Below are 288358 nucleotides of genomic sequence, written 5' to 3'. Positions count from 1 at the left end.
AGGTTTTATAAATGATTTACAAAATAGACACAAGTACGTGAAACTACATTCTATGGTTGAATTATCGAAATCGAATATGCCCCTTTTTATTAAGTCTGGTAATCTATGAATTAGGGAACAGACACCCTAATTGACGCGAATCCTAAAGATAGATCTATTGGGCCTAACAAACCCCATCCAAAGTACTGGATGCTTTAGTACTTCGAAATTTATATCATATCCGAAGGGTGTCCCGGAATGATGGGGATATTCTTATATATGCATCTTGTTAATGTCGGTTACCAGGTGTTCACCATATGAATGATTTTTATCTCTATGTATGGGATGTGTATTGAAATATGAAATCTTGTGGTCTATTATTATGATTTGATATATATAGGTTAAACCTATAACTCACCAACATTTTTGTTGACGTTTTAAGCATGTTTATTCTCAGGTGATTATTAAGAGCTTCCGCTGTCGCATACTTAAATAAGGACGAGATTTGGAGTCCATGCTTGTATGATATTGTGTAAAAACTGCATTCAAGAAACTTATTTTGTTGTAACATATTTGTATTGTAAACCATTATGTAATGGTCGTGTGTAAACAGGATATTTTAGATTATCATTATTTGATAATCTACGTAAAGCTTTTTAAAACCTTTATCTATGAAATAAAGGTTATGGTTTGTTTTAAAAATGAATGCAGTCTTTGAAAAACGTCTCATATAGAGGTCAAAACCTCGCAACGAAATCAATTAATATGGAACGTTTTTAGTCAATAAGAACGGGACATTTCAGTTGGTATCCGAGCGTTGGTCTTAGAGAACCAGAATTTTGCATTAGTGTGTCTTATCGAGTTTGTTAGGATGCATTAGTGAGTCTGGACTTCGACCGTGTTTACTTGAAAAATGATTGCTTAACAAATTTTGTTGGAAACTATATATTTTTAACATGTGAATATTATGTGATATATTAATCTCTTAACGCGTTTGATATTATGTGATAGATGTCTACCTCTAGAACAAGTCCCATTGACTCACCTAATAATAATGAAGAGTCAAATGTAAATTGGAATGATTTGTGGACTGATTCACAAGTTCCCGAAGAGGAACCGGAAGAAGAGTCGGAACCGGAAGAAGAATCGGAACCGGAAGAAGAATCGGAACCGGATGAAGAAATAGAACCGGTGGGGGAAATAATAAAACGGTTAAGTAAAAGAAAATCCTCAACCAACCGACCAAGGTTAATTATGGTCAATGGTGTTTCCGCCAAGGAAGCAAAATATTGGGAGGATTACCAATTCTCCGATGAATCGGATTCCGACGAGAATTCCGATGATGTTATAGAAATTACCCCAACTGAATTTAAAAAGGCAAAAGAAAATAATAAGGGAAAGGGCATAAAAATAGAGAAATCTAATTCCAACCCCGATGAACTTTATATGTATCGTCAACCCCCGAAGTCCTTAAGTTTTAACAATGACCCGGGAACCTCTAAACCACCGGGTTTTTCTAAACCAATGTGGAAAATTACGGCTCGTATTAGGGGAACATCATATATCCCTAGAAACTTGGCAAAACGAACCAAAACCGAAGAAGAAGAAACGAGCGAGTCGGAATAAGATAGTTGTATTCGTGTGGTGTAATATATGTAATATAGTGTTCTTATGCTTTATGATATATGTAAAAATTGCTTGTATTAATAAGTATTTTTTTATGAATCTAACTCTTGTCTATTTTATAGTATAAAAACGCAAAATGGATAGACAACCCAATATTTTAAGAGACCTACCCGGAGACATGATTGATGAAATCTTGTCTAGAGTCGGTCAGAATTCCTCGGCACAACTATTTAAGGCGAGATCAGTTTGTAAGACATTCGAAGAACGTTCCAAGAATGTCTTGGTTTATAAGAGACTTTCGTTTGAAAGATGGGGGATATCACATTGGGAAACCCATAAGTTACGATGTGTTTACTTTGACGCATATATTGCGGGGAACCCAAATGCTATTTTACGCAACGGGTTAAGAAATTATTTTGACTCAATGTATCCGAATATAGGACTTCATGATTTAGAAAAAGCGGCTAACATGAAACATAAAGAAGCATGCTATGCTTACGGATTAGTAATGTTCGCTTCTCACCAAAGTGAGAAAAAGAACATCGGGCTACAGCTATTAAACAAAACGTTCCCACAAGTGACGGAGTCGGTAATTGGGGTAAGAAATGAGGTTTTTAGATTGTTACGGGACTGTTGGACATTACGTAACCCTCGTCCCTTTGATGACGTTACAACACGCTGTCTTATCAACGGCCATAACGGTTATGTTGCACAAGACCAAGGATGGGAAGTAGTCCTAGTAAAACCAGAATGCATGACTTGTTTCTGGACGTATGAATTACGTGTCTTTATTGCCTTTGCTGAACGACTTGTGTACTAGCTAGAATTATCTTCACAACTATCTTGTATCAAAGTTATTGTGTGCTATATTTCATGCTTTATGTAAAATAAGCGGTATTGTAAGTTTGTAAAATATTGTATAAAAGTTTGAACGCGAAATATTATTATAATCAGTTTTTCATATAGAATTGTAGTAGTTGAATTGTATATTAGCTACTAAGTATGAACTTAACGGGTAGGTACTACCCGAATTTAAACTTATAAAACGCTAATATGAAGAAAAAGCTTTTATAAATGAGTTCATATTATGCTACGAAATACTATTAACTACTCTTAATATTCTGTATGATTAACTTGTTCCATTTGACTATTTTGAAGGAAATGGCACCGACTACTCGACACACCGTGAATATGAATGAAGAGGAATTCCGTACTTTTCTAGCTTCAAACATAGCCGCAGTACAGGCTGCGCTACATACCAACAATAACCTTGGATCTGGCAGTACAGGAAATCGTGTAGGATGCACCTACAAAGAATTCACTGCCTGCAAACCTTTGGAATTTGATGGAACCGAAGGACAGATCGGATTGAAACGGTGGACCGAGAAGGTCGAATCGGTGTTTGCCATAAGTAAGTGTACTGAAGAGGACAAAGTGAAGTACGCTACGCATACCTTCACAGGTTCTGCGTTAACATGGTGGAATACCTATCTAGAGCAAGTGGGACAAGACGATGCGTACGCACTACCGTGGTCAGCATTCAAGCACTTGATGAACGAGAAGTACCGTCCCAGAACTGAGGTCAATAAGCTCAAGACAGAACTTAGAGGGTTACGAACCCAAGGATTTGATATTACCACGTACGAAAGACGATTCACAGAATTGTGCCTATTGTGTCCGGGAGCATTCGAAGATGAGGAAGAGAAGATCGACGCATTTGTGAAAGGATTACCGGAAAGAATCCAAGAAGATATAAGTTCACACGAGCCCGCCTCTATACAACAGGCATGTAGAATGGCTCACAAGCTAGTGAACCAGATTGAAGAAAGAATTAAAGAACAGACTGCTGAAGAGGCCAATGTGAAGCAAGTCAAAAGAAAGTGGGAGGAAAACGGTGATAAGAATCACCAATACAACAACAGCAGCAATTACAACAATAATCGCAACAATTATCCCAACAATCGCAACATCAATCGCAACTACAACAAACGGCCCAACAATAACAACAACAACAACAACAACAGCAACAGCAACTACAACAATCATCCCAACAACAATAATAACCGCAACAACAACAACAATCAGAAGCAGCTATGCCAAAGGTGTGAAAAGTATCACTCGGGGTTCTGCACCAAATTTTGCAACAAGTGTAAAAGAAATGGTCATAGCGCGGCGAAGTGTGAGGTCTACGGACCAGGGGTTAATAGAACGAAAGGAACAAATGGTGTCGGAACGAGTAATGGCGGAGCAAGTAGTGTCGGAGCAAGTTATGCCAATGTAGTTTGTTATAAATGTGGAAAACCGGGCCACATTATTAGAAATTGCCCGAACCAGGAGAACACGAATGGACAAGGCCGTGGAAGAGTTTTCAATATTAATGCGGCAGAGGCACAGGAAGACCCGGAGCTTGTTACGGGTACGTTTCTTATTGACAATAAATCTGCTTACGTTTTATTTGATTCGGGTGCGGATAGAAGCTATATGAGTAGAGATTTTTGTGCTAGATTAAGTTGTCCATTGACGCCTTTGGATAGTAAATTTTTACTCGAATTAGCAAATGGTAAATTAATTTTAGCAGATAATATATGTCGGAATCGAGAAATTAAACTGGTTAGCGAAACATTTAAGATTGATTTGATACCAGTAGAGTTAGGGAGTTTTGATGTGATAATCGGTATGGACTGGTTGAAAGAAGTGAAAGCGAAGATCGTTTGTTACAAAAATGCAATTCGCATTATACGAGAAAAAGGAAAACCCTTAATGGTGTACGGAGAAAAGGGCAACACGAAGCTACATCTTATTAGTAATTTGAAAGCACAAAAACTAATAAGAAAAGGTTGCTATGCTGTTCTAGCACACGTCGAGAAAGTACAAACTGAAGAAAAAGGGCATCAATGATGTTCCCGTCGCAAAAGAATTTCCTGATGTATTTCCGAAAGAATTACCGGGATTACCCCCACATCGATCCGTTGAATTTCAAATAGATCTTGTACCAGGAGCTGCACCAATAGCTCGTGCTCCTTACAGACTCGCACCCAGCGAGATGAAAGAACTACAAAGCCAATTACAAGAACTTTTAGAGCGTGGTTTCATTCGACCAAGCACATCACCGTGGGGAGCTCCTGTTTTGTTTGTCAAGAAGAAAGATGGTACATTTAGGTTGTGTATCGACTACCGAGAGTTGAACAAACTTACCATCAAGAACCGCTACCCACTACCGAGAATCGATGACTTATTTGATCAACTACAAGGCTCGTCTGTTTATTCAAAGATTGACTTACGTTCCGGGTATCATCAAATGCGGGTGAAAGAAGATGATATTCCAAAGACTGCTTTCAGAACACGTTACGGTCAGTACGAGTTTATGGTCATGCCGTTTGGTTTAACTAATGCACCAGCTGTGTTCATGGACCTTATGAACCGAGTGTGTGGACCATACCTTGACAAGTTTGTCATTGTTTTCATTGATGACATACTTATTTACTCAAAGAATGACCAAGAACACGGTGAACATTTGAGAAAGGTGTTAGAAGTATTGAGGAAGGAAGAATTGTACGCTAAGTTTTCAAAGTGTGCATTTTGGTTGGAAGAAGTTCAATTCCTCGGTCACATAGTGAACAAAGAAGGTATTAAGGTGGATCCGGCAAAGATAGAAACTGTTGAAAAGTGGGAAACCCCGAAAACTCCGAAACACATACGCCAGTTTTTAGGACTAGCTGGTTACTACAGAAGGTTCATCCAAGACTTTTCCAGAATAGCAAAACCCTTGACTGCATTAACGCATAAAGGGAAGAAATTTGAATGGAATGATGAACAAGAGAAAGCGTTTCAATTATTGAAGAAAAAGATAACTACGGCACCTATATTGTCATTGCCTGAAGGGAATGATGATTTTGTGATTTATTGTGATGCATCAAAGCAAGGTCTCGGTTGTGTATTAATGCAACGAATGAAGGTGATTGCTTATGCGTCTAGACAATTGAAGATTCACGAACAAAATTATACGACGCATGATTTAGAATTAGGCGCGGTTGTTTTTGCATTAAAGACTTAGAGGCACTACTTATATGGGGTCAAAAGTATTATATATACCGACCACAAAAGTCTTCAACACATATTTAATCAGAAACAACTGAATATGAGGCAGCGTAGGTGGATTGAATTATTGAATGATTACGACTTTGAGATTCGTTACCACCCGGGGAAGGCAAATGTGGTAGCCGATGCCTTGAGCAGGAAGGACAGAGAACCCATTCGAGTAAAATCTATGAATATAATGATTCATAATAACCTTACTACTCAAATAAAGGAGGCGCAACAAGGAGTTTTAAAAGAGGGAAATTTAAAGGATGAAATACCCAAAGGATCGGAGAAGCATCTTAATATTCGGGAAGACGGAACCCGGTATAGGGCTGAAAGGATTTGGGTACCAAAATTTGGAGATATGAGAGAAATGGTACTTAGAGAAGCTCATAAAACCAGATACTCAATACATCCTGGAACGGGGAAGATGTACAAGGATCTCAAGAAACATTTTTGGTGGCCGGGTATGAAAGCCGATGTTGCTAAATACGTAGGAGAATGTTTGACGTGTTCTAAGGTCAAAGCTGAGCATCAGAAACCATCAGGTCTACTTCAACAACCCGAAATCCCGGAATGGAAATGGGAAAACATTACCATGGATTTCATCACTAAATTGCCAAGGACTGCAAGTGGTTTTGATACTATTTGGGTAATAGTTGATCGTCTCACCAAATCAGCACACTTCCTGCCAATAAGAGAAGATGACAAGATGGAGAAGTTAGCACGACTGTATTTGAAGGAATTCGTCTCCAGACATGGAATACCAATCTCTATTATCTCTGATAGGGATGGCAGATTTATTTCAAGATTCTGGCAGACATTACAACAAGCATTAGGAACTCGTCTAGACATGAGTACTGCCTATCATCCACAAACTGATGGGCAGAGCGAAAAGACGATACAAACGCTTGAAGACATGCTACGAGCATGTGTTATTGATTTCGGAAACAGTTGGGATCGACATCTACCGTTAGCAGAATTTTCCTACAACAACAGCTACCATTCAAGCATTGAGATGGCGCCGTTTGAAGCACTTTATGGTAGAAAGTGCAGGTCTCCGATTTGTTGGAGTGAAGTGGGGGATAGACAGATTACGGGTCCGGAGATTATACAAGAAACTACCGAGAAGATCATCCAAATTCAACAACGGTTGAAAACCGCCCAAAGTCGACAAAAGAGCTACGCTGACATTAAAAGAAAAGATATAGAATTTGAAATTGGAGAGATGGTCATGCTTAAAGTTGCACCTTGGAAAGGCGTTGATCGATTTGGTAAACGAGGGAAATTAAATCCAAGGTATATTGGACCATTCAAGATTATTGATCGTGTCGGACCAGTAGCTTACAGACTTGAGTTACCTCAACAACTCGCGGCTGTACATAACACTTTCCACGTCTCGAATTTGAAGAAATGTTTTGCTAAAGAAGATCTCACTATTCCGTTAGATGAAATCCAAATCAACGAAAAACTTCAATTCATCGAAGAACCCGTCGAAATAATGGATCGTGAGGTTAAAAGACTTAAGCAAAACAAGATACCAATTGTTAAGGTTCGATGGAATGCTCGTAGAGGACCCGAGTTCACCTGGGAGCGTGAAGATCAGATGAAGAAGAAATACCCGCATCTATTTCCAGAAGATTCGTCAACACCTTCAACAGCTTAAAATTTCGGGACGAAATTTATTTAACGGGTAGGTACTGTAGTGACCCGAACTTTTCCATGTTTATATATATTAATTGAGATTGATATTTACATGATTAAATGTTTCCAACATGTTAAGCAATCAAACTTGTTAAGACTTGATTAATTGAAATATGTTTCATATAGACAATTGACCACCCAAGTTGACCGGTGATTCACGAACGTTAAAACTTGTAAAAACTATACGATGACATATATATGGTTATATATATAGTTAACATATTTTTATTATAAGTATGTATCTCATTAGGTATTTTAACAATGAGTTATATACATAAAAATGAGACTACTAATTTAAGAAACTCGAAAACGATATATATAACGATTATCGTTATAACAACGTCTTACTAGGTACATATGAATCATATTAAGATATTGATACACTTGGTTAATTATGTTAAATGATAAGTAAATATATTATTAAGTGTATTAACAATGAAATACATATGTAAAAATAAGACTACTAACTTAATGATTTCGAAACGAGACATATATGTAACGATTATCGTTGTAACTACATTTAACTGTATATACATCATACTGAGATATATTATATATCATAATATCATGATAATATAACAATTTAATATCTCATTTGTTATAATAAACAATGGGTTAACAACATTCAACAAGATCGTTAACCTAAAGGTTTCAAAACAACATTTACATGTAACGACTAACGATGACTTAACGACTCAGTTAAAATGTATATACATGTAGTGTTTTAATATGTATTCATACACTTTTGAAAGACTTCAAGACACTTATCAAAATACTTCTACTTAACAAAAATGCTTACAATTACATCCTCGTTCAGTTTCATCAACAATTCTACTCGTATGCACCCGTATTCGTACTCGTACAATACACAGCTTTTAGATGTATGTACTATTGGTATATACACTCCAATGATCAGCTCTTAGCAGCCCATGTGAGTCACCTAACACATGTGGGAACCATCATTTGGCAACTAGCATGAAATATCTCATAAAATTGCAAAAATATGAGTAATCATTCATGACTTATTTACATGAAAACAAAATTACATATCCTTTATATCTAATCCATACACCAACGACCAAAAACACCTACAAACACTTTCATTCTTCAATTTTCTTCATCTAATTGATCTCTCTCAAGTTCTATCTTCAAGTTCTAAGTGTTCTTCATAAATTCCAAAAGTTCTAGTTTCATAAAATCAAGAATACTTTCAAGTTTGCTAGCTCACTTCCAATCTTGTAAGGTGATCATCCAACCTCAAGAAATCTTTGTTTCTTACAGTAGGTTATCATTCTAATACAAGGTAATAATCATATTCAAACTTTGGTTCAAATTCTATAACTATAACAATCTTATTTCAAGTGATGATCTTACTTGAACTTGTTTTCGTGTCATGATTCTACTTCAAGAACTTCGAGCCATCCAAGGATCCATTGAAGCTAGATCCACTTTTCTCTTTTCCAGTAGGTTTATCCAAGGAACTTAAGGTAGTAATGATGTTCATAACATCATTCGATTCATACATATAAAGCTATCTTATTCGAAGGTTTAAACTTGTAATCACTAGAACATAGTTTAGTTAATTCTAAACTTGTTCGCAAATAAAAGTTAATCCTTCTAACTTGACTTTTAAAATCAACTAAACACATGTTCTATATCTATATGATATGCTAACTTAATGATTTAAAACCTGGAAACACGAAAAACACCGTAAAACCGGATTTACGCCGTCGTAGTAACACCGCGGGCTGTTTTGGGTTAGTTAATTAAAAACTATGATAACTTTGATTTAAAAGTTGTTATTCTGGGAAAATGATTTTTATTATGAACATGAAACTATATCCAAAAATTATGGTTAAACTCAAAGTGGAAGTATGTTTTCTAAAATGGTCATCTAGACGTCGTTCTTTCGACTGAAATGACTACCTTTACAAAAACGACTTGTAACTTATTTTTCCGACTATAAACCTATACTTTTCTGTTTAGATTCATAAAATAGAGTTCAATATGAAACCATAGCAATTTGATTCACTCAAAACGGATTTAAAATGAAGAAGTTATGGGTAAAACAAGATTGGATAATTTTTCTCATTTTAGCTACGTGAAAATTGGTAACAAATCTATTCCAACCATAACTTAATCAACTTGTATTGTATATTATGTAATCTTGAGATACCATAGACACGTATACAATGTTTCGACCTATCATGTCGACACATCTATATATATTTCGGAACAACCATAGACACTCTATATGTGAATGTTGGAGTTAGCTATACAGGGTTGAGGTTGATTCCAAAATATATATAGTTTGAGTTGTGATCAATACTGAGATACGTATACACTGGTTCGTGGATTGATTCAAGATAATATTTATCGATTTATTTCTGTACATCTAACTGTGGACAACTAGTTGTAGGTTACTAACGAGGACAGCTGACTTAATAAACTTAAAACATCAAAATATATTAAAAGTGTTGTAAATATATTTTGAACATACTTTGATATATATGTATATATTGTTATAGGTTCGTGAATCAACCAGTGGCCAAGTCTTACTTCCCGACGAAGTAAAAATCTGTGAAAGTGAGTTATAGTCCCACTTTTAAAATCTAATATTTTTGGGATGAGAATACATGCAGGTTTTATAAATGATTTACAAAATAGACACAAGTACGTGAAACTACATTCTATGGTTGAATTATCGAAATCGAATATGCCCCTTTTTATTAAGTCTGGTAATCTATGAATTAGGGAACAGACACCCTAATTGACGCGAATCCTAAAGATAGATCTATTGGGCCTAACAAACCCCATCCAAAGTACTGGATGCTTTAGTACTTCGAAATTTATATCATATCCGAAGGGTGTCCCGGAATGATGGGGATATTCTTATATATGCATCTTGTTAATGTCGGTTACCAGGTGTTCACCATATGAATGATTTTTATCTCTATGTATGGGATGTGTATTGAAATATGAAATCTTGTGGTCTATTATTATGATTTGATATATATAGGTTAAACCTATAACTCACCAACATTTTTGTTGACGTTTTAAGCATGTTTATTCTCAGGTGATTATTAAGAGCTTCCGCTGTCGCATACTTAAATAAGGACGAGATTTGGAGTCCATGCTTGTATGATATTGTGTAAAAACTGCATTCAAGAAACTTATTTTGTTGTAACATATTTGTATTGTAAACCATTATGTAATGGTCGTGTGTAAACAGGATATTTTAGATTATCATTATTTGATAATCTACGTAAAGCTTTTTAAAACCTTTATCTATGAAATAAAGGTTATGGTTTGTTTTAAAAATGAATGCAGTCTTTGAAAAACGTCTCATATAGAGGTCAAAACCTCGCAACGAAATCAATTAATATGGAACGTTTTTAGTCAATAAGAACGGGACATTTCACTAACTTCTCCATCTTGTCATCTTCTCTTATTGGCAGGAATTGTGCTGATTTGGTGAGACGATCAACTATTACCCAAATAGTATCAAAACCACTTGCAGTCCTTGGCAATTTAGTGATGAAATCCATGGTAATGTTTTCCCATTTCCATTCCAGGATTTTGGGTTGTTGAAGTAGACCTGATGGTTTCTGATGCTCCGCTTTGATCTTAGAACACGTCAAACATTCTCCTACGTATTTAGCAACATCGGATTTCATACCCGGCCACCAAAAATGTTTCTTGAGATCCTTGTACATCTTCCCCGTTCCAGGATGTATTGAGTATCTGGTTTTATGAGCTTCTCTAAGTACCATTTCTCTCATATCTCCAAATTTTGGTACCCAAATCCTTTCAGCCCTATACCGGGTTCCGTCTTCCCGAATATTAAGATGCTTCTCCGATCCTTTGGGTATTTCATCCTTTAAATTTACCTCTTTTAAAACTCCTTGTTGCGCCTCCTTTATTTGAGTAGTAAGGTTAGTGCGAATCATTATATCCACCTGCACTGCCTCATGTTCAGTTGTTTCTGATTAAATATGTGTTGAAGACTTTTGTGGTCGGTATATATAATACTTTTGACCCCCTATAAGTAGTGCCTCCAAGTCTTTAATGCAAAGACAACCGAGCCTAATTCCAAATCATGCGTCGTATAATTCTGCTCGTGAATCTTCAATTGTCTAGATGCATAAGCAATTACCTTCGTTCGTTGCATTAATACACAACCAAGACCTTGCTTTGAGGCGTCACAATATATTACAAAATCATCATTCCCTTCAGGTAATGACAATATAGGTGCCGTAGTTAACTTTTTCTTTAACAATTGAAACGCTTTCTCGTGTTCATCCTTCCATTCAAATTTCCTCCCTTTATGCGTTAAGGTAGTCAAGGATTTTGCTATTCTGGAAAAGTCTTGGATGAACCTTCTGTAGTAACCAGCTAGTCCTAAAAATTGGCGTATATGCTTCAGAGTTTTCGGGGTTTCCCACTTTTCAACGGTTTCAATCTTTGCTGGATCTACCTGAATACCTTCTTTGTTCACTATGTGACCGAGGAATTGAACTTCTTTCAACCAAAATGCACACTTTGAAAACTTAGCGTACAGTTTTTCTTTCCTTAACAACTCTAGAACTTTTCTCAAATGTTCTTCGTGCTCTTAGTCATTCTTTGAGTAAATAAGTATGTCATCGATGAAAACAATGACAAACTTGTCAAGGTATGGTCCACACACTCGGTTCATGAGGTCCATGAACACAGCTGGTGCGTTAGTCAACCCAAACGGCATAACCATAAACTTGTAATGACCGTAACGCGTCCTAAAAGCAGTCTGTGGAATATCATCCTCCTTCACCCGCATTTGATGATACCCAGAATGTAAATCAATCTTCGAATAAACCGACGAGCCTTGTACTTGATGAAATAAGTCGTCGATTCTCGGTAGTGGGTAGCGGTTCTTGATGGTAAGTTTGTTCAACTCTCAGTAGTCGATACACAACCTAAATGTACCATCCTTCTTCTTGACAAACAAAACAGGAGCTCCCCATGGTGATGTGCTTGGTCGAACGAAACCACGCTCTAAAAGTTCTTGTAATTGGCTTTGGAGTTCCTTCATTTCGCTGGGTGCGAGTCTGTATGGAGCATGAGCTATTGGTGCAGCTCCTGGTACAAGATCTATTTGAAATTGAACGGATCGGTGTGGAGGTAGTCCCGGTAATTCTTTCGGAAATACATCGGAAAATTCTTTTGCTACGGGAACATCATTGATGTTCTTTTCTTCGGTTTGTACTTTCTCAACATGTTCTAAAACAGCATTGCAACCTTTTCTTATTAGCTTTTGCGCCTTCAAATTACTAATAAGATTTATCTTCGCGTTGCTCTTTTCTCCGTACACCATTAAGGGTTTTCCTTTTTCCCGTACAATGCAAATTGTATTTTTGTACCATACGATCTCTGCTCTCTCCTTTTTCAACCAGTCCATGCCAATTATCACATCAAAACTTCCTAACTCTAGTGGTATCAAATCAATCTTAAATGTTTCACTAACCAGCTTAATTTCTCGATTCCGACATATATTATCCGCTGTAATTAATTTACTGTTTGCTAATTCGAGTAAAAATTTATTATCCAAAGGCGTCAGTGGACAACTTAATTTAGCCCAAAAATCTCTACTCATATAGCTTCTATCCGCACCCGAATCAAATAAAACATAAGCAGATGTATTGTCAATAAGAAACGTACCCGTAACAAGCTTCGGGTCTTCCTGCGCTTCTGCCGCATTAATATTGAAAACTCTTCCACGGCCTTGCCCATTAGTATTGCCTTGGTTTGGGAAATTTCTAATAATGTGGCCCGGTTTTCCACATTTATAACAAACTACGTCGGCATTATTTGTTTCTTTATTTTTGTTGTTCTTTGGTCCGTAAACCTCACATTTTTCCGTGCCATGATCACTTGTCTTACACTTGGTGCAACATGTTGTGCAAAACGCATTCGAATGGTACTCTGCACACCTGAAGCATGGTTGTTTCTGTTGTTTGTTGTTATTGAGGTTGTTGTTGGGATTGTTATTGTTGTTGAAACGGTTGTTGTAGTTGTTGCTGTTGTTGGGACGTTTGTTGTAGTTATTGTTAGGATTGCGGTTATTGTTGCGATTGTTGTTGCGGTTGTGGTTGTAATTGTTATTGTTGTTGTACTGGTGACTCTTGTCACCGTTTTCCTCCCACTTCCTCTTGAGTTGTTTCGTGTTGGCTTCTTCGGCTGCCTGCTCTTTAATTCTCCCCTCAATCTGATTTATGAGTTTATGAGCCATTCGACTTGCCTTCTGTATGGAAGCGGGCTCGTGTGAACTCACATCTTCTTGAATCCTTACTGGTAACCCTTTTACAAACGCGTCAATCTTCTCTTCTTCTTCTTCTTCGAACGCTCCCGGACACAATAGGCACAACTCTGTGAATCGTCGTTCATATGTAGTAATGTCGAACCCTTGTGTTCGTAACTCTCTAAGTTCTACCTTGAGCTTATTGACTTCGTTTCTAGGACGGTACTGCTCGTTCATCAATTGCTTGAATGCCGACCACGGTAGTGCGTAAGCAGCATTTTGTCCTACCTGTTCAAGATAGGTGTTCCACCACGTTAATGCAATACATGTGAAGGTATGCGTAGCGTACTTAAATTTGTCCTCTTCAGTACACTTACTTATGGCAAACACCGATTCGACCTTCTCGGTCCATCGTTTCAATCCAATTGGTTCCATCAAATTCCAAAGGTTTGCAGGCAGTGAATTCTTTGTAGGAGCATCCTACATGATTTCTTGTGAAATTAATTCCACTGCTAGATCCAGAGTTATTGTTATTTTGCATCGCAGCCTGTACTGCGGCTATGTTTGCTGCAAGGAAAACACGGAAGTCTTCCTCGCTCATGTTCAAATTCTGACGAGTCGTCGGTGCCATTTCCTTCAAAAATAGCCCAAAAGAATTAAGATAATCATATAGAATTTTAAGAGTAGTCAATAGTATTTCGTAGCATAGTATGAACTCATTTATAAAAGCTTTTTCTTCATATTAGCGTTTTATAGTTTTAATTCGGGTAGTACCTACCCGTTAAGTTCATACTTAGTAGCTAATATACAATTCAACTACTACAATTCTATATAAAAAACTGATTATAATAAAATTTCGCGTTCAAATTTTATACAATATCTTACAAACTTACAATACCGCTATTATACATATAGGATGAAATATAGCACATAATAACTTTGCTACTCGGCATCTATAAAGGCAATTCTAGTTAATACGCAAGTTGTTCAGTAAAAGATATAATGACACGTAATTCATAATTCCATAAACAAGTCATGCATTCTGGTTTTACTAAGACGGCTTCCCATCCTTGGTCTTGTGGAAAGTAACCGTTAAGACCATTGGCTAGGCAGCATGTTGTAATGTCGTCAAAAGGACGAGGGTTTCGTAATGTCCAACAGCCCCGTAATAATCTAAAAACTTTGTTTCTCACCCCAACTACTGAATCCGTCACTTGTGGGAAGGTTTTATTTAAAAGTTGTAATCCGATGTTCTTTTTCTCACTTTGGTAAGAAGCGAACATCACTAAACCGTAAGTATAACATGCTTCTTTATGTTGCTTGTTAGAAGCTCTTTCTAACTTACGAAATCCTATGTTGGGATATGTTGAGTCAAAATAGGTTTTTAAACCGTAGCGTAAAATTGTATTTGGGTTCCCCGCATTTAACACTTTAAAGAAAACACGGCATAACTTACGATCTCCCCAATTGAAAGGACCCGTTCATATACATTATAAACGATTCACAATAGTTGATTACATCGCGAGGTATTTGACCTCTATATGATACATTTTATAAACATTACATTCGTTTTTAAAAGACAAACTTTCTTTACAATGAAAGTTGACGGCATGCACACCATTTCATAATACATCCAACTATAATTGACATAATAATAATCTTGATGAACTCAATGACTCGAATGCAACGTCTTTTAAAATATGTCATGAATGACTCCAAGTAATATCCTTAAAATGAGCTAATGCACAGCGGAAGATTTCTTTAATACCTGAGAATAAACATACTTTAAAGTGTCAACCAAAAGGTTGGTGAGTTCATAGGTTTATCATAACAATCATTTCAATATATTAATAGACCACAAGATTTCCGTTTATAAATATATGTACACTCGCAAGTGTATAAAAGTATTCTATAAGTTGTAGGCACCCGGTAACAAGCCTTAACGTTCATGTTTTACCCTCTGAAGTACACCAGATCAGGTGTGTTTAAAATAACCTCAAAGTACTAAAGCATCCCATAGTCAGGATGGGGTTTGTCAGGCCCAATAGATCTATCTTTAGGATTCGCGCCTACCGTACATAGACAAGTAGTTTAATGTTACCAAGCTAAGGGTATATTTCTGGTTTAAACCCACATAGAATTAGTTTTAGTACTTGTGCCTATTTCGTAAAACATTTATAAAAACAGCGCATGTATTCTCAGTCCCAAAAATATATATAAAAGGGAGCAAATGAAACTCACAATACTGTATTTTGTAGTAAAAATACATATGACGTCATTGAACAAGTGCAATGTTGGCCTTGGATTCACGAACGTATCAATATTGAGATTCAATATTGCAGAAAAAGTACGTAGACGCAACGGAGATGATAAACACTAGTTTGACTCACGAGCAATACTCCAGAACCATACCCATAACCTCCATAGCTTTAACCCATAATTTCCTTAGCTCTATCCCGCTCGAAAAACAATTTCAAAATCACTCGGACAGCACTCCGTCGTAATATTTTATGTATACTGATAATTTCTTGAAATAATACGGAGTAAATATATATATGTAAATCGATTGAGAGAGTTTAGAGAAAATATTTTCAAGTTTCTATCAAATAATGAAACCTATTGAATTCTATTTATAATAGATTTTTGAATTATTAAAGTGAATTATTAAAGTATGAATTATTAAAGTGAATTATTAAAGTATGAATTATTAAAGTGAATTATTAAAGTATGAATTATTAAAGTGAATTATTAAAGTATGAATTATTAAAGTGAATTATTAAAGTATGAATTATTAAAGTGAATTATTAAAGTATGAATTATTAAAGTGAATTATTAAAGTATGAATTATTAAAGTTAAGGTAAAGTAAAAATAAAGTAAAGGTAAAGTTAAAGTATAGTAAAAGTATAAAAACTATGTATGTATAATACGCGTATAAATATATATAATATTAATTTAAATCGTTATATATATTTAATGAAATAAAATATAAATATCGTTATATTTATTATACTGGTTAAGTAATGAGTTGTCAAAAGTGATTCTAGATATTTATAAAAGTTATATACGTTTTAATAATAAAGTTCTTTTTAAACTGAAAATGTTTTTGTACGTTTGAAAATAGATTAATAGAATATTATGGAAACCAATTCTCCACTAGCTTTTGTCTAACTTTCGTAAATGACACTTTTTATTTTTATTTATAAATAGCTTTACAAATTATTTTGAATATCGTTAAGATGAATAGATTTTCTCAAATCATAGTGGACCTCTCAACAGAGACTTGTAATCATAATTCAATGTTTCTGATAATTCAATCATTTAATATATTTTTTTAATTTCGTCGATAATCATATTGAAACAAATACGTTCATATAAAGCATTATATGTTTAAATACTTTGTTGACATTTTCAATTTATAACATATACACATATACATACATATTCATATATGTTCATTTAATGGTTCGTGAATCATTGGAATTTGGTCGAGGTTTAAATGAATGTATAAACATAGTTTAAAATCCTTGAGATTTAACTTAACAAACATTGCTTATCGTGTCAGAATAATATAAAGATAAAGTTTAAATTTAGTCGGAAATTTCCGGGTCGTCACAGTACCTACCCGTTAAAGAAATTTCGTCCCCGAAATTTGATAGAGGTCGTTATGGCTAACAATGAGAATGTTATTATGATGATTATGAAGTTTTATCATGTCTAAGAAGTATGGATAAAATAATTCGATTACTCAAAGCGTATGAGGGAAGTTATCGTAAATGAAGGAAATAAGATTATAGTAATTCGTCATATCTTTTGACGTCATCACAATTGATCTCCGAATTTAAAGAAAATCTTTGTAATCTATGTTGGATTTGATACTTCGGTGATTAAGGAGATTATGATTCTCTTCGAATTAATACGATAATCCATCTTAATTTCTCTGTCGGGTATTTCACTATAAATCCACCTCCTTCGTTTCCATACAACTCACACCTTCTATTCTTTCTCCCTCAACTCATATTTTAAGGTATTTGTCAATATGCTTCATCCAGTACTGATTCTCGATATACTACTCACTTTCATATCTGTAGTTCTTCTTTTTCATCTGCCTCCGGAAAAATCTATTTACTTCTACTATACTCTCGATTTTATAGTGTTTTTAGTTCTTCCGTGTCTTTATATTGCTATATGCATCGATATATACGGGTTATAATTTTTGGGTGGTTGTTGGTTTTATATCTTCCCTTATATTTCAAAGCCCCTGCTTTTGTCTTCTATAATCATTGACATCCACAGTTAATGCTCCCTTCTATTTGCTGCGATTTATACTCCAATTTCTATTTTGGAGTTTTGTCCTTTCGTTTCTTCTTCTTGCGATTAAGCAACGTTTGTAATGGTCCAGTATTCGCAGATATGAATTTAAGAATGAACATAGTTAATGTTCTAAGAAGGAAATGGTAATGGCACGATCTTGATTTGTTAATTTACTAGAATACCCTGAAAAGACCGAATCATCAAGAAAATATATTCTTGATATTTTTAGAGATTAAATAGAATACAAGATTCGTGTAACATGGAACATGATGACGGCATGGTCTGTGAATCGTCATGTCCCATTAGAAACTCAGCATGACTTACTGTAATATAATCACGTTGATCAAGTGTCATTATATTATACTAACTCATGCTTCAGTTCCCAACACTACTTCAAAACATTCATAATTTAAACTCGAAAGTTTATAGAATATAGAAACTAATAGTTTCTTATATGCTGTAACACTGATAGCTCAAAGAGATAAATGACTTCAGATAAGATTAGTTGTGAAAATATCTTCAGAAATATCGCGGATATTTATAATGAAAGATATGATAATAACTTAGAATTTCTAATATTGATGGATGATGATGAAGATTTGTCTGTAAAGGTTTAGAATAAAGAGTAAGGTATTCGTTAATGACTTTAGCAGGCACTGAATCATTTGGATTCTTTGAAGGCAAATTTAGTCTTTGTGATTTGTCCACAGCCTCCTTCATAGTCTGTTCAATCCATTTTCCAGTTCCAAACCTTCTCTTTTTCTCAGCTTTACCACCTTACTATTCTTTGTCATCAAACTTTTTACTGTTAAGATCGTTTATAGTTTTTGATGCTTCGTCAGCATTTCAAGAACTAGTTTGCAGTTCAAAATATTTTTCAGAACTTCACATTCAAAGTATGTAAGTCCAGGAGATAGACGTTTTACGTACACATATAACTGTTGGCGTAGACATGCTGCGAGATTTCAAAATACTGGTTACTGTTTTTCGATGATTCGTATGACAATTCTCGTTACAAGATGCGAATGAGTAAATGATGTGATTTCAATAAATATAATGATTTTTTGAAAAGTCAAAGATAATTGAAGTTGTTGGTAAGTTTATTGCTAAGGTGGCGAGATATAAAAGGTCCCCAGTAACGATGACAAAAGGGCAACGTATCTATCGAGGTTATAATAAGACTAGTCCGACTGAAAAGTCGAAGTTGACTTGCTGGAGCTGTGACAAAACTGTCTACTTTGAAAAGGAATTGAAAAGTCATTTTAGCTAATAAATGCCAAAGGGTCTGACACGGATACGCGTCGAACTATGACTTTGGCTTCGAGAGCTTTTTAGGTACATAAATGTGGGTAATATGTGGTTGGATCATCATCTCGATTGTTCATTGTTTGAAGTGTCTTCAAAAACTTCGGAGAGTTTGAACACAGTTTGTAATCGTTAATATACATATGATGTTCTAAGATTTTGAATGATACAAATATTTTTGTGAGTTCCATGAATAGAAATGAGGTTCTAGGACAGTTTTGAAGTCAAAGTATAGTTTTGAAAGATGTAGAAATCTAAGAGTGATGATTTCGGTTATATCTTGAATCGAATTATGAGATTTCAAAATCAGAATATGTAATTAGATTTTGAATGAGTATGGTTGTTTTGATTTCTATAAAAGAATGTATATTTTTTGAAAGTAGGGAGTATAATGGATGATTTGCTGAATCAGATTCGAAAAATGTAACATATTAATTGTGAATTTATATATCTCTCGGGTATTACCTACCCGTTAAAAAAAATTTCACAATTAATATTTTGTACCAAAGAATTTTATTACAGTCTTTATGGAAATATATATGTGTATATTTCTTCAGATGTAATATAGATTTAATGAGTTAATATTAAATTAAACTCATTTGATTTATGGTTAAGGCTAGGATAGATAATTTCTAAACTTTAGAAATTACATAATCGTCGTAGAATGTTTCCCCAATGAAGTTATGAATCAATACTTCATCGTTGTGGTATTCCTTGGTATCTACATGGCGTATGACATTGATGCTCGTGGGACAGATTGTGAAGTTGAGGTTTGCGATGCGGTTGTTGTTGGTGGTGGTAATGGTACTGTTGATGTTGTTGATGGTGGTACTGGTTATGCTGCTGGTGCTGCTGCTGGTGTTTGTAACCTTTGCACCATATTCTCCAAAGCCACTACCCGAGCGCGAAGCTCGTTGACTTCTTCTATTACACCGGGGTGATTGTCGGTTCGGACGAGCGGATAGATAAGATCTAGAATTTGGTGTAGTATATAATCATGACGAGATACTCTGAAAATGAGAGAAAATGGTGTTTCGGACAGGTTCGCTGGTAAGTGCTTCAGGTTCATTGCCAAGAGGGCAATGTGGTGGATGAAAGGGATCACCTTCTTCTTGTCTCTAATGGTTAGGTAGATTACGAACCCATCCCCAATTCATCCAAAATAGATGATGGCTAATTGGTTGATCCATTCCGGTCACGGTGCTTTCGAAGCTCATGTGAAAATCCATATCGGCATAGCTGTCGGAATCCGAGGAACTCGAACTGGTTGAGGGATCCATCTTGTATGATCAGGGAAAGAATTTTTTGGTATGAAATAGATTGTAGAATTTAGATTTGGTATTCTTCAATACATAATTTACATATGTATATATAATACCAAAATCCCATAAATTACGGAGGAATCTTTGAAAGATGTCAATCAAAGTTCACAGTAACAGATATGCTAAGATAAGAATTCGTCTATACATTATTATGCAATAAATGTAGGAAAACGCGTCTAGACTTAAGACTGATAAGCAGGTAATTTCCTATGGATGGTAAGTAGATGATTTCCGACTAAAAATGATAAGCAACTTTTGACATGCAGGCACGGTCGAAGTCCAGACTCACTAACGCATCTTAACAACTATCAGTTAGACACACTAATGCAAGACCTGGTTCTCTAAGACCACCGCTCTGATACCAACTGAAAGTTGGGGACGCATCCCACTCAGTGCCTTCCCAGCTAACCGCCTGGTGACCACTGAGCGTACCTCAGACACTGATTTTACAGCCCGCCTCTCGGCAACGTACAGCCAACCCTAATAGGGACCGCGAGGAGTAAGAGCCAATGCTTCGTCACAGGTAACACTGTGAGAACCCCCTCTACGATTAACCAACTAATAAACGGCATTAAACCAGCTCTGATACCAACTGAAAGGACCCGTTCATATACATTATAAACGATTCACAATAGTTGATTACATCGCGAGGTATTTGACCTCTATATGATACATTTTATAAACATTGCATTCGTTTTTAAAAGATAAACTTTCTTTACAATGAAAGTTGACGGCATGCACACCATTTCATAATACATCCAACTATAATTGACATAATAATAATCTTGATGAACTCAATGACTCGAATGCAACGTCTTTCAAAATATGCCATGAATGACTCCAAGTAATATCCTTAAAATGAGCTAATGCACAGCGAAAGATTTCTTTAATACCTGAGAATAAACATACTTTAAAGTGTCAACCAAAAGGTTGGTGAGTTCATAGGTTTATCATAACAATCATTTCAATATATTAATAGACCACAAGATTTCCGTTTATAAATATATGTACACTCGCAAGTGTATAAAAGTATTCTATAAGTTGTAGGCACCCGGTAACAAGCCTTAACGTTCATGTTTTACCCTCTGAAGTACACCAGATCAGGTGTGTTTAAAATAACCTCGAAGTACTAAAGCATCCCATAGTCAGGATGGGGTTTGTCAGGCCCAATAGATCTATCTTTAGGATTCGCGCCTACCGTACATAGACAAGTAGTTTAATGTTACCAAGCTAAGGGTATATTTCTGGTTTAAACCCACATAGAATTAGTTTTAGTACTTATGCCTATTTCGTAAAACATTTATAAAAACAGCGCATGTATTCTCAGTCCCAAAAATATATATAAAAGGGAGCAAATGAAACTCACAATACTGTATTTTGTAGTAAAAATACATATGACGTCATTGAACAAGTGCAATGTTGGCCTTGGATTCACGAACGTATGAATATTGAGATTCAATATTGCAGAAAAAGTACGTAGACGCAACGGAGATGATAAACACTAGTTTGACTCACGAGCAATACTCCCGAACCATACCCATAACCTCCATAGCTTTAACCCATAATTTCCTTAGCTCTATCCCACTCGAAAAACAATTTCAAAATCACTCGGACAGCACTCCGTCGTAATATTTTATGTATACTGATAATTTCTTGAAATAATACGGAGTAAATATATATATGTAAATCGATTGAGAGAGTTTAGAGAAAATATTTTCAAGTTTCTATCAAATAATGAAACCTATTGAATTCTATTTATAATAGATTTTTGAATTATTAAAGTGAATTATTAAAGTATGAATTATTAAAGTATGAATTATTAAAGTGAATTATTAAAGTATGAATTATTAAAGTGAATTATTAAAGTATGAATTATTAAAGTGAATTATTAAAGTATGAATTATTAAAGTGAATTATTAAAGTATAAATTATTAAAGTGAATTATTAAAGTATGAATTATTAAAGTGAATTATTAAAGTATGAATTATTAAAGTGAATTATTAAAGTATGAATTATTAAAGTGAATTATTAAAGTATGAATTATTAAAGTTAAGGTAAAGTAAAAATAAAGTAAAGGTAAAGTTAAAGTATAGTAAAAGTATAAAAACTATGTATGTATAATACGCGTATAAATATATATAATATTAATTTAAATCGTTATATATATTTAATGAAATAAAATATAAATATCGTTATATTTATTATACTGGTTAAGTAATGAGTTGTCAAAAGTGATTCTAGATATTTATAAAAGTTATATACGTTTTAATAATAAAGTTCTTTTTAAACTGAAAATGTTTTTGTACTTTTGAAAATAGATTAATAGAATATTATGGAAACCAATTCTCCACTAGCTTTTGTCTAACTTTCGTAAATGACACTTTTTATTTTTATTTATAAATAGCTTTACAAATTATTTCGAATATCGTTAAGATGAATAGATTTTCTCAAATCATAGTGGACCTCTCAACAGAGACTTGTAATCATAATTCAATGTTTCTGATAATTCAATCATTTAATATATTTTTTTAATTTCGTCGATAATCATATTGAAACAAATACGTTCATATAAAGCATTATATGTTTAAATACTTTGTTGACATTTTCAATTTATAACATATACACATATACATACATATTCATATATGTTCATTTAATGGTTCGTGAATCATTGGAATTTGGTCGAGGTTTAAATGAATGTATAAACATAGTTTAAAATCCTTGAGATTTAACTTAACAAACATTGCTTATCGTGTCAGAATAATATAAAGATAAAGTTTAAATTTAGTCAGAAATTTCCGGGTCGTCACACCAATGTGATATACCCCACCTATCAAAGGAAAGCCTTTTATAAACTAAGGCATTTCTGGAAAGTCTTTCAAATGTTTGACAAGTTAATTTCGCCATAACTAAATGTGCTGATGAATTCTGACCGACTCTAGACAAGATTTCCTCAATCATATCCTCTGGTAGGTCTTCTAAAATATTCGATTGTCTACCCTTAACGTACATTTTGTTTTTATACTGTAAAATAGACAAGGATTAGATTCGTAAAAGATAATTAACAAACAATACAAACAATTTTTTACATAGAACATAAAAGTACAAGCACACTATAATACATGTAATACACAACATGATTACAACCCTCTAATCTGAATAACTGGTTTCTTCTTCTTCGGACTTGGTTCGTTTTCCTAATTTTCTAGGGATATATGGTGTTCCTCTAATACGAGCCGTCGTTTTCCACAATGGTTTAGAAAATCCTGGTGGTTTAGAGGTTCCCGGGTTATTGTTACAATTTAGAAAATACGGATGTTGCCGATACATATAAAGTTCATCGGGGTTGGAAACAGGTTTCTCTATTTTTATACTTTTTCCCTTATTATTTTCTTTTGCTTTATTAAATTGGGTCGAGGTAATTTCTATAACATCATCGGAATCCTCATCAGGATCCGATTCATCGGAAAATTGGTAATCTTCCCCATATTTTGCTTCCTCGACGGAAACACCATTGACCATTTTTAACTTTGGTCTGTTGGTTGAGGATTTTCTTTTATTTAATCAATTTACTGTAGGTATCAATATTTCTTCCCCCGGAACCTCTTCCTCTTCCGGTTCCTCCTCTTCTGGTTCCTCTTCTTCCGGTTCCTCCTCTTCCGGTTCCTCCTCTTCCGGTTCCTCTTCGGGAATATGTGAATCTTCCCAAAATATATTTGACTCTTCATTATTATTAGGTGAGTCGATGGGATTTGTACTAGTGGTAGACATCTATCACACAATATCAAACACATTAAGAGGTTAATATATCACATAATAATTATATGTTAATAATATATAGTTTTCAACAAAAGTGTTAAGCAATCGTTTTTAAAGAAAACACGGTCGAAGTCGAGACTCACTAATGTATCCTAACAAACTTGATAAGACACACTAATGCAAATTTCTGGTTCTCTAAGACCAACGCTCGGATACCAACTGAAATGTCCCGTTCATATTGATTATAAACGTTCCATATTAATTGATTTCGTTGCGAGGTTTTGACCTCTATATGAGACGTTTTTCAAAGACTGCATTCGTTTTTAAAAACAAGCCATAACCTTTATTTTATCGACAATGTTAAAAGGACACCAACTAGATTATCCAGAAATAATAATCTAAAAATATCACAGTTACACACTACCAATACATATTGGTTTACAATATTAATATATTACAATAAAATAAATCTCGAATGCAGTTTTAAACAATATTATACAAGCATGCTGACATCAAATTTTGTCCATATTTTAGCATGCAACAGCAGAAGCTCTTAATAATCACCTGAGAATAAACATGCTTTAAATGTCAACAAAAATGTTGGTGAGTTATAGGTTTAACCTATATATTTATCAAATCGTAATAATAGATCACAAGATTTCATATTTCAATATACATCCCATACATAGAGATAAAAATTATTCATATGGTGAACACCTGGTAACCGACCTTAACAAGATGCATATAGAATATCCCCTATCATTCCGGGACTCCCTTCGGACATGATAAATATGAAGTACTAAAGCATCCGGTACTTAGGATGGGGTTTGTTGAACCCAATAGATCTATCTTTAGGATTCACGTCAATTAGGGTGTCTGTTCCCTAATTCTTAGATTACCAGACTAAAAAGGGGCATATTCGGTTTAATAATTCAACCATAGAATGTAGTTTCACGTACTTGTGTCTATTTTGTAAAACATTTATAAAACTGCATGTATTCTCATCCCAAAAATGTTAGATTTAAAAAGTGGGACTATAACTCACTTTCACAGATTTTTACTTTGTCGGAAAGTAAGACTTGGCCGCTGGTCGATTCACGAACCTATAACAAACATGTACATATATATCAAAGTATGTTCAAAATATATTTACAACATTTTTTATTACGTTATAATGATTTGAGTTTATTAAGTCAGCTGTCCTCGTTAGTAACATACAACTAGTTGTCCACAGTTAGATGTACATAAATAAATTGATATATATTATCTTAAATCAATCCACGACCCAGTGTATACACGTCTCAGGCTAGATCACAACTCAAAGTATATATATTTTTGGAATCAACCTCAACCCTGTATAGCTAACTCAAACATTACTGCATATAGAGTGTCTATGGTTGTTCCAAATAATATATATACATGGGTCGATATGATATGTCAAAACATTTGCATACGTGTCTATGGTATCCCAAAATTACATAATATATTAGAATACATGTATAATACAATATGAGTTAGCTAGGATATGATTAATATAGATTTGTTACCAATTTTCACGTAGCTACAATAAGCAAAATTATCCAATCTTGTTTTACCCATAACTTCTTCGTTTTAAATCCGTTTTGAGTGATTCAAGTTGATATGGTTTCATATTGAACTTAAGTTTATGAATCTAAACAGAAAATGTATAAGTTTATAGTCAAAAATATAGATTACAAGTCGTTTTTGTAAAGGTAGTCATTTCAGTCAAAAGAACGACGTCTAGATGACCATTTTGGAAAACATACTTCCACTTTGAGTTTAACCATGATTTTTGGATATAGTTTAATGTTCATAAGAAAAATAATTTTCCTAGAAGAACAACTTTTAAATCAAATTTTATCGTAGTATTTAAATTAACTAACCCAAAACAGCCCGCGGTGTTACTACGACGGCGTATATCCGGTTTTACGGTGTTTTTCGTGTTTTCAGATTTTAAATCATTAAGTTAGCATATCATATAGATACATAACATGTGTTTAGTTGATTTTAAAAGTCAAGTTAGAAGGATTAACTTTTGTTTGCGAACAAGTTTGGAATTAACTAACTATGTTCTAGTGATTACAAGTTTAAACCTTCGAATAAGGTAGTTTTATATATATGAATCGAATGATGTTATAAACATCATTACTACCTCAGGTTTTGTAGATAAACCTAATGAAAATGAGAAAAATAGTCTAGCTTTAAAGGATCCTTGGATGGCTTGAAAGTTCTTGAAGTAGAATCATGACACGAAAATAAGTTCAAGTAAGATTTCCACTCGAAATAAGATTGTTAAAGTTATAGAAATTGAATCAAAGTTTGAATATGAGTATTTCCTTATATTAGAAAGATATCTTACTATAAATAAGAAAGATTTCTTGAGGTTAGATGATCACTCAAAGTGGATTTGCAAGATTGGAAGTAAGCTAGCAAACTTGGAAGTGTTGTTGGTGTGTTCTTGAGTAGTTGTTTTATAACTTGGTTTATGTATGGATTTATGAACTAGATTGAGCTAGATTTTGATGAAGATGATGAAGAATACTTAGAACAATGGAAGAACACTTGAGAGAGAGTAGTTTGATGCATGTAAGTTGCAAAATGAAAGTGTTTGTGTACACCCATCTTCACGTGAATTATGATCCATCATATAGGCTCCATTAGTTTGTTATCTTGTGAGATATTTCATGCTAGATGTTAAATGATGGTTCCCACATGGTTAAGTGACTCATATGGGCTGCTAAGATCTGATCATTGGAGTGTATATACCAATAGTAAATACATTTAGAAGATGTGTATTGTACGAGTACAAATACGAGTGCATACGAGTAGAATTGTTGATGAAACTGAATGAGGATGTAATTGTAAGCATTTTTGTTAAGTAGAAGTACTTTGATAAGTGTCTTGAAGTCTTTAAAAAGTGTATGAATACATATTAAAACACTACATGTATATACATTTTAACTGAGTCGTTAAGTCATCGTTAGTCGTTACATGTAAGTGTTGTTTTGAAACCTTTAGGTTAACGATCTTGTTAAATGTTGTTAACCCATTGTTTATTATATCTAAAGAGATGTTAAATTATTACATTATCATGATATTTGATATATTATTATATCTTAGTATGATATATATACATTTAAATATTGTTACAACGATAATCGTTACATATATGTCTCGTTTCGAAATCATTAAGTTAGTAGTCTTGTTTTTACATATGTAGTTCATTGTTAATATGCTTAATGACATGTTTACTTATAATTTATCATGATTAAACATAGTGTAACAATATCTTAATATGATTCATATGTATTTAGTAAGACGTTGTTATAACGATAATCGTTATATATATCGTTTTCGAGTTTCTTAATTCAATAGTCTCATTTTTATGTATATAACTCATTGTTAAAATACCTAATGAGATACTTACTTATCATAATATCATGTTAACTATATATATAACCATATATATGTCATCATATAGTTTTTACAAGTTTTAACGTTCGTGAATCACCGGTCAACTTGGGTGGTCAATTGTCTATGTAAAACCTATTTCAATTAATCAAGTCTTAACAAGTTTGATTTCTTAACATGTTGGAAACACTTAATCATGTAAATATCAATTTCATTTAATATATATAAACATGGCAAAGTTCGGGTCACTACACTGCGGGTGCAAACAATGATGTGAATGTTTTGAATCAATCTTCATTATTCAATAACATCAAAAATGGAAATGCATCATTTGTTCCATTTACTGTTAATGGTCATGATTACTTGAATGGTTATTATTTAGCCGATGGGATTTACCCAGATTGGGCAACATTAATTAAGGCGTATTCGACACCAACCGATGAGCCACGTGCAAAATTTAAACAATTTCAAGAAAGTGCACGTAAGGATGTCGAGAGAACATTCGGTGTTCTTCAAGGTAGATTCCATATTCTACAAATGGCTGGACGACCACATAGTGTGAATAAGTTAAGATAAATATTGTATTATTGTGTGCTATTGCACAACATGATAGTCGAGGATAACGGGTTTAACATTACATGGCTCGAGGAAGAATTACTTGCCACTGATGAAGCAAATCCTAACTATGTAAGGAATCGACCTACAAGTTGTGATGTACGAGAACAAGAAATACGAGATAGAAACGTTCGTGACCAACTTCTACATGATCTTACTGAACACATTTGGAGCCTTACCCAAACTTTAGAACTATGAATGCTTAAATTGTGTCGTTGTGTTTTGAATTTCAATAAATTGTTGTATTTTAATAAATTGTGTAATTTTAATTTTCAATAAATCGTGTAATTTCAACATTGGATTCGTTCAAAGATACTCAACAGAGATGCTCTGTAATAAACCTGTGTTGAGCAGAGATGCTCTGTATAAAGCTGTGTTGAGCAGAGATGCTCTGTATAAAGTTGTGTTGAGTAGAGATGCTATGTATAAAGTTGTGTTGAGTAGAGATGCTCTGTTAAAAGTTGTATTCCACAATTACTTTATTAAAGTTGTACTCAACATGTGTTTTAATTTTCAAACATTGGATTCGTTCAAACAAGTGCTTCTACCCCTATAAATACAACTCCTCAATTGTTAACAAACCACACCTCATACACTTATCTCTCTACTAAATCTAAAATTTATAAGTTCAAAATGTCTCAGATGAATGTTATGCTTCAAGTTAACTATGGTGGGGAAACTGACCGCGAGGTCAAAAATTACTCCACCGTCAATTCTGAACAGAGGGAGTATTGCATGAATGTCCGAAATTATCCGTTGTATGAACTACTTGATTTTCTCAAAGAGGACATACCTCTTGCATTCTCACAAGTGTGGTTCTTCAAGGAACCCAATGTTCCAGCCAGTCTTCTTAAAGATGAAGAAGACTGCTTGTGGGTCGAACAGTGACCAGCAACGAAATCATCAAGTTGTATATCGAGTTCCGGGATGAGAGCGAAAACATTGTGTCTGATGAAGAGGACTACGTGCCCTCCGGGCCACAATACGACATGGACGGAAAATTCTATTCATCTGATTCTCCTGATCTCAATGATTTCTAAATGTTTTGTTGTATTATCGTTGTTTATTATCGTTGTTTAGCTTTATTATCGTTGTTATTGTGTTTAATCTTTAGTTTCAAAAAATTGTAACCGTGATGTTGTTTTAATAAAAGTGACGTTCAAAAAAAAATTAGTGATTTATATTTGTAATAATAATAATAATAATAATAATAATAATAATAATAATAATAATAATAATAATAATAATAATAATAATAATAATAATAATAATAATAATAATAATATAAAAATGAAAAACTAAAATTAAAATTAACTCATCACATAACCATCACGCCCGCCACTACAAACTCCATCACGCCCTCACCCCATCACATTTGCCAACTAAGCACTATACCCCACAAAAACCTCAAAAAACCCCATCACCCCCCATTACCCCCATCACCACTAAATAAGGTCTTAATGAAGTGGCTAAATGGGCTGAGATAACACCTTCAGTAATTGGGCTAAATAGGTGGTCATTAATATTAGTCCAAACGGGTCATATGAGCTTTTGTTGTTTGATTTTTATGTCAACTGGGTCAACTCAAAAGGTTACCTGATTTGGACACGGCTACGAACGTAAGTATTTATATGTATAGTTTAGACACTCATATAGAGTCATTTTGTTTAAGAAGTTGAATATATCTTATGTATATTATATACTCAAATACTGAACTCATCTTATTTTTTATTAGTATCCTAAAAGGTTGACCATCTCGAGGACAGTCTTGGAAGTTCTCACTGATGCACAGACAATAATTTGACAGTACTATTTGTAATTTTAGTTCATATCAACTTACTTCATCTTTTGAGGTATCAATATGGTTGGTTTGTGAATGGGTCAAATACTTTATATACTAAAACTGCTCACAAGTCACTTAATTCTTTGGTCGATGGCTTTTGAATAAAAAAAATGGCTTTTGAGTAAAACTGTTCACAAATATGGTTGGTTGGTAAAAGGCTTTAATTCTTTGCGGTCTTAATTTTGCTGCCAGATACAATGCTTATAAATGTTAGCATGTTTAAAGATTCAACCATTTATAGAAAATAATATGGATCGAATTAATTCTTTCATTAACAATTGTTGTGTATTTATACACAATACATAAAGATCCTAAACTTGAGCAACAAGTTTAGGAGATAAACATGGAAACAATATTTTAATAGGAAACTAATACTAATTAATAATTTCAATACTCCCCCTCAAGTTGGAGCATGAAGATTTCGAATGCCCAACTTGTCAAGTAGAAATCGAAGTTGTTTAGCACCCAACCCTTTTGTAAGAAGATCAGCAACTTGCATCTTTGTGTCGATAGGGAAATGAGAAATTTCCTTTGATTCAACTCGTTCTGGTACAAAATAGCAATCCATTTCAACATGTTTTGTGCACTCATGAAAAACTGGATTGTTAGCAATATGACGTGCTGCTTGGTTATCACAAAATAACGGAGTTGGCTTAACAGAATTAATATTGCAATCCTTGAGAAGTCAACGCACCCATAAAACCTCACTAACTGTGGAAGCCATGGAGCGGTATTCAGCTTCTGCTGAAGAGTGAGACACGACTGATTGTTTCTTGGATTTCCAAGAGATCGGAGCACCACCAAGAAGTAGTATATACCTGGTTCGCGACCTACGAGTGGAAGGGCAACCAAGCCAATCTGAATCACAATAGGCAGATAGATTAAAACCACCATTTCGAGGTAGTAGAATGCCCTATCCCACGGTAGATTTTAAATAATGAAGGACCTGATTTATAGCATCCATATGAGGTTGTCTTGAATCAGCCACAAACTGTGAGAGAATGTTAACCGAATACGCAATGTTAGGCCGTGTAGCTTGCAAATAAAGCAATCGACCAACCAAACGACGATAACATGTAGCATCAATTTTAGGTGCATCCTCACACTGATCTAACTTATGATTTTGTTCAATAGGAAAAGAACTAGGTCTGCAACCATCAAAATTAAAATCATCAAGGATGACCAAAGTGTATTTTCGTTGACTCAAAACCAATCCTTCGGACGTCTAGCTACTTTAATCCCAAGGAAGTATTTAAGGTTTCTAAGATCTTTGATACTGAACTTTGTATCCAAATGAACTTTTGTTGGTTCAATTTTGTCAGTATTATTCCCTACTATTGTAGTGACCCGAACTTTTCCATGTTTATATATATTAATTGAGATTGATATTTACATGATTAAATGTTTCCAACATGTTAAGCAATCAAACTTGTTAAGACTTGATTAACTGAAATATGTTTCATATAGACAATTGACCACCTAAGTTGATCGGTGATTCACGAACGTTAAAACTTGTAAAAACTATATGATGACATATATATGGATATATATATATAGTTAACATGATACTATGATAAGAAAACATATCATAAAGTATATTAACAATGAACTACATATGTAAAAACAAGACTACTAACTTAATGATTTTTAAACGAGACATATATGTAACGATTATCGTTGTAAAGACATTTAATGTATATATATCATATTAAGAGATATTCATACATGATAATATCATGATAATATAATAATTTAAAATCTCATTTGATATTATAAACATTGGGTTAACAACATTTAACAAGATCGTTAACCTAAAGGTTTCAAAACAACACTTACATGTAACGACTAACGATGACTTAACGACTCAGTTAAAATGTATATACATGTAGTGTTTTAATATGTATTTATACACTTTTGAAAGACTTCAATACACTTATCAAAATACTTCTACTTAACAAAAATTCTTACAATTACATCCTCGTTCAGTTTCATCAACAATTCTACTCGTATGCACCCGTATTCGTACTCGTACAATACACAGCTTTTAGATGTATGTACTATTGGTATATACACTCCAATGATCAGCTCTTAGCAGCCCATGTGAGTCACCTAACACATGTGGGAACCATCATTTGGCAACTAGCATGAAATATCTCATAAAATTACAAAAATATGAGTAATCATTCATGACTTATTTACATGAAAACAAAATTACATATCCTTTATATCTAATCCATACACCAACGACCAAAAACACCTACAAACACTTTCATTCTTCAATTTTCTTCATCTAATTGATCTCTCTCAAGTTCTATCTTCAAGTTCTAAGTGTTCTTCATAAATTCCAAAAGTTCTAGTTTCATAAAATCAAGAATACTTTCAAGTTTGCTAGCTCACTTCCAATCTTGTAAGGTGATCATCCAACCTCAAGAAATCTTTGTTTCTTACAGTAGGTTATCATTCTAATACAAGGTAATAATCATATTCAAACTTTGGTTCAATTTCTATAACTATAACAATCTTATTTCAAGTGATGATCTTACTTGAACTTGTTTTCGTGTCATGATTCTGCTTCAAGAACTTCGAGCCATCCAAGGATCCATTGAAGCTAGATCCATTTTTCTCTTTTCCAGTAGGTTTATCCAAGGAAATTAAGGTAGTAATGATGTTCATAACATCATTCGATTCATACATATAAAGCTATCTTATTCGAAGGTTTAAACTTGTAATCACTAGAACATAGTTTAGTTAATTCTAAACTTGTTCGCAAACAAAAGTTAATCCTTCTAACTTGACTTTTAAAATCAACTAAACACATGTTCTATATCTATATGATATGCTAACTTAATGATTTAAAACCTGGAAACACGAAAAACACCGTAAAACCGGATTTACGCCGTCGTAGTAACACCGCGGGCTGTTTTGGGTTAGTTAATTAAAAACTATGATAAACTTTGATTTAAAAGTTGTTATTCTGAGAAAATGATTTTTATTATGAACATGAAACTATATCCAAAAATTATAGTTAAACTCAAAGTGGAAGTATGTTTTCTAAAATGGTCATCTAGACGTCATTCTTTCGACTGAAATGACTACCTTTACAAAAACGACTTGTAACTTATTTTTCCGACTATAAACCTATACTTTTTCTGTTTAGATTCATAAAATAGAGTTCAATATGAAACCATAGCAATTTGATTCACTCAAAACGGATTTAAAATGAAGAAGTTATGGGTAAAACAAGATTGGATAATTTTTCTCATTTTAGCTACGTGAAAATTGGTAACAAATCTATTCCAACCATAACTTAATCAACTTGTATTGTATATTATGTAATCTTGAGATACCATAGACACGTATACAATGTTTCGACCTATCATGTCGACACATCTATATATATTTCGGAACAACCATAGACACTCTATATGTGAATGTTGGAGTTAGCTATACAGGGTTGAGGTTGATTCCAAAATATATATAGTTTGAGTTGTGATCAATACTGAGATACGTATACACTGGGTCGTGGATTGATTCAAGATAATATTTATCGATTTATTTCTGTACATCTAACTGTGGACAACTAGTTGTAGGTTACTAACGAGGACAGCTGACTTAATAAACTTAAAACATCAAAATATATTAAAAGTGTTGTAAATATATTTTGAACATACTTTGATATATATGTATATATTGTTATAGGTTCGTGAATCAACCAGTGGCCAAGTCTTACTTCCCGACGAAGTAAAAATCTGTGAAAGTGAGTTATAGTCCCACTTTTAAAATCTAATATTTTTGGGATGAGAATACATGCAGGTTTTATAAATGATTTACAAAATAGACACAAGTACGTGAAACTACATTCTATGGTTGAATTATCAAAATCGAATATGCCCCTTTTTATTAAGTCTGGTAATCTAAGAATTAGGGAACAGACACCCTAATTGACGCGAATCCTAAAGATAGATCTATTGGGCCTAACAAACCCCATCCAAAGTACCGGATGCTTTAGTACTTCGAAATTTATATCATATCCGAAGGGTGTCCCGGAATGATGGGGATATTCTTATATATGCATCTTGTTATTGTCGGTTACCAGGTGTTCACCATATGAATGATTTTTATCTCTATGTATGGGATGTGTATTGAAATATGAAATCTTGTGGTCTATTGTTACGATTTGATATATATAGGTTAAACCTATAACTCACCAACATTTTTGTTGACGTTTTAAGCATGTTTATTCTCAGGTGATTATTAAGAGCTTCCGCTGTCGCATACTTAAATAAGGACAAGATTTGGAGTCCATGCTTGTATGATATTGTGTAAAAACTGCATTCAAGAAACTGATTTCGATGTAACATATTTGTATTGTAAACCATTATGTAATGGTCGTGTGTAAACAGTATATTTTAGATTATCATTATTTGATAATCTACGTAAAGCTTTTTAAACCTTTATTTATGAAATAAAGGTTATGGTTTGTTTTAAAAATGAATGCAGTCTTTGAAAAACGTCTCATATAGAGGTCAAAACCTCGCAACGAAATCAATTAATATGGAACGTTTTTAATCAATAAGAACGGGACATTTCAGTTGGTATCCGAGCGTTGGTCTTAGAGAACCAGAAAATTTGCATTAGTGTGTCTTATCGAGTTTGTTAGGATGCATTAGTGAGTCTGGACTTCGACCGTGTTTTCTTTAAAAATGATTGCTTAACATTTTTGTTGGAAACTATATATTTTTAACATATGAATATTATGTGATATATTAATCTCTTAACGTGTTTGATATTATGTGATAGATGTCTACCTCTAGAACAAGTCCCATTGACTCATCTAATAATAATGAAGAGTCAAATGTAAATTGGAATGATTTGTGGACTGATTCACAAGTTCCCGAAGAGGAACCGGAAGAAGAGTCGGAACCGGAAGAAGAATCGGAACCGGAAGAAGAATCGGAACCGGATGAAGAAATAGAACCGGTGGGGGAAATAATAAAACGGTTAAGTAAAAGAAAATCCTCAACCAACCGACCAAAGTTAATTATGGTCAATGGTGTTTCCGCCAAGGAAGCAAAATATTGGGAGGATTACCAATTCTCCGATGAATCGGATTCCGACGAGAATTCCGATGATGTTATAGAAATTACCCCAACTGAATTTAAAAAGGCAAAAGAAAATAATAAGGGAAAGGGCATAAAAATAGAGAAATCTAATTCCAACCCCGATGAACTTTATATGTATCGTCAACCCCCAAAGTCCTTAAGTTGTAACAATGACCCGGGAACCTCTAAACCACCAGGTTTTTCTAAACCAATGTGGACAACGACGGCTCGTATTAGGGGAACATCATATATCCCTAGAAACTTGGAAAAACGAACCAAAACCGAAGAAGAAGAAACGAGCGAGTCGGAATAAGATAGTTGTATTCGTGTGGTGTAATATATGTAATATAGTGTTCTTATGCTTTATGATATATGTAAAAATTGCTTGTATTAATAAGTATTTTTTTTATGAATCTAACTCTTGTCTATTTTACAGTTTAAAAACACAAAATGGATAGACAACCCAATATTTTAAGAGACCTACCCGGAGACATGATTGATGAAATCTTGTCTAGAGTCGGCCAGAATTCTTCGGCACAACTATTTAAGGCGAGATCAGTTTGTAAGACATTCGAAGAACGTTCCAAGAATGTCTTGGTTTATAAGAGACTTTCGTTTGAAAGATGGGGGATATCACATTGGGAAACCCATAAGTTACGATGTGTTTACTTTGACGCATATATTGCGGGGAACCCAAATGCTATTTTACGCAACGGGTTAAGAAATTATTTTGACTCAATATATCCGAATATTGGACTTCGTGATTTAGAAAAAGCGGCTAACATGCAACATAAAGAAGCATGTTATGCTTACGGATTAGTAATGTTCGCTTCTCACCAAAGTGAGAACAAGAACATCGGGCTACAACTATTAAACAAAACGTTTCCACAAGTGACGGAGTCGGTAATTGGGGTAAGAAATGAGGTTTTTAGATTATTACGGGACTGTTGGACATTACGTAACCCTCGTCCCTTTGATGACGTTACAACACGCTGTCTTATCAACGGCCATAACGGTTATGTTGCACAAGACCAAGGATGGGAAGTAGTCCTAGTAAAACCAGAATGCATGACTTGTTTCTGGACGTATGAATTACGTGTCTTTATTGCCTTTGCTGAACGACTTGTGTACTAGCTAGAATTATCTTCACAACTATCTTGTATCAAAGTTATTGTGTGCTATATTTCATGCTTTATGTAAAATAAGCGGTATTGTAAGTTTGTAAAATATTGTATAAAAGTTTGAACGCGAAATATTATTATAATTAGTTTTTCATATAGAATTGTAGTAGTTGAATTGTATATTAGCTACTAAGTATGAACTTAACGGGTAGGTACTACCCGAATTTAAACTTATAAAACGCTAATATGAAGAAAAAGCTTTTATAAATGAGTTCATATTATGCTACGAAATACTATTAACTACTCTTAATATTCTGTATGATTAACTTGTTCCATTTAACTATTTTGAAGGAAATGGCACCGACTACTCGACACACTGTGAATATGAATGAAGAGGAATTCCGTACTTTTCTAGCTTCAAACATAGCCGCAGTACAGGCTGCGCTACATACCAACAATAACCTTGGATCTAGCAGTACAGGAAATCGTGTAGGATGCACCTACAAAGAATTCACTGCCTGCAAACCTTTGGAATTTGATGGAACCGAAGGACCGATCGGATTGAAACGGTGGACCGAGAAGGTTGAATCGGTGTTTGCCATAAGTAAGTGTACTGAAGAGGACAAAGTGAAGTACGCTACGCATACCTTCACAGGTTCTGCGTTAACATGGTGGAATACCTATCTAGAGCAAGTGGGACAAGATGATGCGTACGCACTACCATGGTCAGCATTCAAGCACTTGATGAACGAGAAGTACCGTCCCAGAACCGAGGTCAATAAGCTCAAGACAGAACTTAGAGGGTTACGAACCCAAGGATTTGATATTACCACGTACGAAAGACGATTCACAGAATTGTGCCTATTGTGTCCGGGAGCATTCGAAGATGAGGAAGAGAAGATCGACGCGTTTGTGAAAGGATTACCGGAAAGAATCCAAGAAGATATAAGTTCACACGAGCCCGCCTCCATACAACAGGCATGTAGAATGGCTCACAAACTAGTGAACCAGATTGAAGAAAGAATTAAAGAACAGACTGCTGAAGAGGCCAATGTGAAGCAAGTCAAAAGAAAGTGGGAGGAAAACGGTGATAAGAATCACCAATACAACAACAACAGCAATTACAACAATAATCGCAACAATTATCCCAACAATCGCAACATCAATCGCAACTACAACAAACGGCCCAACAACAACAACAACAACAACAGCAACTACAACAATCATCCCAACAACAATAATAACCGTAACAACAACAACAATCAGAAGCAACTATGCCAAAGGTGTGAAAAGAATCACTCGGGGTTCTGCACCAAATTTTGCAACAAATGTAAAAGAAATGGTCATAGCGCGGTGAAGTGTGAGGTCTACGGACCAGGGGTTAATAGAACGAAAGGAACAAATGGTGTCGAAACGAGTAATGGCGGAGCAAGTAGTGTCGGAGCAAGTTATGCCAATGTAGTTTGTTATAAATGTGGAAAACCAGGCCACATTATTAGAAATTGCCCGAACCAGGAGAACACGAATGGACAAGGCCGTGGAAGAGTTTTCAATATTAATGCGGTAGAGGCACAGGAAGACCCGGAGCTTGTTACGGGTACGTTTCTTATTGACAATAAATCTGCTTACGTTTTATTTGATTCGGGTGCGGATAGAAGCTATATGAGTAGAGATTTTTGTGCTAAATTAAGTTGTCCATTGACGCCTTTGGATAGTAAATTTTTACTCGAATTAGCAAATGGTAAATTAATTTCAGCAGATAATATATGTCGGAATCGAGAAATTAAACTGGTTAGCGAAACATTTAAGATTGATTTGATACCAGTAGAGTTAGGGAGTTTTGATGTGATAATCGGTATGGACTGGTTGAAAGAAGTGAAAGCGGAGATTGTTTGTTACAAAAATGCAATTCGCATTATACGAGAAAAAGGAAAACCCTTAATGGTGTACGGAGAAAAGGGCAACACGAAGCTACATCTTATTAGTAATTTGAAGGCACAAAAACTAATAAGAAAAGGTTGCTATGCTGTTCTAGCACACGTCGAGAAAGTACAAACTGAAGAAAAGAGCATCAATGATGTTCCCATTGCAAAAGAATTTCCCGATGTATTTCCGAAAGAATTACCGGGATTACCCCCACATCGATCCGTTGAATTTCAAATAGATCTTGTACCAGGAGCTGCACCAATAGCTCGTGCTCCTTACAGACTCGCACCTAGCGAGATGAAAGAACTGCAAAGCCAATTACAAGAACTTTTAGAGCGTGGTTTTATTCGACCAAGCACATCACCGTGGGGAGCTCCTGTTTTGTTTGTCAAGAAGAAAGATGGTACATTCAGGTTGTGTATCGACTACCGAGAGTTGAACAAACTTACCATCAAGAACCGCTACCCACTACCGAGAATCGACGACTTATTTGATCAACTACAAGGCTCGTCTGTTTATTCAAAGATTGACTTACGTTCCGGGTATCATCAAATGCGGGTGAAAGAAGATGATATTCCAAAGACTGCTTTCAGAACACGTTACGGTCATTACGAGTTTATGGTCATGCCGTTTGGTTTAACTAATGCACCAGCTGTGTTCATGGACCTTATGAACCGAGTGTGTGGACCATACCTTGACAAGTTTGTCATTGTTTTCATTGATGACATACTTATTTACTCAAAGAATGACCAAGAACACGGTGAACATTTGAGAAAGGTGTTAGAAGTATTGAGGAAGGAAGAATTGTACGCTAAGTTTTCAAAGTGTGCATTTTGGTTGGAAGAAGTTCAATTCCTCGGTCACATAGTGAACAAAGAAGGTATTAAGGTGGATCCGGCAAAGATAGAAACTGTTGAAAAGTGGGAAACCCCGAAAACTCCGAAACACATACGCCAGTTTTTAGGACTAGCTGGTTACTACAGAAGGTTCATCCAAGACTTTTCCAGAATAGCAAAACCCTTGACTGCATTAACGCATAAAGGGAAGAAATTTGAATGGAATGATGAACAAGAGAAAGCGTTTCAGTTATTGAAGAAAAAGCTAACTACGGCACCTATATTGTCATTGCCTGAAGGGAATGATGATTTTGTGATTTATTGTGACGCATCAAAGCAAGGTCTCGGTTGTGTATTAATGCAACGAACGAAGGTGATTGCTTATGCGTCTAGACAATTGAAGATTCACGAACAAAATTATACGACGCATGATTTGGAATTAGGCGCGGTTGTTTTTGCATTAAAGACTTGGAGGCACTACTTATATGGGGTCAAAAGTATTATATATACCGACCACAAAAGTCTTCAACACATATTTAATCAGAAACAACTGAATATGAGGCAGCGTAGGTGGATTGAATTATTGAATGATTACGATTTTGAGATTCGTTACCACCCGGGGAAGGCAAATGTGGTAGCCGATGCCTTGAGCAGGAAGGATAGAGAACCCATTCGAGTAAAATCTATGAATATAATGATTCATAATAACATTACTACTCAAATAAAGGAGGCGCAACAAGGAGTTTTAAAAGAGGGAAATTTAAAGGATGAAATACCCAAAGGATCGGAGAAGCATCTTAATATTCGGGAAGACGGAACCCGGTATAGGGCTGAAAGGATTTGGGTACCAAAATTTGGAGATATGAGAGAAATGGTACTTAGAGAAGCTCATAAAACCAGATACTCAATACATCCTGGAACGGGGAAGATGTACAAGGATCTCAAGAAACATTTTTGGTGGCCGGGTATGAAAGCCGATGTTGCTAAATACGTAGGAGAATGTTTGACGTGTTCTAAGGTCAAAGCTGAGCATCAGAAACCATCAGGTCTACTTCAACAACCCGAAATCCCGGAATGGAAATGGGAAAACATTACCATGGATTTCATCACTAAATTGCCAAGGACTGCAAGTGGTTTTGATACTATTTGGGTAATAGTTGATCGTCTCACCAAATCAGCACACTTCCTGCCAATAAGAGAAGATGACAAGATGGAGAAGTTAGCACGACTGTATTTGAAGGAAGTCGTCTCCAGACATGGAATACCAATCTCTATTATCTCTGATAGGGATGGCAGATTTATTTCAAGATTCTGGCAGACATTACAGCAAGCATTAGGAACTCGTCTAGACATGAGTACTGCCTATCATCCACAAACTGATGGGCAGAGCGAAAGGACGATACAAACGCTTGAAGACATGCTACGAGCATGTGTTATTGATTTCGGAAACAGTTGGGATCGACATCTACCGTTAGCAGAATTTTCCTACAACAACAGCTACCATTCAAGCATTGAGATGGCGCCGTTTGAAGCACTTTATGGTAGAAAGTGCAGGTCTCCGATTTGTTGGAGTGAAGTGGGGGATAGACAGATTACGGGTCCGGAGATTATACAAGAAACTACCGAGAAGATCATCCAAATTCAACAACGGTTGAAAACCGCCCAAAGTCGACAAAAGAGCTACGCTGACATTAAAAGAAAAGATATAGAATTTGAAATTGGAGAGATGGTCATGCTTAAAGTTTCACCTTGGAAAGGCGTTGTTCGATTTGGTAAACGAGGGAAATTAAATCCAAGGTATATTGGACCATTCAAGATTATTGATCGTGTCGGACCAGTAGCTTACCGACTTGAGTTACCTCAACAACTCGCGGCTGTACATAACACTTTCCACGTCTCGAATTTGAAGAAATGTTTTGCTAAAGAAGATCTCACTATTCCATTAGATGAAATCCAAATCAACGAAAAACTCCAATTCATCGAAGAACCCGTCGAAATAATGGATCGTGAGGTTAAAAGACTTAAGCAAAACAAGATACCAATTGTTAAGGTTCGATGGAATGCTTGTAGAGGACCCGAGTTCACCTGGGAGCGTGAAGATCAGATGAAGAAGAAATACCCGCATCTATTTCCAGAAGATTCGTCAACACCTTCAACAGCTTAAAATTTCGGGACGAAATTTATTTAACGGGTAGGTACTGTAGTGACCCGAACTTTTCCATGTTTATATATATTAATTGAGATTGATATTTACATGATTAAATGTTTCCAACATGTTAAGCAATCAAACTTGTTAAGACTTGATTAACTGAAATATGTTTCATATAGACAATTGACCACCTAAGTTGATCGGTGATTCACGAACGTTAAAACTTGTAAAAACTATATGATGACATATATATGGATATATATATATAGTTAACATGATACTATGATAAGAAAACATATCATAAAGTATATTAACAATGAACTACATATGTAAAAACAAGACTACTAACTTAATGATTTTTAAACGAGACATATATGTAACGATTATCGTTGTAAAGACATTTAATGTATATATATCATATTAAGAGATATTCATACATGATAATATCATGATAATATAATAATTTAAAATCTCATTTGATATTATAAACATTGGGTTAACAACATTTAACAAGATCGTTAACCTAAAGGTTTCAAAACAACACTTACATGTAACGACTAACGATGACTTAACGACTCAGTTAAAATGTATATACATGTAGTGTTTTAATATGTATTTATACACTTTTGAAAGACTTCAATACACTTATCAAAATACTTCTACTTAACAAAAATTCTTACAATTACATCCTCGTTCAGTTTCATCAACAATTCTACTCGTATGCACCCGTATTCGTACTCGTACAATACACAGCTTTTAGATGTATGTACTATTGGTATATACACTCCAATGATCAGCTCTTAGCAGCCCATGTGAGTCACCTAACACATGTGGGAACCATCATTTGGCAACTAGCATGAAATATCTCATAAAATTACAAAAATATGAGTAATCATTCATGACTTATTTACATGAAAACAAAATTACATATCCTTTATATCTAATCCATACACCAACGACCAAAAACACCTACAAACACTTTCATTCTTCAATTTTCTTCATCTAATTGATCTCTCTCAAGTTCTATCTTCAAGTTCTAAGTGTTCTTCATAAATTCCAAAAGTTCTAGTTTCATAAAATCAAGAATACTTTCAAGTTTGCTAGCTCACTTCCAATCTTGTAAGGTGATCATCCAACCTCAAGAAATCTTTGTTTCTTACAGTAGGTTATCATTCTAATACAAGGTAATAATCATATTCAAACTTTGGTTCAATTTCTATAACTATAACAATCTTATTTCAAGTGATGATCTTACTTGAACTTGTTTTCGTGTCATGATTCTGCTTCAAGAACTTCGAGCCATCCAAGGATCCATTGAAGCTAGATCCATTTTTCTCTTTTCCAGTAGGTTTATCCAAGGAAATTAAGGTAGTAATGATGTTCATAACATCATTCGATTCATACATATAAAGCTATCTTATTCGAAGGTTTAAACTTGTAATCACTAGAACATAGTTTAGTTAATTCTAAACTTGTTCGCAAACAAAAGTTAATCCTTCTAACTTGACTTTTAAAATCAACTAAACACATGTTCTATATCTATATGATATGCTAACTTAATGATTTAAAACCTGGAAACACGAAAAACACCGTAAAACCGGATTTACGCCGTCGTAGTAACACCGCGGGCTGTTTTGGGTTAGTTAATTAAAAACTATGATAAACTTTGATTTAAAAGTTGTTATTCTGAGAAAATGATTTTTATTATGAACATGAAACTATATCCAAAAATTATAGTTAAACTCAAAGTGGAAGTATGTTTTCTAAAATGGTCATCTAGACGTCATTCTTTCGACTGAAATGACTACCTTTACAAAAACGACTTGTAACTTATTTTTCCGACTATAAACCTATACTTTTTCTGTTTAGATTCATAAAATAGAGTTCAATATGAAACCATAGCAATTTGATTCACTCAAAACGGATTTAAAATGAAGAAGTTATGGGTAAAACAAGATTGGATAATTTTTCTCATTTTAGCTACGTGAAAATTGGTAACAAATCTATTCCAACCATAACTTAATCAACTTGTATTGTATATTATGTAATCTTGAGATACCATAGACACGTATACAATGTTTCGACCTATCATGTCGACACATCTATATATATTTCGGAACAACCATAGACACTCTATATGTGAATGTTGGAGTTAGCTATACAGGGTTGAGGTTGATTCCAAAATATATATAGTTTGAGTTGTGATCAATACTGAGATACGTATACACTGGGTCGTGGATTGATTCAAGATAATATTTATCGATTTATTTCTGTACATCTAACTGTGGACAACTAGTTGTAGGTTACTAACGAGGACAGCTGACTTAATAAACTTAAAACATCAAAATATATTAAAAGTGTTGTAAATATATTTTGAACATACTTTGATATATATGTATATATTGTTATAGGTTCGTGAATCAACCAGTGGCCAAGTCTTACTTCCCGACGAAGTAAAAATCTGTGAAAGTGAGTTATAGTCCCACTTTTAAAATCTAATATTTTTGGGATGAGAATACATGCAGGTTTTATAAATGATTTACAAAATAGACACAAGTACGTGAAACTACATTCTATGGTTGAATTATCAAAATCGAATATGCCCCTTTTTATTAAGTCTGGTAATCTAAGAATTAGGGAACAGACACCCTAATTGACGCGAATCCTAAAGATAGATCTATTGGGCCTAACAAACCCCATCCAAAGTACCGGATGCTTTAGTACTTCGAAATTTATATCATATCCGAAGGGTGTCCCGGAATGATGGGGATATTCTTATATATGCATCTTGTTATTGTCGGTTACCAGGTGTTCACCATATGAATGATTTTTATCTCTATGTATGGGATGTGTATTGAAATATGAAATCTTGTGGTCTATTGTTACGATTTGATATATATAGGTTAAACCTATAACTCACCAACATTTTTGTTGACGTTTTAAGCATGTTTATTCTCAGGTGATTATTAAGAGCTTCCGCTGTCGCATACTTAAATAAGGACAAGATTTGGAGTCCATGCTTGTATGATATTGTGTAAAAACTGCATTCAAGAAACTGATTTCGATGTAACATATTTGTATTGTAAACCATTATGTAATGGTCGTGTGTAAACAGTATATTTTAGATTATCATTATTTGATAATCTACGTAAAGCTTTTTAAACCTTTATTTATGAAATAAAGGTTATGGTTTGTTTTAAAAATGAATGCAGTCTTTGAAAAACGTCTCATATAGAGGTCAAAACCTCGCAACGAAATCAATTAATATGGAACGTTTTTAATCAATAAGAACGGGACATTTCAACTATGATCACATCGTCGACATAGATAAGATCGGCCACAAATATATTTTCACTTTGATAGATGAACAGTGGATGATCAGCTTTGGATTGATAAAAACCAAGAGTAATAAGAGCATGAGTGAACTTATGATACCAGTTCAGTGAAGCTTGTTTCAACCCGTAAATTGACTTCTTTAGTCAACACACACACGTTTCTCCTTCTTTAGCAAAACCTTGCGGTATCTTCATATAAATTTCTTCATCTAAGTCACCATGCAAAAATGCATTGTTTACATCTAATTGTTGGATGTGCCAATTATTTTTGATTGCCACTGTGAGTAATACTCGAACCGTGAGTAACTTAGCAATCGGGGCAAAAGTATCATGATAGTCGACACCTTCCATCTATGTGAAACCCTTGGCAACAAGATGTGCTTTGTATCTCTCTACCTCTCCATTCGATTTATATTTTACCTTGTATACCCACTTGGAGTCAATGGCTCATTTGCCAACCGGGAGTTTTTCAAGGCTCTACGTATCATTTTGTTCAAGAGCTTTAATTCCCCTTTGCATGGCCTCTTTCCAATATTTGTTTTTAACAGACTGGTAAAGGACTTTGGCTCATCGTTTGTCACGACCCTACTTTTTCCGTTATCTTTTACCGTTTATTATTTAACGTCCGTTAATTGTTATTCGTGCCACGTCATTTCTATGACCTATATTATTATTTTTGTAATAATATATTAATTATTATGTGTTAAGTGAATATTTGTATTCATATTTAAAGTTGTACGTTTCTACGTGTCGTGGATTTTTATCCGGCGAATCTTTTCAGTTTTTAAACCAACGGTCAAACTTTTTGGATTTTTAAATATAAATTATTTTAAATATGATATTTTTATGTTATATGTTTATATATAGTGTTTATATATTTTATTTATCGCGTATATGTTATCTCTCCGAAGAATATATCGCGTAGTAGCGTTTTCGCGTTTCGGGTTTCGTTCGAGCGTTCGCGCAACAAGCTAATGGACTTTATATCATGTTGGGCTAGTGGGTCCCACCCCCTTGCTATGGATTGGCCGAACACTCCAAGGGGGAGGGAGTGTTAGGCTCACTTTTCATTTTTTGATTTTATCAATTCCATTTCATTTCACAAAACATAATCCCTAATTTTTTCTCTCTTCACCTCTTCCTCCTTCCTTTAGCCGTCGCCCAACACCCCAACATCATCATCATCTTCTTCAATCAAGCAAGCATTTCAAAGGGCTTTTATCATTTACGGATTCTACTCTTCGTTCTCTACGCGACTACATCACTTAATTCTCGATTAGGGTATAAACCCTAACCCTAGCTTTTTAATTTTTATTTAGTTTTACTGATTTTGATGTTATTATGATAGTATAGCACTTATGTATTGTTGTATTGATGATTATATGCGTAGAAATGCTTGATTGTATATGTTTTCGGTTTGATAAAATTTGGACAGCGGAATATTTGATCATTTCAGTACATTTAACTGATTTTTTTGATAAATTAAAGTGTTTAGATGAGTTCCTCTCATCAAGACATTGATTTTAGACTCCGGATTCATGTTATTTCGAGTCCCGGAACTTAAGTTATGCATAATTTGGTGTTTTCATGGAATTAAAGTATACAAACGAATGTATTCAGTTTTGGTTCGAATTTGTGACCACTTTTTGAGTTTCTAGGATGTACTAGTGTGTTAGTATTGATGATGGTATGAAAGTTAATGTTCGGGTCATCGAAATCCGAGCCACGGATCACCCAGAATGACTATATCAAGATTTTGAACGGATTAAAGTTCCAAGTTGATTTATGGCTGTTGGTCATGACTTGGGGACTGATTTTAGGGTGTTCTTGAGTGAACTAATGTGTCGGGTGGTTTGGTTAGGCGAGGATATATATAAGACTCTCCGAAAACCGACACCCGGGGCTCAAGTTATGACCCGATGAACTTTTAATTAAAACTTATAGTTATGAAATGGAACTTATGATATAAATAATGATTTACATTATTATTACATTACTTATGATATAAAAGTAACTATTTTAATTTAAGACTTATGATATATACATTTATTATATCATTTAATAATTACTTATGATTTAATGAAGCTTTTAATTAAACTTATGATTAATAATACTTTTATTATTAATGAAAAATACTTATAATAAGTATTAAACTTATGTTATGAGATTATTATAATAAGACTTATAATGAAGATTAATTAATTATTTAATTATTATAAGGCTTAGTTATTATTTAATTATAATTTAATTATTAAATACGTATGATTTAATAATTATAATTAAAACTTATGATATGATTAATAATTCATTATTAATTATTAATACTTATGATATGATTAAAATTTATTATTAATTAATAATACTTATATTATGATTAATATTTAATTACTTAATTAAATACTTATGATATATTAATTATATCATTTAAACTCATGTTAACTTTAATAATTCATTTTAATTTAATTAAACTTATGTTATGACATGATTATACATATATGACTTTAAATAACATTATATCTTATATTATTAATATAATTTATACTTTAAAATTTAATGTTGACTAAGTTTGACCAAGGTTGACTTTTGAGTTGACTTTTGGTTGACTTTGACTTTCAGTTGACTTTTGTTGACTTTTCTAATTAAGGAAACTTTCCTAAGTTATAAACTTTCCAAAAATAGCAACTTTCTAAATATGAAAACTTTCCAAAATAGAAACTTTCCAAAAATAGAAACTTTTTAAAAATAGAAACTTTCCTAAGTTATAAACTTTCCAAAAATAGCAACTTTCTAAATATGGAAACTTTCCAAAAATAGAAACTTTCTAAAAATAGAAAGAACGGGTTATACGCTGTCCTGATCTTACCGAAACTTACCGAGTGTTGTTCTATGTTTACTTACAACAAGTACTATAGCTATCATACTAAGACTTGACCTAAGTTAGTTATTTATATTGACCTGCTTTATTTATAGGTCGGCGTTGTGATCATTCTTGATCACTTACTTCATTGCGGTTCACGTTTTTGTGTGGTTACTTCATTTTCATTAAGGTGAGTTATAGTCCCGTTTTTCATATTTTTAAAGTATTTTTGGGATGTGATTACATGCATTTTGTTTTACGTTTAGACACAAGTGGCAATTATATTTAAATTATTCATTATGAGTTGAACGAAAATATTCCCTAGTCTGGTAACTGTAATCACTGGTTTCTACTGGTAAACGCAAATCTTATGGATTGATCTATCGGGCTTAACAGCCCCATTTCGAGCTAATCGCGCTAGCAATTTATAATCAGAATGTATTAGTACTTCATTATTATTTGAAGATACACCTGTTCAGTGTATATTGTGTTTGGTAAGGGTATGGAAATGGTTAAGTTTTTACCAGGTGACTCATGGATTAATGAAATAATATTTTATGTTTTCTAACATTTGAAATCTCGTGGTCTAAAGTTTATACGTTTATTTAAATCTATAATTCACTCAACATTTTTGTTGACAGTTTACTCGCATGTTTTCACAGGTACTTGATTAATTGGGCTTCCGCTGTGTTAGAGTATCTGCATGCATTTGGGCAGATTTTTGTTAAACATTTTATGAAACATTAAACTTGCATTCTCTTTCTGTGTATTTAAACTGTGGGTGTTGGTTGACATTGTTTTGGTCAACCTTAGATATTTTAACAAGTTGAGTTTGCTTAGAACTACTTATTTTGGTAAATTTCCTTTTTAAGAAACTTTTGAAATAAAGAATGCAATGTTGTTTAATAAATTCATTTAAAGTTCGATCAAGCTGTGGGACCAAGTGACGGAGCCGTTAAGGGTACTTGACGGGGCCAACACATCGTTGGAGTTGATGGCAGCTAAGAAAGCCTTGTGAGATTTTGAAAAACATTCATATGAAACGAAATTAGAGATAGGATGTACCGTGGAGGAGTCTTGATGTGTTTCAGTTTGTGTGTTGTCGATCGAAGGGGGAAGTTGAACCACAAAGTCATTCAAGTACCGCGGTTGACTCTTATGTAGCTTCGGTCTATCATGTTGTTCAGTCGGATCCAACAAGTCATGGACTGAGTTATTAATTATAGGGCTCGACCTATCATAAATGGGTTCTTGGCCTAAGTTTTCACCATTATTTTCTCCATTAGGAATTGGTTCTTGGCCTAATCCTTCACTATTACTTCCAATATTATGAAGCTCTTCATTTTGATCAATGAGCCGATTTGGTGGTGTATCGCAAACAAATAGGTCATTCAAATTATCACACTGATTTTGTGTGACTCTCAACTGTGTAGATGAAACTATGAATGGAAACTCGTTTTCAACAAATCTAACATCCCTTGAGACAATCATTTTTCATGTCCTTGAGGTCATATATCTTGTAACCTTTTGTTCCTCCAGGATATCCTAAAAAAATACCTGGTCTCCCCCTTACTTCGAACTTATCTCCGTTGGTCATTGTGTTCTTGTAATATACAAGACAACCAAAAACTTTCATTAAGTTGTAATCAGGTTTTTGATTGAAGACAATTTCGTAAGGGGTTTTGTTCATGATAACTTTAGATGGTAGGCGATTAATAATGAATGTGGCGGTTAACACACACTCTCCCCAAAACCTTTTAGGTAACCCAGCCTCATACATTAATGCCCTTGTAGTCTCAAGTATGTGCCTATGCTTTCTTTCCACGACTCCATTTTGTTGTGAAGTATGTGGACACGAGGTTTCAAGTAATATTCCATTCTCATTGTAAAAACATCTCATGTCATTAGACGTAAACTCACCTCCATTGTCACTACTGATCCTTTTAATGGTCTTACCGAATTGAGTTTTTACCATATTATGAAAGTTCATCAAACAACCGCTAGCTTCATATTTGAATTTTAAAAGGTAAACCCAAACAGATCTATTGAAATCGTCGACTATGGTTAAAAAGTAATTAGCACCAGATAGAGATGGAACACTGTAACGACCCTAGATTTTCCGACTTATATTAATAATATTTATTATTAATTACTTGCGCTTTAATAAATGTATTCTTATACATATTACTTGTTACCGTAATTGACTTTAAATGTCCCAACTCGTCTTTTCGACACGTGCTTTTCATGAATAATATTTCGAATATTATTTACGTACATGATTAATTATTATTAATTATTTCTAATTAACTAGTATAGGTAGTTAATTACTTGGGCTTTTATTTAATTGTCACATACTTGGACTAGGGCTTTTAATATTGGACTTGGAAGCCCACCCTACACCATTTAATGGACTACTAGTAAGCCCATGATTATGCTAATGATTCTTTAAGATTAAGCATGGTTAATTAATTTAATGAGGAGACAAGAATGTCTCATGCATTCAGGACCTCTTTCCCATACCTTTAACCTTATACCTCATTCTAGCTTTCACCATCATCCGACACTTGAAAGTTGCATTTGACCTTCCCCTTTTGACTCCTCTAAACCGACGGTTTGGCTACGCATGGGAGGAGTTCCATTTTTTCATTTTTGTTACTTATATGATAGTATTACTTCATTTCTTTCACACACATACTTACACCACTATATTTCTCTCAACTTTTCTCTCAAACTTTGTAAGTAATACACTTTATTTTCTTTCTTTTTTTCTTACTTGAAATCGAAATGTATCATCATCATTTACTTGTTACTAGTTGTTGTTTGTTGTTAAAAGATCAAACTTGTTAGTTTGTATCTTCATGAATCTTGATACTTCCATCTTTGTTTGATGAAGAACCAAGAACAAGAATCTAAACTTGTTAGTTTATGGTTCTACACTTGAAGTATTATAAAGATCTAAAGTTCATAAGCTTTAAGATCTTACTTGTGTTCATGTTTTGTTAACTTAAAGTTTATTTTCTTAAAGATCCAAGCTTTGGCTTGAATCTTCTTAAGTTAGAAACAAACATGAACTTGTTACTTGTAGATTTAGTTTATTTTTTCTTTTGTATGTATTTAAATTCGATGTATTATTTGGTCAAGTACTACTAGTTAAACTTGATCTCATTTTTCTTGAAACTAAAGTGTAAACTTTGTAAGTTCAAGAACATGGAAGTTTAACTTTCTAGTTATAACTTCATACACTTATGTTGGATCTAAGTTTCTATAGCTTATGGTCTTCCAATTTTGTTGTAAACAAAAGCTTATGAGCTTAAATACATTCTACAAGATTAAAAATCTAAGTTTCATAACTTATGATTTCATTAAAGTAAAGATCCAAGTTCCATAACTTAGGGTTTAACTTATGAACACTAGATCTAGACTTTATAGTCTTGGATCATTAAGATCTAACTAAGAACTAAGTTCTACAACTTAAGATCTTGTTTATTTAGTTTACTTTCAAGTTTATAGCTTAATAATACTACCAGAACTCATGTATATGTCGAATCTAAGATCTTGATGTAACTTTGGTTCATCAACCTACTTACAACCCTTAAATGAGTTGTGCTGCATATCTTAGACTTACACTAGTGTCATGATGGTCAAAACTTGGTAAAGATGATGCAAACACATCAACAAGTTGTACACTTGAAGCTATAAGCATCAAGGATGAGAACCGTGATGAGCATCAAGCACCAGGAACCCACCGGAACACTTTGCCTACTGTTTTCTGGGTCTGATCAGGTCACCTGGGCTACTAAAAAGTTGATTTCCAATTATTTCGGTTCGAGTAGATGATTTTCCGTTTAGGCCTCGTCTTAATCCGACTTACGGTTTAGGATTTATATCCTTCCGAAAGTCACTACGCCCTATTAACATTTTGCTAAAATTGCTGACCTACTCGCACTTAAACCGTCACCACGGTCAAACGAAGATGAGTTTTGTTCTGGAAATTGGTCAACAACTAGGGGACTCATATATGGAGCCATGGCCATTGGTCTCACCTCATTTCAGTTTGTATAGAGGTCGTGGCGACTGAACGAAGTCAGCCTTTATTTCAAACTCTATTCTTGATTGAAACTTACTTTACACTTTTTGATTAATGATGAATGATGATGGTACTTAAGACCTAATTTACATACTTTTAAACCTTTGGGAACGATTTACTGACTTAGTAACTTTTGACTTAGGTTGAGGACCTTTCGGACCAACTACTTGCTTACTTATTCCGTATCTACTTCACTACTTTCCACTATGAGTTATAGCATCCCTTTTTACTTTAACTATTTTGGTAACTGAGAATACATGCACGTTTTACATTTTACATACTAGGCACGAGTACTTAAACTTTATATATGTGTGGGTTATACAACGACATAAAATTTTCCCTTAGCTCGGTAACGTTTAGTCATTGGTCTTTGAACCGGTGAACACGAATCTTAGATATGGATCCATAGGGTTTGACATCCCCACTCGGGCTAGTAGCGCTAGCATTTAACGGGTGTTTAATACTTCGTAAATATACGCACTCGCTAAGTGTACTTTTAGGGGGTGATATTACGTTAAGTTAGTTACCAAGTGCCCACGGTTGAACATATACTTTTCATACTGTTTTGAAACACTGAAATCTCATGGCCTACCTTACATTACTGTTATACTTAAACTATAGCTCACCAACATTCGTGTTGACGTTTTTAAGCATGTTTTCTCAGGTGCTTAGAGGTTTGGTTGCTTCCGCTGTTGTAGTATTGCTGTGTAGACACCCGCTGCTTCTGTTAGAGATGTCTCCGCATGAAACATTTATTTTGCATTCAAACTATGTTACTTTTGAAACAATGAATTTGTAATGACCATTGGGTCACGTACTATTATTATTGCCTTCTATTCATAGAAGAACGCTATCGTATGTTAAACATTTGACGTTGGTTATGACGTCACCTTTTCTTATGAATGCAAACTTATTTTAAAACATCATATAGTGTTTAACCTTGTAATGATCCTATTGTTGATGATCCTTACACGTTAATTTTGTACGGGGCATCACATTTGGTATCAAAGCGGTGGTTGTAGAGAATTAGGTTGCATTAGTGAGTCTAGACCGGACCGAGTAGGATTCACTAATAGGACTAATCTACAACTTGCTAGTTTGCTTGTTTCTGCGGAACGTGCTGCATGCTGCTACTTACTTTTACTCCTATACATTGTATACTGCTACTTGCTTTCACTACTGCATGCTACTATCTGCTTTCGATTGCATGATACTTGTCATTATTGCCATGCTATTTACTGCTATAGACGATCTAGACTGTCATAGTTACTTTGCCTAATACGTGCTTACTATATGACTTACTGACATGGAAAAAGTTATTTTTCCTTGTTCAGATGTCGGATATCCCGCCCATCATCATTGACTTGTACAGCGACTCAGATTCATCTGCCGCCTCACCTGCTACTGCTGCAGACTCACAGATCCCGTCATCGCTACCCTCCAGTGACTCTGGCGATTCATCCTCTAGGGACAGTAGCCACGCACCTGACCTGATGATCATCTCCGACAGAGACGAGGACCCAGAGGAGATTCCAGCTCCACCCAACCCAGGACTCCCGGATCTACAGCACCATTCCGGTGGTGCTGTGATTCCTAGGAAAATGGGGACGGTCCTTTCCGCAATGAGCGAGGACATTGGGTCAGACGCCTTCCTGATGGACGTGTCGTGCTGATCCCACCTTACAGATACCGACTGATGACCACCGGTCGAGCAGATCCACCCTCAGATGATTCAGACGACTCATCATCCGATGGCTTCAGCGACGAGGATTCCGACGAGGATTCCGACTAGGACCCTGAGGAGACGCCCGTGCAGCCGCCCTCTACCCCACCGAAGAAGCGGTATCGTTTCGATGGTATTGTGATTCCTGGGGTTAACATATGTAGGTCATTCGTTAACGCACATGGACTGAAGGTTAGAGTTACCACCTGTAAGCGGGTTGTGCCTTACCCTGCCGATCCATTTGTGCGTAAGGCTTCCCGTTATGTAGCATCTACTTCTAGTGCTGGACCGTCTGCACCACCAGCTCCACCAGCATCATCTACACCACCAGCTCCACCTGTACCATCTGCATCGCCTGCCCCACCAGCATCCCCCATCGTCGAGGAACTGACAAGGGAAGTGCATATCCTTCATGCTCGGGTAACTGAGCTCGAGGACCAGGTGTCCCACATGATGGACATCCTTTACCCACCGTCACCATAGAGCCATTGTATTAGATTTCATTATGTAATCCCGTTTGTAGTTTCATGTTTTACTCATGTATTGTACAAACCGTATGCGGATGTATGCAACTTTCTTATTTAATGAATGGAACTTTGTGTTGTTTGATTTCTGTACGGTGTTCTATTTACGTTACTATATGATGATTTTGTGGTATCTGTATCTAGTCGCATTACTTAATTAACATGCGATGTGTTGATTCCATGTTGGTTACCATATACCGTATTATTATTTATTGAATGCTGGATTTTGACTTAAGTCGAAATTTCTGTTTCGAAGATCAATGGCAAACGGAAGATCAACGCCCACAGCAGCACAAATTGAGGAAATGATAACTGAACGAATAGTCGCTGCAATTGCGAAAGTCAACCCCCAAGCTCCACCTGTTAACCAGCACAATCATAACGGGTGTACCTATAAGGAATTTCAAAGCTGCAAGCCCCACAATTTCAGTGGTACTGAGGGGCCGGTTGGACTGATGAGGTGGTTTGAGAAATTGGAAGCTGTGTTCCGTGTGAGCAACTGCTCAGAAATGAACAAGACTAAGTATGCCTCCTGTACACTGTCGGACAGCGCTTTAACCTGGTGGAACACACTTGCTCAGGCTAAAGGTATTGACAAGGCTTATGCTACACCGTGGGAGGAATTTAAGGGAGGCTATGATCGAGGAGTACTGCCCCAGAACAGAGATTCAGAAAATGGAAGCTGAGTTTTGAGAGTTGAAGGTTGTGGGAACTGATCTTGACGGTTATAACCGAAGGTACCTGGAATTAGCTCTGATGTGCCCCACGATGGTTACCCTGGAATTTAAGCGCATGGAACAGTATTTTTGGGGACTTCCCAAGTCCATCCAAGGAAATGTCACCTCTTCAAAACCAGCTGATGTCCCGGAAGCTATGCACATGGCGCACACCCTGATGAACCAAATTACCAGCAAAGAACCAGAGAAAGGGAAATCTGAATCGGGAACTAGTAATGAGAAACGTAAGTAGGACAGCAACAAGGGAAGGGTCTTTGATCAAAACCCAGCTAAGAGGCATGAAAGTTTCAAGGGAAACAACTCCAACCCGAACCCTAGCTCGAACCCTAACTACAAGGGTAGTCTCTCGCAGTGCAAGAGATGCTACAAGCATCATACCGGTACTCCAACGTAGTCTGTGAAAAGTGTAAAAGGACTGGGCATATTGGCAAAGACTGTAAGATCACCACCCCAACTGTGAAGACAAACCCTACTGGACCAAGGAAATGCTATGAGTGTGGACAACAGGGCCACTTCAGGAATGAACGTCCCAACAAGAGAAAGGACGGCGGTCCAGCGCGTGGAAGAGCTTTCAACATAAATGCAAGGGATGCCCGTGAGAACCCCGACTTGGTTACAGTTATATTCACTATGAACAATCTATTAGCTTCTGTCCTATTTGATACTGGTGCCGATTGGAGTTATGTATGTAGACACTTTTGCTCTAAGATAAATTGGTCGTTAGTTCCTTTAAAGGAGAGTATGCTTGTTGAGGTAGCCAATGGAAAACTTGAGAAAGTTGACCAAATTAGCCGAGGAGGTATTATCAACATAGCTGGTGTAGATTTCGAGATTGACTTGATACCCATCAAATTGGAAAGTTTTGATGTGATTGTCGGTATGGACTGGTTGACTAAGGTAAAGGCCGACATTATCTGTGGAGATAAAGCTATTCGTATACCACACGGAGATGGTGAGCCACTGATTATTTACGAAGAGAGATGTAACTCGAAGCTAAACCTCATTAGTTGCATGAAAGCATAAAAGATCATAAAGAAAGGACGTCTTGCTATTTTAGGACATGTGAAAACATTAGAAACCGAGGTGAAAAGCGTGAATGATGTATGAATTGTGAACGAATTTCCCGATGTCTTTCCGGAAGAATTTCCTGGATTACCACCATCAAGAGCAGTGGAGTTTCAGATCGATTTAGTGCCAGAAGCTGCACCTGTAGCTCGCGCACCTTATAGACTCGCACCTTCCAAAATGCAAGAGTTGCAGAGTCAACTACAAGAACTCCTAGACCGTGGATTTATCCAACCAAGTTCATCACCTTGGGGCGCACCTGTTTTATTTGTGAAGAAGAAGGATGGATCTTTCCGCATGTGTATCGATTATCGCGAGCAGAACAAGTTGACGATCAAGAATCGGTATCCCCTTCCCCGAATTGACGATCTTTTAGATCAGCTACAAGGCTCAAGCGTTTACTCTAAGATCGATTTGTGATCTGGTTATCACCAGTTGAGGGTGAAGGAGAGTGATATGATGAAAACTACATTCAGAACCCGTTATGGTCACTATGAGTTTCTCGTGATGCCATTCGGTTTAACCAACGCACCTGCCGTGTTTATGGATCTCATGAATCGTGTATGCAAGCCGTACCTGGATAAATTCGTTATCGTCTTCATGGATGATATCCTCATCTACTCCAAAAGCGAAGAAGAACATGAGCAACATCTTCGGCTAGTGCTTAAACTCTTGAGACAAGAGCAACTTTATGCCAAATTCTCCAAGTGTCAGTTTTGGTTGAAGGAAGTCCAATTCCTGGGTCATATTGTGAGCGATCAAGGTATCAAAGTTGATCCCACAAAGATCGAAGCTATCAACAAGTGGGAAACCCCCACTACTCAGACTCATATCCGCCAATTTGTAGGCCTCGCCGGTTACTACCGAAGATTTATTGAAGGTTTCTCTCTGATTGATCGTCCTTTGACCGCGCTGACTTACAAAGAGAAGAAGTTCGTTTGGGAAAACGAACAAGAATCAGCATTTCAAACTTTGAAGCAGAAATTGACCACCGCGCCTATCTTATCATTTCCTGAAGGCAGTGACGATTTCGTCGTATATTGTGATGCCTCGAAAAATGGTTTTGGTTGCGTATTGATGCAAAGAACGAAGGTCATTGCTTATGCTTCTCGTCAACTGAAGATTCACGAGCAAAACTACACTACTCATGATCTCGAACTTGGAGTCGTTGTCTTTGCGCTTAAATTATGGAGACACTATCTTTATGGAACTAAAAGTACTATCTTCACTGACCACAAAAGCCTCCAACACATATTCGATCAGAAACAACTGAACATGAGACAGCGACGATGAATCGAGATGCTGAACGACTATGATTGTGAACTTCGTTACCATCCTGGCAAGGCCAATGTTGTAGCCGACGCTTTGAGCCGAAAGGAGAGGATGGCACCTCTTCGTGTTCGGGCACTGAACATTACCATTCATTCGAATCTCAACAGCCAGATCTGAGTAGCCCAAGATGAGGCTCTCGAAGAGGAGAATATATCCCATGAACACTTAAACATTCTCGTCGAGGTTAATGAGACTGGACTCCGATACTTCGCCGAAAAAATTTGGGTGCCTAGTTATGGGGATTTGCGAAGCCTCATTCTAGACGAAGCCCACAAGTCAAGATATTCGATTCATCCAGGAGCTGGTAAAATGTACCACGATCTCAAGGAACAGTATTGGTGGCCTAATCTTAAGAAGGATGTTGCAACCTATGTTGGGAAGTGTTTGACTTGCTTGAAGGTTAAGGCCGAACATCAAAGGCCATCTGGGTTACTTCAGCAACCGGAAATCTCGCAATGGAAGTGGGAAAGGATAATGATGGACTTCATTACGAAATTACCAAAGACGGTGGGCAGATACGATACCATCTGGGTTATCGTTGACCGTCTTACCAAATCTGCACACTTCTTAGCCATGAAAGAAACGGATACGATGGAGAGACTCTCTCAACTATACATAAAGGAAATTATATCTCGTCATGGTGTGCCCTTATCGATTATTTCAGACCGAGATGCCCGTTTTGCTTCTAGATTTTGGCGTTCTTTGCAAGAAGCCTTGGGGACCCGTCTCAACATGAGTACTGCATATCACCCACAGACCGACGGATAGAGCGAACGCACGATTTAGACTTTGGAGGACATGTTGCGTGCTTGTGTTATTGATTTCGGAAAGGCTTGGGAAAGGAATTTTCCGCTAGCCGAATTCTCTTACAACAACAGTTATCATTCTAGTATTAATGCCGCACCTTTCGAAGCGTTGTATGGCTGCAAATGCCATTCTCCTATTTGTTGGGCTGAAGTAGGTGAAAAGCAAATCACCGGACCCAAGTTAGTCCATGAAACAACTGAGAAGATTGTCCAAATTCAAGCGAGACTCAAGACGGCCCGTGATCGCCAAAAGAGTTATGCCGACCTTAAACGTAAAGACTTCGAATTCAACGTGGGTGACCGTGTAATGTTGAAGGTCGCGCCTTAGAAAGGTGTGATCCGTTTTGGAAAATGTGGGAAGCTCAACCCGTGATACATTGGTCCTTTCAAAATCTTGGAGCGTGTTGGACCCGTTGCTTACCGTCTGGATCTTCCGACTCAATTGAGCTCAGTTCATCCAACCTTCCACGTATCAAATTTGAAGAAGTGTCTTGCGGAACCGAAACTTGTCATACCACTGGAAGAACTTACGATTGATGACAAACTCCACTTCGTGGAAGAACCTGTCAAAATTATGGACCGTGAGATCAAAACTTTGAAACGCAACAAGATTCCGATCGTCCGAGTCCGATGGAATGCCAAACGAGGACCTGAGTTTACCTGGGAACGAGAGGATCAAATGATGCAGAAGTATCCTCACCTTTTCCCAAATCCTCCATCTACCTCAGCTTAAAATTTCGGGAAGAAATTTTCTTTAACAGGTGGGTAATGTAATGACCCTGGATTTTCCGGCTTATATTAATAATATTTATTATTAATTACTTGCGCTTTAATAAATGTATTCTTATACATTTTACTTGTTACCGTAATTGACTTTAAATGTCCCGACTCGTCTTTTCGATACGTGCTTTTCATGAATAATATTTCGAATATTATTTACGTACATGATTAATTATTATTAATTATTTCTAATTAACTAGTATAAGTAGTTAATTACTTGGGCTTTTATTTAATTGTCACATACTTGGACTAGGGCTTTTAATATTGGACTTAGAAGCCCACCCTACACCATTTAATGGACTACTAGTAAGCCCATGAATATGCTAATGATTCTTTAAGATTAAGCATGGTTAATTAATTTAATGAGGAGACAAGAATGTCTCATGCATGCAGGACCTCTTTCCCATACCTTTAACCTTATACCTCATTCTAGCTTTCACCATCATCCCACACTTGAAAGTTGCATTTGACCTTCCCCTTTTGACTCCTCTAAACCGACGGTTTGGCTAGGCATGGGAGGAGTTCCATTTTTTTTATTTTTGTTACTTATATGATAGTATTACTTCATTTCTTTCACACACATACTTACACCACTATATTTCTCTCAACTTTTCTCTCAAACTTTGTAAGTAATACACTTTATTTTCTTTCTTTTTTTCTTACTTGAAATCGAAATGTATCATCATCATTTACTTGTTACTAGTTGTTGTTTGTTGTTAAAAGATCAAACTTGTTAGTTTGTATCTTCATGAATCTTGATACTTCCATCTTTGTTTGATGAAGAACCAAGAACAAGAATCTAAACTTGTTAGTTTATGGTTCTACACTTGAAGTATTATAAAGATCTAAAGTTCATAAGCTTTAAGATCTTACTTGTGTTCATGTTTGGTTAACTTAAGGTTTATTTTCTTAAAGATCCAAGCTTTGGCTTGAATCTTCTTAAGTTAGAAACAAACATGAACTTGTTACTTGTAGATTTAGTTTATTTCTTTGTTTTGTATGTATTTAAATTCGATGTATTATTTGGTCAAGTATTACTAGTTAAACTTGATCTCATTTTTCTTGAAACTAAAGTGTAAACTTTGTAAGTTCAAGAACATGGAAGTTTAACTTTCTAGTTATAACTTCATACACTTATGTTGGATCTAAGTTTCTATAGCTTATGGTCTTCCAATTTTGTTGTAAACAAAAGCTTATGATCTTAAATACATTCTACAAGATTAAAAATCTAAGTTTCATAACTTATGATTTCATTAAAGTAAAGATCCAAGTTCCATAACTTAGGATTTAACTTATGAACACCGATCTAGACTTTATAGTCTAGGATCTTCAAGATCTAACTAAGAACTAAGTTTTACAACTTAAAATCTTGTTTATTTAGTTTACTTTCAAGTTTATAGCTTAATAATATTACTAGAACTCATGTATGTGTCGGATCTAAGATCTTGATGTAACTTTGGTTCATCAACCTACTTACAACCCTTAAATGAGTTGTGCTACATATCTTAGACTTACACTAGTGTTATGATGGTCAAAACTTGGTAAAGATGATGCAAACACATTAACAAGTTGTACACTTGAAGCTATAAGCATCAAGGATGAGAACCGTGATGAGCATCAAGCACCAAGAACCCACTGGAACACTTTTCCTACTGTTTTCTGGGTCTGATCAAGTCACCTGGGCTACTGGAAAGTTGATTTCCAGTTATTTCGGTTCGAGTAGATGATTTTCCGTTTAGGCCTCGTCTTAATCCGACTTACGGTTTAGGATTTATAGCCTTCCGAAAGTCACTACACCCTATTAACGTTATGCTGAAATTTCTGGCCTACTCGCACTTAAACCGTCACCACGGTCAAGCGAAGATGAGTTTTGTTCTTAAAATTGGTCAGCAACTAGGGGACTCATATACGGAGCCATGACAATTAGTCTCACCTCGTTTCAGTTTGTATAGAGGTCGTGGCGACTGAATGAAGTCAGCCTTTATTTCAAACTCTATTCTTGATTGAAACTTACTTTACACTTTTTGATTAATGATGAATGATGATGATACTTAAGACCTAATTTACATACTTTTAAACCTTTGGGAACGATTTACTGACTTAGTAACTTTTGACTTAGGTTGAGGACCTTTTGGACCAACTACTTGCTTACTTATTCCGTATCGACTTCACTACTTTCCACTGTGAGTTATAGCATCCCTTTTTACTTTAACTATTTTGGGAACTGAGAATACATGCGCGTTTTACATTTTACATACTAGACACGAGTATTTAAACTTTATATATGTGTGGGTTATACAACGGCATAAAATTTCCCCTTAGCTCGGTAACGTTTAGTCATTGGTCTTTGAACCGGTGAACAGGAATCTTAGATATGGATCCATAGGGTTTGACATCCCCACTCGGGCTAGTAGTGCTAGCATTTAACGGGTGTTTATAACTTCATAAACATACGCACTCGCCAAGTGTACTTTTAGGGGGTGATATTACGTTAAGTTAGTTACCAAGTGCCCACAGTTGAACATAAACTTTTCATACTGTTTTGAAACACTGAAATCTCGTGGCCTACCTTACATTACTGTTATACTTAAACTATAGCTCACCAACATTCGTGTTGATGTTTTTAAGCATGTTTTCTCAGGTGCTTAGAGGCTTGGTTGCTTCCGCTGTTGTAGTATTGCTGTGTAGACACCCGCTGCTTCTGTTAGAGATGTCTCCGCATGAAACATTTATTTTGCATTCAAACTATGTTACTTTTGAAACAATGAATTTGTAATGACCATTGGGTCACGTACTATTATTATTGCCTTCTATTCGTAGAAGCACACTATCGTATATTAAACATTTGACGTTGGTTATGACGTCACCTTTTCTTATGAATGCAAACTTATTTTAAAACAGCATATAGTGTTTGACCTTGTAATGATCCTGTTGTTGATGATCCGTACACGTTAATTTTGTACGGGGCATCACAAACACGATACTTTCCCCAAATATCACAATGTACTAACTCGAAGCAATCGTTAGTTTTAGTGCTACTAATTTGAAAAGGAAGTCTAGTGTGTTTCACCTTAGAACAAGAATCACACACTTGATCAAAAGTACTCTTATTAAGAAAGTCTATTTGAATGAGTTTCTTACCAGAAGCATGTCCTAATCTTTTGTGCCAAGTACCTATAGTCGTCATCAAAGCTTTCTTCTTTCCAATCATTCCCATTCGGTATAGACCATACTTGCAATTACCCGCACCAATCAATCTCCTAGTGTGGCGTTTCTGTATCACACAAAAATCTGTAAAAAGGTTATAGCGGATTGAAGATCTTTGCTTAGTCTACTAACAGACAAAAGATTGCAATTAAACTTAGGTATATGTATAATTCCTCTTATTCTAGTTCCTTCCGGCAAGAGACATTCTCCTTTTCCATTTATAGGGATGGCATCCCCATTAGGAATAATAACAGGTGCTTCAAAGTGCCCTTTAGTTTTATTTTCAAGGATATCTTCATTATAAGTGATGTGTTCCGTTGATCCAGAATCGATTACCCAATCACTCTCAACATTACGTACCATACTTGCTGATTTGTTTGCCTGAATTAAACAACAAACCGATTTCAAGAATCAAAATTAAGTTTGTTTGATTCTTGCAAGTGTACACGTGCCAATTGAAAACGGAATATAGATCTAATTGATTAATTCTTGCAATTGATGAATACCACCGACCAATTAAAATCAAACAAATTAAATTGTTTTGTAGATGGAGATCGATTTTTTTTTCTTTTGGTAACTTTGTGGTGGTGAATAAAATCACTTTGAACATGCAGATCAAAACAAACAAATTTGTTTGGACTTTTTTTGTATACGTGCAAACCAAAAGAGAGCACTTTTTTTTTTACTTTCAATCTCTTTATTCGTTGATGACGGCTGTATATGATTGAAGTATTGTGATTTTTTTAAAGGTTAAACCTGCTCTGATACCATATAGAAAATAATATGGATCGAATTAATTCTTTCATTAACAATTATTGTGTATTTATACGCAATACATAAAGATCCTAAACTTGAGCAACAAGTTTAGGAGATAAACATGGAAACAATATTTTAATAGGAAACTAATACTAATTTCTAATTTCAATACCATTTTTATATGAAAATTAATTATTATTTACTTCGTATTATATATTTTGTTATGATTGTCGGAGGATAAATTGCTAGCACTTGAATGGTGGCACTTATATATGCTCACAAACAATGGCGGAACTTACTGAAGACTAAAGAGGGCAGTGGTCCTTTTAAACTTTTGTGGTAGAGTTATATGTTTTTAGTATGCAAGTGGTAAAAAAATTAAGTATAGTTTATGTTAATAGAAATCCCGTGAGGATTATGTATTACACTAATCAACTATTTATAGAGTACACTGAATCTCTAAAGGCCTAACTAGACTCTAACAGGCCATCTATACAATTGGGCTATCTATACAATTAGGCCGACTAATCTACATACATATTCTAATACTCCCCCGCAGTTGGAGCAGGAGGAAGTTACAAACGCTCAAACTAAAGACATATTCTACGGATACACATACAAATATTGATAAAACTAAAATTATAAACAATGTCTTCATGTGCTCCTTGAAAATTTTTTACTTTGTTATTCAACAACGTGTTCAACTTTACGATCGGTTGCAATTGAGGAGAGATTTGTTATCAAAGCAAATATATATATATATATATATATATATATATATATATATATATATATATATATATATATATATATATATATATATATATATATATATATATATATATATATATATATATATATATATATATATATATTTTGCTCAATAATTGGAAACTGATGGAAATATGGAAGTGATTGAGATGTAGCTATGGAAGCAAAAATATCCATAAATACTACGAGTACTTTTTCTTTTTTTCTTTTTTTTTTGGAAAGAGAATAAACTATAAAAAAATATAGAATCAAACTTGAAGAGTGATAAAAAGAAATAAGAAATAGAGGAGATATGCAAATCGTCTGTTTTTTTTAAGGAAAGAAAATAAAATAAGAAATTCAAAATAGGAAACAATACGAAGGAGATATCAAGAATCTTTTTTTTTTTAAACAAAGAAGCGATAAAAAAAATGGGAGAAAGAAGATAAATGATAAAAGATCATATATCTGAAGATTTAGTTTAAGAACGGATGAAAGAAGACTATAGGGTAGAAGTTTATATAAAGAAATCAAGAAGAACAGAATAGATTTTTCCTTTTTTTTTTTAAATGAAAAGGACGATGACCGAAAAGAAAGAAAAAATATCAAGGAAAAGAAATACACTCTTTGAAAATTAGAGAGTAGAAGTAAAAGAATGATTACGTGCTTGCTAGTCCCACCACAAAATAATACGGAGTATTTGTGATACGATAGATGCTAGAAACAGAAGAATCATCAATTAATCGATTAATTAATTGATATGGGAAGATTAGAGAGAAGAAAAGAAAGTGGGTAATAGAAAATTATTACTCCGTAAAATTAATAGGAGACTGCAAGTAATAGAAGAATTTATGGCGTATGTTATAATTGCAGACGGGTAACGCGAAGAGGAAGAGGGTAAGGCGGCCAACCGTTTCGGAGGCGGCGGCGGCAAGAGAGCGGATGAAAAACCTAAGCATTTGATACCATGTTGAATATTGAAAAACCCCATGAGAATTATGTATTACACTAATCAACTATTTATAGAGTACAGTGAATCCCTAAAGGCCTAACTAAACCCTAACAGACCATCTATACAATTGGGCCATCTATACAATTGGGCCGACTAATCTACATACATATTCTAATAGTTTATTCAACCCAAAAAAAAAGTACAACCTATACTTTGAGAATTCAACCTTGTGTCACTTTTTGTCACCAAAACTATCTTCTGTCAACATATAAAGCAGCTTCCTTCATGTTTATATTACCCAAATTGTGCCCCAAAATAAATTCATGATTTTTTTTTTTTAACTTCTTGTACAGAGGTATGTATGACTGTAATGTTTAGTATATACTCCATATTATATAATTGAATTATAGATATGGATTATTGATTGACACCCTAGATAACTTATAAAGCAAATTGACATCTTTTATTTGTTCATTATTTTTATATTTAATACTTTCGTGTGATGCTTGTATTATACTCAAGATTTAAAAGGTATAAAAAACTTAGATAGTTTTAAGCGTACACTTTAGATCACTTGTACACTAACATGTTTAGTACTATACTTGAATTTGTTGAATGTTCAATAGTGTATTCGCCCTTCTAATCGTAAACTTCAAGTTCCGCCACTGCTCACTAAGTATCTAAAAATGTAATTATATGTCAAGAATAATGTGCATGTGTGTGTTTTATAAACTTTCGTAGATAGTGGTATTGGAAATCTAAAGGTTTGACGACAGTTTTATGATTTTTATATAATATTAATTCTTTATTCTTTATTTATGCTTTATGTTTATGTACAAGTCTTTATAGTTAGCCTGATGTCTTCACTGTTAGTCTTTATGCTTACGTAATTCTTTGTTATATAGTATTGAAAAAAGAGCATTTGCTGATGCATAAGATCTTTCGTAGGTTGCGAAGTTTGATGCCTTCACTTTTATTCAGCTTTATTCCTCTGTATACGATCTATTCTCACTTACCATCTTTATTTTTGTTATCTACTTGAGGTGGCGATCTAAATCCACTTGAGGTGGCACATCATCACATGCCATTTATTTAAACTAATTTCATATTTACTCATTACTCATCCTGACAATCATTATTCTTTACTATCTTGTGATTCTTGTCACCTCTTTATTCTCTCCCTTCTACTTGAATATAATTGATACTGATTATAACTACCTACTTGTATTAAAAATGTCGTCTCATTCTTTTTTCAGATAGGAGAGTTGAGAAGTGGTTCTACGTGATTAGTGGAGCTTAATGTCTTTCTTCACGATCTTCGTAAAAAAGGATCACTTGATGTTCTCAGTTTTTGAGGTACTATCATATGTTACATCTTCTTTCTACCTTTCTAGTATGCTTCTTGCGTCACATGTAATCCATTTTTTTGGAAGTTAAACTTGATTTTGGGCTATGTGTTTTGGATATGGGCTTGCAAGTATACAAATATATGGATCAAGATTGTAGTCCAATATCTAGAAACTTCTTGTAGTAGTAAAAGTGAGTAGAAACATCTTGTAAAATATCTAAGATAATATTTAGGAAATATCTAGATAATACTTAGGAAATATCTAGATATTAGTAGATGATGGAGAAATCTAGACTACTCCATTGAGTAGTATAAATAGAGGGCTTCACCCCTCATTTGTAATCAAGCAAAGCAATTCAATAAGCAATAAAAGAAGAGTTTTCAAGATCAATCAAACTTCTAAATTATCAATCCTCTCTTCCCCAAATAATATACCTAGCATCCTATTTCCAACAAATTGGTATCAAGAGTTTGGTTCGACAAGATGATGTCCAACAATGTCATCACGTTTCCTCGCCTCACAAAGGATAATTATGATCGATGGAGCATCCAAATGAAGACCTTCCTAGGTGGACAAGACCTATGGGAGATTGTGGAGGAAGGCTATAAGGAACCTACAGAAAAAGGTTCTCTCAGCAAGGAGAAAAAGTTATTGAAGACCAATGATCAAAAGGCTCTTTCCATCATCCAACAAAGTGTAGATGATGGAGCTTTTGAGAAAATTGCAAGTGCAACCACCGCCAAGAAAGCATGGGAGATCTTGGAGAATTCTTTTAAGGGAGTTGATAAGGTGAAAAAGGTTCGACTACAAACACTACGAGGTGAGTTCGAATCCTTAAATAAGAAAGACTCGGAATCAATTTCTGATTATTTTACAAGAGTCTTGGCGGTTGTCAATCAATTAAAGAGGAATGGTGAAACTTTAAGTGATGTGAGGGTCATTGAGAAAATTCTTAGATCATTAGATTCAAAATTCGACTATATAGTCGTAGCCATCAAAGAATCTAAAGATCTAGAATCAATGACTATCAATGAACTCATGGGTTCACTACAAGCCCATGAAGAGAGGTTCAATAAGAATAATAAGGAGCCATTGGAGCAAGCTTTACAGGCAAAACTGTCTTTCAAGGAAGAGAGCAGTGAAAAGACTCATCAAACGAGTCAACGAGATCGTGGTCAAGTACGTGGCCGAGGACGAGGACAAGGATATATCAAACGTGGAGGTTATAGTTCTTACAAAAATGAAGAAAGAAGTCAAAATTTTCACCCGACAAGAGGTCGCGGGAGAGGCTACACAAGTAGAAGGCCAAGGTATGACAATTCTCAAACCAAATGCTATAATCGTCATAAATTTGGCCACTATGCTTCAGAATGCGAGAAGTCAAACAATTACGTGCAAGAAATAGCAAATTTAGTGCAAGAAGATACCGAAGCCGTGAAAAACACTTTGTTACTAGCATGCAAAGGTGAAGATAACGGAGAATCAAATTTGTGGTATCTCGACAAGGGTGCAAGCAACCATATGTGCGGTGACAAAAACATGTTTGTGGAGTTAGACGAGGTAATAAGTGAAAATATCACCTTCGGAGATTCCTCTAAAGTCCCGGTTAAAGGCAAAGGTAAGATTCTCATCCGCTTGAAAAATGGAAGGCATCAATTTATCTCTAACGTGTATTATGTGCCCAATATGAAGACAAATATACTGAGTATTGGACAACTCTTAGAGAAAGGCTATGATATTCACATGATAAATCGTAGTCTTTATCTGAGAGATCAAAAAGGAGGTTTGATTGCTAAGGTGCCAATGTCAACGAATAGGATGTTCTTGCTAAATATTCAACATGACATTCCAAGATGTTTAAAAGCATGTTTCAAAGATAATTCTTGGCTTTGGCACATGAGATACTGGCATTTAAATTTTGGAGGCTTAAAATTATTATCAAGTAAAGGAATGGTGAAGGGTTTGCCTCCAATTAATCATCCGGATCAAATATGTGAGGGATGCCTTCTCGGAAAGCACTTCCGAAACAGTTTTCCAATAGAAGCTTCTAGTAGAGCGAAGAAACCTCTAGAACTTATTCACACGGATGTGTGTGGACCCATCAGTCCACCGTCTTTCGGTAAAAATAGATATTTTCTTCTATTCATTGATGATTTTAGTCGAAAGACATGGGTCTATTTTCTAAAAGAAAAGTCGGAAGCTTTTGGAATGTTCAAGAAGTTTAAAGCGTTTGTAGAGAATCAAAGTGGTCTCACCATAAAGGCGATGAGATCCGATCGTGGAGGAGAGTTCACATCTAAGGAATTCACGGAAATTTGCGACAACAGTGGCTTACGATGTCCTCTAACTCTTCTGTATTCACCTCAACAAAATGGTCTTGCGGAAAGAAAGAATATGACCATTCTTGATATGGCCCGAAGTATGTTAAAAAGCAAAAGGATTCCTAAGGAGTTTTGGGCTGAGGCAGTGGACTGTGCGATCTATCTTGCAAATCGCTCGCCCACTACAAGCGTCAAGAACAAAACGCCCATTGAAGCTTGGAGTGGAAGGAAGCCTGGCATCTCACACCTAAGAGTGTTCGGAAGTGTGGCATATGCTCATGTGTCAGATCAGAAGAGGACGAAGCTTGATGATAAAAGCAAGAAGCTTATATTCGTGGGCTATGACTCAAGTTCGAAGGGTTACAAGCTATACAATCCCAAGACCGGTAAATTAATCTCAAGTCGAGACATGGTGTTCGATGAAGAAGCAACATGGGATTGGAATGTTCCCGAAGAGGAGAACTACGACTTTCTCCCTTATCCATTCGAGAGTACTGCAAGGAACGAAGAATATCTAAAAGTTCAAGAACCTTCTAGTACACCATCTCCGCACTCTCCACGTACTCCAACCACTACACCTAATGAAGTGACACCAACATCAGGAGGAGAATCAAGTAGGCTACAACATCACACAAGGAGCATTAGGGAGTTGTACGAGGTAACCCAACCTATGGAGGATCTATCATTGTTCTGCCTTTTTGCCAATTGTGAGCCAATAAGTTATGAAGATGCAGCAAAAAGCCAAAAGTGGAAACGTGCTATGGACGAAGAGATTCAAGCAATCGAGAAGAATAATACGTGGGATCTTGCCACACTACCAAAGGGACATAAGGCTATTGGTGTAAAATGGGTGTACAAGGCCAAGAAGAGTTCCAAAGGTGAAGTTGAAAGATATAAGGCAAGGTTGGTGGCGAAGGGATATAGTCAACGAGCCGGCATAGACTATGACGAGGTATTTGCTCCTGTTGCTCATCTAGAAACTATAAGATTGATAATCTCACTTGCGGCTCAGCATAATTGGAATATTTATCAAATGGATGTCAAATCTGCGTTCCTTAATGGCCACTTAGAAGAAGAAGTCTATATAGAACAACCTTTGGGATACATCGTGAAAGGCCAAGAGAATAAGGTGCTGAAATTGAAAAGGGCCTTATATGGATTGAAGCAAGCGCCTCGAGCATGGAATAGCAGGATAGACAAGTATTTCCAGCAAAATGACTTTACAAAATGCCCACATGAGCATGCTCACTATACCAAAGTAAGCAAGGAAGGAGATGTTATGATTGTGTGCCTATATGTGGATGACTTGATATTCACTGGCAGTAATCCCAAAATGTTTGAGGAGTTCAAGAAAGCAATGGTTCGGGAGTTCGAGATGACCGACATTGGACTTATGGCTTACTATCTTGGGATCGAGGTAAAACAAAAGAAAGAAGGAATATTCATATCCCAAGAAGGTTATGCGAATGAGATGCTCAAGAAGTTTAAGATGAATGACTGCAAGTCAATGAACACACCGGTGGATTGCAATCTCAAATTGTCAAAAGATGATGAAGGATACTTGGTGGACCCAACACGATATAAGAGTTTAGTTGGAAGTCTGAGGTACCTAACCTGCACGAGGCCAGATATTCTCTACGGAGTTGGACTAGTAAGTCGATACATGGGAAGCACCTACAATAAATCACTTGAAGGCGGCCAAGAGGATACTTCGATATATCAAAGGTACGATTGACTATGGCCTGTTTTATTTGCCTTCAGATCACTTCAAGCTAGTTGGATACAGTGATAGTGATTGGGCTGGAGACATAGATGATCGTAAGAGTACGAGTGGTTTCGTGTTCTATATGGGAGATACGGCGTTCACATGGAGCTCGAAGAAGCAACCCATTGTGACTCTGTCAACGTGTGAAGCTTAGTTTGTAGCAGCAACATCGTGCACCTGTCATGCAGTATGGCTGAGGAAGTTACTAAATGAGCTTAAGTTTTTCCAAAAGGAAGCTACAGAGATATATGGGATAACAAGTCTGCGATTGCTCTAACAAAGAATCCAGTCTTCCATGATAGAAGCAAGCACATCGATACGAAATACCATTACATCAGGGAGTGTGTTACAAATAAAGAAGTGCAGATAAAGTACACGAAATCATTTGACCAAGTTGCAGATATTTTCACAAAGCCTCTAAAACACGAGACGTTTCAGAGATTACGGAATATGCACGGAGTGACGAAATCAAGTTTAAGGGGGGCTGTTGGAAGTTAAACTTGATTTTGGGCTATGTGTTTTGGATATGGGCTTGCAAGTATACAAGTATATGGATCAAGATTGTAGTCCAATATCTAGAAACTTCTTGTAATATCTAGTAGTGAAAGTGAGTAGAAACATCTTGTAAAATATCTAAGATAATATTTAGGAAATATCTAGATAATACTTAGGAAATATCTAGATATTAGTAGATGATGGAGAGTTCTAGACTACTCCATTGAGTAGTATAAATAGAGGGCTTCACCCCTCATTTGTAATCAAGCAAAGCAATTCAATAAGCAATAAAAGAAGAGTTTTCAAGATCAATCAAACTTCTAAATTATCAATCCTCTCTTCCTCAAATAATATACCTAGCCTCCTATTTCCATCAATTATTAGTTGGTTGGATATATAATTGCTTTGTCCTGTTGAACTAACAACTTTTAGGCATAAAGAAGAGGCGTGTTTTCGGCTTTATCCTTTTGCACCACTGTGTTCTCTATGCAATTTGCTCAATTCCTGAAAGGCTCAAAATAACCTTTTATATTTTACATATTTTAACTTTTGGAATGTTTGATTATATGTTTGTTTGGAACATGCTGACACATACATTTGTGTTTTTATGATCGAAGATGGTTTAAATATAGTTTTGCGAGATAAACCCACGAATTCACGGGTCTTTAACTAGTAAAAATTAATTTAATCACGTGTTATGTGAAAAAGTTGGGATTTTTTAAAGAGGGGCAAATAAGATGAAAACACGCCCGTTATGAGATTAGTAATAAAAAATATCAATAAAAAAGGTTATTTTTTCTCGTACCATCCACACCGCTAATGATGATCAAGTAGGTAACAAGTAGTTGATGCTTTCTAATTTTTTTTAATGTGCTTCAAAGTCGGAAATTGCATCATCTACCATAACACAAAAGCATTCTTCTAGTTTATAAATAAACATGAAAATTTCACCCAAACGAGTAACCAACACTATTGTTGTGACAACCATCCAACATGCTCAATAAATAAATAGTACATTTTTGGTACAACCAACCAACCTGACTACATAAATTAAATGCCAACTCATTCCCAACAGAAACTTAAGCAACATTATAAGAAGTGTGACTCGGGTCCACTTTTCATATATCAGTGTGTCGCCGCAAACCAGAATAAACGGCTTTCTTGAATAAAGGATGAACACTTTGTGTTAGTACTTCCTTCTCCAACTTAGACATGTGTGGCCATATCTGTTAAACACACACAGCATAAGATTCATTTTCATTACTTAAAATAAACAAATAAATAATTGAAGCAAAAATATACTGATTCTATCTATTAACTAAGGTTATAAGAAGCGGAGGAATGGAACAAACCTCGGAAGCATATTGTCTTGAAAAGGCCTTGACATAACCTAATGTTGTCAAACACCATTGTTCTTTCTCGCTCATCTGTATATCCAGTCTCAACTTTTCTTCTACATGTAATATATATGGGCAAGCAAAAACAATGCAAATATTATTAGCACAAGATCTATCCATCTATAGCTAGTAATATTAATAAAGTGAATAATAATAATAGTCGTCTCTCCTAGGCGACTCTTATCTTTGTTGTGTTCACACTGGATCTTGAAATCACCAATGTACGGTGATCTTTCCTGATCAGTTTTCTGAGCATAACATAGATATCTGTAGGTACTCATGCGGTGATCTTACGATCTAGAGATTCTGAGAAATTTAAAATCCCCTCCGATATTCAAGGGCGAATCTGGCATTTTTTAACTTTGAGATCGCTCGATTGTTCTATTCTTTGCTTCGATCTAAAGCTGTTTAATTGTTCTATCATTCACGTACTGGTTATCCACACCATTGTTGAAGGTTATGGGTAGGAATTCGGGGGGAAAGAAGAAAAAAAAGGAGGCGAAAACCGGGGCTAGGGTCTCTGAGTTGCGACTTGATAAGGAGGATGATACATATTCCTCTAGTGAGTCAGAGAAGGAGAGGGGACAAGATGACCCAGATCCTATTGAAAAGGGCCTCTTGAATGATTCAGATTTGGGTATTCATAATATGCGTACACCAACAGATGATGTCTTGAAAGAGGAGAAGGATAACACTCATATTGAAGAGGATCTACATGTTGAGGATGAAGTCGCTAGTGTTCATACGGTGGTTGATTCATCGGATGAAGAAAAGCAGGAGGGACGAAAGTCTGACACAAAGTGTGATGTGTATGGGTCAGGTAATCTTAACGATCAATATGTGTTTACTTCTAATATTGATAGTCCGGTTGGTTTGGTAAACAGTAGGAATGTATCACCATGTGTAAATGAGATATCTGCTACTGATGTGGGTGATGAGCCACATGTTGACATCCCCAAAGTTTCATATGTAAAAGCTGTGAGTGGTAATGTGGTGAATAAAAAGGTCAACTTTCGTAAGGTGGATACACCTATGAACCTGAAGGACGGTATTGATGTTCTTCTGCCGTTGTCATCTGTGAAGGAGGTGTCAGAGAGATACAACAATACTTTATATGGCTACTTTCTTGAAAAAAGAATCGCATACCCAGTTATGCATAAATATGTGATGTCAGTATGGAAAAAATACGGGATTGAGAAAACGATGATGAACTCAAAGGGATTCTTTTTCTTCAAGTTTGCTACTGAAAGAGGTATGTTAGAAGTTTTGGAGAATGGTCCTTGGATGGTTCGTACAATACCATTTATTCTTAATAAATGGTCTCCATCAATTTCTCTTACGAAAGAGGATCTGACTCGTGTTCCTGTTTGGGTTAAACTGTATGATGTCCCACTTGCTGTATTTACCGAGGATGGTTTGAGTGTGATTGCTTCAAAAATTGGGTCTCCAATGATGCTAGACTCATATACTAGCACTATGTGTGTGGAATCATGGGGGCGGCTAAACTATGCTCGAGCAATGGTTGAAGTGTCTGCGGAGGAAGACTTAAAGGAGAAGTTGAGTGTTGGTACTCCTAATATGGATGTTCATGGTCACACTATTGATTTGGTGCGTGTAGAATATGAATGGAAACCACCGCGGTGCTCATGTTGTAAAGTTTATGGTCATACAGATATTCAATGACCTAAGGCCCAACCTAAGGTAATGGAGGATGATAACAATCAAAAACAGATGGATGCTGATGGTTTTCAAGAGGTGAGCAAAAAGAAAGGCAAAGGCGATGCAACCATGGTCCAGAAACAAGGAAACAAAGGGAGATTTGTTGTGGGTCAGCCCAAACAAAAAATGGTTTACCGCCCGTAGGTGATCCACAACGATAAAAAGAGATCGGAAACTGGGACAAGTAAGGATAAACAAGTGAATATTCAGAATTCGTTTGGATCTCTTGTGGATGAACCGAGTGATATAGAGCCTGATGATAATGAAACTGCAAAGTTCATGGCAGAGAAAAACGCTACTAAGAATTCGTCCCCGTTTGGTATGAAATCGGGTTGGCTGTAGTTTGGTAGTTTTAGTTGTTGATGTCCTGTTGTAGGTGTCGTAAGTGGTCGTGGTTTGGCTAGTCCTGTCTGTAGGTTCTAGCTAGGTTTTTTTTGGTTTTTTGTGAGGCCACTAGATGCGCTTGTGGTCGTTGTGCTTCTTTGTATTTTTTATTATTTTTTAAAATAATATTAACCGGGTGAAACCCTTTACTCAAAAAAAAAAAAAAAAAAAATAGTCGTACCTTTTAGGAACTCCATTTTCTTTATCCATCTCCATTGCAGCAGGTGTTTCTTCTTCTTCTTCTTCATCTATAGACTATAGCCATTGCTTCTGAATCGCCAGCTGGCACCAAGGTTTTCTCTCCAAATGTCTCATGAAAGCGTTCCTCAAAAACATTGAAGAAACTTTTGTATACTGACAGGAACAAAGCCTGCATGCATGTGCAACACAAAGTTGGTTTATATGAATATATACCACTTATTACTATCATAAAAGTAATATACATATACGGGTCGACCCACTTATAATATGAATACCTCATTTTCTTCAAGGGCTCGTGCAAAAAGAGCTTGTTTTGACTCTAATGATTCACGGGTCTACAACTCCTCGTCTTTTGCTTTTTCTACATTTGATTTTAAACGATTCATCCTGGCAGGATTTTCACCAACAACAGGCTCACCATCCACAAGCATAAGTTTCATTTCAGCAGCATCCACCTCAGCTTTAGCCTTCGCAGTATATTCCTCAGCTTTTAAAACACTTTTTTTTAACTGACTTATTTCTTTCCTTAAATCGGTTATACGATTATACGTCTTATTAAGTGCGTTTCTAAGTATCTGTTAAATAAAGAACACACAAGCATGCATTATTATAATAATAAGTAACAAACAAACTAGCAATAATGATCAGTTAAGCTTTTTTTAAGTCAGTCTTATCATACATACCTCCCACAAACGATCAGTGGTGTGGAAAAGGTCAATGTTTGGTGAAGAAAAGACCCATTTAACAATAGCCAAATTGGAAATAAGCCGATAACCCATCATTCGGTCAATCGTTATGGCAGTTGACTGAGCACTATTCTTCCAAAATTCACTTACTTAAGCAATCAACAAGATTTGGGCTTCTTCATTCGAACAAATTTAACAATAACTTGACCATATCTCTCTAAGACAGTAATCAAATGAGTAAAACTCTTTGATCCAATGTCTAAAAGGGTCTGAACAACTACTCGGAGACCAACATCGAGTCCATGCACCGGGATTACACTTTCTTCAAGCCAGATAACAACATCACGTGCAGTTTTTCTTCCTTTCACCATTGCATAAAGTTCTGTTGAAAGCGTGTATTAAGTTTTATCGTTATCTTCAATACCGTATCTAAAGTCTGGCACGCCTTTTGGAGGAAGTAACTCCTCTAAAGCTGGAGTCGTTTCAAGGCTCTACACAATAACAACAAATGAAGGCCAAGTAAAAAAGAATGTTTTGTATAAATTAAATTAAAAAAAATAAGAGAAACTTATGTATCTAGTTATAAATTTACCTGCTTTACTTTCTCCCAGTATGATAATCGGACTTCTCTATCAAGAACCTCCTGGACAAACACATGTTGCGGGGACCATTTCGGAAGATCTAAAACATAAGCCCATTCTTCCCAAGGCCATATGAATTGGAAGTTTGATCTGTAATATCATCAGATAACTATAAGAAGATCCAAGAGTTAAAATATATAATAGGGTCAATTAAGTGGAACTTACAAGTGATGTGAGAACCAAAGAATGAGACGGGTCCTACACTCCATATCCAACTCACTTATTCTATCAAAAAGAGCACGGACAACCCCAGCTACCACTGCAGGGAAAGCACCTGGTGTTGAGAAAAGCAACACCGAATTATAGCAAACCGCTAGTAATAATTGAAATACCGACAATAAAGAGACACCGAGATTTAACGTGGAAAACCCCAATAGGGTAAAAACCACGGGCAAGGAAAGAAACGTTTCACTAATAAGAATAATAGGAATTACACTTCTCTCTAATTACAAGGATAAACACTAATCTTTATATCTCTTGTAATTAGGAGATTAATACTCACTAACTCTCTATTTAACTCTTTTAGTATACAATGGAGAATGTGTTTTGTGATGTTGAATGAGCTTTCTTATGATGGTATTTATACTAGTAAATATTGTGGTAGGTAAATGTGTAAAGATGTAGCACACAACATTGAAGCCTCCATCATAATAGTTAAGCATCAAAAACATGTGCTAGTTGACCAATTCCATTCAACTTCCACCAACCATCTTAATATTTCAACAATCTCCCACTTGAAGATTTGATTGAAGCACAATAAATCTTCACACGATAATTCTTCCTTGCCAATGACGTTGCTTACGTCTCTGCTAGGCCGCATGAGGAACGGCACCAAATAAACTTGTCACGATTGATTGACTTTGTTAGAAAATCAGCCACATTGTCGTCAGTATGAATTTTCTGCATATTCACGGTTCCTTCTTCCACTTTCTCACGAACGAAGTGATACTGAACTCGTATATGCTTTGTCTTTGAATGAAATGCCTGATTCCTTGCAAGATGCAAGGCAATCTGGTTTTCACAAAATAGAGTGATATTCTTTTGTTTGTGCCCGAGTTCCTCCAACAACATCTTCAACCATACTGCCTCTTTAGTAGCTTGGGTAGCTGCTACATATTCTGCCTCTGTTGTTGACGTCGCCACAACTGACTGCAGTTTTGAAACCCAGCTTACTATTCCACCACAAAGTGTGAAAACATATGCAGTAGTAGATTTACTTTTATCGATATCACCTACATAATCTGAATCAACATACCCTTTGACAATAAATTCCGGTTCCCCATAACATAATGCAACATCTAAGGTTTTCTTGATGTATTTAAGGATCCTCTTTACCGCATTCCAATGCTCTTTACCAGGATTCGCCATGTACCGACTAACTACTCCCACTGCATGTGCAATGTTTGGTCTTGTACATATCATTGCGAACATTAAACTTCCCACTGCTTGTCATAACCCGTCCTTAACCATAAGAACGTGTTAGATAACGTATGATTTCATTGCGAGGTATTGACCTCTATATGCGACATTTTTAAAAAGGAAAACTGCATATATTATACATTACAAACCAAACCATTATTTTTGTTACAAGCTTTAGACAATAAAAAGATGATTATCGTTTAACGATAATCTTCGACTTACAAACTTTACAAATGATAATAACAACACGATTTCTAGCATATTTTACAACACACGTCCTCGGATATGCAGTTTTATTTTTGACACAAATATGAGTACGCATGATCCTGCTTAGATTCAACATAATGCAGCGGAAGCTTTAATTATCACCTGAGAATAAACATGTTTAAAAACGTCAACATAAAGTTGGTGAGATATAGGTTTAGTGCGCAGCAATATATATATATAGACCACAAGATTTCGTATATAAACATTTTAATAAAAGTATTCTAAGTGGTTGAGCACTTGGTAACCATACTTAACATTTTCACGTCGCACATTCCCTTTAATATGAAATCTTACTACACCGTACCAAGTGTAGTCACAAAACGAAGTACTGTGCAACCGTTGAATACTGGTCGTCCAGTCCGGTTGGGGTTGTCAGGCCCGATAGATCTATCAACAGGATTCGCGTTTACAATACCGCTGTAAATATTAGTTACCAAGCTACAGGGAAGTATGCCAGTGGTACAACTCAACGTAGAATATATTTTTCAGTTACTTGTGTCCATATCGTAAAACATAAAATACATGTATTCTCATCCCGAAATATTTAGAGTTTAAAAGTGGGACTATATACTCACTCTTGTCTTGATGATATATATAATTTGACTCGGTCTTCCGGTTGATATCACGAACCTATCCATATATAATATATCAATATGTTTTCATTTTAAAACAAACGTTATATATATATATACTTGTTATACTTTTAATATTTTGAATATTTCCTTAGTCCGTAGTTAGCATTTCGATGTTAGTAATTCAATTTTTAATGGTTCATTTTTAGATGTTTAATATACCCGCAATAAACAAAACCCCCAACGAAATAAATAAAACCCCATCGTATATGTATTGGTCGAGATTAATCTTGACCCATGGTACCGGTGTTGTCAAATGACGTGTTGCGTACATAAAGTACCGGTGTTGTCAAATGACGTGTTGCGTACAAACATGGGATCTTATGATTAATCTTCTCGTATTGTTTACGGGTGATCCTGAACCATATAAAATTGAATTATAAGTACATATATATAAAATATCATGTTATCTTAGAAATATGTGATTTATATCATTTTTTTCCAATTGATCCCGTAGTTGAAATGATCTAGAATAACCAATTTTGTTTCGGTCATAGTTTCTTCGTTACAAATCCGTTTTCGTTGATTCAAATTGCCATCTTCTTGGATCGAGTTCTTCTTTAAGACTATGAACTGTAAATACCTTGGTTTGTATTCAAAATCATACGGCATAAGTGAAACATTAGTGAAACATATGAAGTTAAACATTTTTGTTACAACAAAATCATTTAATGACCATTTTTCTAAAAATACTTATACTTTGAAAAACCAAGTTTTACCTTGTTAAATTAGTATATACATAAGTTATATTACAGGTCTTGAAGTATTTTAAAAGTTAAGTTAGAAGGATCTATTTAGTTTGCAAACAAGTTTGAAAACATTCAAACTATGTTCTTGTTGTTAAACTTTTGTACCACAAAATAAGATAGCTATATATATATGAATCGAATAAGGTTATGAACATAGATTCTACCTCAAGTTCCTTGGATAAGTTTGCTGTAAAAGAGAAGTAAGTAGCTAGAATCAAAAGGGTGATGGAAGTGGATGAAAGATTGGAAGTAAGTTGGTGTTCTTGGAAGGTTTTCTTGAAGTGTTTTTGTAAGAGTTTTCTTATGGTGTTTTAGTATGGTTTTTATGGCTAGATCTTCTTGGTTATTTGCTGGATTGTTATGGAGTTTAGAGAGTAAGAAAGAGTGTGTGTTTTTAGTTAAGAGATTGAAGTAAAAATGAATCAAAAATGATGATACATATATACTCCTAAAAATGTGATCTTTAAGGATAACATGACAAAATTCTAGTTTGTATTTTTGTAATTAGTCTTGCAATGATTCAAAAGTAATTACCTAGCTCTAAGGGCATGAATAATGGCTGGTTAGGTGGTGATTTTGATGTGTATTTACTATTAGTAAATACGTATAGGAGCTAGGTATGATACGAGTACAAATACTCTAAATATACGTATAGAAATTTTGTGAAAAATGGAATGAGGATTCAAATATAGCTATCTTTTGTGAATACACTTATATGATTTTATGTATTTAAGTTCTTAAAAGTGATTAAATACATTACTTATACAATATATGTATAAACATTATAGTCTTAAGTATTTAAGTCAAATAACGTTACGTATTGTTATCGTTTTGAAAACTTAAGTTAGTAGTTTCAAAATACACATATAACTTGTTGTTATTAATACAAAATGAGATATTAAAACATTCATTAATCATGTTAAATATGTATATATACATATATATACACAAACGTATAGTTATCATATATTGTATAGTTCGTGATATCATCGGTCAAACTAGACGGTCAAACGTTGTGTAAAACTCTTTTCGGAAACATAAGTCTCAACAATTTGGATTGCTTATCATGTTGGCAAGGTTTAATTTATGTAAATATTAATCTTTTAAGTATAGAATGATCGAAAAAGTGCGGTCGTTACATTACCTCCCCGTTAAATAAATTTCGTCCCGAAATTTTAAAATTGTACCTATTTTGCGTCATCGAGAAACAAATGCGGATACTTTCGTTTCATCTGATCCTCTCGTTCCCAAGTAAACTCGGGACCTCTTCTAGCATTCCAACGAACCTTAACAATCGGTATATTACTCTGTTTGAGCTGTTTAACTTCACGGTCCATGATTTCAATTGGTTCTTCGACGAATTGTAGTTTCTCGTCGACATGGATTTCTTCAAGAGGAATGGTAAGGTCTTCCTTTGCAAGACACTTCTTAAGGTTCGAGACGTGAAAGGTATTATGTACTCCGGCGAGTTGTTGTGGTAACTCGAGTCGATAAGCTACCGGTCCAATGCGTTCGATGATCTTGAACGGGCCTACGTACCTTGGGTTTAGTTTACCCCTTTTGCCGAAACGTATCACACCTTTCCAAGGTGACACCTTTAGCATAACCATGTCCCCGACCTGAAACTCTAATGGTTTCCTTCGGACATCGGCGTAGCTCTTTTGGCGACTACGGGCTGTTTTCAATCTCTCCTTGATTTGTACTATCTTCTCGGTCGTTTCGTGTATGATTTCGGGACCAGTTAAATGTCGATCTCCTACTTCATTCCAACAGATAGGAGATCTACACTTCCTTCCGTACAATGCTTCGAATGGCGCAGCTCCAATGCTCGCATGATAACTATTATTATATGAGAATTCTGCTAACGGTAGATATTTATCCCATCCGTTTCCAAAATCGATCACACATGCCCTGAGCATGTCTTCGAGAGTCTGAATCGTTCTCTCACTCTGTCCATCGGTTTGTGGATGATATGCGGTACTCATATCCAACCGAGTTCCTAGTGCCTCCTGTAGTGATTGCCAAAATTTTGAAGTAAATCTACTATCACGATCGGATATAATGGAAATAGGTATTCCATGCCTTGAAACTATTTCCTTTATATATAATCGTAATAATTTCTCCATTCTATCTGTTTCCTTTATAGGCAAGAAATGTGCAGATTTGGTAAGACGATCAACAATTACCCAAATGGTGTCGTATCCCCAGGCAGTCTTTGGTAACTTCGTGATGAAATCCATGGTAATACCATCCCATTTCCATTCTGGGATTTCTGGTTGTTGAAGTAACCCTGACGGCTTTTGGTGTTCTGCTTTGACTTTGGAACAAGTTAAACATTCCCCAACATATGTTGCAACGTCTGTCTTCAAATTAGGCCACCAATAATGCGTCTTAAGATCTTGGTACATCTTTCCAACTCCAGGATGTATCGAGTATCTTGTCTTATGTGCCTCGTTCAATATCAACTTCCTTAATCCTCCCAACTTTGGTACCCAAATACGATTTGCAAAATATCGAATTCCGTCTTCCCGTATAACGAGTTGCTTCTCATACTTCTTCATTATTTCATTTCCTATATTTTCTTTAGTAAGTGCTTCTCGTTGAACTTCTTTGATTTGTGAGTTGAGATTCATGCGAATTTTTATGTTCATCGCTCGTACTCGAATTGGTTCTCGTTCCTTTCTGCTTAGAGCGTCGGCCACCACGTTCGCTTTCCCGGGATGATAACGAATTTCACAATCATAGTCATTTATTAACTCGACCCACCTACGTTGCCTCATGTTCAATTGTTTCTGATCAAAAATATGTTGAAGGCTTTTATGATCAGTAAACACAGTGAATTTAACCCCATACAAGTAGTGTCTCCACATCTTCAATGCAAACACGACTGCTCCCAATTCTAGATCATGCGTCGTATAATTTCGCTCGTGAATCTTCAATTGTCGGGATGCGAATGCAATAACTTTCTTCCGTTGCATAAGAACACAACCAAAACCTTGTCGCGAAGCGTCACAATATATTTCGAAATCATCGTTCCCTTCTGGTAACGATAATATAGGTGCCGTAGTTAACTTCTTCTTCAGTATTTGAAATGCGTTCTCCTGCTCCGAGGTCCATTCGTATTTCTTCCCTTTTTGCGTTAATGCTGTCAACGGCTTAGCTATTCGAGAAAAATCTTGAATAAACCTTCTATAATAACCGGCTAAACCCAAAAATTGGCGTATCTGCATTGGTGTCTTAGGAGTCTCCCATTTTTCAATGGCTTCAATTTTTGCTGGATCAACCTGAATTCCTTTGCTACTAACAACGTGGCCAAGAAATTGTACTTCTTTCAACCAGAAAGCACACTTAGAAAATTTAGCATATAGCTGTTCTTTTCTCAACAACTCTAATATCAACCTTAAATGCTGCTCATGCTCTTGCTCACTCTTGGAATAGATAAGAATATCATCAATGAAAACGATAACAAACTTATCTAAATACGGACTACAAACTCGATTCATGAGGTCCATGAATACAGCTGGCGCATTCGTCAATCCAAACGGCATAACCAAAAATTCGTAATGACCATAACGTGTCCGAAAAGCAGTTTTCGGAATATCCTCTTCTTTGACGCGTAGTTGATGATAGCCCGATCTTAAGTCGATTTTTGAATAAACACATGATCCTTGCAATTGATCAAATAAGTCATCAATTCTCGGTAGTGGATACCGATTCTTGATAGTTAACTTATTTAATTCACGATAGTCTATACACATCCTAAAAGATCCATCTTTCTTCTTAACAAACAAAATTGGAGCTCCCCACGGTGAAGTACTCGGTCGTATGAATCCACGGTCCAGTAATTCTTTTAACTGACTTTGAAGTTCTTTTAACTCGGACGGTGCAAGTCTATATGGAGCACGAGCCACTGGTGCAGCTCCTGGTACTAAATCTATTTGAAATTCTACCGATCTAAATGGAGGTAATCCCGGCAATTCTTCCGGAAAAACTTCAGGAAAATCTCTTGCCACAGGCACGTCGTTGATGCACTTTTCTTTCTTTTCGACTTTATTAACATGTGCTAAAATAGCGTAACATCCCTTTTCTAAACACTTCTTGGCTTTCAAACAGCTAATGAGTTTTAGCTTTGAATCACCCTTCTCTCCGTAAATCATCACCGTCATTTTATCCTTACCAGGAATACGAATTGCCTTTTTGGCACAAACAACTTCCGCTCCTATTTTGGACATCCAGTCCATGCCAACTATTACATCAAAACCTCCTAATTCTACGGGTATTAAGTCGATTTTAAACGTTTCTCCGGCTAGATTTATTTCACAATCACGACAAATTTTATCGGCTTTAATTAGCTTACCATTAGCTAACTCAATCAAGTACTTAGCATCTAGAGGTAATGATGAACAATTCAATTTAGTGTAAAAATTTATACACACGTAACTTCTATCGGCGCCAGTATCAAATAAAATAGATGCTGATAAGTTATTAATGGTAAACGTACCCGTAACAAGCTCCGGGTCTTCTCGTGCCTCTCTAGCATTAATAACAAACGCTCTTCCACGTGCAGGTCCGCCATTCTGATTCGGGCACTGGCTCTTATAGTGACCTTGTTTTCCACACCCAAAACAAGTAATGTTAGCCAAAGCAGTTCTATTTGCGTTGGTGGCAGGAGTCTTGTTACCATTTGCATTTGTAACGAGAGCCTTACAATCTTTAGCAAGATGTCCCTGTCGATTGCATTTGGTGCACAACACACTACAGTAACCAAAGTGATGTTTGTGACAACGGTTGCATAAAGGACTTTGTCCCTTGTAACCAAAGCCTGAACCGCTACCCGCACCTTTCGGGGTTTCTGGTTTCTTAAAAGATTGCTGTTGGTAACCTCGATCATAATTTCCGTTCCACTTCCTTTTGTTACTCGATACCTTCACCTCAGTAGTGAATGCTTTCTTATCCAGAATGACCTGATCCATTAACTCGTTCGCCATGGTTATAGCTTCATGAATTGTCTTAGGTTTCGACGCCGTAACGTTTGCCTTGACCTTTTTGGGCAAACCACCTTTGTACATTTCAATCTTCCGTGCTTCGGTTGGAACCAATTCAGGACATAGTAAAACCAATTCCATGAATCGCTGATTGTAGTTGGTGATTTCAGTACCAACCACCTTCAAACTTCGTAACTCATCTTCTAACTTAATAACCTCATTCCTTGGACAATACTCGGTGATTATCATTGCTTTGAATTCTTCCCATGGAGTATCATAAGCTACATCTCCTCCTACCGCCTTCACATAATTCTTCCACCATGTGAGTGCACTATCTTGTAAAGTGCACGATGCAAACTTGGTCATGTCTTTTTCATCACAACCGCTGATTTTGAACACCGTCTCCATCTTTTCTATCCATCGGGTTAAACCGATAGGTCCTTCCGTTCCACTGAATGATGATGGCCTGCAAGCTTGAAACGTCTTGTAGGAGCATCCTACACGAGGATTTGGATTAACTGCAGCAGCTCTTGCAGCCTCAACCCATAACATTCTGTCGTTCACTCGCTGGTTGATGAGTTCCTCGAGTTCTTGTTCCGTCATTCGATTCAATCGCGCCATTTCCTAATGAAAGAAAATAATTATTCACATGGATTATTATAGATGTAGTGTGTATTTATAGTACATTATAGCTTATTAATAATATGAACTAGGTATTATTATAAAAGCCTTTTCTTCTTATTAGCGTTTTATAATTATATCTTGGGTAGTACCTACCCGTTAATGTTCATACTTAATAGCTTAGTACAGAATCAATTACTACAATCTAAATAATACTTAACCATGGAAAATTATTGCATTTCATACTTCAATATTTTACATATGCTTATCTTACATCGAACATTAAGCAAACCACACTATTAATATTATACAAAACATTATTCGGTTCCATGGTTTGACACAGCAGCGCATCGTTTGATCTATTTTCTAGGACGTTTAGACACAAAGATTTGCTTAACGCTTATCCTAACTGTCTGCCTATATTTTGGCTGTGGGACTGAAGAACTGGATGCCGGGACAGAACGAATAGGAATAGCGGGGATAGGGGTGGTAGTGTTGAGTGGAATTGGTGCCACATCATTCTCATTAAACTCGGGATTTGGATTTTCTAATTCATTAGCCTTTCGTTTCTTTCCTAGTTCGAACTCGTCTTTTGTAATTTCCTGTATTTCTTCCTCGGGTTCACTTTCCTCCTCGGGTTCACTTTCCTCCTCGGGTTCACTTTCCTCCTCGGGTTCACTTTCCTCCTCGGGTTCACTTTCCTCCTCGGGTTCACTTTCCGATATTTCTATAGTTGGTTCATCCGGAAATTGTGAGTCTTCCCCAAGGATATCATTTTCGTCATCGGACAGGTTAATGACTGGAACGCCATCTGAAGATTCTGATTCGGAGTCGTTGATTGTGATAACAATTTTTGAGCTCGACATCTATCACACAACAACTAACCCATTAGTACTTATATAATATTTACATATAAATTTTAACCAACAGTGATAAGCAATGGTTTTTTTTTTTTTTTTTTAAATCAAACCCGGTCAAAGTCCAGACTTACTAATGTATCCTAACGGCTTCTCGGTTAGACACACTAATGCAGACCTGGTTCGCTAAGACCAACGCTCTGATACCACATGTCATAACCCGTCCTTAACCATAAGAACGTGTTAGATAACGTATGATTTCATTGCGAGGTATTGACCTCTATATGCGACATTTTTAAAAAGGAAAACTGCATATATTATACATTACAAACCAAACCATTATTTTTGTTACAAGCTTTAGACAATAAAAAGATGATTATCGTTTAACGATAATCTTCGACTTACAAACTTTACAAATGATAATAACAACACGATTTCTAGCATATTTTACAACACACGTCCTCGGATATGCAGTTTTATTTTTGACACAAATATGAGTACGCATGATCCTGCTTAGATTCAACATAATGCAGCGGAAGCTTTAATTATCACCTGAGAATAAACATGTTTAAAAACGTCAACATAAAGTTGGTGAGATATAGGTTTAGTGCGCAGCAATATATATATATAGACCACAAGATTTCGTATATAAACATTTTAATAAAAGTATTCTAAGTGGTTGAGCACTTGGTAACCATACTTAACATTTTCACGTCGCACATTCCCTTTAATATGAAATCTTACTACACCGTACCAAGTGTAGTCACAAAACGAAGTACTGTGCAACCGTTGAATACTGGTCGTCCAGTCCGGTTGGGGTTGTCAGGCCCGATAGATCTATCAACAGGATTCGCGTTTACAATACCGCTGTAAATATTAGTTACCAAGCTACAGGGAAGTATGCCAGTGGTACAACTCAACGTAGAATATATTTTTCAGTTACTTGTGTCCATATCGTAAAACATAAAATACATGTATTCTCATCCCGAAATATTTAGAGTTTAAAAGTGGGACTATATACTCACTCTTGTCTTGATGATATATATAATTTGACTCGGTCTTCCGGTTGATATCACGAACCTATCCATATATAATATATCAATATGTTTTCATTTTAAAACAAACGTTATATATATATATACTTGTTATACTTTTAATATTTTGAATATTTCCTTAGTCCGTAGTTAGCATTTCGATGTTAGTAATTCAATTTTTAATGGTTCATTTTTAGATGTTTAATATACCCGCAATAAACAAAACCCCCAACGAAATAAATAAAACCCCATCGTATATGTATTGGTCGAGATTAATCTTGACCCATGGTACCGGTGTTGTCAAATGACGTGTTGCGTACATAAAGTACCGGTGTTGTCAAATGACGTGTTGCGTACAAACATGGGATCTTATGATTAATCTTCTCGTATTGTTTACGGGTGATCCTGAACCATATAAAATTGAATTATAAGTACATATATATAAAATATCATGTTATCTTAGAAATATGTGATTTATATCATTTTTTTCCAATTGATCCCGTAGTTGAAATGATCTAGAATAACCAATTTTGTTTCGGTCATAGTTTCTTCGTTACAAATCCGTTTTCGTTGATTCAAATTGCCATCTTCTTGGATCGAGTTCTTCTTTAAGACTATGAACTGTAAATACCTTGGTTTGTATTCAAAATCATACGGCATAAGTGAAACATTAGTGAAACATATGAAGTTAAACATTTTTGTTACAACAAAATCATTTAATGACCATTTTTCTAAAAATACTTATACTTTGAAAAACCAAGTTTTACCTTGTTAAATTAGTATATACATAAGTTATATTACAGGTCTTGAAGTATTTTAAAAGTTAAGTTAGAAGGATCTATTTAGTTTGCAAACAAGTTTGAAAACATTCAAACTATGTTCTTGTTGTTAAACTTTTGTACCACAAAATAAGATAGCTATATATATATGAATCGAATAAGGTTATGAACATAGATTCTACCTCAAGTTCCTTGGATAAGTTTGCTGTAAAAGAGAAGTAAGAAGCTAGAATCAAAAGGGTGATGGAAGTGGATGAAAGATTGGAAGTAAGTTGGTGTTCTTGGAAGGTTTTCTTGAAGTGTTTTTGTAAGAGTTTTCTTATGGTGTTTTAGTATGGTTTTTATGGCTAGATCTTCTTGGTTATTTGCTGGATTGTTATGGAGTTTAGAGAGTAAGAAAGAGTGTGTGTTTTTAGTTAAGAGATTGAAGTAAAAATGAATCAAAAATGATGATACATATATACTCCTAAAAATGTGATCTTTAAGGATAACATGACAAAATTCTAGTTTGTATTTTTGTAATTAGTCTTGCAATGATTCAAAAGTAATTACCTAGCTCTAAGGGCATGAATAATGGCTGGTTAGGTGGTGATTTTGATGTGTATTTACTATTAGTAAATACGTATAGGAGCTAGGTATGATACGAGTACAAATACTCTAAATATACGTATAGAAATTTTGTGAAAAATGGAATGAGGATTCAAATATAGCTATCTTTTGTGAATACACTTATATGATTTTATGTATTTAAGTTCTTAAAAGTGATTAAATACATTACTTATACAATATATGTATAAACATTATAGTCTTAAGTATTTAAGTCAAATAACGTTACGTATTGTTATCGTTTTGAAAACTTAAGTTAGTAGTTTCAAAATACACATATAACTTGTTGTTATTAATACAAAATGAGATATTAAAACATTCATTAATCATGTTAAATATGTATATATACATATATATACACAAACGTATAGTTATCATATATTGTATAGTTCGTGATATCATCGGTCAAACTAGACGGTCAAACGTTGTGTAAAACTCTTTTCGGAAACATAAGTCTCAACAATTTGGATTGCTTATCATGTTGGCAAGGTTTAATTTATGTAAATATTAATCTTTTAAGTATAGAATGATCGAAAAAGTGCGGTCGTTACACTGCTGATGCATACGGTACGCGAGACATCTCCTTCCTCTCGTATTCAATGCTAGGACACATAACGGAGGATAACTTGAGATTAGTAGGAAGTGGGGTTGAGATTGGCTTACTATCTTGCATATTGAAGCGCTGCAAGACTTTCTTCAAATAATTCTTTTGAGAAAGCCAAATCTTCCTATTATCTTTGTCTCGGTGAATTTGCATCCCTAGAATCTTGTTTGCGGCACCCAAGTCTTTCATTTCAAACTCCCTAGCCAATTGAGCCTTCAGCTTATTAATACGATCTTTGTTGGGGCCTGCAACCAACATGTCGTCTACATATAACAGCAAAATAACAAAATCATTGTCCCCAAACCTCTTGAAATATGCACAAGGGTCTGCATAAAGTCTGTTATATTCAAGGCTCATTATGAAAGAATCAAATCTCTTGTACCAACATCTCGGTGCCTGTTTGAGACCATACAGAGATTTCTTTAACCTGCAAACCAAGTTCTTTTTTCCTTGTAGTTCAAAACCTTCTGGTTGAAGCATATAAATTTCTTCTTCAAGATTTCCATGAAGAAATGCAGTTTTCACATCTAGCTGCTCTAGATGCAAATTAAATGTAGGACACATCGCTAGAACTACTCGAATTGTTGTAAGTCGAACCACAGGAGAAAATATTTCATTAAAGTCCGTACCTTCTTTCTGAGCATATCCTTTAACCACCAGTCTTGCACGATACCGCTCCACTTGATCATCGCCATTTCGTTTGATTTTATACACCCATTTATTTCCAATAGGTTTTCTACCTTTTGGCAATGGCACAAGTTCCCATGTTTTATTTTTATGAAGAGCTTCAATTTCTTCCTGCATAGCTGTCATCCACTGAGATGCATCTGAATGATTTAGGGCCTCACGAAGAGTTGTTGGCTCTCCTTCCTCTGTTAGAATACAATATGCAACATTGCTTTCCATAATATAATCTGAGTGCCACCCTGGACGTTTCCTTTCCCGATTAGAAATACGAGTCGCTGGAGCTTCATCAACGACTACTTGATTTTCCTCGTGCTCTGGTATTGCTTCATAAGAATCTTTATGAAATTCATTTCCAACCTGTATCGGTGTAGTTTCTTTTGAAGTGCTAACATCTTCAAGATCTTTGTCTTCCGTAAAGACAACATCTCTGCTGATGACTACTTTGTGGGTAGTGGGATCCCACAAGCGATACCCCTTAACTCCATCAGCATACCCCAAGAACAAACACTTTCTGGACTTTGGATCCAACTTTGTCGTTTCTTGAGAATTGTACATTGCATACACAGGACTTCCAAATACATGAAGGTCAGAATAATCAACTAGTTTTCCAGTCCACATCTCCATCGGCGATTTCAACTCAATTGCAGTTGATGGTGACCGATTTATCACGTAACATGCAGTACTTACTGCTTCTGCCCAGAATGATTTCCCCAAGCTTGCAGTTGCCAACATCGCTCTTGTAACGACCCGGATTTTTACGATCGTTTTATACTTATGAGATTAATATTTACATAAAATAAACCTTACCAACATGATAAGCAATCCAAACTGTTGAGACTTATGTTTTTGAAAAGATTTTCACACAACGTTTGACCGTCCAATTTGACCGATGATATCACAAACCATATAACACACGATAATTATACGATTATGTATATGTACATATCTATACATATTTAACATGATTTAAGGATGGTTTAACATTTCATTGTGAACTAACAACAATGAGTTATAAGTATACTTTGAGACCACTAACTTAAGTTTTCAAAACGATAACTATATGTAACGTTCTTTGACATATATACTTACGATTATGTGGAGTGCACACTTGTTTGAACTTATCTTGATTATGACGGGGGTTCAGGGGCAGCGCCCCCGATAAGCGGGGTCTAAGGGGTGGCAACCCCTGGCGGGGTCCAAGGGGCAGAGCCCCTGGCTGGGGTCGAGCTGCCAGGTCAGCTTGGAATTTTTTTTTTGGGCTAACATTGCTTTATTAAAAATGTCTTAAAATTTTATTTTGGTCCGGTTTGACCCAAAAATAAAAGCCCAGTTTTGAGCCTCTTTTACAGTTATAAACCCGTCCATATTTGAATTCTCGTTCCGATTCCTCAAAATTTCTACAAGTATATCTAGGGTATATGTAACCGTATCATACCCAGCTTCTATACGTATTTACTATTGGTATATACCAACAATAAACTTCAATGATCAGCCACTAGACATGATGTTACATGTGGGAACCAGCCATTTAACCTCATGTGTGACTTTTGTGCAAGAAAACAAACTAAATCTCCTATATATCCATCCCATAATCATGCTATTTTGCATACACACACATACAATTTCATTTCCAATTTTCTTTCAAGTTAATTCACTCCCTAATCTCTCTTCATTTACCTACTCAAGAACGTATCAATATAGTCATCCGATTTCAAGGAGACTACTTCCAATCTTTCAATCCCACTCCACCACTCTTTTGATTCCAAGATTTTTCTTACCTTTTCCAGTAGCTTTGTCCAAGTAACTTGAGGTAGTAACCTTATTCATAACCTTATTCGATTCATATTTATATAGCTATCTTATTTTGTGTTGTAAAATTTTAACAACAAGAACATAGTTTGAGTGATTTCAAACTTGTTCGCAAACTAAATAGATCCTTCTAATTTGATTTTTTAAAAAACACTTCAAGACCTGTAATATATCATATTATGACAAAATCGGATTAATCATATCTTGGCTAATTAACATAATATTTAATATATATTTACTTATGATTTGATTTTATATATTTCAGGACCACCCGTAAACAACACGAGAAGATTAATCATAAGACCTCATGATTGTACGCAACACGTCAATTGACAACACGATACTTTATGTACGCAACACGTCATTTGACAACATGGTACCATGGGTCAAGATTAATTCTGATCAATACGAATACGATGGGGTCTTTATTTATTTTATTTAAGCAACTAATTGTGGACCACTAACATCGGACTGCTAACTACGGACTAAGAAAATATTAAAAGTATATATATATATATATATATATATATATATATATATATATATATATATATATATATATATATATATATATATATATATATATATATGTAACGATTACTTGAAAAGAAAATATGTTGATATATTATATATATGGTTAGGTTTGTGATATCAATCGGAGACCAAGTCGTGATAAATACCTTCAAGGCAAAAGTGAGTATATAGTCCCACTTTTAAACTCTAAATATTTCGGGATGAGAATACATGCATTTTATGATTTACGTTATGGACACAAGTGATTAAAAATATATATTCTACGTTGAGTTGTACCACTGGCATACTTCCCTGTAACTTGGTAACTATCATTTACATGTGGTATTGTAAACGCGAATCCTGTTGATAGATCTATCGGGCCTGACAACCCCAACCGGACTGGACGACCAGTATTCAACGGTTGCACAGTACTTCGTTTCGGTGACTACACTTGGTACGGTGTAGTAAGATTTCATAATAAAGGGAATATGCGACGTTGATTAAATGTTAAGTATGGTTATCAAGTGCTCAACAACTTAGAATATTAAAACGTTTATATATGAAATCTTGTGGTCTATATTTATAACGCTGCCGGCATTAAACCTATATCTCACCAACTTTATGTTGACGTTTTAAGCATGTTTATTCTCAGGTGATAACTAAAAGCTTCCGCTGCAACATGTTGAATTTAAGCAAGATCTTGAGTATGCATATTTGTGTCAAAAATAAAACTGCATATCGGAGGATTTGTAATGTAAAATATGTTGGAGGTCGTATTGTTATTATCACATGTAAAGTTTGTAAGTCTAAGATTATCGCTAAACGATAATCATTATTAAGTTGTTTAAACCTTGTATTTGTAATAAAAGCTATGGTTTGTATTGTAAAAATGAATGCAGTTTTTGAAAAATGTCGCATATAGAGGTCAATACCTCGCGATGAAATCATATGTTATTGTATTCGTCCTTATGGTTAAGGTCGGGTTATGACATGTGGTATCAGAGCGTTGGTCTTAGAGAACCAGAAAATTTGCATTAGTGTGTCTTATCGAGTTTGTTAGGATGCATTAGTGAGTCTGGACTTTGGGCGTGTTTGATTTCGAAAACTATTGCTTATCCTTGTTGGTTAAAAATTAATATGTAAATATTATGTGGTATTAACGTGCTAGTTGTTATGTGATAGATGTCTGGCTTAGAACTTATTATCACATTCAGCGACTCCGAACCAGAATCTTCAGATGGTGTTCCAGTCATTAACCTATCCGATGATGAAAACTGTAGTGACCCGAACTTTTCCATGTTTATATATATTAATTGAGATTGATATTTACATGATTAAATGTTTCCAACATGTTAAGCAATTAAACTTGTTAAGACTTGATTAATTGAAATATGTTTCATATAGACAATTGACCACCCAAGTTGACCGGTGATTCACGAACGTTAAAACTTGTAAAAACTATATGATGACATATATATGGATATATATATAGTTAACATGATACTATGATAAGTAAACATATCATTAAGTATATTAACAATGAACTACATATGTAAAAACAAGACTACTAACTTAATGATTTTTAAACGAGACATATATGTAACGATTATCGTTGTAAAGACATTTAATGTATATATATCATATTAAGAGATATTCATACATGATAATATCATGATAATATAATAATTTAAAATCTCATTTGATATTATAAACATTGGGTTAACAACATTTAACAAGATCGTTAACCTAAAGGTTTCAAAACAACACTTACATGTAACGACTAACGATGACTTAACGACTCAGTTAAAATGTATATACATGTAGTGTTTTAATATGTATTTATACACTTTTGAAAGACTTCAATACACTTATCAAAATACTTCTACTTAACAAAAATGCTTACAATTACATCCTCGTTCAGTTTCATCAACAATTCTACTCGTATGCACCCGTATTCGTACTCGTACAATACACAGCTTTTAGATGTATGTACTATTGGTATATACACTCCAATGATCAGCTCTTAGCAGCCCATGTGAGTCACCTAACACATGTGGGAACCATCATTTGGCAACTAGCATGAAATATCTCATAAAATTACAAAAATATGAGTAATCATTCATGACTTATTTACATGAAAACAAAATTACATATCCTTTATATCTAATCCATACACCAACGACCAAAAACATCTACAAACACTTTCATTCTTCAATTTTCTTCATCTAATTGATCTCTCTCAAGTTCTATCTTCAAGTTCTAAGTGTTCTTCATAAATTCCAAAAGTTCTAGTTTCATAAAATCAAGAATACTTTCAAGTTTGCTACCTCACTTCCAATCTTGTAAGGTGATCATCCAACCTCAAGAAATCTTTGTTTCTTACAGTAGGTTATCATTCTAATACAAGGTAATAATCATATTCAAACTTTGGTTCAATTTCTATAACTATAACAATCTTATTTCAAGTGATGATCTTACTTGAACTTGTTTTCGTGTCATGATTCTGCTTCAAGAACTTCGAGCCATCCAAGGATCCATTGAAGCTAGATCCATTTTTCTCTTTTCCAGTAGGTTTATCCAAGGAACTTAAGGTAGTAATGATGTTCATAACATCATTCGATTCATACATATAAAGCTATCTTATTCGAAGGTTTAAACTTGTAATCACTAGAACATAGTTTAGTTAATTCTAAACTTGTTCGCAAACAAAAGTTAATCCTTCTAACTTGACTTTTAAAATCAACTAAACACATGTTCTATATCTATATGATATGCTAACTTAATGATTTAAAACCTGGAAACACGAAAAACACCGTAAAACCGGATTTACGCCGTCGTAGTAACACCGCGGGCTGTTTTGGGTTAGTTAATTAAAAACTTTGATAAACTTTGATTTAAAAGTTGTTATTCAGAGAAAATGATTTTTATTATGAACATGAAACTATATCCAAAAATTATGGTTAAACTCAAAGTGGAAGTATGTTTTCTAAAATGGTCATCTAGACGTCGTTCTTTCGACTGAAATGACTACCTTTACAAAAACGACTTGTAACTTATTTTTCCGACTATAAACCTATACTTTTCTGTTTAGATTCATAAAATAGAGTTCAATATGAAACCATAGCAATTTGATTCACTCAAAACGGATTTAAAATGAAGAAGTTATGGGTAAAACAAGATTGGATAATTTTTCTCATTTTAGCTACGTGAAAATTGGTAACAAATCTATTCCAACCATAACTTAATCAACTTGTATTGTATATTATGTAATCTTGAGATACCATAGACACGTATACAATGTTTCGACCTATCATGTCGACACATCTATATATATTTCGGAACAACCATAGACACTCTATATGTGAATGTTGGAGTTAGCTATACAGGGTTGAGGTTGATTCCAAAATATATATAGTTTGAGTTGTGATCAATACTGAGATACGTATACACTGGGTCGTGGATTGATTCAAGATAATATTTATCGATTTATTTCTGTACATCTAACTGTGGACAACTAGTTGTAGGTTACTAACGAGGACAGCTGACTTAATAAACTTAAAACATCAAAATATATTAAAAGTGTTGTAAATATATTTTGAACATACTTTGATATATATGTATATATTGTTATAGGTTCGTGAATCAACCAGTGGCCAAGTCTTACTTCCCGACGAAGTAAAAATCTGTGAAAGTGAGTTATAGTCCCACTTTTAAAATCTAATATTTTTGGGATGAGAATACATGCAGGTTTTATAAATGATTTACAAAATAGACACAAGTACGTGAAACTACATTCTATGGTTGAATTATCGAAATCGAATATGCCCCTTTTTATTAAGTCTGGTAATCTAAGAATTAGGGAACAGACACCCTAATTGACGCGAATCCTAAATATAGATCTATTGGGCCTAACAAACCCCATCCAAAGTACCGGATGCTTTAGTACTTTGAAATTTATATCATATCCGAAGGGTGTCCCGGAATGATGGGGATATTCTTATATATGCATCTTGTTAATGTCGGTTACCAGGTGTTCATCATATGAATAATTTTTATCTCTATGTATGGGATGTGTATTGAAATATGAAATCTTGTGGTCTATTGTTACGATTTGATATATATAGGTTAAACCTATAACTCACCAACATTTTTGTTGACGTTTAAAGCATGTTTATTCTCAGGTGAATATTAAGAGCTTCCGCTGTTGCATACTAAAATAAGGACAAGATTTGGAGTCCATGTTTGTATGATATTGTGTAAAAACTGCATTCAAGAAACTGATTTCGATGTAACATATTTGTATTGTAAACCATTATGTAATGGTCGTGTGTAAACAGGATATTTTAGATTATCATTATTTGATAATCTACATAAAGCTTTTTAAACCTTTATTTATGAAATAAAGGTTATGGTTTGTTTTAAAATGAATGCAGTCTTTGAAAAACATCTCATATAGAGGTCAAAACCTCGCAACGAAATCAATTAATATGGAACGTTTTTAATCAATAAGAACGGGACATTTCAGTTGGTATCCGAGCGTTGGTCTTAGAGAACCAGAATTTTTCATTAGTGTGTCTTATCGAGTTTGTTAGGATGCATTAGTGAGTCTGGACTTCGACCGTGTTTACTTGAAAAAATGATTGCTTAACAAATTTTGTTGGAAACTATATATTTTTAACATGTGAATATTATGTGATATATTAATCTCTTAACGCGTTTGATATTATGTGATAGATGTCTACCTCTAGAACAAGTCCCATTGACTCACCTAATAATAATGAAGAGTCAAATGTAAATTGGAATGATTCGTGGACTGATTCACAAGTTCCCGAAGAGGAACCGGAAGAAGAGTCGGAACCGGAAGAAGAATCGGAACCGGAAGAAGAATCGGAACCGGAAGAAGAATCGGAACCGGATGAAGAAATAGAACCGGTGGGGGAAATAATAAAACGGTTAAGTAAAAGAAAATCCTCAACCAACCGACCAAGGTTAATTATGGTCAATGGTGTTTCCGCCAAGGAAGCAAAATATTGGGAGGATTACCAATTCTCCGATGAATCGGATTCCGACGAGAATTCCGATGATGTTATAGAAATTACCCCAACTGAATTTAAAAAGGCAAAAGAAAATAATAAGGGAAAGGGCATAAAAATAGAGAAATCTAATTCCAACCCCGATGAACTTTATATGTATCGTCAACGCCCGAAGTCCTTAAGTTGTAACAATGACCCGGGAACCTCTAAACCACCAGGTTTTTCTAAACCAATGTGGACAACGACGGCTCGTATTAGGGGAACATCATATATCCCTAGAAACTTGGCAAAACGAACCAAAACCGAAGAAGAAGAAACGAGCGAGTTGGAATAAGATAGTTGTATTCGTGTGGTGTAATATATGTAATATAGTGTTCTTATGCTTTATGATATATGTAAAAATTGCTTGTATTAATAAGTATTTTTTTATGAATCTAACTCTTGTCTATTTTACAGTTTAAAAACACAAAATGGATAGACAACCCAATATTTTAAGAGACCTACCCGGAGACATGATTGATGAAATCTTGTCTAGAGTCGACCAGAATTCCTCGGCACAACTATTTAAGGCGTGATCAGTTTGTAAGACATTCGAAGAACGTTCCAAGAATGTCTTGGTTTATAAGAGACTTTCGTTTGAAAGATGGGGGATATCACATTGGGAAACCCATAAGTTACGATGTGTTTACTTTGACGCATATATTGCGGGGAACCCAAATGCTATTTTACGCAACGGGTTAAGAAATTATTTTGACTCAATATATCCGAATATTGGACTTCGTGATTTAGAAAAAGCGGCTAGCATGCAACATAAAGAAGCATGTTATGCTTACGAATTAGTAATGTTCGCTTCTCACCAAAGTGAGAACAAGAACATCGGGCTACAACTATTAAACAAAACGTTTTCACAAGTGACGGAGTCGGTAATTGGGGTAAGAAATGAGGTTTTTAGATTATTACGGGACTGTTGGACATTACGTAACCCTCGTCCCTTTGACGACGTTACAACACGCTGTCTTATCAACGGCCATAACGGTTATGTTGCACAAGACCAAGGATGGGAAGTAGTCCTAGTAAAACCAGAATGCATGACTTGTTTCTGGACGTATGAATTACGTGTCTTTATTGCCTTTGCTGAACGACTTGTGTACTAGCTAGAATTATCTTCACAACTATCTTGTATCAAAGTTATTGTGTGCTATATTTCATGCTTTATGTAAAATAAGCGGTATTGTAAATTTGTAAAATATTGTATAAAAGTTTGAACGCGAAATATTATTATAATCAGTTTTTCATATAGAATTGTAGTAGTTGAATTGTATATTAGCTACTAAGTATGAACTTAACGGGTAGGTACTACCCGAATTTAAACTTATAAAATGCTAATATGAAGAAAAAGCTTTTATAAATGAGTTCATATTATGCTACGAAATACTATTAACTACTCTTAATATTCTGTATGATTAACTTATTCCATTTGACTATTTTGAAGGAAATGGCACCGACTACTCGACACACCGTGAATATGAATGAAGAGGAATTCCGTACTTTTCTAGCTTCAAACATAGCCGCAGTACAGGCTGCGCTACATACCAACAATAACCTTGGATCTAGCAGTACAGGAAATCGTGTAGGATGCACCTACAAAGAATTCACTGCCTGCAAACCTTTGAAATTTGATGGAACCGAAGGACCGATCGGATTGAAACGGTGGACCGAGAAGGTCGAATCGGTGTTTGCCATAAGTAAGTGTACTGAAGAGGACAAAGTGAAGTACGCTACGCATACCTTCACAGGTTCTGCGTTAACATGGTGGAATACCTATCTAGAGCAAGTGGGACAAGACGATGCGTACGCACTACCGTGGTCAGCATTCAAGCACTTGATGAACAAGAAGTACCGTCCCAGAACCGAGGTCAATAAGCTCAAGACAGAACTTAGAGGGTTACGAACCCAAGGATTTGATATTACCACGTACGAAAGACGATTCACAGAATTGTGCCTATTGTGTCCGGGAGCATTCGAAGATGAGGAAGAGAAGATCGACGCGTTTGTGAAAGGATTACCGGAAAGAATCCAAGAAGATATAAGTTCACACGAGCCCGCCTCCATACAACAGGCATGTAGAATGGCTCACAAACTAGTGAACCAGATTGAAGAAAGAATTAAAGAACAGAATGCTGAAGAGGCCAATGTGAAGCAAGTCAAAAGAAAGTGGGAGGAAAACGGTGATAAGAATCACCAATACAACAACAACAGCAATTACAACAATAATCGCAACAATTATCCCAACAATCGCAACATCAATCGCAACTACAACAAACGGCCCAACAATAACAACAACAACAACAACAGCAACAGCAACTACAACAATCATCCCAACAACAATAATAACCGCAACAACAACAACAACAATCAGAAGCAGCTATGCCAAAGGTGTGAAAAGTATCACTCGGGGTTCTGCACCAAATTTTGCAACAAGTGTAAAAGAAATGGTCATAGCGCGGCGAAGTGTGAGGTCTACGGACCAGGGGTTAATAGAACGAAAGGAACAAATGGTGTCGGAACGAGTAATGGCGGAGCAAGTAGTGTCGGAGCAAGTTATGCCAATGTAGTTTGTTATAAATGTGGAAAACCGGGCCACATTATTAGAAATTGCCCGAACCAGGAGAACACGAATGGACAAGGCCGTGGAAGAGTTTTCAATATTAATGCGGCAGAGGCACAGGAAGACCCGGAGCTTGTTACGGGTACGTTTCTTATTGACAATAAATCTGCTTACGTTTTATTTGATTCGGGTGCGGATAGAAGCTATATGAGTAGAGATTTTTGTGCTAAATTAAGTTGTCCATTGACACCTTTGAATAGTAAATTTTTACTCGAATTAGCAAATGGTAAATTAATTTCAGCAGATAATATATGTCGGAATCGAGAAATTAAACTGGTTAGCGAAACATTTAAGATTGATTTGATACCAGTAGAGTTAGGGAGTTTTGATGTGATAATCGGTATGGACTGGTTGAAAGAAGTGAAAGCGGAGATCGTTTGTTACAAAAATGCAATTCGCATTATACGAGAAAAAGGAAAACCCTTAATGGTGTACGGAGAAAAGGGCAACACGAAGCTACATCTTATTAGTAATTTGAAGGCACAAAAACTAATAAGAAAAGGTTGCTATGCTGTTCTAGCACACGTCGAGAAAGTACAAACTGAAGAAAAGAGCATCAATGATGTTCCCATTGCAAAAGAATTTCCCGATGTATTTCCGAAAGAATTACCGGGATTACCCCCACATCGATCCGTTGAATTTCAAATAGATCTTGTACCAGGAGCTGCACCAATAGCTCGTGCTCCTTACAGACTCGCACCCAGCGAGATGAAAGAACTGCAAAGCTAATTACAAGAACTTTTAGAGCGTGGTTTCATTCGACCAAGCACATCACCATGGGGAGCTCCTGTTTTGTTTGTCAAGAAGAAAGATGGTACATTCAGGTTGTGTATCGACTACCGAGAGTTGAAAAAACTTACCATCAAGAACCGCTACCCACTACCGAGAATCGATGACTTATTTGATCAACTACAAGGCTCGTCTGTTTATTCAAAGATTGACTTACGTTCCAGGTATCATCAAATGCGGGTGAAAGAAGATGATATTCCAAAGACTGCTTTCAGAACACGTTACGGTCATTACGAGTTTATGGTCATGCCGTTTGGTCTAACTAATGCACCAGCTGTGTTCATGGACCTTATGAACCGAGTGTGTGGACCATACCTTGACAAGTTTGTCATTGTTTTCATTGATGACATACTTATTTACTCAAAGAATGACCAAGAACACGGTGAACATTTGAGAAAGGTGTTAGAAGTATTGAGGAAGGAAGAATTGTACGCTAAGTTTTCAAAGTGTGCATTTTGGTTGGAAGAAGTTCAATTCCTCGGTCACATAGTGAACAAAGAAGGTATTAAGGTGGATCCGGCAAAGATAGAAACTGTTGAAAAGTGGGAAACCCCGAAAACTCCGAAACACATACGCCAGTTTTTAGGACTAGCTGGTTACTACAGAAGGTTCATCCAAGACTTTTCCAGAATAGCAAAACCCTTGACTGCATTAACGCATAAAGGGAAGAAATTTGAATGGAATGATGAACAAGAGAAAGCGTTTCAGTTATTGAAGAAAAAGCTAACTACGGCACCTATATTGTCATTGCCTGAAGGGAATGATGATTTTGTGATTTATTGTGACGCATCAAAGCAAGGTCTCGGTTGTGTATTAATGCAACTAACGAAGGTGATTGCTTATGCGTCTAGACAATTGAAGATTCACGAACAAAATTATACGACGCATGATTTGGAATTAGGCGCGGTTGTTTTTGCATTAAAGACTTGGAGGCAATACTTATATGGGGTCAAAAGTATTATATATACCGACCACAAAAGTCTTCAACACATATTTACTCAGAAACAACTGAATATGAGGCAGCGTAGGTGGATTGAATTATTGAATGATTACGATTTTGAGATTCGTTACCACTCGGGGAAGGCAAATGTGGTAGCCGATGCCTTGAGCAGGAAGGACAGAGAACCCATTCGAGTAAAATCTATGAATATAATGATTCATAGTAACATTACTACTCAAATAAAGGAGGCGCAACAAGGAGCTTTAAAAGAGGGAAATTTAAAGGATGAAATACCCAAAGGATCGGAGAAGCATCTTAATATTCGGGAAGACGGAACCCGGTATAGGGCTGAAAGGATTTGGGTACCAAAATTTGGAGATATGAGAGAAATGGTACTTAGAGAAGCTCATAAAACCCGATACTCAATACATCCTGGAACGGGGAAGATGCATAAGGATCTCAAGAAACATTTTTGGTGGCCGGGTATGAAAGCCGATATTGCTAAATACGTAGGAGAATGTTTGACGTGTTCTAAGGTCAAAGCTGAGCATCAGAAACCATCAGGTCTACTTCAACAACCCGAAATCCCGGAATGGAAATGGGAAAACATTACCATGGATTTCATCACTAAATTGCCAAGGACTGCAAGTGGTTTTGATACTATTTGGGTAATAGTTGACCGTCTCACCAAATCAGCACACTTCTTGCCAATAAGAGAAGATGACAAGATGGAGAAGTTAGCACGACTGTATTTGAAAGAAGTCATCTCCAGACATGGAATACCAATCTCTATTATCTCTGATAGGGATGGCAGATTTATTTCAAGATTCTGGCACACATTACAGCAAGCATTAGGAACTCGTCTAGACATGAGTACTGCCTATCATCCACAAACTGATGGGCAGAGCGAAAGGACGATACAAACGCTTGAAGACATGCTACGAGCATGTGTTATTGATTTCGGAAACAGTTGGGATCGACATCTACCGTTAGCAGAATTTTCCTACAACAACAGCTACCATTCAAGCATTAAGATGGCGCCGTTTGAAGCACTTTATGGTAGAAAGTGCAGGTCTCCGATTTGTTGGAGTGAAGTGGGGGATAGACAGATTACGGGTCCGGAGATTATACAAGAAACTACCGAGAAGATCATCCAAATTCAACAACGGTTGAAAACCGCCCAAAGTCGACAAAAGAGCTACGCTGACATTAAAAGAAAAGATATAGAATTTGAAATTGGAGAGATGGTCATGCTTAAAGTTGCACCTTGGAAAGGCGTTGTTCGATTTGGTAAACGAGGGAAATTAAATCCAAGGTATATTGGACCATTCAAGATTATTGATCGTATCGGACCAGTAGCTTACCGACTAGAGTTACCTCAACAACTCGCGGCTGTACATAACACTTTCCACGTCTCGAATTTAAAGAAATGTTTTGCTAAAGAAGATCTCACTATTCCGTTAGATGAAATCCAAATCAACGAAAAACTTCAATTCATCGAAGAACCCGTCGAAATAATGGATCGTGAGGTTAAAAGACTTAAGCAAAACAAGATACCAATTGTTAAGGTTCGATGGAATGCTCGTAGAGGACCCGAGTTCACCTGGGAGCGTGAAGATCAGATGAAGAAGAAATACCCGCATCTATTTCCAGAAGATTCGTCAACACCTTCAACAGCTTAAAATTTCGGGACGAAATTTATTTAACGGGTAGGTACTGTAGTGACCCGAACTTTTCCATGTTTATATATATTAATTGAGATTGATATTTACATGATTAAATGTTTCCAACATGTTAAGCAATCAAACTTGTTAAGACTTGATTAATTGAAATATGTTTCATATAGACAATTGACCACCCAAGTTGACCGGTGATTCACGAACGTTAAAACTTGTAAAAACTATATGATGACATATATATGGATATATATATATAGTTAACATGATACTATGATAAGTAAACATATCATTAAGTATATTAACAATGAACTACATATGTAAAAACAAGACTACTAACTTAATGATTTTTAAACGAGACATATATGTAACGATTATCGTTGTAAAGACATTTAATGTATATATATCATATTAAGAGATATTCATACATGATAATATCATGATAATATAATAATTTAAAATCTCATTTGATATTATAAACATTGGGTTAACAACATTTAACAAGATCGTTAACCTAAAGGTTTCAAAACAACACTTACATGTAACGACTAACGATGACTTAACGACTCAGTTAAAATGTATATACATGTAGTGTTTTAATATGTATTTATACACTTTTGAAAGACTTCAATACACTTATCAAAATACTTCTACTTAACAAAAATACTTACAATTACATCCTCGTTCAGTTTCATCAACAATTCTACTCGTATGCACCCGTATTCGTACTCGTACAATACACAGCTTTTAGATGTATGTACTATTGGTATATACACTCCAATGATCAGCTCTTAGCAGCCCATGTGAGTCACCTAACACATGTGGGAACCATCATTTGGCAACTAGCATGAAATATCTCATAAAATTACAAAAATATGAGTAATCATTCATGACTTATTTACATGAAAACAAAATTACATATCCTTTATATCTAATCCATACACCAACGACCAAAAACATCTACAAACACTTTCATTCTTCAATTTTCTTCATCTAATTGATCTCTCTCAAGTTCTATCTTCAAGTTCTAAGTGTTCTTCATAAATTCCAAAAGTTCTAGTTTCATAAAATCAAGAATACTTTCAAGTTTGCTACCTCACTTCCAATCTTGTAAGGTGATCATCCAACCTCAAGAAATCTTTGTTTCTTACAGTAGGTTATCATTCTAATACAAGGTAATAATCATATTCAAACTTTGGTTCAATTTCTATAACTATAACAATCTTATTTCAAGTGATGATCTTACTTGAACTTGTTTTCGTGTCATGATTCTGCTTCAAGAACTTCGAGCCATCCAAGGATCCATTGAAGCTAGATCCATTTTTCTCTTTTCCAGTAGGTTTATCCAAGGAACTTAAGGTAGTAATGATGTTCATAACATCATTCGATTCATACATATAAAGCTATCTTATTCGAAGGTTTAAACTTGTAATCACTAGAACATAGTTTAGTTAATTCTAAACTTGTTCGCAAACAAAAGTTAATCCTTCTAACTTGACTTTTAAAATCAACTAAACACATGTTCTATATCTATATGATATGCTAACTTAATGATTTAAAACCTGGAAACACGAAAAACACCGTAAAACCGGATTTACGCCGTCGTAGTAACACCGCGGGCTGTTTTGGGTTAGTTAATTAAAAACTATGATAAACTTTGATTTAAAAGTTGTTATTCAGAGAAAATGATTTTTATTATGAACATGAAACTATATCCAAAAATTATGGTTAAACTCAAAGTGGAAGTATGTTTTCTAAAATGGTCATCTAGACGTCGTTCTTTCGACTGAAATGACTACCTTTACAAAAACGACTTGTAACTTATTTTTCTGAATATAAACCTATACTTTTCTGTTTAGATTCATAAAATAGAGTTCAATATGAAACCATAGCAATTTGATTCACTCAAAACGGATTTAAAATGAAGAAGTTATGGGTAAAACAAGATTGGATAATTTTTCTCATTTTAGCTACGTGAAAATTGGTAACAAATCTATTCCAACCATAACTTAATCAACTTGTATTGTATATTATGTAATCTTGAGATACCATAGACACGTATACAATGTTTCGACCTATCATGTCGACACATCTATATATATTTCGGAACAACCATAGACACTCTATATGTGAATGTTGGAGTTAGCTATACAGGGTTGAGGTTGATTCCAAAATATATATAGTTTGAGTTGTGATCAATACTGAGATACGTATACACTGGGTCGTGGATTGATTCAAGATAATATTTATCGATTTATTTCTGTACATCTAACTGTGGACAACTAGTTGTAGGTTACTAACGAGGACAGCTGACTTAATAAACATAAAACATCAAAATATATTAAAAGTGTTGTAAATATATTTTGAACATACTTTGATATATATGTATATATTGTTATAGGTTCGTGAATCAACCAGTGGCCAAGTCTTACTTCCCGACGAAGTAAAAATCTGTGAAAGTGAGTTATAGTTCCACTTTTAAAATCTAATATTTTTGGGATGAGAATACATGCAGGTTTTATAAATGATTTACAAAATAGACACAAGTACGTGAAACTACATTCTATGGTTGAATTATCGAAATCGAATATGCCCCTTTTTATTAAGTCTGGTAATCTAAGAATTAGGGAACAGACACCCTAATTGACGCGAATCCTAAAGATAGATCTATTGGGCCTAACAAACCCCATCCAAAGTACCGGATGCTTTAGTACTTCGAAATTTATATCATATCCGAAGGGTGTCCCGGAATGATGGGGATATTCTTATATATGCATCTTGTTAATGTCGGTTACCAGGTGTTCATCATATGAATGATTTTTATCTCTATGTATGGGATGTGTATTGAAATATGAAATCTTGTGGTCTATTGTTACGATTTGATATATATATAGGTTAAACCTATAACTCACCAACATTTTTGTTGACATTTAAAGCATGTTTATTCTCAGGTGAATATTAAGAGCTTCCGCTGTTGCATACTAAAATAAGGACAAGATTTGGAGTCCATGTTTGTATGATATTGTATAAAAACTGCATTCAAGAAACTGATTTCGATGTAACATATTTGTATTGTAAACCATTATGTAATGGTCGTGTGTAAACAGGATATTTTAGATTATCATTATTTGATAATCTACATAAAGCTTTTTAAACCTTTATTTATGAAATAAAGGTTATGGTTTGTTTTAAAATGAATGCAGTCTTTGAAAAACGTCTCATATAGAGGTCAAAACCTCGCAACGAAATCAATTAATATGGAACGTTTTTAATCAATAAGAACGGGACATTTCAAAAACGACACCTTTGGGGAAGACTCACAAGTTCCGGATGAATCAATTGAAGAGGAACCAGAAAGTGATCCTGAGGAGGAAGAAATACAGGAAATTACGAAAGACAAGTTCGAACGAGGAAAGAAACGAAAGGCTACTGAAATGGAAAATCCAAATCCCGAGTCTAGAGAGAATGTTGTCGCACCAACTCCACCAGATACTTCCACACCTATTCCCGCTATTCCTATTAGTTCTATCTCGACATCCAGTTCTTCGGTTCCTCAACCAAAACGCAGGGAGACAACCAGGATAACCTTTAAGCGATTTCTTTGAACACAAACGCTTTGGGTTAAATGATGCACTGTTGTTTTAAACCATGGGATCATATAATATTTTGAATAATATTACTAGTATGGTTTGCTTAATGTTTGATGTAAGATAAGCATATGTAAAATAGTGAAGTGTGAAATGCAATAATTTTCCATGGTTAAGTATTATTTGGGTGGTAGTAATTGATTTTCGTACTAAGCTATTAAGTATGAACTTTAACGGGTAGGTACTACCCTAGATATAATTATAAAACGCTAATAAGAAGAAAAGGCTTTTATAATAATAACTGGTTCATATTATTAATAAGCTATGATGTACTGTAAATACATACTACATCTATAATATTCCATGTGAATAATTATTTTTTTCATTCTTGTTGAAGATTATGGCGCGATTGAACCGAATGACGGAACAAGAAATCCAGGAACTCATCAATCAGTGAGTGAACGACAGAATGTTATGGGTCTAGGCTGCAAGAGGTGCTGCAGTTAACCCAAATCCTCATGTGGGGTGCACTTACAAAACTTTTCAAGGTTGCAAGCCCTCATCATTCAGTGGAACAGAAGGACCGGTTGGTTTAACCCGGTGGATCGAAAAGATTGAGTCTGTGTTTAAAATCAGTGGTTGTATTGAGAAGGACATGACCAAGTATGCATCGTGCACCCTACAAGATAGTGCACTCACGTGGTGGAAAAACTATGTGAAGGCCGTAGGAGGAGATGTAGCTTATGATACTCCTTGGGAAGAATTCAAAACAATGCTAATCAACGAATATTGTCCAAGGAACGAGGTTAGGAAGTTGGAAGCTGAATTACGAAGCCTGAAAGTTGTTGGTACTGAACTCACCAACTACAATCAGCGATTCATGGAATTAGCTTTGCTATGTCCCGAATTGGCACCAACCGAAGAACTGAAGATTGAACTGTACAAAGACGGGTTGCCTAAAAAGGTCAAGGCAAATGTTACAGCATCCAAACCCAAGACTATTCATGAAGCTATCACCATGGCGAACGAGTTGATGGACCAGATTATTCTGGATAAGAACACCGATGTCAAGACATCGGGAAACAAAATAAAGTGGGAAGGTAATCATCAACAATCCAACAAGAAACAAGAAACCACGCAAGGTGCGGGTAGCGGTTCGAACTCAGGTTACAAGGGACGAAATCCTTTATGTAACAGATGCCACAAACATCACTCTGGTTATTGTAATGTGGTGTGTAACAATTGTAATCGAAAAGGTCATCTTGCTGAAGATTGTAGGGTTCCCGCTACAAATACAAACGGTACCAAGACTCCTGCCACCAATGCAAATAGAACTGCCTTGGCCACTGTTACTTGTAATGGGTGTGGGAAACAGGGTCATTATAAGAGTCAGTGCCCGAATCCAGAGAAGAATAACGGATCTGCACGTGGAAGAGCATTTGTTATTAATGCTAGAGAGGCGTATGAAGACCCGGAGCTTGTTACGGGTACGTTTACCATTAATAACTTATCCGCATCTATTATATTTGATACTGGTGGCGATAGAAGTTACGTGTGTAGAGACTTTCACGCTAAATTAAATTGTTCATTATTACCTCTAGATGCTAAGTACATGATTGAGTTAGCTAATGGTAAACTAATTAAAGCCGATAAAATTTGCTGTGATTGTAAAATAAATTTAGCCGGAGAAACATTTAAGATTGATTTGATACCCGTAGAATTAGGAAGTTTTGATGTAATAGTCGGCATGGACTGGATGTCCAAAATAGGAGCTGAAGTTGTGTGCGCCAAGAAGGCAATTCGCATTCCTCGTAAGGATAGAACGCCATTAATGATTTATGGAGAGAAGGGTAACTCAAAGCTAAAACTCATTAGTTGTTTGAAAGCTCAAAGGTGCTTGAAGAAAGGGTGCTATGCTATCCTAGCACATGTTAATAAAGTCGAAACAAAGGAAAAAGTGAAGAGCATCAACGACGTGCCTGTGGCAAGAGATTTTCCTGAAGTATTTTCGGAAGAGTTATCGGGATTACCTCCATTTAGATCTGTAGAATTTCAAATAGATCTAGTACCAGGAGCTGCACCAGTGGCTCGTGCTCCATATAGACTTGCACCATCTGAGATGAAAGAGTTACAAAGCCAGTTACAAGAATTACTGGACCGTGGTTTCATTCGACCGAGCACATCACCGTGGGGAGCTCCGATTTTATTCGTCAAGAAGAAAGATGGATCTTTCCGAATGTGTATAGATTATCGTGAATTAAATAAGTTAACTATCAAGAATCGGTATCCACTACCGAGAATTGATGACTTATTTGATCAATTGCAAGGATCATGTGTGTACTCGAAAATCGACTTAAGATCGGGCTATCATCAATTAAGTGTTAAAGAAGAAGATATTCCGAAAACTGCTTTTCGGACACGCTACGGTCATTATGAATTTTTGGTCATGCCGTTTGGGTTGACTAATACGCCAGCTGTATTCATGGACCTCATGAATCGAGTTTGTAGTCCGTATTTAGATAAGTTTGTTATCTTTTTCATTGACGATATTCTTATCTATTCCAAGAGTGAGCAAGAGCATGAGCAGCATTTAAGGTTGGTATTAGAATTGTTAAGAAAAGAACAGCTATACGCCAAATTTTCTAAGTGTGCATTTTGGTTGAAAGAAGTGGAATTTCTTGGCCACGTTGTTAGTAGCAAAGGAATTCAGGTTGATCCAGCTAAAATTGAGGCCATTGAAAAATGGGAGACTCCTAAGACACCAACACAGATACGCCAATTTTTGGGTTTAGCTGGTTATTATAGAAGGTTTATTCAAGATTTTTCTCGAATAGCTAAACCATTAACAGCGTTAACGCAAAAAGGGAAGAAGTACGAATGGACTTCTGAGCAAGAGAGTGCATTTCAATTACTGAAGAAGAAGTTGACTACAACACCTATTTTATCATTACCTGAAGGGAACGATGATTTCGAGATATATTGTGACGCTTCGCGACAAGGTTTTGGTTGCGTCCTTATGCAACGGAAGAAAGTTATAGCATACACATCCCGACAATTGAAGATTCACGAGCGGAATTATACGACGCATGATTTAGAATTGGGAGCAGTAGTGTTTGCATTGAAGATATGGAGACACTATTTATATGGGGTTAAATGCACTGTGTTTACTGATCATAAAAGCCTTCAACATATTTTTTATCAGAAACAGCTGAACATGAGGCAACGTAGGTGGGTCGAGCTGATAAACGACTATGATTGTGAGATTCGCTATCATCCCGGGAAAGCGAATGTAGTGGCCGACGCTCTAAGCAGAAAGGAACGGGAACCAATTCGAGTACGAGCAATGAACATAAAAATTTGCATGAATCTCAACTCACAAATCAAAGAGGCTCAACGAGAAGCTCTTACTAAAGAAAACATAGGAAATGAAATAATGAAGAAGTATGAGAAGCAACTCGTTATGCGGGAAGACGGAATTCGATATTTTGCAAACCGTATTTGGGTACCGAAGTTGGGTGGATTAAGGAAGTTGATATTGAATGAGGCACATAAGACAAGATACTCGATACATCCTGGAGTTGGAAAGATGTATCAAGATCTTAAGACGCATTATTGGTGGCCTAATTTAAAGACAGATGTTGCAACATATGTTGGGGAATGTTTAACTTGTTCCAAAGTCAAAGCAGAACACCAGAAGCCGTCAGGGTTACTTCAACAACCAGAAATCCCAGAATGGAAATGGGATGGTATTACCATGGATTTCATCACAAAGTTACCTAAGACTGCCTGGGGTTATGACACCATTTGGGTAATAGTTGATCGTCTCACCAAATCTGCACATTTCTTGCCTATAAAGGAAACGGATAGAATGGAGAAACTATTACGATTATACATAAAGGAAATTGTTTCAATGCATGGAATACCTATTTCCATTATATCCGATCGTGATAGTATATTTACATCAAAGTTTTGGCAATCACTACAGGAGGCCCTGGGAACCCGTTTGGATATGAGCACCGCATATCATCCGCAAACTGACGGGCAGAGTGAAAGAACAATTCAGACTCTTGAAGACATGCTCAGGGCATGTGTGATCGATTTTGGAAATGGATGGGATAAATATCTACCATTAGCAGAATTCTCGTATAATAATAGTTATCATGCGAGCATTAAAGCTGCACCATTCGAAGCACTGTATGGAAGGAAGTGTAGATCCCCTATCTGTTGGAATGAAGTAGGAGATCGACAATTAACTGGTCCCGAGATCATCCATGAAACTACTGAGAAGATAGTGCAAATCAAGGAGAGATTGAAAACAGCCCGTAGTCGCCAAAAGAGCTACGCGGATGTCCGAAGGAAACCATTAGAGTTTCAGATCGGTGACATGGTTATGCTAAAGGTGTCACCTTGGAAAGGTGTAATACGTTTTGGAAAAAGGGGTAAACTGAACCCAAGGTATGTAGGCCCGTTCAAGATCATCGAACGCATCGGACCGGTAGCTTATCGACTCGAGTTACCACAATAACTCGCCGGAGTACATAATTCATTTCACGTCTCAAACCTCAAGAAATGTCTTGCAAAGGAAGATCTCACCATTCCTCTTGAAGAAATCCAAGTCGATGAGAAACTACAATTCATAGAAGAATCAGTCGAAATCATGGACCGTGAAGTTAAACAGCTCAAGCAGAGCAACATACCAATCGTTAAGGTTCGTTGGAATGCTCGAAGAGGTCCCGAGTTTACTTGGGAACGAGAGGATCAGATGAAACAAAAGTACCCACATTTTTTTCCCGACAACGCAAAATAGGTACAACTTTAAAATTTCGGGACGAAATTTATTTAACGGGTAGGTACTGTAACGACCCGGATTTTTACGATCGTTTTATACTTATGAGATTAATATTTACATAAAATAAACCTTACCAACATGATAAGCAATCCAAACTGTTGAGACTTATGTTTTTGAAAAGAGTTTCACACAACGTTTGACCGTCCAATTTGACCGATGATATCACAAACCATATAACACACGATAATTATACGATTATGTATATGTACATATCTATACATATTTGACATGATTTAAGGATGGTTTAACATTTCATTGTGAACTAACAACAATGAGTTATAAGTATACTTTGAGACCACTAACTTAAGTTTTCAAAACGATAACTATATGTAACGTTCTTTGACATATATACTTACGATTATGTGGAGTGCACACTTGTTTGAACTTATCTTGATTATGACGGGGGTTCAGGGGCAGCGCCCCCGATAAGCGGGGTCTAAGGGGTGGCAACCCCTGGCGGCGTCCAAGGGGCAGAGCCCCTGGCTGGGGTCGAGCTGCCAGGTCAGCTTGGAATTTTTTTTTTGGGCTAACATTGCTTTATTAAAAATGTCTTAAAATTTTATTTTGGTCCGGTTTGACCCAAAAATAAAAGCCCAGTTTTGAGCCTCTTTTACAGTTATAAACCCGTCCATATTTGAATTCTCGTTCCGATTCCTCAAAATTTCTACAAGTATATCTAGGGTATATGTAACCGTATCATACCCAGCTTCTATACGTATTTACTATTGGTATATACCAACAATAAACTTCAATGATCAGCCACTAGACATGATGTTACATGTGGGAACCAGCCATTTAACCTCATGTGTGACTTTTGTGCAAGAAAACAAACTAAATCTCCTATATATCCATCCCATAATCATGCTATTTTGCATACACACACATACAATTTCATTTCCAATTTTCTTTCAAGTTAATTCACTCCCTAATCTCTCTTCATTTACCTACTCAAGAACGTATCAATATAGTCATCCGATTTCAAGGAGACTACTTCCAATCTTTCAATCCCACTCCACCACTCTTTTGATTCCAAGATTTTTCTTACCTTTTCCAGTAGCTTTGTCCAAGTAACTTGAGGTAGTAACCTTATTCATAACCTTATTCGATTCATATTTATATAGCTATCTTATTTTGTGTTGTAAAATTTTAACAACAAGAACATAGTTTGAGTGATTTCAAACTTGTTCGCAAACTAAATAGATCCTTCTAATTTGATTTTTTAAAAAACACTTCAAGACCTGTAATATATCATATTATGACAAAATCGGATTAATCATATCTTGGCTAATTAACATAATATTTAATATATATTTACTTATGATTTGATTTTATATATTTTAGGACCACCCGTAAACAACACGAGAAGATTAATCATAAGACCTCATGATTGTACGCAACACGTCAATTGACAACACGATACTTTATGTACGCAACACGTCATTTGACAACATGGTACCATGGGTCAAGATTAATTCTGATCAATACGAATACGATGGGGTCTTTATTTATTTTATTTAAGCAACTAATTGTGGACCACTAACATCGGACTGCTAACTACGGACTAAGAAAATATTAAAAGTATATATATATATATATATATATATATATATATGTAACGATTACTTGAAAAGAAAATATGTTGATATATTATATATATGGTTAGGTTTGTGATATCAATCGGAGACCAAGTCGTGATAAATACCTTCAAGGCAAAAGTGAGTATATAGTCCCACTTTTAAACTCTAAATATTTCGGGATGAGAATACATGCATTTTATGATTTACGTTATGGACACAAGTGATTAAAAATATATATTCTACGTTGAGTTGTACCACTGGCATACTTCCCTGTAACTTGGTAACTATCATTTACATGTGGTATTGTAAACGCGAATCCTGTTGATAGATCTATCGGGCCTGACAACCCCAACCGGACTGGACGACCAGTATTCAACGGTTGCACAGTACTTCGTTTCGGTGACTACACTTGGTACGGTGTAGTAAGATTTCATAATAAAGGGAATATGTGACGTTGATTAAATGTTAAGTATGGTTATCAAGTGCTCAACAACTTAGAATATTAAAACGTTTATATATGAAATCTTGTGGTCTATATTTATAACGCTGCCGGCATTAAACCTATATCTCACCAACTTTATGTTGACGTTTTAAGCATGTTTATTCTCAGGTGATAACTAAAAGCTTCCGCTGCAACATGTTGAATTTAAGCAAGATCTTGAGTATGCATATTTGTGTCAAAAATAAAACTGCATATCGGAGGATTTGTAATGTAAAATATGTTGGAGGTCGTATTGTTATTATCACATGTAAAGTTTGTAAGTCTAAGATTATCGCTAAACGATAATCATTATTAAGTTGTTTAAACCTTGTATTTGTAATAAAAGCTATGGTTTGTATTGTAAAAATGAATGCAGTTTTTGAAAAATGTCGCATATAGAGGTCAATACCTTGCGATGAAATCATATGTTATTGTATTCGTCCTTATGGTTAAGGTCGGGTTATGACAGCTCTTGTTCTATCTAACAAAGTTCTATTCATCCGCTCTGCCACTCCGTTTTGTTGAGGAGTGTATGCCGTCGTGAACTGCCTTTTTATACCTTCTTGTTTGCAGAACTTATCAAATTCATCACCAGTGTATTCTCCTCCATTATCCGTCCTTAAACACTTGATCTTTTTACCAGATTCAAGTTCAACCCGCGCTTTGTAAACTTTGAAAACTTCAAACACATCCGCCTTTCTCTTGATTGGGTACACCCAACATCTCCTAGTATAATCATAAATAAATGATACAAAATACTTTGATCCTCCTAGGGATTGAACTGGTGCTTGCCACACATCAGAGTGAACCAATTCTAGAATCAATTTACTTCTAGAATTTGATGTGTTAAACTTCAGGCGATGCTGCTTGCTGATTACACAATGCTCACAGAAAGGTAGCGATACCTTTGTAAGACCAGGAATAAGATTTCTTTCAATAAGAATCTTCATACCTTGCTCAGACATGTGTCCAAGCTTTTGATGCCATGTCATAGCAACTTTATCACTTGAACTATTCGAAGCAATAGATGCTTCCGATACCTGTACTGTCTCGCCTTTCAGAATGTGTAAATTAGCACCCACCTTTTCTCCTTTCATAAGTACAACCGCGCCTTTCTTGATTATCGTGATCTTCTCATGTATCACCATCTTACAACCAAGATCATCCAATTGTCCTAAAGACAATAAGTTCTTCTTCAAACCCTCCACGTGTCGTACACCTTGAATAGTACGAACTGTACCATCGTGCATCTTCAGAATGATATCTCCAATTCCAATGATCTTTAGTTCATGATCGTTGCAACTGTATACAGATCCTTTTGAGATACGTTCATATTGTTTGAACCATTCTCTTCTAGGGGTCATGTGAAAAGTAGCTCCAGAGTCAAATAACCAGACATCAACAAATGTCTTTCTGCCTTCATTTGCTACCACTGCCTCAATAACCAAAGCAGTCCCATCATCTGAAGTGCTTGCAATATTTCCTTGAGGATTTGAGTTATTTAAACTCCGACAATCCTTCTTCAGGTGACCTTTCTTGCCACAATTGTAGCATGCATAGGTCTTCTTCTTTTTAGACTTCGGTTTACCATGATTGTGACTCCCACTTGGGCCACGTTCCGTTGATCTCCCTCCTGACACCACCAAGGCCTCCACTTGTCGTGAACCGGCCTGTTTATCCTCCTTGTTATTGCGCCGATTTTCTTCTTCTAGAATAGCAGCCGCAACTTCATAATAGACTAGATACTCTGAGAGAACATTATTGGTTAAGTAAATAATGAGTTGATCATACGAGTCAGGTAGACTCTGAAGTAAAAGTTCAACACGTTCTTTTGGCTCTATATTGCAACTTAATGAAGCGAGTTGAGAAAATAGAGTATTCAAAGAATTAATGTGTTCATTAACTGAAGTAGATTCATTCATGCGTAGCGCATAAAGTTTCCTCTTAAGGAATATATTGTTGTGGAGTGATCTGGTCTCGTACAATTTTACGAGGTGATTCCAAATCTCTTTCGCCGTCTTCTTTTCTTCAATGCTAGACAAAACGCCATCTGCTAGTGACAATGAAGATTTGTGAGAGCCTGGCCATCCATCTCTTCCCATTTTTCATCAGTAATTTCGGCGGAACGTCCACTGATGGCCGCCAAACACTTATCCTTTCTCAGGATAGCTTTCATCTTTAGTTTCCATAACGAGAAGTTACTCCAGTTGAACTTTTCAATTTCGAATTTCGTAGACATTGCTATAATCACAATCTTCTTTTCGACAATACTATTTTTTGAGAAATAGTACCCGAGAACTTTTATCGAGTGAAATTAATCTTACTTATTTTCTGATGTGGAAGTCCACCAGCGTGGAAACGACAGAGCATACGATAAGTAGATTAATACACACTAGATATTAGAACCTTGGCTCTTGATACCACTTGTTGAGAAAAGCGACACCGAATTATAGCAAACCGCTAGTAATAATTGAAATAGCGACAATAAAGAGACACCGAGATTTAACGTGGAAAACCCCAATAGGGTAAAAAATCACTGGCAAGAAAAGAAACGTTTCACTAATAAGAATAATAGGAATTACACTTCTCTCTAATTACAAGGATAAACACTAATCTTTATATCTCTTGTAATTAGGAGATTAATACTCACTAACTCTCTATTTAACTCTTTTAGTATACAATGGAGAATGTGTTTTGTGATGTTGAATGAGCTTGCTTATGATGGTATTTATACTAGTAAATATTATGGTAGGTAAATGTGTAAAGATGTAGCACACAATATTGAAGCCTCCATCATAATAGTTAAGTATCAAAAACATGTGCTAGTTGACCAATTCCATTCAACTTCCACCAACCATCTTAATATTTCAATACCTGGGAGGGACTACAAGAACATTGCGGTTAATAAAGGTAAAAATGCATATTCAAGTTCCAGCATAACCAAAAAAAGAGATCATAAAGTAGGAATATGGGTATTATACCTTACAAAGGTCTATTATGACAAGTGTGTAATATGTGGGCTTGAATGGTGGCTGAGGCAATAAAAGGAGCTGAGAAAAAAGAGTCAATTGTCATCAATGAAACATAAGAGCTCGAAGTAGAAGTAAGTGAAAATTTAGAGTGTTTAGAGGTGAAATAAAGAAAAGGATGCAAATTTCCACCTGAGAAAATATTGTCTCGGCCATGAGATACTCATACCGAAAACGAACTGGTAGACCAACCATGCAAGCAGCACCTTCTTTTCGACTAGCTTTGCACAAACCAAAAGAACATAAGTATAAACTATTCCTGGTTGTAAAAGACAAAGCAGAAAGACTAAATTAGCTAGTTGAATAAGTTACAAACCATGCTTAATGTTTATGTATCTAGTTATAGATTTATCTGCCTTACTTTCTCCCACTATCATAATCGGACTTCTCTATCCAGAACCTCCTGGACAAACACACGTTGCGGGGCCCATTTCGGAAGCTCCAAAACATAAGCCCATTCTTCCCAAGGCCATATGAATTGGAAGTTTGATCTGCAATATCCTTGCATATCCTCGCAGGTAAGTATAAGAATATCCAAGAGATAAATCTATATATAATCTAGCCAATTAAGTGAACTTACGAATGATGTGAGAACCAAAGAATGAGACGGGTCCTACACTCCATATCCAACTCACTTATTCTATCAAAAAGAGAACGGACAGCCAATGCACTGCTGGGAAAGCACCTGGAAGGGACTACAAAAACATTGCGTTTAAAAAAAGGTAAAAATGCATAAACCATAAAAAAAAAAAATTGAGATGAAAAAGTAGGAATATGGCTATTATACCTTACAAAGTTCTATTATAACAAGCAAGGTTGCAAAATTCGCTACTTGGGGATTAATCGGTCAGGACTTTGGAAGGATTAATCGGCAATTCGGGGATTAATCGAGGATTAATCGGATTGTACTTTATGCATTAAATATTGCATTTCAAAAATTATATGTTTAAATATAGAAGAAAATCATAAATATAAACATAAACTTTAACATAATTGTCTAAATTTGTTGATTTTATTCAAAAACTATAAGTATCTAGTTTAAAATCATGTTAAAATGCTGAACAACTTTGAATTTGACTGAATTTGATTACCAAATTCGATATTGACCCATCAATTGACGTTAACTGATTAATTAAATGGATTTTGAAAAATTGGTACGGATTGCTCTTAAAAATAATTAATCAGGGATTAATCGGCGAGTAATCGGGTTTTCTACAACAGTGATAACAAGTGTGTAATATATGGGCTTGAATGGTGGCTAAGGCAATAAAAGCAGCTGAGAAAAAAAAGAGTCCATTATCATCAATGAATAATAAACACGAGAATGGATCAGAACATAAGAGCATGAAGTAGAGGTAAATGCAAATTTGGAGTGTTTGGACGTGAAATAAAAGACACAAGTTTGCACCTAAGTAAATATTGTCTCGGCCATGAGATACTCATATAGGAAAGGAACTGGTAGACCAACCATACATGCAGCACCTTCTTTTAGGCTAGCTTTGCACAAACCAAAAGAACATAAGTATAAACTATTCCTGGTGGTTGTAAAAGACAAATCAGAAAGACTAAATTAGCTTATAGTTGAATAAGTTACAAACCATCCATTCAAAAAGAAGAGTACATCCAATAGATATTCTTCCACAACAAACAGGTCTATAGGTTGCAGATCCTGATACGAAAAAGGTTATGAGAAAAATCAGCACAAAATATGTTTTGGAGGGAAAAATAAAATGTGCAAGAAAATTAGATAAATTCTGTTGGAAATTTAGTGTAATTGTGGGTTTTAATCTACACTTGTAAATGGGTTTGGAGGTACGGAGTGTACACCCATTAAGTGATAGATTACCCGGACCTAAAAGTGGTTTTCCATTATTTACTATCATGACTTGGTCTACCTGAAATTTGACTAAGTGTTTTCAGTACTAAGTTTTCTTAGTAAGCTGAAATTTGGCTAAGTGTTTTGTGCTGGTTGTTCTGCATTGCTGGTCCTTGTGCTGGTTGTTCTGCATTGCTGGTCCCTGTGCTGGTTGTTCTGCGCAGCTGGTCCCTGTGCTGGTTGTTCTGCACAGCTGGTCCCTGTGCTGGTTGTTCTGCGCAGCTGGTCCTGTTTGCTGGTTCCTCTGCGCTGCTGGTCCAGTTTGCTGGTTCCTCTGCGCTGCTGGTCCTGTTTGCTGACTTTTGCGCTGCTGGTCCCTATGCTGACTCCTTTGCGCTGCTGGTCCTTTTGCTGACTTTTGCGCTGCTGGTCCTTAAGAGGCAGTAGCAAGAAAACACTTAACACAATTTTGAGTGATTACGGAAGAATTATTCCTGGACCCACTTTTACTTTAATAGTGGAAGGAATAATACTTGTTTATTATAAAGTAATCACTCATGCTTTGATAGTTGTAAAATATAATATTTGTTTATTGTAAAAGTAACAAGTTTTACTTTAATGATGGAAGTGATAATATATGTTTATAGAAATATTCTTCCTGTAACCACTTTTGAATATTATAGAAGATACTTTTATTAATCAATCGGCCAATTGATTTTAATAAAAGACTCTTTCATGATTAAGGGTGTATATAAATATATTAACCAATATGCATGAGAAAAAAAGACACAAGTTACGAACACCAAAATATTCTTCTGCAAAAGGAATTCTTGTTTCTGCCAAAACAAGAATTTAATCTCTGTCTTATCCCAAAGTGATATTCGTGTAACCCAGGATATAAGGGTCGAATAATTACTTTCAGAAAGTGCTACCACGATTCAGTGATTTATCCGGCTATCGATTATTTTACCCTACACGAAAGAATTTAATAAAACCTCCAACAATCGAAAGTAATTATTCGTTATAATCGATGGCGGCTATGATGAAACACATGACGGCGAATTTCTCCAAACTTGATAAGTTTGAGGGAATTGATTTTAGGTGATGGCAAAAGAAGATGCACTTCTTTCTGAGCAGCATGAGTGTGGTGTACGTACTCAGCACACCAATTCCTGAAGATCATGGTGATGATGCCACTATTGAACAAATTCAGAAAAGGTGCAAGTGGGAGAACGATGACTACATCGCTAGAGGTTTAATCCTCAATGGTATGGCTGATTCCCTTTTTGATATTTACCTAAATGTTGAATCTTCTAAAGAACTATGGGACTGTTTAGAAACCAAGTATATGTCTGAGGATGCTTCTAGTAAAAAGTTCCTTGTGAGTAATTTTAATAATTACAAGATGGTCGATTCTAGACCGGTCTTGGAACAATACAATGAGCTCATTCGTATACTTGGTCAATTCACACAACATAAGATGAACATGGATGAGTCTATTCAAGTCTCAAGCATAATTGATAAACTACCTCCATCTTGGAAAGAATTTAAACATTCTTTGAAACATAAGAAGGAGGAGTTAACTCTTGTTGAGTTGGGTAGTCATCTGCGTATTGAGGAATCCCTCAGGTTGCAGGATAATGACAAGCCAAAGAGCAACGAAGTTGCTGGTACGTCTGTTGTCAATATGGTGGAACATAAAAAGTTCACTAGTAATAATGACAAAAAGGGCAAACGTAAACATCAAGGTTATAACAAGGCTAATCCGAACAAGAAGTCTAAATTGACTTGTTGGAAGTGTGGTAAAACTGGACACATGAAAAAGGATTGCAAGGTTATTTTTTATAATAATAATGCCAAAGGATCTAGCACAAGCTGTTCGAAAAATGGTTTAAACAACCACAACTCGAAAGGTCAGAATATATTTAATAATTCAAATGAGAATTATTATGTTTCATATATATCTGAGGCTTATTTTATGCAGGATGATGATGTCACGTGGTGGGTTGACTCGGGAGCCACCACCCATGTATGCAAGGATAGATTTTGGTTCAAGACTTACGAGTCCGTGACTGATGGATCAATTCTTCATATGGGAAATGAGTCAACAGCGTCTGTTCATGGACGTGGAAGTGTGGATTTGTGTTTTAGTTCTGGAAAAACTATTTGTTTGTTTGATGTTTTGCATGTACCACAAATAAGAAAAAATTTAGTTTCCAGTAGTGTGTTAAATTGTTGTGGTTATAAACAAGTGATTGAATCTGATAAGTTTGTTTTGTCAAAACATGGTATGTTTGTTGGTTTTGGTTATTTATGCAATAGAATGTTTAGACTTAACATTAATCACTTGAATGTTAATTTTGCTTTTATATCTACTTCTAGCATAAATAATTCTACACTTTGGCATGCTAGACTAGGACATATACACTTTAAAAGAATGCAAGATATGTCTAAAGATGGATTAATACCGGCTTTTGACATGAACAATGAAAAGTGTAAAACGTGTATGTTAACAAAGATCACTAAGAAACCATTTCAAAATGTACATCGTGATACTGAAATTTTGGAATTAATACATAGTGATTTATGTGATTTGCATGCTACTCCTACTTTAGGGTGTAGAGACCCGTCCTAATCTATCCGGACGAAGTCCATATCGATTACAAACGATTCAAAATAGTTGATTACATCGCGAGGTAATTGACCTCTATATGATAAATTTTACAATCATTGCATTCGTTTTTAAAAGACAAACTTTCGTTACATCGACAGTTGACAGGCATGTAAAGCATTTCATAATATATCCAAATATAATTGACTTAATAATAATCTTGATGAACTCAACGACTCGAATGCAACATCTTTTGAAATATGTCATGAATGACTCCAAGTAATATCTCTAATATGAGCAAATGCACAGCGGAAGATTTCTTTCGTACCTGAGAATAAACATGCTTTAAAGTGTCAACCAAAAGGTTGGTGAGTTCATTAGTTTATCATAAAGAATCATTTCATAATTTTAATAGACCACAAGATTTCATACTTCCATTTCTCATAATCATACGTCCCATGCATAGAGACAAAAATATCATTCATATGGATTGAACACCTGGTAACCGACATTCACAATATGCATATAAGAATATCCCCATCATTCCGGGATCCTCCTTCGGACATGATATAAATTTCGAAGTACTAAAGCATCCGGTACTTTGGATGGGACTTGTTGGGCCCGATAGATCTATCTTTAGAGTTCGCGTCAATTAGGGTGTCTGTTCCCTAATTCTTAGATTACCAGACTTAATAAAAAGGGGCATATTCAGTTTCGATCATTCAACCATAGAACGTAATTTCGATTACTTGTGTCTATTTCGTAAAACAGTTATAAAAGTTGCGCATGTATTCTCAGCCCAAAAATATAAAGGGTAAAAAGGTAAATGAAACTCACAATACTGTATTTTGTAGTAAAAATACATATGACGACATTGAACAATGCAGGGTTGGCCTCGGATTCACGAACCTATATCAACACATTATAGTATAAATCAATTAAGTTTATATATTTGTTATGTATTAATTATTCTTATAATATATTATGATACTTATTTGATATTTAATTAATGTTATATCAATAATATTAGTTGAAACATAATTTTATGTAATATTAGTATATTTTATGTAATAATATATTTACATATATATCTTTTGTTTTGTAAAATTAATAATTGTAGAAATACCTAAGGATAATAATAATAATATTAATAATAATAATAATTTTTAAAAGTATAAAACTACCTTAGGAGTCACTTTTAAAAAAATTGCACCAAGCCGGGCTCGAACCCGAGACCTCTCGCTCACTCATCAACACCCTTAACCATTCCTCCATTTCAGTTTTTCTGATTTATAATACAAACCCAAATACTTATCTATTACATGTTTCAACCCACTTCATCTTCTTCACCAAAATCTAAACAATCAAACAACTTCATTCTTAATAGTCAATCATCAAAATGGTTTTAGGACTTCTAAACAAATATGAAACAAAAAATAAAAATGTGTTCATGATATAAAAAAATGAGGAAAAAAAAAACAAAAAAATCCTACTGCTTGCTGGTAGCCAAGAAAAAAAAAATTTTGTTTTCAATTTTGAGTTCGTTTTGGACAATCTTTACAACATGAAACATGTTTCAAATCATTCCTAAAAACTATTGAAATCGTCAATTGAACTTAAAACATCAAAACAAGCTCTAATTTCTCCAAGAACAAAACAGTTGACTTTTGACAATTTAACTTTGACTCGCAAATTCGAATTCGTTATCAAGAATTGGAACTTGAGATTTTGCAGGAAGTTTAAGTAAATGATTCCTAACAACTCTACATTTTTAGTTTTTGAAATTTGTTTCGAATTCACGTTAGTGTATATCACTGTGAAGAACTCAAGAACTCAAAAATTGATTTTTAGATTAAGAGTGTTATAGGTTATGATTACAACATGAATTGTGTTGCAAATCATTCCTATAATCTTTATGGATCATCAAATTAACTGGAGATATCAAAACAAACTCGAATTTGATTCAAGAACACTTAGTTGACTTTGAAAACCAAAACTTTGACTCTCAAATTAGAAATTAATAGAAAGAATTGAGGATTGAAAACTTACAGATAGTTTAGATAGACGATTCCTAACATGACTGCATTATTACATTTTGAAAATTTGTTCTAAATCAAAATATGGTGAAAAAGATGAATGTACAGAGTGTCGAGCTTATTTTCTGGTTTTCTTTGTTTTCAACTCAAATTGCAGTTTGTAACTTATATAGATTGATTAGGTACATGATTTAACAGTTAAATTGATTTTCAATTGATTTGTGAAGTAGACTTGTAACAAACTGGAGACATGAAGTACGTAAATTATTTTCATGTGAAGAAAAAGAAAAAAAAATTGATAGTTACTTCTAACAGAATGGGATTCCCTATTTTTATTTTTAATAAATATTAATAGTAAATACCTTAATAATATTAATAATAATTCTAATAAAATAACTAAATAATATTATAAAAATGATAATAAATAAAAATAAGAATTCGTTTAAATCATAAATAAATTTTAATCTTAATTATCTTGTACATTATTTTACATTTTCAATTCAAATAATTATTTTGTATTTTATTAATACAACTTAATATGCACTCTTATATTTATATATGTATATATATTTACATATTTATTTACACACAATTGTTCGTGAATCGTCGGAAATAGTCACAGGTTAAATGAATCTATATAAATAGTTCAAACATTTCGAGACTCAACATTACAGGCTTTGCTTATTGTGTTGGAACATATAAAGATTAAGTTTTAATTTGGTCGGAAATTTCCGGGTCGTCACAGTACCTACCCGTTAAAGAAATTTCGTCCCGAAATTTGAGTGGAATGGTCATGGCTGACAATAAGTATGTTTTCATGACGTATCCGAGCTAGAAATTAGAGTTTTATCATCAGTGAGTAATATAGGTAAAAAAAATTTGATTACGCGAAGAGTATAATCGAAGCTATCGCAAGAGAGGGAACTGATGACGTAGTTATGATTGATTTCCGGAATTCATGGGATTTAAAGAAAATCTTCGTAATAAGATTTGGTTCTTCGGCGATATAGGAAATCAGATCTTCTTTGATTAAATGCAATAATCTGTTTCGATTGCTCTGTCGGATATTTTACTATAAATCCACTCCCTTCGTTTCCTTATTTTCACAGCTCACACCTTCCATTCTTTCTCCCCTGATTCATATTTTTAAAGCATTCATTAATATGCTCCATCCAGTTCTGATCCTTGATATACTCTTAACTTTCATATCTGTCATTCTTCTCTTTCATCTACCACCGGAGGATTATATTTACTTCTACTATTATCTTGGGTTTATAGTGTTTTTAATTTTCCCGTGCCTTTACATGGCAATACGTATTGATATGCACGGTTTGTAATTTATGTGTTGTCGAACTTTATATTTTCTTTATATTCAAGAGTTCCATACTTTCGTCTCCTCTTCCCGACTTCAAGTCAAGCGAATAATGGTCCGGAATTCGTAGATATGGATTTTGAAATGAACATAGTTAATGTTCTAGAAAGAAATCGTAATGGCACGATCTTGATTTTTCAAATTACTAGAATATCTGAAAAGATAGAACTATTAAGAATATATGTTCTTGATATACTTGGAGATTGGGTAGAATGTAAGAGTCGTGTAAGATGGCACATGATGACGTTATGATCTGTGAATCATCACGTTCCATTAGAAACTCAGCATGACTTACTGTAATATAATCACGTTGATCAAGTGTCATTATATTATACTAACTCATGCATCAGTTCCCAACATTACTTCAATAACATTCATATTTCAAGCTCGAAAGTTTACTTCAATAACATTCAATAACATTCATATTTCAATAACATTCATATTTCAAGCACGAAGGGATTAATGATTTCAGATAAGAATTGTTATGAAAATATTCTCGGAAATATCAAAGATATTTATGATGATATTTTCAGAATTTCTGAGATCGAATGTTGATGAAGAAAATCCTTTCGCAAGGATTTAGAATAAATAAGGAGCAAGATATTCACTAAAGACTTCATCAGAAATAGAATCATCAGGGTTCTTTATGTACAAGTTTAGTCCTTGTGATTTGCTCAGAGTCTCCTTCATGGTTTGCTCAATTCGTTATTCAGTACCAAACTTCCTTTTGAGCTTTTCCAACGTATCTTTTTTTTATTATCAAACTTTTGACTGTTAAAATCATCCATAGTTTTTGTTGCTTCATTCAACTTTTCAAAATTTAGAGCATTAATTCACAGACTGGGTGCTTTTCTGAATTTCAGAATGGAAGATCATAGTTCTAAGAGATAAATGTTATATGGATACATATAACTGTTGATGTGGAAACGTTGCGAGACTCAAAATACAAATTTGCTGATTCCCGGTAATTGGTATGGCAGTTCTCGTTACAAGATGCGGATGAGTCTATGATAGGGTTTCAATGAATAAATATAATGATTTATCAGAGAGATTTAAGCCAAAAAAAACAACGAGGCTGCTGGTACGTCTTCTGGTAATATGGTGGAATATAAAAGAATTCTCTGTTATAAAAAGGGTAATTGTATATATCAGGATTATAGTAAGGCTACTTCGAATGAAAAGTCGAAGTTGACTTGCTGGAGCTATGACAAAATTGGCTACTTTGAAAAGGGATCGCAAAGTTATTTTTGCTAATAAATGCCAAAGGATCTGATGCGGCTACGTGTTAAACTTTTACTCAGTTGCCGAGAGTTTCTCAGGTGCATAACTATATGCATAAACCTTTCCTTCCGTAGATGAAGTGCGGTTGATTCATCCTATCGATTGAGGTGTTTTCAAGAATCATGAAAGGTTTGAACGCAGATTGTAATCGTCAAGATACAGATGAGGTTTAAGATGAGATCAAGTGGCAAACTTGAAGATATGTTTAGTTTCATATGTTATAATCAATATTTTAATTCATTTTAATTATCCAATGTCGACAGTCCATATTTGATAGTCCACAATTAACAGTCCGATAATACATATATAGCTTAATATATAATATCCGAATTAATTAATACGTATCGGGACCCGTGTACATGTCTCAGACTCGATCACAACTCAAAGTATATATATTATTATAGAATCAACCTCAACCATGTATAGAGAACTCGATCATTACTGCATATAGAGTGTCTATGGTGATTCCAAATAATATATATAGATGCATCGATATGATATGTCAAAACCTTGTATACGTGTCCCGATATTTAAAGTGCATAAAATAAATAACAGGAATTAAATAACGATAACTAAAGTGCGTAAAGTAAATAACAGAAACTAGATGACAATAAATAAAATTGCGGGAATGTAAATTGCGATAATTAAATTGCAATAAATAAAATGCGATAAATAGAATGTAATCAGTTAGCTAGGAACAGTTAGCTGGAACAGTTAGCATGGTTTCTTAACAAAATTACATATTGTTAATTAGTCTGTTTCTAATAAATTTTTATTGTGTCCATTATTTCTTCATTATGCCACTTGTTGGATTCTGGTAAGTAAAAATTCAAATATGAAACTGAATTTGAATGAAAATGGTTATTCTGTGGTGAACGGATTCGTATATCGATAGATGTAGGTAGGATGGTAATCGACCGTTGAATCAGATTCGAAAACTGTACAATGTAACTTATTAATGTGAAATCTTAAATATTTCTCGGGTATTACCTACCCGTTAAAATATTTTTACCATTAACAGTTTGTACGAAAGAATTTTTAATCACAATCTTTATGAAAATATATTTACATATATATTTTCTTCAGATGTAATTATGGATTTAATGAGTCAATGTGATATTAAACTCATCAGATTTACGGTTAGAACTATGATACATAATCTCTAAAACATTAGAGTTTACATAATCGTCATGTCGAACGAATATAAATGATGTAGAATGATTTGTGGAACGATAATTATACTCGAGGTACAGAATGAGATGTTGAGGCATGGATTGTTGAAACTTGGGTGGTTGGTGGTACTGGTGCCATTGGTGCTAAGGCTGATGATGTTACTGGTGTTGGTGATACTGTTGATGATTGCAAATTGTATACCGTGCTCTCTAAAGTTAATACTCGAGCTCGGAGTTCTCTAACTTCTTCTACTAACCCGAGTTGTTTATCAATGTGAGGTAGAGGTCGGATATCTTCTCTAGTTCCATTAATGGTAGTTTCAAGACGAAAAATTCTTGCAAATAGGGTATAAACGGTATTGCGAACGGGTTCGCCGGTGAGCGGGTCAAGTACTCCAAGGTTAGGTGGTAGATTTGATTCATGATATGGAGTACCTTCTTCCTTTCTCCATAGGGTGAGTATGTCGCGAACCCATCCCCATTTTCTCCAGTAATCACGGTAGTTGATTGGTTGGTGTGCTCCTGTCACGCTGTCTTCGGAGTCGGAGGAACTTGGTCGATTCGTAGAGGCCATCTTAAACGATCTCAGGGAAGATTTTTGGTATGAAGAGTTTAGTGGCATCAATTGATAGTTAGATGGTATTCTCAATGCATAATTTTCATAGATATATATAGTACCAGGATCCCTTAAATTAAGGAGAAATTTACGAGATATCAGGCAAGGTCTACAGTAACAGATACACTAAGATATGAATTGTCAGATACGCTAAGATATGAATTTTGTCTATACACTATTCATGCAGTCAATGCAGTAAAATGTGTCTAGACTAAGAATAATGAGTAGGTAATTTCTTAAGGATGATAAGCAGATGTTTCTGGATAAAAATGATAAGCAAAACTTTTGACATGCAGACACGGTCGAAGTCCAGACTCACTAATGCATCCTAACGACTATCAGTTAGGCACGCTAATGCAAGACCTGGTTCGCTAAGACCACCGCTCTGATACCAAATGTAGAGACCCGTCCTAATCCATCCGGACGAAGTCCATATCGATTACAAACGATTCACAATAGTTGATTACATCGCGAGGTAATTGACCTCTATATGATAAATTTTACAAACATTGCATTCATTTTTAAAAGACAAACTTTCGTTACATCGACAGTTGACAGGCATGTAAAGCATTTCATAATATATCCAAATATAATTGACTTAATAATAATCTTGATGAACTCAACGACTCGAATGCAACATCTTTTGAAATATGTCATGAATGACTCCAAGTAATATCTCTAATATGAGCAAATGCACAGCGGAAGATTTCTTTCGTACCTGAGAATAAACATGCTTTAAAGTGTCAACCAAAAGGTTGGTGAGTTCATTAGTTTATCATAAAGAATCATTTCATAATTTTAATAGACCACAAGATTTCATACTTCCATTTCTCATAATCATACGTCCCATGCATAGAGACAAAAATATCATTCATATGGATTGAACACCTGGTAACCGACATTCACAATATGCATATAAGAATATCCCCATCATTCCGAGATCCTCCTTCGGACATGATATAAATTTCGAAGTACTAAAGCATCCGGTACTTTGGATGGGACTTGTTGGGCCCGATAGATCTATCTTTAGAGTTCGCGTCAATTAGGGTGTCTGTTCCCTAATTCTTAGATTACCAGACTTAATAAAAAAGGGCATATTCAGTTTCGATCATTCAACCATAGAACGTAATTTCGATTACTTGTGTCTATTTCGTAAAACAGTTATAAAAGTTGCGCATGTATTCTCAGCCCAAAAATATAAAGGGTAAAAAGGTAAATGAAACTCACAATACTGTATTTTGTAGTAAAAATACATATGACGACATTGAACAATACAGGGTTGGCCTCGGATCCACGAACCTATATCAACACATTATAGTATAAATCAATTAAGTTTATATATTTGTTATGTATTAATTATTCTTATAATATATTATGATACTTATTTGATATTTAATTAATGTTATATCAATAATATTAGTTGAAACATAATTTTATGTAATATTAGTATATTTTATGTAATAATATATTTACATATATATCTTTTGTTTTGTAAAATTAATAATTGTAGAAATACCTAAGGATAATAATAATAATATTAATAATAATAATAATTTTTAAAAGTATAAAACTACCTTAGGAGTCAGTTTTAAAAAAATTGCACCAAGCCGGGCTCGAACCCGAGACCTCTCGCTCACTCATCAACACCCTTAAACATTCCTCCATTTCAGTTTTTCTGATTTATAATACAAACCCAAATACTTATCTATTACATGTTTCAACCCACTTCATCTTCTTCACCAAAATCTAAACAATCAAACAACTTCATTCTTAATAGTCAATCATCAAAATGGTTTTAGGACTTCTAAACAAACATGAAACAAAAAATAAAAATGTGTTCATGATATAAAAAAAATGAGGAAAAAAAAAACAAAAAAATCCTACTGCTTGCTGGTAGCCAAGAAAAAAAAAATTTTGTTTTCAATTTTGAGTTCGTTTTGGATAATCTTTACAACATGAAACATGTTTCAAATCATTCCTAAAAACTATTGAAATCGTCAATTGAACTTAAAACATCAAAACAAGCTCTAATTTCTCCAAGAACAAAACAGTTGACTTTTGACAATTTAACTTTGACTCGCAAATTCGAATTCGTTTTCAAGAATTGGAACTTGAGATTTTGCAGGAAGTTTAAGTAAATGATTCCTAACAACTCTACATTTTTAGTTTTTGAAATTTGTTTCGAATTCACGTTAGTGTATATCACTGTGAAGAACTCAAGAACTCAAAAATTGATTTTTAGATTAAGAGTGTTATAGGTTATGATTACAACATGAATTGTGTTGCAAATCATTCCTATAATCTTTATGGATCATCAAATTAACTGGAGATATCAAAACAAACTCGAATTTGATTCAAGAACACTTAGTTGACTTTGAAAACCAAAACTTTGACTCTCAAATTAGAAATTAATAGAAAGAATTGAGGATTGAAAACTTACAGATAGTTTAGATAGATGATTCCTAACATGACTGCATTATTACATTTTGAAAATTTGTTCTAAATCAAAATATGGTGAAAAAGATGAATGTACAGAGTGTCGAGCTTATTTTCTGGTTTTCTTTGTTTTCAACTCAAATTGCAGTTTGTAACTTATATAGATTGATTAGGTACATGATTTAACAGTTAAATTGATTTTCAATTGATTTGTGAAGTAGACTTGTAACAAACTGGAGACATGAAGTACGTAAATTATTTTCATGTGAAGAAAAAAAAATTGATAGTTACTTCTAACAGAATGGGATTCCCTATTTTTATTTTTAATAAATATTAATAGTAAATACCCTAATAATATTAATAATAATTCTAATAAAATAACTAAATAATATTATAAAAATGATAATAAATAAAAATAAGAATTCGTTTAAATCATAAATAAATTTTAATCTTAATTATCTTGTACATTATTTTACATTTTCAATTCAAATGATTATTTTGTATTTTATTAATACAACTTAATATGCACTCTTATATTTATATATGTATATATATTTACATATTTATTTACACACAATTGTTCGTGAATCGTCGGAAATAGTCACAGGTTAAATGAATCTATATAAATAGTTCAAACATTTCGAGACTCAACATTACAGGCTTTGCTTATTGTGTTGGAACATATAAAGATTAAGTTTTAATTTGGTCGGAAATTTCCGGGTCGTCACATAGGGAACAAGAAATATTTTGTGACTTTTATTGATGATGCTTCTAGATTTTGCTATGTTTATTTGTTACATACTAAGGATGAAGCATTAGATAAATTTAAAATATTTAAAACTGAAGTAGAATTACAACAAAAGGCTTTGATTAAAAGACTTAGAACAGATAGGGGAGGTGAATACATTGACCAATCGTATTTCCAATCCGTTGGTATTATCCATGAGACCACAGCTCCTTATACTCCACAACAAAATGGTATATCTGAAAGGAAGAATAGGGTCCTTAAGGAAATGGTTAATTCCATGTTATCCTATTCGGGTTTAAGTGAAGGATTTTGGGGGGAAGCTATGTTAACAGCTTGTTATTTGCTTAATAGAGTTCCTAACAAAAGAAACAAGATTACACCTTATGAACTTTGGAATAAAAGGAAACCTAACTTGAATTATCTTCGGGTATGGGGCTGTAGGGCGGTTGTAAGACTACCTGATCCCAAGAAGAAAAGTTTAGGTGAAAGAGGTATAGATTGCATATTTGTTGGATATGTTGAACATTCCAAGGCATATAGGTTCTATATAATAGAGCCTAATGAGTTTGTCTCAATCAATTCTGTGATTGATTCAAGGGATGCAATCTTTGATGAAAATCGATTTTCATCTATACCTAGACCAAAGGATATGATTCCAAGTAACAATGGAATCAATAAGGATTGTAATGATGAAGTCTCTGAAAAGGTTGTTGATCAGTCACTTGAGCTTCGAAAAAGCAAAACAAAAAGGAAACTTAAATCATTTGGACCAGATTTTCAACTATACTTAGTTGAAGGTTCTAGGGATGATGTTTCTACCCAATATTCGTATTGTTTCAATGTTGATGATGATCCTAAAACATATGATGAAGCAATGAGGTCTCAGGATGTTGCATTCTGGAAAGAGGCAATTAATGATGAGATAGATTCTATCATGGGCAATAACACTTGGGTGTTATCTGATCTACCTTCTGGTTGCAAACCTTTGGGTTGCAAATGGATTTTCAAAAAGAAGATGAAGGTGGATGGAACTATTGAAAAGTTCAAGGCAAGGTTAGTCATTCAAGGCTTTAGACAAAAGTCTGGAATTGACTATTTTGATACTTATGCTCCCGTGGCACGTATCACTACCATTAGACTGCTGATTGCTTTGGCTACGATTCACAATCTAGTTATTCACCAGATGGATGTGAAGACAGCATTCTTGAATGGTGAATTGGATGAGGAAGTTTATATGAACCAACCTCAGGGCTTTGTCATGCCAGGAAATGAAGGCAAGGTGTGCAAACTTGTGAAATCCTTATATGGTTTGAAACAAGCACCTAAGCAATGGCATCAAAAGTTTGATGAAGTGATTTTATCTAGTGGTTTTAAATTAAACCAAGTAGATGAATGTGTATATAGTAAATTTGATGATTCTGGTAAAGGAGTTATAATTTGTCTATATGTTGATGACATGTTAATCTTTGGGACTGACCAAAGTCAGGTTGATTTAACAAAATAATTTTTGTCATCAAAATTCTCCATGAAAGATATGGGGGAGGCTGACGTTATCCTTGGCATTAGGATCAAATGTGAAAGCAAAGGAATTTCGATTTGTCAATCTCATTATATTGAGAAGGTGTTGAAAAAGTTCAATTGCTTTGAATGTAATCCTGTGAGTACCCCTGTTGATCCAAGTGAGAAGCTTATGCCTAATCAAGGTGAAGCTGTATTACAACTTGAGTATTCTCAGGTGATTGGCTGTTTGATGTACGCCATGACTTGTACAAGGCCGGATATTGCTTTTGCTGTGGGAAAACTGAGTAGATATACTAGTAATCCTAGTACTCATCACTGGCAAGTAATTAGGCGGGTACTGAAGTACTTGAAGAAAACTATGGACTATAGTTTATCTTATAATGGGTTTCCTTCGGTAATAGAAGGATATTTTGATGCGAGTTGGATAACCAATATTGAAGATCATTCTTCAACGAGTGGTTGGGTGTTCTTGCTTGGGGGAGGTGCTATTTCATGGGCTTCTAAGAAGCAAACATGTATTACCAACTCAACGATGGAATCTGAGTTTGTTGCTTTAGCTGCTGCTGGTAAAGAAGCAGAATGGCTTAGAAACTTGATCCATGAGATACCATTATGGCCTAAACCTATAGCACCCATGTCTATCCATTGTGATAGTGCTGCGACATTGGCAAAGGCTTATAGCCAGATGTACAATGGAAAGTCTAGACACTTAGGTGTCAGACATAGCATGATTCGTGAACTCATCATGAATGGGGTGATTTCTATAGTGTTCGTGAGGTCACAACAGAATTTAGCTGATCACTTGACGAAGGGATTGGCAAGAGACTTGGTGAACAAGTCTGCTGTGGGGATGGGTTTAAAGTCCACATAAATTTCTAATTATAAGATACCCAATTCCCTTCTGAAGAAAATTAGAAGTTGAATTCAATGTGGAAGGCTTATACTTAGAAATTTGGAGTACAAAATTTTGTATCATCCCAAGGTAAGGTATGTACTCGGACCTGTTGAAGGTGAGGATGAAGTTTAGCTTCTTAATGGTTTATTTGAAAAAGTGCATGAGCAGGTGCATGACTGAAATCAACTACCTATGTGAATGTGAAGTTTTGCCGCTTCAACAAAGCTTGGACTTTTGCTTTAGATACATTCATGAAAGGATATGGACACATGGCTTGTAAAGTGTCAGGATAGCTTTAGAGTATTTGAAAACTTATGTGTATGTTATTTTCAGTTATTCAAATGGGTTGAAGGGTTCAATTCTTAGAACACCCCGATTCTCGAATATTTGGAATGCGTAATGTACTAAGGTGAAAATTCAATCTTCAAGATATTTTCATTTATGCATGAGTTTTGTTTTAATTTGTTTAATTCTCATGAAACGAATTGCACTAAATTGGGGAGGATTGTTGGAAATTTAGTGTAATTGTGGGTTTTAATCTACACTTGTAAATGGGTTTGGAGGTACGGAGTGTACACCCATTAAGTGATAGATTACCCGGACCTAAAAGTGGTTTTCCATTATTTACTATCATGACTTGGTCTACCTGAAATTTGACTAAGTGTTTTCAGTACTAAGTTTTCTTAGTAAGCTGAAATTTGGCTAAGTGTTTTGTGCTGGTTGTTCTGCATTGCTGGTCCTTGTGCTGGTTGTTCTGCATTGCTGGTCCCTGTGCTGGTTGTTCTGCGCAGCTGGTCCCTGTGCTGGTTGTTCTGCGCAGCTGGTCCCTGTGCTGGTTGTTCTGCGCAGCTGGTCCTGTTTGCTGGTTCCTCTGCGCTGCTGGTCCAGTTTGCTGGTTCCTCTGCGCTGCTGGTCCTGTTTGCTGACTTTTGCGCTGCTGGTCCCTATGCTGACTCCTTTGCGCTGCTGGTCCTTTTGCTGACTTTTGCGCTGCTGGTCCTTAAGAGGCAGTAGCAAGAAAACACTTAACACAATTTTGAGTGATTACGGAAGAATTATTCCTGGACCCACTTTTACTTTAATAGTGGAAGGAATAATACTTGTTTATTATAAAGTAATCACTCATGCTTTGATAGTTGTAAAATATAATATTTGTTTATTGTAAAAGTAACAAGTTTTACTTTAATGATGGAAGTGATAATATATGTTTATAGAAATATTCTTCCTGTAACCACTTTTGAATATTATAGAAGATACTTTTATTAATCAATCGGCCAATTGATTTTAATAAAAGACTCTTTCATGATTAAGGGTGTATATAAATATATTAACCAATATGCATGAGAAAAAAAGACACAAGTTACGAACACCAAAATATTCTTCTGCAAAAGGAATTCTTGTTTCTGCCAAAACAAGAATTTAATCTCTGTCTTATCCCAAAGTGATATTCGTGTAACCCAGGCTATAAGGGTCGAATAATTACTTTCGGAAAGTGCTACCACGATTCAGTGATTTATCCGGCTATCGATTATTTTACCCTACACGAAAGAATTTAATAAAACCTCCAACAAATTCAACCACCTCTGTTTTGCTAGCAGAAAATATATTAAGCCTTCGTATCCTTTGAGGATATTTAAGTTCTGCTTCACGCTTTTGTCTACCAAAATTAACTTCAGAGAGTGCTCCATGGGTATCGGGTTGCTCAGGACAACTTATGTGTCCAAAATCATGAGACTTTCCGGCTACTAGTTGTGCTTCGTATAACAAGTGTGGCCTTGGAACTAGAAAATGAATGAACAACATGTTAAAATTGAAATCAATTACACCATCATTTGAAGCAACTTAATGAAACTATCATGGAAATTGAAATAAGAGTCAAATTTAACAAGAGTACAAAGTAGTAGTACCACTCTCAAGTTTCCAACTGTTCTTTGAGAGATCTTGAATTCGACCCCATAAGTCTTCCACGAAATCCTATACAACATAATTGAAGTTTGAGACACTTCAATAAAAGCAAATTTTGATGAACTTAACTTTTAAAAATATATATACAAGATACCTGTTGACGATGAAGTTTGTCTATTTTGTTGATGTCTTCAAACACAGGTAAACCAACGTCAGAAACATGTCTTCTGATACTTAGATAAGCTTCTATCCCAACCATAACTCTATCTCTTCTGGGATTTGCTGCAAAAATCAAGAATCCTCAAACAGAATGACAATATAATTTGCTTTCATCATAACGTGACACAAGTGGCTCATGAAATGTACTGAGTATAATCGTTAATGCATGAACAATTAAACATCAAGAAGTAAACTTAACAATAAAAAAATTGGTAATTCATCTTTCTATATGACTATTAACCGTGCCATAAAAAAAATACACCAAATAGGTGGAAAGGTGATAGTCTAGTTAAGAAAAGTATGTTGATATGTGCAAGATTAAAAATTACAATAAATTACCTAAAATGTCCTAAGTGAGACTTTCCTGTACACTAACTATTTCCTCACAATTATGTGCTTCGGACAACCCTGATGCAATATATTTCACTTTACATACCAAATTCAACTCATATGGTTATATAGACATCACATAAACCGTTTACTTGTTAGTTGATGAAAGCAACATTCAATGTGTAAACAATTATTCTTAGGATCTTAGGTCGCTTGCAATCTATCCTAGAGGCGGAATACACTAGAACAAGGTTAAACCGAGATATGGGTCGTTTCGGGATAGAATAGATCAAACCTAGAGCCAAAACTAGATTAGATCGACACCTAGACGATATATTTCGGTGGTATATGGTGTTAGGGTTCTCTGGAGACGAAAACCTATGACTTAGGGTGAATGGGACGAGTAACCTCAAACAATTAGGCTAAACCCGTATATATACTGCCTCCCAGACACACTCGGTCGAGTGTGTCACTCAGTCAGTCGACTGAGTAGGACAGTCGGTCGAGTGTGTACACACACTCGGTCGACTGTCTGTGCAGTTTAACATATTGATCATTTAACAAATTAAGTATGCACAAACACAAATATAATCAATAGTCTCGAGTAAACATTATTACATAACCGAAATGTGTTAAACATAAAGATAAACAACGGCTGGAGATTCATGCACCAACAAACTCCCCCTAAGACCTAGCCGTTACACTAAAGCATTCAGTTATCAATCCGTATAAGGATCTGTCACCCAGTTCTTCAGATAGCAAAGTTTGACAACTCTGCAATACTGTTCAGCTTGCACACGATTCTCTGGGCGATACAGCATCCTGTTGTAGTAAAAGGTAAACATATCTTCTTCACAACAGTTTCTCAACCAAACTGGATCTAGAACCCTTATACTATCATTTTCATCTCCTCCATCTTTGTCTAACACAATAACCGCTTCCTCCGAGCGTTCATCATAATACCACCAACGAAAACGAGGACTGAAGTGCTGCGGCATCTTCCTCGAAGGAACCTTCCGCATATACTTCACAGGTTGAAATTTTACTATCTTCCTTCTGACACCTGTTTTCTTGTTCGTTCTATAAGAGATCTTCGGAAACTGAGGACGAAAACCTATGAAATTAGGTGACTGATATGATCTTCTTATCTTACGAACCAAAATATCAGGAATTCCACAATAATCCTGATACAACATCTTAAGCCTGGCCACCTGCATAAAGTCAAAATAAGGTAACGTTTTGAATTCGAATGGAGATTTGATATAATCCACTCCATGTTCTTTCTTGATCGCATATATATATCAAATTCTTTAATATAAGCCCAGGCTATTATCTTCCCCTTAGCACGTAAACTCTCACAGTGCTCGATGAACTTCAAAAATTGTGGCTCCACCTTAGGCTTCAACACATACTGCCTAATCCGCATCATAATCTTCCATTCTTCTTCCAACACTTCAACTTTTTCTTTGTTGATTTTCACTGGCAAGAAACCTTCTGGTAACACACTCTCTTGTTCTTTCTGTTCCTTTTCTTTACACTTTCTGTTCAAAAGCTCATCATTCATCTGAAAATAATCTGCAAAAGTTGGAAGACCATCACCAACACCTTCATAACGAGGATAAGGCTCGGTTGGCTCATCCTCAATAACAACTTCATCAAAACTGTTATCACTTTCATCAAAAACATCAGTATCACTCACATCATCATCAAAATTATGAGCCCCTGAAGTCGAAGCTTCAGTTGAAGCTTTTGATGCAGCGTCAGCAGATTCCTTAGCTTCTCGCTCTAGACGCTCCATCAATTCCTGCTCAGTTTCGGTGAGATCTGGAGGGATCTCCCCTTCTTCTAAATCAGTGTAAACAGTAGTGTGATTAAGACGATCCTGCATAGCTAAAAATTCAGAAACTGTTATAACTTGAAGAGGAGTTACATACAGCGGGTTATCCTCCGTGTAGCCTTTAGCAACTTCAACAGCCCTGTCTTCCTCTGCTTCACCAAAAGTAACAAACGGATCGGGTTCTCCATCTTCCTCTTCAACCACAACCTTTTTCTCCCATTCATTTAACCTCTCAGTCAATTCTTGATTTTGAGTCTGAAGTCAAAATTTCACCAGCTTGACTTCCCACATTTTTCTCTAGTTCATCAATCTTCAACTGTTGTCGATCAACTAACTTCCTCAACTCAGACATTTCAGTTTCTGTCTTCTTTTTGTCTTCGTCAACAGCCTTTTGGAATTTAGCGAAATCAGCAGACAACTGAATCAATCTCCAGTTAACTATTCCTGACAAATCACCTGAAGCAACCTCCGGACGTTGAGAAGCTTGAACTTGCTGAGAAGATGTAGTTTGTTGTAGTTGAGTGCGTGGAGCTTGAGTAGAACCACCAGTAGCTTGAACAGTCGGAGTAACCTTTGGTAGAGACTTTGTTGTGGAAGATGAACTTCCATCCTTAAACAAAATCTTCAAACGCTTATGTCTCCCTCTTGTTGACACCTTAGGAGTTTCAGCTAACTTTCTTTTAACCAAATCCACTTGACTCTCATCAAGCGTTGTTACATTCTCCTCATCAAATAATCGAGGACCAGTTTGTCTTGGCGGTGGCTGATTCACCTCTTCTCCTCCTTCAATAGTAATATCGGTCTCATCCCTGGAAGTACTATTCTCATGACGACAACTCAATCCTTCCGGACACACGTAATTCTCATTAATCAGATGACCGATCAACCCTTTCTCCGGAACCTCAACCCGGCTCTGCAAAAACCTGTTGAATGATTGATCATTTAAATGATTCTGTTTTAGCTCATCCTTAGGAATTTTCACTAACCCCTGAACTTGCTTCTCAAGCATAATCTGAAGAAACCTCGGGAACACCAGATGAATCTTCCTCTTAACATTCAGAACCATTCCATCAAAAATCACTTGAGAGAAGTTAAAATCAACATTCAAAACCAACGCAACAAACATAGAGCTGTACTTTGCTGTCATCTCATCAAAACCGCCCTGCATCGGGCTCAAACACCTAAGAAGAATGTACGTAAAGTATCGGTACTGCCTTGGAAGATTCCTACGTTTAACATCTTTGGTTATATCACCAGTATAACCACATCTCTTTAAACACCTTCTAACTTTCAGAATCGGCAAATCAGTTGGCATATCATCATTATCCGGGAACCCCAAATCTTACCTGATAGTCTATGCCGAAATACGAACAATCGTGTTATTGACAGAACTTAATATCACCTTCCTGTTATCTTCAGTAACAATTTGAGCAACCTCCCAGAATGTTCTCTGATGAGAATAATATGGAGTACACTCAGCAGTAATAGCTTTAAAGATCCTGGAACGCTTCAAGAATGCAATAATAGGACCAAAACCTCCACTTTGGGCCTCAGAACCCTTTTCATCAACACATGCAAGTACGTTTGTATCTTCTCGACCAATCAGACCTGGTAACTCCGAAGATAAAGGGATTCGTGGTTCACGTTCTTCATCAGATATCTGCTGTTGTTCTTGAGACATAGTGAATAGCTGAAAAACACTCAAAACAATATAACTAATAAGCATTTACCTCCATGTAACATGGGGTATCAAGTTAATTATACGAATCAATGGATAAACAAACATAACGAGCACATTAACTAATACACACACTATTACATCGTTCACAGGTTATACTTCAGTACACACCATAGTACAAAGGCTAACAGGCTAGCCTTATCAAATTACATAATAACCATAATTAAACATAATCACACGAAATCACAAGCATTAGAATTATCCTTCAATAACATCCTCTGGTACTGGCTTCAATTTGTAATTCGTGTCCTCAAACAGATCAAGCTCATCAAACAAGTGATTTAAAAGGACGGCATAGGAAAATGGTTTTTCCTCATTATCCAAAGCGTCCTTCACGATATTAATGACAATCTGACTAAAATTCACCTTGATACGTTCCATAAGACAGTACAACAGAACAGCCTCAGTACCAGATAACAAATCATCAGATGGATCTCTAAACACCACGTTTCTTTTGATAATTCTCAAGTTAGACACCAAGTCATCCCTAACATCACTATATCTGATCTCAATTCTTTTGGAACCAATTACATACCCTGGCTTGGTGATGTGAGCAGCCACCCCACCCGCATCAAATTTGCTAGAAATCTTTCTAATATCTTTACTAGGGCAATATACCTTGGCTCTCCAGTAATTCAATAGTAAGTGATCTGCGAAGTCATCTATGGTCCACTTATAGGCATTACCAAAGAAATTAGCATGAACATGCTTCTTCTCTATGGCCACACTAGAATAGAACTCTCGGATAAGCTTAGTACAGAAATGATTCCCTATCTGAAGAAATGTTATACAATCTAAACCTTTACACTGATCTTGAGTGATCTGGGTTGCAACAACTTTGGTCTCTACATGGATAAGCCTGTGTTTGGCCAAAGCTCTCTTACGTTCAAGATCATATTTCCAAGTTCCACTTATCCTACTACTTGGACCTGACATTCTTAGAGCAAAACTACACAAAACATTCAGTATAACATGATATGAACTCAACAAAACACTCAAAAATAGCAAAATTCAAAAATTAGGGTTTCTATACACTCGGTCGAGTGTGTATACACACATCATCGTATGTATCTTCAAACGGTCGGGAGGGTTAACTCACTCGGTCGAGTGTGTCACACACTCGGTCGAGCGTGTTCATCAGATCTGAGAACCCTAACTTTGCAAATCAATCAAATCTGTTATTTTTGCTTCAAGATCTGGTCACAATAGACTCTAAACATGCCGATTAACATAATCAAACAACTAATTTGTAACAGATTAAGTCTAAAAAGCATTCAATTCGTGTTTTGCCTTTCGAATACAAAATCAAAGATTATGAGCAAACGAAAACGAGTTATGATACCTTGTTAGTGGCGCTGTGATCACAAGAAAAAGATGTATCTAACACTAGAGATCAAAAACTCGTTCTTTAAAGTTGAAAAACTTGGTAAAATTCGACCCCAAAATCACACAAGTATTCTGAGCCGTTTGGGACTCAAATCCTTTTTATACCCCCAGACACACTCGGTCGAGTGTGTCGCCTACTCGGCCGTGAATGAATACACACTCGGCCGAGTGTGTTTCAAATACATCACATTATTTCACCAAGTCAGTCGGTCGTGTGAGTAGGTTACACAGTCGTGTGTGTTCACTCACTCGATCGACTGTCTTTAGGGTTGAAAACTTAGGAAATTTCGATTTCAATTCCACAACACCTTCCTTGTCCCCTCCCCCTGGGACTGATCTCCACAGTATAAAAACAAACACACTTTGTTCCTTTAAGCTCTAAACAATTTATTCTCTAATTTAATGTAAAACAAGGATTCCCTTCACAGTAAACCTTTCCGAGAACTGAGTTGTTAAGCTTACAAAATGAAACAGAAATGCACATGCAACTAACTTATGAATGCAAACATTCTCAGATATGCATGCACATGCAAATACACAAAGCAAATTATAGTAAAAGATCCAGTGTGTCATGATTAGCAATATTATACCAGACATATTCAATAACATTTAACCTTTTAAGTCTCCAATAGATCAACTTCTAACATCAGTTTCATTAAACAATAGCATAAAAGAGTATATGATGTTATCCGCACAAGAACAAGTAATACAGCTTATCATGAATCACACTACAAGGAGCATAACACATCTTTTTGTGAGTTGACATATCAAATTGATTAAATCTTTAATTTGGGGATCAGAACTGAACTATATTGACATGTTATTCCACAACTCAATCAATAACTTACTTGATAAAGCATATACAGAACAACTTTCAAATATATCAGTAAAAGTTTACCAACTTTCACCCTAGACTTCGATGATCACGTTATATTAATTACATGAACATTTTTAGTGTTTGAATTAGATCACGAAGTCAGTCCTCATTTGAGATCGCACGATGTTTCAGGTAGAACAATTGAGCACAACATGTTGACGATGTCCTCTTATCACATCAATGTACTTTCAATCTGATTGGACAGAACCATCTCACTATGTTTCTAGCAACCCTGTCAGCCATGAGCTTCTACCTTAAACTTACACTTTTTGTTTCAGATAACCTTGTGAATCTCAAATTTATTGCATACTTTGTTAAGACGCATACCGGCCGCTATAAACCCCATAATTAAACGGAAATAGTGTGATGTATGATGTTGGATGGATGGAAGTGATATATATATATATATATATATATATATATATATATATATATATATATATATATATATATATATATATATATATATATATTTAAGTGATGGAACGCTAAGATATCCTCCAGAAGATATTCCCTCTATCCAGGTCAATAGGTACAATCCCATACCACAGACAAAAGATGTAAAGTCCACCAAATGTGATGTGAACTGAATGATTTAAGTTCTCTATATCTGATGATCTGATAAATTTGTCTCCCTCTGATGTAGATAACTAAATCTTCTAAATAAATCTCCGATGGTAATCTATTGTGAAATGTCCCGTTCTTATTTATTAAAAACGTTCCATATTAATTGATTTCGTTGCGAGGTTTTGACCTCTATATGAGACGTTTTTCAAAGACTACATTCATTTTAAAACAAACCATAACCTTTATTTCATCAATAAAGGTTTAAAAAGCTTTACGTAGATTATCAAATAATGATAATCTAAAATATCCTGTTTACACACGACCATTACATAATGGTTTACAATACAAATATGTTACAACAAAATAAGTTTCTTGAATGCAGTTTTTACACAATATTATACAAGCATGGACTCCAAATCTCGTCCTTATTTAAGTATGCGACAGCGGAAGCTCTTAATAATCACCTGAGAATAAACATGCTTAAAACGTCAACAAAAATGTTGGTGAGTTATAGGTTTAACCTATATATATCAAATCATAATAATAGACCACAAGATTTCATATTTCAATACACATCCCATACATAGAGATAAAAATCATTCATATGGTGAACACCTGGTAACCGACATTAACAAGATGCATATATAAGAATATCCCCATCATTCCGGGACACCCTTCGGATATGATATAAATTTCGAAGTACTAAAGAATCCGGTACTTTGGATGGGGTTTGTTAGGCCCAATAGATCTATCTTTAGGATTCACGTCAATTAGGGTGTCTGTTCCCTAATTCTTAGATTACCAGACTTAATAAAAAGGGGCATATTCGATTTCGATAATTCAACCATAGAATGTAGTTTCACGTACTTGTGTCTATTTTGTAAATCATTTATAAAACCTGCATGTATTCTCATCCCAAAAATATTAGATTTTAAAAGTGGGACTATAACTCACTTTCACAGATTTTTACTTCGTCGGGAAGTAAGACTTGGCCACTGGTTGATTCACGAACCTATAACAATATATACATATATATCAAAGTATGTTCAAAATATATTTACAACACTTTTAATATATTTTGATGTTTTAAGTTTATTAAGTCAGCTGTCCTCGTTAGTAACCTACAACTAGTTGTCCACAGTTAGATGTACAGAAATAAATCGATAAATATTATCTTGAATCAATCCACGACCCAGTGTATACGTATCTCAGTATTGATCACAACTCAAACTATATATATTTTGGAATCAACCTCAACCCTGTATAGCTAACTCCAACATTCACATATAGAGTGTCTATGGTTGTTCCGAAATATATATAGATGTGTCGACATGATAGGTCGAAACATGGTTGAAATAGATTTGTTACCAATTTTCACGTAGCTAAAATGAGAAAAATTATCCAATCTTGTTTTACCCATAACTTCTTCATTTTAAATCCGTTTTGAGTGAATCAAATTGCTATGGTTTCATATTGAACTCTATTTTATGAATCTAAACAGAAAAAGTATAGGTTTATAGTCAGAAAAATAAGTTACAAGTCGTTTTTGTAAAGGTAGTCATTTCAGTCGAAAGAACGACGTCTAGATGACCATTTTAGAAAACATACTTCCACTTTGAGTTTAACCATAATTTTTGGATATAGTTTCATGTTCATAATAAAAATCATTTTCTCAGAATAACAACTTTTAAATCAAAGTTTATCATAGTTTTTAATTAACTAACCCAAAACAGCCCGCGGTGTTACTACGACGGCGTAAATCCGGTTTTACGGTGTTTTTCGTGTTTCCAGGTTTTAAATCATTAAGTTAGCATATCATATAGATATAGAACATGTGTTTAGTTGATTTTAAAAGTCAAGTTAGAAGGATTAACTTTTGTTTGCGAACAAGTTTAGAATTAACTAAACTATGTTCTAGTGATTACAAGTTTAAACCTTCGAATAAGATAGCTTTATATGTATGAATCGAATGATGTTATGAACATCATTACTACCTTAAGTTCCTTGGATAAACCTACTGGAAAATAGAAAAATGGATCTAGCTTCAATGGATCCTTGGATGGCTCGAAGTTCTTGAAGCAGAATCATGACACGAAAACAAGTTCAAGTAAGATCATCACTTGAAATAAGATTGTTATAGTTATAGAAATTGAACCAAAGTTTGAATATGATTATTACCTTGTATTAGTATGATAACCTACTGTAAGAAACAAAGATTTCTTGAGGTTGGATGATCACCTTACAAGATTGGAAGTGAGCTAGCAAACTTGAAAGTATTCTTGATTTTATGAAACTAGAACTTTTGGAATTTATGAAGAACACTTAGAACTTGAAGATAGAACTTGAGAGAGATCAATTATATGAAGAAAATTGAAGAATGAAAGTGTTTGTAGGTGTTTTTGGTCGTTGGTGTATGGATTAGATATAAAGGATATGTAATTTTGTTTTCATGTAAATAAGTCATGAATGATTACTCATATTTTTGTAATTTTATGAGATATTTCATGCTAGTTGCCAAATGATGGTTCCCACATGTGTTAGGTGACTCACATGGGCTGCTAAGAGCTGATCATTGGAGTGTATATACCAATAGTACATACATCTAAAAGCTGTGTATTGTACGAGTACGAATACGGGTGCATACGAGTAGAATTGTTGATGAAACTGAACGAGGATGTAATTGTAAGCATTTTTGTTAAGTAGAAGTATTTTGATAAGTGTCTTGAAGTCTTTAAAAAGTGTATGAATACATATTTAAACACTACATGTATATACATTTTAACTGAGTCGTTAAGTCATCGTTAGTCGTTACATGTAAATGTTGTTTTGAAACCTTTAGGTTAACGATCTTGTTAAATATTGTTAACCCAATGTTTATAATATCAAATGAGATTTTAAATTATTATATTATCATGATATTATCATGTATGAATATCTCTTAATATGATATATATATACATTAAATGTCTTTACAACGATAATCGTTACATATATGTCTCGTTTAAAAATCATTAAGTTAGTAGTCTTGTTTTTACATATGTAGTTCATTGTTAATATACTTAATGATATGTTTACTTATAATAGTATCATGTTAACTATATATATATATATCCATATATATGTCATCATATAGTTTTTACAAGTTTTAACGTTCGTGAATCACCGGTCAACTTGGGTGGTCAATTGTCTATATGAAACCTATTTCAATTAATCAAGTCTTAACAAGTTTGATTGCTTAACATGTTGGAAACATTTAATCATGTAAATATCAATCTCAATTAATATATATAAACATGGAAAAGTTCGGGTCACTACAGTACCTACCCGTTAAATAAATTTCGTCCCGAAATTTTAAGCTGTTGAAGGTGTTGACGAATCTTCTGGAAATAGATGCGGGTATTTCTTCTTCATCTGATCTTCATGCTCCCAGGTGAACTCGGGTCCTCTACGAGCATTCCATCGAACCTTAACAATTGGTATCTTGTTTTGCTTAAGTCTTTTAACCTCACGATCCATTATTTCGACGGGTTCTTCGATGAATTGGAGTTTTTCGTTGATTTGGATTTCATCTAACGGAATAGTGAGATCTTCTTTAGCAATACATTTCTTCAAATTCAAGATGTGGAAAGTGTTATGTACAGTCGCGAGTTGTTGAGGTAACTCAAGTCAGTAAGCTACTGGTCCGACACGATCAATAATCTTGAATGGTCCAATATACCTTGGATTTAATTTCCCTCGTTTACCAAATCGAACAACGCCTTTCCAAGGTGCAACTTTAAGCATGACCATCTCTCCAATTTCAAATTCTATATCTTTTCTTTTAATGTCAGCGTAGCTATTTTGTCGACTTTGGGCGGTTTTCAACCGTTGTTGAATTTGGATGATCTTCTCGGTAGTTTCTTGTATAATCTCCGGACCCGTAATCTGTCTATCCCCCACTTCACTCCAACAAATTGGAGACCTGCACTTTCTACCATAAAGTGCTTCAAACGGCGCCATCTCAATGCTTGAATGGTAGCTGTTGTTGTAGGAAAATTCTGCTAACGGTAGATGTCGATCCCAACTGTTTCCGAAATCAATAACACATGCTCGTAGCATGTCTTCAAGCGTTTGTATCGTCCTTTCGCTCTGCCCATCAGTTTGTGGATGATAGGCAGTACTCATGTCTAGACGAGTTCCTAATGCTTGCTGTAATGTCTGCCAGAATCTTGAAATAAATCTGCCATCCCTATCAGAGATAATAGAGATTGGTATTCCATGTCTGGAGACGACTTCCTTCAAATACAGTCGTGCTAACTTCTCCATCTTGTCATCTTCTCTTATTGGTAGGAAGTGTGCGGATTTGGTGAGACGATCAACTATTACCCAAATAGTATCAAAACTACTTGCAGTCCTTGGCAATTTAGTGATGAAATCCATGGTAATGTTTTCCCATTTCCATTCCGGGATTTCGGGTTATTGAAGTAGACCTGATGGTTTCTGATGCTCAGCTTTGACCTTAGAACACGTCAAACATTCTCCTACGTATTTAGCAACATCGGCTTTCATACCCGGCCACCAAAAATGTTTCTTGAGATCCTTGTACATCTTCCCCGTTCCAGGATGTATTGAGTATCTGGTTTTATGAGCTTCTCTAAGTACCATTTCTCTCATATCTCCAAATTTTGGTACCCAAATCCTTTCAGCCCTATACCGGGTTCCGTCTTCCCGAATATTAAGATGCTTCTCCGATCCCTTGGGTATTTCATCCTTTAAATTTCCCTCTTTTAAAACTCCTTGTTGCGCCTCCTTTATTTGAGTAGTAAGGTTATTATGAATCATTATATTCATAGATTTTACTCGAATGGGTTCTCTGTCCTTCCTGCTCAAGGCATCGGCTACCACATTTGCCTTCCCCGGGTGGTAACGAATCTCAAAGTCGTAATCATTCAACAATTCAATCCACCTACGCTGCCTCATATTCAGTTGTTTCTGATTAAATATGTGTTGAAGACTTTTGTGGTCGGTATATATAATACTTTTGACCCCATATAAGTAGTGCCTCCAAGTCTTTAATGCAAAAACAACCGCGCCTAATTCCAAATCATGCGTCGTATAATTTTGTTCGTGAATCTTCAATTGTCTAGACGCATAAGCAATCACCTTCGTTCGTTGCATTAATACACAACCGAGTCCTTGCTTTGATGCGTCACAATAAATCACAAAAGCATCATTCCCTTCAGGCAATGACAATATAGGTGCCGTAGTTAGCTTTTTCTTCAATAACTGAAACGCTTTCTCTTGTTCATCATTCCATTCAAATTTCTTCCCTTTATGCGTTAATGCAGTCAAGGGTTTTGCTATTCTGGAAAAGTCTTGGATGAACCTTCTGTAGTAACCAGCTAGTCCTAAAAACTGGCGTATGTGTTTCGGAGTTTTCGGGGTTTCCCACTTTTCAACAGTTTCTATCTTTGTCGGATCCACCTTAATACCTTCTTTGTTCACTATGTGATCGAGGAATTGAACTTCTTCCAACCAAAATGCACACTTTGAAAACTTAGCGTACAATTCTTCCTTCCTCAATACTTCTAACACGTTTCTCAAATGTTCACCGTGTTCTTGGTCATTCTTTGAGTAAATAAGTATGTCATCAATGAAAACAATGACAAACTTGTCAAGGTATGGTCCACACACTCGGTTCATAAGGTCCATGAACACAGCTGGTGCATTAGTTAAACCAAACGGCATGACCATAAACTCGTAATGACCGTAACGTGTTCTGAAAGCAGTCTTTGGAATATCTTCTTCTTTCACCCGCATTTGATGATACCCGGAACGTAAGTCAATCTTTGAATAAACAGACGAGCCTTGTAGTTGATCAAATAAGTCGTCGATTCTCGGTAGTGGGTAGCGGTTCTTGATGGTAAGTTTGTTCAACTCTCGGTAGTCGATACACAACCTGAATGTACCATCTTTCTTCTTGACAAACAAAACAGGAGCTCCCCACGGTGATGTGCTTGGTCGAATGAAACCACGCTCTAAAAGTTCTTGTAATTGGCTTTGCAGTTCTTTCATCTCGCTGGGTGCGAGTCTGTAAGGAGCACGAGCTATTGGTGCAGCTCCTGGTACAAGATCTATTTGAAATTCAACGGATCGATGTGGGGGTAATCCCGGTAATTCTTTCGAAAATACATCGGGAAATTCTTTTGCAATGGGAACATCATTGATGCTCTTTTCTTCAGTTTGTACTTTCTCGACGTGTGCTAGAACAGCATAGCAACCTTTTCTTATTAGTTTTTGTGCCTTCAAATTACTAATAAGATGTAGCTTCGTGTTGCCCTTTTCTCCGTACACTATTAAGGGTTTTCCTTTTTCTCGTATAATGAAAATTGCATTTTTGTAACAAACGATCTCTGCTTTCACTTCTTTCAACCAGTCCATACCGATTATCACATCAAAACTCCCTAACTCTACTGGTATTAAATCAATCTTAAATGTTTCGCTAACCAGTTTAATTTCTCGATTCCGACATATATTATCTGCTGAAATTAATTTACCATTTGCTAATTCGAGTAAAAATTTACTATCCAAAGGCGTCAATGGGCAACTTAATTTAGCACAAAAATCTCTACTCATATAGCTTCTATCCGCACCCGAATCAAATAAAACGTAAGCAAATTTATTGTCAATAAGAAACGTACCCGTAACAAGCTCCGGGTCTTCCTGTGCCTCTGCCGCATTAATATTGAAAACTCTTCCGCGGCCTTGTCCATTCGTGTTCTCCTGGTTCGGGAAATTTCTAATAATGTGGCCCGATTTTCCACATTTATAACAAACTACATTGGCATAGCTTGCTCCGACACTACTTGCTCCGCCATTACTCGTTCCGACACCATTTGTTCCTTTCGTTGTATTAACCCCTGGTCCGTAGACCTCACACTTCGCCGCGCTATGACCATTTCTTTTACACTTGTTGCAAAATTTGGTGCAGAACCCCGAGTGATACTTTTCACACCTTTGGCATAGCTGTTTCTGATTGTTGTTGTTGTTGCGGTTATTATTGTTGTTGGGATGATTGTTGTAGTTGCTGTTGTTGTTTTTGTTGTTGTTGTTGTTGTTGTTGTTGGGCCGTTTGTTGTAGTTGCGATTGATGTTGCGATTGTTGGGATAATTGTTGCGATTGCTGTTGTTGTTGTATTGGTGATTCTTATCACCATTTTCCTCCCACTTTCTTTTGACTTGCTTCACATTGGCCTCTTCAGCAGTCTGTTCTTTAATTCTTTCTTCAATCTGGTTCACTAGTTTGTGAGCCATTCTACATGCCTGTTGTATGGAGGCGGGCTCGTGTGAACTTATATCTTCTTGGATTCTTTCCGGTAATCCTTTCACAAACGCGTCGATCTTCTCTTCCTCATCTTCGAATGCTCCCGGACATAATAGGCACAATTCTGTGAATCGTCTTTCGTACGTGGTAATATCAAATCCTTGGGTTCGTAACCCTCTAAGTTCTGTCTTGAGCTTATTGACCTCGGTTCTGGGATGGTACTTCTCGTTCATCAAGTGCTTGAATGCTGACCACGGTAGTGCGTACGCATCGTCTTGTCCTACTTGCTCTAGATAGGTATTCCACCATGTTAATGCAGAACCTGTGAAGGTATGCGTAGCGTACTTCACTTTGTCCTCTTCAGTACACTTACTTATGGCAAACACCGATTCGACCTTCTCGGTCCACTGTTTCAATCCGATCGGTCCTTCGGTTCCATCAAATTCCAAAGGTTTGCAGGCAGTGAATTCTTTGTAGGTGCATCCTACATGATTTCCTGTACTGCTAGATCCAAGGTTATTGTTGGTATGTAGCGCAGCCTGTACTGCGGCTATGTTTGAAGCTAGAAAAGTACGGAATTCCTCTTCATTCATATTCACGGTGTGTCGAGTAGTCGGTGCTATTTCCTTCAAAATAGTCAAATGGAACAAGTTAATCATACAAAATATTAAGAGTAGTTAATAGTATTTCGTAGCATAATATGAACTCATTTATAAAAGCTTTTTCTTCATATTAGCGTTTTATAAGTTTAAATTCGGGTAGTACCTACCCATTAAGTTCATACTTAGTAGCTAATATACAATTCAACTACTACAATTCTATATGAAAAACTGATTATAATAATATTTCGCGTTCAAACTTTTATACAATATTTTACAAACTTACAATACCGTTTATTTTACATAAAGCATGAAATATAGCACACAATAACTTTGATACAAGATAGTTGTGAAGATAATTCTACCTAGTACACAAGTCGTTCAGCAAAGGCAATAAAGACACGTAATTCATACGTCCAGAAACAAGTCATGCATTCTGGTTTTACTAGGACTACTTCCCATCCTTGGTCTTGTGGAACATAACCGTTATGGCCGTTGATAAGACAGTGTGTTGTAACGTCGTCAAAGGGACGAGGGTTACGTAATGTCCAACAGTCCCGTAAGAATCTAAAAACCTCATTTTTTACCCCAATTACCGACTCCGTCACTTGTGGGAACGTTTTGTTTAATAGTTGTAGGCCGATGTTCTTGTTCTCACTTTGGTGAGAAGCGAACATTACTAATCCGTAAGCATAACATGCTTCTTTATGTTGCATGTTAGCCGCTTTTTCTAAATCACGAAGTCCTATATTCGGATATACTGAGTCAAAATAATTTCTTAACCCGTTGCGTAAAATAGCATTTGGGTTCCCCGCAATATATGCGTCAAAGTAAACACATTGTAACTTATGGATTTCCCAATGTGATATCCCCCATCTTTCGAACGAAAGCCTTTTATAAACCAAGGCATTCTTGGAATGTTCTTTGAATGTCTTACAAACTGATCTCGCCTTAAATAGTTGTGCCGAGGAATTCTGACCGACTCTAGACAAGATTTCATCAATCATGTCTCCGGGTAGGTCTCTTAAAATATTGGGTTGTCTATCCATTTTGTGTTTTTATACTGTAAAATAGACAAGAGTTAGATTCATAAAAAAAATACTTATTAATACAAGCAATTTTTACATATATCATAAAGCATAAGCACACTATATTACATATATTACACCACACGAATACAACTATCTTATTCTGACTCGCTCGTTTCTTCTTGTTCGGTTTTGGTTCGTTTTGCCAAGTTTCTAGGGATATATGATGTTCCCCTAATACGAGCCGTCGTTGTCCACATTGGTTTAGAAAAACCTGGTGGTTTAGAGGTTCCCGGGTCATTGTTACAACTTAAGGACTTCGGGGGTTGACGATACATATAAAGTTCATCGGGGTTGGAATTAGATTTCTCTATTTTTATGCCCTTTCCCTTATTATTTTCTTTTGCCTTTTTAAATTCAGTTGGGGTAATTTCTATAACATCATCGGAATTCTCGTCGGAATCCGATTCATCGGAGAATTGGTAATCCTCCCAATATTTTGCTTCCTTGGCGGAAACACCATTGACCATAATTAACCTTGGTCGGTTGGTTGAGGATTTTCTTTTACTTAACCGTTTTATTATTTCCCCCACCGGTTCTATTTCTTCATCCGATTCCGATTCTTCTTCCGGTTCCGATTCTTCTTCTGGTTCCGAATCTTCTTCCGGTTCCTCTTCGGGAACTTGTGAATCAGTCCACGAATCATTCCAATTTACATTTGACTCTTCATTATTATTAGGTGAGTCAATGGGACTTGTTCTAGAGGTAGACATCTATCACATAATATCAAACGCGTTAAGAGATTAATATATCACATAATATTCACATGTTAAAAATATATAGTATCCAACAAAATTTGTTAAGCAATCATTTTTCAACTAAACACGGTCGAAGTCCAGACTCACTAATGCATCCTAACAAACTCGATAAGACACACTAATGCAAAATTCTGGTTCTCTAAGACCAACGCTCGGATACCAACTGAAATGTCCCGTTCTTATTGATTAAAAACGTTCCATATTAATTGATTTCGTTGCGAGGTTTTGACCTCTATATGAGACATTTTTCAAAGACTGCATTCATTTTAAAACAAACCATAACCTTTATTTCATCAATAAAGGTTTAAAAAGCTTTACGTAGATTATCAAATAATGATAATCTAAAATATCCTGTTTACACACGACCATTACATAATGGTTTACAATACAAATATGTTACAACAAAATAAGTTTCTTGAATGCAGTTTTTACACAATATTATACAAGCATGGACTCCAAATCTCGTCCTTATTTAAGTATGCGACAGCGGAAGCTCTTAATAATCACCTGAGAATAAACATGCTTAAAACGTCAACAAAAATGTTGGTGAGTTATAGGTTTAACCTATATATATCAAATCATAATAATAGACCACAAGATTTCATATTTCAATACACATCCCATACATAGAGATAAAAATCATTCATATGGTGAACACCTGGTAACCGACATTAACAAGATGCATATATAAGAATATCCCCATCATTCCGGGACACCCTTCGAATATGATATAAATTTCGAAGTACTAAAGCATCTGGTACTTTGGATGGGGTTTGTTAGGCCCAATAGATCTATCTTTAGGATTCGCGTCAATTAGGGTGTCTGTTCCCTAATTCTTAGATTACCAGACTTAATAAAAAGGGGCATATTTGATTTCGATAATTCAACCATAGAATGTAGTTTCACGTACTTGTGTCTATTTTGTAAATCATTTATAAAACCTGCATGTATTCTCATCCCAAAAATATTAGATTTTAAAAGTGGGACTATAACTCACTTTCACAGATTTTTACTTCGTCGGGAAGTAAGACTTGGCCACTGGTTGATTCATGAACCTATAACAATATATACATATATATCAAAGTATGTTCAAAATATATTTACAACACTTTTAATATATTTTGATGTTTTAAGTTTATTAAGTCAGCTGTCCTCGTTAGTAACCTACAACTAGTTGTCCACAGTTAGATGTACAGAAATAAATCGATAAATATTATCTTGAATCAATCCACGACCCAGTGTATACGTATCTCAGTATTGATCACAACTCAAACTATATATATTTTGGAATCAACCTCAACCCTGTATAGCTAACTCCAACATTCACATATAGAGTGTCTATGGTTGTTCCGAAATATATATAGATGTGTCGACATGATAGGTCGAAACATTGTATACGTGTCTATGGTATCTCAAGATTACATAATATACAATACAAGTTGATTAAGTTATGGTTGAAATAGATTTGTTACCAATTTTCACGTAGCTAAAATGAGAAAAATTATCCAATCTTGTTTTACCCATAACTTCTTCATTTTAAATTAGTTTTGAGTGAATCAAATTGCTATGGTTTCATATTGAACTCTATTTTATGAATCTAAACAGAAAAAGTATAGGTTTATAGTCAAAAAAATAAGTTACAAGTCGTTTTTGTAAAGGTAGTCATTTCAGTCGAAAGAACGACGTCTAGATGACCATTTTAGAAAACATACTTCCACTTTGAGTTTAACCATAATTTTTGGATATAGTTTCATGTTCATAATAAAAATTATTTTCTCAGAATAACAACTTTTAAATCAAAGTTTATCATAGTTTTTAATTAACTAACCCAAAACAGCCCGCGGTGTTACTACGACGGCGTAAATCCGGTTTTACGGTGTTTTTCGTGTTTCCAGGTTTTAAATCATTAAGTTAGCATATCATATAGATATAGAACATGTGTTTAGTTGATTTTAAAAGTCAAGTTAGAAGGATTAACTTTTGTTTGCGAACAAGTTTAGAATTAACTAAACTATGTTCTAGTGATTACAAGTTTAAACCTTCGAATAAGATAGCTTTATATGTATGAATCGAATGATGTTATGAACATCATTACTACCTTAAGTTCCTTGGATAAACCTACTGGAAAATAGAAAAATGGATCTAGCTTCAATGGATCCTTGGATGGCTCGAAGTTCTTGAAGCAGAATCATGACACGAAAACAAGTTCAAGTAAGATCATCACTTGAAATAAGATTGTTATAGTTATAGAAATTGAACCAAAGTTTGAATATGATTATTACCTTGTATTAGTATGATAACCTACTGTAAGAAACAAAGATTTCTTGAGGTTGGATGATCACCTTACAAGATTGGAAGTGAGCTAGCAAACTTGAAAGTATTCTTGATTTTATGAAACTAGAACTTTTGGAATTTATGAAGAACACTTAGAACTTGAAGATAGAACTTGAGAGAGATCAATTAGATGAAGAAAATTGAAGAATGAAAGTATTTGTAGGTATTTTTGGTCGTTGGTGTATGGATTAGATATAAAGGATATGTAATTTTGTTTTCATGTAAATAAGTCATGAATGATTACTCATATTTTTGTAATTTTATGAGATATTTCATGCTAGTTGCCAAATGATGGTTCCCACATGTGTTAGGTGACTCACATGGGCTGCTAAGAGCTGATCATTGGAGTGTATATACCAATAGTACATACATCTAAAAGCTGTGTATTGTACGAGTACGAATACGGGTGCATACGAGTAGAATTGTTGATGAAACTGAACGAGGATGTAATTGTAAGCATTTTTGTTAAGTAGAAGTATTTTGATAAGTGTCTTGAAGTCTTTCAAAAGTGTATGAATACATATTTAAACACTACATGTATATACATTTTAACTGAGTCGTTAAGTCATCGTTAGTCGTTACATGTAAATGTTGTTTTGAAACCTTTAGGTTAACGATCTTGTTAAATATTGTTAACCCAATGTTTATAATATCAAATGAGATTTTAAATTATTATATTATCATGATATTATCATGTATGAATATCTCTTAATATGATATATATACATTAAATGTCTTTACAACGATAATCGTTATATATATGTCTCGTTTAAAAATCATTAAGTTAGTAGTCTTGTTTTTACATATGTAGTTCATTGTTAATATACTTAATGATATGTTTACTTATCATAGTATCATGTTAACTATATATATATATCCATATATATGTCATCATATAGTTTTTACAAGTTTTAACGTTCGTGAATCACCGGTCAACTTGGGTGGTCAATTGTCTATATGAAACCTATTTCAATTAATCAAGTCTTAACAAGTTTGATTGCTTAACATGTTGGAAACATTTAATCATGTAAATATCAATCTCAATTAATATATATAAACATGGAAAAGTTCGGGTCACTACATATTGTCTCAGACTTAGATAACATAGGAATCTCTGAAGCTGTGTTCAATTTTTGATCCATGATTCTCTTGCAGTAATGTGGTGCATTATGTTATTTACAACGTTGAATAAATAAACATAAACATAACATAACTTTCAAATTTTTTTTTTTGAATTTTCTGATTTTGCCTTTTCTCCATAAATAAAACAAACAAAATAAATAAATAAATAAATACAACTATACAGGATGATGATGCAACACTGTCTTTGACTGTTGTTGTAACTGCACGAAAAACCAATCTTCTGATGTTGAAATCTAGAAACCGATGACGTTGCAAAATACAAATCATTCTATGTCCGTGATACAAGACTACACTTCTCAACCCTTTTAGAGAAAACACCTCCCTTTGGGTACCCGACATGTATGTTGTTGAATTTCGGTCCAAGTAATAAAGGTAAATAGAAACAAGTATGCATCCTAGACAAAGTATGCTCACCTTGGGGACTCACAAAATTATCCTTTACTACCGAGTATAAATCATAGTAGGGGAGACCTCAACCGTCTGTTGAGTTTCTGAACAATCATTTCTCAGTACATATTCAGTGATAAGTAGGTGACTACCCTCAACCGTTGTAAATCTTTCCATGATTTCCTCATCATGATATTTACGATTTATTAGTGTGATCATCTCTATCTAGAATTAGGCCAATAAAGTCCACTAACACATTATCATTCATCCTGTATTACTCGTTGTTCACAACGTACATGTCAGTTCAGTATTGCAATCACTTCCCCGTAACATAGAATAAGCAACTCATTTTCAGGTTTTTCAATTTTTATAGATTTTCTATTTTTCAATTTTTATTTGTTTTTCTGGTTTTTCTGATTTTAATGGCTTTTTGATTTTCTCTGTACAAAAACATAAAGCTATCTAAAAACATAAGCAAACATGCAGAAATATCAGCAAAAACTAATCTATCATGCAAATGGAAAGTAAACATGCAAATGATCTACAAACTACCATGCAAAGCTACACATAGTATACAAGTAGTTGCAAATCCTTCACAACTCAGTCTCTTGGTTAGGTTCCTCTGTGTTAGGAACCTCAGTTTCAGGAACCACGTCAGTAAGAAATTTAATACCTATTTCCTGTAACAGAAAATCAAAGCGTGGTTTATCAAAAGCTTTTGTGAAGAGATCAGCCCTTTGAGCTGTAGTGTCTATCTGCACTACATCTATCAGCTTTTTCTCATAGCAATCTTTAATGAAATGGTATTTAATCCCTATATGTTTCGTTTTAGAATGATTTACGGGTTTTTTAGTGACAGCTATGGCAGCAGTATTATCAACATAAATAGGAGTGTTAGAAATTTGCAAACCGTAGTCACGTAGTTGCTGTTGAATCCAGATGACCTGAGATGTTCAGCAGGCCACGGCAATGTATTCTGCTTCATAAGTGGACTGAGCCACTGCTGTCTGCTTCTTACACTGCCAGGTAACAAGTTTGCTTCCCAGAAACTGACAACCCCCTGATGTTGACTTAAAATCTTTCTTACAACCCCCATAATCAGAATCACTATACGCTGTGAGATCAAAACCATCCTCACATGGATACCATAACCCTAAGCTCGGTGTATCTTTCAAATTCCTCAGAATCTTCTTAACCACCAACATATGATGAACATTAGGATTCGCCTGATAACGGGCACACAGACAAACCGCAAACATGATATCTGGTCGAGAAGCTGTAAGATACATTAGAGAGCTTATGATTGCCCTGTATAACGTTTGGTCCACTGAAGCACCCTCACAATCAGGAGATATCCCATGATTTACAGACAACGGAGTCTTAGCTGGTCTTTCTGCTTCCATTTGAAACCTCTTCAGAATATCAATATCAGCTACATACTTGGTTTGATGCAAAAAGATGCGTTTATCCGTCTGAGCTACCTGCAGACCTAAGAAAAACTTTATCGTTTCCATTGAACTCATTTTAAACTTCTGCTGCATGACCTTCTCAAACTCATCAACCATTTCCTGATCCGTTGACCCTAAGATAATATCATCCACATAAACCTGCACTAACATAAGATGTTGTCCCTTCTTCTTGATGAATAGTGTTTGATCAATGACACCTCTCCTAAAACCGTTTTCAATCATGTAGTTGGACAACGTTGCATGCCATGCTCTAGGAGCTTGGTGAAGACCATAAAGTGCCTTTTCAAGTCGATAAATCTTTTCTGGGAAATGTGGGTCTTCGAAACCAGGTGGTTGTTCAACAAACACTCTTTCATTGATCTTGCCGTACAAAAACGCTCTTTTAACATCCATCTGAAAAACTTTAAAAACCATGAAGGATGCAAAAGCCAAGAAAATCCTAATTGCTTCCAGTCGAGCAACCGGAGCAAAAACCTCATCATAGTCAATTTCAGGGATCTGTTGATATCCCTTTACCACCAGTCTAGCTTTGTTTCCGATAACAATACCCTGTTCATCCTTCTTATTTTTCAAAACCCATCGAAGACCATAGGGCACACAACCATGTGGTGGATTGACTAGCTTCCAAACCTTTAAATGTTTAAATTGTAACAGCTCCTCTTGTATTGCACTAACCCACTCGTCAAACTTCAACGCCTCATAAGCATCTTTAGGTTCGATTTGACACACATAACATGAGTGAGCATGCACAAATATTCTTCCTGTCTTATTCAACATTGAATAAAAAGCTGTTACCACATTCGCACTCTCTTTCTGAACATCTTCTGCTACTGTTGAACTTACACTTGTCACGGGAACCTCTGATGTAGTCGGAACTTCAGACGTAGAAGCTTCATTAGACTTCACTTGAGGAATACTAATGTGAGGAATGCCTCTTGAATCCACATAATAATCATCAAGACATTTAGGTGGCAGAATGACACGATTGGATCTACGTACACCTCCTGCTTCAGTTGGCGGTTCAGTCACTGGTACAGTTGGTGGTTGATTATATAGAGGATTAAGATGTTCCTCTGTCAGTTGCGTTCGACTAACTTCCTCATCATCTTCAAGCTCACTATCTTCATCTGTATATACTACCCCATCCTCATTTGAATCAAAATCACCTCTAACACTCTGCAGACTTGGTTGCAAGCTAGAAACCGGATTCTGAACCTGCACTGGAATAGTGATAACATTCTCAGAAGAGTTTTGAGAATCAAACAATATCTGAGTCAGAACTTCTTCATCTGTAGCATCTGGTGGAAGATTGAAGGAATCAAATAACTTATCATATTCAAACTGCCATGTGAATCCTTTACTAACAAGAGGTGGAGCATTGCGTTGAATATCAACCTCATAACATTCTTCTACACACTTTGACTCAGTATTATACACCCATTTGTTAGGATTCCCATATCCCAAGAAGATACCAGAGATCACCTTTGAATTAAATTTTCCTCCAGCATCTCGTACCAGAATAGTACAAGGTGCACCAAAGGGTTCAAAATGTTTAATGTTCGGCTTTCTCTTGTGTAACAGTTCATAACATGTTTTACCATGTCTCTTCACCACCAGAACTCTGTTCATCAAGTAGCATGCAGTACTCACGGCTTCACCCCAGAAAACAATTGGAAGACATGAATCTGCTAGCATTGTTCTTGCGGTTTCAATTAGAGTCCTATTCTTTCTTTCAGCAACACTGTTTGATTGAGGTGTATAAGCAGGACTGAACTGTTGTTGTATCCCCTTCTCATTACAGAACAGCATCATCTGATTGTTCTTAAATTCCGTACCATTATCAGTATGAATCTTCTAACCTTCAGCTTATACAAACTTTCGAGCTTCAGAATCAAAACTTTAATATGATCGAAAGTATCTGACTTGTGTTTCAACATCACAACCTACGAGAAACGGGAATATTCATCTGTAACTACCAAGCAATAAGACTCTCCGGTGAGAGTTTTATAGTTAACTGGACCAAAGAGATCCATGTACAACAATTCCAAAGGAATATTAACTGAATGATGCTTCTTGGCAGTATGTGACTTCTTAGTCTATTTTTCTTGCTTACACGGAAGACAACCTTCGGGAATATGAAAACTCTTAACATTCACACCTTCAACTAATTCATTGTGGACTAGATTATTCATCTTCCTTAGACTCAGATGACCCATACGCTTATGCCAAATAATCGACTCCTGTTCAGTAGCCTTAGAAATGAAAGCCTGATGGCCTATAGCTGCTTTAACATGAGCCTTACGCATATCAAGGATATAGAGATCCTTACACCTCGGAGCCGTCATCAGAATCATGTCTTCCGGAATTACAAACTCTTTTCTCAAAATATAACAAAACTTATCATCAAAAGCAATGGTATACATTTTGTCAACAACTTGTGAAACTGAAAGCAGATTGTTCGACATCTGCTCTACATAATTAACTTTATCAAAGCTGACGTTCTCATTAGCAATAACATCCTGAGCAGTAATAAATCCTCCTTCACTACCTGTAAAAGAAACTGGTCCTACATCCACTGTTTTCACATTAGAAAGCAAGGACAAGTTCCCTGTCATGTGCCTGGATGCCCCAATATCAACAATCTAAGTACTGCAGCATGGATTGTAGGCGACCTGCACATTAAAGTAAGAGGATTAGTTAGAAAGGGCCACCCATGCTGTAATGACCCGGAAATTTCCGACCAAATTTAAACCTTAATCTTTATATGTTTCCGACACGATAAGCAAAATCTGTAATGTTGAGTCTTGAAAGTTTGAAATCTATATTAGGATAATCAGTTACCCTTTGACCAAGTCTGACGATTCACGAATCACTATTTGTAAATAGAAATGTATATGCAAATAATTATATTTTATAAATTAAGTTATTGTGTGAGTTAGTTATAATGAAAGATAACTTAAGATAATTTAAAATTTATTAATTAAAACTGTTTAGTTAATTGCAGAGTATATTGAAAGTAGATAAATATGAACATAATATTCAACGTTAACAAATCAGTAAATGAATACTTTGGGCTTATTTGTTTAATATATATAAGTAATATACTTATTTAAGTAATAAAATTTGATAAATAAAACATAATTTTAGATATAGTAATTTGAAAATAAATGTATATAAACCCTATACATAAATATTATTATATGTATATAGTAATATATATAAAAGGTATAAATTTTATCATTTTCACTTTCATCATTAGTCTTATTATTGAATTTAATAAATATTATTATCATTATTAATATTAGTGTTGTTAAAGTTAATATTATTACAAATAATAATATAAATGATATAAATTTTTATAGTTACAATTTAATTATTTATTATCATTCCATTATTAATTAATATTATTATTAATGTATTATTAATATTTTTATTATTATTAATATTAAAGGTATTATAATTGTTAATTAATATGAATTAATTTGTATAATATATTACATACAGATATTTAAACGCGAAATTATATCACTATCAATATCTGTTGCCTAATTTTATCTTTTCTGTTTTTCTGTGTTGCTCGTGACACAAGAAGACATCATATCAATTTTATATAAAGCAATTCAATCATTCCTTATAGAATTACCTAGTGATATTCGATAAAAAAAAAGAAACATATGCACCGGTTTCCCTGTTATGACGGGTTCAAATCAAAAGCTCAATTCCTAACTAATTTTATAAAAACTAGAAATGTAGAAGCGTTAGGAATAATTCATTCAATCTACCTGTAAGTTTTCAGTGTTCAATTTCTATTTTTGAGATCGAAATTGAGAGTCAAAGGTTAGTTTGAAAAAGTCAAACGTATGAACAAGGGTTAAATTCGAGTTCATGTTTATGTTTCAAGTTAAATTGACGTTTTCAATAGTTTCTAGGATTGATTTACAAAGTATTTCGTGTAGAACTCATGGATTGAAACGGCTTTAAATCAAAAATCACTAAAATATTTATATTTTTTTTCTCGAAGCTGTACAGCAGCTTATACACGTATATTTATTTATTTTTTGTTGAACAAATGTTTCTAACACAGATCATTTAGTGTTTTTGATTCATTTACGAATCCTAAAACCCAAAAGAAATATGTGTTATGGGCAATGGAATTATAATCGAATTATATATGTAGAGGATGAGAGAACAGATAGGATAGATGGGTTAAATAAAAGTGATCAATGGTTTATAGGAGAAAAGAAGTAATAGCGAAATGGTATGGTGTGGTGTCGGGTATCCGGGAGGTCTCGGGTTCGAGTCCCTCTTGGAGCATTAAAGTTTTTAAAAAGCCTCCTCCTAATGAAGGTAGTTAAATTTTATTATTATTATTATTATTATTATTATTATTATTATTATTGTTATTATTATTCTTATTGTTACAAAAACTATTATTTTTGATTAGGATTATTATTAAATACAAAGGTAAAAGGTAGAATTATTATTATCACTAATATTATTATCATTACTAGTATTATCATTAATATTATTAATTTTACCAAGTATTAGTAAGATAAATATTAAGGATCAATTATTGATATTATTATTATTATTAATCTCATCAATATTAGTAACAGTATCATTTTTGTGACTATTAGTATTATTATTATTATTATTATTATTACTATTAAACAAATGTATTATTATTTACAATATCATTACTATTAATAATGTTATCATTTTAATAAAGTTACCATTATTATTATTAATAAATCATTAATATCATAAACAATAACATTAATATTTTTTTTATAAGTGTTACTATTAATATCAATGTTATTATTGATATTATCACTAATAGAGTTATTATTAACAAAAAAATGATATAACTAATACACTTATACATATATGTGTTCAATTACAACTATGAATATTAATAAATATACAAATGATATAGGTTCGTGAATCTGAGGCCAACCCTACACTTGTTCAATGATGTTATATGTATTTTTACTACAAAATACAGTATGGTGGGTATATAGTCCCTTTTAAACTCTAAATATTTTGGGATGAGAATACATGCATTTTATGATTTACGTTATGGACACAAGTGATCAAAAATAAATTCTGCGTTGAGTTGTACCATGGCATATTTCTTTATACTTGGTAGCTAATATTTACATGAGGAATGTAAACGTGAATCCTGTTGATAGATCTATCGGGCCTGACAACCCCAACCGGGCTGGACGACCAGTTTTCAACGGTTGCACAGTACTTCGTTTCTGTATACTACACTTGGTACGGTGTAGTGATTATTTAAGAATATGCTGCGATGATTTAAATGTTAAGTATGGTTACCAAGTGCTCAACTACTTTTACATACACTTGCGAGTGTATTATGTTTAAATATATGAAATCTTGTGGTCCATAGTTATAACGCTGCTAGCATCAAACCTATATATCTCACCAACTTTATGTTGACATTTTAAAGCATGTTATTCTCAGGTATGAAAGAAACCTTCCGCTGTGCATTAGCTCATGTTAAGGACATTACTTGGAGTCGATCATCACAATGGAACCAAATGTTAAGGACTTCGTCCGGATGGATTAGTAGCGGTCCTTTCAGTTGGTATCAGAGCGGTGGTCTTAGCGAACCAGGTCTGCATTAGTGTGTCTAACTGATAAGTTGTTAGGATACATTAGTGAGTCTGGACTTCGACCGTGTCTGCATGTCAAAAAGTTTTGCTTATCATTTCTAGTCGGAAATCATCTGCTTATCATCCTTAGGAAATTGCCTGCTTATCATTCATAAGTCTAGACACGTCTTACTGTGTTTACTGCATTGATAGTGTATAGACAAAATTCATATCTTAGCGCATCTGTAGACTTACCTGACATATGCCGTAAATTCCTCTGTAGTCTACGAAATCTTTAGTATTATATATAGATATTCTATATAGTTAGAATATCATCCGATATCCGAAAATCATTTCATGATGAAGATTCATTCCATCCACCAAATTGCCCTCATAGTGATGAACCTGAAGTGCTTACCGGCGAACCTGTTCGAGAAACCATTTTCTCTTTCATTTCTAGATTATCTCGTCACGATTATATACTATCCCATATTTCGAATCTTATTCATCCGCTCACCCCAACTGTCAATCATTCCGGTGTACTAGCAGAAGTTAACGAACTTCGCGCTCGAGTGACGGCTTTGGAAAACATGGTGCGAAGGTTACAAACACCAGCGGCAGCACCAACAGCATAATCCGTACCATCATCAACGCCAACAGTACCCTTATCACCCTCAACCACAACCGCGTCATAAACCTCAACATCACAATCTGTACCTCGGATATCAACATCACATGCCTCAATATCATCATCTATACTTCGAGTATGATCTTCGTTCTACATATCATTCTACATCGATTATCTTCGCTTTACATATCGTTCTACCTCATTTATCTTCGTTCGACATGACGATTATGTAATCTCTAATGTTTTAGAGATCATGTAATCTAGTAATAACGATAAATCAAATGAGTTTAATATACTATTGACTCATTAAATTCATAATTACATCCGAAGAAAATATATATGCAAGTATATTTTCATAAAGATTGTAATTAAAAATTCTTTCGTACAAACTGTTAATGATGAAAAAATATTTTAACGGGTAGGTAGTACCCAAGGAATATTTAGATTTCACATTAATAAGTTACACTGTACATTCTTCGAACCTGATTCAACGGTCATTTACTATCCTGCTTACATCCACAGAAATACGAATCCGTTCACTGAAAAATAACCATTTTCATTCAATTTCATATTTGGATTTTGACCTATCAGAATCCAACAAGTGGCATAACGAAGAAAACATTAGACAAATTAAAAAGTGTTAGAAACAAACCAATTAACTATGATGAATTTTGTTAAGATCCCACGCTAACTGCTCCTAGCTAACTGTTCCCAGCTAACTGTTAATTCCGTATTACATTTTATTTATTGTCATTTAATTTCTGTTATTTACTTTTACGCACTTTAAATCGGGACACATGTACACAATACGTCGGATTAATTCTGAGACAATACGTTGTACACGGGTCATGATATATATTTATTTATTTTACGCACTTTAAATAATGGGACACGTATACAAGGTTTCGACCTGTCATATCGACCCATCTATATATATATATTTCGGAACAACCATAGACACTCTATATGTGAATGTTGGAGTTGGCTATATAGGGTTGGAGTTGATTCCAAAATATATATATGGTTTGAGTTGTGATCAATACTGAGACCGGTACACGGGTCACGATACGTATTAATTAATTCGAATATTATATATTAAATTATATACGAATATATCGGACTATTGGACAATTGGACTATTGGACTGCTAAGTTTGGACAATTAAAATGAATTAAAATATTGATTATAACATATAAAACTAAACAATTCTTCAAGTTTGCCACTTGATTTCATCTTAAACCTCATTTGTACCTCGACAATTACAATCCGCGTTCAAATCTTTCATGATTTTTGAAAGCACCTCGATCGGGAGGATGAACCAGCGGTACTTCATCTACGGAAGAAAAGATTTATGCACCTGAAAAACTCTCGAACCCAAATTCATAGTTCAACACGTACCGCGTCGAATTCTTTATCATTTATTAGCAAAAACAACCTTACGATTCCTTTTCAAAGTAGCTAATTTTGTCACAGCTCTAGCAGAACAACTTCGACCTTTCATTCGAATAAGTCTTATTATAACTTTGATATATACGATTGGCTTTCCTCATCGTTACCGGGGAACCTTTCATATTCCACCATGTTATCATCAGCGTTTAATCATCTAAAAACACAATTCTTCTGAAACCACCTCGGTTGATAACCGATGATCCAGATCCGTTAACTTTGAAAATACTGATGAAGTAGCATGTAGTAAGTGGTCTTAATGGCCAAAAGGGATGATAAAAGAATAGAGTGTTGGGAACGCTCGATAAAAAAAATTTGTACTGAAAAACGGATTGAGCTAACCGTGAAGGAAACAAAGAACAAATACAAGGACCAAACTTTATATTCAAAGAATCCAAATGTTTCCATGCCTACTGAAATCATTAGCAAACACCTTACTCTTCATTCTAAACCTTCACAGACAAATCTTCTTTATCATCCATCGATGATATAAAATCTAAGATATCATCGTGCATTTCCTTATAAATATCCTCGATATTTCTGAAGATATTTTCATAGGTGTTCTTATCTGAAATCATTAATCTCTTCGCAATACCTGCAAATCAATATAAAAGAAACATGTTAGTTTCTAAATTCTGAAAAATTCAAATACGAATGTTTTGAAGTAGTGTTGGGAACTGATGAATGAATTAGTATAATATAATCACACTTGATCAACGTCATTATATTACAGTAAGTCATGTTGAGTTTCTAATGGTTTGTGATGATTCACAGTACCATCATCATATGCCATGTTACACGGCTCTTACATTCTATATAATCTCTAAACATATCAAGAAAATATTTTTCTTGATGACTTGGTCTATCCCAGGATATTATGGTAATTTGACAAATCAAAATCGTGCCATTACCATTTCTTTCTAAGAGCATTAGCTATGTTCATTCCAAATTTCATACCTACGAATTCCAGACCATTGCTCGCTTGACTCGAGGACGTGAAGAAGAAATGAAGGGACAAAGTCCCAAAATAAAAATTGGAGTATAAATCGCAGCAAATAGGAGAGAGCAATAACTGTGGATGACAATAATTATAGAAGACAGAAGTAGGGACATTGAAATATAAGGAAAAATATAAAACCCAATAACAACCCTGAAACTACAAACTGTGCATATCAATACATATTGCCACGTAAAGGCACAGGAAGATTAAAAACACTATAACCCCAAGATAATAGTAGAAGTAAATAAAATCCTCCGGTGGTAGATGAAAGAGAAGAATAATGGATGTGAAAATTAGGAGTATATCAAGAATCAGAATTGGATGGAGCATATCGATGAATGTCTTGAAGTAGGAATTAAGGAGGAAGAGTAGAAGATATGAGTTGTGAAAAATAAGGAAAACGAAGGAGTGGATTTATAGTGAAGTATCCGACAGAGAAATCGAAACCGATTGCCGCATTAAATCAAAGAAGATCCTGATCGTCGAAGAACCAAATCTTATTACGTAAGATTTTCTTTAAATCCCTTAAATCCCGGAAGTCAGTAGTAACTACGTCATCGGTTGAAACAAATATATTTATTTACTCATTTCACTCTTTTGTGATAGCTTCACTCGTACGCTTCACATGATCAAATCGTTTTATCTATATCTCTCAATAATGATAATACCCCATTATTACCTCATATTTGGCATGAAAACATTCCTATTGTTATCTATGGCGACCTCTATCAAATTTTGGGGACGAAATTTCTTTAACGGGTAGGTACTGTAATGACCCGGAAATTTCCGACCAAATTTAAACCTTAATCTTTATATGTTTCTGACACGATAAGCAAAATCTGTAATGTTGATTCTAGAAAGTTTGAAATCTATATTAGGATAATCAGTTACCCTTTGACCAAGTCTGACGATTCACGAATCACTATTTGTAAATAGAAATGTATATGCAAATAATTATATTTTATAAATTAAGTTATTGTGTGAGTTAGTTATAATGAAAGATAACTTAAGATAATTTAAAATTTATTAATTAAAACTGTTTAGTTAATTGCAGAGTATATTGAAAGTAGATAAATATGAACATAATATTCAACGTTAACAAATCAGTAAATGAATACTTTGGGCTTATTTGTTTAATATATATAAGTAATATACTTATTTAAGTAATAAAATTTGATAAATAAAACATAATTTTAGATATATTAATTTGAAAATAAATGTATATAAACCCTATACATAAATATTATTATATGTATATAGTAATATATATAAAAGGTATAAATTTTATCATTTTCACTTTCATCATTAGTCTTATTATTGAATTTAATAAATATTATTATCATTATTAATATTAGTGTTGTTAAAGTTAATATTATTACAAATAATAATATAAATGATATAAATTTTTATAGTTACAATTTAATTATTTATTATCATTACCATTATTAATTAATATTATTATTAATGTATTATTAATATTTTTATTATTATTAATATTAAAGTTATTATAATTGTTAATTAATATGAATTAATTTGTATAATATATTACATACAGATATTTAAACGCGAAATTATATCACTATCAATATCTGTTGCCTAATTTTATCTTTTCTGTTTTTCTGTGTTGCTCGTGACACAAGAAGACATCATATCAATTTTATATAAAGCAATTCAATCATTCCTTATAAAATTACCTAGTGATATTCGATAAAAAAAAAAGAAACATATGCACCGGTTTCCCTGTTACGACGGGTTCAAATCAAAAGCTTAATTCCTAACTAATTTTATAAAAACTAGAAATATAGAAGCGTTAGGAATAATTCATTCAATCTACCTGTAAGTTTTCAGTGTTCAATTTCTATTTTTGAGATCGAAATTGAGAGTCAAAGGTTAGTTTTAAAAAGTGAAACGTATGAACAAGGGTTAAATTTGAGTTCATGTTTATGTTTCAAGTTAAATTGACGTTTTCAATAGTTTCTAGGATTGATTTACAAAGTATTTCGTGTAGAACTCATGGATTGAAACGGCTTTAAATCAAAAATCACTAAAATATTTATATTTTTTTTCTCGAAGCTGTACAGCAGCTTATACACGTATATTTATTTATTTTTTGTTGAACAAATGTTTCTAACACAGATCATTTAGTGTTTCTGATTCATTTACGAATCCTAAAACCCAAAAGAAATATGTGTTATGGGCAATGGAATTATAATCGAATTATATATGTAGAGGATGAGAGAACAGATAGGATAGATGGGTTAAATAAAAGTGATCAATGGTTTATAGCAGAAAAGAAGTAACAGCGAAATGGTATGGTGTGGTGTAGGGTATCCGGGAGGTCTCGGGTTCGAGTCCCTCTTGGAGCATTAAAGTTTTTAAAAAACCTCCTCCTAATGAAGGTAGTTAAATTTTATTATTAATATTATTATTATTGTTATTATTATTATTCTTATTGTTACAAAAACTATTATTTTTGATTAGGATTATTATTAAATACAAAGGTAAAAGGTAGAATTATTATTATCACTAATATTATTATCATTACTAGTATTATCATTAATATTATTAATTTTACCAAGTATTAGTAAGATAAATATTAAGGATCAATTATTGATATTATTATTATTATTAATCTCATCGATATTAGTAACAGTATCATTTTTGTGACTATTAGTATTATTATTATTATTATTATTACTATTAAACAAATGTATTATTATTTACAATATCATTACTATTAATAATGTTATCATTTTAATAAAGTTACCATTATTATTATTAATAAATCATTAATATCATAAACAATAACATTAATATTTTTTTTATAAGTGTTACTATTAATATCAATGTTATTATTGATATTATCACTAATAGAGTTATTATTAACAAAAAAATGATATAACTAATACACTTATACATATATGTGTTCAATTACAACTATGAATATTAATAAATATACAAATGATATAGGTTCGTGAATCTGAGGCCAACCCTACACTTGTTCAATGATGTTATATGTATTTTTACTACAAAATACAGTATGGTGGGTATATAGTCCCTTTTAAACTCTAAATATTTTGGGATGAGAATACATGCATTTTATGATTTACGTTATGGACACAAGTGATCAAAAATAAATTCTGCGTTGAGTTGTACCATGGCATATTTCTTTATACTTGGTAGCTAATATTTACATGAGGAATGTAAACGTGAATCCTGTTGATAGATCTATCGGGCCTGACAACCCCAACCGGGCTGGACGACCAGTTTTCAACGGTTGCACAGTACTTCGTTTCTGTATACTACACTTGGTACGGTGTAGTGATTATTTAAGAATATGCTGCGATGATTTAAATGTTAAGTATGGTTACCAAGTGCTCAACTACTTTTACATACACTTGCGAGTGTATTATGTTTAAATATATGAAATCTTGTGGTCCATAGTTATAACGCTGCTAGCATCAAACCTATATATCTCACCAACTTTATGTTGACATTTTAAAGCATGTTATTCTCAGGTATGAAAGAAACCTTCCGCTGTGCATTAGCTCATGTTAAGGACATTACTTGGAGTCGATCATCGCAATGGAACCAAATGTTAAGGACTTCGTCCGGATGGATTAGTAGCGGTCCTTTCACATGCCCTAACGGCAGTGGGTTTCCCATCAACACCAACAACTGGCAAGTCCACCCATTGTCCTTTAGATCCAGAAGGACCTTCAGGATTTTGAACACCCTTAACTTCTGATTTAGGTTTCCAAACTGTGTTATTCGGTGATGGTTTTCTATGGTAATCATTAGTTTGATAAACCTTTTTATCATTTGTTTTCACAGAAGAAGAATTAAACACTGGTGAAGGTGATCTCCTATTAAAGGAACGATTTGGACTAAGATCAACCTTCCTTCTGGGTGTCTGTTGAATGGGTCTACAGTTCATAGCCATGTGTCCCAACCTCCCACAATTGAAGCAGTTAACATTATCAAAATCATTAAAGAATTTCCGTCTAATTGGTGAAAACTGTCTCCTAGGTGGTTCAGTACGTTGTCTAGTCGTGGGGGTGACGAGACTTTTTGCTTAACAGTCTGTCGACGACCAGGCGGAACATACTTGGACACATTACCAGAATTGGAACTTGCACCTTTTGGTGGTTGTTCTACCTTAGGACCTGTTTCGTCTATCCTTACCTTACTGACAAACTAGGTGACACTCCCTGAGTGTTCTTCTTCTTATTCTGTTTGGGAGTCACAGTGCTCTTAGACTGAGCCTTTTGACTTTCAGTCATCTTACTAACATTAGCAGAGTTTTTCAGAATGGTAACTGGTTTAGTGACAAGCTTAAAAGGTTTACTGTCTTTCTCAGTGTCGATATCAGTATCTGACTCTGTTTCATAGACAACATCTAAAGGTTTCTTTGAATCAACTACCTTGCCATAACTCTCAACAGGTATTTCCTTAGGCTTATCATATCCTGGTTCTACAACTGGACCCTTACATTTTTCAACCGGTTTGTTAATATACTCACCCAAAAGTGGTGGGGCAACCTGGTTATAACCCAAACCCTGCTGTTTAGGAGGATTCAAAGTCTGTTTCACATAAGACATCCTCTGCCAATTGTCAATCCTAGCTTTCTCAGACTCATATTTCAACTTAAATGAATCTCTTTCTGCCTTAAGAGTCTCTATCTATCCCAAATACATAGTAATCACTTTTCCATCATCTATAACAGTTGATTTTAAGTAACCTACCTAATTTTCTAAAGACTTAATCACATCAACATAGTCTTTCTGTTTATTAAGGTAGAAAAGCGCATCATCATAGTTCTTTTTATTAGTACGATTCTCCAAACTTAGGTTCTTAAGGTCAATTCTAAGCTTAGGACAAGTCTCACATGTAACAGATATCTCATTAAGCTTAGTGATAACATATTCAAGCCTCTCAATTTCCTGTTCATAACTAATGCATTTAGAACAATTAAAGACTGAGTCATTACATACCTTATCATTACCGGACGTGTTAGCCATGAATGCATAATCATTTCTTCCAACTTGAGAATCTGCATCTGATTCTGATTCTGACTCTGAGCTCGTACTATCTGAGTGATCAGCCTCATAACCTCCTTTACCCTCACCTTGATCTGAACAAACTGGACTCTGAACAGTAACAATCTTCTCATCACCACTCTTAAGATCACAGTTGAGCAAATGTTCCAGCTCTTTCCTGAACCAAGTACCAACATGACAACTCATCCCTTCTTCTTCATCAGACGAGTCAGTAGTAAACTCAAGATCTGATAAGTCCTTAGCTTTGCGAAACTTATCATACAACTTATCTTTAATCCTCTTCCTGAAGCAGAATTTCATAAGCTCTTCTGCTCTCTTCAACCTAGCATCACATTTGCACACATAGCATGTGCAATTCGGATTATCCTTACCAGTACAACCTGCATTTTTCCGAACAATTCTTTCCTCTTCAATCATATCTTTGTATGAGTTAACAACAATAGTTGCCAATGCCATATCTTCCTGAATAGATTCGCGAGATCTCTTCTTGATATTCTCAGTTTGAAACACAGGAGTCTGAGTCTGTTGAATCGAAGAATCTTCAATCATCTTAATTGTAGAATTTTGAGCTTGTAATTTAGCATTAAAGTAGCCGGACTGAGACGACGGTGCAGACATTTGTGAAGCATTGGCTGATATGTATGCTGTCTGTAGTGGAGCATGAGTACCAGACGATGAGGCTAAAGTTGATGCAGCAGTGTAACACTCAAATATTTATGGTACATAGAGTTAAAATGATGTACGTAGGGTGGGTGAAGCGTGGTATAAATTTAAAAGCAGACAGTCTGTGCAGACCCTTGTGCGTGCCGCGCAGGGTTAAGGGTGCGCGCCGCGCACCATGCCTGCGACAGATTTCTGTCTTTTTCCAATTTGAATTAAATGAGGGGCTTTTTGGTCATTTTACTTGAGGCCGGATCTGAGGCCATATCAGCTGGATTGGATGTAGTTTTGGATCACTTTCACATCCACAAACACTCCCATCTTATCTTAGAGAGAGAGAGAGTTCTAGAGAGAGGAAGCTTGAATGGATGATGAAGATGGTGATTTTTGCCCAAATTGAAAGCGAGTTTTGGTTCTCCTTGGTGTTTCTTGTTACTAGCTCAGTTTTGGAGTTGAGGTAAACCCTAGATTCGATTTAATTACTTTGATTTTGATTTGGGGTTAGGGTTTGAGCTAGTTAGGGTTATAAACCCCATTTCTTGTGAAATTTGGGGGTTATGGGTATTGTTAGTGTAATTAAAACCAATTATTGTGGGTTTAGGGTTAGATGACAAATTTGGAAGCATTTGTCATTGGTTTGAGTGTTAATCACTAGATTGTAAGTGTGTTGGTGATTTAGATGTTCATAAGAACATGTTAGTTGGTTAATGAAATGTCCCGTTCTTATTGATTAAAAACGTTCCATATTAATTGATTTCGTTGCGAGGTTTTGACCTCTATATGAGACGTTTTTCAAAGACTGCATTCATTTTTAAACAAACAATAACCTTTATTTCATCAATAAAGGTTTAAAAAGCTTTACGTAGATTATCAAATAATGATAATCTAAAATATCCTGTTTACACACGACCATTACATAATGGTTTACAATACAAATATGTTACAACAAAATAAGTTTCTTGAATGCAGTTTTTACACAATATCATACAAGCATGGACTCCAAATCTTGTCCTTATTTAAGTATGCGACAGCGGAAGCTCTTAATAATCACCTGAGAATAAACATGCTTAAAACGTCAACAAAAATGTTGGTGAGTTATAGGTTTAACCTATATATATCAAATCGTAACAATAGACCACAAGATTTCATATTTCAATACACATCCCATACATAGAGATAAAAATCATTCATATGGTGAACACCTGGTAACCGACAATAACAAGATGCATATATAAGAATATCCCCATCATTCCGGGACACCCTTCGGATATGATATAAATTTCGAAGTACTAAAGCATCCGGTACTTTGGATGGGGTTTGTTAGGCCCAATAGATCTATCTTTAGGATTCGCGTCAATTAGGGTGTCTGTTCCCTAATTCTTAGATTACCAGACTTAATAAAAAGGGGCATATTCGATTTCGATAATTCAACCATAGAATGTAGTTTCACGTACTTGTGTCTATTTTGTAAATCATTTATAAAACCTGCATGTATTCTCATCCCAAAAATATTAGATTTTAAAAGTGGGACTATAACTCACTTTCACAGATTTTTACTTCGTCGGGAAGTAAGACTTGGCCACTGGTTGATTCACGAACCTATAACAATATATACATATATATCAAAGTATGTTCAAAATATATTTACAACACTTTTAATATATTTTGATGTTTTAAGTTTATTAAGTCAGCTGTCCTCGTTAGTAACCTACAACTAGTTGTCCACAGTTAGATGTACAGAAATAAATCGATAAATATTATCTTGAATCAATCCACGACCCAGTGTATACGTATCTCAGTATTGATCACAACTCAAACTATATATATTTTGGAATCAACCTCAACCCTGTATAGCTAACTCCAACATTCACATATAGAGTGTCTATGGTTGTTCCGAAATATATATAGATGTGTCGACATGATAGGTCGAAACATTGTATACGTGTCTATGGTATCTCAAGATTACATAATATATAATACAAGTTGATTAAGTTATGGTTGGAATATATTTGTTACCAATTTTCACGTAGCTAAAATGAGAAAAATTATCCAATCTTGTTTTACCCATAACTTCTTCATTTTAAATCCGTTTTGAGTGAATCAAATTGCTATGGTTTCATATTGAACTCTATTTTATGAATCTAAACAAAAAAAGTATAGGTTTCTAGTCGGAAAAATAAGTTACAAGTCGTTTTTGTAAAGGTAGTCATTTCAGTCGAAAGAACGACGTCTAGATGACCATTTTAGAAAACATACTTCCACTTTGAGTTTAACCATAATTTTTGGATAGAGTTTCATGTTCATAATAAAAATCATTTTCTCAGAATAACAACTTTTAAATCAAATTTTATTATAGTTTTTAATTAACTAACCCAAAACAGCCCGCGGTGTTACTACGACGGCGTAAATCCGGTTTTACGGTGTTTTTCGTGTTTCCAGGTTTTAAATCATTAAGTTAGCATATCATATAGATATAGAACATGTGTTTAGTTGATTTTAAAAGTCAAGTTAGAAGGATTAACTTTTGTTTGCGAACAAGTTTAGAATTAACTAAACTATGTTCTAGTGATTACAAGTTTAAACCTTCGAATAAGATAGCTTTATATGTATGAATCGAATGATGTTATGAACATCATTACTACCTTAAGTTCCTTGGATGAACCTACTGGAAAAGAGAAAAATGGATCTAGCTTCAATAGATCCTTGGATGGCTCAAAGTTCTTGAAGCAAAATCATGACACGAAAACAAGTTCAAGTAAGATCATCACTTGAAATAAGATTGTTATAGTTATAGAAATTGAACCAAAGTTTGAATATGATTATTACCTTGTATTAGAATGATAACCTACTGTAAGAAACAAAGATTTCTTGAGGTTGGATGATCACCTTACAAGATTGGAAGTGAGCTAGCAAACTTGAAAGTATTCTTGATTTTATGAAACTAGAACTTTTGGAATTTATGAAGAACACTTAGAACTTGAAGATAGAACTTGAGAGAGTTCAATTAGATGAAGAAAATTGAAGAATGAAAGTGTTTGTAGGTGTTTTTGGTCGTTGGTGTATGGATTAGATATAAAGGATATGTAATTTTGTTTTCATGTAAATAAGTCATGAATGATTACTCATATTTTTGTAATCTTATGAGATATTTCATGCTAGTTGCCAAATGATGGTTCCCACATGTGTTAGGTGACTCACATGGGCTGCTAAGAGCTGATCATTGGAGTGTATATACCAATAGTACATACATCTAAAAGCTGTGTATTGTACGAGTACGAATACGGGTGCATACGAGTAGAATTGTTGATGAAACTGAACGAGAATGTAATTGTAAGCATTTTTGTTAAGTAGAAGTATTTTGATAAGTGTATTGAAGTCTTTCAAAAGTGTATAAATACATATTAAAACACTACATGTATATACATTTTAACTGAGTCGTTAAGTCATCGTTAGTCGTTACATGTAAGTGTTGTTTTGAAACCTTTAGGTTAACGATCTTGTTAAATGTTGTTAACCCAATGTTTATAATATCAAAAGAGATTTTAAATTATTATATTATCATGATATTATGATGTACGAATATCTCTTAATATGATATATATACATTAAATGTCGTTACAACGATAAACGTTACATATATGTCTCGTTTCAAAATCATTAAGTTAGTAGTCTTGTTTTTACATATGTAGTTCATTGTTAATATAATTAATGATATGTTTACTTATCATAATATCATGTTAACTATATATATAACCATATATATGTCATCATATAGTTTTTTTTACAAGTTTTAACGTTCGTGAATCACCGGTCAACTTGGGTGGTCAATTGTCTATATGAAACCTATTTCAATTAATCAAGTCTTAACAAGTTTGATTGCTTAACATGTTGGAAACATTTAATCATGTAAACATCAATCTCAATTAATATATATAAACATGGAAAAGTTCAGGTCACTACAGTACCTACCCGTTAAATAAATTTCGTCCCGAAATTTTAAGCTGTTGAAGGTGTTGACGAATCTTCTGGAAATAGATGCGGGTATTTCTTCTTCATCTGATCTTCACGCTCCCAGGTGAACTCGGGTCCTCTACGAGCATTCCATCGAACCTTAACAATTGGTATCTTGTTTTGCTTAAGTCTTTTAACCTCACGATCCATTATTTCGACGGGTTCTTCGATGAATTGGAGTTTTTCGTTGATTTGGATTTCATCTAATGGAATAGTGAGATCTTCTTTAGCAAAACATTTCTTCAAATTCGAGACGTGGAAAGTGTTATGTACAGCCGCGAGTTGTTGAGGTAACTCAAGTCGGTAAGCTACTGGTCCGACACGATCAATAATCTTGAATGGTCCAATATACCTTGGATTTAATTTCCCTCGTTTACCAAATCGAACAACGTCTTTCCAAGGTGAAACTTTAAGCATGACCATCTCTCCAATTTCAAATTCTATATCTTTTCTTTTAATGTCAGCGTAGCTCTTTTGTCGACTTTGGGCGGTTTTCAACCGTTGTTGAATTTGGATGATCTTCTCGGTAGTTTCTTGTATAATCTCCGGACCCGTAATCTGTCTATCCCCCACCTCACTCCAACAAATCGGAGACCTGCACTTTCTACCATAAAGTGCTTCAAACGGCGCCATCTCAATGCTTGAATGGTAGCTGTTGTTGTAGGAAAATTCTGCTAACGGTAGATGTCGATCCCAACTGTTTCCGAAATCAATAACACATGCTCGTAGCATGTCTTCAAGCGTTTGTATCGTCCTTTCGCTCTGCCCATCAGTTTGTGGATGATAGGCAGTACTCATGTCTAGACGAGTTCCTAATGCTTGCTGTAATGTTTGCCAGAATCTTGAAATAAATCTGCCATCCCTATCAGAGATAATAGAGATTGGTATTCCATGTCTGGAGACGACTTCCTTCAAATACAGTCGTGCTAACTTCTCCATCTTGTCATCTTCTCTTATTGGTAGGAAGTGTGCTGATTTGGTGAGACGATCAACTATTACCCAAATAGTATCAAAACCACTTGCAGTCCTTGGCAATTTAGTGATGAAATCCATGGTAATGTTTTCCCATTTCCATTCTGGAATTTCGGGTTGTTGAAGTAGACCTGATGGTTTCTGATGCTCAGCTTTGACCTTAGAACACGTCAAACATTCTCCTACGTATTTAGCAACATCGGCTTTCATACCCGGCCACCAAAAATGTTTCTTGAGATCCTTGTACATCTTCCCCGTTCCAGGATGTATTGAGTATCTGGTTTTATGAGCTTCTCTAAGTACCATTTCTCTCATATCTCCAAATTTTGGTACCCAAATCCTTTCAGCCCTATACCGGGTTCCGTCTTCCCGAATATTAAGATGCTTCTCCGATCCTTTGGGTATTTCATCCTTTAAATTTCCCTCTTTTAAAACTCCTTGTTGCGCCTCCTTTATTTGAGTAGTAATGTTATTATGAATCATTATATTCATAGATTTTACTCGAATGGGTTCTCTATCCTTCCTGCTCAAGGCATCGGCTACCACATTTGCCTTCCCCGGGTGGTAACGAATCTCAAAATCGTAATCATTCAATAATTCAATCCACCTACGCTGCCTCATATTCAGTTGTTTCTGATTAAATATGTGTTGAAGACTTTTGTGGTCGGTATATATAATACTTTTGACCCCATATAAGTAGTGCCTCCAAGTCTTTAATGCAAAAACAACCGCGCCTAATTCCAAATCATGCGTCGTATAATTTTGTTCGTGAATCTTCAATTGTCTAGACGCATAAGCAATCACCTTCGTTCGTTGCATTAATACACAACCGAGACCTTGCTTTGATGCATCACAATAAATCACAAAATCATCATTCCCTTCAGGCAATGACAATATAGGTGCCGTAGTTAGCTTTTTCTTCAATAACTGAAACGCTTTCTCTTGTTCATCATTCCATTCAAATTTCTTCCCTTTATGCGTTAATGCAGTCAAGGGTTTTGCTATTCTGGAAAAGTCTTGGATGAACCTTCTGTAGTAACCAGCTAGTCCTAAAAACTGGCGTATGTGTTTCGGAGTTTTCGGGGTTTCCCACTTTTCAACAGTTTCTATCTTTGCCGGATCCACCTTAATACCTTCTTTGTTCACTATGTGACCGAGGAATTGAACTTCTTCCAACCAAAATGCACACTTTGAAAACTTAGCGTACAATTCTTCCTTCCTCAATACTTCTAACACCTTTCTCAAATGTTCACCGTGTTCTTGGTCATTCTTTGAGTAAATAAGTATGTCATCAATGAAAACAATGACAAACTTGTCAAGGTATGGTCCACACACTCGGTTCATAAGGTCCATGAACACAGCTGGTGCATTAGTTAAACCAAACGGCATGACCATAAACTCGTAATGACCGTAACGTGTTCTGAAAGCAGTCTTTGGAATATCATCTTCTTTCACCCGCATTTGATGATACCTGGAACGTAAGTCAATCTTTGAATAAACAGACGAGCCTTGTAGTTGATCAAATAAGTCGTCGATTCTCGGTAGTGGGTAGCGGTTCTTGATGGTAAGTTTGTTCAACTCTCGGTAGTCGATACACAACCTGAATGTACCATCTTTCTTCTTGACAAACAAAACAGGAGCTCCCCACGGTGATGTGCTTGGTCGAATGAAACCACGCTCTAAAAGTTCTTGTAATTGGCTTTGCAGTTCTTTCATCTCGCTGGGTGCGAGTCTGTAAGGAGCACGAGCTATTGGTGCAGCTCCTGGTACAAGATCTATTTGAAATTCAACGGATCGATGTGGGGGTAATCCCGGTAATTCTTTCGGAAATACATCGGGAAATTCTTTTGCAATGGGAACATCATTGATGCTCTTTTCTTCAGTTTGTACTTTCTCGACGTGTGCTAGAACAGCATAGCAACCTTTTCTTATTAGTTTTTGTGCCTTCAAATTACTAATAAGATGTAGCTTCGTGTTGCCCTTTTCTCCGTACACCATTAAGGGTTTTCCTTTTTCTCGTATAATGCGAATTGCATTTTTGTAACAAACGATCTCCGCTTTCACTTCTTTCAACCAGTCCATACCGATTATCACATCAAAACTCCCTAACTCTACTGGTATCAAATCAATCTTAAATGTTTCGCTAACCAGTTTAATTTCTCGATTCCGACATATATTATCTGCTGAAATTAATTTACCATTTGCTAATTCGAGTAAAAATTTACTATCCAAAGGCGTCAATGGACAACTTAATTTAGCACAAAAATCTCTACTCATATAGCTTCTATCCGCACCCGAATCAAATAAAACGTAAGCAGATTTATTGTCAATAAGAAACGTACCCGTAACAAGCTCCGGGTCTTCCTGTGCCTCTACCGCATTAATATTGAAAACTCTTCCACGGCCTTGTCCATTCGTGTTCTCCTGGTTCGGGCAATTTCTAATAATGTGGCCTGGTTTTCCACATTTATAACAAACTACATTGGCATAACTTGCTCCGACACTACTTGCTCCGCCATTACTCGTTCCGACACCATTTGTTCCTTTCGTTCTATTAACCCCTGGTCCGTAGACCTCACACTTCGCCGCGCTATGACCATTTCTTTTACACTTGTTGCAAAATTTGGTGCAGAACCCCGAGTGATTCTTTTCACACCTTTGGCATAGCTGCTTCTGATTGTTGTTGTTGTTGCGGTTATTATTGTTGTTGGGATGATTGTTGTAGTTGCTGTTGTTGTTGTTGTTAGGCCGTTTGTTGTAGTTGCGATTGATGTTGCGATTGTTGGGATAATTGTTGCGATTATTGTTGTAATTGCTGTTGTTGTTGTATTGGTGATTCTTATCACCGTTTTCCTCCCACTTTCTTTTGACTTGCTTCACATTGGCCTCTTCAGCAGTCTGTTCTTTAATTCTTTCTTCAATCTGGTTCACTAGTTTGTGAGCCATTCTACATGCCTGTTGTATGGAGGCGGGCTCGTGTGAACTTATATCTTCTTGGATTCTTTCCGGTAATCCTTTCACAAACGCGTCGATCTTCTCTTCCTCATCTTCGAATGCTCCCGGACACAATAGGCACAATTCTGTGAATCGTCTTTCGTACGTGGTAATATCAAATCCTTGGGTTCGTAACCCTCTAAGTTCTGTCTTGAGCTTATTGACCTCGGTTCTGGGACGGTACTTCTCGTTCATCAAGTGCTTGAATGCTGACCACGGTAGTGCGTACGCATCATCTTGTCCCACTTGCTCTAGATAGGTATTCCACCATGTTAACGCAGAACCTGTGAAGGTATGCGTAGCGTACTTCACTTTGTCCTCTTCAGTACACTTACTTATGGCAAACACCGATTCAACCTTCTCGGTCCACCGTTTCAATCCGATCGGTCCTTCGGTTCCATCAAATTCCAAAGGTTTGCAGGCAGTGAATTCTTTGTAGGTGCATCCTACACGATTTCCTGTACTGCTAGATCCAAGGTTATTGTTGGTATGTAGCGCAGCCTGTACTGCGGCTATGTTTGAAGCTAGAAAAGTATGGAATTCCTCTTCATTCATATTCACGGTGTGTCGAGTAGTCGGTGCCATTTCCTTCAAAATAGTTAAATGGAACAAGTTAATCATACAGAATATTAAGAGTAGTTAATAGTATTTCGTAGCATAATATGAACTCATTTATAAAAGCTTTTTCTTCATATTAGCGTTTTATAAGTTTAAATTCGGGTAGTACCTACCCGTTAAGTTCATACTTAGTAGCTAATATACAATTCAACTACTACAATTCTATATGAAAAACTGATTATAATAATATTTCGCGTTCAAACTTTTATACAATATTTTACAAACTTACAATACCGCTTATTTTACATAAAGCATGAAATATAGCACACAATAACTTTGATACAAGATAGTTGTGAAGACAATTCTAGCTAGTACACAAGTCGTTCAGCAAAGGCAATAAAGACACGTAATTCATACGTCCAGAAACAAGTCATGCATTCTGGTTTTACTAGGACTACTTCCCATCCTTGGTCTTGTGCAACATAACCGTTATGGCCGTTGATAAGACAGCGTGTTGTAACGTCATCAAAGGGACGAGGGTTACGTAATGTCCAACAGTCCCGTAATAATCTAAAAACCTCATTTCTTACCCCAATTACCGACTCCGTCACTTGTGGAAACGTTTTGTTTAATAGTTGTAGCCCGATGTTCTTGTTCTCACTTTGGTGAGAAGCGAACATTACTAATCCGTAAGCATAACATGCTTCTTTATGTTGCATGTTAGCCGCTTTTTCTAAATCACGAAGTCCAATATTCGGATATATTGAGTCAAAATAATTTCTTAACCCGTTGCGTAAAATAGCATTTGGGTTCCCCGCAATATATGCGTCAAAGTAAACACATCGTAACTTATGGGTTTCCCAATGTGATATCCCCCATCTTTCAAACGAAAGTCTCTTATAAACCAAGACATTCTTGGAACGTTCTTCGAATGTCTTACAAACTGATCTCGCCTTAAATAGTTGTGCCGAAGAATTCTGGCCGACTTTAGACAAGATTTCATCAATCATGTCTCCGGGTAGGTCTCTTAAAATATTGGGTTGTCTATCCATTTTGTGTTTTTAAACTGTAAAATAGACAAGAGTTAGATTCATAAAAAAAATACTTATTAATACAAGCAATTTTTACATATATCATAAAGCATAAGAACACTATATTCCATATATTACACCACACGAATACAACTATCTTATTCCGACTCGCTCGTTTCTTCTTCTTCGGTTTTGGTTCGTTTTGCCAAGTTTCTAGGGATATATGATGTTCCCTTAATACGAGCCGTCGTTGTCCACATTGGTTTAGAAAAACCTGGTGGTTTAGAGGTTCCCGGGTCATTGTTACAACTTAAGGACTTCGGGGGTTGACGATACATATAAAGTTCATCGGGGTTGGAATTAGATTTCTCTATTTTTATGCCCTTTCCCTTATTATTTTCTTTTGCCTTTTTAAATTCAGTTGGGGTAATTTCTATAACATCATCGGAATTCTCGTCGGAATCCGATTCATCGGAGAATTGGTAATCCTCCCAATATTTTGCTTCCTTGGCGGAAACACCATTGACCATAATTAACTTTGGTCGGTTGGTTGAGGATTTTCTTTTACTTAACCGTTTTATTATTTCCCCCACCGGTTCTATTTCTTCATCCGGTTCCGATTCTTCTTCCGGTTCCGATTCTTCTTCCGGTTCCGACTCTTCTTCCGGTTCCTCTTCGGGAACTTGTGAATCAGTCCACAAATCATTCCAATTTACATTTGACTCTTCATTATTATTAGGTGAGTCAATGGGACTTGTTCTAGAGGTAGACATCTATCACATAATATCAAACACGTTAAGAGATTAATATATCACATAATATTCATATGTTAAAAATATATAGTTTCCAACAAAAATGTTAAGCAATCATTTTTAAAGAAAACACGGTCGAAGTCCAGACTCACTAATGCATCCTAACAAACTCGATAAGACACACTAATGCAAATTTTCTGGTTCTCTAAGACCAACGCTCGGATACCAACTGAAATGTCCCGTTCTTATTGATTAAAAACGTTCCATATTAATTGATTTCGTTGCGAGGTTTTGACCTCTATATGAGACGTTTTTCAAAGACTGCATTCATTTTTAAACAAACCATAACCTTTATTTCATCAATAAAGGTTTAAAAAGCTTTACGTAGATTATCAAATAATGATAATCTAAAATATCCTGTTTACACACGACCATTACATAATGGTTTACAATACAAATATGTTACAACAAAATAAGTTTCTTGAATGCAGTTTTTACACAATATCATACAAGCATGGACTCCAAATCTTGTCCTTATTTAAGTATGCGACAGCGGAAGCTCTTAATAATCACCTGAGAATAAACATGCTTAAAACGTCAACAAAAATGTTGGTGAGTTATAGGTTTAACCTATATATATCAAATCGTAACAATAGACCACAAGATTTCATATTTCAATACACATCCCATACATAGAGATAAAAATCATTCATATGGTGAACACCTGGTAACCGACAATAACAAGATGCATATATAAGAATATCCCCATCATTCCGGGACACCCTTCGGATATGATATAAATTTCGAAGTACTAAAGCATCCGGTACTTTGGATGGGGTTTGTTAGGCCCAATAGATCTATCTTTAGGATTCGCGTCAATTAGGGTGTCTGTTCCCTAATTCTTAGATTACCAGACTTAATAAAAAGGGGCATATTCGATTTCGATAATTCAACCATAGAATGTAGTTTCACGTACTTGTGTCTATTTTGTAAATCATTTATAAAACCTGCATGTATTCTCATCCCAAAAATATTAGATTTTAAAAGTGGGACTATAACTCACTTTCACAGATTTTTACTTCGTCGGGAAGTAAGACTTGGCCACTGGTTGATTCACGAACCTATAACAATATATACATATATATCAAAGTATGTTCAAAATATATTTACAACACTTTTAATATATTTTGATGTTTTAAGTTTATTAAGTCAGCTGTCCTCGTTAGTAACCTACAACTAGTTGTCCACAGTTAGATGTACAGAAATAAATCGATAAATATTATCTTGAATCAATCCACGACCCAGTGTATACGTATCTCAGTATTGATCACAACTCAAACTATATATATTTTGGAATCAACCTCAACCCTGTATAGCTAACTCCAACATTCACATATAGAGTGTCTATGGTTGTTCCGAAATATATATAGATGTGTCGACATGATAGGTCGAAACATTGTATACGTGTCTATGGTATCTCAAGATTACATAATATATAATACAAGTTGATTAAGTTATGGTTGGAATATATTTGTTACCAATTTTCACGTAGCTAAAATGAGAAAAATTATCCAATCTTGTTTTACCCATAACTTCTTCATTTTAAATCCGTTTTGAGTGAATCAAATTGCTATGGTTTCATATTGAACTCTATTTTATGAATCTAAACAAAAAAAGTATAGGTTTCTAGTCGGAAAAATAAGTTACAAGTCGTTTTTGTAAAGGTAGTCATTTCAGTCGAAAGAACGACGTCTAGATGACCATTTTAGAAAACATACTTCCACTTTGAGTTTAACCATAATTTTTGGATATAGTTTCATGTTCATAATAAAAATCATTTTCTCAGAATAACAACTTTTAAATCAAATTTTATTATAGTTTTTAATTAACTAACCCAAAACAGCCCGCGGTGTTACTACGACGGCGTAAATCCGGTTTTACGGTGTTTTTCGTGTTTCCAGGTTTTAAATCATTAAGTTAGCATATCATATAGATATAGAACATGTGTTTAGTTGATTTTAAAAGTCAAGTTAGAAGGATTAACTTTTGTTTGCGAACAAGTTTAGAATTAACTAAACTATGTTCTAGTGATTACAAGTTTAAACCTTCGAATAAGATAGCTTTATATGTATGAATCGAATGATGTTATGAACATCATTACTACCTTAAGTTCCTTGGATGAACCTACTGGAAAAGAGAAAAATGGATCTAGCTTCAATGGATCCTTGGATGGCTCAAAGTTCTTGAAGCAAAATCATGACACGAAAACAAGTTCAAGTAAGATCATCACTTGAAATAAGATTGTTATAGTTATAGAAATTGAACCAAAGTTTGAATATGATTATTACCTTGTATTAGAATGATAACCTACTGTAAGAAACAAAGATTTCTTGAGGTTGGATGATCACCTTACAAGATTGGAAGTGAGCTAGCAAACTTGAAAGTATTCTTGATTTTATGAAACTAGAACTTTTGGAATTTATGAAGAACACTTAGAACTTGAAGATAGAACTTGAGAGAGTTCAATTAGATGAAGAAAATTGAAGAATGAAAGTGTTTGTAGGTGTTTTTGGTCGTTGGTGTATGGATTAGATATAAAGGATATGTAATTTTGTTTTCATGTAAATAAGTCATGAATGATTACTCATATTTTTGTAATCTTATGAGATATTTCATGCTAGTTGCCAAATGATGGTTCCCACATGTGTTAGGTGACTCACATGGGCTGCTAAGAGCTGATCATTGGAGTGTATATACCAATAGTACATACATCTAAAAGCTGTGTATTGTACGAGTACGAATACGGGTGCATACGAGTAGAATTGTTGATGAAACTGAACGAGAATGTAATTGTAAGCATTTTTGTTAAGTAGAAGTATTTTGATAAGTGTATTGAAGTCTTTCAAAAGTGTATAAATACATATTAAAACACTACATGTATATACATTTTAACTGAGTCGTTAAGTCATCGTTAGTCGTTACATGTAAGTGTTGTTTTGAAACCTTTAGGTTAACGATCTTGTTAAATGTTGTTAACCCAATGTTTATAATATCAAAAGAGATTTTAAATTATTATATTATCATGATATTATGATGTACGAATATCTCTTAATATGATATATATACATTAAATGTCGTTACAACGATAAACGTTACATATATGTCTCGTTTCAAAATCATTAAGTTAGTAGTCTTGTTTTTACATATGTAGTTCATTGTTAATATAATTAATGATATGTTTACTTATCATAATATCATGTTAACTATATATATAACCATATATATGTCATCATATAGTTTTTTTTTACAAGTTTTAACGTTCGTGAATCACCGGTCAACTTGGGTGGTCAATTGTCTATATGAAACCTATTTCAATTAATCAAGTCTTAACAAGTTTGATTGCTTAACATGTTGGAAACACTTAATCATGTAAACATCAATCTCAATTAATATATATAAACATGGAAAAGTTCGGGTCACTACAGTTAAAATGGGTGTTAACCTTGATTTGGAGTCAAACTAAGATATGAGGTCAATATTTGATGAATCAAGTATATAAATATTTGATTTAGGTGTTAATTGGTGTTTTAAAAATATAATCACTAGTCGTAAGTGATTTTGGGCATTTTCGGGACTTATGTCAAAATGGGTGAAATGAATTGGGTCAAACTTGGTAATGACACTAAGTTTGGATTAATTGGATGATAAGCACTTTTGTTAAGTGTTTAACGGCGTTTGATATGATTACTACCTAAGTAGTAATTTAGTGTTAAGACCTAGGTTGGTTTAAATGGCGTCAAGTATAATTTAGGTTAAATTGTACTTGTTGAATGGGTTGGAATTACCATCCGTAGTGGTAATTGGTGAAGTCCACTTTAGGTGTCTAAATGGGCAGATTGTGGAAGTAAGTATAAACCCTCGGTTAAGGGTGTTAAAGTCGAATTCTCTTGTAGAGAATGTATGTTGATTGTGTGTATATCTATATGCGTATTATAGGTAAAAGCTTGGTCGGTTGCGTTTAGAGGCAGTTTACATATATGATTTGTGCGGGCATCTCGAGGTGAGTGGAATGATTATACATGTGTGTATATAATGTATCTATTTGTAGGGCGGGGAAGGGGCCGGGGTATATGTTGTTTATACCACCAAGAGTTAGTGATATATTTCGTTGTACACTAACGATGGATATTTCGTTGTCCAAATTGCCCAAGAGTTAGTGATATATTTCGTTGTTCACTAACAATTGCTTGAACGGATATTTCGTTGTCCGTGTCACCTCGGGGTTAGTGATATATTTCGTTGTATACTAACGGTTGTTATGACCACCGATGGGAAATTCGAAGTACCATTCCCTTGTGTGTTGGTTAACCTTAATTACGTGTTGTAATGTAGCATAATATATTATTCGAGTTATATATGCTATTGTTGTGCTAGCTTGTGGTCTTGAAGATTGTAGCATTATACTTTGTGATGGTATGCTATATAAATTGCTAGCGTGTATGAGGTATTTGTGTAAGTGTTTGCAAGTAGGTATATTATATATGTATATGTATAATTATTGCATTCACTAAGCGTTAGCTTACCCTCTCGTTGTTTACCTTTTTACAGGTATCGTGTTATGAAGCTAGTTAGTCGTTAGACTAGATGTGTAGGAGCGATGGGGCTCGATGGGGTAGCTATTGGATATTTGAACGCGGTTTGGGGATTTGGTAGTCCCCGGGATTATGCTCTTGGTATCGGGTTGGGTTATAGAGTCCTAACTCGTCTAAATGTAGATTGGGTTGAACTTGTATTTTTGTACTTAATGATAATTTGGCATATGTGAGCCCGGTGTCGTAAAACTCGTTTTATTATTGGAACGTGTTAGTTTTACTTATTGTAATATGTCGTGAAAGCTGTTTTGTCAAATAGTGTCGGGTAGTGGTAGATCTTTTTGCGTAAAATGAACATTTTGATCAGAACTGTCCAGGCCTTTGTGCGCGCCGCGCACATAGGGGGTTGCGCGCCGCACACCCCACTGTAAATAAAAAAAAATCTTTTGCTGCGTATTTGGTTGGATAACGGGTTGAGTCGTTACAAGTGGTATCAGAGCATAGTCTAAGGGAATTAGGTGACCTTGGAATAGGTGCCTAGTCTTAGACTTATTAGCGGTTATGCATTATTTGCGGGACTTGTAGGAATACGGGTCGGATTGAGATTTGTTAGTGCCTTAGAGTAGGTGACTAACTAGGACTTGTGTTTGTCCAATGCGGGATTATGTAGGGCCTTATTTCGTGAGTAAATTAGTGCCTTAGATTGCTAGTGCCTAATGTAAGTAGGCGAACTTGGACGTTGTGTTAGTGATCGTCGCCTAGGTTGTAGGTTGACTTGTAGTTGCGGTGTACTGTGTATATCTATTATTATATTGTATATAGGTGTATATATATACAGGTATCTATTTGTGCGGTGTCCTAGGGGCGAATCTATTGGAAAGATTCGAATGTTTGACGGTTTTGAGTGATCAAGTTCACGGTAAGGACTTGGTCGTTCGGGTACTAGGAGTTATCGCGTGTTAGCTTGTGTGAATGTTGCGTCAGTCCGGGTAAAGTACTTTGCGTGACCATGTGAAAATGGTAAGGTACGCATTTGTAATAGTGACAGATCACCATTATTACGAAAGTGTATCTTGACTTTAAGCATGACATGACGAGTACCGAACGGAGGAAACGTGGCATGGTTGGGGTAGATTCGGGATAAATTAGGAATCTTCTATCGGTTCCTAGGATATAGTTGTCTCGGGTGATGTGCTTGTAGTCACATCGGGTTCATTGCGGGTCGAGAAGTGTTACGGTGGATTCAATTAGTTATGTGATTGAGCAAACTCACGAGTTCGGCGCGTACTTAGTCACCCTATGTAATGGGTGCACTATTGAGATTGTCATTTGTTGTAGTTATCCATCGTAACTAGGATGACCAATTTATATGCGTGCGTGTGTGCGTCGAGGACTTGAATTCCGTGAAGGAATGCGACAAGTCTAATGATTTTAGTTGGGTTGCACTCGGTAGAGTGTGTGTGCTTAGAGAATCGTGATAGGATTCTAATTATGAGTCACCTTGGAATTGGCGAATCGAGGAGTCTTCGGGTCATTAAACTCATGAGAGTGGGACCCATATGATGATGATTGTGTTAGTGTGTTGTGGATTATAGGGTAACATTCCTAACGGAATAAACCTTGTTGTTGTGGTTGTACCGATATGTGGAAGGGCGTAAGACTTGGTGTTTTCAAGCACCTCTCAGCGTTAGATGGAAGTTTTTTTCGTTAGGCAATATCGATTGGCTTTGTGGAAATTACGGGTAGCGTGTGATTGCTAGGAACTTTCGATAATACAATAAACCGTAAGGTTTGTCGAGTAGGTATATGAAAGGACCCGTTCATATACATTATAAACGATTCACAATAGTTGATTACATCGCGAGGTATTTGACCTCTATATGATACATTTTACAAACATTGCATTCGTTTTTAAAAGACAAACTTTCTTTACAATGAAAGTTGACGGCATGCACTCCATTTCATAATACATCCAACTATAATTGGCTTAATAATAATCTTGATGAACTCAATGACTCGAATGCAACGTCTTTCAAAATATGCCATGAATAACTCCAAGTAATATCCTTAAATGAGCTAATGCACAGCGGAAGATTTCTTTAATACCTGAGAATAAACATGCTTTAAAGTGTCAACCAAAAGGTTGGTGAGTTCATAGGTTTATCATAACAATCATTTCAATATATTAATAGACCACAAGATTTCCGTTTATAAATATATGTACACTCGCAAGTGTATAAAAGTATTCTATAAGTTGTAGGCACCCGATAACAAGCCTTAGCGTTCATGTTTTACCCTCTGAAGTACACCAGATCAGGTGTGTTTAAAATAACCTCGAAGTACTAAAGCATCCCATAGTCAGGATGGGGTTTGTCAGGCCCAATAGATCTATCTTTAGGATTCGCGCCTACCGTACATAGACAAGTAGTTTAATGTTACCAAGCTAAGGGTATATTTCTGGTTTAAACCCACGTAGAATTAGTTTTAGTACTTGTGCCTATTTCGTAAAACATTTATAAAAACAGCGCATGTATTCTCAGTCCCAAAAATATATATAAAAGGGAGCAAATGAAACTCACAATACTGTATTTCGTAGTAAAAATACATATAACGTCATTTAATAAGTGCAAGGTTGGCCTCGGATTCACGAACGTATCAATATTGAGATTCAATATTGCAGGAAAGTACGTAGACGTAACGGAGATGATAAACACTAGATTGACCTCACGAGCATACCCAAGAACCATACCCATCACCTCCATAGCTATAACCCATAATTTCCTTAGCTTCGACTCATTCAAAAAAAACTATTTTGAAATCACTCGGACAGCACTCCGTCGTAATATTTTATGTATACTAATAATATCTTGAAATAATACAGAGCAAATATATATATATATATATATATATATATATATATATATATATATATATATATATATATATATATATATATATATATATATATATATAAATCAATTGAGAGAGTTTAGAGAAATATATTTTCAAGTTTCTATCAAATAATGGTACCTATTGAATTCTATTTATAATAGATTTTTGAATTATAAAAGTGAATTATTAAAGTATGAATTATTAAGGTGAATTATTAAAGTATGAATTATTACAGTGAATTATTAAAGTATGAATTATTAAAGTATGAATTATTAAAGTGAATTATTAAAGTATGAATTATTAAAGTGAATTATTAAAGTATGAATTATTAAAGTGAATTATTAAAGTTAAAGTAAAGTAAAAGTAAAGTAAAGGTAAAGTTAAAGTATAGTAAAAGTATAAAAAACTATGTATATATAATACGCGTATAAATATATATAATATTAATTTAAATCGTTATATATATTTAATGAAATAAAATATAAATATCGTTATATTTATTATACTGGTTAAGTAATGAGTTGTGAAAAGTGATTCTAGATATTTATAAAAGTTATATACGTTTTAATAATAAAGTTCTTTTTAAACTGAAAACGTCTTTGTACGTTTGAAAATAGATTAATAGAATAATATGGAAACCAATTCTCCACTAACTTTTGTCTAACTTTCGTAAATGACACTTTTTGTTTTTATTTATAAATAGCTTTACAAATTATTCTGAATATCGTTAAGAGGAATAGATTTTCTCAAATCATAGTGGACCTCTCAACAGAGACTTGTAATCATAATTCAATGTTTCTGATAATTCAATCATTTAATATATATTTTTTTTCGTCGAAAATCATATTGAAACAAATACGTTCGTGTAAAGTATTATACGTTTAATACTTTATTAATATTCTCAAGTTATAATATATATATATATATATATACATATACATATCTATTTATATATAACAGTTCGTGAATCATCGGAATTTGGTCGAGGTTATAATGAATGTATGAACACAGTTTAAAATTCTTGAGATTTAACTTAACAAACTTTGCTTATCGTGTCGGAATAATATAAAGATTAAAGTTTAAATTTGGTCGGAAATTTCCGGGTCGTCACAGTACCTACCCGTTAAAGAAATTTCGTCCCCGAAATTTGATAGAGGTCGTCATGACTAACAATGAGAATGTTATTATAACGATTATAGAGTTTTATCATGTTCAAGAAGAATGGATAAAATAATTCGATTACTCGAAGCGTGTGAGTGAAGTTATCGTAAATGAATGAAATAAGATAATAGTGATTCGTCGTATCTTTTGACGTCATCACGATTGATCTCTGAAAAGAAAATCTTTGTAATCTATATTGGATTTGATTATTCGGCGATTAAGGAAATTATGATCCTCTTCGAATTAATGCGATAATCCATTTTGATTTCTCTGTTGGATATTTCACTATAAATCCACCTCATTTGTTTTCTTACAACTCACACCTTCTCAACTCATATTTTAAAGTATTTGTCAATATGCTTCATCCAGTGCTGATTCTTGATATACTCATCACTTTCATATCTGTCGCTCTTCTTTTTCATCTGCCTCCGGAAGAATCTATTTACTTCTACTATACTCTTGGTTTTATAGTGTTTTTAGTTCTCCCGTGTCTTTATATTGCTATATGTATTGATATATACGATTTGTGATTTCTGGGTTGTTGTTGGGTTTTATATCTTCCCTTATATTTCAAAGTCCTTGCTTCTTCTATAATCATTGTCATCCACAGTTAATGCTCTCTTCTATTTGCTATGATTTATACTCCTATTTCTAGTTCGGAGCTTTGTCCTTTCGTTTCTTCTTCTTGCGATTAAGCACCGCTTGTAATGGTCCAGAATTCGCAGATATAAATTTCGGAATGAACATTGTTAATGTTCTAGGAAGAAAATTGTAATGACACGATCTTGACTTGTCAAATTACCAGAATACCTCGGAAAAGGCCGAATCATCAAGAAATATTTTCTTGATATTTAGAGATCAACGAGAATACAAGAGTCGTGTAACATAGCACATGATGAAGTTATGATCTGTGAATCATCATGTTCCATTTAGAAACTCAGCATGAATTACTATAATATAATCACGTTGATCAAGTGTTATTATATTATACTAACTCATGCTTCAGCTCCCAACACTTCTTCAAGAATATTCCTATTTTAAACTCGAATGTTTCAGAATTTAGAAACTAAAATAGTTTCTTTTATGATATAATAAAGATAGCGCGAAGAGGTAAATGATTTCAGATAAGAATAATTATAAAAATATCTTCAGAAGTATGGATGATATTTATAATGAAAGGTACGATGATATCTTAGAATGTCTAATATCAGAGGATGATGAAGGATATTGTCCGCAGGGGTTTAGAGTCAGGAGCAAGGTATTCGTTAATGACTTCAACAAGTACTGAATCATTTGGATTCTTTGAAGGCAGGTTCAGCCTTTGTGATTTGTCCACAGCCTCCTTCATACTTTGCTCAATCCGTTTTCCAGTTCCAAAGCTTCTCTTTTTCTGAGCTTTGCCAATATACTATCCTTTATCATCCAACTTTTTACTGTTAAGGTCGTTGACAGTTTTTGCTGCTTCATCAGCATTTTTTAAAATTTCGAGAACTGGTTCGCAGTTTAGGGTGTTTTTTAGAAATTTCTCATTCAAAGAATGTAAGTCTTGGAGGTAGACGTTGTGTGTATATGTAATTGTTGATGTAGACATGCTGCGAGGTTTTAAAATACTGATTGCTGATTCTCAATAATTGGTATGGCAATTCTTGTTATAAGGTACGAATGATGTTATTTGAAAAGTTTCGTGTACATCGATGATGAAAGTGTAAAATCAAACATATATTCGAATAATACACTTGATTTATTATGAATTGGATTTTTTATTGAATTGAGACAGAGATTGTAATTAACGATGGTTAAGTTGTGGACGAAGGACGTACATCATTGCATATTTGTAATATGAATTAACTGAGTAGTTAAGATTCACACATAATAGCTTAGTACGGGAAGATTTATTATGGTTTAAAAATTTATACATATAAAATATACATATAAATTTTTCGATTGGAAATGAGTTAATACTTCATAACTCGTTGATACAATATATTTGTTGTTGATTCGTAATGATGTCCACAATGATTCTTGAACTGACAGAGTTTGTGATGTTACAGGTGCTATTGATTCTGACGATACTGACGGCACTGACTGTGTTGATGATGCTACGGTCCTGTTGATGCTGTTGGTAAAACAATTCTAGCTTGTAAATCGTACACCATTTTCGATCAAAGTTTCTACTCTACCATCTCCGTTCACTCATCCGATTTACGGTCAGAATTAAATAATCTCTAAGATTTTGGAGATTACATAACTGCCGCAGAGATATCTCTTCAATGAAGTTTATGAATTAATACTTCATCGTTTGTTGTTGTTGATATTCCTGGATATTTACAGGGCGTATGACGTTGATGTTTGAGATACATATTGTGATGTTGCGGTGTGGGATGTGGATGTTGTTGTTGGTGGTGGTGATGGTACTGTTGGTGTTGCTGATGGTGGTACTGTTTATGCTGCTGCTGCTGCTGCTGCTGGTGTTTGTAACCTTTGCACCATATTCTCCAAAGCCACTACCCGAGCGCGAAGCTCGTTGACTTTTTCTATTACACCGGGGTGATTGTCGGTTCGGACGAGCGGATAAATAAAATCTAGAATTTGGTGTAGTATGTAATCGTGACGAGATACTCTAGAAATAAGAGAGAAAATGGTGTTTCGGATAGGTTCACCGGTAAGTGCTTCAGGTTCTTCGCCAAAGAGGGCAATGTGGTGGATGGAAGGGATCACCTTCTTCTTGTCTCCAATGATTAAGGAGGCTACGAACTCATCCTCAATTCATCCAGAATAGATGATGACTAATTGGTTGATCCATTCCGGTCACACTGCTTTCGGAACTTGAGTGGGATTCCATTTCGGAATCCGAGGGACTTGAACTAATGACGAATTCCATTTCGTACGATTGAATAAAGAATTTTTCGATATGAAATGATTTTCCGGCTATCGGGTGGTATTCTAATTATATAGAGCAAAAGGTTTCGTAGATTACCGGAGGAATTTACGGAATATGTCAGGCAAAGTTTACAGTAACAGATACGCTAGGATATGAATTAGCAGATACGCTAAGATATGAATTTTGTCTATACACTATTCATGCAATCAATGCAATAAGATGTGTCTAGACTAAGAATGATAAGCAGGTAATTTCCGACAAGAATGATGAGCAAAACTTTTGAAATGCAGACACAGTCGAAGTCCAGACTCACTAATGCATCCTAACGACTATTAGTTAGACACACTAATGCAAACCTGGTTCGCTAAGACCACCGCTCTGATACCAACTGAAAGAACCCGTTCATATACATTATAAACGATTCACAATAGTTGATTACATCGCGAGGTATTTGACCTCTATATGATACATTTTACAAACATTGCATTCGTTTTTAAAAGACAAACTTTCTTTACAATGAAAGTTGACGGCATGCACACCATTTCATAATACATCCAACTATAATTGGCTTAATAATAATCTTGATGAACTCAATGACTCGAATGCAACGTCTTTCAAAATATGCCATGAATGACTCCAAGTAATATCCTTAAATGAGCTAATGCACAGCGGAAGATTTCTTTAATACCTGAGAATAAACATGCTTTAAAGTGTCAACCAAAAGGTTGGTGAGTTCATAGGTTTATCATAACAATCATTTCAATATATTAATAGACCACAAGATTTCCGTTTATAAATATATGTACACTCGCAAGTGTATAAAAGTATTCTATAAGTTGTAGGCACCCGATAACAAGCCTTAACGTTCATGTTTTACCCTCTGAAGTACACCAGATCAGGTGTGTTTAAAATAACCTCGAAGTACTAAAGCATCCCATAGTCAGGATGGGGTTTGTCAGGCCCAATAGATCTATCTTTAGGATTCGCGCCTATCGTACATAGACAAGTAGTTTAATGTTACCAAGCTAAGGGTATATTTCTGGTTTAAACCCACGTAGAATTAGTTTTAGTACTTGTGCCTATTTTGTAAAACATTTATAAAAACAGCGCATGTATTCTCAGTCCCAAAAATATATATAAAAGGGAGCAAATGAAACTCACAATACTGTATTTCATAGTAAAAATACATATAACGTCATTTAATAAATGCAAGGTTGGCCTCGGATTCACGAACGTATCAATATTGAGATTCAGTATTGCAGGAAAGTACGTAGACGCAACGGAGATGATAAACACTAGATTGACCTCACGAGCATACCCATGAACCATACCCATCACCTCCATAGCTATAACCCATAATTTCCTTAGCTTCGACTCATTCAAAAAAAATATTTTGAAATCACTCGGACAGCACTCCGTCGTAATATTTTATGTATACTAATAATATCTTGAAATAATACAGAGCAAATATATATATATATATATATATATATATATATATATATATATATATATATATATATATATATATATATATATATATATATATATATATATATAGATAAATCAATTGAGAGAGTTTAGAGAAATATATTTTCAAGTTTCTATCAAATAATGGTACCTATTGAATTCTATTTATAATAGATTTTTGAATTATAAAAGTGAATTATTAAAGTATGAATTATTAAAGTGAATTATTAAAGTATGAATTATTACAGTGAATTATTAAAGTATGAATTATTAAAGTATGAATTATTAAAGTGAATTATTAAAGTATGAATTATTAAAGTGAATTATTAAAGTATGAATTATTAAAGTGAATTATTAAAGTTAAAGTAAAGTAAAAGTAAAGTAAAGGTAAAGTTAAAGTATAGTAAAAGTATAAAAAACTATGTATATATAATACGCGTATAAATATATATAATATTAATTTAAATCGTTATATATATTTAATGAAATAAAATATAAATATCGTTATATTTATTATACTGGTTAAGTAATGAGTTGTCAAAAGTGATTCTAGATATTTATAAAAGTTATATACGTTTTAATAATAAAGTTCTTTTTAAACTGAAAACGTCTTTGTACGTTTGAAAATAGATTAATAGAATAATATGGAAACCAATTCTCCACTAACTTTTGTCTAACTTTCGTAAATGACACTTTTTTATTTATTTATAAATAGCTTTACAAATTATTCTGAATATCGTTAATAGGAATAGATTTTCTCAAATCATAGTGGACCTCTCAACAGAGACTTGTAATCATAATTCAATGTTTCTGATAATTCAATCATTTAATATATATTTTTTTTCGTCAAAAATCATATTGAAACAAATACGTTCGTGTAAAGTATTATAGGTTTAATACTTTATTAATATTCTCAAGTTATAATATATATATATATATATATATATACATATACATATCTATTTATATATAACGGTTCGTGAATCATCGGAATTTGGTCGAGGTTATAATGAATGTATGAACACAGTTTAAAATTCTTGAGATTTAACTTAACAAACTTTGCTTATCGTGTCGGAATAATATAAAGATTAAAGTTTAAATTTGGTCGAAAATTTCCGGGTCGTCACAGTATAACTTCGGGTCATTATTGTGGAGAGACGGGTGACATCGGGTGTGTGTAACCCAAGGTTCGAGATTCTAAAATTCGGTAGGTTACGGAGGGAGTTTGCATGACACGACGTCAGGTGCCTTCTTATACCTGCTAGTGTGATGTTCAACTCCGGTGATGGTGTGATCGTTATGCTTAGGGTGCCCGTGAGATACCCTTAGAGGCAGCGGAGATTACAATAGTGATCGACGGGTGATAGTGATTCGACGATTGTGAAAGTCGAAGTTTAAGAGCATTGCGGTAAATACTTCTTATGAAGTGATGGGTGAGCGCATCTTATTACTCTTAAGTGATAGACGGGTGAAGATTACCGGTGGACCGGTGATGGATTTAATGGTCGGTTAGACTAAAGGTTATGATGAAGTGTTGATATTGCAGTCGATATAATTAATGTGTCGGATTGGTCACTCTTCCCCATGAGAGTGAGCAATAGTTGATAAAATTTTGTTGCGTGGAAGGTCGGGTGACCTAGACCGAGATGCACAACTGATTAATCGGAGTGGCGTATGCCTAGGCTTAGAGGCGTACATAGGATTTTGGTGGAGTTCGCTTTGCGAACGATGAAGGGCTGTTAGTTGTTAATCGTGGTACAAAGGTGCGATGCCGTCGCCTGTACAACATCCCCAGTGATTGTGCATGACGGCTCTGAGAGCCTAAAGTAAATTTACGGTGGTTTGGTGTGGATGATCAACGATGAGGGTGATCAGGTGTTTCGTGAAATGGGAATTCCGCAGGATATTATCATCTTGGCGGTGAGAAATGGAGCTAAATCCTAAGTGGAAGAGTTTCTTTTACTGATGTAACAAGGAAGCTTCATTGGTGTTTGTATGGTGAAATGTCGGGGTGTACCCTGCTAAGCCTCAATAGGTGTTCAGAGTTCCTAACGAGGAAGAGTGACGGGTTTTTGATGTCGACTCGAGATCGTGCATTACGATTGTGAGTTATTATTTGGGAATGTTATGCGTGAAGATTGTGATGATGGGATCGAAGGAAGTGTAAGACTTCCTATGTAAGGTGGTCGTATAGTACCAATGTGCGGTACGAGACCAAAGGTGAAGTTTGAGATCCCGGAGTGAGAGAATGAAGAGGTCGTTGCGGGTGCTCCCGTATTGAAAAATCTGGGTTGGTGTGAAACTCGGGTAGTACTGTTGAGGGAGTATGAGTTTGATATCATGGCGAATGCAGTATTTTCCCTATCGGGAAATGTGATATTAGAAATTTTCAGTGGATTATTCCACTTTATGGACGATTGTGAGGCAAGAGTGTCGGTATTGATTATCTCACATAGAGACACGCGGATGTTGTTTGGTTGCACGAGTGTGTACCCTAGTGAAGTGACCAGTAGGTCGCATCAAAATGTCGAGACCATCCCTAACGGACGGTCTAGGTAAGAAGGTTCACCCGGATTTGGTGACTATTTTGTGAGTCGTCTGGCTAATTGTGGAAATTTTTTGTTGATGTTTCGTCTAACTCGCGGTGTACTATTGGTGTCCTGGATTAATCCAGTGACATATAGTCGTGTGCGGATTGATCGGTGGGAAGGTGGTACCCCTGAAGTGATTATTTTGGGATTCCCGAAAATTCTTCGTTGAAGGAATGATCCGGTGTGGAGCCGGAGGAAGCTAGGTTCTTGGTCCAGATAATATTCATGAATGATCGGTTGAGTAGTACGTTTAAGAACCGATGGAGTACTGAGTTTTAAGGAAGCATGACGACGATGGTTGTCGGTGAATTGTTCTACTTTGGGTTGAGTGTGAAATGTATTGTATGAGTTGGGTACTCGGTGTAGGCGTAAACGGTTGTTTTGACTCGATGGTTGATTACCCGATATTGATGTAAAATGTGATGCGTTAGTGTACGAGGCGAGGATTCGAATGCGTGATTACTACATGTATGACCCCGCGTTGGAAGCGGGAAGGTTCAAGGGGGAGTGCTTAACTTCTAGTATGTGGTGCGGATCACGAAGACGTGATCGATTCTAAGTGGGGGAGAGTTGTAACACTCAAATATTTATGGTACATAGAGTTAAAATGATGTACGTAGGGTGGGTGAAGCGTGGTATAAATTTAGAAGCAGACAGTCTGTGCAGACCCTTGTGCGCGCCGCGCAGGGTTAAGGGTGCGCGCCACGCACCATGCCTGCGATAGATTTCTGTCTTTTTCCAATTTGAATTAAATGAGGGGCTTTTTGGTCATTTCACTTGAGGCCGGATCTGAGGCCATATCAGCTGGATTGGATGTAGTTATGGATCACTTTCACATCCACAAACACTCCCATCTTATCTTAGAGAGAGAGAGAGAGTTCTAGAGAGAGGAAGCTTGAATGGATGATGAAGATGGTGATTTTTGCCCAAATTGAAAGCGAGTTTTGGTTATCCTTGGTGTTTCTTGTTACTAGTTCGGTTTTGGAGTTGAGGTAAACCCTAGATTCGATTTAATTACTTTGATTTTGATTTGGGGTCAGGGTTTGAGCTAGTTAGGGTTATAAACCCCATTTCTTGTGAAATTTGGGGGTTATGGGTATTGTTAGTGTAATTAAACCCAATTATTATGGGTTTAGGGTTAGATGACAAATTTGGAAGCATTTGTCATTGGTTTGGGTGTTAATCACTAGATTGTAAGTGTGTTGGTGATTTAGATGTTCATAAGAACATGTTAGTTGGTTAAAATGGGTGTTAACCTTGATTTGGAGTCAAACTAAGATATGAGGTCAATATTTGATGAATCAAGTATATAAATGTTTGATTTAGGTGTTAATTGGTGTTTTGAAAATATAATCACTAGTCGTTAGTGATTTTGGGCGTTTTCGGGACTTATGTCAAAATGGGTGAAATGAATTGGGTCAAATTTGGTAATGACACTAAGTTTGAATTAATTGGATGATAAGCACGTTTGTTAAGTGTTTAACGGCATTTGATATGATTACTACCTAAGTAGTAATTTAGTGTTAAGACCTAGGTTGGTTTAAATGGCGTCAAGTATAATTTAGGTTAAATTGTACTTATTGAATGGGTCGGAATTACTATCCGTAGTGGTAATTGGTGAAGTCCACTTTACGTGTCTAAATGGGCGGATTGTGGAAGTAGGTATAAACCCTCGGTTAAGGGTGTTGAATTCGAATTCTCTTGTAAAGAATGTATGTTGATTGTGTGTATATCTATATGCGTATTATAGGTAAAAGCTTGCTCGGTTGCGTTTGGAGGCGGTTTACATATATGATTTGTGCGGGCATCTCGAGGTGAGTGGAATGATTATACATGTGTGTATATAATGTATCTATTTGTAGGGCGGGGAAGGGGCCGGGGTATATGTTGTTTATACCACCAAGAGTTAGTGATATATTTCGTTGTACACTAACGATGGATATTTCGTTGTCCAAATTGCCCAAGAGTTAGTGATATATTTCGTTGTACACTAACGATTGCTTGAACGGATATTTTGTTGTCCGTGTCACCTCGGGGTTAGTGATATATTTCGTTGTACACTAACGGTTGTTATGAACACCGATGGGAAATTCGAAGTACCATTCCCTTGTGTGTTGGTTAACCTTAATTACGTGTTGTAATGTAGCATTATATATTATTCGAGTTATATACGCTATTGTTGTGCTAGCTTATGGTCTTGAAGATTGTAGCGTTATACTTTGCGATGGTATGCTATATAAATTGCTAGCGTGTATGAGGTATTTGTGTAAGTGTTTGCAAGTAGGTATATTATATATGTATATGTATAATTATTGCATTCACTAAGCGTTAGCTTACCCTCTCGTTGTTTACCTTTTTACATGTATCGTGTTATGAAGCTAGTTAGTCATTAGACTAGATGTGTAGGAGCGCTGGGGCTCAACGGGGTAGCTATTGGATATTTGAACGCGGTTTGGGAATTTGGTAGTCCCCGGGATTATGCTCTTGGTATCGGGTTGGGTTATAGAGTCCTAACTCGTCTAAATGTAGATTGGGTTGAACTTGTATTTTTGTACTTAATGATAATTTGGGCATATGTGGGCCCGGTGTCGTAAAACTCGTTTTATTATTGGAACGTGTTAGTTTTACTTATTGTAATATGTCGTGAAAGCCGTTTTGTCAAATAGTGTCGGGTAGTGGTAGATCTTTTTGCGTAAAATGAACATTTTGATCAGAACTGTCCAGGCCTTTGTGCGCGCCGCACACATAGGGGGTTGCGCGCCGCGCACCCCACTGTAAATAAAAAAAAAATCTTTTACTGCTTATTTGGTTGGATAACGGGTTGAGTCGTTACAAGCAGCAGCTACAGAACCAAGTCTCTTTCTCTTTGCTTCATCCTGAATGTCCTTCTCCATCAACTTCGAAGTAAAAGCTGTTAGTGTCAACGGACGACCTGATGAACTGTACCTGTTCTGAATCTTTTCTATCTCATGATCCCACTTTTCTAGAAGACCATCTTTCAACACCCTTACTGCCTTTTCATCAGGCACCTCAATCCCATAATCTGTCATCTCTGCAACCAATAATCGATATCTCTCCAAAGTCTGTCCTAGAGATTCTGATGGAAGAGCTGCAAACACCCTCCACTCATCCTTCAAAACCTTACCCTTAGTCGCACGGTAAGTAGCTGTACCTTTTGTTGCAGATTGAAGAGCCAACCAGATAGTATACGATGTTTTGTTTCAGTTCTTAAATTGCTGGAAAATCTCCTTTGACAAAGCTTGGGTTAGCTGAGCATAACATCTACACTCAAGATTGTACTCTTCACGCTCTGTGGGACTAAACTGTGAAGTTTCTTTGGGTTCACCATCTGCTCCGCATGGCCATACATACGGATTCTCAATACATTCCCAAAGTCTAGAATCGACACCGTTTAAGTAAATAACAAACCTAACTTTCCAGTCCAAGAAGTTCTTAAGATTGTCAAGTCTAGGTACTTTATTTGATGAACCAGATTCACTTTCATTCAGTATTAGTTTTTGTAGTCCAGGTGCAATTACTAACGCACTGTATTCATTCATTACTTGTTCGTTTGTGTCAGACATTTTAATTGATTGAGTATTAAACGTAAGATCAAATATGAGCTGGTTAAAGTCACACGGTCGATTGTCCTTGACACACGGTCGATTGATGGAGACACACGGTCGTGTGTATGACTCACACAGTCGATTGTCTAACTAAATTTTGGCAGCACTTCGTTACAAGCTGAGCATTGGGTATTACTAACTCACACGGCCGATTATCTATCTCCCACGGTCGGTTGACTATCTCACACGGTCGAGTGACAAACTCACACGGCCGACAGACTTTAGGAAACTAACACGGCTCTGGTAAAACTCACATGGTTGGTTGAACTACTCACACGGTCGATCTAAGGACTCACTCGGTCGGTTGTCAGGACACACACGGTCGAGTGTGTTCTTGACAGTAGCAGGTCGACTATTAGGGTTTTCTAGACAAAAATCGATTTTGCAATCGATTATGGATGAAAAACACAAAACCAACACGTAGACAACAATAGTGATGACTCCAGAAACACCTTTTGACAATAAAAACACCAACAAAAACGTAGAAAAGCAGATTAATAGACTAAAAACCCAAAAACACCAAAAACACCAATTTTGACCCAAAAATGATTTGATCAAGCAAAAACTAGAGACTCCAGCTCTGATACCACTTTGTAGATGATTATTCTTAGGATCTTAGGTCGCTTGCAATCTATCCTAGAGGTGGAATACACTAGAACAAGGTTAAACCGAGATATGGGTCATTTCAGGATCGAATAGATCAAACCTAGAGCCAAAACTAGATTAGATCGACACCTAGACGATATATTTTGGTGGTATATGGTGTTAGGGTTCTCTGGAGACGAAAACCTATGACTTAGGGTGAATGGGACGAGTAACCTCAAACAATTAGGCTAAACCCGTATATATACTGCCTCCCAGACACACTCGGTCGAGTGTGTCACTCAGTCGGTCGACTGAGTAGGACAGTCGGTCGAGTGTGTACACACACTCGGTCGACTGTCTGTGCAGTTTAACATATTGATCATTTAACAAATTAAGTACGCACAAACACAAATATAATCAATAGTCTCGAGTAAACATTATTACATAACCGAAATGTGTTAAACATAAAGATAAACAACGGCTGGGGATTCATGCACCAACACAATGTTACCAACGTCTTGATAGCTCATTCACATAATCTTTGGATCCATTATTAGTTGTACAAGCCAAAAAGAAAAAAAAATAATAAAATCATAATAATGTACCTCGTCAAGCTCGGATCCACCCCAAGGAAGGCTGGAAAGAATACAGGTTATGTAGAAATCAGCACGCGCTTGCCATGAATGGTTCCCCTTATCATCATCGACTATAATTGCAGCACAAGATAATAACGTTTCAAAAACCACCACTAGCGAACTAGGTTGAACAACTTTGCTACACATCTACAAGGCATAAATGTAAACACAGCTTAAACAAATGTCATCAAATGACAGAGACAAGACATTAGGAATGTATCCACTAATATGACATCAGCAACAAGAAGGTACAAATAAGAAGAAACAATGGACAAGTGTTATAAGCTACAAGTTTTTGTCATATCTTTAAAGATACAGCTAATAAACTCAATTTATAAACCTTAATAGGGGAAAAAACATATATCTAAGTAGTTTTTATATTCATTCTATTTGTCTCTTAACGTAGCCAGAACAGCACAATGTAAATTGTATATAATTTTTCCCTTATATTCATTCTATTTGTCTCTTAACTTAGCCAGAACAGTAGTTTTTATAATTTTTCTAGAGTCAAGCGCATCCTGCAAACCAAGAAAACATATGGTGTTGTACTGATAAGCAGCTCCCAGAAGACTATTTCGTTGGATAACACGTCGATCAACTTTACAAAAATCAGAGGTTGCAAAACAAAAAAAAATATATTTTTTAAAAGAACGTTACAAAATCAAGGTGTAATGTAACAACCCGACTTCGTTATACCAAAATATGCCATAAAAAAAATTATGGACCTGTACATCTGGACGGCGTCCAGGTTCTTGGACTGCGTCCAGTACTGAAGGCCTGGACGGCGTCCAGCCTTTTTGGATGGCGTCTCATTGCACTGTCAGGGACTGATCCCCGTGCTCACTTACGTGAGCAGAAATCCCGCTTCCCGGCACTATTAAACGAAAACCTTTTTACAACATATCAATTTAAGTAAAACTAATAGATTTTCAACATCGAAACAAGTTTTACAACATCGGGCCCACAATCGCCCATTTTACGGATTTCGTTCAAAAATAAAAGTTTCTACCATAAGAGTTTAATTTCTAAACGACACCTAGAGCATGGTGTTTGGGGTTAAACTACCCAAATCTTGGTCGAACTTCCAAAAGCTAACCCAAAAGCATCCCCTATCAAAATAAGCGGGAGATCACTAATCCAACCGAATACCTTTGCTCTTGTCCACGCCGGAGCCTAAAAAGAGGTAAACAACGAGAGGGTAAGCTAAAGCTTAGTGAATGCAATAATTATACACATACATATATAATATACCTACTTGCAATCACTTATTCACATACCGCATACATGCTAGCAACACAATTAACTTATAATCTCAAATACAAAGCTAGTAACCTCCAATACCGCAAGCTAGTAACCTCCAATATCGCAATCTAGCAACAACAATGGCATATATATATATATATATATATATATATATATATATATATATATATATATATATATATATATATATATATATATATATATATATATATATATATATATATATATATATATATATATATATATATATATATATATATATATATATATATAACCCGAATAATATAGTATGCTACACTACAACACAATAACCATGGTTAACCAATCGAACGAGGGGACGGTGTTTAAAGACCGTCAGAGTTCATAACATCCATTAGTGCACTTAACACGTCGTACACTAACCCCACGGGTGGCATCTTAACACGTCGATACTTCACCCTGGGTGGCGTCTTAACACGTCGACACTTCACCCCGAGTGGCGTCTTAACACTTTGACACTTCACTCTTCATTTTACTTGAGGTGGCATCTTAACACATCGATACTTCACCTCGAGTGGCGCCTTAACACGTCGGCACTTTACCCGTTAATCTCTTGGAGTGGCATCTTAGCACATCGATACTTCACTCCGGGTAGTGTCTTAACACATCGACACTTCACCCCGGGTGGCGTCTTAACACGTCGACACTTCACCCCGAGTGGTGTCTTAACACATCGACACTTCACTCGTCACGTGAACGTGGTGTCTTAGCACATCGACACTTCACATCTCGCGCTACACAAATAAATACATTATATACCTACGCATATAATTATTTCACTCACCTCAAAGTCTTTTATGAAGGATAACCGAGCTTGCAAACTTCAATGTAACGTACCTATTACATCATGCACATAATCAATCACAAGATCAAGTTGGTCAACCAACTCATTCACCATTCTAGCGTCATTTTGACCCTTGGTGCAATTTCGACCCAATTGCACCCTTAACCCTAATATTTGGGTCAACACCACCAAAACCCTAACACTAGTCAAATATGGTCTTAATACACATATAATCACAATGTTATCGCATTTTAACCCTAACAAGACAACTTAAGTCATCAAAGACCCGTTTTACCCATTCGAGGTTTCCACACCCATTCGGGTCACAACATACCCAAATAACACCCACTTACATAACATTTAGGTGTGCCAGTAGTTAACTAACCAATTTAAGACTCATAAACACATTTAGCATTTCAAAACCCTAGGTTAGTCATCCTTTGAGTCTTCATGACCCAAACTTACCCAAAATCCCCAAATCACTAACAAATGGGTTTTATACACATCACTAACCCAAACCCTAACCCTTAAACAATTAATAGTAAGGAAATCAAGGTTAAGACTTACCACTACAATCAAAATGTAGCTAGTGAGGAGATGAACAACTTTAATGCTCGAGCTCTATCCCAAAACAAGCTTCTTACACTTCGATTTGAGCTTTCTCACACTTGAATCACTCTCTCTCTCTAGAATTTAAGTGGAAGAGGTTGGTGGTTGTAAATGGAGTAAATGAGGCTCCACAAACTGATCTACAGCCTTAAAGTCGTCCACAATGTGAAATTACCAAGTTACCCCTTTTAAATATCAAAAACACAAAAACTGGCTCGTCAAGTCATCTGGACGGCGTCCAGAATACTGGACGGCGTCCAGAATACTGGACGGCGTCCAGTCCTTCATACTGGGATGGCGTCCCGCCCTATTGGACGGCGTCCAACATAACTAGAAAACGGGATCTTACAACTCTCCCCCACTTGAACCAGATTGCGACCTTGCAATCCAAGCCGCATGACAAGCCGGAAGATACACAAGAACAAACTCTTCGAGCTCCCAAGTAAACTCGGAACCTATACTACGACGCCATTGAACTTTAAAAGTTCTCACCTCTTTATTTCTCAATCTTTTCACTTTTTCGTCAAGTATAGCAACCGGCTCCTCAATATATTCTAACTTGTTGTTTAGCTCAATTTCGTCTAAAGACACCCACGAAGAATCATCCGCAAGACACTTACAGAGATGGGAAACATGAAATGTATTATGGATCCCCGCAAGTTCTTCGGGTAATTCCAAACGATATGCAACTTCACCAACATGAGCTAAAACCTTGAATGGCCCAATAAACCGAGGAGCTAACTTTTCCCGTTTTTGAAACCGAATAATACCTTTCCATGGCGAAACCTTAAGCATCACCATGTCACCTTCTTGGAATTCAATCATTCGCCTACGTTTGTCGGCATACGACTTTTGTCTATCTTGAGCCTTTTTCAAATGAGCCCGTATCATATCAATCTTGATACTCGTCTCTAAAACCAAATTGGTACTCCCGATTTCTCTTTGACCCACTTCACCCCAACAAATCGGGGTTCGACACCTATGCCCATAAAGCATCTCATATGGTGGCATCCCGATACTAGTATGGTAACTATTATTGTACGAGAATTCCACCAAAGGAAAGTGCTCATCCCAACTACCACCGTAATCAATAATGCACGCCCGTAACATATCCTCCAAAGTTTGATTCATATATTCGGTTTGATCGTCCGTTTGAGGATGATACGCCGTGCTTAATTTCAATTGTGTGCCCATATCTTCATGAAACTTTTCCCAAAACCGAGATGTGAAACGAGTATCTCGATCCGAAATAATAGATATAGGAACCCCGTGTCTTGCTATCACCTCCTTGACAAACAACTTAGCCAAAGTTTCCGACGATATCGCTTCCCGAATGGGAAGAAACAAAGCACTTTTCATCAATCGGTCAACTATCACCCAAATTGAATCAAATTGGGTTCTCGCCGTCTTTGGTAACTTTGTGAGGAAATCCATGGTAATGTGCTACCATTTCCATTTCGGAATTTCCAACGGTTGTAACTTACCATACGGCTTTTGGTGTTCGGCTTTAACTTGCAAACATGTGACACATTGTTCAACGTACTTTACAACATCACGTTTCATGCCCGGCCACCAATACTCTTTCTTCAAATCAAGATACATTTTCGTCGCACCCGGGTGAATGGAATACTTGGACTTATGTGCTTCATCAAGTAGCACTCGTCGATGATCACTCATTTTAGGCACCCATACTCTTCCTTGAAAAGATAACAAACCATGCGGACCTAAGGTAATAAACTCCGTTTGTCCCACGATTCGTTCCTCATGCTTATTGTTAACAAAAGCTTCGATTTGAGTCTCGCCAAGCTTTACAAGAAAGTCGTTATTAATAATCATGCGTAACGATCCTACTTGTATCACCGGATGTTGACTCTTTCGACTTAACGCATCCGCGACCACATTCGCCTTACCCGAATGATAAAGTAATTCACAATCATAGTCCTTCACCACATCCATCCATCTACGTTGACGATAATTCAAATCTCTTTGATCAAAAAGGTGTTTCAAACTCTTGTGATCCGAATAAATCGTACACTTGACACCATACAAGTTATGGCGCCAAATTTTCAACGCATGAACAACCGCCGCCAACTCAAGATCATGAGTCGGATATCTCATTTCGTGTTCCTTTAATTGTTGGGAGGCATACGCGATGACTTTACCTCTTTGCATTAGAACACACCCGAGTCCATTTAAAGACGCGTCACAATAGACCGTCATGTCTTCTACCCCTTCCGGCAACACTAACACCGGAGCTTGACATAACTTCTCTTTTAACAATTGAAAAGCAATTTCTTGCTCGTTCTCCCAATTAAATCTCGCGTTCTTTCTTGTTAACTTCATCAATGGAGAAGCAATCTTAGAAAAGTCTTGGATAAACCGACGATAATAACCGGCCAATCCGAGAAAACTTCGAATTTCCGTAGGCGTAGTCGGTCGTTCCCAACTCTTCACCATTTCTATCTTCCCCGGATCTACTTGAATACCGTCTTTGTTCATAATGTGGCCAAGGAATTGAACTTCCCTTAGCCAAAATTCACATTTGAAGAATTTAGCATACAACTTCTCCTTACGCAACATCTTTAACACACACCGTAAATGATGTTCATGTTCCTTCATACTCTTCGAATAGACAAGTATGTCGTCAATGAACATAATTACCGACTTGTCCAACATAGGTTGGCACACTCGGTTCATAAGATCCATGAATGTCTCCAGTGCATTCGTAAGACCAAAAGGCATAACCACAAATTCAAAATGCCCATAACGCGTTCGAAAATCCGTTTTCTCAATATCTACCTCGCGGACCCGCATTTGGTGATAGCCGGACCGTAGGTCGATTTTAGAGAAATACGTTGCACCTTGGAGTTGGTCAAACAAATCGTCAATCCGAGGAAATGGATTACGATTCTTGATTGTCACTTTATTCAACTCCCGATAATCGATGCACATCCACATACTACCATCCTTCTTCTTCACAAATAAAACCGGAGCGCCCCATGGCGAAGCACTCGGCCGAATGAAACCCTTCTCAAGCAACTCTTGCATTTCCGTTGGCGCTAAACGATAAGGAGTTTTAGCAATGGCGGTAGCCCCCGGAACCAACTCAATGCGAAATTCAACTTGTCTTTTCGCTGGAACATCCGGTAACTCATCCGGAAAAACGTCTTCAAATTCATTAACCACCGGAATTTCACGAATGGGTGGTGGCTCATCAAGTGTATCAACAACATGGGTAAGAAAAGCCATGCCACCACCAACAAGAAAACGACGTGCCCGTGCAAAAGTGCATATCGGCACAAGTCTTCTTCGTTTATCACCATGAATAATTAACTCTCCCCCACTAGGGGTCTTCACTCGAATAGATTTTTCATGGCATGGAATATCGGCTCTATTATGATCGAGCCAATCCATACCAACAACGATATCAAAATCACCCAAAGTCATCGGGATGAGATCGATTTTAAAGTTTTTGGCACCAAACACAACATTACAATTTTTACACACATCAACCACTAGCACTGTCTTGCCATCCGCTATTTCAACTTCTATCAGATGACTTAACTTAGCTAACGATTTATTAAGTTTAGGCACAAATTTCGGTGACATAAACGACAAGTTTGCACCACTATCAAAGAGTATCCTTGCCGGATTAGAATTAACCATGAAAGTACCTGAGACAACTTCGTTAGATTGCTTGGCTTCCTCATTGGTCATCAAATAATTGCGACCCCTAGCCGTACCCGCCGCCTTCTCCAACCTCTTAACATTATCATTGCGCAAGTCGGGACATTCCGGCCTCTTGTGCCCTTCTTTACCACTATTAAAACAAGTGATTTTGTTTGCGGAGGATAGACTCGGACATTCACGAGCCATGTGACCCTTTTGTCCACAATTGTAGCACGAATAAGAAAAATCCCTGGAAGCACCCTTCTTCCCACTACTAACATTACCGGAACCCTTCTTGTTCTTTTTGTTTGAAAAGTTCGAATGGCTCGAACCTTCATTCTTTCTCTTGCCAAAAGTAAAGCCACTCTTCCTTAACACGAGCGCCTCAAAACCTTTGGCCATATCAAAAAACTCATCAAAAGTCTTTACCACCGTTACGCTAATCTTCTCTTGATAGTTGTCATTTAAAGTTCGATAGAAGTCTTCCTTCAACATTTTATCATTGCCGACGTACTCCGGAAAAAATTGGGTCTTGGACAAAAACACGGATTTGAGAGTGTTCAAATCCATCAACCATTGCCTCAAGGAACGTAACTCGTCCTTAAGCCTAGTAAGATCGGCCGAAGTTCGGTATTCTTTGAAAAATTCGGACTTCAATTCATCCCACGTGAATTCCATGCATTGCTCCTCACCATAAACTTAGAGCTTTGCATCCCACCACAACTTAGCATCGGCCCTCAACATACCACACCAGTACCTTGTCTTCTTATCGGGAGGACATTCACAAGTACGGAAGGTAAAAGGACCCGTTCATATACATTATAAACGATTCACAATAGTTGATTACATCGCGAGGTATTTGACCTCTATATGATACATTTTACAAACATTGCATTCGTTTTTAAAAGACAAACTTTCTTTACAACGAAAGTTGACGGCGTGCACACCATTTCATAATACATCCAACTATAATTGGCTTAATAATAATCTTGATGAACTCAATGACTCGAATGCAATGTCTTTCAAAATATGCCATGAATGACTCCAAGTAATATCCTTAAAATGAGCTAATGCACAGCGGAAGATTTCTTTAATACCTGAGAATAAACATGCTTTAAAGTGTCAACCAAAAAGTTGGTGAGTTCATAGGTTTATCATAACAATCATTTCAATATATTAATAGACCACAAGATTTCCGTTTATAAATATATGTACACTCGCAAGTGTATAAAAGTATTCTATAAGTTGTAGGCACCCGGTAACAAGCCTTAACATTCATGTTTTACCCTCTGAAGTACACTAGATCAGGTGTGTTTAAAATAACCTCGAAGTACTAAAGCATCCCATAGTCAGGATGGGGTTTGTCATGAAATGTCCCGTTCTTATTGATTAAAAATGTTCCATATTAATTGATTTCGTTGCGAGGTTTGACCTCTATATGAGACGTTTTTCAAAGACTGCATTCATTTTAAAACAAACCATAACCTTTATTTTATCAATAAAGGTTTAAAAAGCGTTACGTAGATTATCAAATAATGATAATCTAAAATATCCTGTTTACACACGACTATTACATAATGGTTTACAATACAAAAATGTTACAATGAAATAAGTTTCTTGAATGCAGTTTTTTTACACAATATCATACAAGCATGGACTCTAAATCTTGTCCTTATTTAAGTATGCGACAGTGGAAGCTCTTAATAATCACCTGAGAATAAACATGCTTAAAACATCAACAAAAATGTTGGTGAGTTATAGGTTTAACCTATATATATATATATATATATATATATATATATATATATATATATATATATATATATATATATATATATATATATATATATATATATATATATATATATATATATATATATATATATATATATATATATATATATATATATATATATATATCAAATCGTAACAATAGACCACAAGATTTCATATTTCAATATACATCCCATACATAGAGATAAAAATCATTCATATGGTGAACACCTGGTAACCGACATTAACAAGATGCATATATAAGAATATCCCCATCATTCCGGGACACCCTTCGGATATGATATAAATTTCGAAGTACTAAAGCATCTGGTACTTTGGATGGGGTTTGTTAGGCCCAATAGATCTATCTTTAGGATTCGCGTCAATTAAGGTGTCTGTTCCCTAATTCTTAGATTACCAGACTTAATAAAAAGGGGCATATTCGATTTCGATAATTCACCATAGAATGTAGTTTCACGTACTTGTGTCTATTTTGTAAATCATTTATAAAACTTGCATGTATTCTCATCCTAAAAATATTAGATTTTAAAAGTGGGACTATAACTCACTTTCACGGATTTTTACTTCGTCGGGAAGTAAGACTTGACCACTGGTCGATTCACGAACCTATAACAAATATGTACATATATATCAAAGTATGTTCAAAATATAATTACAACATTTTTAATACGTTTTACTGTTTTAAATTTATTAAGTCAGCTGTCCTCATTAGTAACCTATAACTAGTTGTCCACAATTAGATGTACAGAAATAAATCGATATATATTATCTTAAATCAATCCACGACCCAGTGTATACACGTCTCAGGCTAGATCACAACTCAAAGTATATATATTTTTGGAATCAACCTCAACCCTGTATATCTAACTCCCACATTACTGCATATAGAGTGTCTATGGTTGTTCCAAATAATATATATACACGGGTCGATATGATATGTCAAAACATTTGCATATGTGTCTATGGTATCCCAAGATTACATAATATATTAGAATACATGTATAATACAATATAAGTTAGCCAGGATATGATTAATATAGATTTGTTACCAATTTTCACGTAGCTACAACAAGAAAAATTATCCAATCTTGTTTTACCCATAACTTCTTCATTTTAAATCCGTTTTGAGTGAATAAAATTGCTATGGTTTCATATTGAACTCTATTTTATGAATCTAAACAGAAAAAGTATAGGTTTATAGTCGGAAATATAAGTTAAAAGTCCTTTTTGTAAAGGTAGTCATTTCAGTCGAAAGAACGACGTCTAGATGACCATTTTAGAAAACATACTTCCACTTTGAGTTTAACCATGATTTTTGGATATAGTTTCATGTTAATAAGAAAGATCATTTTCCCAAAAGAACAACTTTTAAATCAAAGTTTAACATAGTTTTTAATTAACTAACCCAAAACAGCCCGCGGTGTTACTACGACGGCGTACATCCGGTTTTACGGTGTTTTCCGTGTTTTCCGGTTTTAAATCATTAAGTTAGCATATCATATAGATATAGAACATGTGTTTAGTTGATTTTAAAAGTCAAGTTAGAAGGATTAACTTTTGTTTGCGAACAAGTTTAGAATTAACTAAAATATGTTCTAGTGATTACAAGTTTAAACCTTCGAATAAGATATCTTTATATGTATGAATCGAATGATGTTATGAACATCATTACTACCTCAAGTTTTCTGGATAAATATACTAGAAATGAGAAAAATGGATCTAGCTTCAAAGGATCCTTGGATGGCTTGAAAGTTCTTGAAGCAGAATCATGACACGAAAACAGTTCAAGTAAGATTTTCACTCGAAATAAGATTGTTATAGTTGTAGAAATTGAATCAAAGTTTGAATATGAATATTACATTGAATTAGAAAGATAACCTACTGTAAATAACAAAGGTTCCTTGATCTTAGATGATTACTTGGAATGGAATAGAAAGCTTGGAAGTAGACTTGCAAACTTGGAAGTATTCTTGATTTTTATGAAACTATACTTATGGAATTTATGAAGAACACTTAGAACTTGAAGATGAAACTTAAGAGAGATCAATTAGATGAAGAAAATTGAAGAATGAAAGTGTTTGTAGGTGTTTTTGGTCGTTGGTATATGGATTAGATATAAAGGATATGTAATTTTGTTTTCATGTAAATAAGTCATGAATGATTACTCAAATTTTTGTAATTTTATGAGATATTTCATGCTAGTTGCCAAATGATGGTTCCCACATTTGTTAGGTGACTCACATGGGCTACTAAGAGCTAATCATTGGAGTGTATATACCAATAGTACATACATCTAAAAGCTGTGTATTGTACGAGTACGAATACGGGTGCATACGAGTAGAATTGTTGATGAAACTGAACGAGGATGTAATTGTAAGCATTTTTGTTAAGTAGAAGTATTTTGATAAGTGTCTTGAAGTCTTTCAAAAGTGTATGAATACATATTAAAATACTACATGTATATACATTTTAACTGAGTCGTTAAGTCATCGTTAGTCGTTACATGTAAATATTGTTTTGAAACCTTTAGGTTAACGATCTTGTTAAATGTTGTTAACCCATTGTTTATTATATCAAATGAGATGTTAAATTGTTACATTATCATGATATTATGATATATAATATATCTTAGTATGATATATATACAGTTAAATGTCGTTACAACGATAATCGTTACATATATGTCTCGTTTCGAAATCATTAAGTTAGTAGTCCTATTTTTACATATGTAGTTCATTGTTAATACACTTAATGATATATTTACTTATCATTTAACATAATTAACCAAGTGTATCAATATCTTAATATGATTCATATGTACCTAGTAAGACGTTGTTCTAACGATAATCGTTATATATATCGTTTTCGAGTTTTTTTTTAATTTAATAAACTCAATTTTATGTATATACCTCATTGTTAAAATACCTAATGAGATACTTACTTATCATAATATCATGTTAACTATATATATAATCATATATATGTCATCATATAGTTTTTACAAGTTTTAACGTTCGTGAATCACCGGTCAACTTGGGTGGTCAATTGTCTATATGAAACCTATTTCAATTAATCAAGTCTTAACAAGTTTAATTGCTTAACATGTTGGAAACACTTAATCATGTAAATAACAATTTCATTTAATATATATATATAAACATTGAAAAGTTCGGGTCACTACAGTACCTACCCGTTAAATAAATTTCGTCCCGAAATTTTAAGCAGTTGGAGGTGTTGACGTATCTTCTGGAAATAAATGTGGGTATTTCTTCTTCATCTGATCTTCTCATTCCCAGGTGAACTCTGGTCCTCTACGAGCATTCCATCGAACCTTAACAATTGGTATCTTGTTTTGCTTAAGTCTTTTAACCTCACGATCCATTATTTCGACGGGTTCTTCGATGAATTGAAGTTTTTCGTTGATTTGGATTTCATCTAACGGAATAGTGAGATCTTCTTTAGTAAAACATTTCTTCAAATTCGAGACGTGGAAAGTGTTATGTACAGTCGCGAGTTGTTGAGGTAACTCAAGTCGGTAAGCTACTGGTCCGACACGATCAATAATCTTGAATGATCCGATATACCTTGGATTTAATTTCCCTCGTTTACCAAATCGAACAATGCCTTTCCAAGGTGCAACTTTAAGCATGACCATCTCTCCAATTTCAAATTCTATATCTTTTCTTTTAATGTCAGCATAGCTCTTTTGTCGACTTTGGGCGGTTTTCAACCGTTGTTGAATTTGGATGATCTTCTCGGTAGTTTCTTGTATTATCTCCGGACCCGTAATCTGTCTATCCCCCACTTCACTCCAAAAAATTGGAGACCTGCACTTTCTACCATAAAGTGCTTCAAATGGCGCCATCTCAATGCTTAAATGGTACCTGTTGTTGTAGGAAAATTCTGCTAACGGTAGATGTCGATCCCAACTGTTTCCGAAATCAATAACACATGCTCATAGCATGTCTTCAAGCGTTTGTATCGTCCTTTCGCTCTGCCCATCAATTTGTGGATGATAGACAATACTCATGTCTAGACGAGTTCCTAATGCTTGCTATAATGTCTGCCAGAATCTTGAAATAAATCTGCCATCCCTATCAGAGATAATAGAGATTGGTATTCCATGTCTGGAGACGACTTCCTTCAAATACAGTCGTGCTAACTTCTCCATCTTGTCATCTTCTCTTTTTGGCAGGAAGTGTGCTGATTTGGTGAGACGATCAACTATTACCTAAATAGTATCAAAACCACTTGCAGTCCTTGGCAATTTAGTGATGAAATCCATGGTAATGTTTTCCCATTTCCATTTCGGAATTTCGGGTTGTTGAAGTAGACCTGATGGTTTCTGATGCTCAGCTTTGACCTTAGAACACGTCAAACATTCTCCTACGTATTTAGCAACATCGGCTTTCATACCCGGCCACCAAAAATGTTTCTTGAGATCCTTGTACATCTTCCCCGTTCCAGGATGTATTGAGTATCTGGTTTTATGAGCTTCTCTAAGTACCATTTCTCTCATATCTCCAAATTTTGGTACCCAAATCCTTTCAGCCCTATACCGGGTTCTGTCTTCCCGAATATTAAGATGCTTCTCCGATCCTTTGGGTATTTCATCCTTTAAATTTCCCTATTTTAAAACTCCTTGTTGCGCCTCCTTTATTTGAGTAGTAAGGTTATTGTGAATCATTATATTCATAGATTTTACTCGAATGGGTTCTCTGTCCTTCCTGCTCAAGGTGTCGGCTACCACATTTGCCTTCCCCGGGTGGTAACGAATCTCAAAGTCGTAATCATTCAACAATTCAATCCACCTACGCTGCCTCATATTCAGTTGTTTCTGATTAAATATGTGTTGAAGACTTTTGTGGTCGGTATATATAATACTTTTGACCCCATATAAGTAGTTCCTCCAAGTCTTTAATGCAAAAACAACCGCGCTTAATTCCAAATCATGCGTCGTATAATTTTGTTCGTGAATCTTCAATTGTCTAGACGCATAAGCAATCACCTTCGTTCGTTGCATTAATACACAACCGAGACCTTTCTTTGATGCGTCACAATAAATCACAAAATCATCATTCCCTTCAGGTAATGACAATATAGGTGCCGTAGTTAGCTTTTTCTTCAATAACTGAAACGCTTTCTCTTGTTCATCCTTCCATTCAAATTTCTTCCCTTTATGCGTTAATGCAGTCAAGGGTTTTGCTATTCTGGAAAAGTCTTGGATGAACCTTCTGTAGTAACCAACTAGTCCTAAAAACTGGCGTATGTGTTTCGGAGTTTTCGGGGTTTCCCACTTTTCAACTGTTTCTATCTTTGCCGAATCCACCTTAATATCTTCTTTGTTCACTATGTGACCGAGGAATTGAACTTCTTCCAACCAAAATGCACACTTTGAAAACTTAGCGTAAAATTCTTCCTTCCTCAATACTTCTAACACCTTTCTCAAATGTTCACCGTGTTCTTGGTCATTCTTTGAGTAAATAAGTATGTCATCAATGAAAACAATGTCAAACTTGTCAAGTAATGGTCCACACACTCGGTTCATAAGGTCCATGAACACAGCTGGTGCATTAGTTAAACCAAACGGCATGACCATAAACTCGTAATGACCGTAACGTGTTCTAAAAGCAGTCTTTGGAATATCATCTTCTTTGACCCACATTTGATGATACCCGGAACGTAAGTCAATCTTTGAATAAACAGACGAGCCTTGCAGTTGATCAAATAAGTCGTTGATTCTCGGTAGTGGATAGCGGTTCTTGATGGTAAGTTTGTTCAACTCTCGGTAGTCGATACACAACCTGAATGTACCATCTTTCTTCTTGACAAAAAAAACATGAGCTCCCCACGGTGATGTGCTTGGTCGAATGAAACCACGCTCTAAAAGTTCTTGTAATTGGCTTTGCAGTTCTTTCATCTCACTGGGTGCGAGTCTGTAAGGAGCACGAGCTATTGGTGCAGCTCCTAGTACAAGATCTATTTGAAATTCAACGGATCGATGTGGGGGTAATCCCGGTAATTCTTTCGGAAATACATCGGGAAATTCTTTTGCGACGGGAACATCATTGATGCTCTTTTCTTCAGTTTGTACTTTCTCGACGTGTGCTAGAACAGCATAGAAACCTTTTCTTATTAGTTTTTGTGCCTTCAAATTACTAATAAGATGTAGCTTCGTGTTGCCCTTTTCTCCGTACACCATTAAGGGTTTTTCTTTTTATCGTATAATGCGAATTGCATTTTTGTAACAAACGATCTCTGCTTTCACTTCTTTCAACCAGTCCATACCGATTATCACATCAAAACTCCCTAACTCTACTGGTATCAAGTCAATCTTAAATGTTTCGCTAACCAGTTTAATTTCTCGATTCGGACATATATTATCTGCTGAAATTAATTTACCATTTGCTAATTCGAGTAAAAATTTACTATCCAAAGGCGTCAATGGACAACTTAATTTAGTACAAAAATCTCTACTCATATAACTTCTATCCGCACCCGAATCAAATAAAACGTAAGCAGATTTATTGTCAATAAGAAACGTACCCGTAACAAGCTCCGGGTCTTCCTGTGCCTCTGCCGCATTAATATTGAAAACTCTTTCGCGGCCTGGTCCATTCGTGTTCTCCTGGTTCGGGCAATTTCTAATAATGTGGCCCGGTTTTCCACATTTATAATGAACTACATTGGCATAACTTGCTCCGACACTACTTGCTCCGCCATTACACGTTCCGACACCATTTGTTCCTTTCGTTCTGTTAACCCCTGGTCCGTAGACCTCACACTTTGCCGCTATGACCATTTCTTTTACACTTGTTGCAAAATTTGGTGCAGAACCCCGAGTGATACTTTTCACACCTTTGGCATAGCTGCTTCTGATTGTTGTTGTTGTTGCGGTTGTTATTTTTGTTGGAATGATTGTTGTTGTTGTTGTTGTTGTTGTTGTTTTGCCGTTTGTTGTAGATGAGATTGATGTTGTGATTGTTGGGATAGTTGTTGTTGTTTTGGTGACTCTTATCACCGTTTTTCTCCCACTTTCTTTTGACTAGCTTCACGTTGGCCTCTTCGACCGCCTGTTCTTTAATTCTTCCCTCAATCTGGTTCACTAGTTTGTGAGCCATTCTACATGCCTTTTGTATGGAGGCAGGCTCGTGTGAACTTATATCTTCTTGGATTCTCTCCGGTAACCCTTTCACAAACGAGTCGATCTTCTCTTCCTCATCTTCGAACGCTCTCCAACACAATAGGCACAATTCTGTGAATCGTCTTTCGTACGAAGTAATATCGAATACCTGTGTTCGTAACCCTCTAAGTTCTGACTTGAGCTTATTGACCTCGGTTCTAGGACGGTACTTCTCGTTCATCAAGTGCTTGAATGCTGACCACGGTAGCGCATAAGCAGCATCTTGTCCCACTTGCTCTAGATAGGTATTCCACCATGTTAACGCAATACCTGTGAAGGTATGCGTAGCGTACTTCACTTTGTCTCCTTCAGCACACTTACTTATGGCAAAGACCGATTCAACTTTCTCGGTCCACCGTTTCAATCCAATTGGTCCTTCGGTCCCATCAAATTCTGAAGGTTTGCAGGTAGTGAATTCCTTGTAGGAGCATCCTACACGATTTCTTGCGCCGTTAACTGTATTGCTAGATTCAGAGTTATTGTTGGTATGTAGCGCGGCCTGTACTGCACCTATGTTTGAAGCAAGAAAGGCACGAAATTCCTCTTCGCTCATATTCAAGGTGTGTCGAGTAGTCGGTGCCATTTCCTTCAAAATAGTCAAATGAAACGAGTTAATCATATAGAATATCAAGAGTAGTCAATAGTATTTAGTAGCGTAATATGAACTTATTTATAAAAGCTCTTTCTTCATATTAGCATTTTATACTCGTTAATTCGGGTAGTACCTACCCGTTAAGTTCATACTTAGTAGCTAACATACCATTTCAACTACTACAATTCTATATGAAAAACTAATCACAAAAAAAATATATCATATTCAAACCTTTATACAATAACTTGAAAACTTACAATACCGCTATTTTACATATAGCATGAAATATAGCACATAAAACTTTGATACAAAGTAGTTGCGAAGATAATTCTAGTTAATAAATACGGCGTTCAGCAAAGGCAATAAAGACACGTAATTCATACGTCCAGAAACAAGTCATGCATTCTGGTTTTACTAATACCACTTACCATCCTTGGTTTTGTGGAACATAACCGTTGTGACCGATAGTAAGACAATGTGTTGTAACGTCGTCAAAAGGATGAAGGTTACGTAAAGACCAACAGTCTCGTAATAACCTAAAAACCTCATTTCTTACCCCAATTACCGACTCCGTCACTTGTGGGAACGTTTTGTTTAATAGTTATAGCCCGATGTTCTTGTTCTCACTTTGGTGAGAAGCGAACATTACTAACCCATAAGCATAACATGCTTCTTTATGTTGCATGTTAGCCGCTTTTTCTAAATCACGAAGTCCTATATTCGGATATATTGAGTCAAAATAATTTCTTAACCCGTTGCGTAAAATAGCATTTGGGTTCCCCGCAATATATGCGTCAAAGTAAACACATCGTAACTTATAGATTTCCCAATATGATATCCCCCATCTTTCGAACGAAAGCCTTTTATAAACCAAGGCATTCTTGGAACATTCTTCAAATGTCTTACAAACTGATCTCGCCTTAAATAGTTGTGTCGAGGAATTCTGACCGACTCTAGACAAGATTTCATCAATCATGTCTCCGGTTAGGTCTCTTAAAATATTGGGTTGTCTATCCATTTTGTGTTTTTATACTGTAAAATAGACAGGAGATAGATTCATAAAACAATACTTATTAATACAAGCAATTTTTACATATATCATAAAGCATAAGCACACTATATTACATATATTACACCACACGAATACAACTATCTTATTCCGACTCGCTCGTTTCTTCTTCTTCGATTTTTGTTCGTTTTGCCAAATTTCTAGGGATATATGATGTTCCCCTAATACGAGCCGTCGTTTTCCACATTGGTTTAGAAAAACCTGGTGGTTTAGAGGTTCCCGGGTTATTGTCACAACTTAAGAAATACGGGTGTTGACGATACATATAAAGTTCATCGGGTTTGGAATCAAATTTCTCTATTTTTATGCCCTTTCCCTTATTGTTTTCTTTTGCCTTATTAAATTGTGTTGGGGTAATTTCTATAACATCATTCGATTCCTTGTCGGGATCAAATTCATCGGAGAATTGGTAATCCTCCCAATACTTTGCTTCCTTGGCAGAAACACCATTGACCATAATTAACTTTGGTCAGTTGGTTGAGGATTTTCTTCTACTTAACCGTTTTATTATTTCCCCCACTGGTTCTATTTCTTCTTCTGGTTCCGATTCTTCTTCCAGTTCCGATTCTTCTTCCGGTTCTGACTCTTCTTCCGGTTCCGACTCTTCTTCCGGTTCCTCTTCGGGAACTTGTGAATCAGTCCACGAATCATTCCAATTTACATTTGACTCTTCATTATTATTAGGTGAGTCAATGGGACTTGTTCTAGAGGTAGACATTTATCACATAATATCAAACACGTTAAGAGATTAATATATCACATAATATTCACATGTTAAAAATATATAGTTTCCAACAAAATTTCTTAAGCAATCATTTTTCAAGTAAACACGGTCGAAGTCCAGACTCATTAATGCATCCTAACAAACTCGATAAGACACACTAATGCAAAATTCTGGTTCTCTAAGACCAATGCTCTGATACCAACTGAAATGTCCCGTTCTTATTGATTAAAAATGTTCCATACTAATTGATTTCGTTGTGAGGTTTTGACCTCAATATGAGACGTTTTTCAAAGACTGCATTCATTTTAAAACAAACCATAACCTTTATTTCATCAATAAAGGTTTAAAAAGCGTTACGTATGAAATGTCCCGTTCATATTGATTATAAACGTTCCATATTAATTGATTTCGTCGCGAGGTTTTGACCTCTATATGAGACGTTTTTCAAAGACTGCATTCATTTTTAAAACAACCATAACCTTTATTTTATCTATAAAGGTTTAAAAAGCATTACGTAGATTATCAAATAATGATAATCTAAAATATACCGTTTACACACGACCATTACATAATGGTTTACAATAAGAATATATTACATCAAAAATAAGTTTCTTGAATGCAGTTTTTACATAATATCATACAAGCATGGACTCCAAATCTTGTCCTTATTTTAGTATGCAACAGCGGAAGCTCTTAATAATCACCTGAGAATAAACATGCTTAAAACGTCAACAAAAATGTTGGTGAGTTATAGGTTTAACCTATATATTATCAAATCATAATAATAGACCACAAGATTTCATATTTCAATATACATCCCATACATAGAGATAAAATTCGTTCATATGGTGAACACCTGGTAACCGACATTAACAAGATGCATATATAAGAATATCCCCATCATTCCGGGACACCCTTCGGATATGATATAAATTTCGAAGTATTAAAGCATCCGGTACTTTGGATGGGGTTTGTTAGGCCCAATAGATCTATCTTTAGGATTCGCGTCAATTAGGGTGTCTGTTCCCTAATTCTTAGATTACTAGACTTAATAAAAAGGGGCATATTCGATTTTGATAATTAAACCATAGAATGTAGTTTCACGTACTTGTGTCTATTTTGTAAATCATTTATAAAACCTGCATGTATTCTCATCCCAAAAATATTAGATTTTAAAAATGGGTCTATAACTCACTTTCACATATTTTTACTACGTCGGGAAGTAAGACTTGGCCACTGGTCGATTCACGAACCTATAACAAATATGTACATATATATCAAAGTATATTCAAAATATATTTACAACACTTTTAATACATTTTGATGTTTTAAGTTTATTAAGTCAGCTGTCCTCGTTAGTAACCTACAACTAGTTGTCCAACATTAGATGTACAGAAAAAAAATTGATATATATTATCTTGAATCAATCCACGACCCAGTGTATACACGTCCCAGGCTAGATCACAACTCAAAGTATATATATTTTTGGAATCAACCTCAACCTTGTATAGCTAACTCCCACATTACTGCATATAGAGTGTCTATGGTTGTTCCAAATAATATATACACATGGGTCGATATGATATGTCAAAACATTTGCATATGTGTCTATGGTATCCCAAGATTACATAATATATTAGAATACATGTATAATATAATATAAGTTAGCTAGGATATGATTAATATAGATTTGTTACCAATTTTCACGTTGCTACAACAAGAAAAATTATCCAATCTTGTTTTACCCATAACTTCTTCATTTTAAATCCGTTTTTAGTGAATCAAATTGCTATGGTTTCATATTGAACTCTATTTTATGAATCTAAAAAGAAAAAGTATAGGTTTATAGTCAGAAATATAAGTTACAAGTCGTTTTTGTAAAGGTAGTCATTTAAGTCGAAAGAACGACATCTAGATGACCATTTTAGAAAACATACTTCCACTTTGAGTTTAATCATGATTTTTGGATATAGTTTCATGTTCATAAGAAAAATCATTTTCCCAGAAGAACAACTTTTAAATCAAAGTTTATCATAGTTTTTAATTAACTAACCCAAAACAGCCCACGGTGTTACTACGACGGCGTAAATCCAGTTTTACGGTGTTTTTCGTGTTTCCAGGTTTTAAATCATTAAGTTAGCATATCATATAGATATAGAACATGTGTTTAGTTGATTTTAAAAGTCAAGTTAGAAGGATTAACTTTTGTTTGTGAACAAGTTTAGAATTAACTAAACTATGTTCTAGTGATTACAAGTTTAAACCTTCGAATAAGATAGCTTTATATGTATGAATCGAATGATGTTATGAACATTATTAGTACCTCAAGTTTTCTGGATAAAGCTACTGGAAATAAGAAAAATGAATCTAGCTTCAAAGGATCCTTGGATGGCTTGAAAGTTCTTGAAGCAGAATCATGACACGAAAACAGTTCAAGTAAGATTTTCACTCAAAATAAGATTGTTATAGTTATAGAAATTGAATCGAAGTTTAAATATGAGTATTACCTTGTATTAGAAAGATATCTTACTATAAATAAGAAAGATTTCTTGAGGTTGGATGATCACTCTACAAGATTGAAAGTAAGCTAGCAAACTTGGAAGTATTCTTGATTTTATGAAACTAGAACTTGTAGAATTTATGAAGAACACTTAGAACTTGAAGATAGAACTTGAGAGAGATCAATTAGATGAAGAAAATTGAAGAATGAAAGTGTTTTTAGGTGTTTTTGGTCGTTGGTGTATGGATTAGATATAAAGGATATGTAATTTTGTTTTCATGTAAATAAGTCATGAATGATTACTCATATTTTTGTAATTTTATGAGATATTTCATGCTAGTTGCCAAATGATGGTTCCCACATGTGTTAGGTGACTCACATGGGCTTCTAAGAGCTGATCATTGGAGTGTATATACCAATAGTACATACATCTAAAAGCTGTGTATTGTACGAGTACGAATACGGGTGCATACGAGTAGAATTGTTGATGAAACTGAACGAGGATGTAATTGTAAGCATTTTTGTTAAGTAGAAGTATTTTGATAAGTGTCTTGAAGTCTTTCAAAAGTGTATGAATACATATTAAAACACTACATGTATATACATTTTAACTGAGTCGTTAAGTCATTGTTAGTCGTTACATGTAAGTGTTGTTTTGAAACCTTTAGGTTAACGATCTTGTTAAATGTTGTTAACCCAATGTTTATAATATCCAATGAGATTTTAAATTATTATATTATCATGATATTATGATGTACGAATATCTCTTAATATGATATATATATATATACATTAAATGTCATTACAACGATAATCGTTACATATATGTCTCGTTTCAAAATCATTAAGTTAGTAGTCTTGTTTTTACATATGTAGTTCATTATTAATATACTTAATGATATGTTTACTTATCATAATATCATGTTAACTATATATATAACCATATATATGTCATCATATAGTTTTTACAAGTTTTAACGTTCGTGAATCACGGGTCAACTTGGGTGGTCAATTGTCTATATGAAACCTATTTCAATTAATCAAGTCTTAACAAGTTTGATTGCTTAATATGTTGGAAACACTTAATCATGTGAATAACAATTTCATTTAATATATAAATAAATATGGAAAAGTTCGGGTCACTACAGTACCTACCAGTTAAATAAATTTCGTCCCGAAATTTTAAGCAGTTGGAGGTGTTGACGTATCTTCTGGAAATAAATGCGGGTATTTCTTCTCCATCTGATCTTCTCATTTCCAGGTGAACTCAGGTCCTCTATGAGCATTCCATCAAACCTTAACAATTGGTATCTTGTTTTTCTTAAGTTTTTTAACCTCACGATCCATTATTTCGACGGGTTCTTCGATGAATTGAAGTTTTTCGTTGATTTGGATTTCATCTAACGGAATAGTGAGATCTTCTTTAGCAAAACATTTCTTCAAATTCGAGACGTGGAAAGTGTTATGTACAGACGCGAGTTGTTGAGGTAACTCAAGTCGGTAAGCTACTGGTCCGACACGATCAATAATCTTGAATGGTCCGATATACCTTGGATTTAATTTTACTCGTTTACCAAATCGAACAACACCTTTCCAAGGTGCAACTTTAAGCATGACCATCTCTCTAATTTCAAATTCTATATCTTTTCTTTTAATGTCAGCATAGCTCTTTTGTCGACTTTGGGCGGTTTTCAACCGTTGTTGAATTTGGATGATCTTCTCGGTAGTTTCTTGTATTATCTCCGGAACCGTAATCTGTCTATCCCCTACATCACTCCAACAAATCGGAGACCTGCACTTTCTACCATAAAGTGCTTTAAATGGCGCCATCTCAATGCTTGAATGGTAGCTGTTGTTGTAGGAAAATTCTGCTAATGGTAGATGTCGATCCCAACTGTTTCCGAAATTAATAATACATACTCGTAGCATGTCTTCAAGCGTTTGTATCGTCCTTTCGCTCTACCCATCAGTTTGTAGATGATAGGCAGTAATCATGTCTAGACGAGTTCCTAATGCTTGCTGTAATGTCTGCCAGAATCTTGAAATAAATCTGCCATCCCTATCAGAGATAATAGAGATTGGTATTCCATGTCTGGAGACGACTTCTTTCAAATACAGTCGTGCTAACTTCTCCATCTTGTCATCTTCTCTTATTGGTAGAAGTGTGCTGATTTGGTGAGACGATCAACTATTACCCAAATAGTATCAAAACCACTTGCAGTCCTTGGCAATTTAGTGATGAAATCCATGGTAATGTTTTCCCATTTTCATTCTGAGATTTCGGGTTGTTGAAGTAGACCTGATGGTTTCTGATGCTCAGCTTTGACCTTAGAACACGTCAAACATTCTCCTACGTATTTAGCAACATCGGCTTTCATACCCGGCCACCAAAAATGTTTCTTGAGGTCCTTATACATCTTCCCCGTTTCAGGATGTATTGAGTATCTTGTTTTATGAGCTTCTCTAAGTACCATTTCTCTCATATCTCCAAATTTTGGTACCCAAGTCCTTTCAGCCCTATACCGGGTTCCGTCTTCCCGAATATTAAGATGCTTCTCCGATCCTTTGGGTATTTCATCCTTTAAATTTCTCTCTTTTAAAACTCCTTGTTGCGCCTCCTTTATTTGAGTAGTAAGGTTATTGTGAATCATTATATTCATAGATTTTACTCGAATGGGTTCTCTGTCCTTCCTGCTCAAGGCGTCGGCTACCACATTTGCCTTCCCCGGGTGGTAACGAATCTCAAAGTCGTAATCATTCAACAATTCAATCCACCTACGCTGCCTTATATTCAGTTGTTTCTGATTAAATATGTGTTGAAGACTTTTGTGGTCGGTATATATAATACTTTTAACCCCATATAAGTAGTGCCTCCAAGTCTTTAATGCAAAAACAACCGCGCCTAATTCCAAATCATGCGTCGTATAATTTTGTTCGTGAATCTTCAATTGTCTAGACGCATAAGCAATCACCTTCGTTCGTTGCATTAATACACAACCGAGACCATGCTTTGATGCGTTAATGCAGTCAAGGGTGTTGCTATTCTGGAAAAGTCTTGGATGAACCTTCTGTAGTAACCAGCTAGTCCTAAAAACTGGCGTATGTGTTTCGGAGTTTTCGGGGTTTCCCACTTTTCAACTGTTTCTATCTTTGCCGGATCCACCTTAATACCTTCTTTGTTCACTATGTGACCGAGGAATTGAACTTCTTCCAATAAAAATGCACACTTTGAAAACTTAGCGTACAATTCTTCCTTCCTCAATACTTCCAACACCTTTCTCAAATGTTCACCGTGTTCTTGGTCATTCTTTGAGTAAATAAGTATGTCATCAATGAAAACAATGACAAACTTGTCAAGGTATGGTCCACACACTCGGTTCATAAGGTCCATGAACACAGCTGGTGCATTAGTTAAACCAAATAGCATGACCATAAACTCGTAATGACCGTAACGTGTTCTAAAAGCAGTCTTTGGAATATCATCTTCTTTCACCCGCATTTGATGATACCCGGAACGTAAGTCAATCTTTGAATAAACAGACGAGCCTTGTAGTTGATCAAAAAAGTCGTCAATTCTCGGTAGTGGGTAGCGGTTCTTGATGGTAAGTTTGTTCAACTCTCGGTAGTCGATACACAACCTGAATGTACCATCTTTCTTCTTGACAAACAAAATAGGAGCTCCCTACGGTGATGTGCTTGGTCGAATGAAACCACGCTCTAAAAGTTCTTGTAATTGGCTTTGCAGTTCTTTCATCTCACTAGGTGCGAGTCTATAAGGAGCACGAGCTATTGGTGCAGCTCCTGGTACAAGATCTATTTGAAATTCAACGGATCGATGTGGGGGTAATCCCGGTAATTCTTTCGGAAATACATCGGGAAATTCTTTTGCAACGGGAACATCATTGATGCTCTTTTCTTCAGTTTATACTTTCTCGACGTGTGCTAGAACAGCATAGCAACCTTTTCTTATTAGTTTTTGTGCCTTCAAATTACTAATAAGATGTAGCTTCGTGTTGCCCTTTTTTCCGTACACCATTAAGGGTTTTTCTTTTTCTCGTATAATGCGAATTGCATTTTTGTAACAAACGATCTCTGCTTTCACTTCTTTCAACCAGTCCATACAGATTATCACATCAAAACTCCCTAACTCTACTGGTATCAAGTCAATCTTAAATGTTTCGCTAACCAGTTTAATTTCTCGATTCCGACATATATTATCTGCTGAAATTAATTTACCATTTGCTAATTCGAGTAAAAATTTACTATCCAAAGGCGTCAATGGACAACTTAATTTAGCACAAAAATCTCTACTCATATAGCTTCTATCCGCACCCTAATCAAATAAAACGTAAGAAGATTTATTGTCAATAAGAAACGTACCCGTAACAAGCTCCGGGTCTTCCTGTGCTTCTGCCGCATTAATATTGAAAACTCTTTCGCGGCCTTGTCCCTTCGTGTTCTCCTGGTTCGGGAAATTTCTAATAATGTGGCCCGATTTTCCACATTTATAACAAACTACATTGGCATAACTTGCTCCGACACTACTTGCTCCGCCATTACTCGTTCCGACACCATTTGTTCCTTTCATTCTGTTAACCCCTGGTCCGTAGACCTCACACTTCGCCGCGCTATGACCATTGCTTTTACACTTGTTGCAAAATTTTGTGCAGAACCCCGAGTGATACTTTTCACACCTTTGGCATAGCTGCTTCTAATTGTTGTTGTTGTTGCGGTTATTATTGTTGTTGGGATGATTGTTGTAGTTGCTGCTGTTGTTGTTGTTGCTGTTGTTGTTGTTGGGCCGTTTGTTGTAGTTGCGATTGATGTTACGATTGTTGTTGTAATTGCTGTTGTTGTTGTATTGGTGATTATTATCACCGTTTTCCTTGAAATGTCCCGTTCTTATTGATTAAAAACGTTCCATATTAATTGATTTCGTTGCGAGGTTTTGACCTCTATATGAGACGTTTTTCAAAGACTGCATTCATTTTTAAAACAAACCATAACCTTTATTTCATAAATAAAGGTTTAAAAAGCTTTACGTAGATTATCAAATAATGATAATCTAAAATATCCTGTTTACACACGACCATTACATAATGGTTTACAATACAAATATGTTACATCGAAATCAGTTTCTTGAATGCAGTTTTTACACAATATCATACAAACATGGACTCCAAATCTTGTCCTTATTTTAGTATGCAACAGCGGAAGCTCTTAATATTCACCTGAGAATAAACATGCTTTAAACGTCAACAAAAATGTTGGTGAGTTATAGGTTTAACCTATATATATCAAATCGTAACAATAGACCACAAGATTTCATATTTCAATACACATCCCATACATAGAGATAAAAATCATTCATATGGTGAACACCTGGTAACCGACAATAACAAGATGCATATATAAGAATATCCCCATCATTCCGGGACACCCTTCGGATATGATATAAATTTCGAAGTACTAAAGCATCCGGTACTTTGGATGGGGTTTGTTAGGCCCAATAGATCTATCTTTAGGATTCGCGTCAATTAGGGTGTCTGTTCCCTAATTCTTAGATTACCAGACTTAATAAAAAGGGGCATATTCAATTTCGATAATTCAACCATAGAATGTAGTTTCACGTACTTGTGTCTATTTTGTAAATCATTTATAAAACCTGCATGTATTCTCATCCCAAAAATATTAGATTTTAAAAGTGGGACTATAACTCACTTTCACAGATTTTTACTTCGTCGGGAAGTAAGACTTGGCCACTGGTTGATTCACGAACCTATAACAATATATACATATATATTAAAGTATGTTCAAAATATATTTACAACACTTTTAATATATTTTGATGTTTTAAGTTTATTAAGTCAGCTGTCCTCGTTAGTAACCTATAACTAGTTGTCCACAGTTAGATGTACAGAAATAAATCGATAAATATTATCTTGAATCAATCCACGACCCAGTGTATACGTATCTCAGTATTGATCACAACTCAAACTATATATATTTTGGAATCAACCTCAACCCTGTATAGCTAACTCCAACATTCACATATAGAGTGTCTATGGTTGTTCCGAAATATATATAGATGTGTCGACATGATAGGTCGAAACATTGTATACGTGTCTATGGTATCTCAAGATTACATAATATACAATACAAGTTGATTAAGTTATGGTTGGAATAGATTTGTTACCAATTTTCACGTAGCTAAAATGAGAAAAATTATCCAATCTTGTTTTACCCATAACTTCTTCATTTTAAATCCGTTTTGAGTGAATCAAATTGCTATGGTTTCATATTGAACTCTATTTTATGAATCTAAACAGAAAAAGTATAGGTTTATAGTCGGAAAAATAAGTTACAAGTCGTTTTTGTAAAGGTAGTCATTTCAGTCGAAAGAACGACGTCTAGATGACCATTTTAGAAAACATACTTCCACTTTGAGTTTAACCATAATTTTTGGATATAGTTTCATGTTCATAATAAAAATCATTTTCTCAGAATAACAACTTTTAAATCAAATTTTATCATAGTTTTTAATTAACTAACCCAAAACAGCCCGCGGTGTTACTACGACGGCGTAAATCCGGTTTTACGGTGTTTTTCGTGTTTCCAGGTTTTAAATCATTAAGTTAGCATATCATATAGATATATAACATGTGTTTAGTTGATTTTAAAAGTCAAGTTAGAAGGATTAACTTTTGTTTGCGAACAAGTTTAGAATTAACTAAACTATGTTCTAGTGATTACAAGTTTAAACCTTCGAATAAGATAGCTTTATATGTATGAATCGAATGATGTTATGAACATCATTACTACCTTAATTTCCTTGGATAAACCTACTGGAAAAGAGAAAAATGGATCTAGCTTCAATGGATCCTTGGATGGCTCGAAGTTCTTGAAGCAGAATCATGACACGAAAACAAGTTCAAGTAAGATCATCACTTGAAATAAGATTGTTATAGTTATAGAAATTGAACCAAAGTTTGAATATGATTATTACCTTGTATTAGAATGATAACCTACTGTAAGAAACAAAGATTTCTTGAGGTTGGATGATCACCTTACAAGATTGGAAGTGAGCTAGCAAACTTGAAAGTATTCTTGATTTTATGAAACTAGAACTTTTGGAATTTATGAAGAACACTTAGAACTTGAAGATAGAACTTGAGAGAGATCAATTAGATGAAGAAAATTGAAGAATAAAAGTGTTTGTAGGTGTTTTTGGTAGTTGGTGTATGGATTAGATATAAAGGATATGTAATTTTGTTTTCATGTAAATAAGTCATGAATGATTACTCATATTTTTGTAATTTTATGAGATATTTCATGCTAGTTGCCAAATGATGGTTCCCACATGTGTTAGGTGACTCACATGGGCTGCTAAGAGCTGATCATTGGAGTGTATATACCAATAGTACATACATCTAAAAGCTGTGTATTGTACGAGTACGAATACGGGTGCATACGAGTAGAATTGTTGATGAAACTGAACGAGGATGTAATTGTAAGCATTTTTGTTAAGTAGAAGTATTTTGATAAGTGTATTGAAGTCTTTCAAAAGTGTATAAATACATATTAAAACACTACATGTATATACATTTTAACTGAGTCGTTAAGTCATCGTTAGTCGTTACATGTAAGTGTTGTTTTGAAACCTTTAGGTTAACGATCTTGTTAAATGTTGTTAACCCAATGTTTATAATATCAAATGAGATTTTAAATTATTATATTATCATGATATTATCATGTATGAATATCTCTTAATATGATATATATACATTAAATGTCTTTACAACGATAATCGTTACATATATGTCTCGTTTAAAAATCATTAAGTTAGTAGTCTTGTTTTTACATATGTAGTTCATTGTTAATATACTTTATGATATGTTTTCTTATCATAGTATCATGTTAACTATATATATATATATATATATCCATATATATGTCATCATATAGTTTTTACAAGTTTTAACGTTCGTGAATTACCGATCAACTTGGGTGGTCAATTGTCTATATGAAACATATTTCAATTAATCAAGTCTTAACAAGTTTGATTGCTTAACATGTTGGAAACATTTAATCATGTAAATATCAATCTCAATTAATATATATATAAACATGGAAAAGTTCGGGTCACTACAGTACCTACCCGTTAAATAAATTTCGTCCCGAAATTTTAAGCTGTTGAAGGTGTTGACGAATCTTCTGGAAATAGATGCGGGTATTTCTTCTTCATCTGATCTTCACGCTCCCAGGTGAACTCGGGTCCTCTACGAGCATTCCATCGAACCTTAACAATTGGTATCTTGTTTTGCTTAAGTCTTTTAACCTCACGATCCATTATTTCGACGGGTTCTTCGATGAATTGAAGTTTTTCGTTGATTTGGATTTCATCTAACGGAATAGTGAGATCTTCTTTAGCAAAACATTTCTTTAAATTCGAGACGTGGAAAGTGTTATGTACAGCCGCGAGTTGTTGAGGTAACTCTAGTCGGTAAGCTACTGGTCCGACACGATCAATAATCTTGAATGGTCCAATATACCTTGGATTTAATTTCCCTCGTTTACCAAATCGAACAACGCCTTTCCAAGGTGCAACTTTAAGCATGACCATCTCTCCAATTTCAAATTCTATATCTTTTCTTTTAATGTCAGCGTAGCTCTTTTGTCGACTTTGGGCGGTTTTCAACCGTTGTTGAATTTGGATGATCTTCTCGGTAGTTTCTTGTATAATTTCCGGACCCGTAATCTGTCTATCCCCCACTTCACTCCAACAAATCGGAGACCTGCACTTTCTACCATAAAGTGCTTCAAACGGCGCCATCTCAATGCTTGAATGGTAGCTGTTGTTGTAGGAAAATTCTGCTAACGGTAGATGTCGATCCCAACTGTTTCCGAAATCAATAACACATGCTCGTAGCATGTCTTCAAGCGTTTGTATCGTCCTTTCACTCTGCCCATCAGTTTGTGGATGATAGGCAGTACTCATGTCTAGACGAGTTCCTAATGCTTGCTGTAATGTCTGCCAGAATCTTGAAATAAATCTGCCATCCCTATCAGAGATAATAGAGATTGGTATTCCATGTCTGGAGACGACTTCCTTCAAATACAGTCGTGCTAACTTCTCCATCTTGTCATCTTCTCTTATTGGTAGGAAGTGTGCTGATTTGGTGAGACGATCAACTATTACCCAAATAGTATCAAAACCACTTGCAGTCCTTGGCAATTTAGTGATGAAATCCATGGTAATGTTTTCCCATTTCCATTCCGGGATTTCGGGTTGTTGAAGTAGACCTGATGGTTTCTGATGCTCAGCTTTGACCTTAGAACACGTCAAACATTCTCCTACGTATTTAGCAACATCGGCTTTCATACCCGGCCACCAAAAATGTTTCTTGAGATCCTTGTACATCTTCCCCGTTCCAGGATGTATTGAGTATCTGGTTTTATGAGCTTCTCTAAGTACCATTTCTCTCATATCTCCAAATTTTGGTACCCAAATCCTTTCAGCCCTATACCGGGTTCCGTCTTCCCGAATATTAAGATGCTTCTCCGATCCTTTGGGTATTTCATCCTTTAAATTTCCCTCTTTTAAAACTCCTTGTTGCGCCTCCTTTATTTGAGTAGTAATGTTATTATGAATCATTATATTCATAGATTTTACTCGAATGGGTTCTCTGTCCTTCCTGCTCAAGGCATCGGCTACCACATTTGCCTTCCCCGGGTGGTAACGAATCTCAAAGTCGTAATCATTCAATAATTCAATCCACCTACGCTGCCTCATATTCAGTTGTTTCTGATTAAATATGTGTTGAAGACTTTTGTGGTCGGTATATATAATACTTTTGACCCCATATAAGTAGTGCCTCCAAGTCTTTAATGCAAAAACAACCGCGCCTAATTCCAAATCATGCGTCGTATAATTTTGTTCGTGAATCTTCAATTGTCTAGACGCATAAGCAATCACTTTCGTTCGTTGCATTAATACACAACCGAGACCTTGCTTTGATGCATCACAATAAATCACAAAATCATCATTCCCTTCAGGCAATGACAATATAGGTGCCGTAGTTAGCTTTTTCTTCAATAACTGAAACGCTTTCTCTTGTTCATCATTCCATTCAAATTTCTTCCCTTTATGCGTTAATGCAGTCAAGGGTTTTGCTATTCTGGAAAAGTCTTGGATGAACCTTCTGTAGTAACCAGCTAGTCCTAAAAACTGGCGTATGTGTTTCGGAGTTTTCGGGGTTTCCCACTTTTCAACAGTTTCTATCTTTGCCGGATCCACCTTAATACCTTCTTTGTTCACTATGTGACCGAGGAATTGAACTTCTTCCAACCAAAATGCACACTTTGAAAACTTAGCGTACAATTTTTCCTTCCTCAATACTTCTAACACCTTTCTCAAATGTTCACCGTGTTCTTGGTCATTCTTTGAGTATATAAGTATGTCATCAATGAAAACAATGACAAACTTGTCAAGGTATGGTCCACACACTCGGTTCATAAGGTCCATGAACACAGCTGGTGCATTAGTTAAACCAAACGGCATGACCATAAACTCGTAATGACCGTAACGTGTTCTGAAAGCAGTCTTTGGAATATCATCTTCTTTCACCCGCATTTGATGATACCCGGAACGTAAGTCAATCTTTGAATAAACAGACGAGCCTTGTAGTTGATCAAATAAGTCGTCGATTCTCGGTAGTGGGTAGCGGTTCTTGATGGTAAGTTTGTTCAACTCTCGGTAGTCGATACACAACCTGAATGTACCATCTTTCTTCTTGACAAACAAAACAGGAGCTCCCCACGGTGATGTGCTTGGTCGAATGAAACCACGCTCTAAAAGTTCTTGTAATTGGATTTGCAGTTCTTTCATCTCGCTGGGTGCGAGTCTGTAAGGAGCACGAGCTATTGGTGCAGCTCCTGGTACAAGATCTATTTGAAATTCAACGGATCGATGTGGGGGTAATCCCGGTAATTCTTTCGGAAATACATCGGGAAATTCTTTTGCAATGGGAACATCATTGATGCTCTTTTCTTCAGTTTGTACTTTCTCGACGTGTGCTAGAACAGCATAGCAACCTTTTCTTATTAGTTTTTGTGCCTTCAAATTACTAATAAGATGTAGCTTCGTGTTGCCCTTTTCTCCGTACACCATTAAGGGTTTTCCTTTTTCTCGTATAATGCGAATTGCATTTTTGTAACAAACGATCTCCGCTTTCACTTCTTTCAACCAGTCCATACCGATTATCACATCAAAACTCCCTAACTCTACTGGTATCAAATCAATCTTAAATGTTTCGCTAACCAGTTTAATTTCTCGATTCCGACATATATTATCTGCTGAAATTAATTTACCATTTGCTAATTCGAGTAAAAATTTACTATCCAAAGGCGTCAATGGACAACTTAATTTAGCACAAAAATCTCTACTCATATAGCTTCTATCCGCACCCGAATCAAATAAAACGTAAGCAGATTTATTGTCAATAAGAAACGTACCCGTAACAAGCTCCGGGTCTTCCTGTGCCTCTACCGCATTAATATTGAAAACTCTTCCACGGCCTTGTCCATTCGTGTTCTCCTGGTTCGGGCAATTTCTAATAATGTGGCCTGGTTTTCCACATTTATAACAAACTACATTGGCATAACTTGCTCCGACACTACTTGCTCCGCCATTACTCGTTCCGACACCATTTGTTCCTTTCGTTCTATTAACCCCTGGTCCGTAGACCTCACACTTCGCCGCGCTATGACCATTTCTTTTACACTTGTTGCAAAATTTGGTGCAGAACCCCGAGTGATTCTTTTCACACCTTTGGCATAGCTGCTTCTGATTGTTGTTGTTGTTGCGGTTATTATTGTTGTTGGGATGATTGCTGTAGTTGCTGTTGTTGTTGTTGTTGTTGTTGTTGTTGGGCCGTTTGTTGTAGTTGCGATTGATGTTGCGATTGTTGGGATAATTGTTGCGATTATTGTTGTAATTGCTGTTGTTGTTGTATTGGTGATTCTTATCACCGTTTTCCTCCCACTTTCTTTTGACTTGCTTCACATTGGCCTCTTCAGCAGTCTGTTCTTTAATTCTTTCTTCAATCTGGTTCACTAGTTTGTGAGCCATTCTACATGCCTGTTGTATGGAGGCGGGCTCGTGTGAACTTATATCTTCTTGGATTCTTTCCGGTAATCCTTTCACAAACGCGTCGATCTTCTCTTCCTCATCTTCGAATGCTCCCGGACACAATAGGCACAATTCTGTGAATCGTCTTTCGTACGTGGTAATATCAAATCCTTGGGTTCGTAACCCTCTAAGTTCTGTCTTGAGCTTATTGACCTCGGTTCTGGGACGGTACTTCTCGTTCATCAAGTGCTTGAATGCTGACCACGGTAGTGCGTACGCATCATCTTGTCCCACTTGCTCTAGATAGGTATTCCACCATGTTAACGCAGAACCTGTGAAGGTATGCGTAGCGTACTTCACTTTGTCCTCTTCAGTACACTTACTTATGGCAAACACCGATTCAACCTTCTCGGCCCACCGTTTCAATCCGATCGGTCCTTCGGTTCCATCAAATTCCAAAGGTTTGCAGGCAGTGAATTCTTTGTAGGTGCATCCTACACGATTTCCTGTACTGCTAGATCCAAGGTTATTGTTGGTATGTAGCGCAGCCTGTACTGCGGCTATGTTTGAAGCTAGAAAAGTACGGAATTCCTCTTCATTCATATTCACGGTGTGTCGAGTAGTCGGTGCCATTTCCTTCAAAATAGTTAAATGGAACAAGTTAATCATACAGAATATTAAGAGTAGTTAATAGTATTTCGTAGCATAATATGAACTCATTTATAAAAGCTTTTTCTTCATATTAGCGTTTTATAAGTTTAAATTCGGGTAGTACCTACCCGTTAAGTTCATACTTAGTAGCTAATATACAATTCAACTACTACAATTCTATATGAAAAACTGATTATAATAATATTTCGCGTTCAAACTTTTATACAATATTTTACAAACTTACAATACCGCTTATTTTACATAAAGCATGAAATATAGCACACAATAACTTTGATACAAGATAGTTGTGAAGACAATTCTAGCTAGTACACAAGTCGTTCAGCAAAGGCAATAAAGACACGTAATTCATACGTCCAGAAACAAGTCATGCATTCTGGTTTTACTAGGACTACTTCCCATCCTTGGTCTTGTGCAACATAACCGTTATGGCCGTTGATAAGACAGCGTGTTGTAACGTCATCAAAGGGACGAGGGTTACGTAATGTCCAACAGTCCCGTAATAATCTAAAAACCTCATTTCTTACCCCAATTACCGACTCCGTCACTTGTGGAAACGTTTTGTTTAATAGTTGTAGCCCGATGTTCTTGTTCTCACTTTGGTGAGAAGCGAACATTACTAATCCGTAAGCATAACATGCTTCTTTATGTTGCATGTTAGCCGCTTTTTCTAAATCACGAAGTCCAATATTCGGATATATTGAGTCAAAATAATTTCTTAACCCGTTGCGTAAAATAGCATTTGGGTTCCCCGCAATATATGCGTCAAAGTAAACACATCGTAACTTATGGGTTTCCCAATGTGATATTCCCCATCTTTCAAACGAAAGTCTCTTATAAACCAAGACATTCTTGGAACGTTCTTCGAATGTCTTACAAACTGATCTCGCCTTAAATAGTTGTGCCGAAGAATTCTGGCCGACTCTAGACAAGATTTCATCAATCATGTCTCCGGGTAGGTCTCTTAAAATATTGGGTTGTCTATCCATTTTGTGTTTTTAAACTGTAAAATAGACAAGAGTTAGATTCATAAAAAAATACTTATTAATACAAGCAATTTTTACATATATCATAAAGCATAAGAACACTATATTACATATATTACACCACACGAATACAACTATCTTATTCCGACTCGCTCGTTTCTTCTTCTTCGGTTTTGGTTCGTTTTGCCAAGTTTCTAGGGATATATGATGTTCCCCTAATACGAGCCGTCGTTGTCCACATTGGTTTAGAAAAACCTGGTGGTTTAGAGGTTCCCGGGTCATTGTTACAACTTAAGGACTTCGGGGGTTGACGATACATATAAAGTTCATCGGGGTTGGAATTAGATTTCTCTATTTTTATGCCCTTTCCCTTATTATTTTCTTTTGCCTTTTTAAATTCAGTTGGGGTAATTTCTATAACATCATCGGAATTCTCGTCGGAATCCGATTCATCGGAGAATTGGTATTCCTCCCAATATTTTGCTTCCTTGGCGGAAACACCATTGACCATAATTAACTTTGGTCGGTTGGTTGAGGATTTTCTTTTACTTAACCATTTTATTATTTCCCCCACCGGTTCTATTTCTTCATCCGGTTCCGATTCTTCTTCCGGTTCCGATTCTTCTTCCGGTTCCGACTCTTCTTCCGGTTCCTCTTCGGGAACTTGTGAATCAGTCCACAAATCATTCCAATTTACATTTGACTCTTCATTATTATTAGGTGAGTCAATGGGACTTGTTCTAGAGATAGACATCTATCACATAATATCAAACACGTTAAGAGATTAATATATCACATAATATTCATATGTTAAAAATATATAGTTTCCAACAAAAATGTTAAGCAATCATTTTTAAAGAAAACACGGTCGAAGTCCAGACTCACTAATGCATCCTAACAAACTCGATAAGACACACTAATGCAAATTTTCTGGTTCTCTAAGACCAACGCTCGGATACCAACTGAATGACCAACTGAAATACAGTTGGGGACAACCACCGTCCCACCCAGTGCCTTCCCAGCTAACCGCCTGGTGACCACTGAGTGTACCTCAGACACTGATTTTAAGGCCTGCCTCTCGGCTACTGCCAACCCTCGTAAAGGATCGCAAGGAGTAAGAGCCAATGCTTCGTCACAGGTAACACTGTGAGAACCTCCTTTACGACTAACCCGCCACACATGGACGGCGTTATACCAGCTCTGATACCAACTGAAATATCCCGTTCTTATTGATTAAAAACGTTCCATATTAATTGATTTCGTTGCGAGGTTTTGACCTCTATATGAGACGTTTTTCAAAGACTGCATTCATTTTTAAAACAAACCATAACCTTTATTTCATAAATAAAGGTTTAAAAAGCTTTACGTAGATTATCAAATAATGATAATCTAAAATATCCTGTTTACACACGACCATTACATAATGGTTTACAATACAAATATGTTACATCGAAATCAGTTTCTTGAATGCAGTTTTTACACAATATCATACAAACATGGACTCCAAATCTTGTCCTTATTTTAGTATGCAACAGCGGAAGCTCTTAATATTCACCTGAGAATAAACATGCTTTAAACGTCAACAAAAATGTTGGTGAGTTATAGGTTTAACCTATATATATCAAATCGTAACAATAGACCACAAGATTTCATATTTCAATACACATCCCATACATAGAGATAAAAATCATTCATATGGTGAACACCTGGTAACCGACAATAACAAGATGCATATATAAGAATATCCCCATCATTCCGGGACACCCTTCGGATATGATATAAATTTCGAAGTACTAAAGCATCCGGTACTTTGGATGGGGTTTGTTAGGCCCAATAGATCTATCTTTAGGATTCGCGTCAATTAGGGTGTCTGTTCCCTAATTCTTAGATTACCAGACTTAATAAAAAGGGGCATATTCGATTTCGATAATTCAACCATAGAATGTAGTTTCACGTACTTGTGTCTATTTTGTAAATCATTTATAAAACCTGCATGTATTCTCATCTCAAAAATATTAGATTTTAAAAGTGGGACTATAACTCACTTTCACAGATTTTTACTTCGTCGGGAAGTAAGACTTGGCCACTGGTTGATTCACGAACCTATAACAATATATACATATATATTAAAGTATGTTCAAAATATATTTACAACACTTTTAATATATTTTGATGTTTTAAGTTTATTAAGTCAGCTGTCCTCGTTAGTAACCTATAACTAGTTGTCCACAGTTAGATGTACAGAAATAAATCGATAAATATTATCTTGAATCAATCCACGACCCAGTGTATACGTATCTCAGTATTGATCACAACTCAAACTATATATATTTTGGAATCAACCTCAACCCTGTATAGCTAACTCCAACATTCACATATAGAGTGTCTATGGTTGTTCCGAAATATATATAGATGTGTCGACATGATAGGTCGAAACATTGTATACGTGTCTATGGTATCTCAAGATTACATAATATACAATACAAGTTGATTAAGTTATGGTTGGAATAGATTTGTTACCAATTTTCACGTAGCTAAAATGAGAAAAATTATCCAATCTTGTTTTACCCATAACTTCTTCATTTTAAATCCGTTTTGAGTGAATCAAATTGCTATGGTTTCATATTGAACTCTATTTTATGAATCTAAACAGAAAAAGTATAGGTTTATAGTCGGAAAAATAAGTTACAAGTCGTTTTTGTAAAGGTAGTCATTTCAGTCGAAAGAACGACGTCTAGATGACCATTTTAGAAAACATACTTCCACTTTGAGTTTAACCATAATTTTTGGATATAGTTTCATGTTCATAATAAAAATCATTTTCTCAGAATAACAACTTTTAAATCAAATTTTATCATAGTTTTTAATTAACTAACCCAAAACAGCCCGCGGTGTTACTACGACGGCGTAAATCCGGTTTTACGGTGTTTTTCGTGTTTCCAGGTTTTAAATCATTAAGTTAGCATATCATATAGATATATAACATGTGTTTAGTTGATTTTAAAAGTCAAGTTAGAAGGATTAACTTTTGTTTGCGAACAAGTTTAGAATTAACTAAACTATGTTCTAGTGATTACAAGTTTAAACCTTCGAATAAGATAGCTTTATATGTATGAATCGAATGATGTTATGAACATCATTACTACCTTAATTTCCTTGGATAAACCTACTGGAAAAGAGAAAAATGGATCTAGCTTCAATGGATCCTTGGATGGCTCGAAGTTCTTGAAGCAGAATCATGACACGAAAACAAGTTCAAGTAAGATCATCACTTGAAATAAGATTGTTATAGTTATAGAAATTGAACCAAAGTTTGAATATGATTATTACCTTGTATTAGAATGATAACCTACTGTAAGAAACAAAGATTTCTTGAGGTTGGATGATCACCTTACAAGATTGGAAGTGAGTTAGCAAACTTGAAAGTATTCTTGATTTTATGAAACTAGAACTTTTGGAATTTATGAAGAACACTTAGAACTTGAAGATAGAACTTGAGAGAGATCAATTAGATGAAGAAAATTGAAGAATAAAAGTGTTTGTAGGTGTTTTTGGTCGTTGGTGTATGGATTAGATATAAAGGATATGTAATTTTGTTTTCATGTAAATAAGTCATGAATGATTACTCATATTTTTGTAATTTTATGAGATATTTCATGCTAGTTGCCAAATGATGGTTCCCACATGTGTTAGGTGACTCACATGGGCTGCTAAGAGCTGATCATTGGAGTGTATATACCAATAGTACATACATCTAAAAGCTGTGTATTGTACGAGTACGAATACGGGTGCATACGAGTAGAATTGTTGATGAAACTGAACGAGGATGTAATTGTAAGCATTTTTGTTAAGTAGAAGTATTTTGATAAGTGTATTGAAGTCTTTCAAAAGTGTATAAATACATATTAAAACACTACATGTATATACATTTTAACTGAGTCGTTAAGTCATCGTTAGTCGTTACATGTAAGTGTTGTTTTGAAACCTTTAGGTTAACGATCTTGTTAAATGTTGTTAACCCAATGTTTATAATATCAAATGAGATTTTAAATTATTATATTATCATGATATTATCATGTATGAATATCTCTTAATATGATATATATACATTAAATGTCTTTACAACGATAATCGTTACATATATGTCTCGTTTAAAAATCATTAAGTTAGTAGTCTTGTTTTTACATATGTAGTTCATTGTTAATATACTTTATGATATGTTTTCTTATCATAGTATCATGTTAACTATATATATATATATATATCCATATATATGTCATCATATAGTTTTTACAAGTTTTAACGTTCGTGAATTACCGATCAACTTGGGTGGTCAATTGTCTATATGAAACATATTTCAATTAATCAAGTCTTAACAAGTTTGATTGCTTAACATGTTGGAAACATTTAATCATGTAAATATCAATCTCAATTAATATATATATAAACATGGAAAAGTTCGGGTCACTACATTCCTCCCACTTTCTTTTGACTTGCTTCACATTGGCCTCTTCAGCAGTCTGTTCTTTAATTCTTTCTTCAATCTGGTTCCCTAGTTTGTGAGCCATTCTACATGCCCGTTGTATGGAGGTGGGCTCGTGTGAACTTATATCTTCTTGGATTCTTTCCGGTAATCCTTTCACAAACGCGTCGATCTTCTCTTCCTCATCTTCGAACGCTCCCGGACACAATAGGCATAATTCTGTGAATCGTCTTTCGTACGTGGTAATATCAAATCCTTGGGTTCGTAACCCTCTAAGTTCTGTCTTGAGCTTATTGACCTCGGTTCTGGGACGGTACTTCTCGTTCATCAAGTGCTTGAATGCTGACCACGGTAGTGCGTAAGTATCATCTTGTCCCACTTGCTCTAGATAGGTATTCCACCATGTTAACGCAGAACCTGTGAAGGTATGCGTAGCATACTTCACTTTATCCTCTTCAGTACACTTACTTATGGCAAACACCGATTCGATCTTCTCGGTCCACCGTTTCAATCCGATCGGTCCTTCGGTTCCATCAAATTCCAAAGGTTTGCAGGCAGTGAATTCTTTGTAGGTGCATCCTACACGATTTCCTGTACAGCTTGATCCAAGGTTATTGTTGGTATGTAGCTCAGCCTATATTGTGGCTATGTTTGAAGCAAGAAAGGCACGAAATTCCTCTTCGCTCATATTCAAGGTGTGTCGAGTAGTCGGTGCCATTTCCTTCAAAATAGTCAAATGAAACGAGTTAATCATATAGAATATCAAGAGTAGTCAATAGTATTTCGTAGCGTAATATGAACTTATTTATAAAAGCTCTTTCTTCCTATTAGAGTTTTATACTCTTTAATTCGGGTAGTACCTACCCGTTAAGTTCATACTTAGTAGCTAACATACCATTTCAACTATTACAATTCTATATGAAAAACTAATCAAAAAAAAAAATATATCATATTCAAACCTTTATACAATAACTTGCAAACTTACAATACCGCTTTTTTTTTACATATAGCATGAAATATAGCACATAAAACTTTGATACAAAGTAGTTGCGAAGATAATTCTAGTTAATAAATAAGGCATTCAGCAAAGGCAATAAAGACACGTAATTCATACGTCCAGAAACAAGTCATGCATTCTGGTTTTACAAATACCACTTCCCATCCTTAGTTTTGTGGAACATAACCGTTGGGACCAATAGTAAGACAATGTGTTGTAACGTCGTCAAAAGGATGAAGGTTACGTAATGACCAACAGTCTCGTAATAACCTAAAAACCTCATTTCTTACCCCAATTACCGACTCCGTCACTTGTGGGAACGTTTTGTTTAATAGTTGTAGCCTGATGTTCTTGTTCTCACTTTGGTGAGAAGCGAACATTACTAACCCGTAAGCATAACATGCTTCTTTATGTTGCATGTTAGCCGCTTTTTCTAAATCATGAAGTCCTATATTTGTAGTGACCCGAACTTTTCCATGTTTATATATATTAATTGAGATTGATATTTACATGATTAAATGTTTCCAACATGTTAAGCAATCAAACTTGTTAAGACTTGATTAATTGAAATAGGTTTCATATAGACAATTGACCACCCAAGTTGACCGGTGATTCACGAACGTTAAAACTTGTAAAAAAAACTATATGATGACATATATATGGTTATATGTATAGTTAACATGATATTATGATAAGTAAACATATCATTAATTATATTAACAATGAACTACATATGTAAAAACAAGACTACTAACTTAATGATTTTGAAACGAGACATATATGTAACGTTTATCGTTGTAACGACATTTAATGTATATATATCATATTAAGAGATATTCGTACATCATAATATCATGATAATATAATAATTTAAAATCTCTTTTGATATTATAAACATTGGGTTAACAACATTTAACAAGATCGTTAACCTAAAGGTTTCAAAACAACACTTACATGTAACGACTAACGATGACTTAACGACTCAGTTAAAATGTATATACATGTAGTGTTTTAATATGTATTTATACACTTTTGAAAGACTTCAATACACTTATCAAAATACTTCTACTTAACAAAAATGCTTACAATTACATTCTCGTTCAGTTTCATCAACAATTCTACTCGTATGCACCCGTATTCGTACTCGTACAATACACAGCTTTTAGATGTATGTACTATTGGTATATACACTCCAATGATCAGCTCTTAGCAGCCCATGTGAGTCACCTAACACATGTGGGAACCATCATTTGGCAACTAGCATGAAATATCTCATAAGATTACAAAAATATGAGTAATCATTCATGACTTATTTACATGAAAACAAAATTACATATCCTTTATATCTAATCCATACACCAACGACCAAAAACACCTACAAACACTTTCATTCTTCAATTTTCTTCATCTAATTGAACTCTCTCAAGTTCTATCTTCAAGTTCTAAGTGTTCTTCATAAATTCCAAAAGTTCTAGTTTCATAAAATCAAGAATACTTTCAAGTTTGCTAGCTCACTTCCAATCTTGTAAGGTGATCATCCAACCTCAAGAAATCTTTGTTTCTTACAGTAGGTTATCATTCTAATACAAGGTAATAATCATATTCAAACTTTGGTTCAATTTCTATAACTATAACAATCTTATTTCAAGTGATGATCTTACTTGAACTTGTTTTCGTGTCATGATTTTGCTTCAAGAACTTTGAGCCATCCAAGGATCCATTGAAGCTAGATCCATTTTTCTCTTTTCCAGTAGGTTCATCCAAGGAACTTAAGGTAGTAATGATGTTCATAACATCATTCGATTCATACATATAAAGCTATCTTATTCGAAGGTTTAAACTTGTAATCACTAGAACATAGTTTAGTTAATTCTAAACTTGTTCGCAAACAAAAGTTAATCCTTCTAACTTGACTTTTAAAATCAACTAAAAACATGTTCTATATCTATATGATATGCTAACTTAATGATTTAAAACCTGGAAACACGAAAAACACCGTAAAACCGGATTTACGCCGTCGTAGTAACACCGCGGGCTGTTTTGGGTTAGTTAATTAAAAACTATGATAAACTTTGATTTAAAAGTTGTTATTCTGAGAAAATGATTTTTATTATGAACATGAAACTATATCCAAAAATTATGGTTAAACTCAAAGTGGAAGTATGTTTTCTAAAATGGTCATCTAGACGTCGTTCTTTCGACTGAAATGACTACCTTTTCAAAAACGACTTGTAACTTATTTTTCCGACTAGAAACCTATACTTTTTTTGTTTAGATTCATAAAATAGAGTTCAATATGAAACCATAGCAATTTGATTCACTCAAAACGGATTTAAAGTGAAGAAGTTATGGGTAAAACAAGATTGGATAATTTTCTCATTTTAGCTACGTGAAAATTGGTAACAAATCTATTCCAACCATAACTTAATCAACTTGTATTATATATTATGTAATCTTGAGATACCATAGACACGTATACAATGTTTCGACCTATCATGTCGACACATCTATATATATTTCGGAACAACCATAGACACTCTATATGTGAATGTTGGAGTTAGCTATACAGGGTTGAGGTTGATTCCAAAATATATATAGTTTGAGTTGTGATCAATACTGAGATACGTATACACTGGGTCGTGGATTGATTCAAGATAATATTTATCGATTTATTTCTGTACATCTAACTGTGGACAACTAGTTGTAGGTTACTAACGAGGACAGCTGACTTAATAAACTTAAAACATCAAAATATATTAAAAGTGTTGTAAATATATTTTGAACATACTTTGATATATATGTATATATTGTTATAGGTTCGTGAATCAACCAGTGGCCAAGTCTTACTTCCCGACGAAGTAAAAATCTGTGAAAGTGAGTTATAGTCCCACTTTTAAAATCTAATATTTTTGGGATGAGAATACATGCAGGTTTTATAAATGATTTACAAAATAGACACAAGTACGTGAAACTACATTCTATGGTTGAATTATCGAAATCGAATATGCCCTTTTTTATTAAGTCTGGTAATCTAAGAATTAGGGAACAGACACCCTAATTGACGCGAATCCTAAAGATAGATCTATTGGGCCTAACAAACCCCATCCAAAGTACCGGATGCTTTAGTACTTCGAAATTTATATCATATCCGAAGGGTGTCCCGGAATGATGGGGATATTCTTATATATGCATCTTGTTATTGTCGGTTACCAGGTGTTCACCATATGAATGATTTTTATCTCTATGTATGGGATGTGTATTGAAATATGAAATCTTGTGGTCTATTGTTACGATTTGATATATATAGGTTAAACCTATAACTCACCAACATTTTTGTTGACGTTTTAAGCATGTTTATTCTCAGGTGATTATTAAGAGCTTCCGCTGTCGCATACTTAAATAAGGACAAGATTTGGAGTCCATGCTTGTATGATATTGTGTAAAAACTGCATTCAAGAAACTTATTTTGTTGTAACATATTTGTATTGTAAACCATTATGTAATGGTCGTGTGTAAACAGGATATTTTAGATTATCATTATTTGATAATCTACGTAAAGCTTTTTAAACCTTTATTGATGAAATAAAGGTTATGGTTTGTTTAAAAATGAATGCAGTCTTTGAAAAACGTCTCATATAGAGGTCTAAACCTCGCAACGAAATCAATTAATATGGAACGTTTTTAATCAATAAGAACGGGACATTTCAGTTGGTATCCGAGCGTTGGTCTTAGAGAACCAGAAAATTTGCATTAGTGTGTCTTATCGAGTTTGTTAGGATGCATTAGTGAGTCTGGACTTCGACCGTGTTTTCTTTAAAAATGATTGCTTAACATTTTTGTTGGAAACTATATATTTTTAACATATGAATATTATGTGATATATTAATCTCTTAACGTGTTTGATATTATGTGATAGATGTCTACCTCTAGAACAAGTCCCATTGACTCACCTAATAATAATGAAGAGTCAAATGTAAATTGGAATGATTTGTGGACTGATTCACAAGTTCCCGAAGAGGAACCGGAAGAAGAGTCGGAACCGGAAGAAGAATCGGAACCGGAAGAAGAATCGGAACCGGATGAAGAAATAGAACCGGTGGGGGAAATAATAAAACGGTTAAGTAAAAGAAAATCCTCAACCAACCGACCAAAGTTAATTATGGTTAATGGTGTTTCCGCCAAGGAAGCAAAATATTGGGAGGATTACCAATTCTCCGATGAATCGGATTCCGACGAGAATTCCGATGATGTTATAGAAATTACCCCAACTGAATTTAAAAAGGCAAAAGAAAATAATAAGGGAAAGGGCATAAAAATAGAGAAATCTAATTCCAACCCCGATGAACTTTATATGTATCGTCAACCCCCGAAGTCCTTAAGTTGTAACAATGACCCGGGAACCTCTAAACTACCAGGTTTTTCTAAACCAATGTGGATAACGACGGCTCGTATTAGGGGAACATCATATATCCCTAGAAACTTGGCAAAACGAACCAAAACCGAACAAGAAGAAACGAGCGAGTCGGAATAAGATAGTTATATTCGTGTGGTGTAATATATGTAATATAGTGTGCTTATGCTTTATGATATTTGTAAAAATTGCTTGTATTAATAAGTATTTTTTTTATGAATCTAACTCTTGTCTATTTTACAGTTTAAAAACACAAAATGGATAGACAACCCAATATTTTAAGAGACCTACCCGGAGACATGATTGATGAAATCTTGTCTAGAGTCGGCCAGAATTCTTCGGCACAACTATTTAAGGCGAGATCAGTTTGTAAGACATTCGAAGAACGTTCCAAGAATGTCTTGGTTTATAAGAGACTTTCGTTTGAAAGATGGGGGATATCACATTGGGAAACCCATAAGTTACGATGTGTTTACTTTGACGCATATATTGCGGGGAACCCAAATGCTATTTTACGCAACGGGTTAAGAAATTATTTTGACTCAATATATCCGAATATTGGACTTCGTGATTTAGAAAAAGCGGCTAACATGCAACATAAAGAAGCATGTTATGCTTACGGATTAGTAATGTTTGCTTCTCACCAAAGTGAGAACAAGAACATCGGGCTACAACTATTAAACAAAACGTTTCCACAAGTGACGGAGTCGGTAATTGGGGTAAGAAATGAGGTTTTTAGATTATTACGGGACTGTTGGACATTACGTAACCCTCGTCCCTTTGATGACGTTACAACACGCTGTCTTATCAACGGCCATAACGGTTATGTTGCACAAGACCAAGGATGGGAAGTAGTCCTAGTAAAACCAGAATGCATGACTTGTTTCTGGACGTATGAATTACGTGTCTTTATTGCCTTTGCCGAACGACTTGTGTACTAGCTAGAATTGTCTTCACAACTATCTTGTATCAAAGTTATTGTGTGCTATATTTCATGCTTTATGTAAAATAAGCGGTATTGTAAGTTTGTAAAATATTGTATAAAAGTTTGAACGCGAAATATTATTACAATCAGTTTTTTCATATAGAATTGAAGTAGTTGAATTGTATATTAGCTACTAAGTATGAACTTAACGGGTAGGTACTACCCGAATTTAAACTTATAAAACGCTAATATGAAGAAAAAGCTTTTATAAATGAGTTCATATTATGCTACGAAATACTATTAACTACTCTTAATATTCTGTATGATTAACTTGTTCCATTTAACTATTTTGAAGGAAATGGCACCGACTACTCGACACACCGTGAATATGAATGAAGACGAATTCCGTACTTTTCTAGCTTCAAACATAGCCGCAGTACAGGCTGCGCTACATACCAACAATAACCTTGGATCTAGCAGTACAGGAAATCGTGTAGGATGCACCTACAAAGAATTCACTGCCTGCAAACCTTTGGAATTTGATGGAACCGAAGGACCGATCGGATTGAAACGGTGGACCGAGAAGGTTGAATCGGTGTTTGCCATAAGTAAGTGTACTGAAGAGGACAAAGTAAAGTACGCTACGCATACCTTCACAGGTTCTGCGTTAACATGGTGGAATACCTATCTAGAGCAGGTGGGACAAGACGATGCGTACGCACTACCGTGGTCAGCATTCAAGCACTTGATGAACGAGAAGTACCGTCCCAGAACCGAGGTCAATAAGCTCAAGACAGAACTTAGAGGGTTACGAACCCAAGGATTTGATATTACCACGTACGAAAGACGATTCACAGAATTGTGCCTATTGTGTCCGGGAGCATTCGAAGATGAGGAAGAGAAGATCGACGCGTTTGTGAAAGGATTACCGGAAAGAATCCAAGAAGATATAAGTTCACACGAGCCCGCCTCCATACAACAGGCATGTAGAATGGCTCACAAACTAGTGAACCAGATTGAAGAAAGAATTAAAGAACAGACTGCTGAAGAGGCCAATGTGAAGCAAGTCAAAAGAAAGTGGGAGGAAAACGGTGATAAGAATCACCAATACAACAACAACAGCAATTACAACAATAATCGCAACAATTATCCCAACAATCGCAACATCAATCGCAACTACAACAAACGGCCCAACAACAACAACAACAACAACAACAACAGCAACTACAACAATCATCCCAACAACAATAATAACCGCAACAACAACAACAATCAGAAGCAACTATGCCAAAGGTGTGAAAAGAATCACTCGGGGTTCTGCACCAAATTTTGCAACAAGTGTAAAAGAAATGGTCATAGCGCGGCGAAGTGTGAGGTCTACGGACCAGGGGTTAATAGAACGAAAGGAACAAATGGTGTCGGAACGAGTAATGGCGGAGCAAGTAGTGTCGGAGCAAGTTATGCCAATGTAGTTTGTTATAAATGTGGAAAACCAGGCCACATTATTAGAAATTGCCCAAACCAGGAGAACACGAATGGACAAGGCCGTGGAAGAGTTTTCAATATTAATGCGGTAGAGGCATAGGAAGACCCGGAGCTTGTTACGGGTACGTTTCTTATTGACAATAAATCTGCTTACGTTTTATTTGATTCGGGTGCGGATAGAAGCTATATGAGTAGAGATTTTTGTGCTAAATTAAGTTGTCCATTGACGCCTTTGGATAGTAAATTTTTACTCGAATTAGCAAATGGTAAATTAATTTCAGCAGATAATATATGTCGGAATCGAGAAATTAAACTGGTTAGCGAAACATTTAAGATTGATTTGATACCAGTAGAGTTAGGGAGTTTTGATGTGATAATCGGTATGGACTGGTTGAAAGAAGTGAAAGCGGAGATCGTTTGTTACAAAAATGCAATTCGCATTATACGAGAAAAAGGAAAACCCTTAATGGTGTACGGAGAAAAGGGCAACACGAAGCTACATCTTATTAGTAATTTGAAGGCACAAAAACTAATAAGAAAAGGTTGCTATGCTGTTCTAGCACACGTTGAGAAAGTACAAACTGAAGAAAAGAGCATCAATGATGTTCCCATTGCAAAAGAATTTCCCGATGTATTTCCGAAAGAATTACCGGGATTACCCCCACATCGATCCGTTGAATTTCAAATAGATCTTGTACCAGGAGCTGCACCAATAGCTCGTGCTCCTTACAGACTCGCACCCAGCGAGATGAAAGAACTGCAAAGCCAATTACAAGAACTTTTAGAGCGTGGTTTCATGCGACCAAGCACATCACCGTGGGGAGCTCCTGTTTTGTTTGTCAAGAAGAAAGATGGTACATTCAGGTTGTGTATCGACTACCGAGAGTTGAACAAACTTACCATCAAGAACCGCTACCCACTACCGAGAATCGACGACTTATTTGATCAACTACAAGGCTCGTCTGTTTATTCAAAGATTGACTTACGTTCCGGGTATCATCAAATGCGGGTGAAAGAAGATGATATTCCAAAGACTGCTTTCAGAACACGTTACGGTCATTACGAGTTTATGGTCATGCCGTTTGGTTTAACTAATGCACCAGCTGTGTTCATGGACCTTATGAACCGAGTGTGTGGACCATACCTTGACAAGTTTGTCATTGTTTTCATTGATGACATACTTATTTACTCAAAGAATGACCAAGAACACGGTGAACATTTGAGAAAGGTGTTAGAAGTATTGAGGAAGGAAGAATTGTACGCTAAGTTTTCAAAGTGTGCATTTTGGTTGGAAGAAGTTCAATTCCTCGGTCACATAGTGAACAAAGAAGGTATTAAGGTGGATCCGGCAAAGATAGAAACTGTTGAAAAGTGGGAAACCCCGAAAACTCCGAAACACATACGCCAGTTTTTAGGACTAGCTGGTTACTACAGAAGGTTCATCCAAGACTTTTCCAGAATAGCAAAACCCTTGACTGCATTAACGCATAAAGGGAAGAAATTTGAATGGAATGATGAACAAGAGAAAGCGTTTCAGTTATTGAAGAAAAAGCTAACTACGGCACCTATATTGTCATTGCCTGAAGGGAATGATGATTTTGTGATTTATTGTGACGCATCAAAGCAAGGTCTCGGTTGTGTATTAATGCAACGAACGAAGGTGATTGCTTATGCGTCTAGACAATTGAAGATTCACGAACAAAATTATACGACGCATGATTTGGAATTAGGCGCGGTTGTTTTTGCATTAAAGACTTGGAGGCACTACTTATATGGGGTCAAAAGTATTATATATACCGACCACAAAAGTCTTCAACACATATTTAATCAGAAACAACTGAATATGAGGCAGCGTAGGTGGATTGAATTATTGAATGATTACGATTTTGAGATTCGTTACCACCCGGGGAAGGCAAATGTGGTAGCCGATGCCTTGAGCAGGAAGGATAGAGAACCCATTCGAGTAAAATCTATGAATATAATGATTCATAATAACATTACTACTCAAATAAAGGAGGCGCAACAAGGAGTTTTAAAAGAGGGAAATTTAAAGGATGAAATACCCAAAGGATCGGAGAAGCATCTTAATATTCGGGAAGACGGAACCCGGTATAGGGCTGAAAGGATTTGGGTACCAAAATTTGGAGATATGAGAGAAATGGTACTTAGAGAAGCTCATAAAACCAGATACTCAATACATCCTGGAACGGGGAAGATGTACAAGGATCTCAAGAAACATTTTTGGTGGCCGGGTATGAAAGCCGATGTTGCTAAATACGTAGGAGAATGTTTGACGTGTTCTAAGGTCAAAGCTGAGCATCAGAAACCATCAGGTCTACTTCAACAACCCGAAATCCCGGAATGGAAATGGGAAAACATTACCATGGATTTCATCACTAAATTGCCAAGGACTGCAAGTGGTTTTGATACTATTTGGGTAATAGTTGATCGTCTCACCAAATCAGCACACTTCCTACCAATAAGAGAAGATGACAAGATGGAGAAGTTAGCACGACTGTATTTGAAGGAAGTCGTCTCCAGACATGGAATACCAATCTCTATTATCTCTGATAGGGATGGCAGATTTATTTCAAGATTCTGGCAGACATTACAGCAAGCATTAGGAACTCGTCTAGACATGAGTACTGCCTATCATCCACAAACTGATGGGCAGAGCGAAAGGACGATACAAACGCTTGAAGACATGCTACGAGCATGTGTTATTGATTTCGGAAACAGTTGGGATCGACATCTACCGTTAGCAGAATTTTCCTACAACAACAGCTACCATTCAAGCATTGAGATGGCGCCGTTTGAAGCACTTTATGGTAGAAAGTGCAGGTCTCCGATTTGTTGGAGTGAGGTGGGGGATAGACAGATTACGGGTCCGGAGATTATACAAGAAACTACCGAGAAGATCATCCAAATTCAACAACGGTTGAAAACCGCCCAAAGTCGACAAAAGAGCTATGCTGACATTAAAAGAAAAGATATAGAATTTGAAATTGGAGAGATGGTCATGCTTAAAGTTTCACCTTGGAAAGGCGTTGTTCGATTTGGTAAACGAGGGAAATTAAATCCAAGGTATATTGGACCATTCAAGATTATTGATCGTGTCGGACCAGTAGCTTACCGACTTGAGTTACCTCAACAACTCGCGGCTGTACATAACACTTTCCATGTCTCGAATTTGAAGAAATGTTTTGCTAAAGAAGATCTCACTATTCCGTTAGATGAAATCCAAATCAACGAAAAACTCCAATTCATCGAAGAACCCGTCGAAATAATGGATCGTGAGGTTAAAAGACTTAAGCAAAACAAGATACCAATTGTTAAGGTTCGATGGAATGCTCGTAGAGGACCCGAGTTCACCTGGGAGCGTGAAGATCAGATGAAGAAGAAATACCCGCATCTATTTCCAGAAGATTCGTCAACACCTTCAACAGCTTAAAATTTCGGGACGAAATTTATTTAACGGGTAGGTACTGTAGTGACCCGAACTTTTCCATGTTTATATATATTAATTGAGATTGATATTTACATGATTAAATGTTTCCAACATGTTAAGCAATCAAACTTGTTAAGACTTGATTAATTGAAATAGGTTTCATATAGACAATTGACCACCCAAGTTGACCGGTGATTCACGAACGTTAAAACTTGTAAAAAAAACTATATGATGACATATATATGGTTATATGTATAGTTAACATGATATTATGATAAGTAAACATATCATTAATTATATTAACAATGAACTACATATGTAAAAACAAGACTACTAACTTAATGATTTTGAAACGAGACATATATGTAACGTTTATCGTTGTAACGACATTTAATGTATATATATCATATTAAGAGATATTCGTACATCATAATATCATGATAATATAATAATTTAAAATCTCTTTTGATATTATAAACATTGGGTTAACAACATTTAACAAGATCGTTAACCTAAAGGTTTCAAAACAACACTTACATGTAACGACTAACGATGACTTAACGACTCAGTTAAAATGTATATACATGTAGTGTTTTAATATGTATTTATACACTTTTGAAAGACTTCAATACACTTATCAAAATACTTCTACTTAACAAAAATGCTTACAATTACATTCTCGTTCAGTTTCATCAACAATTCTACTCGTATGCACCCGTATTCGTACTCGTACAATACACAGCTTTTAGATGTATGTACTATTGGTATATACACTCCAATGATCAGCTCTTAGCAGCCCATGTGAGTCACCTAACACATGTGGGAACCATCATTTGGCAACTAGCATGAAATATCTCATAAGATTACAAAAATATGAGTAATCATTCATGACTTATTTACATGAAAACAAAATTACATATCCTTTATATCTAATCCATACACCAACGACCAAAAACACCTACAAACACTTTCATTCTTCAATTTTCTTCATCTAATTGAACTCTCTCAAGTTCTATCTTCAAGTTCTAAGTGTTCTTCATAAATTCCAAAAGTTCTAGTTTCATAAAATCAAGAATACTTTCAAGTTTGCTAGCTCACTTCCAATCTTGTAAGGTGATCATCCAACCTCAAGAAATCTTTGTTTCTTACAGTAGGTTATCATTCTAATACAAGGTAATAATCATATTCAAACTTTGGTTCAATTTCTATAACTATAACAATCTTATTTCAAGTGATGATCTTACTTGAACTTGTTTTCGTGTCATGATTTTGCTTCAAGAACTTTGAGCCATCCAAGGATCCATTGAAGCTAGATCCATTTTTCTCTTTTCCAGTAGGTTCATCCAAGGAACTTAAGGTAGTAATGATGTTCATAACATCATTCGATTCATACATATAAAGCTATCTTATTCGAAGGTTTAAACTTGTAATCACTAGAACATAGTTTAGTTAATTCTAAACTTGTTCGCAAACAAAAGTTAATCCTTCTAACTTGACTTTTAAAATCAACTAAAAACATGTTCTATATCTATATGATATGCTAACTTAATGATTTAAAACCTGGAAACACGAAAAACACCGTAAAACCGGATTTACGCCGTCGTAGTAACACCGCGGGCTGTTTTGGGTTAGTTAATTAAAAACTATGATAAACTTTGATTTAAAAGTTGTTATTCTGAGAAAATGATTTTTATTATGAACATGAAACTATATCCAAAAATTATGGTTAAACTCAAAGTGGAAGTATGTTTTCTAAAATGGTCATCTAGACGTCGTTCTTTCGACTGAAATGACTACCTTTACAAAAACGACTTGTAACTTATTTTTCCGACTAGAAACCTATACTTTTTTTGTTTAGATTCATAAAATAGAGTTCAATATGAAACCATAGCAATTTGATTCACTCAAAACGGATTTAAAGTGAAGAAGTTATGGGTAAAACAAGATTGGATAATTTTCTCATTTTAGCTACGTGAAAATTGGTAACAAATCTATTCCAACCATAACTTAATCAACTTGTATTATATATTATGTAATCTTGAGATACCATAGACACGTATACAATGTTTCGACCTATCATGTCGACACATCTATATATATTTCGGAACAACCATAGACACTCTATATGTGAATGTTGGAGTTAGCTATACAGGGTTGAGGTTGATTCCAAAATATATATAGTTTGAGTTGTGATCAATACTGAGATACGTATACACTGGGTCGTGGATTGATTCAAGATAATATTTATCGATTTATTTCTGTACATCTAACTGTGGACAACTAGTTGTAGGTTACTAACGAGGACAGCTGACTTAATAAACTTAAAACATCAAAATATATTAAAAGTGTTGTAAATATATTTTGAACATACTTTGATATATATGTATATATTGTTATAGGTTCGTGAATCAACCAGTGGCCAAGTCTTACTTCCCGACGAAGTAAAAATCTGTGAAAGTGAGTTATAGTCCCACTTTTAAAATCTAATATTTTTGGGATGAGAATACATGCAGGTTTTATAAATGATTTACAAAATAGACACAAGTACGTGAAACTACATTCTATGGTTGAATTATCGAAATCGAATATGCCCTTTTTTATTAAGTCTGGTAATCTAAGAATTAGGGAACAGACACCCTAATTGACGCGAATCCTAAAGATAGATCTATTGGGCCTAACAAACCCCATCCAAAGTACCGGATGCTTTAGTACTTCGAAATTTATATCATATCCGAAGGGTGTCCCGGAATGATGGGGATATTCTTATATATGCATCTTGTTATTGTCGGTTACCAGGTGTTCACCATATGAATGATTTTTATCTCTATGTATGGGATGTGTATTGAAATATGAAATCTTGTGGTCTATTGTTACGATTTGATATATATAGGTTAAACCTATAACTCACCAACATTTTTGTTGACGTTTTAAGCATGTTTATTCTCAGGTGATTATTAAGAGCTTCCGCTGTCGCATACTTAAATAAGGACAAGATTTGGAGTCCATGCTTGTATGATATTGTGTAAAAACTGCATTCAAGAAACTTATTTTGTTGTAACATATTTGTATTGTAAACCATTATGTAATGGTCGTGTGTAAACAGGATATTTTAGATTATCATTATTTGATAATCTACGTAAAGCTTTTTAAACCTTTATTGATGAAATAAAGGTTATGGTTTGTTTAAAAATGAATGCAGTCTTTGAAAAACGTCTCATATAGAGGTCTAAACCTCGCAACGAAATCAATTAATATGGAACGTTTTTAATCAATAAGAACGGGACATTTCAATATTCGGATATATTGAGTCAAAATATTTTCTTAACCCGTTGCGTAAAATAGCATTTGGGTTCCCCGCAATATATGCGTCAAAGTAAACACATCGTAACTTATGGATTTCCCAATGTGATATCCCCCATCTTTCGAACGAAAGCCTTTTATAAATCAAGGCATTCTTGGAACGTTCTTCGAATGTCTTACAAACTGATCTCGCCTTAAATAGTTGTGCCGAGAAATTCTGACCGACTCTAGACAAGATTTCATCAATCATGTCTCCGGGTAGATCTCTTAAAATATTGGGTTGTCTATCCATTTTGTGTTTTTATACTGTAAAATAAACAAGAGTTAGATTCATAAAAAAATACTTATTAATACAAGCAATTTTTACATATATCATAAAGCATAAGCACACTATATTACATATATTACACCACACGAATACAACTATCTTATTCCGACTCGCTCGTTTCTTCTTCTTCTGTTTTGGTTCATTTTGCTAAGTTTCTAGGGATATATGATGTTCCCCTAATACGAGCCTTCGTTTTCCACATTGGTTTAGAAAAACCTGGTGGTTTAGAGGTTCCCGGGTTATTGTCACAACTTAAGAAATACGGGTGTTGATGATACATATAAAGTTCATCGGGTTTGGAATCAAATTTCTCTATTTTTATGCCCTTTCCCTTATTGTTCTCTTTTGCCTTATTAAATTGTGTTGGGGTAATTTCTATAACATCATCGGAATCCTTGTCGGGATCCAATTCATCGGAGAATTGGTAATCCTCCCAATACTTTGCTTCCTTGGCGGAAACACCATTGACCATAATTAACTTTGGTCAGTTGGTTGAGGATTTTCTTCTACTTAACTGTTTTATTATTTCCCTCACTTGGTCTATTTCTTCTTCCGGTTCCGATTCTTCTTCCGGTTCCGATTCTTCTTCCGGTTCTGACTCTTCTTCGGTTCCTCTTCGGGAACTTGTGAATCAGTCCACGAATCATTTCAATTTACATTTGACTCTTCATTATTATTAGGTGAGTCAATGGGACTTGTTCTAGAGGTAGACATCTATCACATAATATCAAACGCGTTAAGAGATTAATATATCACATAATATTTGTGACGACCTGGAAATTTCCGACCAAATTTAAACTTTAATCTTTATATTATTCCGACACGATAAGCAAAGTTTGTTAAGTTAAATCTCAAGAATTTTAAACTGTGTTCATACATTCATTATAACCTCGACCAAATTCCGACGATTCACGAACCGTTATATATAAATAGATATGTATATGTATATGTATATGTATATATATATATATATATATATATATATATATATATATATATATATATTATAACTTGAGAATATTAATAAAGTATTAAACGTATAATACTTTACACGAACGTATTTGTTTCAATATGATTTTTCGACGAAATTAAAAAAATATATATTAAATGATTGAATTATCAGAAACATCGAATTATGATTACAAGTCTCTGTTGAGAGGTCCACTATGATTTGAGAAAATCTATTGCTCTTAACGATATTCAGAATAATTTGTAAAGCTATTTATAAATAAAAACAAAAAGTGTCATTTATGAAAGTTAGACAAAAGTTAGTGGAGAATTGGTTTCCATAATATTCTATTAATCTATTTTCAAACATACAAAGACGTTTTCAGTTTAAAAAGAACTTTATTATTAAAACGTATATAACTTTTATAAATATCTAGAATCACTTTTGACAACTCATTACTTAACCAGTATAATAAATAAAACGATATTTATATTTTATTTCATTAAATATATATAACGATTTAAATTAATATTATATATATTTATACGCGTATTATACATACATAGTTTTTATACTTTTACTATACTTTAACTTTACCTTTACTTTACTTTTACTTTACTTTAACTTTAATAATTCACTTTAATAATTCATACTTTAATAATTCACTTTAATAATTCATACTTTAATAATTCACTTTAATAATTCATACTTTAATAATTCACTTTAATAATTCATACTTTAATAATTCACTTTAATAATTCACTTTAATAATTCAAAAATCTATTATAAATAGAATTCAATAGGTTTCATAATTTCATAGAAACTTGAAAATATATTTCTCTAAACTCTCTCAATTGATATATATATATATATATATATATATATATATATATATATATATATATATATATATATATATATATATATATATATATATATATATATGTGTGTGTGTGTGTTTGCTCTGTATTATTTCAAGATATTATTAGTATACATAAAATATTACGACGGAGTACTGTCCGAGTGATTTCAAAATAGTTTTTTTGAATGAGTCGAAGCTAAGGAAATTATGGGTTATAGCTATGGAGGTGATGGGTATGGTTCATGGGTATGCTCGTGAGGTCAATCTAGTGTTTATCATCTCCGTTGTGTCTACGTACTTTCCTGCAATATTGAATCTCAATATTGATACGTTCGTGAATCCGAGGCCAACCTTGCACTTGTTAAATGACGTTATATGTATGTTTACTACGAAATACAGTATTGTGAGTTTCATTTGCTCCCTTTTATATATATTTTTGGGACTGAGAATACATGCGCTGTTTTTATAAATGTTTTACGAAATAGGCACAAGTACTAAAACTAATTCTATGTGGGTTTAAACCAAAAATATACCCTTAGCTTGGTAACATTAAACTACTTGTCTATGTACGGTAGGCGCGAATCCTAAAGATAGATTTATTGGGCCTGACAAACCCCATCCTGACTATGGGATGCTTTAGTACTTCGATGTTATTTTAAACACACCTGATCTGGTGTACTTCAGAGAGTAAAACATGAATGTTAAGGCTTGTTACCGGGTGCCTACAACTTATAGAATACTTTTATACACTTGCGAGTGTACATATATTTATAAACGGAAATCTTGTGGTCTATTAATATATTGAAATGATTGTTATGATAAACCTATGAACTCACCAACCTTTTGGTTGACACTTTAAAGCATGTTTATTCTCAGGTATTAAAGAAATCTTCCGCTGTGCATTAGCTCATTTTAAGGATATTACTTGGAGTCATTCATGGCATATTTTGAAAGACGTTGCATTCGAGTCATTGAGTTCATCAAGATTATTATTAAGCCAATTATAGTTGGATGTATTATGAAATGGTGTGCATGCCGTCAACTTTCGTTGTAAAGAAAGTTTGTCTTTTAAAAACGAATGCAATGTTTGTAAAATGTATCATATAGAGGTCAAATACCTCGCGATGTAATCAACTATTGTGAATCGTTTATAATGTATATGAACGGGTCCTTTCAGTTGGTATCAGAGCGGTGGTCTTAGCGAACCAGGTCTGCATTAGTGTGTCTAACTGATAGTCGTTAGGATGCATTAGTGAGTCTGGACTTCGACCGTGTCTGCATGTCAAAAGTTTTGCTCATCATTTTTGTCGGAAATTACCTGCTTATCATTCTTAGTCTAGACACATCTTATTGCATTGATTGCATGAATAGTGTATTGACAAAATTCATATCTTAGCGTATCTGCTAATTCATATCTTAGCGTATCTGTTACTGTAAACTTTGCCTGACATATTCCGTAAATTCCTCTGTAATCTACGAAACCTTTTGCTCTATATAATTAGAATACCACCCGATAGCCGGAAAATCATTTCATATCGAAAAATTCTTTATTCAATCGTACGAAATGGAATTCGTCATTAGTTCAAGTCCCTCGGATTCCGAAATGGAATCCCACTCAAGTTCTGAAAGCAGTGTGACCGGAATGGATCAACCAATTAGTCATCATCTATTCTGGATGAATTGGGGATGGGTTCGTAGCCTCCTTAATCATTGGAGACAAGAAGAAGGTGATCCCTTCCATCCACCACATTGCCCTCTTGGCGAAGAACCTGAAGCACTTACCGGTGAACCTATCCGAAACACCATTTTCTCTCTTATTTCTAGAGTATCTCGTCACGATTACATACTACACCAAATTCTAGATTTTATTTATCCGCTCGTCCGAACCGATAATCACCCCGGTGTAATAGAAGAAGTCAACGAGCTTCGCGCTCGGGTAGTGGCTTTGGAGAATATGGTGCAAAGGTTACAAACACCAGCAGCAGCACCAGCAGCATAAACAGTACCACCATCAGCAACACCAACAGTACCATCACCACCATCAGCAACAACATCCACATCCCACACCGCAACATCACAATCTGTATCTCAAACATCAACGTCATACGCCCTGTAAATATCCAGGAATATCAACAACAACAAACGATGAAGTATTAATTCATAAACTTCATTAAAGAGATATCTCTGCGGCAGTTATGTAATCTCTAAAATCTTAGATATTATTTAATTCTGACCATAAATCGGATGAGTGAACGGAGATGGTAGAGTAGAAACTTTGATCGAAAATGGTGTACGATTTACAAGCTAGAATTGTTTTACCAACAACATCAACAGGACCGTAGCATCATCAACACAGTCAGTGCCGTCAGTATCATCAGAATCAACAGCACCTGTAACATCACAAACTCTGTCAGTTCAGGAATCATTGCGGACATCATTATGAATCAACAACAAATATATTGTATCAACGAGTTATGAAGTATTAACTCATTTCCAATCGAAAGATTTATATGTATATTTTATATGTATGAATTTTTAAACCATAATAAATCTTCCCGTACTAAGCTATTATGTGTGAATCTTAACTACTCAGTTAATTCATATTACAAATATGCAATGATGCACGTCCTTCGTCCGCAACTTAACCATCGTTAATTACAATCTCTATCTCAATTCAATAAAAATCCAATTCATAATAAATCAAGTGAATTATTCGAATATATGTTTGATTTTACACTTTCATCATCGATGTACTCGAAACTTTTCAAATAACATCATTCGTACCTTGAGAAGTTCATAAGAATTTCACGAAAAGCAACAAATAACAAAGTAATGATTCATAATTTCAATATTATTGAAAAAATACTTATGCAATTTATAAAGTTTTAGGGATTACTCAATTCTAGTTCCAACCATAAAACAAATGAGTTTAATTTAATATTAACTCATTAAATCTATATTACATCTAAAGAAAATATACACATATATTTTCATAAAGACTGTAATAAACTTCTTTTGTACAAAATATTAATTGTGAAAAAATTTTTAACGGGTAGGTAATACCCGAGAGATATATAAATTCACAATTAATATATTACATTTTTCGAAACTGATTCAGCAATCATCAACTATACTCCCTACTTTCACAACAATATCCATTCTTTCATATAAATCAAAACAATCATACTCATTCAAATTCAATTACATATTCTGATTTTGAAATCGCATAATTCAATTCGAAATATAACCAGTATCATCACTCTTAGATTCCTATATCTTTCAAAGTTATACTTTGACTTCAAAACTGTGTTAGAACATCATATGTATTAACGATTACAATATGTGCTCAAACCTTTCGAAATTCCTGAAGACACTTCAACTAAGGAACAATCGAGATGATGATCCAACCACATGTTACCCACAGTTATACACCTGAAAAACTCTCAAAACCCAAGTCATAGTTCGACACGTATCCGTGTTAGACCCTATGGCATTTACTAGCTAAAATAACTTTTTAATTCCGTTTCAAAATAGACAGTTTTGTCACAGCTCCAGCAAGTCAACTTCGGCTTCTCAATCAAAACAGTCTTATTATAACCTCGATAGATACGTTGCCCTTTCGCCAATGTTACCGGGGAATCGTCTATATTCACCACATTAGCAATAAACTTACCAACAACTTCACTGATCTTTGACTTTCCAAAAAAAAAAAAAATTCATTATAATTATCGAAACCCTATCATATACTCATTCGTACCTTATAACAAGAATTACCATACCAATTATTGAGAATCAGCAATCAGTATTTTGAAACCTCGCAGCATGTCTACATCAACAATTACATATACACACAACGTCTACCTCCAAGACTTACATTCTTTGAATGAGAAATTTCTGAAAAATACCCTAAACTGCGAACCAGTTCTCAAAATTTTGAAAAATGCTGATGAAGCAGTAAAACTGTAAACGACCTTAACAGTAAAAAGTTGGATGATAAAGGATAGTATATTGGCAAAGCTCAGAAAAAGAGAAGCTGAAAAACGGATTGAGCAAAGTATGAAGGAGGCTGTGGACAAATCACAAAGGCTGAACCTGCCTTCAAAGAATCCAAATGATTCAGTACTTGTAGAAGTCATTAACGAATACCTTGCTCCTGACTCTAAACCCCTGCGGACAATATCCTTCATCATCCTCTGATATTAGACATTCTAAGATATCATCGTATCTTTCATTATAAATATCATCCATACTTTTGAAGATATTTTTATAATTATTCTTATCTGAAATCATTTACCTCTTCGCGCTATCTGTATTATATCATAAAAGAACCTATTTTAGTTTCTAAATTCTAAAACATTCGAGTTTAAAATAGGAATATTCTTGAAGAAGTGTTGGGAGCTGAAGCATGAGTTAGTATAATATAATGACACTTGATCAACGTGATTATATTACAGTAATTCATGCTGAGTTTCTAAATGGAACATGATGATTCACAGATCATAACGTCATCATGTGCTATGTTACACGACTCTTGTATTCTCTTTGATCTCTAAATATCAAGAAAATATTTCTTGATGATTCGGTCTTTTCCGAAGTATTCTGGTAATTTGACAAGTCAAGATCGTGCCATAACAATTTCCTTCCTAGAACATTAACAATGTTTATTCCGAAATTTATATCTGCGAATTCTGGACCATTACAAATGGTGCTTAATCGCAAGAAGAAGAAACGAAAGGACAAAGCTCCGAACTAGAAATGGGAGTATAAATCATAGCAAATAGAAGAGAGCATTAACTGTGGATGACAATGATTATAGAAGAAGCAAGGACTTTGAAATTTAAGGGAAGATATAAAACCCAACAACAACCCAGAAATCACAAACCGTATATATCAATGCATATAGCAATATAAAGACATGGGAGAACTAAAAACACTATAAAACCAAGAGTATAGTAGAAGTAAATAGATTCTTCCAGAGGCAGATGAAAAAGAAGAGCGACAGATATGAAAGTGAGGAGTATATCAAGAATCAGCACTGGATGAAGCATATTGACAAATACTTTAAAATATGAGTTGAGAAGGTGTGAGTTGTAAGAAAACAAATGAGGTGGATTTATAGTGAAATATCCGACAGAGAAATCAAAATGGATTATCGCATTAATTCGAAGAGGATCATAATTTCCTTAATCGCTGAATAATCAAATCCAATATAGATTACAAAGATTTTCTTTTCGGAGATCAATCGTGATGACGTCAAAAGATACGACGAATCACTATTATCTTATTTCATTCATTTACGATAACTTCACTCACACGCTTCGAGTAATCGAATTATTTTATCCATTCTTCTTGAACATGATAAAACTCTATAATCGTTATAATAACATTCTCATGATGACCTCTATCAAATTTCGGGGAAGAAATTTCTTTAACGGGTAGGTACTGTGACGATCCGGAAATTTCCGACCAAATTTAAACTTTAATCTTTATATTATTCCGACACGATAAGCAAAGTTTGTTAAGTTAAATCTCAAGAATTTTAAACTGTGTTCATACATTCATTATAACCTCGACTAAATTCCGACGATTCACGAACCGTTATATATAAATAGATATGTATATGTATATGTATATGTATATATATATATTATAACTTGAGAATATTAATAAAGTATTAAACGTATAATACTTTACACGGACGTATTTGTTTCAATATGATTTTTCGACGAAATTAAAAAAAATATATTAAATGATTGAATTATCAGAAACATCGAATTATGATTACAAGTCTCTGTTGAGAGGTCCACTATGATTTGAGAAAATCTATTCCTCTTAACGATATTCAGAATAATTTGTAAAGCTATTTATAAATAAAAACAAAAAGTGTCATTTACGAAAGTTAGACAAAAGTTAGTGGAGAATTGGTTTCCATAATATTCTATTAATCTATTTTCAAACGTACAAAGATGTTTTCAGTTTAAAAAGAACTTTATTATTAAAACGTATATAACTTTTATAAATATCTAGAATCACTTTTGACAACTCATTACTTAACCAGTATAATAAATAAAACGATATTTATATTTTATTTCATTAAATATATATAACGATTTAAATTAATATTATATATATTTATACACGTATTATACATACATAGTTTTTATACTTTTACTATACTTTAACTTTACCTTTACTTTATTTTGACTTTACTTTAACTTTAATAATTTACTTTAATAATTTATACTTTAATAATTCACTTTAATAATTTATACTTTAATAATTCACTTTAATAATTCACTTTAATAATTCATACTTTAATAATTCACTTTAATAATTCATACTTTAATAATTCACTTTAATAATTCACTTTAATAATTCAAAAATCTATTATAAATAGAATTCAATAGGTTTCATAATTTCATAGAAACTTGAAAATATATTTCTCTAAACTCTCTCAATCGATATATATATATATATATATATATATATATATATATATATATATATATATATATATATATATATATATATATATATATATATATATATATATATATATGTTTGCTCTGTATTATTTCAAGATATTATTAGTATACATAAAATATTACGACGGAGTACTGTCCGAGTGATTTCAAAATAGTTTTTTTGAATGAGTCGAAGCTAAGGAAATTATGGGTTATAGCTATGGAGGTGATGGGTATGGTTCATGGGTATGCTCGTGAGGTCAATCTAGTGTTTATCATCTCCGTTGTGTCTACGTACTTTCCTGCAATATTGAATCTCAATATTGATACGTTCGTGAATCCGAGGCCAACCTTGCACTTGTTAAATGACGTTATATGTATTTTTACTACGAAATACAGTATTGTGAGTTTCATTTGCTCCCTTTTATATATATTTTTGGGACTGAGAATGAAAGGACCCGTTCATATACATTATAAACGATTCACAATAGTTGATTACATTGCGAGGTATTTGACCTCTATATGATACAATATACAAACATTGCATTCGTTTTTAAAAGACAAACTTTCTTTACATCAAAAATTGACAGACATGCATACCATTTCATAATATCTACTATCCAACTATAAATTGATTTAATAATAATCTTTGATGAACTCAATGACTCGAATGCAACGTTCTTCGAAATATGCTATGAAAGACTCCAAGTAATATCTTTAAAATGAGCAAATGCACAGCGGAAGATTTCTTTAACACCTGAGAATAAACATGCTTTAAAGTGTCAACCAAAAGGTTGGTGAGTTCATTAGTTTATCATAATCATTTATTTCCATCATTTTAATAGACCACAAGAATTTCATTTCCAGTTCTCATAAATATACGTCCCATGCATAGAGACAAAAATAATCATTCATATGGTGAACACCTGGTAACCGACATTAACTAGATACATATAAGAATATCCCCTATCATTCCGGGATCCTCCTTCGGACATGATATAAATTTTGAAGTACTAAAGCATCCGGTACTTTGGATGGGGTTTGTTAGGCCCAATAGATCTATCTTTAGGATTCGCGTCAATTAGGGTGTCTGTTCCCTAATTCTTAGATTACCAGACTTTAATAAAAAGGGGCATATTCGATTTCGATAATTCAACCATAGAATGTAGTTTCAATTACTTGTGTCTATTTCGTCAAACATTTATAAAAGCGCATGTATTCTCAGTCCCAAAAATATAAAGGGGAAAAAGGCAAATGAAACTCACCATACTGTATTTCGTAGTAAAAATACATATAACGTCATTGAACAAGTGCAAGGTTGGCCTCGGATTCACGAACCTAAATTAATTATATATATTTATGTGTTGGTCAATATTTGTCTAACAAATTAGGTCAAGTCATAGTGTACCACAATCCTAATACTCGAGACTAATATGCAAAAGTCAACAAAAGTAAATTTGACTCAAAATAATTTCCAAAAATCTATACATGATTAATATATAGTTTAAATATCGTCGTTTTATATTTTTAAATATTTTTAAAAGATTTATTAGATTAAATAATATAATTTATTTATTAATAAATAAAATTTTATATTAAATTTATATAATAAAATATACTTTTATATATATTAATTAATAAAATTTATAGGGTTCATTTAATATCATAAAGATAATATGATAGGTATTATTAAAGTAAGTTATTACACGTAGTAAAATATGTTTGTATCACATATTTATTTGATAAAATAATATCTATACTGATAGTAAGTAAAAGTTGTATTATTTTGTAATAATAATTATTATTATAAAAATATCAATATTTATAATTACTAAGATGACATTATGATAAAACAATAATTCTAATTATGATAACTTTAATATTTACGATAATTTTTAATATTATCTTTAAAATAATAATTCTATTTAAATTTAAAATAATAATAATAATGATATTTTATAGTAACAATGACATTTCTATTAAAATGATAATTTTTGTTAAAATGATAGTTTTAATACTAACGATACTTTTAATAATAATAGTAATGATAAAAAAAATAAGAACGATAATTTTATCTAAATCAATATCTTATAATATTTTAATTTCATCATGATACTCTTACTCATTATTTCCTAATCGTTTCGTTTAATAGCTTTTAAATCATCTTTTATATCGTGTCCATAATAATGATAATAATAGTAATCAAAATAATTAGGTGTTACAAATATTTGTTTTAATTACACTAATATTATTAATGATAGTTACTATAACATTATTAACGATAATACTAATAATTATCTTAATGATAATATAGTAATAATAATAATAACAATAACAATAACCATTTTTAAATAATGATATATATATTAATAATGATAATAATAATAATAATACTAATAATAACTTTAACGATAATAACGATAGTAATAAATAAAAAAAATAACAATTTTTAATGATAAATCCCTTTTATTGATAAAGATAATAATAATGATAATAATAAGATAAAACTAGAACGACGATAAAAATGACGATAATAATAATAATCATTTTTAATAAAAATATCGAAAATTCAATTGATTATAACTTCTAATCCGTTCATCGAAACCATTCGATATCTAAAGAAAAAGTTCTTAATTTTTCGCTAGCTTTCCAAGGACATGCATATCTTATACCTTATCTCAACTGCAAGTGTAACTAATTCAAGATTCAACCTAACCTGTTTAAGGGCAATATCAAAAGTACAAGCATGCATAATCCTAAATACTCGAGCACTAGTCAGGGATACACTATTAGTATGTAAAAGTTAAATTATGAGTACTCACGTATCAATATCGAGATTCAATATTGCAGGAAAGGTACGTAGACGCAACGGAAATGATAAACACTATATTGACCTCACGAGTATACCCATGAACCATATTCAATCACCTCCATAGCTATAACCCATAATTTCCTTAATCCTATCCAACTCGAAAAACAATTTCGAAATCACTCGGACAGCACTCCGTCGTAATATTTTATGTATACTAATAATATTTTGAAATAATACGGAGTAAATATATATGTGTAAATCGATTGAGAGAGTTTAAAGAAAAATATTTTCAAGTTTCTATGAAATAATGAAACCTATTGAATTCTATTTATAATAGATTTTTGAATTATTAAAGTGAATTATTAAAGTATGAATTATTAAAGTGAATTATTAAAGTATGAATTATTAAAGTGCATTATTAAAGTATGAATTATTAAAGTGAATTATTAAAGTTAAAGTAAAGTAAAAATAAAGTAACGGTAAAGTTTAAGTATAGTAAAAGTATAAAACTATGTACGTATAATACGCGTATAAATATATATAATATTAATTTAAATCGTTATATATATTTAATAAAATAAAATATAAATATCGTTATCTTTATCATACTAGTTAAGTAATGAGTTGTCAAAAGTGGTTCTAGATATTTATAAAAGTTATATACGTTTTAATAATAAAGTTCTTTTTAAACTGAAAACGTTTTTGTACGTTTGCAACTAAATAGATCAATCGAGTCGTTATGAGATTTAATCTTCCACTATCCTTTGTCTAGTTCTCATTGAATGACAATTTGTTCTTATTTATAAATCACTTTATCATTTTCCGAATATTGTTAAAATGGAAAGATTTCTCAAATCAACGTGGGCCTTTCAACAGAGACTTGTAATCATAATTCAATATATCTGATAATTCAATCATTTGATCTTATCTTCTAATTCCATTGATAAACATTTTGAAACAGATACAATCATATAAAGTATTTAATCTAATATTTTGTTTACGTTTCAAGTTATAATATATATACACGTATACATATATAATCATATTTGTTTAATGGTTCGTGAATTGTTGGAACTTGGTCGAGGTTGAATGAATGTATGAACATAGTTTAAAATTCTTGAAATTTAACTTGACAAATATTGCTTATCGTGTCGGAAACATATAAAGATTAAAGTTTAAATTTGGTTAGAAATTTCCGGGTTGTCACAGTACCTACCCGTTAAAGAAATTTCGTCCCGAAATTTGAGTGGAAAGGTCGTGAATGATAAAAAGTATGTTTTCATGATGCATACGGGCTGAAAATTAGAGTTTTATCATCAGCGAATAATTTGGATAAACAATCCATTTATATGAAGAGTACGAATGAAGCTAACATAGAAGAGTGAAATGAGTAAGTGTAGATTCATCTTATCATTTGACGTAGATATGATTGATTCCCAGATTTCAAGGGATTTGAAGAAAATCTTCTTAATAAGATTTGACTATCCGGTAATCAAGGGAATTAGGATCCGCTTTAAATGCGATCGTCCATTTTAATTATTCTGTCGGAGATTTTCTTCGTTTCCTTACAACGCACACCTTCTGTTGATGCATTTTATGCGAGTCCCTAGACATCCACCCACGTCCATTGCAGGTACAACAGTTTACAGGCCACCATGATTGCTCGTTATTATCCTATTCGTGTTTGTATGTGGTTACAGGAACTGCAGGAATGAGATTTAGATATCTGACTATGTTAGACTTAGTCAGACGTACGAGTGAAGCCTCACTAGTACGGCTGACAGGATCATACGCACGGTTGATGCTGAGCTAAGTCACAATTACACCCTAAATGAGAAGACACGAGTGAGTGATCACCCGTACGGCTGATGAAGCCACCTCGTACGTGTGATGAATAAATCGTATGGATGAGTCAACAGCAGGGGTATATAAAGTCTTATGTTCTTCATTTTAGGTTAAGCCTCTCATTTGTTACACACACTCAGATCTAGTGAGCTCCTCCGATTCTCTCTCAGTCCAAATCACCCAGGTGGTGAATAATAGATCTAGGTGTTGATCTAATCACACTTGATTTAGTTGTGGTTTGTCTAAATTAATCAAAAAAAAATTTAACCTATTCACTAGAGGGTTTGATTCACTTATTCCGCCATTGTGTGAGTTAAATCTGTTGATTTCTAAGTTCCTAGCATGTTTCATCACCTTCCATTCTTTCCCCCTCAACTCATATTTTAAAGTATTCATCAATATGCTCCATCCAGTTCTGATTCTCGATATACTTCTAACTCTCATATCGGTCATCCTTATTTTTCATCTACCGCCGGAAGAATCTATTTACTTCTACTATACTCTTGGGTTTATAGTGTTTCTAGTTCTCCCGTGTCTTTATATTGCTATATGCATCGATATATATGGTTTATAATTTCTGGTTTGTCGTTGGGCTTTATATGTTCCCTTATATTTCAAAGTCTCTGCTTCTGTCTTCTATAATCATTATCATTCACAGTTAATGCTCTCTTTTATTTGCTGCAATTTATACCCCAATTTCTATTTCGGAGTTTTGTCCCTTCGTTTCTTCTTCTTGCGATTAAGCACCGCTTGTAATGGTCCAGAATTCACAGATATGATTTTCGAAATGAACATTGTTAATGTTCTAGGAAGGAAATTGTGATGGCACGATCTTGACTTGTCAAATTACTAGAATACCTTGGAAAAGGCATAAATAATCAAGAAATGTTTTCTTGATATTTTAGAGGTTAAATAGAATACAAGAGTCGTATAACATGGCACATGATGATGTTATGATCTGTGAATCATTACGTTCCATTTAGAAACTCAGCATGACTTACTGTAATATAATCACATTGATCAAGTGTCATTATATTATACTAATTCATGCTTCAGTTCCCAACACTACTTCAAAATATTCCTATCTTAACTTGAATGTTTCAGAATTTAGAAACTAAAATAGTTTCTTTTATGATGTAATACAGATAGCGCGAAGAGGTAAATGATTTCAAATAAGAAAAATTAAAAAAATATCTTCAGAAATATGGAGGATATTTATAATGAAAGATACGATGATATTTTAGAATTTCTAATATCAAAGGATGATGAAGAATATTGTCCGCAGGGGTTTAGAGTCAGGAGCAAGGTATTCGTTAATGACTTCAGCAGGTACTGAATCATTTGGATCCTTTGAAGTCAGGTTCAGTCTTTGTAATTTGTCCACAGCCTCCTTCCTACTTTGCTCAATCCGTTTTCCAGTTCCAAAACTTCTCTTTTTCTGCGCTTTGCCAGCACACTTCATTATTATCATCCAGCTTTTACCGTTTAAAGTCATTTATAGTTTTTGCTGCTTCATCAGCATTTTTTCCATTTTCGTAGAACCAATTCGTAGTTCGGAGTGTTTTTCAGAAACTTCACATTCAAATTAAGTCCAGAAGATAGACGTTATATATACACATATAATTGTTGGCGTAGACATGCTGTGAGATTTCAAAATACTGATTGCTAATTCCCAATGATTCGTATGGCAATTCTCATTACAAGATGCGAATGAGTAAATGATGGGGTTTCAATGAATAATTATAATGACTTTTTGGAGAGGTTAAAGTCAAAGGGTAATGAAGTTGTTGATACATCTGCTAATAATGTGGTGGAATGTAAAAGGTTCCCTGGTAACAATGGTGTATATCTCAAGGTTATAATAAGGTTAGTCTGACTGAAAAGTCGAAGTTGACTTGCTGAAGCTGTGACAAAACTGGCTACTTTGAATAGGAGTCGCAAAGTTATTTTTGCTAATAAATGTCAAAGAATCTGACGCGGATACGTTGTTTAAACTTTTACTTTGGTTTCAAGAGTTTTTCGGGTACATAACTGTGGGTAACATGTGGTTGGATCATCATCTCGATTGCTCATCATTCGAAGTGTCTTCAACAATTTTTGAAGGGTTTGAACACAGATTGTAATTGTTAACATACATTTGATGTTCTAACACAGTTTTGAAGTCAAAATATAGCTTGTGAAAGATGTAAGGATCTAAGAGTGATGATTTTGGTCATATCTCAAGTTGAATTTTGAGATTTCAAAATCAGAATATGTAATTAAATTTCGAATGAGTATGGTTGTTTTGATTTCTATAAAAGAATGTATATTATTGTGAAAGTAGGGAGTATAATGGATAATTTGATGAATCAGATTCGAAGAATGTAACATATTAATTGTGAATTTATATATCTCGTTAAAAAATTTCACAATTAATATTTTGTACAAAAGAATTTTATTACAGTCTTTATGAAAATATATATATGTATATTTTCTTCAGATGTAACATAGATTTAATGAGTTAATGTTAAATTAAACTCATTTGATTTACGGTTGAAACTAGAATTGAATAATGCCTAAAGGCTTTAAAAAGTACATAACTTTTACGCAGTATTTCTTTAATGACATTGAAATTATGAATTAATACTTCGTTATTTGTTGATGTATGATGTTCAGTTCGTGGAATTCTTGTGAATTTCGCAAAGTACGAATGATGTTATCTGAAAAGTTTCGGGTACATCGATGATGAAAGTGTAAAATCAAATATATACTTGATTTATTATGAATTGGAATTTGTTGAATTGCGACAGAGATTGTAGTTAACGCTGGTTAAGTTGCAGCCGAAGGACGTACATTATTGCATATTTGTAATATGAATTAACCGCGTAGTTAAGATTCACACACAATAGCTTAGCACGGAATGATTTATTTCAAAATATATATATATATATATATATATATATATATATATATATATATATATATATATATATATATATATATATATATATATATATATATATATATATAATATACATATAATTTCTTCAGAGGGAATGAGTTAATTCTTCATAACTCGTTGATACAATATACACGTTATTGATTCGTAATGATGTCCACAGTGATTCTTGAACTGACTGAGTTTGTGATGTTATCGGTGTTGTTGATCCAGAGGTTGACTGTACTGACAATGCTGGTAACGCTGACGGTACTGTTGATGCTGTTGGTAAAGCAAGTTTAGCTTGTTGATCACACACCATTTTTGTCAGGGTTTCTACTCTTTCTTCTATCATTTTGGTTCGCTTAACTGATTTATGGTTAGGACTAGATTAGATAATCTCTAAGACTTTAGAGATTACATAATCACCGCGGAATGTTTCTCCAATGAAGCTATGAATTAATACTTCGTCAGTTATTGTTGTTGGTACTCCTTGGTATCTATGGTGCGTATGACGTTGATGCTCGTGGGACGGATTGTGAAGTTGAGGTTTACGACGCGGTTGTGGTTGGAGGTGGTAATGGTACTGTTGGCATTGATGATGGTGGTACTGGTTATGCTGTTGTTGCTGCTGCTGGTGTTTGTAATCTCTGCACCATATTCTCCAAAGCCACTACCCGAACGCGAAGCTCGTTGACTTCTTCTATTACACCGGGGTGATTGTCGGTTCGGACGAGCGGATAAATAAAATCTAAAATTTGATGTAATATATAATCGTGACGAGATACTCTGGAAATGAGTGAGAAAACGGTGTTTCGAGCAGGTTCGCCGGTAAGTGCTTCAGGTTCTTCGTCAAGAGGGCAATGTGGTGGATGGAAGGAATCACCTTCTTCTTGTCTCCAATGATTGAGGAGGCTACGAACCCATCCCCAATTCATTCAGAATAGGTGATGACTGATTGGTTAATTTATTCCGGTCACACTGCTTTCGGAGCTTGAATGGGATTCCATTTCGGAATCTAAGTGACTTGAACTGATGACGAATTCCATTTCGTACGATTGGAGAAAGGATTTTTTTTTTTTCGATATGAAATGATTTTGGCTAACGGATGGTATTCTAATTACATAGAAAAGATTTCGTAGATTACGGAGGACTTTGCGGGATATGTCAGGCAAAGTTTAAAGTAACAAATACGATAAGATATGATTTAGCAGATATGCTAAGATATAAATTTTTGTCTATACACTATTCATGCAATCAATGCAGCAAGACGTGTCTTAGACTAAAAATGATAAGCAGGTAATTTCCTGAGGATGATAAGAAGTTAATTTTCGACACAAAATGATAAGCAAAACTTTTGACATGCAGACACGGTCGAAGTCCAGACTCACTAATGCATCCTATCGACTTATCAGTTAGACACACTAATGCAGACCTGGTTCGCTAAGACCACCGCTCTGATACCAACTGAAAGGACCCGTTCATATACATTATAAACGATTCACAATAGTTGATTACATTGCGAGGTATTTGACCTCTATATGATACAATTTACAAACATTGCATTCGTTTTTAAAAGACAAACTTTCTTTACATCGAAAATTGTCAGACATGCATACCATTTCATAATATCTACTATCCAACTATAAATTGATTTAATAATAATCTTTGATGAACTCAATGACTCGAATGCAACGTTCTTCGAAATATGCTATGAAAGACTCCAAGTAATATCTTTAAAATGAGCAAATGCACAGCGGAAGATTTCTTTAACACCTGAGAATAAACATGCTTTAAAGTGTCAACCAAAAGGTTGGTGAGTTCATTAGTTTATCATAATCATTTATTTCCATCATTTTAATAGACCACAAGAATTTCATTTCCAGTTCTCATAAATATACGTCCCATGCATAGAGACAAAAATAATCATTCATATGGTGAACACCTGGTAACCGACATTAACTAGATACATATAAGAATATCCCCTATCATTCCGGGATCCTCATTCGGACATAATATAATTTTCGAAGTACTAAAGCATCCGATACTTTGGATGGGGTTTGTTAGGCCCAATAGATCTATCTTTAGGATTCGCGTCAATTAGGGTGTCTGTTCCCTAATTCTTAGATTACCAGACTTTAATAAAAAGGGGCATATTCGATTTCGATAATTCAACCATAGAATGTAGTTTCAATTACTTGTGTCTATTTCGTCAAACATTTATAAAAGCGCATGTATTCTCAGTCCCAAAAATATAAAGGGGAAAAAGGCAAATGAAACTCACCATACTGTATTTCGTAGTAAAAATACATATAACGTCATTGAACAAGTGCAAGATTGGCCTCGGATTCACGAACCTAAATTAATTATATATATTTATGTGTTGGTCAATATTTGTCTAACAAATTAGGTCAAGTCATAGTGTACCACAATCCTAATGCTCGAGACTAATATGCAAAAGTCAACAAAAGTAAATTTGACTCAAAATAATTTCCAAAAATCTATACATGATTAATATATAGTTTAAATATCGTCGTTTTATATTTTTAAATATTTTTAAAAGATTTATTAGATTAAATAATATAATTTATTTATTAATAAATAAAATTTTATATTAAATTTATATAATAAAATATACTTTTATATATATTAATTAATAAAATTTATAGGGTTCATTTAATATCATAAAGATAATATGATAGGTATTATTAAAGTAAGTTATTACACGTAGTAAAATATGTTTGTATCACATATTTATTTGATAAAATAATATCTATACTGATAGTAAGTAAAAGTTGTATTATTTTGTAATAATAATTATTATTATAAAAATATCAATATTTATAATTATTAAGATGACATTATGATAAAACGATAATTCTAATTATGATAACTTTAATATTTACGATAATTTTTAATATTATCTTTAAAATAATAATTCTAATTAAATTTAAAATAATAATAATAATGATATTTTATAGTAACAATGACATTTCTATTAAAATGATAATTTTTGTTAAAATGATAGTTTTAATACTAACGATACTTTTAATAATAATAGTAATGATAAAAAAAATAAGAACGATAATTTTATCTAAATCAATATCTTATAATATTTTAATTTCATCATGATACTCTTACTCATTATTTCCTAATCGTTTCGTTTAATAGCTTTTAAATCATCTTTTATATCATGTCCATAATAATGATAATAATAGTAATCAAAATAATTAGGTGTTACAAATATTTGTTTTAATTACACTAATATTATTAATGATAGTTACTATAACATTATTAACGATAATACTAATAATTATCTTAATGATAATATAGTAATAATAATAATAACAATAACAATAACCATTTTTAAATAATGATATATATATTAATAATGATAATAATAATAATAATACTAATAATAACTTTAACGATAATAACGATAGTAATAAATAAAAAAAATAACAATTTTTAATGATAAATCCCTTTTATTGATAAAGATAATAATAATGATAATAATAAGATAAAACTAGAACGACGATAAAAATGACGATAATAATAATAATCATTTTTAATAAAAATATCGAAAATTCAATTGATTATAACTTCTAATCCGTTCATCGAAACCATTCGATATCTAAAGAAAAAGTTCTTAATTTTTCCCTAGCTTTCCAAGGACATGCATATCTTATACCTTATCTCAACTGCAAGTGTAACTAATTCAAGATTCAACCTAACCTGTCTAAGGGCAATATCAAAATTACAAGCATGCATAATCCTAAATACTTGAGCACTAGTCAGGGATACACTATTAGTATGTAAAAGTTAAATTATGAGTACTCACGTATCAATATCGAGATTCAATATTGCAGGAAAGGTACGTAGACGCAACGGAAATGATAAACACTATATTGACCTCACGAGCATACCCATGAACCATATTCAATCACCTCCATAGCTATAACCCATAATTTCCTTAATCCTATCCAACTCGAAAAACAATTTCGAAATCACTCGGACAGCACTCCGTCGTAATATTTTATGTATACTAATAATATTTTGAAATAATACGGAGTAAATATATATGTGTAAATCGATTGAGAGAGTTTAAAGAAAAATATTTTCAAGTTTCTATGAAATAATGAAACCTATTGAATTCTATTTATAATAGATTTTTAAATTATTAAAGTGAATTATTAAAGTATGAATTATTAAAGTGAATTATTAAAGTATGAATTATTAAAGTGAATTATTAAAGTATGAATTATTAAAGTGAATTATTAAAGTTAAAGTAAAGTAAAAATAAAGTAACGGTAAAGTTTAAGTATAGTAAAAGTATAAAACTATGTACGTATAATACGCGTATAAATATATATAATATTAATTTAAATCGTTATATATATTTAATAAAATAAAATATAAATATCGTTATCTTTATCATACTAGTTAAGTAATGAGTTGTCAAAAGTGGTTCTAGATATTTATAAAAGTTATATACATTTTAATAATAAAGTTCTTTTTAAACTGAAAACGTTTTTGTACGTTTGCAACTAAATAGATCAATCGAGTCGTTATGAGATTTAATCTTCCACTATCCTTTGTCTAGTTCTCATTGAATGACAATTTGTTCTTATTTATAAATCACTTTATCATTTTCCGAATATTGTTAAAATGGAAAGATTTCTCAAATCAACGTGGGCCTTTCAACAGAGACTTGTAATCATAATTCAATATATCTGATAATTCAATCATTTGATCTTATCTTCTAATTCCATTGATAAACATTTTGAAACAGATACAATCATATAAAGTATTTAATCTAATATTTTGTTTACGTTTCAAGTTATAATATATATACACGTATACATATATAATCATATTTGTTTAATGGTTCGTGAATTGTTGGAACTTGGTCGAGGTTGAATGAATGTATGAACATAGTTTAAAATTCTTGAAATTTAACTTAACAAATATTGCTTATCGTGTCGGAAACATATAAAGATTAAAGTTTAAATTTGGTTGGAAATTTCCGGGTTGTCACAGAGAATACATGCGCTGTTTTTATAAATGTTTTACGAAATAGGCACAAGTACTAAAACTAATTCTACGTGGGTTTAAACCAGAAATATACCCTTAGCTTGGTAACATTAAACTACTTGTCTATGTATGGTAGGCGCGAATCCTAAAGATAGATCTATTGGGCCTGACAAACCCCATCCCGACTATGGGATGCTTTAGTACTTCGAGGTTATTTTAAACACACCTGATCTGGTGTACTTCAGAGGGTAAAACATGAACGTTAAGGCTTGTTACCGGGTGCCTACAACTTATAGAATACTTTTATACACTTGCGAGTGTACATATATTTATAAACATAAATCTTGTGGTCTATTAATATATTGAAATGATTGTTATGATAAACCTATGAACTCACCAACCTTTTGGTTGACATTTTAAAGCATGTTTATTCTCAGGTATTAAAGAAATCTTCCGCTGTGCATTAGCTCATTTTAAGGATATTACTTGGAGTCATTCATGGCATATTTTGAAAGACGTTGCATTCAAGTCATTGAGTTCATCAAGATTATTATTAAGCCAATTATAGTTGGATGTATTATGAAATGGTGTGCGTGCCGTCAACTTTCATTGTAAAGAAAGTTTGTCTTTTAAAAACGAATGTAATGTTTGTAAAATGTATCATATAGAGGTCAAATACCTCGCGATGTAATCAACTATTGTGAATCGTTTATAATGTATATGAACGGGTCCTTTCAATATTCACATGTTAAAAATATATAGTTTCCAACAAAATTTGTTAAGCAATCATTTTTCAAGTAAACACGGTCGAAGTCCAGACTCACTAATGCATCCTAACAAACTCGATAAGACACACTAATGCAAAATTCTGGTTCTCTAAGACCAACGCTCGGATACCAACTGAAATGTCCCGTTCATATTGATTATAAACGTTCCATATTAATTGATTTCGTCGCGAGGTTTTGACCTCTATATGAGACGTTTTTCAAAGACCGCATTCATTTTTAAAACAACCATAACCTTTATTTTATCTATAAAGGTTTAAAAAGCATTACGTAGATTATCAAATAATGATAATCTAAAATATACCGTTTACACATGACCATTACATAATGGTTTACAATAAGAATATATTACATCAAAAATAAGTTTCTTGAATGCAGTTTTTACATAATATCATACAAGCATGGACTCCAAATCTTGTCCTTATTTTAGTATGCAACAGCGGAAGCTCTTAATAATCACCTGAGAATAAACATGCTTAAAACGTCAACAAAAATGTTGGTGAGTTATAGGTTTAACCTATATATTATCAAATCATAATAATAGACCACAAGATTTCATATTTCAATATACATCCCATACATAGAGATAAAATTCATTCATATGGTGAACACCTGGTAACCGACATTAACAAGATGCATATATAAGAATATCCCCATCATTCCGGGACACCCTTCGGATATGATATAAATTTTGAAGTACTAAAGCATCCGGTACTTTGGATGGGGTTTGTTAGGCCCAATAGATCTCTCTTTAGGATTAGCGTCAATTAGGGTGTCTGTTCCCTAATTCTTAGATTACCAGACTTAATAAAAAGGGGCATATTCGATTTTGATAATTCAACCATAGAATGTAGTTTCACGTACTTGTGTCTATTTTGTAAATCATTTATAAAACCTGCATGTATTCTTATCCCAAAAATATTAGATTTTAAAAGTGGGACTATAACTCACTTTCACATATTTTTACTTCGTCGGGAAGTAAGACTTGGCCACTAATCGATTCACGAACCTATAACAAATATGTACATATATATCAAAGTATATTCAAAATATATTTACAACACTTTTAATACATTTTGATGTTTTAAGTTTATTAAGTCAGCTGTCCTCGTTAGTAACCTACAACTAGTTGTCCAACGTTAGATGTACAGAAAAAAATTGATATATATTATCTTAAATCAATCCACGACCCAGTGTATACACGTCTCAGGCTAGATCACAACTCAAAGTAAATATATTTTTGGAATCAACCTCAACCCTGTATAGCTAACTCCCACATTACTGCATATAGAGTGTCTATGGTTGTTTCAAATAATATATACACATGGGTCGATATGATATGTCAAAACATTTGCATACGTGTCTATGGTATCCCAAGATTACATAATATATTAGAATACATGTATAATACAATATAAGTAAGCTAGGATATGATTAATATAGATTTGTTACCAATTTTCACGTTGCTACAACAAGAAAAATTATCCAATCTTGTTTTACCCATAACTTCTTCATTTTAAATCCATTTTGAGTGAATCAAATTGCTATGGTTTCATTTTGAACTCTATTTTATGAATCTAAATAGAAAAAGTATAGGTTTATAGTCAGAAATATAAGTTACAAGTCGTTTTTGTAAAGGTAGTCATTTCAGTCGAAAGAACGACGTCTAGATGACCATGATTTTTGGATATAGTTTCATGTTCATAAGAAAAATCATTTTCCCAGAAAAAACTTTTAAATCAAAGTTTATCATAGTCTTTAATTAACTAACCCAAAACAGCCCGCGGTGTTACTACGACGGCGTAAATCCGGTTTTACGGTGTTTTTCGTGTTTCCGGGTTTTAAATCATTAAGTTAGCATATCATATAGATATAGAACATGTGTTTAGTTGATTTTAAAAGTCAAGTTAGAAGGATTAACTTTTATTTGCGAACAAGTTTAGAATTAACTAAACTATGTTCTAGTGATTACAAGTTTAAACCTTCGAATAAGATAGCTACTGGAAATGAGAAAAATGGATCTAGCTTCAAAGGATCCTTGGATAGCTTGAAAGTTCTTGAAGCAGAATCATGACACGAAAATAGTTCAAGTAAGATTTTCACTCGAAATAAGATTGTTATAGTTATAGAAATTGAATCAAAGTTTAAATATGAGTATTACCTTGTATTAGAAAGATATCTTACTGTTAATAAGAAAAATTTCTTGAGGTTGGATGATCACTCTACAAGATTGGAAGTAAGCTAGCAAACTTGGAAGTATTCTTGATTTTATGAAACTAGAACTTGTAGAATTTATGAAGAACACTTAGAACTTGAAGATAGAACTTGAGAGAGATCAATTAGATGAAGAAAATTGAAGAATGAAAGTGTTTGTAGGTGTTTTTGGTCGTTGGTGTATGGATTAGATATAAAGGATATGTAATTTTGTTTTCATGTAAATAAGTCATGAATGATTACTCATATTTTTGTAATTTTATGAGATATTTCATGCTAGTTGCCAAATGATGGTTCCCACATGTGTTAGGTGACTCACATGGGCTGCTAAGAGCTGATCATTGGAGTGTATATACGAATAGTACATACATCTAAAAGCTGTGTATTGTACGAGTACGAATACGGGTGCATACGAGTACAATTGTTGATGAAACTGAACGAGGATGTAATTGTAAGCATTTTTGTTAAGTAGAAGTATTTTGATAAGTGTATTGAAGTTTTCAAAAGTGTATTAATACATATTAAAACACTACATGTATATACATTTTAACTGAGTCGTTAAGTCATCGTTAGTCGTTACATGTAAGTGTTGTTTTGAAACCTTTAGGTTAACGATCTTGTTAAATGTTGTTAACCCAATGTTTATAATATCAAATGAGATTTTAAATTATTATATTATCATGATATTATGATGTACGAATATCTCTTAATATGATATATATACATTAAATGTCGTTACATCGATAATCGTTACATATATGTCTCGTTTCAAAATCATTAAGTTAGTAGTCTTGTTTTTACATATGTAGTTCATTATTAATATACTTAATGATATGTTTACTTATCATAATATCATGTTAACTATACATATAACCATATATATGTCATCATATAGTTTTTACAAGTTTTAACGTTCGTGAATCACCGGTCAACTTGGGTGGTCAATTGTCTATATGAAACCTATTTCAATTAATCAAGTCTTAACAAGTTTGATTGCTTAATATGTTGGAAACACTTAATCATGTAAATAACAATTTCATTTAATATATAAATAAACATGGAAAAGTTCGGGTCACTACAACGTAGATTATCAAATAATGATAATCTAAAATATCCTGTTTACGCACAACTATTACATAATGGTTTACAATACAAAAATGTTACAACGAAATATGTTTCTTGAATGCAGTTTTTTTACGCAATATCATACAAGCATGGACTCCAAATTTTGTCTTTATTTAAGTATACGACAGCGAAAGCTCTTAATAATCACCTGAGAATAAACATGCTTAAAACGTCAACAAAAATGTTGGTGAGTTATAGGTTTAACCTATATATATATATATATATATATATATATATATATATATATATATATATATATATATATATATATATATATATATATATATATCAAATCGTAACAATAGACCACAAGATTTCATATTTCAATATACATCCCATACATAGAGATAAAAATCATTCATATGGTGAACACCTGGTAACCGACATTAACAAGATGCATATATCAGAATATCCCCATCATTCCGGGACACCCTTCGGATATGATATAAATTTCGAAGTACTAAAGCATCCGGTACTTTGGATGGGGTTTGTTAGGCCCAATAGATCTATCTTTAGGATTCGCGTCAATTAGGGTGTCTGTTCACTAATTCTTAGATTACCAGACTTAATAAAAAGGGGCATATTCGACTTCGATAATTTAACCATAGAATGTAGTTTCACGTACTTGTGTCTATTTTGTAAATCATTTATAAAACTTGCATGTATTCTCATCTCAAAAATATTAGATTTTAAAAGTGGGACTATAACTCACTTTCACAGATTTTTACTTCGTCGGGAAGTAAGACTTGGCCACTGGTCGATTCACGAACCTATAACAAATATGTACATATATATCAAAGTATGTTAAAAATATAATTACAACATTTTTTAATACATTTTACTATTTTAAATTTATTAAGTCAGCTGTCCTTTAGTAACCTATAACTAGTTGTCCACAATTAGATGTACAGAAATAAATCGATATATACTATCTTGAATCAATCCACGACCCAGTGTATACATGTCTCAGGCTAGATCACAACTCAAAGTATATATATTTTTGGAATCAACCTCAACCCTGTATAGCTAACTCCCACATTACTGTATATAGAGTGTCTATGGTTGTTCCAAATAATATATATACATGGGTCGATATGATATGTCAAAATATTTGCATACGTGTCTATGGTATCCCAAGATTACATAATATATTAGAATACATGTATAATACAATATAAGTTAGCTAGGATATGATTAATATAGATTTGTTACCAATTTTCACGTAGCTACAACAAGAAAAATTATCCAATCTTGTTTTACCCATAACTTCTTCATTTTAAATCCGTTTTGAGTGAATCAAATTGCTATGATTTCATATTGAACTCTATTTTATGAATCTAAATAGAAAAAGTATAGGTTTATAGTCATAAATATAAGTTACAAGTCCTTTTTGTAAAGGTAGTCATTTCAGTCGAAAGAACGACATCTAGATGACCACTTTAGAAAACATACTTCCACTTTGAGTTTAACCATGATTTTGGATATAGTTTCATATTCATAAGAAAGATTATTTTCCCAGAAGAACAACTTTTAAATTAAAGTTTAACATAGTTTTTAATTAACTAACCCAAAACAGCCCGCGGTGTTACTACGACGGCGTACATCCGGTTTTACGGTGTTTTTCGTGTTTTCCCATTTTAAATCATTAAGTTAGCATATCATATAGATATAGAACATGTGTTTAGTTGATTTTAAAAGTCAATATAGAAGGATTAACTTTTGTTTGCGAACAAGTTTAGAATTAACTAAACTATGTTCTAGTGATTACAAGTTTAAACCTTCGAATAAGATAGCTTTATATGTATGAATTGAATGATGTTATGAACATCATTACTACCTCAAGTTTTCTGGATAAAGCTACTGGAAATAAGAAAAATGGATCTAGCTTTAAAGGATCCTTGGATGGCTTGAAAGTTCTTGAAGCAGAATCATGACACGAAAACAGTTCAAGTAAGATTTTCACTCGAAATAAGATTGTTATAGTTGTAGAAATTGAATCAAAGTTTGAATATGAATATTACCTTGAATTAGAAAGATAACCTACTGTAAATAATAAAGGTTCCTTGATCTTAGATGATTACTTGGAATGGATTAGAAAGCTTGGAAGTAGACTTGCAAACTTGGAAGTATTCTTGATTTTTATGAAACTATACTTATGGAATTTATGAAGAACACTTAGAACTTGAAGATGAAACTTGAGAGAGATCAATTAGATGAAAAAAATTGAAGAATGAAAGTGTTTGTAGGTGTTTTTGGTCGTTGGTATATGGATTAGATATAAAGGATATGTAATTTTGTTTTCATGTAAATAAGTCATGAATGATTACTCATATTTTTGTAATTTTATGAGATATTTCATGCTAGTTGCCAAATGATGGTTCCCACATGTGTTAGGTGACTCACATGGGCAGCTAAGAGCTGATCATTGGAGTGTATATACAAATACTACATACATCTAAAAGCTGTGTATTGTACGAGTACGAATACGGGTGCATACGAGTAGAATTGTTGATGAAACTGAATGAGGATATAATTGTAAGCATTTTTGTTAAGTAGAAGTATTTTGATAAGTGTCTTGAAGTCTTTCAAAAGTGTATGAATACATATTAAAACACTACATTTATATACATTTTAAATGAGTCGTTAAGTCATCGTTAGTCGTTACATGTAAATGCTGTTTTGAAACCTTTAGGTTAACGATCTTGTTAAATGTTGTTAACCCATTGTTTATTATATCAAATGAGATGTTAAATTGTTACATTATTATGATATTATGATATATAATATATCTTAGTATGATATATATACAGTTAAATTTCGTTACAACGATAATCGTTACATATATGTCTCGTTTCGAAATCATTAAGTTAGTAGTCCTATTTTTACATATGTAGTTCATTGTTAATACACTTAATGATATATTTACTTATCATTTAACATAATTAACCAAGTGTATCAATATCTTAATATGATTCATATGTACCTAGTAAGACGTTGTTATAACGATAATCGTTATATATATTGTTTTCGAGTTTTTTAATTTAATAAACTCAATTTTATGTATATAACTCATTGTTAAAATACCTAATGAGATACTTACTTATCATAATATCATGTTAACTATATATATAATCATATATATGTCATCATATAGTTTTTACAAGTTTTAACGTTCGTGAATCACCGGTCAACTTGGGTGGTCAATTGTCTATTTGAAACCTATTTCAATTAATCAAGTCTTAACAAGTTTGATTGCTTAACATGTTGGAAACACTTAATCATGTAAATAACAATTTCATTTAATATATATATAAACATGGAAAAGTTCGGGTCACTACATGTCAGGCCCAATAGATCTATCTTTAGGATTCGCGCCTACCGTACATAGACAAGTAGTTCAATGTTACCAAGCTAAGGGTATATTTCTGGTTTAAACTCACATAGAATTAGTTTTAGTACTTGTGACTATTTCGTAAAACATTTATAAAACAGCGCATGTATTCTCAGCCCAAAAATATATATAAAAAGGGAGTAATGAAACTCACAATACTGTATTTCGTAGTAAAAATACATATAACGTCATTTAACAAGTGCAAGGTTGGCCTCGGATTCACGAACGTATCAATATTGAGATTCAATATTGCAGGAAAGTACGTAGACGCAACGGAGATGATAAACACTAGATTGACCTCACTAGCATACCCATGAACCATACCCATCACCTCCATAGCTATAATCCATAATTTCCTTAGCTTCGACTCATTCAAAAAAAACTATTTTGAAATCACTCGGACAGCACTCCGTCGTAATATTTTATGTATACTAATAATATCTTGAAATAATACAGAGCAAATATATATATATATATATATATATATATATATATATATATATATATATATATATATATATATATATATATATATATATATATATATATATATATATATATATATATATATATATATATATATATATCGATTGAGAGAGTTTAGAGAAATATATTTTCAAGTTTCTATGAAATAATGAGACCTATTGAATTCTATTTATAATAGATTTTTGAATTATTAAAGTGAATTATTAAAGTATGAATTATTAAAGTATGAATTATTAAAGTATGAATTATTAAAGTGAATTATTAAAGAATGAATTATTAAAGTGAATTATTAAAGTTAAAGTAAAGTAAAAGTAAAGTTAAAGTATAGTAAAAGTATAAAAACTATGTATGTATAATACGCATATAAATGTATATAATATTAAATTAAATTGTTATATATATTTAATGAAATAAAATATAAATATCATTATATTTATTATACTGGTTAAGTAATGAGTTGTCAAAAGTGATTCTAGATATTTATAAAAGTTATATACGTTTTAATAATAAAGTTCTTTTTAAACTGAAAACGTCTTTGTACGTTTGAAAATAGATTAATAGAATATTATTGAAACCAATTCTCCACTAACTTTTGTCTAACTTTCGTAAATGACACTTTTTGTTTTTATTTATAAATAGCTTTACAAATTATTCTAAATATCGTTAAGAGAAATAGATTTTCTCAAATCATAGTGGACCTCTCAACAGAGACTTGTAATCATAATTCAATGTTTCTGATAATTCAATCATTTAATATATTTTTTTTAATTTCGTCAAAAATCATATTGAAACAAATACGTTCGTGTAAAGTATTATACGTTTAATACTTTATTAATATTCTCAAGTTATAATATATATATACATATACATATCTATTTATATATAACGGTTCGTGAATCGTCGGAATTTGGTCGAGGTTATAATGAATGTATGAACACAGTTTAAAATTCTTGAGATTTAACTTAACAAACTTTGCTTATCGTGTCAGAATAATATAAAGATTAAAGTTTAAATTTAGTCGGAAATTTCCGGGTCGTCACAGTACCTACCCGTTAAAGAAATTTCGTCCCCGAAATTTGATAGAGGTCGTCATGACTAACAATGAGAATGTTATTATAATGATTATAGTGTTTCATCATGTTCAAGAAGAATGGATAAAATAATTCGATTACTCGAAGCGTGTGAGTGAAGTTATCGTAAATGAATGAAATAAGATAATAGTGATTCGTCGTATCTTTTGACGTCATCACGATTGATCTCTGAAAAGAAAATCTTTGTAATCTATATTGGATTTGATTATTCGGCGATTAAGGAAATTATGATCCTCTTCGAATTAATGCGATAATCCATTTTGATTTCTCTGTCGTATATTTCACTATAAATCCACCTCATTTGTTTTCTTACAACTCACACCTTCTCAACTCATATTTTAAAGTATTTGTCAATATGCTTCATCCCGTGCTGATTCTTGATATACTCCTCACTTTTATATATGTCGCTCTTCTTTTTCATCTGCCTCCAGAAGAATCTATTTACTTCTACTGTACTCTTGGTTTTATAGTGTTTTTAGTTCTCCCGTGTCTTTATATTGCTATATGCATTGATATATACGGTTTGTGATTTCTGGGTTGTTGTTGGGTTTTATATCTTCCCTTATATTTCAAAGTCCTTGCTTCTTCTATAATCATTGTCATCCACAGTTAATGCTCTCTTCTATTTGCTATGATTTATACTCCCATTTCTAGTTCGGAGCTTTGTCCTTTCGTTTCTTCTTCTTCCGATTAAGCACCGCTTGTAATGGTCCAAAATTCGCAGATATAAATTTCGGAATGAACATTGTTAATGTTCTAGGAAGGAAATTGTAATGGCACGATCTTGACTTGTCAAATTACCAGAATACCTCAGAAAAGGCCGAATCATCAAGAAATATTTTCTTGATATTTAGAGATCAAAGAGAATACAAGAGTCGTGTAACATAGCACATGATGACGTTATGATCTGTGAATCATCATGTTCCATTTAGAAACTCAGCATGAATTACTGTAATATAATCACGTTGATCAAGTGTCATTATATTATACTAACTCATGCTTCAGCTCCCAACACTTCTTCAAGAATATTCCTATTTTAAACTCGAATGTTTCATAATTTAGAAACTAAAATAGATTCTTTTATGATATAATACAGATAGCGCGAAGAGGTAAATGATTTCAGATAAGAATAATTATAAAAATATCTTCAGAAGTATGGAAGATATTTATAATGAAAGATACGATGATATCTTAGAATGTCTAATATCAGATGATTATGAAGGATATTGTCCGCAGGGGTTTAGAGTCAGGAGCAAGGTATTCGTTAATGACTTCAGCAAGTACTGAATCATTTGGATTCTTTGAAGGCAGGTTCAGCCTTTGTGATTTGTCCACAGCCTCCTTCATACTTTGCTCAATCCGTTTTCCAGTTCCAAAGCTTCTCTTTTTCTGAGCTTTGCCAATATACTATCCTTTATCATCCAACTTTTTACTGTTAAGGTCGTTTACAGTTTTTGCTGCTTCATCAGCATTTTTCAAAATTTCAAGAACTGGTTCGCAGTTTAGGGTGTTTTTCAGAAATTTCTCATTCAAAGAATGTAAGTCTTGGAGGTAGACGTTGTGTGTATATGTAATTGTTGATGTAGACATGCTGCGAGGTTTCAAAATACTGATTGCTGATTCTCAATAATTGGTATGGCAATTCTTGTTATAAGGTACGAATGAGTATATGATAGGTTTCGATAATTATAATAATTTTTTTTTTTTGAAAGTCAAAGATCAGTGAAGTTGTTGGTAAGTTTATTGCTAATGTGGTGAATATAAACGATTCCCCGGTAACGTTAGCGAAAGGGCAACGTATCTATCGAGGTTATAATAAGACTGTTTTGATTGAGAAGTCGAAGTTGACTTGCTGGAGCTATGACAAAACTGTCTATTTTGAAACGGAATTGAAAAGTTATTTTAGCTAGTAAATGCCAAAGGGTCTAACACGGATACGTGTCGAACTATGACTTGGGTTTTGAGAGTTTTTCAGGTGTATAACTGTGGGTAACATGTGGTTGGATCATCATCTCAATTGTTCCTTAGTTGAAGTGTCTTCAAGAATTTCGAAGGGTTTGAGCACATATTGTAATCGTTAATACATATGATGTTCTAACACAGTTTTGAAGTCAAAGTATAGCTTTGAAAGATATAGGAATCTAAGAGTGATGATACTGGTTATATTTCGAATTGAATTATGCGATTTCAAAATCAGAATATGTAATTGAATTTGAATGAGTATGATTGTTTTGATTTATATGAAAGAATGGATATTGTTGTGAAAGTAGGGAGTATAGTTGATGATTGCTGAATCAGTTTCGAAAAATGTAATATATTAATTGTGAATTTATATATCTCTCGGGTATTACCTACCCGTTAAAAAAAATTTCACAATTAATATTTTGTACAAAAGAAGTTTATTACAGTCTTTATGAAAATATATCTAATGACCCGTCCTAATCCATCTGGACGAAGTCTTCAATAGTTGGTCCCATTACGAGGTTCTGACTCCAATATGCCATGAACGACTCCATATAATATGAGCAAATGCACAGCGGAAGATTTCTTTTAAACCTGAGAATAAACATACTTTAAAGTGTCAACCAAAAGGTTGGTGAGTTCATTAGTTTAACATAAATAATCATTTCCATCATTTTAATAGACCACAAGATTTCATATTTCCATTTCTCATAAACATACGTCCCATGCATAGAGACAAAAATATCATTCATATGGATTGAACACCTGGTAACCGACATTCACAATATGCATATAAGAATATCCCCATCATTCCGGGATCCTCCTTCGGACATGATATAAATTTCAAAGTACTAAAGCATCCAGTACTTTGGATGGGGCTTGTTGGGCCCGATAGATCTATCTTTAGAGTTCGCGTCAATTAGGGTGTCTGTTCCCTAATTCTTAGATTACCAGACTTAATAAAAAGGGGCATATTCAATTTCAATCATTCAACCATATAATGTAGTTTCGATTACTTGTGTCTATTTCGTAAAACATTTATAAAAGTTGCGCATGCATTCTCAGCCTAAAAATAAAAAGGGTAAAAAGGCAAATGAAACTCACCTAATGTATTTTGTAGTAAAAATACATATAACGCCATTGAACAACTAAACAAATGCAGGGTTGGCCTCGGATTCACGAACCTATATCATTTGTATATTTATTAATATACATAGTTGTAATCGAACAATATATATTATAACTTTATATATTGTTTATTTAATTTGTATATATATATGTTTGAAAATGATTATTATTTATATAGTTATATATATACATATATATATATATATATATATATATATATATATATATATATATATATATATATATATATATATATATATATATATATATATATATTAAGAATACCTAATTTGTTTTATATGTGTATTTATATAAAAATTGTTAATATAAGATATTCATACTTGTGTGTAATATTATTTATGAGTATATTTTTATATACTTAATAATATGGTAATTTAAAGTTGTATTTGATTATAATGATAATATTAATAATGACATTATTTATAATAATAATAATTATAATAAGAATCATAGTAATAATAATAGTGACAATAATAATAATAATATTAATATCTTAAGATTTTAACAATTTTATGTCTGTACGTACATATATGTAAATACTATGTTTATAAATTTTCATGTTCATAGCTATGTTATTTATATCCTAATCAATATAAACTTTATAGTTATATACATATTTACTTATTCAATATCATACGATTTTAGTTCATAAACTTTTAATACTTAACTATAATCTTAATTGTAACAATAGTCATAGTCATAATAATAATAATAATAATAATACATGTATTAGATAAAATTTATAATACTTATTCATAAGGTGATAATAGCTATAACACTAATAATAACAATAAAAATAATAATAACAATAATAATAATAATAATTAGATTAGTA

General features: G+C 34.5%; 1 pseudogene; it reads right to left on the bottom strand.

Moving 5' to 3' along the window:
- Positions 1-71344: 71344 nt before the first annotated feature.
- Positions 71345-202024, bottom strand: LOC139851075 (nuclear cap-binding protein subunit 1-like; annotated as a pseudogene).
- Positions 202025-288358: the final 86334 nt, after the last annotated feature.

The sequence above is a fragment of the Rutidosis leptorrhynchoides genome, chromosome 1 (assembly GCF_046630445.1).
Source record: "Rutidosis leptorrhynchoides isolate AG116_Rl617_1_P2 chromosome 1, CSIRO_AGI_Rlap_v1, whole genome shotgun sequence".
Lineage (NCBI taxonomy): Eukaryota > Viridiplantae > Streptophyta > Magnoliopsida > Asterales > Asteraceae > Rutidosis > Rutidosis leptorrhynchoides.
Note: the sequence above shows the minus strand (reverse complement) of the source record. Positions and strands in the feature narration are given on the sequence as shown.